The 288,358-nt window shown below is 41.0% G+C and overlaps 7 protein-coding genes across 11 annotated transcripts; 3 read left to right on the forward strand and 4 right to left on the reverse strand.

The window, feature by feature from the left end:
- Positions 1-8,662: 8,662 nt before the first annotated feature.
- On the reverse strand, positions 8,663-14,830 carry LOC124267277 (E3 ubiquitin-protein ligase DTX3L-like). 2 transcript variants are annotated; one of them, XM_046702189.1, is made up of 5 exons: positions 14,547-14,830; positions 12,739-13,082; positions 12,194-12,402; positions 10,156-10,273; positions 8,663-10,086 (listed from the first exon to the last, which is right to left on the reverse strand). In XM_046702189.1, exons 1-4 carry the CDS (start codon positions 14,710-14,712, stop codon positions 10,183-10,185), a joined length of 810 nt encoding a protein of 269 aa, XP_046558145.1. In that variant the 5' UTR covers positions 14,713-14,830; the 3' UTR covers positions 8,663-10,086; positions 10,156-10,182. The 2 variants fall into 2 exon arrangements, with proteins under 2 accessions (XP_046558145.1, XP_046558144.1); XM_046702188.1 differs by having other exon boundaries at positions 8,663-10,273.
- Positions 14,831-25,672: 10,842 nt separating this feature from the next.
- LOC124267276 (E3 ubiquitin-protein ligase TRIM56-like) lies at positions 25,673-56,378 on the reverse strand. Of its 4 annotated transcripts, XR_006895994.1 has the most exons (6): positions 56,275-56,378; positions 53,451-54,563; positions 52,637-52,908; positions 47,706-47,750; positions 46,398-46,442; positions 25,673-26,033 (listed from the first exon to the last, which is right to left on the reverse strand). XR_006895994.1 is itself a non-coding variant. In XM_046702187.1 (3 exons), the coding sequence occupies exon 2, from the start codon at positions 54,560-54,562 to the stop codon at positions 53,462-53,464; it is 1,101 nt and encodes a 366-aa protein (XP_046558143.1). In that variant the 5' UTR covers position 54,563; positions 56,275-56,378; the 3' UTR covers positions 52,368-52,908; positions 53,451-53,461. The 4 variants fall into 4 exon arrangements, 1 of the variants encoding a protein (XP_046558143.1); XR_006895996.1 differs by lacking the exons at positions 25,673-26,033; positions 46,398-46,442; positions 47,706-47,750 and adding an exon at positions 48,961-49,404; XR_006895995.1 differs by lacking the exons at positions 25,673-26,033; positions 46,398-46,442; positions 47,706-47,750 and adding an exon at positions 50,681-50,772.
- Positions 56,379-75,610: 19,232 nt separating this feature from the next.
- Positions 75,611-105,131, forward strand: LOC124267279 (eukaryotic translation initiation factor 2-alpha kinase 3-like). Its single transcript, XM_046702190.1, has 18 exons — positions 75,611-75,839; positions 78,632-78,761; positions 80,348-80,545; positions 81,249-81,382; positions 89,800-89,921; positions 90,318-90,439; positions 91,947-92,094; positions 92,620-92,760; positions 93,609-93,725; positions 94,349-94,475; positions 94,864-94,957; positions 95,419-95,504; positions 96,463-96,585; positions 97,986-98,129; positions 98,626-99,442; positions 101,419-101,580; positions 102,203-102,367; positions 103,436-105,131. Exons 1-18 carry the CDS (start codon positions 75,688-75,690, stop codon positions 103,595-103,597), a joined length of 3,144 nt encoding a protein of 1,047 aa, XP_046558146.1. The 5' UTR covers positions 75,611-75,687; the 3' UTR covers positions 103,598-105,131.
- Positions 105,132-119,047: 13,916 nt separating this feature from the next.
- On the forward strand, positions 119,048-145,071 carry LOC124267280. Its single transcript, XM_046702191.1, has 7 exons — positions 119,048-119,276; positions 123,387-125,841; positions 133,722-133,909; positions 141,106-141,265; positions 142,834-143,026; positions 143,440-143,597; positions 144,050-145,071. The coding sequence occupies exons 1-5, from the start codon at positions 119,226-119,228 to the stop codon at positions 142,953-142,955; spliced, it is 2,976 nt and encodes a 991-aa protein (XP_046558147.1). The 5' UTR covers positions 119,048-119,225; the 3' UTR covers positions 142,956-143,026; positions 143,440-143,597; positions 144,050-145,071.
- Positions 145,072-148,391: 3,320 nt separating this feature from the next.
- On the reverse strand, positions 148,392-203,655 carry LOC124267281 (Fanconi anemia group I protein-like). The gene is given in 31 exon segments (XM_046702192.1): positions 148,392-148,824; positions 150,744-150,893; positions 153,210-153,305; positions 154,096-154,182; positions 155,349-155,465; positions 156,934-157,118; positions 158,027-158,143; positions 158,146-158,191; positions 161,080-161,207; positions 162,236-162,404; positions 170,780-170,856; positions 171,774-171,937; positions 172,304-172,483; positions 174,244-174,420; positions 175,171-175,292; positions 175,975-176,151; positions 177,171-177,272; positions 178,296-178,364; positions 187,296-187,418; positions 188,711-188,825; positions 191,601-191,811; positions 192,179-192,266; positions 194,840-194,933; positions 194,935-195,018; positions 197,629-197,765; positions 199,389-199,481; positions 200,444-200,573; positions 201,705-201,790; positions 202,275-202,440; positions 203,008-203,133; positions 203,574-203,655. Coding segments are annotated over 30 exon segments (3,690 nt in total). The 5' UTR covers positions 203,061-203,133; positions 203,574-203,655; the 3' UTR covers positions 148,392-148,677.
- A 7,104-nt stretch (positions 203,656-210,759) lies between these two features.
- Positions 210,760-219,935, reverse strand: LOC124267306 (Fanconi anemia group I protein-like). The gene is made up of 8 exons (XM_046702225.1): positions 219,864-219,935; positions 218,707-218,830; positions 217,002-217,077; positions 215,283-215,413; positions 212,610-212,695; positions 212,042-212,167; positions 211,337-211,502; positions 210,760-210,852 (listed from the first exon to the last, which is right to left on the reverse strand). The coding sequence occupies exons 2-8, from the start codon at positions 218,791-218,793 to the stop codon at positions 210,760-210,762; spliced, it is 765 nt and encodes a 254-aa protein (XP_046558181.1). The 5' UTR covers positions 218,794-218,830; positions 219,864-219,935.
- A 100-nt stretch (positions 219,936-220,035) lies between these two features.
- LOC124267282 (DNA polymerase lambda-like) lies at positions 220,036-232,951 on the forward strand. Its single transcript, XM_046702194.1, is given in 10 exon segments — positions 220,036-220,849; positions 221,505-221,582; positions 222,575-222,682; positions 223,104-223,283; positions 225,000-225,128; positions 225,254-225,334; positions 225,337-225,436; positions 227,799-227,890; positions 228,820-228,981; positions 230,452-232,951. Coding segments are annotated over 10 exon segments (1,734 nt in total). The 5' UTR covers positions 220,036-220,153; the 3' UTR covers positions 230,560-232,951.
- Positions 232,952-288,358: the final 55,407 nt, after the last annotated feature.

The following is a 288,358-nucleotide window of genomic DNA, read 5'->3' on the forward strand; positions in this document are numbered from 1 at the left end:
CATGTTACTATTTGCTAATGATATGATTCTTATGTCCAGTTCTGTAATTGGTCTTCAAATTCAACTAGATATACTTTCAGCGTTTACAGAGACAAATGGAAGCTGAATATGAATCTTGATCAAACAAACATAGCTGTATTCCTTAAAGTTGGTACTTTGTCGCCTCGAGAGAAATGTTGTTGTTTTTTAAAGATCAACGTTTTTTTAAAGATAAAGGCATGTCATAAATGATTCAAATTATGCCGCAGCTTAAAAAAATCATTTGCTTGCGTGTAAAAAGTTTCTAAATGCTGGTTTGTCAATACCAAGTGGTATGGTTTATGGTGAATGTGAGAGATTTCCTTTGTATATATCATCTTACTGTCGATGTTTAGGATATTGTTGTAGATTAATTAATATGCCTGAGCATATTTTACCTAAAATGCCTTCAGTATGCTTGCACATATTAATAATCTTGGTAGGATAATTTGGCATCCGATATTCGCACCTTACTATGTAGATATGGTTTAGTGTTATTTCGTTATCACAGACAGTAGGCAATGTAAATATGCTTATTAGACAGTTTCACATGCGGGCTATTGATATGTTTAAACAGGAAAGGCATTCAACTATTAATGAAAATTATAGATATGATTCATATCGTCATTTTAAGTCGTTGCTTGAGCCTGAGTCCTATCTAGTGAACTTTAACTACAGAAATTTTCGCAGTGCTTTTATACGTTTTAGATTAGGCCTTAATGGTTTAGAAATTAACTGGGGAAGATATTGTTCTATTAAAAGACCCAAAGATTGTGTCCATTTTGTAACATTATTGATGATGTTATATGTTGTTTTTTGTCCTGTATATGAAGATCTAAGAAAAATTATCTACCACAAATGTCTTTATCTCGCATCAATGTTATATTATTGTCTTCCTTACTTTCTTACAAAGAACCTTCAAAACATCACAAAGTATACCTATTTATTTACAGTGCACTTTTGTTAAGAAAAGCATTGGTTAGAAGTTTATTATATACGCCATCGTTGATATGTATCTCTTTTGCATAGGGCCTATGGCATTTCTTGCAATAATGCATTGAATTGAATTGAATTAATGCACCAAGCTACTGTGCCGATAATATTCAGAACATTATTTCTTAGGTGATAGTACACGTACATAATTGTGTTCCTATAGTTTGCACAGACACATTCGTCCCAGTCATGAATCTGACGGGGTGGTGGGGTAGCTTAGTGGTTAAATGGTTCGATTTCCCACATTGGTACAATTTGTGAAGCCCATTTATGGTGTCCCCTCGCCGTGATATCGCTGGAATATTGCTAAAAGAGGCGAAAAACTAAACTCACTCACTCATGAATCTGACAACGCCCACTGCTTCTCCTCGTCACAGCCAAGCATTTTGGGTAAACGGTTTCAAGGCTTCCAATGATTTCTCTGTAGGACTAATCGTTATTCTACTAGTACGACCCCTTAGAGCCTTTTCACCATGCTTATTGTTACGGAAACAACTCTGATCTCTTTGAAAAAATATTTCTCCCTGACGTTGGGATTAATTGTGTATTGGGTTGTTTTAGTTCAGTTGACAGTAGATCAATAGATATAACTTCCCTTGTTCATTTGAGGAAGACATATAGTCAGAACATCATCAATAATAGAAAATATATTTTCAAAATGTATGTTTTGTAGACTGTCTGCATTCATAATTTGTGCCGTGAGTCTTCATAGCATACTTCTTTTTACTATGACCTAATATCATCATGAACCGGTTAGTTAATTTTATTATATTTCATGGAACGTACATGAAAATTGCTTTACTTTGCATCGAAAGGCAGCTTTGACAAAGCATCATGGCCACACCTCATGCGTGTATTGGTCTGAACCAGGCTAGCTATTCTCGAAACTTCTTAAGTCCTACGAACTTCTTAAGCCCATCCTTAACACATTGGCTACGATCAAAGTTAAGAATTCTTAGGGCTACGAACGTTTCGAGAATAAGGGCCCTGGGCCTTTAACTGCATCACATTGAGCTTTCTTCCCACCTTACATTAACACGCGGTACTATGACTGACGTCAAGTTCAAGGCAATTAATGAGGCTGATGGGGCCGTTGTCGGCATAGGGGCTACGGATATGTACCCCAGGTGCGTTTTTTGTATACAGAAATGTACCCTAAACAAAGTCAGAATACAGAAACGTACCCGTTACCCCCAAACGGGGAAAGAGATCATATTCCGCAACCCAAAACCGATATCGCATGTAGTCAGTGTATGAAATAAGGCCCGTCCGACCGCCCGAGACGGGTTAGATTTCAGAAGGACGGTCTAGAATTAGCCCGATGGTCTGATAATAAATTGAGATGTTATATACATCTGAGTCATATCTTGGTGTCTGGTCTGGTTAAATCCATTTTGGACTGGTAGCATTTTGAATTCCCAGCCCTGATGTTCCCCCCAGGGGTTTGGGCTTATTTCATACACCGATGTAGTTGTTCCCGTTCAACTTCTTGCAAATGGTATTGTGCTTCTCGAAATATTCGTTACTCAGCATGCTCGAATCTTACATGACGTAATTAAATGCATCTGGTATAACAGTACGACATTCCAATCAAGAAAGCCATTTTGGGGAATCCGTGGTGGCTGAGCGGGTTAGGCGTCGGACTTTGTGTGCTGGCGATTAGGTGCCTGACTCTGAGGGTGTGGGTTCGAATCCCGGATGGGACTCAACCCAACAAAAGTACTAGAATCTATACTTAACTAAGAAAGTTTAAACCCAGATATAACATATGTTACAACTGACCACTTTCTAAATGGTAATTGGGCATTCTTAACAGTAAATTGAAATGAAAGCTTCACTCGTCTACGGCTTCAACCTGGCTGTCTAGCAGTGCCATCCAGTACGCATTAGCTGCCTTGAGACTGGTTGATAGCTGCTGCCTTGAGACTGGTTGATAGCTGACGTGTGCTTTGCGACAATGTATATGCGCATACAAGCATATCAAAGGACTCGTGTTGATTAATGCCTTCAAACTAATCAAGCAGACAAAAGAAACAGCGAATGCCCATGAGATGCCGTCATTCGGGAAGTATCCCAGCAGTTCAAGCATTTGTTTATTTCTAATGGACCCGTGAAGGTCCATCCTCGATGATCTCCAGGGTATACGTTACGATCACTCTCCACTATACCCTGGATGCATCCACGGCTTGGCCCCATAATTATATTACCTCCCTGTGCTGTCTCCGCATTCTCGCAGTAGCCAATCAGATAAGCCGCCGTTACATCCGAGTTTACCAGTGTCAACAGTGATAGCGGTCGTAGTCGCGAAGGTTTGTACGCAGTGCCACTCAGATTTTTGAGGAAATAATACAGACAAATTGACAGATCTGAAACTTTCAAAAAATATACAAAAGAACACCTTCTACCTCTTTCAGAGTACCTCTGCATCAATTGTGTTGCCAAGTTTAAACGGCTAGATAATTTAAGAAGCGAAAGTGAGTTGTGATTGGTTCGCTCAACTTCCCAGCGTAGACACCTGCTTGGATAAAAAGCCAGCCAAGGGAGGTAATAACATCATCGGGCCAAGCCGTGGATGCATCCAGGGTATAGTGGAGAGTGATCGTAACGTATACCCTGGAGATAATCGAGGATGGTGAAGGTCCGGGTTAGAATGAACCTTCAGTAACCCATGCTTGTCTTAAGAGGCGACTAACGGGATCGGGTGGTCAGGCTCGCTGGCTTGGTTGACACACGTCATCGGCTCCCACTTGCGCAGGTCGATGCTCATGCTGTTGACCACTGGATTGTCTGGTCCACACTCGATTATTTACAGATCGCCGCCATATAGCTGGAATATTGCTGAGTGCGGCGTAACACTAAACTCACTCACTCACTTACTTTTCTGATGCGTGGATGATAAAAAATAACAGGTTGATTTGGATCCAATTCTGTGCTTTGTACTTGATATTTAAGCATGTTATGTAATAATTAATGTCAACTGATGGTTCGTTTTCGTTCAGTCCTAACATTTCTAATCACTGGGAGATGGAGTTATACCTCAAAATGTTTGGAATTGGTTTAACAATAAGTTAGATAGACATATGTTGTATCTAATTTGGAAAACGACTGTAATGCATAAAGGGAATTGTTAAATGTCACAAAGATGACAAATCTATTTCAATAATGTTCCAGAGGCAACTATATATAATCTTTGCTGATCAATATAAGAGTAGGCCGATTTACATCTATTGCGTTTAAGGGGCGGTGGGGTAGCCTGGTGGTTAAGGGGTCCGATCGTCACGCCGAAGCCCGGGTTCGATTCCACATATGGGTACAATGTGTGAAGCCCATTTCTGGTGTCCCCCGCTGTCATATTCCTGGAATATTGCTAAAAGCGGCGAAAAACCATACTCACTCACTTATTGAGTTTACGGTCGGTGCAGCATATATTGCGAACCAGATATCTAGGATATCACTACGGTATCCAGGGGACAAAAACAATAGCAAGAGGAACTACCAGTCCCCGGGAATTGTCTTAGATCAGTTATGTTCAGTACCACACAGATAGGTTAATATGTTTCACCCTTTCCCTGTCTGGAGGTAATTCTTTCACCTTGAAGTCAGTTCACATATTCCTCGTGTGAGTTTGCTGACGTGCCTTAATGCCATTTTGCTGTATCTTTGTAAAATGGGGATGTAATTTTACAAATCTTTCTGATAAGTGAAACATTGTCTGTTTATTGTTGGGCCGACACATTGTGATTGAAACTAATAAGAAAGTAACTCTTGCTTGACAACGGTATAAGAATCCATACCGAAACGTCGCATCATATATAATAAAAGAAGTAAACATAAACAATCTTACTTTCTCATTAGTCACCAACTTCTAAATGCCAATCAAACTGATGATTGAAACTAGTCTTATAATAGAAGCTTACATGATAGGGAAGTTCTCTAGTAATGTAGAAAAAAAATCATTTAACTGTATTTTCGAAACAAAGTTTTAATAAATGTTTCATTATCAATATTCCCATTACGTCTGTTGTGTTGAAATCAGCCATGTTTGTGGTCAAGCGGAGGAAGTGGGGCAGTGATGTATACATGCGCATTGAAGCGGTCATAAAATCATACGCATACTCTTATTTGCTAAAAGTAAAGACAATGACATTACGGACAGGGACATCTGTAAGACCCACTGGCTGCTACATTCTATACATCATCTATTAAAATGGTTCTATTCGTGGGAATGTGTGGTGGTGAGGTGAAATTGGGTTTAACGTTGTGCTTGAGAATATTTCGCTCATATGACGACGTGCATGCGTGTGTATGTGTATGTGCGGCTGCTTGTACTAGCCCAGACTTAAGCTGGTTTTATAGTGCTAGCCCACTGAGATACCATGCCGCAGTGAAGCATGATTACCCCATTCAGACACATTATACTGACTCCGAGCCGGCCAGTCCTTGTTGTACCCTGTTGTATTAATGTCGAGCGCCAGGCAGGGACCAACAAGTACCATATTTCAACGTCTTTTGGTATGACGCGGTCGGGGATCGAACCCGCGACCTTTCGCTCTCCGGGCGGACGCTCTAACCACTACACCACGGAGGCGGTCCGAGGGAATGTGTACAATGAGTGAGTGAGTATGGTTTCACGTCGCGTTTAGCAACATTCCAGCAATATCACGTCGGGGGACACCAGAAATGGGCTTCACACACAGTACCCATGTGGGGAATCGAACCCGGATCTTCGGCATGACGAGGAACACTTAAACACTAGGCTACCACACCACCCCCGTAGTTATAGTAGAGCTTCGAGACCTTCCAGGAGGAAGCCCACTATCTTAAGGCTGCAAGGCCATCTGCAGCTCAAGACTACCACCGAAAGGACCTCAACACATTGCACTCTTGTTCAAAAGCTTGACGGGCGGTGGGGTAACCTAGTGGATAAAGTGTTCGCTCGGTGCGCCGAAGACCTGGGTTCGATTCCCCAAATGGGTACAATGTGTGAAGCCCATTTCTGGTGTCCCCCGCCGTGATATTGCTGGAATATTGCTAAAAGCGGCGTAAAACCAAACGGTCAGTGCAGCATCACCCTTTCCCTGTCTGTAGGTAATTCTTTCACCGTGAAGTCAGTTCACATATTCCTCGTGTGAGTTTGCTGACGTGCCTTAATGCCATTTTGCTGTATCTTTGTAAAATGGGGATGTAATTTTACAAATCTTTCTGATAAGTGAAACATTGTCTGTTGGGCCGACACATTGTGATTGAAACTAATAAGAAAGTAACTCTTGCTTGACAACGGTATAAGAATCCATACCGAAACGTCGCACCATATATAATAAAAGAAGTAAACATAAACAATCTTACTTTCTTATTAGTCACCAACTTCTAAATGCCAATCAAACTGATGATTGAAACTAGTCTTATAATAGAAGCTAACATGATAGGGAAATTCTCTAGTAATGTAGAAAAAATTTCATTTAACTGTATTTTCGAAACAAAGTTTTAATAAATGTTTCATTATCAATATTCCCATTACGTCTGTTGTGTTGAAATCAGCCATGTTTGTGGTCAAGCGGAGGAAGTGGGGCAGTGATGTATATATGCGCATTGAAGCGGTCATAAAATCATACGCTTACTCTTATTCGCTAAAAGTAAAGAAAATGACATTACGAACAGGGACATCTGGAAGACCCACTGGCTGCTACATTCTATACATCATCTAAATAGTTCTATTCGCGGGAATGTGTGGTGATGAGGTGAAATTGGGTTTAACGTCGTGCTTGAGAATATTTCGCTCATATGACGACGTGCATGCGTGTGTATGTGTATGTGCGGCTGCTTGTACTAGCCCAGACTTAAGCTGGTTTCATAGTGCTAGCCCACTGAGATACCATGCCGCAGTGAAGCATGATTACCCCACTCAGACACATTATACTGACTCCGAGCCGGCCAGTCCTTGTTGTACCCATTAATGTCGAGCGCCAGGCAGGGACCAACAAGTACCATATTTCAACGTCTTTTGGTATGACGCGGTCGGGGATCGAACCCGCGACCTTTCGCTTTCCGGGCGGACGGTCTAACCACTACACCACGGAGGCGGTCCGTAGGAATGTGTACAATGAGTGAGTGAGTATTGTTTCACGTCGCGTTTAGCAACATTCCAGCAATATCACGTAGGGGGACACCAGAAATGGGCTTCACACACAGTACCCATGTGGGGAATCGAACCCGGATCTTCGGCATGACGAGGAACACTTAAACACTAGGCTACCACACCACCCCGTAGTTATAGTAGAGCTTCGAGACCTTCCAGGAGGAAGCCCACTATCTTAAGGCTGCAAGACCATCTGCAGCTCAAGACTACCACCGAAAGGACCTCAACACATTGCACTCTTGTTCAAAAGCTTGACGGGCGGTGGGGTAGCCTAGTGGATAAAGTGTTCGCTCGTCACGCCGAAGACCTGGGTTCGATTCCCCAAATGGGTACAATGTGTGAAGCCCATTTCTGGTGTCCCCCGCCGTGATATTGCTGGAATATTGCTAAAAGCGGCGTAAAACCAAACTCACTTACACGCTCAAAAGCTTGACGTTTTCACCAACCATGGTCCTGGCCAACATCAAAGCATTCACTGCCATCAACGAGGAGGGCCTTACAACATCTGGCCATTGAGTTTTGTGTCCACTTTTCCCATCACCACTACACTACTGCCCAGTACCTTGACAACATTTTAAAAGCCTCTTGGAAAGACTGGCAAATCATTTGTGCCGGATTCGTCCGAATACAGCTACAAGATACATCAAATCCCACAAATCCCAAATCCCACACCTGGCGTCATCTATGACGTTGTCGACCAATTTACACCATCAAGAGGAACTCATCATCATTATAATCATCGGAACACATAAAGACAACCCCCTAAGAACTGGTACGTGTTAATTCCCAAGTTGAAACTGAATAGTTCACCGGGAATCAGTCCGTTCGAGGACTTGGAGTCAAACCAACAAATAACAAAGCTGTGTGCTGTAATTAACAAATGTATCTTGAAATCTAATACGTTTACAAATCAGTACAATGGTGTCAATGTGGTGGTGTTTTTTGTTGTTTTGAACGTTCCATGTACACAGTAAATGCATTGCAGCAGTATATTATAAGTTGTTCACTAGTCTCGATGGGGACATGGGTTGATGTACCCTCGATGTTTGTTTATGTTACCTGAGCCCGAAGGGCGAGGGGGACATAAAGAAACATCGAGGGTACATCAACCCATGGGCCCCGTAAACAACGTATTTATCTTACCGAACACCTCAATGGTAACTTTAAACTGTTTGAATCACGGGTATCGGTTCATAGTATGGAGTACCAGACGACAAGAAAATCAAATTCAGAGTTATCTCCCTTCCATCGATTCGCATTTACAAAACATCGCTTATTTCCGTACATCATACGTGACTCATTGTTATTCGAACTAAAGAATTACTACTCCATTTTGTGGAAGCCGCGGTGGCTGAGCGGTCAAGGCGTCTGACTTTGTGTGCTGGCGATTAGGTGCCTGACTCTGAGGGTGCGGGTTCGAATCCCGGATGGGACTCAACCCCAAAAGTACTACAATCTGTACTTCCAGAGGGATCCAGAGGGGTGCGCACCCCCCTTTTTGTGCTGAAAGTTTGTTAAATGACCATGAAAATCGGGTGAAAATGAAGTGTGCACCCATCCTTTTCTCAATAGTGTGTGCGCGCGCGCGCGCACACACACACACACACACACACACACACACTTTCTCAAAAATCTGTATCCGCCCTTCCCCGCTTTCAAGCGAGTAACATGCTCTATGTTACCCGCTGGAAATGCCGAACTGTGGGAATTCGTTTGGTACTTCGTGTTAGCAGTGTTTGGGTTGTTGCCTAACTCCGGTACTCCTATTACGATCCAATACCTGTGCTTCTAACAGTTCAAAATTACCATTGAGGTAAATAACAATACGTTGTTCCCTGGTCCCTCGGGGCCCATGGGTTGATGTACCCTCTATGTTTGTTTATGTTCCCTGATCCAGCGAGGGGAACATAAATATACATAGAATAGTACATCAATCGTGACTAGTGAACCTATTGTATGCATATGAAATAATACGATTCCGGTTTCCGCACTACAAATATGCGCAGAAACCATCTGAAAGCAATATTTCCACGTTATGATGTCTCATTTCGACTTCGCCCAGTCTGTAAGACATGTACTGAGACAATGTGAAACTGTGAAACGCATATTCAGTTTTCTTTATAAAAGTTACCAAAATGGTCATATAGATCTAAGTAGTTCTTCTGGGCGTTTCCGATCACAAATAATGTCGTCCCGCGGTTCAGTCTCAGTCACCCGTGAAAATCCGGGTTCGAACTGATCTTCAGCAACCCATGCTTGTCGTAGGAGGCGACTAACTGGATCGGGTATATAGTATCCCAGATGCGAAGATCGATGTTCATGCTGTTGATCACTGGATTTACAGACAGCCACCATATTGCATAAACATAAACTATAAACAATCAATATACTGACTGTAAATTCTGTTTGCCACACGATGACGTGCTCATGGTCCCTTTCACAAAGAATCGACAATTTTTGTAATTTAAACATAACACACATGAGTTCGACAATCATAGTGAAACATAATTATTTAAGTAGGTCCTGTGAGATGTAAAGCATATAACAATGGCTTTCATATGATGTTGGTAAATTGGAGGTTCGCCTAATCCACCTTGCAAAGTTCTGTTAAGCTCTTCTTCGAGACAGCTGTCTGCCTCTGTAACTACTTGAGAGACCATTCTCCAACTACTTGAGAGACCGTTCTGTAACTACTTGAGAGACCATTCTGTAACTACTTGAAAGAGCATTCTGTAACTACTTGAGAGACCATTCTGTAACTACTTGAGAGATCGTTCTGTAACTACTTGAGAGACCGTTCTGTAACTACTTGGGATAATCTTCTGTAACTACTTGAGAGACCGTTCTGTAACTACTTGAGAGACCGTTCTGTAACTACTTGAGAGACCGTTCTGTAACTACTTGAGAGACCGTTCTGTAAGTACTTGAGAGGCCGTTCTGTAACTACTTGAATGGCCTTTCTGTAACTACTTGAGAGACCGTTCTGTAAGTACTTGAGAGGCCGTTATGTAACTACTTGAGAGACCGTTCTGTAACTACTTGAGACAATCTTCTGTAACCCCAAGTTCAACCAGATGCTCCTGGACTCTTCTGAGATAGTTGCGATCAGGATAACCGTCATCCGTACTTGGGAACATGAAAAATAATACGCACCCGTTAACATGTGTCAGATCTGTAGCTATCTTTTAATGTTTTGACAAAGTTAGACAATACATAAAAAGGATGAATTAATAACTAGTGCTTTGATGATAACTTATTGAGTGAGTGAGTTTAGTTTTGCGCCGCCTTTAGTAATATTCCAGCAATATCACAGGGGGACACCAGAAATGGGCTTCACACTTTGGACCCTTTTGGGGAATTGAACCCGGGTCTTTAGCATGACGAGCGATCGCTTTAACCACTAGGCTACCCCATCGCCCTTGATGATAACTTAGACACCAGAAGGGTTTCGGGAGTCCAATAGATACCAAGATCAAGGTTTTTCTTCTGCGTGAGGCATCCACGTTGAACCCTAGCGCGGGTGCATTTCGTTACTACATGTTAAATTATTTTGAACATTCCACCTCTCCTCACCACACAGATTACCGTGTTAATCTAAAAAGAGGACTTTAGTGATTTTGTTTATAATTCGTGTCGGTATAAGACGATGGGTGAAGCCATTTACATGTACAGCTGGTTTCCTTGACTAAGACAAGAAACATACAGGCAACCGTGATAGGGCTGATACAATACAATATAATATGTATATATACAGTCACTCACTTCGGTGTTGAACCCGTGGTGATCCGGGTTAGGATTGGTCTTCACCAGCCCATGCTTGTCGTAAGAGGCGACTAACGGCATTTGGTGGTCGGGATTGGGTGGTCGGGCTCGCTGCCTTGGTTGACACATGTCATCGTATCCCAGTTGCGTAGATCGATGCTCATGCTGTTTATATCACTGGATTGTCTGGCCCAGACTCGACTATTTACAAACCTAACATATTGTTATATTTGGGATTACACTTTCTTTGTAAAGTACAGATTCTATACTTTTTGTTGGGATGAGTCCCATCCGGAATTCGAACCCACATCCTCATCGCCAGCACACAAAGTCAGACGCCTAGACCGCCCAGCCACCGCGGCTTCCACAAACATGGAAGTCGGACAACTGGTAGTCTTGACTGCGGGCTTTGTGTACCCCTCTGATAAGTGGTTTATTTACAAACCGCCGCCATATGGCTGAGTGCGGCGTAAAACAACAAACAACTTTTGTACTGATGACGCTTTAAATAAGCCTCTATGAGCTCATGAAAAAGGTACACTCAAAACAGACATAAGTACATTACTGGTTTTTATAAATGTGTGCACTGGAGTTTGGGATATTACTGCTCATACTACGGAAAACTTATCAGTACGTCTGATACGATACACCCTCTCTAAAGGCAATGCAAAAGAGTGAGTGAGTGAGTTTAGTGTTACGCCGCACTCAGCAATATTCCAGCTATATGGCGGCGGTCTGTAAATAATCCAGTTTGGACCAGACAATCCAGTGATCAACAGCATGACCATCGTACTGCGCATTTGGGATACGATGACATGTGTCAACCAAGTCAACGAGCCTGACCACCCGATCCCGTTAGTCGCCTCTTACGACAAGCATAGTCGCCTTTTGTGGCAAGCATGGGTTGCTAAAGACCTTTTCTACCCCGGACCTTCACGGGTCACAGGTTTGTAAATGCACACGACTTATGCCGATTATATCTGTCGGTCAACACGTGTTTTCAATAAGGGGTAAAACGTAATTATACTTAACGTCAGTTTATGTTCCACGAAGTTGTGATATGCAATATAATACATATACGATATGAAGAAGTTGCAATTGTTCTCTTTGGTGTTTATAACCTACACTAGTACGTATGGTATTTTGAGTTACAGATGCCATCTCCAAAATCTGACATATACTGCACAAATCTTGCACGGGATACATTCTGTGCTCAGTACTACAACACTGGACTCGGAACGTCCCGAGATGATTTTATTAATTAAAAGACAAAAATATATTTACTTGCTTGCATTTACGACCTTTGACTTCTTGTGATGGATGCGGTATTTCAGTAAGTAGAGTCCAAGCGGGTCGTGGTAAATCTGGAACGTCAGTTTCCTCTTCCAGGCGACCTTCAGCGAAGCCAGCACCTTCTGTCCCTCGGGAGTATTGGGCAGGTAGGCGGTGAATGTATCACCATGATACTGGGTTCCTGGTTTCGGATGTCCCTCCTGTTACACAAAATCATGTTTTTTGGTTGTTTGTTGATAGTTTGTTTGTTTATTGTTTGTATGTTTGTTTATCAGCAATATTAGAGCTATTTGGCGGCAGTATGTAAATAATCCAGAAGACCAGATACTCCAGTGGTCAACAGTATGAGCATCGATCTTTGCAATTGGGATACGATGAATGTCAAACAAGTCAGCGAGCCTGACGAAAGGATCCCGTTAATCGCCTATTACGACAAGGCTGGGTTGCTGATGATAAACTCCAACCCGGATCTTCACTGGTTCATGTTCACTTTTAACCTTGATCTATAGCATGAGTAAACAAGATGAGTGACTCACCGTTTGAATTCCGCCCAGAAATACATATTTTATCATAATGGTGTCATATTTCCTGTAGCCTGGTAGCCCGTCAGGGATCACTGTTGTAGTCATTTCTCCAGGCGGCATATTTCCGGTTTTGCACACGGGACATAACCATTGTTCCTTGACCACGAGGCAGGCTTTACAGATGGTATGACTACATTGAAGAGTGATAGCTGCCTTTCCTGTTAGACATTTCCTGCAAGTTTCACTTTCTAAAGCTTCCGCTTTCTGCTTTAGATATTGCAGAAGTTCCTTCCTTCCCAGCGACGCTGAAGCTGCATCGACTACTCTGTTCAACAGGGACATCAAACCATGGTTGACTGAAATAAAGAAAGGTTATAAAGCATTTCAACATTTTTGTTATACAGAAATTGTATCTAATGTTATTTGAAGTTGTGACGCATGTTGAACGTCTCCTAAACAATGGACTTCAACAAGTTTAAAAACATGAATATATATTTTACAGGTAATTATTTTTTATATTTCAGTGTTCACCTCTGTTAGCCTCGTCTTCTTGTAAATTGCTACACGCGTGCATTATAAGAGGTGAAAACTTTTCCATGACCATATGAAATCTCTGATAACAGGAGAGTCCATTCCGTCTATATTGCAAACCTGAGTTTTGTGAAACTGTGTTAATTTAAAAAAAAGCAAAAACTGTCATCAGGTTTTTGGAGCAATATATTCGGTCGTTTGACATCATTGAATTTATGCAAATGAATTATAACATCTCCAAACTAAAGGTTAGTTTTGTAAATTTACTTAATCAAATCAAAACCTGTAATGGAATCGGTTGTAATGAAAACAGTATAGTGTTGTAAAACAAACAAAAATGTGTAAAATGTCGATTTCAGGAAATTTTACAAAGTCCAGTCTGGACGTTATTTTAAACATTTCTTAAACGTTACCTTGAAATGGTAGTCATTGGTTAGAATACATATACAATTTTGATCACTTGTTTGTCAGACCAATATTTGCAAGTGGTTTGGGTTATGTTTGTTTTCCTCGGTCATTAACCTGACACACCCTGATATGCCCCGGCCGCGTCATACCAATAGAGGTTAAAATATGGTACTTGTTGGTCCCTGCCTGGCGCTCGGCATTAATGGGTACATCAAGGACTGGTCGGCTCGGGGTCAGTATAATGTATCCGTGTGGGGGTATTCATTCTTAACTGCGGCATGCTACCTCAGTGAGCTAGAACTATACAACCAGCTTCAGTCTGGGCTAGTACAAGTAGCCACACAAACACATGCATGTCGTCATATGAGCGAAATATTCTTAAGTGCGACTTTAAACCCTATATCAACTCAGCCTGATATGCCTGAAGTACGATTCAAACTGGTATTAACCTGATGTGTAATCTCCCTCTTACGGTTACAAAACGATGGGCGGAAATTGGGGAACACCCATTTCACCCTAAAATGTATACTTGTTATATATGATCGTGTAGTTATGTAGAATACATGTTAAGAATATTACTGCGAAGAAATGTTTGCTGGTCAGATGTTGTTTAACATCGCACTCAACAGTATTCCAGTTATATGGCGGCGGTCTGTAAATTATCGAGTCTGGACCAGACAATCCAGTGATCAACAGCATGAGCATCGATCTACGCAATTGGGATACAATGTCAACCAAGTCAGCGAGCCTGACCACCCGATCCCGTTAGTCGCCTCTTACGACAAGCATGGGTTACTGGAGACCATTTCAAATCAGGATCTTCATGGGTCGTCACAAAACTGTACTCTACTTCTTATTATATTTTATCATTATCATATTACCGGCATGTTGAGTAGAATCTGTTGTGGTCGTAACACATCCTACTTCTGAAAGCAGTGTTTCCAAAAGGGATCCAAGAAACGGAGTAAAGCTAACACCAGCCTCTTCGGTTTCTGGCTGGCACTGACCAAATGATTCCTCGAAGCCCTTCTTGATGGATGGGTACATCTGGAGCAACGCCACAACGTCACCCCTTTCCTTTGCCTGTTTAAAGTACAATATCTTCGACTCAATCAATGCTAAGGACGAATTCGTTGTTGCAATATTCTTTTCAGCCAGGGAAAACATATTCCTACTCTTTTCCATCGATTTCTCCATATATGTGACCCTCTGTTTTCTTTATGGCACATTCCAAACGGGCAAGGAATTGAGACGCGTTGTATTTTGCATCATCTGCTGACTGTTGAAGTTCTCGCTTACGTTTTTCCACGGCCTTTACTTCATTTCTCAGTCGTCCTGTGTGGGCTTGTAAATTCTGCATGGCTGTTTCAAGCTCCCGTGTTCGCTTCATGGCCACGTCCTGAAGGTTCTCCAATGTGTGGTCTTTGTGATCTAGGACTGTGCAAGAAAGGCAACATGCTGTGTCGTCAGTGATGCAGAAGAACTCCAATAGATGGCTCTTGTGTCGATGACAGTAATGACTCCTTGAACCTTGAGTCTGTTGTGGTAGCGAGTCGTGAAGAGGTGTGATGACGTGGTCACGTGTAAGCCTGTGGCGTCTATGTACAGACGTGCATTCACAGCAGAGATTTAGACAGCATTCCTGACAAGACGATTCAGCTGGTTTTCCATCTGGACAATCTTTGCAAAGTTCAGTTCCGCCATGCACCGTCTCGACACACTCCACGAGTTTATACCTGACACAGTCAATGGGCACTGAGTTTGCATTTCCTGATATCTTGTGTACCTGACGACATAAAGGACAGTTGATCTGACCTTTACCCTCCGTGTCCAGAAGTTGTTGGAGGCACTGGGTACAGATGGCATGGAGACAGGAGTGGAGGATGCGAGGACGTCTCTCCGACTGGTTGAAATGTTCCAAACACACAGGACATTCCAGAAACGTTTCTTTCAGATATGTAATGTCTATTTTTTCTCTCGGCTCAGACATACTGGAAACACTGCAAAAAATATCACATGTGTCGATAAACGGTGGCTAACGTTTTCCTGGTGTCAAAGTAAAAGTGACAAAATCCTTTCTACATCCGTAAGTGAGTGAGTTTAGTTTTACGCCGCTTTTGGGTGAGCGATTTGGGTTTTACGTCGCTTTTAGCAATATTCTATTCCAGAAATATCACGGCGGGGGACACCAGAAATGGGCTTCACACATTGTACCTAATGTGGAGTCGAACCCGGCTCGTCCGCGTGACGAGCGATCGCTTTAACCACTAGGCTACCCCACCGGCCACATCCATAAGACATATCTGCTATAAGGACAGTCGATAGTACAAGTCGGGATATATCATAAGTCAAGAATCACTATCAAAATATTAATAATATGAGGTAATACTGTAATCCTCAATATATAGTTGAAAGTGCATCTAACTTTGATAAAACAAAATCGTTTGACTGTTTTGTTTGCACTTTTATTCATTTTTAATTGCATTTTTTTTAATGAGTGAAAGAAGCCTATATATGGTGAAAGGTTTACAACGAAACATTTTCTGTATTGTTTGGTGAGCATTGGCTACATACATCTACAGCTCCATGATAAGCAGAATGAGTTAAAGAAAATAGTGGTGTTATATTGTAATGAATCGTACAGAAAATGTCCAACATCTGCCTTAATACACATATTAGCTCGTTTTGTATTACTGTAAGATGGCCTTGGGGGACAGAAAAGGTCCCTGTCATTCTACTTTCTTTAAATATATTTAATGTAAGTTGTTGTTATTCATAATAGATATTATATATTCATATATATATGATCACTTACGGTAACACGTTAACGTATATCCTTTGCTGGTCACAAACTCGAACACACACTCTCTGGATACATCCACTCAACACGATGATGTTGGATACATGAACTGTAAACGATGATGTTGAATGGTTATAAAAGGAAGGTATTTAGTCGCTTGCCTGGTCGGACAACACTTCCTGATGTGCCTGAGGAAGACATGACACACCACGCTGTATCAGATAAGCTGTCATAGATCAAGTGGCTGGGATGGACAGGAAAGGAAAACATAAACGTCCCGTGTGTCACCTCGGGCCTCCTCTAACACTATGGTGACGCATAAGTGAGTGAGTTAAGATTTTAAGTCACATCGGCATTATTTCAGCCACACCGTGACTAAAACTAATTTTTAATTCATGATAAATATATACTCTCCCAAAAAAGAAACGCATATAGGAATTTCAACTGTATTTTTATGTTTATTTTGAAACATCTTGTAGGCTTTATGAGTCAATGAAATATAGCGAAATTGCACACTGGGAATTCAGACTTATCCGTCTTTGGCACCAACTCAAGGAAAGTAAGTTTGAGTGTCACATGGAAGCGTGTGGTGGCGCTGAAGTCAATACCTCGTGTGACCACCGTGGGCATCCAGAACTGCACGGCATCGCCTCGGCATCGAACGAATAAGTCTCAGAATCTCGTGTTGCCCAATCGCAGCCCACTCTGCCTGTAGTGCCTGTGCGAGTTGCTGAAGTGTCTGGGGCTGAGGGTTACGGCGTCGCACCCGTCTGTCCAGGGCATCCCACAGATGTTCGATCGGGTTTAAGTCCGGTGATCTTGAGGGCCAGGGGAGCACATTGATGTTGTGGTTCTGGAGAAAGTCTCTAGTGTGACGTGCTGTGTGGGGCCTGGCATTGTCCTGTTGAAACAACTCCCTCTGGCGGTCAATGATTGGAAGGAGGTGTGGGCGTAGGATTTCTTCACAGTACCGTTGAGCTGTCAGGTTGCCCTTGATCATCACCAAATCACTTCTCCTACGGCAGGTGATACTCCCCCCACATCATAACACTGCCCCGGCCGAATCTGTCCACCTGGGGAACGCAGGCGTCGGCGAAACGTTCACGTCCACGTCTGTACACCCACATTCTTCCATCGCTTCGTTCCAATAGAAATCGTGATTCATCACTGAACCAGATTCTACGCCAATTCGGTAGGTTCCAGGCCTGAACGTTGGTGCAGCATTGAACTCGATGTCGACGATGTTGTTGTCGAAGCACATGGCCAAAATAAGGTCTTCTGGCACGTAAACCAGCCTCTCTCAACCTGTTCCTGACGGACTGTGCAGAAAGCCTCCTCAATCCGGGTATTTGTCGAGCGGTACTGGTCGCCGTAGCTGTTTGATGACGCAGGTGATGTACCCGGATGTAGCGATCCTGCGCCGCCGCTCGAGGTTGCCCACTACGAGGGGCATCTGCTACCGCATTCTGTCGGCGATATCTCTCCCAGAGCCGTGAAAAGGTGCTTTGGTGAACATTCATGCGTCGGGCAACTGCACGTTGAGACTGGCCTGCTTCAAGCAAACCAATGGCGATATGACGGTTGGCTTCAATTAGACGTGGCATTTTGCGTTCGTCAACAATATTCCAAATACAGCGATCAACCTTTTATACCAATCATTGAGACTATCTGATCCCCAACTTTCACGTGCATTGCATGTGAATTGTGTATTCAGTGACACTACACGCCGAAATTGAAAATCATGCTGTTAAATACGGGTAATTTACGGATGGTGCGTTTTGTTGTGATGTTTCAATTTTTACATAAACACCATAGGACTCATAAACAGAGCAAAACCTTTTGTAAACTGAATCACGTTTTAATTCATTGCTACATGAAATTGCTATTTTCATGATGCGTTTTTTTCGGATAGTATATATAATGTATAATGTATGTTATATGACCTAGGAATATCTAACTATATCTCATATTTCAAGTAATCTGGCTGTATGTTTCAACACACTGATTTATCAACAGCAGCCTACACTGTGTCGCCGTACGCCAAGAATCGAGATATGGTATGACAACCAGCATGGGAGAGTGCTTGGTGTCGGTGCTTGAGTAGTTTTTTACGTTACATCACGGCGTGTCGGTTTGACGTTAGGGATTCAATCATTCATAGATTTGGACAAGAAATTGAAGCCAGAATCTTTCAGTAGCTTTTTGACTGAACCACTTTTTCATAATCCCAATATTAAGATTAACAGAAAACCTGTTTTCCTTAAGCATTGGTATGAAAAAGGGGTTATACAGGTAATAGACATTGTTAATGAGGAACATAATTTTTTAACTTTGAAGAATTGATAAAAAATGTATGGTGTCCATTTTTCCTTTTTAGAATTTTATGGGATTGTCAACAGTGTTAAAAAGAATTTAAACTCTCTTAAAGTAGATACATTCTCAAATGCTTCAGTGGAACATTTCCGTTGTGTTATTAAAAGATATGTAGTGTTGAGAAAGGTTCTGAAAATGTATATATTTCCTTATTATCTTCTGATATTAAAACTAAAGGTCAGGAAAGTGGGAACTTCAGTTTCCAAAACTGGTTTGGAGTGAAGTGTGTTCAAAGTTATACAGTACAACTCAGGAAGTAAAACTTCGCTGGTTTCAGTATAGAATAATTAATCGAATATTAGACAAATAACACTTTTTTGTTTAAACTTAATTATGCTCAGAATGATCTTTGTGTTTTTCGTAATGAGCAAAAGGAAACTATTAGCCACTTCTTATGGGAATGTGATGTTATTAAGAATTTTGGGAATGAATTTATCCAATGGTTTGGCAAATGTGATCATGTCTCCAACAAGCAACTATCCACAGAGAAGGGAAAATGTGGTTACTGACAAGATATTTGACTTTCTTTTGCTCATTGCAAAGTTGTTCCTTTATAGGTGCAAATTCCTAAATGTAAAACCACTTTTTACTCCTTTTAAAAAAGAAGCTGCATACAGATATACACTCGAGAGAGCAATAGCGTTTAAAGATAGTAATCAAGACAAGTTTTATAAAGATTGGATGCTTTATCACAAGCTTTTTGAGAGCGAAGCAGTCTAGTGTGATTGAATTAATTGCGTTTGTAATATGTTTAATTTTTTTAATTTTTTTAAAACTTGTCCTGTCTCGCGTTCTATGCTCTCTCTCTTGTGTTCAGCGGCTGGGTAGTGGTGGGCTGTGGCTGGGGGTTTTGGCCTCTGTGGTGCCGCTCGCCCTGGCGCGTCCCTGCTGCTCCTGTGTCTGGGCGGTCTGGTGACTCCTGGGGTGCGTGCAGGGTTGGCGGGGGGTGTTCGGGCGGAGGGTGCGCGAGTTTTTGTTTGTTCTTGTATTTTTAATAATGTGGGGAATCGAACCCGGGTCTTCAGCGTGAAGAACGGACGCTTTAGCAGCTAGCTTACTCCACCGCCCAGTTTTACGCCGCATTTAGCAATATTCCAGCAACATAACGGCGAGGAACACCAGAAAGGGGCTTCACACATTGTACCAACTGGGGAATCGAACCCGGGTCTTCGGCGTGACAAACGGACGCATAAACCACTAGGCTACCCCGCCGCCCAGTTAATTGTGTAGAATACAGTGACATATCTCAAACTCATTGAAAAAAAATAGGAATACATGTTTTATTCAAAATAAAAAATACAAGCCCAAGTCAAAGTAACTAGAAAGATATAGGAAGATTAAGAGATCAAAAATACTTTCCGCTTAAAAGCAGTATTCAGAGTTATATATAAATGCAAACTTTAAGCTGTATACATCAGTATGTTTTTAAATTTAAAGATCCAGTGTAATAAAATATTAGAATAGTAGATGCGCTATAAAGATGGAATTGTTCGGACAAAATACAACTTCTCAGAAACACTTGTCACTGATCACAATACCGTCAGTAAATATTCTGATTAAGCAAAACATAAGATGAGTTACAGAAATTGATTCAAAGTACTGTTTGAGTTTATGGAGTCTATTTTGTGCTCTATATAATAAACAGAACTTCAAATATATAACGTTGTCAAATGCAATGCCAGTACATGTAATTATGTTAAACATAGACTCTATATCTCTAAATCGAAAACAAGCTGGCTATCGATATAGATCATAGAGATCAACAATCGTTAACTAAATATCGATCGATTATCTGGAAATAACGGAGACGTAACTTTGTGCTAAAATACACCCAAAAATGTCTGAAAGAAATTAATATTTTTGACATCACTGGTGAGCAGTGACATATTTTGCATGGGTTATTAACAAAAGCGTGTCCTGAACATAATTTGGAAGCAGACCACGAATAAAGTCCTAGAATTGTGTATTGTGTGGGAAAATAAAACGGTTTCCTATTTTTCGATAACAAAATTGTTATGTTGATAATCATTAATAATCTTTCCTATCGACGATATTTCCGATTACCTGTAATATTAGCCATCCCTACTCTTTAAGTACTGTTCACTAAATCATCTAAAGGTTTAATAAAGGTAGTAAAAATAATAATAATTAGTGAATTTATAAAGCGCTAAAATACTCTAAGCACTAAGTGTCTGCTCTAAGCGCTATGATGAGTATACACATAGTATTTAAAGCGAGTAGGAACACGGAAATCTAGCAATGACAGTATTTTCGAAAAAGGCATGTCTTTAAATGAGATTTGAAGTTTTCTAGGGTTGGTGACAGTCTGATATCATGGGGAAGAGAGTTCCAGATTGAAGGTGCAGCATAGCTGAATGAGGGATAGCCAATTGATTCCATGATCAGATGGCGTTTGGTATCTCCAAAACATCAAGATTTGCTGATCTTAATGTTCTCACAGGATTGTGCTTGGAGAGCATGTCACTTAAGTAACTTGGCGCAGCTGTGTGAAAGCACTGATGTGAGAGTCTTAAATTGTAATCTTGCTCGCACTGGCAGCCAGTGCAAGGACTTCAAGACAGGCGTGATGTGAGAGCGCTTCTTTGTTCCTTGCACCAGTGTTCTGCACCTTCTGGAGCTTTGTGAGGAGTCTCTCTGGCAAGCCGTAATACAGACTGTTGCAGTAGTCTAATCGTGATTGGACTAAAGAGCGTACAAGGACACATGTGGCTTCTCTGGAGAGCATTTGTCGAATGTGACCAATGTTGCGAAGATGGTGATAGCAGCTTCTGCAAGTGTTGGTAACCAGAATCAATCACAACTCAAAGGTTTTTAACAGCAGAAGAGTACGGTATGTTGGCATCACCAACCGAAATGTCCCTGTCTTCAAAAGGACGTGTTTTCTGTTTTTGCCCCACAATGATTGCTTCAGTTTTTCCATCATTCATCTTCAATTGTTACAAGTCAGCCTTACAAGACTTGATGGAAATAGTACACTCCTCTAGGTGGGAGATAGCATTCTGAGAGTCTGTGTTGCTGTGTAACAACTTCAATGTAAAGATCTATGCAAACATGAGGACAATCAAATAATCCAATCAACACAGGGTGATAGAGAGAAAAACGAAAAGTTACGAAGTAACGGTAAATAATGTATTGTCAATGGTGATTGTTCATTGCATATACTGAGCCGAAATCATAAATGTGTTTAGCTCATGAGGAATATGTGTCACAGATAATACATAATAAATTATATACATGTTTAAGACTAATATTGTTTAAGCTAGAATTTACTAAAAACTGTATGGGTGGACATTTCAGAAAGGTTGTATTTCACACTCCGTACATCATAGCAGAAATATTTCAAGATTAATTAAGAAGCAGTTGGATGATGTCATATAATTATTCACTAATCATGCCTAAAATTAATATTGTTTAAGTTAGAATTTATATAAAACACCATCTTCACGCGTCTGACATGCAGGAGAACCTCCTGGTTACAGTGGTTAAACATTGTTACAAGTAGATAATCGTTGAGTTCAAGCATCAATGCATCCGTTTCGTTGGAGTGAGTTCATATTTAACGCGACATCGGCAATGTTTCAGCCATATCGTGACGAAAACAATTAATACATTAATGCACACTTAGAATCCACCGACATTAACTTGAAGGGTATATTAATCGAAAGGGAAAACATGATATTTCGTAAAGCCTATAATATGATACAGGACTGCGACCGTTACATGACCTATTGTAGTGTAACCATGATTCAGCTTTTATTTTCAGTTATCTACATGATAGTTAATTGCAAATGTGGTGGCGCGTGGTCCAGTGCTCAAAGCTCGGGTCACAAATCGGTGAAGTTAAGCAGCGTCGAGCTCGGAAAGTCCTTGGATGGGTGACCGTGTTTGGCAGCTTGACTCTGAGAGTTTCTAGGTCTTGAGTCCTGCCCCACAACGAAGCACATGTGACACATGTGATCTCACCTTAGGCAAGTGAGTTTGTTCAAAATTGTCTCTGTTCACCCAGCAGGAAAATGGGTACCCGGTGGAAAAAGTCATATGATTATAACCTTCTAGCGCCTAACAGGCAGCTTGGGTTATCCGGGGTAATAATGTGCTGTGCCTTGATTGTTAGCGCTATGAGCATACCCAGTGTGGAGTTTGGCGCTATATAAATGGACACATTATTATTATTATTATTTTACAGATTAAAGATGAAAATGCAGCAGAGAGGCTTCGGGTGATCCTGGCACAGTCAGGCTGGTAAGGCTCATCATCAGCTCAGGGCCCTCGCCCCCTCTACACGCAGCCCAGACAGCGAATGGGACTTCTCCCAAGAAACACTGCCTAGTCGAACCCACCAAGAACTTTCCGGAGAATATGTAGACTCCCCAACACTGCAGCCTTCTGCATTACCCAGAGTGTCAGTAGGGCTGTGCTCCCGGTGAAGAACCCGGGCACTCTCCTGATCTGCGCCAAGAGATCAGGAGGTACCAAACCAAGGGCACCGAGAACAATGGGGAGCCTAACGACAGTGTATTTGGGATGCAAGCGAGACATTTCAAAGGCGAGGTCCGCATATTTATCATGCTTTTCCCGAGTCTTGTCAATCACATTGCTGTCAAAAGGGACAGAAATTCAATGATATAAATAGATTCATTGGCTTTATCAAAAGGACAAGATCAGGTTTGTTGGCAGGAATTCTCCTCAGGCTGTATATGGGCCTATTCCACAAAGGTTTGAAAGCATCATTTTCCATAAAGCCCTGGACATGTTCAGGGTCGTACCATGGTTGGACCTCGGAGTCAAAGCCACAGGCATGGCGAAGACGGTAATAAAAGCAGAGAGCCATGCCATCATGTCTCTTAAGATATGCTGTTTGTGCCAAGGAAGGGCATCCACTGACAAGGTGTTGGACAGTCTCTGTAAATTCATTACACAGTCGGCATTTCATGTTAATATTTTCTTTAAGAATCACATTTTGGCGATTACGAGTGGGAAGTGACTGGTCCTGAGCAGCAAAAAGGAAGCCCTCAGTTTCACATTTAAGATCAGCCGACTTCATCCAGGCAAAGGAGTCGGTGGGATTGCTATTCTGTTCTACACACTGCATGTACACACGATGCAATGGCTTCTCAGAAAGCTTCTCCACGAAAGACCGACTCTGGGCAGACTTTGTGAAGGACTTCACCTGGCTTACTCCCATCGCTGTACCGTCCAGCAGTACATCGCCATCAGCAAAATCAACCACAAATTTTAGATTTTGTCCAACAACCTTGGCACGCTTAAAATAGCTGTGGAATTCCTTTCTTTCATCATGAGTCTTCACATGCATCACCAGAGGATCATCCGATAAATAAATATGTGCAAAAGTACACAATATAATTCTATCATGAAGAGCCCTCACATTAATCAAACCCCGACCTCCAGAATTGATTGGCATGTATAAACGATTAAGAGAGGAACGAGGGTGGTGGGCTCTGTTATCAGACATGATCCTTCTGGTCAGGCGGTCAAGACTCTGGATGTCTTGTTTTGTCCAATCAACTACTCCAAAGGAATAGGAGAGGACTGGCACAGCAAAAGTATTGGTGGCTTTGACCTTGTTTCGAGCATTTAGCTCTGAGCTCCAGATTTTCTTTAATCGAGATTTGTACTCAGCCCGAAGTTTTTCTTGAAACTGGGCATTTTTGAGCTTGTCTCGAACTTGCATTCCAAGATAGGTGTAGGCCTGATCTTCCACAAGATGCTCAATAACTCCTCCCCCTTGTAACTTGAACTATCTATCATTAACTACCTTGCCACGTTTCAAATGAAGAGTATTACATTTGTCAAGTCCAAATGTCATGTCAATATCATTAGAAAATAATAATTATTATTATTAAATGCAAAACATATTTATATGCACAGTTTACTGTACGCCGACATATATTACACAATGTCAAACACTTTGTCACGCCTACGTAAAGGGTCTTTCATTTTTCCCAAACACTGAAACAATGTCAGGCCGTACACACGAGATGGACACAATGAAAAAGTAGGTAGCAGGAACTATGTTGTTTCAAAATTCTGCTTGTAATTTCTATACCTGATAAATGATTCATCTTCCAATAAGAAAGCGTTAGTTCATAGTCGTCAGATGTGATTCTTACAGATCAAAGAATACCCTTCAAGAAATTAAAAAATTGCCTGTGCTGAGACAATCATACAGGCTTGGTGACGTAACGTTAGCCATTCTGCGACGTACAAACAACAACGTTCCGACAACGTTTATATGATGTAACGTTCCCTTTGGGAAAAGAACTGAAACATAGCAAGGATCCTTCTTTCTTAAACGCCGTCTGAACTTCTGCCATATCTTTTCTTCTTTTTTTTTGGTGTTATTCCAGCATAATGGGTACAGACACATGGGTACGAACAGGCATCAGTATACAAGCTTCATAACAAAGTTCAAGGAGATGGACATTGAAAAGTGCAATGAAGTAATTCTATGGCTGTACAGATATACAGTATTTTATAAAACTGTTGTATAAAACCAGATATACTCTATCTCCGGCTGGTACAATCCGGTTCAAGATTGGCACAATGTTTGACAGAGAATGTAAACTTCAAGGTTGTATGCCAGTGATACATAAAATCAGATATAGACAGACAATCTGACTGTTTGAGATGCAAAGTTCAAGAAAGGCACATATGGCTATAGGCTAATAACAAACCAAAAGGCCAATAGTGTACACGATCAGATGTAATTTGTCAGCTTAGAGATGTACAAGCATGTTTGAAAATACAATAATTGAACAGTGGCAGAAGGTCTGCAAGAAGAGTCACTATGACTATGAGCTAATAGGCTACCATATCTGGTGTGATTTATCCGAATGTAGATGTGTATACATATTGACCTGAAAAGTTTCAAAAAGGCATAGTGTTTGCACATGGAGGTAAGTATATAACTGTAAGCCAATAGTAAACACCATCAGATGTAGTTTATCTGACTAAAAGTCTACGGGTTATGGATCCTAAGGACTCAGAAGTGGTACAAAAATTCTCAGAGAGAAGCAGTCAGTAGCTGTAGTCACAGTTATATACACCAATCATACATACTTTATCTGATTAAGATTGTACAGGAGTGTTTGAGCAAACAAGTTCAGTGCTTGTACAGTTTTTTACTTCTGCCATGACGTCCTGGAGGCAGCATCTGCAACACAACCGCATACTTGCCATTACGTATTACAATTAAACAACCCACAGTAGGTTATATATCCAATATATTGCATATTACAACCTCGCTGAGTCTAGGTTGACTTCAAGAAAAAATTGCGTATGATTAGTTTTATCATTTATTGACAAATAAACATGTTTATATATATATGCATCTTGTATTTGGTTATCGGCAAACAGTACTATAGGGCCCGTAAGTCTCGCGAGGCGCTAATTCCGCTACTAGGTTTCCGGTGACAAGCGATTACTCAAGAACCAGTTCTTGTGCCCAATTGCGCGACCGCCAAATATCACCTTACTAGACCGGACCAAGTGTACTACCATGCCTGTCTGTCACAGCTGGTGACAGTCGGAATAATTGGATCATTTTGGGACGATAAGATCGAACAATTATTATTCCTTCAAGCATTATCGGTTCCTTACTGACAACCGACAACCATAAGTAAATTCGAAAACATTATATATTTTTGACAAACAGTGCAGTTCTAACGCTAAAAGTGTTTATTTTCAATATCGCGGACAGTGTTTGTCAGGAAATATATTTCGGAAATCAATGACATGGCAGGGGTGTATCTGAGCCAATTAATATGTGTAGGCAAAAAGTTAGTATGCAATTATTATACGTACATACCCATGTTTTCAGCTTGTTGAAATAAATTCACAAGTAAGATTTTTCTTTCAAATTTATCATTTCTTTTTTTCAATATTTTTTTTACAAAACTATGTGTAGGCAATTGCCTTTTTGCCTATGTGGCAAATTGTGTGCAAATTGCTGTAAATATATTGATAATGACAAATTGAAAAATAGCAGTTCTTGTAACATTTTTTTTTTAAATATAGATATATGAACTTTGCCATTTTGGGTGACATTGTTATTCACACAAGAAGTCATAGGGTCACAAATCAATCAACAGCTCAACAAAATAACCTTGATGGCAAGGTTACAATTATTTCGGTAACTAATGTCAAAATAAAAATGTGAAAACCTTCAGCCATATGAATATTCATCATGACACAACTATTTATCAACTTATGTAAACATTATTTTAATGGGGTGATATATAAAAACTGGTTGTTGGACAATATTAATTACACTTTGTACTAGATGTCTTGGATGTTGTCAACTATGTACTATGATCAACAGTACATGCGTGTTACTTAGTTCTTGGTTATGCAGGGGTGAGGTTCTGCAAAATATGAAGCAGCACACGGCACCTTCATGTCACAATTGGCAAAAATGCAAGACCAAATATACTCAAATATGGAGTAATCACTCAAAGACATTTCCTGTTTTGTTAAATATACTGACCAATACATGGGGAAACTAAATGTGTATATATACTATGTCATGACTGTAGATTCTGCAGACACTGGCTGATAGCGGCATGAGTATGATTACTTGTCATGAAACAGTGTTTTTCACCCATTTTTAGTAACTTATATATTCCAAATATTCTGCCAACGAGGCCAAGGTTGGTAACTGGCATTCCATATTTTCCAATATACAGCTAGACCAATATGTTTTAAAATAATGGAAAAGAATAATGTGTACTGGATATTGTGCTATGAACCAATGTCGTAATCTTACAGCAAATATAAACAAAGAATTTCATATTTCAACAAAAAATCCATGGCATGTAGAAATACATGCCTATGCCATTGATTAAGTTTAATTGTTATTGGTAAGCATGTTTTTTCATGGAAACTGTGATAGTAGGGTAACCTAGTGGTTAAACTGTTGACTTGTCACACTGAAGGCCTGGGTTCGATTCCCCAGATGGGTACAAAGTGTGAAGCCAATTTCTGCTCTCCCCATCATGATGTTGCTGGAATATTGCTAAAAGCGGCGTAAAACCCAACTCTCTCACTTGGAAACCTTTTCTTTATACACTGAAAATCTAATCTCATACATTCATCATTATATATTTAATGTCAAATCAATGTCATGGCTAAAAGCAGAAATCTTCCAAACCATTCAATTTGTGCTTTCTTTATCCACACTAAATAAACAATAAACAATTTTGAGAACTATTCTGCAATTTTATTCCAAAGACATAATTACTCATAACATATCAAACATTCTTTGCATTTCCCAGATACTGTAAGTGTATGAACTGGAATATTTTCATGTTCACTCATCTAAATTCTCACTGATTTATCTGAGAGTCCCAAGATATCACAAGAAGTTGATGACAAGCATTTCCTGTTCAAGCAAGTGTCCAAAGGATTATGTGTAGGCCTTTAATATGTATATACAACACTTCAGTGACTTGCAATTCATTGTCAATGTATTGCTTGAACACCAGATGTTAAAAGAAATCTGAAGATCTTTTTCAGTTTATGTTGCTCTTGATGTCAATGGTAATTGTGGTGATCTATTCCTCCTCCTTTCTCCTCTTAAAGATGCGCATCTGTTGCAACTGAAAAATACATAACACATGTGAGACCAGGTATGGTATACTTAAAAAAATGTAAACAGTTCCTTACAGTGTTGACACCAAGATATTATTGATAAATTAAGCATGTGGATGTTATATTTACCTGAACATGCTGCACCATAAACAAATGCTAAATGGGTTTGTAATAATCAACTGCAAGATACTTTCTTTATTAACACAATTCCCGATAAAATGTTTTATGCACAACTTCACCAATATTGACCCAAATAATATTTGTGAGATTCCAAAATAACTTTACATTGTTATGGATAAACTTAATTGATAGTTGCCATGATGAATTAAGTAAGTTTAAATAAATATAACAAATGCAATATCCAATTGTAGTGAGTGGGTGAGATAATATTTATCGTCACATTGGCAATATTTCAGCTATAGATATCGTGATGAGAACAATTTATTATTATAGATCAATACAATTAGAAATTAAAAGTCTGTTGTCGAAGAACAGTAAAACTGCTAGTATATCACATGTATTAAAGTAAAATTAGCACGCTATCATAAAACGATATTATTAAATAGAACAGTACAATAGAAACATGGGCTATAGGTTGCCAACAGATGGGGACGGGAACGTTCAGTACTTTTGCTACCTGCATGGACCCGAGCTGGATTTACATCATCCCCTCAGCTGTTGACAGTTTAGACATTAATTTAAACGAACATATATACTATGATTAAAAATGTGGTGACATTAAACATACTTTGAAAGACGTGGTCTTACATACGTTCTCGGGGGGACAATAAAATCCCACTGTAAGATATCAAATGCAATCAAACGATCCACCAATCTGCACACATGTCAACTCCACCCTTACAGTGCGTGTCATGCTTAAACTGTGCCAGCCTTTAACAAGAAATCCATGTAACAAATAAACTTACCTCGACTAATGGCCAGCCTGAAGACGACGCGGTGACAACTCTCCAGCTGTTTGGCAGGTATCCACGTGCTATTCATGCAGCATTGCCTTAGTGCGTTTATAGTCTGGGCATGTGACATGACATAGTTTTCTGAGTCACATAGCGAGTGTCGAGTATGATTATCCATGGCATGCCCCATGTAACAGTGCTCTCGCCATTGCCGAAAAACGTTGTTTGTCACCGGAAGTACTAAACAACGTAATGTCTCGCGAAGTGCCGTGACCTACTTACGGGTCCTATAGTGCCCATAAGTAGATCACGGCGCTTCGCTTGACTTCAGTACAACCGGTGACCTACAACGTTTCATACCTTTTCGAATGGTCTCATTGTTGTCAGTTGAGAGTAAGGAACCGATAATCCTTGCAGGAATCCATGCACATCTGGCGGTGGCGCAATTTGGAACCAGAACTGGTTTTTGAATATACGCCTGTCACCGGAAATCTAGTACAGGAAGTAAGCTGGGCCCCGTCTCGCATATCGCAAGTTGCCCGGGTACCAGCTTAGTACCGGAAGCAGAGCCTCTCGAGATTCTACATGGACAGATGGTGATCAGTAAATCATCATGCACATGTGAACGCCAAACAATAAAGATTTTTAATGTCAGTGGTGAGTAAGAACGGTTCAGTGAAGCTATGGACAGTATTTCAGTCCTATCAAGGCTTGTCAGCAAAATACTGGATATAAATATAACATCTAACCAGCATGACATTTTCATAGGTTTCTCGGTCTATGCTAACTTCTTAACAACTAAGCCTATTAGGTGACCTTGCAGTAAATAAACAAAGCAGCACTGTGATCAGCCAGCACGGTATGGCATTGCGATAGACCCACTTGTGTAGTTTGATATCATCCTTGTAACACATCATCTAAATGTTTAATCAAAATAACTTGCCTATATCAGGGGCCAGAAACGGTGGGTGCCGTTGTTTAAACGTCGCGTGGGCGTTGAATATATACAACCCATTGACATGTTTCACAATATTATTTCTATCGTTTGAAGTATGAATTAGAGGGAAATTATTTTCTCCAAGCGGTATGAAGCGTTCACATGGGTTATCTGCCCGGTAAGGGCAAGGATGGCAAAAAGAATGAAACTCGCAGATACCAAGACGAGGAATATTTTCTCCTAGCGGTATGAAGCGTTCACATGGGTTATCTGCACGGTAGGTGGCGTGTTATGGGAGTATATAAGGGTGTAGATATTTGAATTTGGCATTCTCGATCAGTGCACTCCCGACCTTTCAGCATTTAACATGAATTCTGACGAAAAATTAGACGCCATTTTGTCACAACTAGAGAGAAATAAAGCCACGTTTGAATCGGCCCTCGACTTGAGGATTAACAGCAATAAGGTTGTTGTTGTCAAGTCATACACAGAGGATTCCTGTAAAAAGTGTTGCTTCCATAGTTGGTCAAATTGTGTCAATGAAACTTGTTATTGGATCCGTTTCACAGCTTATGGCTAGATCTCTTTGTATTGATGTTGTTGCCGCTGCAACCTGGAACAGTAATATTTACATTTCTGCAGGAAGTGTTACATAGCTCACGTTGTGGGCTAACAACATACAGAAGTATAAAAGCAGAGAGTTGATTTCATCTACAGTCATCAAGAGATTAGTCTATACTGATGCTAGTAACACGGGGTTCGGCGGATATTGTGTGGAGATAGACGGTTTATTTTCTCATGGTCAGTGGTCCAGATTCGAGTCTATGCAAAGTTCTACATGGAGAGAATTAAAAGCTGTGCATATGGTGCTCAAAAGTTTTGTGCCTTAGTTAGCTAAACGAAGTGTCAAGTGGTTCACTGACAATCAGAATGTGGCAGCTATAATTGAGAAAGGAAGTATGAAAGTTCACCTGCAGTCAATAGCTCTTGAGATTTGTGAGTTGTGTACGCAACACTGTGTTGATCTTAATTTTCAATGGATTCCGAGGAATGAGAATCAAGAGGCGGATTTCCTAAGTCGTTTGATTGACTATGATGACTGGGGAATTTCTAAGGCCACTTTTCAATGTGTTGACAAAAGATGGGGACCGCATGAAGTTGATAGATTTGCTTCCTATTACAACGCAAAAACTGAAAAATTTAACTCTAAGTTCAGTAATCCAGGATCTACAGCTGTGGACTGCTTTACCGTCGACTGAAGTGGGACTATGAACTGGGTTGTCCCCCCTATCCAGCTTATTCCTAGGGCAGTGAAACATTTGTCTGTCTGCAGAGCTAAGGGAACCCTGGTAGTGCCTGAATGGCATTCAGCATGTTTTTGGCCTTTGATATGTTGCAACTCAGTGTTTATTCCACAAGTCAAGGACGTTATGTATCTACCATCGTCAAGACAATGTTATGTACCAAGTAGGATACCAGGTGGTATGTTTGAACATGATTTACATTTTAATATGTTGGCACTGTTAGTAGATTTTTCCTGATTGTTTTCTATATGTTACAGATGTGTTCAAATCCTTGTATAAGGAGGACTTGGAGGAGTTGCCAGCCAATGTTAGGGAGCTGGCGGGAGCTTTACCAGAGTTAATGTCGCACGCTAGAGCTGAGTACCAGAATGGTTTTGCTGCATTGAAAAGGTGGGCAGAGTTGAATGATATGCCTTGTCAGCTACCAGTGTCTCATCTACACTGTGCTATATATTTGTTGTCGGTTGTACAGCAAAGTGACACTATACCGCCTGTTATGTCAGCTTATTATAGCTTGAGATATGCTCATTATAGCATGGGGATGGATAGTCCCACTGATAATGGTTTGGTAAAGAATGTCCTAGAAGCAGCCAAACGTAAATTAGCTAAGCCTGTAACGAAGAAGGAGCCTGTTGATATTGATATTCTGCATAAAGTGTACGATTCCAGGAGTAATAATGCATCATTGGCGGATTTGAGAATATTAGCTGTATGTTTACTGGCTTATTCTGGGTTTTTTGAGATCAGCAGAACTTTTAAATATAACAAGGTCAGATATTGTCTTTTTTCATTCTCATATGACTGTTTTTTATTGAAAAGGCGAAGACAGATGTATATAGAGATGGGGCATGGCTTGTAATAAGTCGGACCCATTCTAAGTTGTGTCCGGTGGAATGTCTCGACAGATACCTGAGAGCAGCGGAGATTTCACCAGAGTCTCAAGAATACATTTTCAGAAGTTTGACTAAAACTGGTAATGGTTATAAATTAAGAAAAGCTAACGCTCTTTTATCCTATACTAGACTTAGGGAAATTTTCTTGGAAGCTTTGTCACCTTTCGTGGTTAATATTCAGAGCTATGGTTTGCACAGTCTGCGCAGTGGTGGTGCTTCGGCAGCTGCAAATAACGGTATACCGGACAGAATGTTTAAACGACATGGGCACTGGAAGAGCGAAAATGCTAAGGATGGTTACATCAAAGACAGCATTAATGAAAGTCTCCTTATCCCTGGGCCTTTAACTTTCTTTGCTATTCTCTGCTGCGGAACGCACGTCGGTTCCTGTTGTTCAGTATGTGCTTGTTGTGTTTTATGTACACGGGAATGGGGGCGACTAACTGGTGCTATCATCAGAAGTGACCTCTCTTTAACAGGTTCGACGTCGGGGCGCTTTTAAGCCCGATTTACGGCAGTTTTTCACGCTGCAGGTACTTGTCATGTTTCGTACATCGACCACACATTTTTGTTGTTACTATGGATTGAAAGCCCTGTGTCTTAGCTTTCACGTCATGTGCGACACGTGCGGGTGTCGTCACGTTTTCCCACCCTTCAAACCATCCGAACCTGAGCCCCAAGCGTGAGACGGGAGTCAAAACAGCTTAGATTTGAGAACACCCAGGTTTGATCTGTGCATTTAACAACCAATCAACGATTGGTGATTTCAGTCGTAATTCCCGCCACTTGGTTGGCTTCCATGTTTAACTAAGAAACTCTTGGATTATGCATTACAATCAAAACATCAGAGCAAAGCTTGTGTACCCCACCAAAACAAGTGCCTCTGCAAACATGACACCAGCTCAATTGAAGACAATGTTGTGAGTAAGAACTCACCATGAAGCTACTTAAGGAATGTATCTTGTGTGAAGGTAACCTTTAGTAACAAACAATAAGAATTAAATATCACAAAAACCGTGTCTCCGTTTTTTCTCCATATGGAAATAAAGGCAATACCAAGGCTAAACGCAGCGATGAAAACGTTTTATTCATCCTTCTAGACAGCATCAAACTAGGTGCAAACATAGCAAAATTGAGTTCGCCATCACACCAGGTGGAATTAAAGACAATACCAAGGCTAAGCGCAGCAATAAAAACGTTTTATTTCATCCTCCCAGGCAGCATCCTCCCGGGCCATCACGCCAGGTGGAATCAAAGACAAATTATCCAGGCTAGTTCGTAGATATTAAAAGCATGTGCCACTCACCTGGGAACAATACTATCAATGCCTCGGCCCACCGACTGAGTTTATAGAACACTTGAACCAAGGATTATATTTCAGTTTCATGTGCACGACTTTACCTCGATGTTTACCCTTTTATTTTAATAGTATCACTAGTTCTTTGTTTCGTGTTGTTATTATTTATTTTACGTATTAATGCTTTTTAGCTTTAAATTTATGTTATTGCGGTTTGGGGTAGTGATTTTGTTTAAAGAGAAGGCCGTAGGCTTTTAATTTTAATTTTATGTTCTATCGGTTTTGGGTTAGCGTTTTAGATTAGAGAGAGAAGGACTTACTGCCTTTGCACGTTAATTTTATGTTTTATCGGTTTGGGGTTAGTGGTTTAGTTTAGAGAGGGACGGTGTAACTTGTACTTTAATTTTTGCATTCCCAATTTGTATGACCAGCATGATAAGGACGAAGCATTTGTGCAACACAGTCATATACCCACATGAATAACCATAGCTCACGAATTCAATACCCAAACAATTACATAATGGACAGATAATTCAAACATGTCAGCACAAATAAATAATACGAAACATGAAACCTGGAAGGATACTACTTTGATTTCAAAGTCTGATTGCTGTGAAGGCGCAGTTGAGTCTATGTAGGAAGGTCGTCGTGGTAGATCAGGTCTCTGTGATTTCTTCAGGTACTGTTGATAATGGTAGTGGAGCTGCTACGTGTGATGAACAACACATACTACACCAACATGAATAAAAAAACGTCAATGTCCGCCTGGCATGTCATGCCCTCGCGTCTACCCATCAATTAGGTGCCTCACATATATAGCTGCAGACACTACAGCAATAGATCTCCCCTTTCCCATATGCCACACCTTAGGGAATTGCAAACATTTGACACGGCAAATCATGCACAGTTACCGCCAAGTCGCCTCTGAGTCACTGCCGAGATTCATACTGGTTTGGGTGCGCCAACTACCGTCTTCCCACCCTCGTCTCTCCTCTCGTCTACACCATGGCCGTCTGTACATCGAGCATCTTCGGGAGAACGAATGATGAAGAGCATGAGCAACGTGGCGCGCCGTTACACAAGCTAAGCATCAAGTCAACCAAGTGCTTGATCATGGTGGAGGTCGGAATTATCCCACTATGCACTACTATCTTTCAAGAAAGCAAGAAATGACGATTTTTTTCTAACAAATTGTGCAATATATATTTTAATGTTCAGGATAGATCAAATCTGCGTTCACCACCCTCACCGACATCAAAAGAGGTTTTTAATGATACCAATACAGGTATGTTGCAGATAGGTATAACGGATTTAGAAGCAAACAAAGCAAACAAAGACGCGACAAAGGCCGACACAGGAAGTGGCGGTATAAACCGACGTGTGTAACGTCTCAGCACAACGTCGCACATGTCCGTTTTATACGTCGTTTGAAGCGAGAGGGCTTTCGACTGCATTAGACATACTGAAAATCGGACCATGGACACAGAAAATATAGCCGAAGTGAACATCCGCTAATGGCGGAAGTGACACGACACCAGAAGCGGCGGCAACTTCAGACGTGTGTGCCACCTTTGCAAAATGTCGCACATGTACGTGTTATATGAGTTATAGAAATAAAGGATCGAACGACGGGTATAGAAATTATAGCCGAACACTACATCCGCTGATGTCGGAGGCATCGGACACAGAATCGGCATTTTCAGATGTGTGTAGCACCTTAGCCAACTGTTGCACATGTACGTATTTATACGTCGTTAGAAGCGCATTTTAAAGGGCTTTCCGATGCACTAAAAGTATAAATATTAACACTACAGGTATTGCTGTTATGGTTAGATTCCAAACTATTGTACATGTACTTTTTAGTTTTGTCAAGCTTGTTCATTCCTGTATAGCTCAACTATCTAATGTTGTACAACAACATATTACATATTTCCAGAATCCCACATGAATGATCTTACACATGCACTATAGATGTAAATATTAACGCCGCCGGTATAGCCGGTGTACAGATTCATCTAAATTCAGCCAATCTATATCATGTCCCATATATTTTGCAGTTAGCACATTAATACTTATACAGCTCCACCACTAAATGTGCAGCATGTGCGTATTATACATTGTCTAAAACACGCTTTAAATGGCTTTCAAACGCACTACAGAAATGTATTTTCTGAGGTGATGTGTAAGAGTAGTACCCGTTATAACATGACTGCACGATGTTTGCAAAAAATTGCTATACCATCACAGACGAATTGAACTTCAGTAAAATTACACAAAACATCACGTCGGAGTTTCAATCTGGTTTCAATAGATATGACAAAGTAGAAGGCTTCCAAAATGCAATGGCGCGGGCGACTTCCACCGGAGGCTGGGTGGAACAAACTTCTTCCACAGGGACCTACACACAGCTTAAAATCACAGAAACCTTAATTGCTCGGCTATAAATTGGCATAAATACAAACGGAAACATTCTCCGTGTAGCTCCAGGATTCAGCTGTCCAACAACATGAAGCATGCGCATGTAAGGCGATTTATTCAGCTCCCAAGAGAGCCGTGCTGAAATAGGTGATACTGCTTACTCCCTTAATGCCGGCATGTTACGGTTGCTGAACTAATCCGTTGTTGTTTTAACTATGGGGGTCGTGTCAAATATCCATGTACAATATGGCCATTCACAAGCTGGCATTTGGCTGATTCAAGGGCGTTGTCGAGAGTCCTATATTGACACGACCTCCAGCATTCAGTTGTGTAAGAATTACTTCTGCTCTTGTCGCAGCGGGTCAATGAATTTGTAGAGGTTGGGATGACTTGCGCCACGCTTGTTGAAGCTGGAATGCCATCCTTCCCCGTGGTTGGTGGTTCTGGGGCCGGTAGTGTGGAAATGGTTCCACATTAACTGATCTGCAGAATCTACCCACTGTTCTGTCACGTAGTCGGCGAAACTGCACATTTTTTGATTGTCCAGATTTGATTCATCCAAAGCACACAACCAATATCTTCAATGTCACATTGCCTCAGGAGGGGTAAAGAAGATGCACGTCTTACAAGCATCTGGAATTGTTCATCAGCAGTAAAGTCAGAAGTTATAGAGTCTGCACTTTCCGCCAAATACGTCTGCTTGAGATTAGAAAGAAAACTATCTACGGCGATCTTAGTATCATCTGCAGGATTGTTGTCGGCCTGACCTTGCTTCGTCACAAGGTCATCTGTGGGGTTGACGGCTGAAGTACAACCTGGTGTTGAGCATATCCGATGGATGCTATTTTGTCGTCTACTTTTGATTCTGAATTTGTAGCCACCCACGACTAAATTTCGACCACCTCGTCTGTTCGCAATAAACCGCACAGTAACTTGAACATTATCCATAGTGACATGATGATCTAATGTATGCTGATATACTGAGTCAAAAAAGAAACTTCACATTCTTTCTTCAGGGCACTATAAAAGAACAAGAGATGGTAAGATGGTTAAATTGTTATTAATTTATTGCTGAGATCTGTGTGATGTACTCGATACACTGACAGTGCCATAATCAGTTCCACTAGGCTACACCGCCGTTCCAAAACATGGGTATACAGAATGTCAAGTCACAAAAATAAAATGAGAAATTTCTCAGTTCAGTATCGTGTATGGCCGCCCCGCGCATTCACCACTGCCAAACACCGTCTCCTCATCGACTGCCTGATGCTTGTGAACACGTGGTTGGGGATTCTGCGCCATTGCTCTTGCAAGGCAGCGCCAAGTTCCTGCAAATTCTGAGGCTGGTTCCTAAGACCACGAAGCCTTCTCCCAAGTGCATACCAAACGTGCTCTATTGAATTAAGATCAGGGGACCTCGATGGCCAGTCCATGACGTTGATTCCAGTGTTTTGAAGGAAATTTCGTGTCAACATCGCGGTATGCGGCCGAGCATTATCATGCTGGAACTGTAGACCTGGGCCATGAGCCGCCATGACAGGAACGAGTTCAGGGGTGAGCACCTGGTCGCGGTAAGCAGCAGCTGTCAGGTTTCCACGGATGACCAGAAGTCGGGAACGGTTGTTCCCACAGAAAGCACCCCACACCATGCAACTTCCGCCCCCGAATCTGTCGACTTCCTGTACACAACATTGGGCATACCGTTCACGACGTCATCTCCAGACTCTATGCCTGCCGTCCGCGAATCTGAGGGTAAACCTGGATTCATCGCTAAAGACGACTCGATTCCATTCTCTCTGGGTCCATCGGAGGTGACGTTGGGCCCACAGCAGACGTTGCCCTTGATGAAACGGCGTCAATATTGGCCCACGATATGGACGTCGAGAATGGAGATTGGCAGCCCGCAACCGATTTCGAATGGTCTGTGAGGACAGTCGACCTCTAAACATCTCAGACCTGGTTCGTGTAGCCGGCAGAAATCTGTCACGTAGGACGATTTGACGGTCTTCTGCTCGTGACGTCACACGTGGACGACCCGACCTTGGGCGATCAGAAGTGGTGCCAGTTTGTTGTAGACGACCTCGCAAGTCATACACAGTACGACGGCTGCATCCCATTGCTTTTGCGACGTCAATAACTGATCTTCCCGCTTGCAAAATGCCAACGGCACGTTCACGTTGCACATTTGACAATCGTGGCATTTCAAGTACCGTTAGAACTCTGGTTTAAAAGTGTTTTTTCAATTCTTGAGGCCAATGCAAACACGTGCATATGAAGAAAACTTCGATGCGAAGATCACGTGATCGACTGCATGTGCAAAACCTGATTTGGCACTAACGTCATTTGCACGACGAATGGATGGTTTTGAGTGGGTTTTGCTAACGTTTTTCTAGAGTCGAAAGATAGGGATCCCATTTCGGATACATAGATGTATCATCAGAGAAAAATTGTTCATTATTTTTCAAATTACATTTTGTGAAGTTTCTTTTTGACTCAGTATATATACCCCACAGGGAGTTGTTTTAAGTTACCTGTTTTAAGTTTAATCCATTATATCACCCTGCAATCAAATAGTAAACTTTCGTTCACACAAGACAAGATTACAATTGTTCGATTTGAACTCTCGCTTACTTCAGGAATTTCTGAATTTCGCTCATCTAAAATTAGGAGATGTCCCCCATAATCCACTATTGTCTAAGGATTAGCACGCTTCATTGCTTTGCCTACTTTAGACAATACCTGCCGGCATTCAGGGAAGTACCCGGTGATACTATTTGGGAAGAGCTGTATCGAATGGGTTTGGCTGATAAACGCCAAACTGCGTCTGCAACACAATTGTAAACATGTTATTCTGTATTTCAGTACCTTGCGAGAACAATTACATAACCAACAGCAAGTTATAGTTCCATATAAGCCATATCACAACCTCGTGGGGCCTATGTTGACTTCAAGTATAATTATGTATCATTATTTCTTATCCTTTATTGAAAACACATGTTCATATATGCATCTTGTATTTGGCTATTCGGTAAACAGAACTATTACGTGGAAAGATGGTGATCAGTAAACCACCATGCAATTGTGAAACACGAAATATTTTTATAGAGGGGAGTGAATGAGATCGGTTCAATGAAGCTGTGGACAGCATTTCAGTCCTATCATGGCGTGTCAGCAAAATACCAGATTTAAAAATGCAAATTCCAACTCATAAAGTTGAAAAATGACGCAATGAGAAAAATCCCGCGAAAACGATTCACTAAAAAAACCAGTTGGAGTGATTTTTTTTTATTATGATAGCAAGTATTACAAAATTCATACAGCTGGATAATACAGATGATATATATATTCAACCTGCAGAATAAATGGGAGACGACATGGTCAATGGCTTTATGAATAAAGTACAAAAAAAAGGAATAGGGATATAGGAAAGTAAGAAAATATTTTTCTGCAAATTTGGTCTAATCTCAAGAAATGAATTTTTCTATGCTGTGAATATATTTTATTAGCGGTAATAATTGGGTAAATATGGGAATAGTCAATTTTGAATATAACGCTTGGTTTTTATAAAAGGGTGGTTTTCAAGGATACTCAACTTTGAATCGCCCAGAAGGAAATTATTCATATTTAGGTCTAATATTAAATAGGTTCTACTTTCATACCAAAAACTCATTCATCAAAATCTGAACACTTTTTTTACATGAAAAAAATCAATATTCTAGTGTTTCACTTTCTGATTGGTTAAATGTACAACGATTATCCTCTATCAATCCTATTTTGTAAAGAAATGATTTTTGATGGTATGATACGAAGGATGAGCTTATATAGGAAATTCCGTGTCTTGCTGTGCTCAACACAATTTCGTATTGTATTAAAACATTGGGACAGGTAAGTTTCTGATATATGTGCATCCAACTTTAAGTTCCATTTAGAAGTAAGATCTTGACGAGAACAAATCCCCTCATCATTACGAATCAGTTTATAGATACATTTACAATCTAGTGATGAGATAATGTCCCTGAGAATCTTACAATTAATATTTAAATTTGTTCTGTTAACCGGGTTATCTTTTGATAATTTAATCTAAGGGTTGAGTATGAAACTTATCAGTCTGAAATAAGAAATGAAATTATCATTTAATCTGAAGTCGTATTTCAATACACTGAATGCTTTTAAGTGTCCTGAATCAGTCATTAGGTCCCGAATATATCTCATTCCACACTGATATCATTTAATGTATAGTGTAAAATCTTTATAAGGAACAAAACTCATGAAGGGGAGATTTCTGAATTCGTCAATATTCCTAATATCAGAAGTTTGCAACTTATCATAAATAGTTCAAATATCTTTCCACAAATCGTTCTCGATGTCTGGGGTGAAAAGTGGTTTCAACAGCTGTGTTGCTCTGAGCACATAGCGCATGCGCAGTGAATAGTTTCGCTCGGTTTGAACCGGGATGCCCGGGTTATAAGGTCGTGAGCAGGCGTAGTCTAAACTTGGCTGTGTACACAAACAAAAAATAGTAAATAATCTACTAGTTACATAAAAGAACTTTGTTAAGGATCTAGATCTACTCAGCTTTGTGTCTGCCAGTGAGGCGTTCGACATTTCAAGACGGAAAGCCTTCGCTGGCGGTAAGTACTCAGAGTAGGCCCTGATGTGAGCTATTTCTCTAATGTTTTTTGATATTTCACACTCGCGAGTTTTTTATATGTTATGACAGTAGATTACCGATTTAACTGTTTATATAGTTTCATTTGACTATTTCACCACACGTTCTTCTTACCGAGTCACTTTCTCAGTTTGATACTTAACAGCAACGTCATTTATTAGCATTGTCAGAATTTCTAACTGTGATACAGATATGCCTCTGTCACAGACAAAACTCAATCTGTTTTATTGACACCTATGTGCCTGCCTGCCTGTCTGCTAATGACAATATGCAATACATGTAAGCAACTTCAATCACTGACCACATGCAATTTGATCTTAACGCCTATCAGGCTATACACCATAAACAAAACACACTGATTTATGGCTCGTGCACCTGAGTTCAATCACTGTCACATTATGTACTTACAGAGACAGGCAGGTGTGATACCTGCACACATGGCATGTTATAATGTCAGTTGATTGCAAAATGTTATACACATAAATTGAGCATGTATTTACAAAACTCAACATCTCTATACACACACAACGAGCCCTGAGCGTATCGGCAAATGAACCAGCCAATGAAAGACTACGTTACACTTAAGTGCACGCCCCTCCACTCTGACTGGGTTCGGTATCACGGGTGCTTCGTTTCGTGGGTACTAAACCGAAGTACAAAATATTGCACTTTTGATTTGCGATTGTACGCTTATAATTTTGTTTATTTGTTTTTTGTTGTTTTTTTCATAATCAGCAATCAAGTCAAAACATTGATTACACAACAGTCTCGTTTCCAATTGACTGGGTTCCGTCCTATTGCGCAACTTAGTACAATAACCAGTCCAGAATTTTGAGACCAATTCATTTAACTGGATACATAGATATTAATCAGTATTATTTGATACATCTAAACACTTGTATATTGCAACACTACGCTCCTTATTACCCTTGCAAACATGTCTTGCCGCGTGCTGCAACACAATCGCACACATACCATCATGTGTTATAATAACTAGCGATTTCGAGAACCAGCTGCAACTCCTATATCTTATATATTGCATATCATAACCCCATGGTGCGTATGCTGACTAATTACAATAGTTTTCCAGAACATTTAGCTTCTTTGGGCGTAAATTACGAGTGTCAGAAACAGCAGAAATATTATCAGTGTACACAAGTTTTGTGAAAATTCCATCTCCGCCTTCCTTTCCAATTTTCTGGAAAAAAAACTATATATAAATATGATAAACATTTATGGACCTAAAAGCTGCCCTGGCAGGTATCAACAGAACAAGTGAAACAAACTGAAAGTCAACATTTGGTTCTAACACGGCTGTTAAATTAGAACATACATTATAGCAATAGTATTATATAACTTGCCTGAGCGCGGCGCATCGCTTGACTTCAGTACAACCGGTGACCTACAACGTTTCATACATCTTCGAATGGTCTCATTGTTGTCAGTTGAGAGTAAGGAACCGATAATCCTTGCAGGAATCCATGCACATCTGGCGGTGGCGCAATTTGGAACCAGAACTGGTTTTTGAATATACGCCTGTCACCGGAAATCTAGTACAGGAAGTAAGCTGGGCCCCGTCTCGCATATCGCAAGTTGCCCGGGTACCAGCTTAGTACCGGAAGCAGAGCCTCGCGAGACTTATAGATTCTACATGGACAGATGGTGATCAGTAAATCATCATGCACATGTGAACGCCAAACAATAGAGATTTTTAATGTCAGTGGTGAGTAAGAACGGTTCAGTGAAGCTATGGACAGTATTTCAGTCCTATCAAGGCTTGTCAGCAAAATACTGGATATACATATAACATCTAACCAGCATGACATTTTCATAGGTTTCTCGGTCTATGCTAACTTCTTAACAACTAAGTGCAGCCTATTAGGTGACCTTGCAGTAAATAAACAAAGCAGCACTGTGATCAGCCAGCACGGTATGGCATTGCGACAGACCCAGAGCATGATGTGACAATGCGACACAACTTGTGTAGTTTGATATCATCCTTGTAACACATCATCTAAATGTGTAATCAAAAAATACCATAACATATGCATATGGTTCTGAGATACTTGTACTTGAATAAGTGTATTTAATACCACAAATCTACACATTCGTCTTTTACATCTACATACAAAGAAAGACGTGTACAACTTGCCTTGTAATGTTAGAAAGGTAAAACACATAACATACGTAAGCATCATAAATATTTCTCTATTTCTCCATCTTATCTGTCAAAATTCCAACGCAATGGGTGTCTGTGTGTCTGCTTCTACAAATACAGGTTTAATTCTGAGTGAATGAGTTAGTGAGTTAATAAATGAGAGTATATGTTCAGCCCTGCTTCTGGCAATATTCCAGCAATATTCCGGCGAGGACACCAGAAATCGGTTTCATTCATGTTACCCATGTGGGGGTAATAAACACGGGTCTTCAGATCAATCACCGAACACTTCAAGCACTAGGTCACCCCACCACCCCAGACACAATATACTTCTGCTCTCAACCCAGACAACAGAGGCGATCACTAAACGCAAGAAATGAAATTACACTGTGCTACATATATTCCTGTATCAGTATATATTTCAGTTGACTGACATTACTGTGGAACTGCCATTCTATCCTTATGGGTTCAATCACGTCAGCATTCAGCAGATTTTCGTGTTTCAGTTGTTTGTACTTACTCTAAGCTTCTACGTTTCATCCTCTTTGAGGACAGAACAGGTGACAACGAATACAGATAACCCTGCAGCACAAAGTCTAAACTATCTTCCCATAAGTATATGTGTATTCTTAGAAATGATATGAACTGAATAAAAATCTCAAATATCAATCATTTTTATAAACGAGTGATAACAGGCGACCCATATCAGCAACTTCTTGGCTATCCATCCTTTTTACCCAGTGGGACATGACAATGGGGTTAACTGCAGTTATTTGTTGATCCTCAATTCTATTCACTAAAATAAAATATATTATTGTGCATCTCATATGGCCCGTTTAATGAAGATAAATATGGAACATAAAGGAAACGTGACACGGTAGGTCCGAATGATAAAATAGATTCTTAATTACACCATGTCATGCAAAGTTTCATGAACGGTGTTCATTTCGTATGAATGTATTTCGTATGAATGTATGACGTCCTTTGACAACATTGACACACATATACCGAAGGAGTACCCGTTCTTGAGTAATACTTTCTTACATCCCTCTTAGACATATTAAGGTTCAAACAGAAAATAAGACAATTGTCTTTTCTGTTGTATCTTAGATATTAATATGTAAACACAATTGAATTTAAGTTCCGATAATTTCCTTTGAACAAGAGGCGTCCATTACAACTATACTATAAGAACGGCCAAAAGTTTATTATATAACAAGCATTGTCACTAAGGTGACATAATCCCCCGCCGCAAATTATGAAATCAAACTTAAAAAGTAATGAAAGTGAAGGTCGTAATTTAAGATGAAGTTAAATGTCAACAAAAGCATGACCAGTCAAACTCTCTTGATATCTTGTTTTGTAGTTGTTCAAACGCACAAATATTTTCAAGACTGACTTTGACCTTGACATGAATGTCTTAGTGTATGAACTATGCAAAAATAGTAATACATGTAATTGCTTATTGAAAAACATTCAAGGGAAATCTTGAAAGTTTATGGAGAAAATCCAGTGAACTGTCCTCGAGATATGTGAAGGTCACGAAAATCAACTGGACCTTGCGCCTTACCTAGTTGAAGCATGGTGTTTAACATGCAGGTTAACATGCTGAAATCTTCAAAGTGTCAGTGTGACCTTGAAAATTATGTGAAAGTCACCAAAATCGACTGAACCTTGCACCTTTCCTAGTTGAAGCATGGTGTTAAACATGAAGAAACTTCAGAGAATGGTTCTTGAGATATCTCACTGACAATCTTAACATGCAGGTTAACATGCTGAAATCTTCAAAGTGTTGCTGTGACCGTGACAATTATGTGAAGGTCACCAAAATCGACTGGACCTTGCACCTTTCCGAAATAAAGCAATGTGTCAAATATGAAGAACATCCAGTCAACGGTTCTTGAGATATCTCACTGACAATCTTAACATGCAGATAAACCTGCTGAAATCTTCAAAGTGTTCCTGTGACCTTGAAAATTATGTGAAGGTCATCAAACTGGACCTTGCATATTTCCCAGATGAAGCTTGACGTCAAATATGAAGAAAGCCCAGTCAAAGGTGCTTGAGATATCTCGCTAACAATCTTTACATGCAGGTTAACATGCTGAAATCTTCAAAGTGTCGCCGTGACCTTGAAAATTATGTGAAGGTCACCAAAATCGACTGGGCCCTGCACCTTTCCTGGAGGTGAGGTGAGGTGAAATTGGGTTTAACGTTGTGCTTGAGAATTTTTCGCTCATATGACGACGTGCATGCATGTGTATGTGTATGTGCGGCTGCGTGTACTAGCCCATACTGAAGCTGGTTTTATAGTGCTAGCCCACTGAGATACCATGCCACAGTGAAGCATGAATACCCCACGCAGACACATTATACTGACTCCGAGCCGACCAGTCCTTGTTGTACCCATTTATGCCGAGCGCCAGGCAGGGACCAACAAGTACCACATTTTAACGTATTTTGGTAGGACGAGGTCGGGATCGAACCCGCGACCTTCCGTTCTCCGGGCGGACGCTCTACCCACTACACCACGGAGGCAGTCCCTTTCCTTCATAAAGCTTGATGTCAAATATGAAGAACATCCAGTCAACGGTTCTTGAGGTATCTCGCTGACAAGCTTAACATGCAGCATAACATGCTGAAATCTTCAAAGTGTCGCTGTAACCTTGAAAATTCAGTGAAGGTCACCAATATCAACTGGGTCCTGCGCCTTCCCTGGGTTAAGCTTGGTGTTGAATATAAACAAAATCCAGTTAACGGTTCTTGAGAAATCTTGCTGACAAGGGTAAGACGTTAAAGTCCCCTTGTGACCTTGAAATGAAGGTCACGGTCACAAAACCTGACTGGGACCTTTCCCATACTGTGATAAACCTAGATACATACGGACGGACGGACAGACGGACGGACGGAGCCTAATACTATATCTATTCACATCCTATTTTCAAGGCAAAGGTCTGAACTGGGATACCATTACAATACCATTTTTCATATCGGCATGGGGGCACAAATTAAAAAGACAATGGCTGATATCATCACAAAGATTTTTCAGAACATAATGCGTCTTGTGGAGTACATTACAAGCGTCACAAACAGATATAATATTATCAGCAAACATCAATGTACACAACTTAGCAAACAACTGATTTGTGAAAAATCCTTCTTCACTTTCTTTTCAATTTTCATATAAAGTTTATTCATAAATATGATTAACATCTCTGGGCCTATATTCAGTCCTGGTGGGTAGCAACAAAACAACTACAACAAATGAAAGGTCGTATTTGGTTCTAACATAATCTGTTTAATGAAAATACATTTAAGCAATAGAATTGTATAACTTACCGGAGCTGGTTCCTTTGGGACTGGCGTACCAAAGCCAAACTGCCTCTGCAACACAATCGTAAACTTGGGATAATAAAGAAATAATTTCATCTTGTTCATTTGGGCGACTTGAAATTGCATGATGCACACCATTTATTGGCCAAGGAAATGTTAATATGCAACAGAACAACGTATTGCCTTTTCATGAATGAACACGAATAGGAATTTTCCAATACCATCGCCTTTCAATCTCAAATTCTCCGTTACCAGTGGTAAAGACTCTGTGACATGTTTAAAATATTATTTTAGTGAAAGTGATGTTGAAATATTGATATTTATGACACACTTCATGTGGAAAACTTGACATAATTCGTTGTGAATATTTTGTTCTTCGTGAGTTTTTAATCTTGGTGTTTTACTCATATTCATTGTCAAAATGACTTCCATTGCAAAATATGATAGAACTAATATATATGCTATTGCTAGATTATTAAAGTAAATTATAAAGTTGCAAGATGATATCATGTGTTGATAAGGGAAATTGTAGTCTTTAATACCACAGACTAAAGCTATAATTACCATTTTATCTTATTACAACACGGATTATTGCAAAGGCTCTGAGACAAATCACAAAGACTCTGTCACAAATCATAAAGTTTCTGTCGCAAAAATCACAAAGACTCCACTCTCACTGTAACCATGTTCCCTACCAGTGTTAAGTACTACCTTTTCAAACACTTCTTAGACACATTTAGCTTCAACAGAAATTAAGACAAATGTTACTTTTTTCTCTTGTATCTTAGTTTCTGCAAAACTATTTGAACACAGTTGAACATATGTTCAAACAATTGGTTTTGAACTAGGAGGCGTCCAATACAACAGTAAGTCAGGCCATAAGTGTATTATATAATTCATTTATTCACATCCATTTTCAAGGGGAAGGTTTGAACTGGGATACCATTACAATACCATTTCTCATATCGGCATGGGGGCACAAGTTAAAAAGACAATGGCTGATATCATCACAAAGATTTTTCAGAACATAATGCGTCTTGTGGAGTACATTACAAGTGTCACAAACAGATATAATATTATCAGCAAACATCAGTGTACACAACTTAGCAAACAACTGATTTGTTAAAAATCCTTCTTCACTTTCTTTTCAATTTTCATATAAAGTTTATTCATAACTGTGATTAACATTTGTGGACCAATATGCCGCCCTGGTGGGTACCAACAAAACAATTACAACAAATGAAAGGCCGTATTTGGTTCCAACACAACCTGTTTAATGAAAATACATTTAAGCAATAGAATTGTATAACTTACCGGAGCTGGTTCCTTTGGGACTGGCGTACCAAAGCCAAACTGCCTCTGCAACACAATCGTAAACTTGGGATAATAAAGAAATCATGTCATCTTGTTCATTTGGGCGACTTGAAATTGCATGATGCACACCATTTATTGGCCAAGGAAATGTTTATATACAACAGAACAACGTATTGCCTTTTCATGAATGAACACGAATAGGAATTTTCCATTACCATCGCCTTTCAATCTCAAATTCTCCGTTACCAGTGGTAAAGACTCTGTGACATGTTTAAAATATTATTTTAGTGAAAGTGATGTTGAAATATTGATGTTTATGACACACTTCATGTGGAAAACTTGACATAATTCGTTGTGAATATGTTATTAATCTTGGTGTTTTACTCATATTCATTGTCAAAATGACTTCCATTGCAAAATATGATAGAACTAATATATATGCTATTGCTAGATTTATTAAAGTAAATTATAAAGTTGCAAGATGATATCATGTGTTGATAAGGGAAATTGTAGTCTTTAATACCACAGACTAAAGCTATAATTACCATTTTATCTTATTACAACACGGATTATTGCAAAGGCTCTGAGACAAATCACAAAGACTCTGTCACAAATCATAAAGTTTCTGTCGCAAAAATCACAAAGACTCCACTCTCACTGTAACCATGTTCCCTACCAGTGTTAAGTACTACCTTTTCAAACACTTCTTAGACACATTTAGCTTCAACAGAAATTAAGACAAATGTTACTTTTTTCTTGTATATTTGTTTCTGCAAAACTATTTGAACACAGTTGAACATATGTTCAAACAATACAACAGTAAGTCAGGCCATAAGTGTATTATATAATTCATTTATTCACATCCATTTTCAAGGGGAAGGTTTGAACTGGGATACCATTACAATACCATTTCTCATATCGGCATGGGGGCCACAATTTATATAGACAATGATTTTTGGCTTATTCCAATTTACTGTCATTTCTGTTAGCATCACAAAAGTTTTTCAGAACATACTGCGTCTTGTGCCGTACATTACACAATACAAATAAACTTTAAGTACGGTCATAAGGGTATTATATAATTTATCTATTCAAATCCTGTTTGAATGGGAAAGTTTGACCAGGGCTACCATTACAATACCATTTCATCAGCATGTTGGCCACAATTTTTAAAGACAGCAATTGTTCTCTTATTCCAATTTACTTTCATTCCTGTTAGCATTACAAAAGTTTTTCAGAACATCTTTTCTTTACAAAATTACAATACAGTTGTGACAAACAGCAGAAATATTATCAGCAAACATCAGTGTACACAAGTTAGTAAAGAACTGATTTATGAAACTTCCTTCTCACACTCCTTTTTCCATTTTCTTATAGAGCTTACCAATAAATATGATAAACATCTGTGGACTTGAAATGCAGTCCCGGTGAATACCAACAGAACAAGTTAAACAAGCTGAAAGGCTTCTTTGGGGAGGTTTTTAGAAGTTGGGGAGTACTATCAAGACCAGTTTTATGGATAATAACTTCTCTTTTTTAGGTGAGAGAGTGGTACAAGAAATAATTGATTTTCTGTAACATCTGTCATTAAAGGTGAAAGTCTAACTAACACATGCTGTTAAATGAGAATACACTGAAGCAATAGTACTATAAAACTTGCCTGATACTGTTCGTCATCATCACAGTCGTTAGGGTCCACCTGCAACACAATGGCATACCTACCATTATGTGTTATAATAACTAGGGATTTCGAGAACCAGCTGCTACTTCTATATCTTATATACTGCATATCATAACCTCATGGTGCGTATGTTGACTTATCATTACAAACGTTTCCCAGAACATTTAGTTTCTTCTGGAGTAAATTAGGAGTGTCAGAAACAGCAGTAATATTATCAACAAACAATAGTGAACACAAGTCAGCACCTAGATGAATACAAGAAATTAAAGTTTGAAAAGGATTACCATTATAATGCCATTTCTCATATCGGCATGCGTTCCACAATTTCTAAAGACAATAGTTTTTGTCTTATTCCAATTTGTTTTATTCCCCTTACCATTACAAAACCTTTCCAGAAAATCGAACTTCTTTTGGAGTAATTAACAAGTGCCAGAAACAGCAGAAATATTATCAGCAAACAATTCTTAGTATTCTCCTTTACTACCTTCGTGTGGAGGTGCATGCCAAAACTGCAACACAATCGCAGGCGTGCCGTTCTGTATTTTAATAACTAGTGAGAATAATTAGATAACCAACAGCAACTTATTTAGTCCATATACTGCATATCACAACCTCGTGCAACGTATGTTGACATCAAGTATAATTACGCATAATTATTTTTGTCCCTTATGGAAAACACATGTTAAATATGTTTCTTGTGGTTGTTTTTTTGGTGTTAAACAGTCCTATTACGTGGAAACATTGTCATTCTTGCATGACTGATGTTGCACTAACCACCATCTTTCAGGCATCGGGTAAGCATTTAGACAAACTGATGTTCCAATGATCTCTATTTACACTTGGATACTTGACCAAACTTAGCGAATACATTACACAAACTACCGAGTCTCCGGGCAAACAGTAAATATTTGGCAGGCAACTGTGAACGCCAAACGTCTATATTATTTCGCATTGCATAGGAGACGTTAAATAAAGATAAATATTGAACATAAAAGAAACATCACACGATAGGTCCGAATGATAAAATGAAGTTTTAATTACACCATGTCATGCACAGCTTGCATAAACGGTGTTCATTTTGTAGGAATCAGTGACTCCTTTTGACGACAATGACACATATATACTGGAGGAACAAGTTAAACAAGCTGAAAGGCTTCTTTGGGGAGGTTTTTTAGAAGTTGGAGAGTACTATCAAGACCAATTTTATAGATAATAACTTCCCACTTTTCGTGAGACAACGGTAGAAGAAATAAATAAGTGGTTTTCTGTAACATCTGTCATTAAAGGTGAAAGTCTAACTAACACATCCTGTTAAATGAGAATACATTGAAGCAATCGTACTATAAAACTTGCCCGATGCTGTTCGTCGCCATAATAGTCGTCCCCCTGCAACTCAATCGCACACATACCATTATGATATAATTATAATAACTAGGGATTTCGTGAACCAGCAGAACATGTTAATATATGTTTCTTGTATTTGGTTATTTGTTAAACAGTCCTATTACGTGGAAACATTGTCATTCTTGCATGATGTTGCACTAACCACCATCCTTCAGGCAATGGGTTAGGATTTAGACAAACTGATGTTTCAATGATGTCTATTTACACTTCGTTTACTTGATTAAACTTAGCGAATACATTAAACAAACTACTGAGTCTCCAGGGCAAAAGGTAAACAATTGGAAGGCAACTGTGAACGCCAAAACAAAAACATTCTGGATGGAAAAGGTGATTGAGCAAGAACGGTTCAATTATACTAAAAACACATCAGTATTTCAGTCATATCAAGGCGTGTCAGCAAAGTACTCGATAAACGACGGTCAAAGCAGCATGGCCAGGACAATACAGTTAATTGCTGGGTGAAGGTTATTTACACATCCTTAGCATTAAAATGAAACATATTGTTAAGCATTACAGAGGAGCCGTTTAACAAAGATAAATACGGAACATAGTGGGAAACGTCACACATGGGTCCAATTGCTACAATAAATTCTTTATTACACCATGTCATGCAATGTTTGCACGAACGGTGTTCAACTTGCAGGAATGTGCGGGGCCTTTTGACGACTTTCGACGCAAACATAGCTGAGGAAGAGCCTTTCTAAAGTATTTCTTTTTAATATCATACATACTTAGGTTGCAAGAGAAAATAAGAAAATCATTTCTCTTGAATCTTAGTTTCTACATACATAATAGAACATGACTGAAGTTATGTTCCAATATTTTCCTTTGAACTAGGAGCGTCTTAATAGTAAACTGTGAGTACGGGTATTACATGACTCATCAAGCCTGTCCGAATGTGAATGTTTCTGTACTTGCATTATGCTCTAGTTACGTTAAGTCAATATTTCGAATGCTCTGTCGCAAGTCTACCAATCATGATCTGTCAGTGTTACTGAGATCTGTGACACGTAAAGGTCCGGGTTAGAATATTGATCTCCAGTAAACCATTCTTCTCGTAAGAGGCGACTAACAGGATCGAGTGGTCAGGCTCGTTGACTTTGTTGACACATGTCATCGGTTCCCAATTACGCAGATCGATGATCATGCTGTTGATCACGGGATTGTCTGGTCCAGACTCGATTATTGACAGACCGCCGCCATATAGCTGGAATATTGCGGCGTAAAACTTAACTCACTCACTACCTATATCTGTAATAATCAGCTTACAATAAGAGAAATTTCACCTCCTGATCGGGTGGTGGGGTCGCCTAGTGGTTAAAGCGTCCGCTCGTCACGCCGAAGACCCGAGTTCGATTCCCCACATGGGTACAATGTGTGAAGCCCATTTCTTGTGTCCCCCAACATGATATTGCTGGAATATTGCTAAAACTAAAATCCCACGCTCGCTCTATTGTATGTGTAGGCACTTGACCATGGGAAACATTTGCATTATTTCTTAACGCATAAATGTACTCACATATAGCACAAAGTACTATGAATAAATGAAGTATGAAATCCATTTTTTACACGTGAACCGAATTTTAAAAGTTAACATTTATTGATTCATAGATTCTACCACTCATTATGAAATATAACACACACCTAGTCAAACAACAGCAATACACAAGTAAGTAATATTGTATATGATTTGAAATGCTATGCGTTTTGCATTGACTGCCGACGGAAAAGCGTATTCATACTGAACAGAAACTCAGGTGACCACTGGTTACAACATTTCATGTTTTGTTTGTTTTGGGTTCAGAAGAAATGTTACTGATTTACAATGCGTCAGTTCCCTACTTACAAGTTCGGAAAACGATGAAACCGGATATCGAACTTTGCAACACACAGGGCAATTTGGTTGCCTACTGAGCACCTGGTCAATGCAGCCCTTACAGAAACGGTGCCCGCACCGTATCCTCTTTGCATCTTCGATATGATTCTCACAGATAGCGCACGTTTCTCTTTCATTGGAGTAAGACTTCTCTTCACAATGTTTCATAAGTTTCTTCTTGCTTTTGTATTTCAAAGCAGCATCAAATACTTCATCTAAAGACAGTAGAAGTTGATCATTTTCTGAAAATAGGCAATTAGCATGATGTACAAAAATGTCACTTTCAAGATCATTGTACTAAGACTGCGACGTGCATGAATCCAATTTCAAACACAGCTTACAGATTCCAAGCAGACGAGTTCTTGTTTTATCTTCTCGAGGCAAGGCAACAACAAGTTCCATCTATTAACGTCTATTGGTATGATTTGGCCTGAGAATTGTACCCCGACCTTCTGCTTTAGTGGTACACGGTAATATCATTACAAAACATTATTATAGTAATCATCGACACGAACAAACGATTGAAAATATATTACACATGGTTACATGAGTTTCAAAGGCAGGTATCTGTTATAGACCCGCTTAATACATTCACACTTGTTTAGATCATCAGGTACGGTTACATTTAGATGTTGCTAGTGCTAACATTTTTCAACAGAAGAAAGAGATTGTTCGCATTTCTATTTACAAACTTAACATGTAACAGTTATGGAGAAGTATTGAAACCATTGACATAGGCAAATACGTTTGCCTCGTTAGTCCAAGGAAAGATGTGTGCGCCTACCTTTCTGAGTCTCAGTAGACTCGCTCACGCAACCTACTTCTGATCCCAATTTTTCGACAATATTTCCATTTGTGAGAGTAAATGTCATCACAACTTCCGGTGCCGTTTGTCGACCGACCTTGCCCATCGGCTGCTGCATCCAAACTTCTCTTGATGGCAGGATACATCTGAAGAATTTCCACAACACCAGCCTTCTCCTTGGCTTGAGTGAAGTACGTTTCAGTTGACTCCGCAACAGCAAGAGTTTGGTCTATCGCTTCTACTTCTTTCTTAGACAGAGACAACATTGTACTACTTCTTTCGTCGATATCCCGGACCAGATGTGACTTTCTTTCATTGATTATGCGTATCAGTCTTGTAAAGTGTGTGTTCACATCGGATTTGGCCTTTGCCTGGGCCTCCGCGATAGCAGTTTGACGTCTTTCTTCAGACAGTCGCCTCTGACGCAGTTGTTGGACATTTACGTTGACGGCCAGCATCGATGCTTCCAATTCCGTTTGTCGTTTCTTAGCTGCTTCATCTAGTTTCTGGAAGTCGTGGCCCTTATGTTCCACAACTGTGCAAGAAAGGCAACACAGCGTTTCATCACTAGCACAAAAGAACTCCAGCTGGTGTTTTGGATGATGAGTGCAGAAGTGACCCTGGGCGAATGTGTTCAGAGGCTGTTCTAGCACTCCACTCAGGGATATGACGGGATGGTCATGAGTCAGTCGATGACGTCTGTGTACATATGCGCATTCCTTACACAGATATACAGAACACTCCTGGCACCTTGACTCTGCTGGGCTTCCTGCGGGGCAGTCTGTGCATGGAGCTTTTCCTTCGTTTTTGATCTGCACAAAATCTACAAGTTTTGCTCTGACCGGATCCACGGGCAAAGTGCCAGGCTCTCCTGGGATCTTGTGGACTTGACGACATAGCGGACATGTGATCTGACCTTTCCCCTCCTTGTCAAGAAGCTGCTGAAGACACTGTGTGCAGAAGGCATGGAGGCAGGAGTGGAGGAGACGAGGACGGCGGTCTGTCTGGTTGAAATGTTCCACACACACGGGGCATTCCAGGAATGTGTCTTTGAGGGCACTTATGTCAACCTTCTCTTGTGGTTCCGACATTCTGTATTCAGAAAACTTGGTGAGCGTTATCCATCTTACATTATATATTATGTATCGCTTATAGCAACCCTTCCAGGCCTACATCTTCCAATAAACATGGCACACTGTCTGATGACATGAAACACGGAAAACTTCGGTATATCCGATTTAAAACAAGAACTGGTTCTCAAAGTGCTGTATTTGGACACATCAGGTAACAATACATTGTGTTGACAGTTTCCAGGAAATGGTTAAAGCACGTCTCGATATTTTGGGTCGAACAATGTTCAGTCGAACAGTGCCCGTTGTTGTGTGAAACATAACACCGACATGTGAAAGTCGAGATAAAGATATAGAGACAGCAGATACACCTGAGGACAAGATTCTTTCAGTTAATTTGAAACGGAAAGAAATTATTTCATTTGACATTTCTATTTTGCAATATTTAACTCGCTGACTTGGTTGACACATGTCATCGCATCCCAGGTGTGTAGATAGATGCTCATGATGTTGATCACTGGATTGTCTGGTCCAGACTCGATTATTTACAGACCGCCGCCATATAGCTGGAATATTGCTGAGTGAGGCGTTAAACAATAAACACAACAAAAGGAAGCGTTACAGCTATTCAATAATAGGACAACACCAACCAACCAACCAAAGCAATATCAAAAAGATGATAAAACGAAACAGATAAAATGGAATTCGTCTGGCGAAGAGATACATAAAAGATAATTTCCATTTTATGTTTATATAAATATTTTCAGCTGTCGACAACATGTTAATGAAAATTGATCCCAGCATCCCGATGAGAACGACAGTCATTACATAAATGCACACGGTTACAAAGAAGTTAAATATGATTACTTTACATAAATGTCACTTATGTTCTGTTGTGCCCGGGCAGGTGGGGTAGCCTAGTGGTTAAAGCGTTTGCTCGTCACACCGAAGACCCGGGTTCTACTCCCCACATGGGTACAATGTGTGAAGCCCATTCTGGTGTCCCCCGTCGTGATATTGCTGGAATATTGCTAAAAGCGGCGTAAAACTAAAATCCCACGCTCGCTCTGTTGTACGTGTAGGCACTTGACCATGGGAAACATTTGCATTATTTCTTAACGCATAAATGTACTCACATATAGCACAAAGTGCTATGAACAAATGAAGTATGAAATCCATATTTTACACGTGAACCGAATTTCAAAAGTTAACATTTATTGATTCATAGATTCTACCACTCATTATGAAATATAACTCACACCTAGTCAAACAACAGCAATACACAAGTAAGTAATATTATATATGATTTGAAATGCTATGCGTTTTGCATTGACTGCCGACGGCAAACATTATTTCACTAGTTTGATGTTACGTTTTGAAAAAGAAAAATATTAGTGTCGTTGAGAATACTGCCTATGTTCCCACTTCCTGGTTCTTACTTTCGGTTTGTCCTCTACTGTCCCAGGATGTGTTCAGTGTAGGTCACAGATATCAAACAATTACAAATATGATTAGTTTAAGCTGTAACAGTGTCTGATGGCTGTATTCAGATATTTCTTCTTGTATTAAAGGGTACTTTACATGTACATGGTCGGGCGCGGTCACAGTAATTCTAAACACTTGTACCAAATCAATTCCCTCTTTGTGTTCAACAGTGTTGTGTCCATAGTGACAATATGTCTCCCACAAATGTGTGTGAAAAATATTCATGATCATGAACACTTCATACCAACCTCTTTTAACCTTTACCACGAATCTGTCTTTGAAAACACGCTCAGTGACACTTGTTTTTGGAAGAAGATCCGCTGTCTTTTCTGAGGGTGGGGTCCTCCTAAAGGGAGATAACTCAATGGCGTCAGATATCTGTTTCAGCAAGGTTAGTATTCACACCACAGACTATAAATACCCCATGGAAAGCACATAACATATCTGTGGAAACTGTTTCATATATTATATTTATAGTTTCCGATGATTTTCCTGAGAATGATGCACGGGGTCTATTACATATTTACAAACATGAAAACAATGTTCAACAATAAATCTTGTTAATCGAATTTTTCACATAACACGTAGAATATGAAATACATCGTGCTAGAAATAGCACGTGGGAACATTGACATACCTTCCTTCCAGGTGATCCCTTTGTTTGATATTATTATCTTTTTTCTTTCCTTTTTTTTTTAAACAGCAATATTTTAGCTATATGACGATGGTGATAAAGTATTCGAGTCTGGTCGAGACAAACCAGTGACTGACAGCATGAGCATTGCATCAGGATGTGGGGAATGATGTCAAACTACCTGATCTATTATTTTCCCCTTACCTATTCTATCCCGGAATCCTCACTGGTCTGTTAGTGAGTAAAGTGTTGGTTAGTGAATTATACATTTTTGCGCTTTGAATAACACTTTTTGTTCTACAAAAGAGGGGGGCCGCCTCCGTGGTATAGTGGTTAGAGCATCCGTCAGGAGAGCGGAAGGTCGCGGGTTCAATCCCCGGCCGCGTCATACCAAAAGACGTTAAAATATGGTACTTGTTGGTCCCTGCCTGGCGCTCGGCAGTAATGAGTACAATAAGGACTGGTCGGCTCGGAGTCAGTATGATGTGTCTGAGTGGGGTATTCATGCTTCACTGCGGCATGGTATCTCAGTGAGCTAGCACTATAAAACCAGCTTACGTCTGGACTAGTACCCAGATAGCATTGGTATGTTGGCCCATAGTTGGCCCATAATCACCAGTTTGGTTGGCCCATTGTTGGCAAACTGACGATGGGCCCACTTGGATATGCTCATCGGGTCCACGTTGGCCCATCATGTTGGCTGATTGTTGGGCCAACGAATGAAATTCACACAAAACCATGGCCCATAGTTGGCCCAACGTAGTGATTTTGTTGGCCTTATGTTGGCACCACCGTGTTTCAACATTTAGCTCTTTTTTGACCTTTGTACTAAACCATGGCCCATACTTGGCCCAACGATGTGATTTAGTTGGGCTTATGTTGGCACAACTGTATTTCAACATTTAGCTCTTTCCTGACCTCTGCAATCAGAAACATATATAAACAACACAACAAGTTAATCAAGTGAACTATTTCATTCTTTTTTTTCATTGTTATTTGAACATTATTGTATTTCTTGTCTTAGGTCTTTTGGCTGTCGCCGCTGACAGGTTTTTTTAACTGCTGCTGAAAAAAACAACCCAAAAAATTTCATGAAACTGTGACAGATATCATAATTTTAAACATGAGAACTATCGTAAAAGGACATAGTATTTGACCTTATGTTTTATTTGAAACATACAACTTAATGATTGAAAACTTCTTGTTTATTGCACAGAGTGACGTTCGGATGTAGATTCTTACACTGTTATCAAGCTAAAACCAAATGATGAGAAGTATATATGCGTAGTATGTTTTGACAATCAGCAGATTGACATTAACAACAACATGTAATTGAATAACAACTGGTACATTATTGGGAGAGGCCAGATGGGGACTAAGAACAACAAATAGAATGGTGATGAAGCCAATAAACAGGGGGAGATTCAGTTGTAACAACAAGCTGATAGGGTGCTTTGATAGAGTCTATAGTTTGATTAGTTCTTCATTGGTCTGTCGTTTCATGTGACTGCAAAATTTGGTTTTCTTGCAATTTTTAGATTTTGTGTTAGTGAGCAATTCATTGGTCTCAAATGAAATCAAACAAACTATGAGTTGGTGGGTTACTGGTTGAGGCCCGTGAAGACATGTTGTAGGTGGTTCCGCTGGTTTCATCACTAGATCCATTTGTTGTTCTTAGTCCCCAACTGGCCGCTCCAAATTATGTTTATTTGACAAAACATACTCTGTACATGTATATATACCTTCATCATTTGGTTGTAGTCACTTTTAGCTTGATAACGGTGTAAGAATCTACATCGAAACATCGTTCTTTACAATAAACAAGAAGTTGTCATCCATAGAGTTGTATGTTTCATTTTGGACTCACCAACTTCTAGAATGCTGTTCAAATAATGTGTTATTTGGATATGACGTGTAACTACTATAACTGTGACACATATATCTGATATGATGATGTTTAGCAATTATTGGTTGTAAAGATGAATAATAGAGAGAGTTGTATATGGAAACAGGAGTGTAACTGACAAACACATAATGTTATTAAAGTAAACACAATAAATTTAAATAATTTAAAATGAAATGAGATTTATCAAAGTGGTTAAAACAGGCTACCTAAAGAAAAGAGTCAATTAAATCTTTAATCTACTCAAGCAATTGCCTTTCAATACAGTATGTATCAGTTTCTTTTGCCTAAATGATGATTTAAACCAATTATTTCACAATATATTCGCAATTCAGTATCACAGAAATAACAATGCATATTTACCAGTTGAAGGCCTCCAGAAATGTAGTGTCGTCTGCTCTTTGAATGTCAGGTAAAGCTATCATTGATGACAAGTTTGGTATTCAGTTTGGAGAAAACAACGCTGTAAAATTCACTGCATCATAGTTGAAAGAGAGGGAAATGGATTCTTTCTTTTTGTCTGTGTAATTATTTCAACTTTCATCAAAATCTTTATAAGAAAACATTGCTAAAAAATGGCCGTGTGCTGACTCTTTTATTCACAATGTTGGGCCAACGGTGGCCCAATTTTTTGAAATAGATGTAAGATCAGGAAAAATAGGCAGAGTTTTTCAAATGTTGGCCCACTGTTGAACCAACGTGTCAAAAGCCACCGTTACTTTTAAGTCATTAAGATAACGTTGGGCCAATGTTGTCAAACTGTTGGCCAACCAACCAACCATATACCAACATTGGCCCAACACACCTTTGCTATCTGGGTACAAGCAGCCGCACATACACACGCATGCACGTCGTCATATGGGTGCATGGTGGGCGAGCTGGCTAAGGCGCCAGGCTAGTGATCCAGCGAGCATGAGGTGCCGGGAACGAGCCCACCTGTGACCGGGTGTTAAAACCTTGGCGTCAACTTTGTGTGCAGACTCTTTCGGTGTTTTCACAACCCCCTAGTGTACAGTACACAACCCTGTGGACTTAAAAGAACCCACGAATCCTTTGGTATATGACCAGATGGTGGACACATGAATACGTGCAAACACCTAGTTGCGGGTACAGCAACGTGCAGTCCAGTCAGTCCCAGCTGTGAATGGGTACCTCGTACGGATGGGAAAGCCGCAATAAGCCTAGTGGCTGCAAAAGTTGTATGCTCCCCAGGGAGTTGAGATTGATATTAAGATGTGCCGTTGAGATTCACATCCAATGATCGAGGGGGGGGGAAAACTACCAGCGCCTTGAGCATGCACTAGTGCGTGGATATGTGCGCTATATAAGTATCCTATAATAATAATAATGAGCGAAACATTCTCAAGTACGACGTTAAACCCCTTTTCACCTCACCTCATCTACAAAAGGGCATTTTACTTTTTTCTTAAGACACACTTCGGACAATAGGACGACAATGCGACAACGCGAGTTGTCCAGGTCAAAATATGTAGCGTTCTCGCATTTTTGTCCTATTGTCCCAAGTGTGCCGTAAGAAAAAAGTAAAATGCCCGACAGTGCAACATAATCATTATATCGCATTGTCGTTTTTTTCTGGAAAAACAATAAAAATAAATATTCAAAGTGTGACATTGTGACAAATTGCCGCGTTGACACATTGAATAGTCGCATTGTCTATCTTTGGTTCTTTTTTTTACAATTTGGGCTTGTTTTTTGTATGAGCACAACGCGACAGAGATCTTTCTGCGATTCCACAGTTTTGCTCTGTTATATTGAAACACAAGCTATCGATACATAGGATATGTCCCTATACTAGTATAGAGGCATATCGTATGTATCGATAGCCAGTGATTCTTTCTATCAAAATTTTAGATACTGAATATACTCAGGGTCTAAGCGTTAGTCATATTTGTCTCTGATGCAACCCGCTCAGACATCTGACAGTGAGCGAAAGTTTATGACGCTTTAGGTGATTTCGTTAAATTATTTGTTTTCAAGGAAAATATAAATTCTCTTTGGACATATTATTCGTCAAAAAGATTTGAGCAAGTCTATTTGGGATTATATACGATCGGTTTCTTATTTCACCTGAGTAGTATAAAAGTAATCCGTTCAGCACAGACAATAGCATTCCTAAGAGAACAAAAGCATTCCAGAGCATAACAATAGCATTCCAGAGCATAACAATAGCATTCCAGAGCAGTAATCCTCAATCGATTGAGGATTAATCCTCCCTATGAGCACAATGCATTCCAGAGCACAATAGCATTCCTGAGCACACCTCCCTATGAGCACAATAGCATTCCTGAGCACAACAATAGACATTCCAGAGTATTCATACTCAAAGCATTCAATCTATTGACGTTGTAACGAATAAACATTCCAGAGGAGAGTCAAAGCATTCAATAGAATACAATAACATTCAGAAGACATGAATAAGCATTCCACAGGGCATTAAAGCTTCTTAAGCATTCAATCTATTGATGTCACGGGTGAACAAACATTCCACGAGTAGAATAAAGCATTCCACAGAATACATTAAACATTCCATAGCTCTCTGAAAATCATTTCAACCCTGGCGAACGAACATTCCTCAGTTAGAATAAAATATTCCACTGATGTAGAGTATTAACCAACCAAACTGCATGTGTATCACTCTACATCCAATCAGTGCTTACATGCTCTACACAATCCCACCATATACCTTTTAGTATTAGACATTTCAAATCAGTTTCATCGTCATTATCGAGTGAACAAGTTTCAGAAACACACCTCTGCTTGCAATTCATATGGCACAGAAGATGTTTCACCTTCAACATGTGGACTTTTCAACCGAGACCAGCTGCTCTCGAGTACGTTTCAAGAAATGAAGGATATTCTTAACACTCAGCTTCATTTGCACGAAACGATGATGCGAACAAGTGAGTTGTATAAAACCATTATACACAGAGATGTTCAGAGAATGAAGACTCTAGAACAGAAATTCCCTCGCTATCGCCAGCTCTCATAGAGCTTGATGTTGGATTATTCAAAAATCTCTGCCACCACTCAGGATAGTAATTCAAGTAACAGAAAACGTCAGTCACCCAACAAGCGTGTTGCTAAAGCTAAGAAGCCAAGGAAAGTGAAGGAACAGAAAAGTGGCCAGAAGCAGAAGTCTCAAAAGAAGAAATCCACTCCTCCTATACAACCAAAGTAAGCAAATAGTTTATCATTTGGAATAGCTTTTCATTTACGTACATGTTACTGTGTTTGCAGTTCTACATTCTCCAATCTTATTTGTCATTTTCAGGAACCTGGGAGAAGATACTGAAGCAGTGTCAACTCCATCCCTCACAACCCGACCCATAACACCTACCACAGAACCTACTATAGACGACTGGTGGTTTGGATTACACTCATCTCATGGAGGACATAGAACAGCAAGAGAAACAAACCACAGACATAACAGCTGTTGATTCATCCAGTGGAATCATGGAAGATCTCTATCAGGAGAAGAAACTTACTCCTCTTCAGAAAAGTTGCAGTGTATGTCGTCACAACAATAAGTTGCATTACATCAGTTGTAATAGTGGACAAATTCAGTGTCATGTGTTGTATGGATCTCATGAACTGTATGTGCTACTATGATGAAGGCGGCATGATGAAAGACATGGTATCGCAGGACTTTGAAGGTCATATCCTATCAGTGTAAATACAGAAGTGCTTTCATCATGCTCTGTAACATGGCGGTTATCATTATGCATCGTAACAAACTTTAGTGAATGTTCAAATAAAATGAATAAACCCATGCTGTTTCATGTTATATATTGCTTAGTCAGTCACAGTTTCCACAGTGCAACATGAGTTCGGAAAAAGAAGAGCAGCATGTTAAAAGCAAGAAAAAGCCATAGAAAAGTATTATTTCAATGCTGAAATCCTGGAGCTTATTTTGGTCCAACAAAACTACGTGATGAATTGAAGAAAAACGAACAACATCATATCAGGTTGAGGAATGTGAAACGATTTGTGAAGAATCAAGATGCCTATAGTTTACATAGACCAGTCAAGCATAGATTTAAAAGGTTAAAAGTAAGGGTGAATTTTATGAATGAAATGTTTGATGTGGATCTGGCTGACTCTCTCGTTATAGCAAAGAGAATGATGGTATCAGATATTTGCTGGTGGCTATTGATATCTTGAGCAGATATGCTTTTGTGCTACCTTTAGAAAACAAGAAACCTGAATCGGTGTTGAAAGCCTTCAAAGAAATACTGAAAACTAGACAACCAAAGAAGGTTCGCACAGATGCTGGATCAGAATTCGAGCAGGCTTTGAGTCATATTTGAAAAAGAAAAACATCACTCACACCATTACACGGAATGAAAACATTAAAAGTAATTACGTAGAACGCTTCAACAGAACGCTAAAATCACTGATTACGCGTTACATGACTCACAACAATACCAAACATTACATCGATGTTTTACCTAAACTAGTGCACAACTACAATCATACATTGCATTCCTCCCTACCGAATTTATCACCTGCACAAGTGAGTAAGGACAATGAATTGAAAGTTTGGCAGCATCTGTATGTCAAACCTTTGTTGAAACATCTCAAAAGTCTGCACCCTAGGAAGAAATTCAGATATAAAGTAGGAGATCTTGTTCGCATTCCATATCTGAAGAGACCTTTCAACACAGAACTTGACTTGAAGTGGACACAAGAACTGTTCAAAATAGCTCATCGTTTTAAAAGACAGGAAATTCCACTGTACAAACTCAAAGATTTTCATGATGAAATGATCAAAGGTACTTTTTATACTGGTGAATTGCAGAAGGTCAATAAAGGAGAGGATATTGGTGGCAGGTGGAAAAAGATCTTAAAGAAGAAACGTATGAATGGAAAGACTTATGCTTTGGTTCGATGGTTAGGTTGGCCCAAATCCTTTGATTCTTATGTGGAGGAAAGTCAATTGAAAAATTTGTAATGGAGAAATATGTGTTTCTGAAGTGTACAGACTCAAAAGAAAGATTACTTCAAAGGAACACCCATACCATTTTCGTGTGTGAAACTGAATCAAAGATTGATGTTTGATGGCTTCTGGATAGTCAGCTTGACAGAATTAACTTTGGAAAGGTAGATCTCACTCATATGAATGACCCTTATGTAGATGTGTTGTGTAACTTATGTGATAGTTCATTGGTAGGACACACTCAATTACCATTGTTGAGACGTTTAGACCTGAGGGAGGGGCCTAACTTTAAATTTGCTAATGAATACAATATCCATGTGATGGTGAAAGAATCTCCAGACATTGAAATTAGTATAAAAGCAAGTGATGGAACTCCACTATCATTCTTGAAAGAAGAGACTCACCTAACACTTCACTTCAGACGTTACCCTTTGCTGGTTAATATGGAGTCTTTACCTCTGTATGTGCCCGATTACAACAAATGGCAGAATTTTTCAAGAAACACATGACAGGTAGTTCTCAATTGGTGAATGGAAACCCGCGACCTAAGCTCATTACATCTCATCAACCTGAGGAAGCATCAAAAGAAGTTCAAGTCAAACTGCAGGTGACTTCTGAACCTCAAAGTGTGGTGGAAAGAGCAGATGCTAAAGAGAAGAGACAGAAATCATTAAAAGAGCTGCAGGTGAACAGGTGGTCACAACCAAGAGGATACGTCCAACAAGCATCCATCCTCAAGACAGCTCGTGTGCTCAAATTACACTCCAGTGAAAGAAAAGGATATCTTTAGTTAACACCATGTAAGCTGCTCACCGAGTAAAAATTTTTCAAGAGATTGTTCCCGAGTCTTTAAATTTATTCACACTACCCCCATTTCAGACATGTATTCAACAACATTACTATGAAAATGTACGTCCAGTGAGTCAAATCAACGACGAGGCGCCTTTGGAATTCAGTATTTCTAACACAGGTAGTGACTACCTTGATTTGAAGAGGACAAGATTGCACGTGAAACTCAAGGTCACTCACAATGATGGGAGCACCTTGCTTCCCAAAGAACACGTCGCCCCAGTCAACCTGTTTCTTCAGTCGCTTTTTAGTCAACTATCCGTTTATTTGAATGACACGCTGGTCTCTTCCCACAAACAATCATTATGCTTACAAGAGCATGATGAAAGCCTTTACTGAATTTTGGAGCTGATGCAAAGACTACACAGTTAACCTCTCAGTTGTTCTACAAAGATGTAGGAGAATCGAACAGTGATATAGAATCAACAGATACAGAAACGGGAAGCAACACAGGCTTGATGAGACGAGGACAGTTCATTGCATTGAGTCAAGAGATGACTATGTCTGGAAACTTATTTGAAGATGTGTTTGAGATGGATAGATACATGATTAATGGTGTACCTATGACTATGAAATTGTACAGATCCTCTCCTACCTTCTGTCTCATGAGTGGTGTTGCCAACAAAAATTCACTATAACACTATTGGATGCTTATCTCAAAGTCTGCAGACTGAATGTCAACCCAGCCCTGATTATAGCTCACAATACCTTGTTTGAGAACAACTCTAATGCTCTCTATCCTTTCATCAAATCTGAGGTGGAAGGTCACTAGCATTCCTGTCTCTCAGTTAACACATACCATTGACAATGTCTCCAATCCCATTGCTAATCGTTATATCATAGGCTTTGTAGATAGTAGCAGCTTTAATGGGAAATATGATGGGAATCCTTTCAATTTTCAATCGAGCATGATTAAAACGATCAACCTGTATGTGAATGAATTGTCAGATGTCCCAGGAAGGAATACTACAAGTGTAGACGATGTAGACACCTATCTCAACCTGTTTGATAAGCAAGAAACTTTGGTGTCAAAACCAGGAAATGGTATTTCAAGAAACGACTTTTTGCTTGGCAGCTCTTTGTTTACCAACTGATGGAAGTAGATACCTACTGATTACCTCAATCTTGTGAAATCAGAAATGTGAGACTTGAAATTGAATTCAAATCTTGCTTTGACTAAGACATTGAGTTGTGTTATCATGAGTGAAAATTCCATCATAGAAATTGATAAAAGCGGGAATGTGTACATCAAGTAAACATGAAGCTTCTGAATTGAAGTGTACCATTCAGTGTGATCCTGTCTTACAGAGTCATGTCCTGGGAGTGTATGCTAAAGATACTTTGCCTGTACTCACATCTTCTATGATAAGAAGAGGGGTTGGACTTATTGTAAATACAGACTGTAGTCAAAGAAAGGACGTCACTGGGTTGCTATGTATTTCAAAGGAAGAGAGCAGAATTGTTTGACAGCCTATCAGAACCCATTGATGCTGTACATTTGATAGTTACCTAAAATCCTATGTTCAATCATACTTGCACAACAGTAAACGGATACAATCTTTAGATTCAAATGTGTGTGGGTTCTATTGTTTGTATTATCTGTTATGTACATTGAAACCTCACTGGAGTTTTCATCGTATTGTTCATCAGTTTGACATAAGGAACTTCCTATGGAATGATACTTTTGTATCTCAGTATATATGCAACTATTTCAAATACTGTACCCCTTCTTGTTTTTAATTGACAATGATGTACAATGTTTTACCATGTGTATAAAAATAAAAAATAAAATAGATTTAGTTCAAAATGATGTTTTGTTATGCATAAATACCCTCCATGCTTGTGAGTAAGTTCAGTTTCATACTGAACAGCAGACTAAGATACATCATGGATGAGAAAGTGCTGTCTGTTACCTTTTAAAACGCCTACAACCATATCCGTGATAGGCGGATCATCAAGTGGTAAAACCTTTTGGGGTTTCACGTCTGTTAAAAGACAAACCAATATCATGTTTGATCCTGCACCCAAATTGATTATTTACTGCTATGCTGTGTGGCAAGATGTCTATAGTGAGCTCAAGGCAATCATTCCCAATATTCGTTTTCAAGATGTCCTCCCCACAGAACAGGAGTTAAATTCATATTCTCTAGAATCAGATAAACATTGTCTGCTGGTAGTAGATGACTTCATGCAACAAGTGTGCAAAAGTCAGCTGTTTTACACCTATACCACATTATCCCACCATCTAGGAATTTCTGTTATCAACATCCTACAATCGAAGCGTATCCAAAGGGAGAATGTAACAGAACTATGTCACTGAACACACATTATTTTGTGTTATTGTCTAACCCTCGTTCGGCACATGGTATAAAATTTTAGCATCGCAAAAATATTTCCAGGACAGGCTAAATATTTCACCGAATCTTTTCAAGATGCTGTAAGTAGAGAAAAAGAAATACGGTTATCTGGTCATGGATACCTCACCCTATGCGGATGAACAGTATGGACGTTTGCGTACAGGTATATTCTCTGATGAGGTGTGCACAGTGTATCTGTCACGGATATAGAGACACACGAGCGTTTTGACATAACTAAGGTAATATACAACCACGTCTCATCCTTTTCACTTTCATATTGAACAGAGCCATGGATGTGTGTGGACCATTTGATAACCTCGTGGCAGACTGTATTGAAATACCATGCAATAATATTACGTTTGGGCAAAAGTTTAGTGACAGACTGAAGTCTTTTCAACAGTTGGCCTGTACAAATGAAGCAACCCCAAAGCTCATGGCAGAAGCAGGATTTATCTATACGGGTCAATCTGACAAAGTCTACTGTTTCCAATGCGCACTGAGAGTACATTCATGGATAGCCGAAGATGATCCATTAGCAGAGCATTTTAAGACTATCTCCACATTGTGCTTATATCCACATGGTGTCTGAACCCAAAACCAACAAGGAAGGTTAGAACACATACAACTTTGAATATATTAATCACCATAGTTTTTCAAACCTGACAGCCATCTATATAACAGTCAGTTCACTTCACTTCACTTCACTCACTCTACAGTCAGCTGTCTTTGAACGTGGAACAGCTACCTACAAAGCATCAACATGAGTGGTCTGCTGCAAAAGCATTGGGCTTTTCTTATGATGTTAAGAACAAGCTAATTCTGCACAGAGAAAGCTATGCTGACGCATGCTTCATCTGAACAGTTTAAGTCAGTGATTACACTAGTGTATAATATCCTTGTTGGAAAGATACCACTAACAGAAGGTGATAAAACCGTCTGTCTCGTCATAAGTCTGTCATTCAGAATCTTGGCCAGTAAGAGTGTGAGCAGACACAGGAAACGTGAGCATCGCTGCCTGCCATTCAATTTTACCTATTTGCATAAGGAACTACCAAGCCTACTTGTCCTCAGTACAAAAATGAGCAAGCCCATGATTCTTCTGACGAGAGAGAATTATCAGAGATTGATGTCAAACAAGAAGAAGAACAGACAGCTCATCAGGCATCTCATCAGGCAGCTCATCCAGACAGCTCAGCCACAGAAAGTGAATGAGATAGTTGATGGTGATTCAACAAGGGATAGCTAACTCGGAACAACCCGCTGATCATCCTGTATGCAACAAGAAGACTGAACTCCTGTTTCAAGTTCCCGACCAGTTAATCAAGGACATTACTTCTACCAAAACCATTGGGAAATTGATGTCAATGTGGTTATTTGTGAAAAACAACATTAAAAAGGACAATTACGTGTAGATGAGCATTTACAACTTGTAGGAAACAAAATAATGTGCTGCAAAACTCAAACATTGTCAACTTGATTCGTTTTTTATCCTGTCACCGCGAAGTAGGCGTTCACCAGTGGGCTATAAACAGTTTCTTAAACTATTAGAAAAGCGCTTACATTTGCCCAAACATTTCATGAAACGTATTGGAAGAAAAAAAAAAAGACAAAACACAGATACATAGAAATGTTTTATTTGTTAAACGTAAAGCAGCCAAAGGTGTTCTGGGTTCAGGTCATCAGGAACACTAGAATCGTTTTATTGAAACCACACACTCTATGTATAGTTTGTGACAATAAACAATGTGAGCACAATTGTGATTGTTACGTTTGTTCTCCTTGTGGTCTTGAAGTAGTCACACATAGTGTTCACTTTGTAGTCTTGGAAGCAGTCACACATAGTGTTCACTTTGTAGTCTTGAAGTAGCCTCTCATAGTGTTCATGTTTTGCTCTTTGCAGTGAAAGCATAGGATACATTCAGCCAGAAGAGCAAGTTTGACTTCTGGTAGTCATTATGATGAATCTTCCGACAAGTGCAGGCATGAGCTGTGTTCAGTTTTGCCTTCCTGACCACACATTTGCCAGTAGGGTTCAGGAACCTATGATACGTATATTTTAATTTGGTACCACAGTAGACGCCAGGTAAAGAGACCCGATCGGTCTTCACCATTTGCGTCAACAGGTAGAAAGCCATCGCAGCTTGTACACATGTAGGCTGGTTTGCTCATATAACCAAAATAAATAGAAAATAAATAAATCAAACACGTCTAGTATTATAAAATACAAACATAATGACATGACTATACATTCTAAATTTCAATACGATTCTAAATTTCAATTAAAAAATAAAAATTTCATAATAATCATATATAGCTTACCTGTTTGGACTTGTAAAATTCCATATTTCCGTGCAGATGTTGTAACTATTCAGTTGATGAATAACCATAAGGTACACTATGAAGGCCATCCTCTAGCACATAACGCTTGTTGTCTATAGAGGTCAAAGCCACTTTGTTTGAAGATTTTTTCTTGCAGATGTTGTAACTATTCAGTTGATGAATAACCATAAGGTACACTATGAATGCCATCCTCTAGTACATAACGCTTGTTGTCTATGGAGGTCAGAGCCACTTTGTTTTGTTTCTGTGTGTACAAGACGTTATTGAAAGAGCGAATGAGATGAAAGAACATGACACAGCTGTTTTGTCAAAAGACACTCTTTAAACATCTTATGTCTGAGAAATTTCTTGATCACTGTTTTTTAATACCTTTGGCTGTCTTTTTCTCAATAAGTTCCTTATCCGTTTTCATCAAGAAGGAATACATTTTACTTTTAGTCCACAGAATTCAAGCATGATGTTTCCACCTGCTTCATCCTTCATCTTGCCTGTCACCTTCCTGTTTTGATCGGAATAGAGATCCTTTGGGTCATGGGAGCATAATTGGAAGTGTCAAATAAATGAAATTCTGTTTCATAAACACATAGGGGGTCCAGGAGGGGTTTATGTGGAGGAGCATGGACTTGCATAAAGAGACTGTCAGTGTCCGTCATGAGCAAATCTAAATGTTCGTGTCCATATTCCTTTTGCATCACATTGTAGTAAAAGTCATAAATTTCATATTTAGCTAAATCAAAATGCTAAAACCGACAGCAATGGGTTGATCTAAATGCACACTTAAATTTTTCAATTCAACAGAAACCACGTCTTCTGAATAAATTTTAACCTGTTTGAAATTGGTTTTGAGGCCAGTTTTGAAGTTTGGGTCTCTGTGTCACTAAGTGTACACTTATGTGTTTGCGTTTATTCATACAGAAACGACCAAACACACAGTTGTTCATCAATTTGTAACGGTCTTTGTCACAATCATCCTTTGCATTTTTGCGATTTTTCAAGTTGAGTTCCACATAGGATTTTAACCATGGACCCTGGCTAAACTTCAGCACTCTGTGTATGCGATTCAACACTAAACCATGTTTCAAATACAACTGCAAAAGTTTTAAAATGAACCACATAATGTGAACGATCTTTCAAGGTACAAAAAGTTTTCACCGGATGATTTCTTTGGAAGTTTATCTATGAGGCGATTGTTAAAATGAGCGAGAAGCTCTTTGTGTGTAGGGGATAACTCGTCAAATGGGATATCATCATGCGTTGGAGCCATAGGGGAAAGCAGCATGAACTTGGTGCAAATGACTGGGATATAACAAATCCACTTCCAGAATGTACCCATACTCTTTCCCCTACCTCGATGCTTGTCCAGTCTATGGTGGTGAACTCTGCAGGTTCAATGAAATGATAATTTCCTATAGGAAGCGGTTGTAACATGACAGTAGCATACAGTGAGTTCACATCAAAGTAGAGTAGAGTGGACGTGTCTTTCTCTGGAGCAAAATCACTCATATGTTCATTGTTGCTTTCTGCATATTTTTACCAATGACAGACACGCCACCACGAATAGAATGTTCAATAAAATTGTAAGTGTCTACATCTGTGAATAGGTCCAATTTAGCCCCTGTGATTTTCATAGCAGCATCCAAACAGAAACCAGGCATGGAATAGTAGTGACAAATGTCAAGTCCATAGTCAGCTAAACAACCAGTTCTAAAGGTTTCAATAACATCAGTTAACAGCAACACATCTACTGTCACATACAATCTCATGAAGTCGCTCATGGATTGGCATTGAAATGTTTGCCATAACTGATGGGCAAATGCATAGTCATCCTCACTAACACCCTGCTCAGTCAATGAACTGTAGAATGCTTCCTTTGAAGGCAAACATGTCTCGCTTTAGCGTTCCCAGGAATCCATATGTTCATAGGGAAATGGTAGTTTTCGATGTTAACAAATCTACATGCTGAGGAAATTGTTCTTTCAAATATACAAAAGAATCCGCACCTTTTTTCCAACAGATTTTGTGTCAGTGCATCCAAAGAACTTTGTAAAAATTTGTAGGAATCCAAAAGCACTAATCTACGGGTCTACTGTGAAGGACAGAAATTGCTCAGTGGTATGAGGGTATCACTGTGATCTCACGATCACCAAACTGTTGTGCTACTTCTAACAAAAAGATGAGCATCATAATGTTCTAGATTGTGAAACATCACAATCACCTTTTTCTTAGTTGAAAGTTAAAGATTGCATTTGTTATGCAAGACTTGACGGAACTTCCCGGACAAGTGGTCATGATCCAATACTCTATCTGTTCCTAAGAGCTTTCCACACAACCCACAATGTTCTGTAGTAGCAATGAGCAACAATTTTATCTTGGTTAGTGAGTTGCATGGGTTTGACAGAATTAAACAGGCTCATGATGGCATCATATTCTTCCAAAATGCTGTTGATGAAATGTTCTGCTGCGTTTTCACCTATATAGGTTTGAATGGGTTTGGAATACTGTTCATCGGTACACCACCTTGTGAGGCATAGCCATGGGACATGGTTTAAACGTGAAGAATCATCATCTTCAGTCACTAACAAGCTTTTCAAAATCGGCTACAATCAAAAACTTGGCTCTTTCAGTTTTGCTTTGTGATCTTAAACCGAATTCATACACTGCTTCCTCTGGTTTAGGTAAAATGACTCTTTGCGCTTTCTTAAAACAATAGTGTTTGTGAGCTTCAACCTTTCCTGAGATAGAGTAAGACCACAAGCATTTTCTACAAACAAAACACATGTTTGTGTTACCTTTTCTGTTTCCTCACTAATCTGTTTCAAGTTGGTAATGAGACAATAATGTGTGTTGGGTACCTTGTCTATGTCCATGGCTTCCTCATGATCCTCTAACCCCAAGACTCCCTCAAAATCATCTGGTTGACTTTCTTGTGACAATAACAATAAAATCTACACACCTATTTTTCCTCCACGTTCGACTCATTACTGATGTACATAGGGTACAAGGTACCATCTTCAAAACCATTACACATTGATGCTCAACTGGTTAAGCTGTTCAAAACGAGGAATGTGTTTCAATGTCATAGGAAAAAAAACCCTTCTAAATTAAACCCAGCCTATTCTCAAATAGGGAGTAATGTGTTTCTCTTTCCTTGTTTGACGAGGTGGGTACAATTTGGCAAGAATGGAGAGAGCAAAGCATAAATCATTGTCTTTGTTTTGAATATTTAAAATACAGCGTGCATGTTTAGCCAGGGCTGGAGGAAGTGGAATGTAAGTACCCACCGTTCAATGGAGCGAACTTCACCACAGTCATTTCAAAAGGACAATGTCAGAAACATTTAATCCTGAATGAACTCCTTCATAGTCATCTAGTGTTTGGAGCATTTGGTTGATGGCTTCCAAATATTGTTCAATCAAATCACTACCTTCCATGGCTATCTGCATGCTGCTCCTAAAGTAGGCCTCGTGATAATTTGAATGGAGTATCTTCGCTTGGTTTCTCCATTTTAATGTGCAAACATAAAGCCCATTTAATTACCTTTTCTCACCTATTTCTGACTCAAAGGTTGAAATGACATTACTCTGTTCTCGGACTAGAAATTCTAATGCGTCAGTAGATGTTTGTCCTTCAAAATCATACTCTCTAACATCACCATGTAAGAGCCTGACTAGAACATAGGCTTTGAATGATCTTTAAGGTTGACTAGGATGGCGGGACGAAGGCAGGAGGAGCATTGGAAACAGGAGAGGTGAATCGGGGGGTGCACTGACACTACCTGTAGCCATTTTAGCTTTCTTAGCCCTGCCTTTACCATGTCCTATCATATCATGACCTGATTGACTTTTGTGCAGTCTTAATGCTTTTGAGGTAGGAAAGGATTGGTGACATGTTTGACAAGTGAGACCAGTAGCTCTCTTTGATGCACAGTGATGGTTTTGATAATCAGGATCATTTTGAAAATGTTGAAAACAATGCAGACATTGACGACAATAGACCACTTTTGCTGACAAGATTTGGCATGCTGATTCAAATTATCTTTTCGAGTTGAAAGTCGCTCTGACCCAATGGACAAGAATATAAAGTGCCCTACTCTACCACAATGTCTTTGGTGGCGTAGTAGAATTATGTTTAAGGCTAAAGGTTTGGTGACAATGATCACAAACAAACACCGGGCAGGTGCTCCAAAGGAAATTACTCATGGCTCACTCACTGTTAGGCTAAACACAATGTGTGGAACCATTGGTTATTCATCAATGACTAAAGTTACACCCCTTGACGATCTGAGAGAGGAAAAATTAATAAAAGTCTCATGCTCAGCATAACAGCTCAATTTATATTGGGCATAGTGTTTGTCTTACTCTTCCATAAACGATCAAGGTAATACAGGGGAGTTATAGAATTATCATTTGCAAATAATGAATAATATCGCATGCAACTTACGAGCTTATGCTTAAAAAGAACAGACAAAACTGATCAATAAAGTCAGTAAAAATGCTTACCGTTCTGTTGTATGCAAGAACGGATGAATCCTCGATGTGACAGAAGACAAGGCTAGGCTTTTCACGAATGTGTATGCTTGCCTGATGTCGTGTGATGATGTGAGTGAATGATGGACAGTCAGATCTTTTTATAGATGAAATATTTTCGCAATATCATTGAAATTCTTTTCACTAAGTACTAGCGGTGTCTGTAAAGGGATAATGAGTTCTGTAAAGTGCCATGTCATTTGCAGTATCGTGAGAAACTCCTCCGAGTCGGATTTTATTTGTCTACATTTTACATAAGATTCTAAAAGATGGAGAGAGTCAGCACATTCCATGAATCGCAACGTGGCAGCAGTGAACTGAAAAGATGGAGTGAGTCAGCACATTCCATGGATCGTAACAGGACAGCATTGAATCGGAAAGAAATGATCAATTGGTCAGATGACTACGTCGCATGAATAGGTGCCAGGATGTCTTTTGGCACATGGGTGTAATCAGGAATGAAGGTGGTGGTGAACACCACCTGTTGATTATTCAATGGAAATATTGTACCAATCTAAAACTGTAATGTGAATGTGAAACCTGTCCTGAAAAGTGATGTGAAATTGTGTTTAAAGACCGAATGTTCAGTGAAACTGGAAGACTAACACTGGAATTAGTTTTATATAAAAGAAAGCATCACTGATATGAAAACGGCAGAGTGTGTATGCAAACCCGTTTTTGTTCGAATTTTTAGGTAAGTTTTATTCATTTATTTGTTTTACTTTGAGTAATAATGTCTTACATGCGAGGGCAAAATGTACCATCACACTTAAAGGTGTTGAACTTTGCTATGATGCGATGTTATTTATGCATTACAATTCCATTTCATAGACCATGAACCGAAAATATTCAGCTCGAACGCAACTGCTAATGCATTATGAGGCCAAACCAGACGCGTTACTTCTCCTGTTTCTGCGTTTGGCGTTCAATTTCGAGAGCGTACGGGAACATTGATTCTCTGCGTATATGCTTCAGCGAGCATGACAAGTTTTTTCAAAGCAACGTCTCGTTCATTCATTCATTCATTTATTTGAATACACATTCCAAACTCCATGAATGAGCACGTTTCATAGAGTTAACCCTTTATCTCCTATCATAGATCTGAATAGTGACAGAAGATTACAAACATATACAAAAGGATTCATTTATAAGCTAACAAACTTGTAGGCATGTTTTTTGTCACTAGTGAGAGCTGTAGAAACACGATATGTATATAGAACGCTTACGATACTAACCGGATCGAGCTGTTCAAGGGTTAATGTATAACTTGTTTGTTCACCATATATCGTTTTCAACGGTTTCAGTTGATTCAGGATGCATCTGTGAAATGCTATCATTAAATAGTTTGCATACTTTGCGTTAAAGAGCACTTTGTGGAATGCCAAGGTTAAATAGGTTGCCTAGTTTTAAGGACGTTAAAAGGTGCACTTGTGGAATGCTATTGTATTCGTTGGAGGAACTTGTGGAATGATATCGTTAAATAGTTTGACTCATTCCTCTGGAATGTTTGTTATATAAGGATGAATCCTCATTCGAATGAGGATTTTTGAGGATTACTTCTCTGGAATGTCTATTGTATTCGTCTGGAATGCTATTGTATTCGTCAGGAATGCTTTTGTTCTCTACAATTTATTCAAATATTGTGCATTTTCAATATCATATCAGTGATTAACATATTAGTGATTAATTGTTTTGTTATCATCATTCAAAATATGATTCTCAGTTTGGGTTTTATGGTATTATGCAATACACATGCCACAAAATTAGCATATATTTTTTGCTCCTTCTAAAATCAAATTTGTATCAATACACATTGTAAATGTTGATTTTTCAAAATCCTGTCTCTGATGTCAATAATAAAAAGAAAGAAATATATACATAGTTAAGTCTGGATGTTTCTAGAGCTACTATCTAAAAATAGCCTGACGGCATTCCCAGAACGGAAGTGTCGATCTGGAGGCACACGTTTCACATGATGTAACTTCCGACATTTCAGCCAATCAAATAGAAGACAATAATCTCGCGATGGTTGTAAACAGAAGATGACTGTATGTTGTGCTGATGTGTATTATTTGATGTAAGCTACAACCTATAGATGGGAAGAAGGAGGGGACGAAGATGGTTTTCACGCATAGTGGGAGTAATTGCGTCTTTGGCCGCACTGTGCGTTGCAAAAAGTAATGTAGAGGCGTCGAATGATCGGCCGAAGTCCTGCCCCAATCCGGGGCAGGAGTCGGCGCGAGACAAGTAAGTTGATACTTCTTCCAGTTCATTTCATGACAGCGTAGTTATCGTGAGCACTAATTACAGGCTTAAATGCAAATTAATATGAAATATGGTAGTCGGAAATATTTTGGTTGTGGTTTCATTCAAGGGAGATAACGCTGTTTCAATCAATGCAATGTGGACGTCACACACCCTGTTTAGTTTCAGGTGCTTGTTGTATGGCAATATCATTCCAGGCACGCTGATTAAGTTATGAACAGTGAGGTAGTTATAGTCAGGCATTACCAGTTAAATCTTCTGTAGTCAGCTTTCCTCATTGGATTTTGCTGTGTTATGACACGTGAAAGTATGTCATGTTGTGGTGACCCTTGAACATGGCGATCGGATTGGAATATCTGATTGGACGATTGGGGCACACCCCCGTCCTTGACATTGTATGTTATTCACTTGTGGTCGCCAGTCGTCCGAGATCTATTGAATTATGTAGGCGAATCTTATGTGTACAATTATCAGTCGATGTTCCAGGTCATACCTTTTACCATGTTCACGACTCCATAGTATACTTATTATCAGAGTGTATCATAATAGTACTAATACTATCATACCAGTAATTATGGTACTCTAGAACATCGATGATATAATGCAGTTTCTTCAGGCAGTGTTACATATAAAACATTAAGATTATTAATGACAAGGGGTCATTGTCATTGCCTTGATGTTACAGAATAAATATTAAGTGATTTCCTGGACTCCGACATCTTAATAACCTTAAAGACCACCCCATACTTTCAAACATTGCTTGACGTTCACATTTCAGCAGATGGTTTATTATCCATTTATTGTTTTCTGTGGCCTATGTAAGAACAGACACAATATAGGTCCTCAAATGTCTATGCACATGATGCATGTAAGATGCAACTAAATGGATTGGAGGTCAGGCAGCATTGTATCAGAAAATATTGTTGGTCCCAGTTCGTAATGTCAGTCACTTGCTAACAATCCAAATGTCATAATTACAATGAAGCGTGATATGTATTATACTGTCTACTGAATAGTTATCGCCATATTTTAGCGGTATTTACAAACTTACTCCTCCGTTCGTTAAATTAATGGAACAGAATTAATTATGATACTTAATTAGCTATTCACTGATGTGTCCAGCACGTTCACTGCCACTGATCATGTTTTTATATAACGCGGCGGAAGGGAATCATGACAGTATAAATAGCTGTTTTCTCAAAACTAACTGTAACAGTTATCACCATTCCGAACTTCTCATGCCATTTGTGAAATAATACATATGTTTATATCAATCCCAGTAACCTTGAATAATTGATTACGTGACTATTAATATTTTTAGCGTTTCTTTTACAGTAGATTAATAGGGAATGAAACAATTAATGATTTGTGAACTTGAACCTGCTATTATATAGGTCGCGGGACATCCCCCCGACTAAGTTAAAAACATTTTATAGGGTTCATAACTTTATGTTTAATTTTTCTCGTATGTTACTTACAGTGAAGAATTTTCTTTTGCTTTCCTTTATTGTTGTCAAAAACCGTTGGGGGAAAAAATACCGGAATTGTAATTGACCAGAAAAGCGCACGTGTGATACTGATGTATTGGCGATAACTGTTACGCGGTGATAACTGTTTGCTAGCCAGTATGTGTACTGCAGGGAAATAATCATTTTTTCTCTGCACTGATACCAACCACTTTTACATTGTCAATCTATGAAAATTATAGCTGTATATATACCATGGCCTCCTCAAGGAAGTGTCCTGTAGCCTGTGACTTTGATATAGGCTAGTGGAAAGAAGACCGAAAAATTTGAAAAAGAGAAGTTTACATCAACACGTGTCACTTAATTATAGTTCTGATTTTGACTTGATTATTTACAGATGGCCCAGTCATCTGAGGTGCCACAATTTACTTCCAGTGTTTTCTTTGGGTAGCCAGAAACCTATGATTGTGGGTTTGACTCTAAGGTTTCACTGATTATGGTTTTAGGCTATCATGATAGCACATAAATGAACTTGTGCCATCCACAGAACTATTATTGTGCTATGTATTTGTACGGCAGCTAAATCATTGAAAATGATGACAGCAGAAAATTTTGTCATGTTTATTGAGTGAGTGAGTTTAGTTTTATGCCTCAGTCAGCGATATTCCAGCTATATGGCGGTGGTCTGTGAATAATCGAGTCGGGACCAGACAATACAGTGATCAACAGCATGAGCATTGATCTGCGCAATTGGGAACCAATGACATGTGTCAACCAAGTCAGTGAGGCTGACCACCCGATCCCGTTAGTCGCCTCTTACAACAAGCATGGGTTATTGAAGATCAATATTCTAACCTAGACCTTCACGGGTCATGTTTATTGATATGGGAACAAAATTCTATTGATAGATATGCCTCCCTTTTTGGAATATCCTCTGGATAAAATATTGGTAAAGCAAAGATGTACAAAACAGGATATATATATCTGTGTGAGTAGAAGGATTGATCTAAAAGATGAATTTTTCAAAATGGACAATGTAAAAGTGGATGGCAGATCTGCAGTGAAAAATAAATTATTTCCAGGCAATGCACATATAGTACATATCACAACTGCTTCATTGTAATTATGATGTGTGGATTAATTTTGTTATGATACATATCTAAGTACTCGAACCATTATCATGTTTATCTTTTTACAGAAAAGCTTTCACGTCTGTACTACATGTTAATCGGTAAACTGTCTGTGCCTATAGTTTCTCTGTTTAGTTATAATAACCATGGTAACAGACAACATTTGACTTTTGTGCAGATACATGATGGTGGTGAGCACCCTGGATGGACGGGTGTCGGCCCTGGATGTCGGGGACAAGGGGCAGCTGATGTGGTCAGTTCAGGCTGACTCACGTCCACTGCTGTCTTCAAGTATCAGCAAAATGGAGGTTTGCTGAAATTTCTCTTTGTTGGAATAACCCGATAAATTGATATTCGCGATTGATAAACAAACATGGTCAGTGATCCTGCCTATTAAGAACCACACTACTCTAACAATATTTGCTGGGCTGCAACTAAACTGTGCTTGATTTGATCACAAGACTTGTTAATCCCAAGAAACGCTGTATCATTAGGTCACATGGAACAGCGACCCATGAAGATCCTGTTAGAACTGGCCATCAGCAACCCATGCTTGTAAGAGGAGACTAACGGGATCGGGTGCTAAGGCTCGTTGACTTCGTTGACTTGGTTGACGTTGGCGATGTGTCATCATGTCCCAAATGCATAGATCGATGCTCATGCTGTTGATGGCTGGATTGTCTGGTCCAGACTGGATTATGTACAGACCGCCACCATATAGATGGAATATTGCTGAGTGTGATGTTAAACAATACCAGCCGACATGGAACAACTTAATATAATCAGGGCTCAATGTAAGCAAATGAAACCTACTTCACCCTGTGTAGCCTGAAGAAGTAATCTTGTTGCACCAGACAATAACACCTTGTGGCCTTGTTGGTCTCAGTAGGCATTAAGCACTATAAAACCAGCTTCGAGTCTGGGCTAGGTACAATTCAGCTTCACATACACATCATCATATGAGCACTAAATATTCTCAAGTGCGACGTTAAACCCAATTTCACCTCACCTCACCCAAGTTATTCTGGGTCTGATAAGATCATTTTATCATACTTCAACCAATTTCAGCCATGTATAGTAACAGGCATTCAATCACTGTCCATGTAGTCATCAGTCACTGAGGCCAAATAAAGAAAAAAGGTTGTGGTTCCAATTACACCTCTTTAAAATTTAGGGTAGGTAGGTAGGAAGGGATTTTTTTTTTACAATTTTATTTTAGAAGCAAAGTACGAACTAATAACACATTTATCAATGTATAATTGTTTATTCAATCAAGCTTGCGACCATCATGTCAACTTTCTGTATCAGAATGACCGATGACCGTTGGTGCTGGGGAAAAACAATGGTATCTGAAAGTTTATTTTATTCCTACTTCGTTAAAAAAACTAGGGTCGGCACCAGAATTCAAGGGTCGGACAGGTAATCAGAACCACAACAATTTTTGGGGGGCCTGATCCAAGCCAGTTTCTCCATCATTCTGTTTCCCATATGAAGTCTGTACTTTGAATAGCGAAATATCAAATCCTGTTAAATATTGTTCATTGCATCATAAGTCAAATTTGTGTGAATCATTATCAAATATCAGTGAGCTTTAGTTTTTGCTTTTAGTATTAATATCATGGCGGGGCAGTGCAAGTTTCTAAAATTGTACCCAATGTGAATAGGAATTACTTTTAAATCATGATGTCTTATCAGTGTACAAGATTTTCAGTAATTTGAAAATACAGAATGTAATGTCAAGTAAACACTTTAAAACATTTGTAAATTCCCATTATCCTGGATATCCATCTATATACAGTTGTCTGTCTTTTACTAATTCATTCTTAACAAGAATTTTCAGATCTCTGCATTTCTGCTCCCAGCAGAATACATTGTATTTGTATTGTAATTTCAGGTGATGCGCGAAGGTGTACGGACACGACTCATTCCGTCACTAGATGGCGGTCTGTACCAATACGATGGAGACAGTATTGAGGCGGTTCCTATGACAGCAGAGACGTTGCTCTCTTCATCCTTCAGGTTGTCTGACAACACTATGATGATCGGTGGGAAGGACATTCGGACATACGGACTAGATCCCACTAGCGGACAGGTGAGTCTAGCTGTCACATGTATATAGAGTCATCGTCATTACTTAGGGGCTTTTATGCACCATATCATCAGTGAATACAAATGGCTACTTTTGGGGGTTGAGTACCACCCGGGATTCAAACCCACACTGTCAGAGTGACACACCTAATCACCAGCACACAAAGTCAGTGTTCTAACCCACTCAGCCACCAACTTTCACAAAATGGAAGTCTGATGACTGGTAGTCTAGATCTTGTACCTTGTCTGCCTCTCTGACAAGTGTATGTTGGCATTGCTCCCATCACATTAGCTATGAATACACAATGCCTTTTAGAAAGTGGTCAAATGCAACATATGTTATATTTGGGTGCAAGGGCGATGGGGTAGCCCAGTGGTTAAAGCGTTCGCTCGTCACGCCAAAGACCCAGGTTCGATTTCTCTCATGGGTTCATTCTGTGGAGCCCATTTCTGGTGTACCCTGCTGTGATATTGCTGCAATATTGCTAACTCACTCACTCACTATTTGGGATCACACTTTCTCAGTAAAGTACAGATTCCATTTGGGGCTTGAACCCACAGTCTCAGAGAGTGGCATCTAACTTTGTAAAAATTTGACTCGTGTAACTTTTTATGGCATGTTTGTAGCTCGGTACATTCTCTCATAAAGGAGTTGTGTTTGATTTTGGTGGAAACTTTTCAAGATGTATTTGCTGTTTGTGGTGTAGATCCGCTACCTGTGCACAATGGCAGGATGTCACGATCTTAACCAGGGCGACGCCCGAGCAGAAGATGACCTCATCGTCATCACACGCAACACTCAGACTGTTCGTGCCGTGGATGCAAGGCTCGGAGTGGAGAAGTAAGATCTTCAATCATTTTTTACATCTCAAACTCACATTTAAAAGCTGTAGTGTCTGTAAAGAAATGGTCAACTTACAGATTCAAACTTCTGTTTGCAATGCACCAGTAGTCATTACTGGTGCCATTGTTGAAAGAGGTGGATATCCATGAGTTAACTCCGTCTTCATTCAACCGTTGTTTCAGCTCATAATGTTGCTTTTATATTTTGTTTATCGAGATACTGTACCAGAGTAACAGACCGCCTCCGTGGTGTAGTGGTGGTATTCATGCTTCACTGCGGCATGGTATCTCAGTGGGCTAGCACTATAAAACCAGCTTCAGTCTGGGCTAGTACAAGCACCCGCACATACACATACACGCACATGCACGTTGTCATATGAGCGAAATATTCTCAAGCACAAGGTAAAACCCAATCTCACCTCACCTCACCAGACTAACATGTTTTGGGTGACATAACTGTCTCTAAAAGTGAAGTTCTTGAACTGGACACTGGTAGTGTGAAAACTGTGATTTAACCTCACATCATCTGCCCAGAATGCTAATGTGCCTTATTTATTGAATAGTATAAATGGTATGAAGTCTAATCATGCTAATTAGGGTGTTGCATATATCCATTCAAGACATTAGCATGATTAGTCATTTCATTGGATGAGCCCTTTGCTGAGTTTATCTCCTGGTCTCACATTTCTATGGAACGACACTAATCTCTGTATCCATTCCTGTGGTTTATCAATTACCTGCCCTTGCGTTTCATTGACATTTTTCTGACCAATGAAATAAAAGCGTAAGATGGGTAACATTCATTATTTTTCTTATCCTGACTCATGTTTATTTGCTTGTCTTCTTCTTCTGGCGAACCTAGTGGAACACTTGTATCTCCCAATTGAAGTTCCCTTCAATAAAAAATCACTCATTAGCACTGACCACGAGTTACCTCCCTTTCCACAAGGGAGAACGAGCGCCACCTGAACCCATGTGCCTCACTCTCTCCTTCTTAAGCCCAGTGAGCAAGGCGTGAGAGCACCTGTGTCTCCCTGCACACTATATCCTTTATTTATATTTAGTTTGTTACCTCTTATATTCATCTATAGAGGTGTAACTAGTATCATTATTCAACATGCATTGATAATTATTCGTGTTTCTGCTGCTTGATTCACGGTTAAGCGTGTTGCTCAGCAGTTTCGCGTTAATAAAATCTGCACTGTTTGTAAATTACGTTACTCTGCTACCGATCCACATTTAAAATGCCCTAGTTGCATTACTCCATGTTCTATTGTTTCTTCGTTGTAAATTATATATTAATTTACCAATTTCTGCCTTTGATAAATATTTATGTTCCGCTTTGAGGCGGAAGGCAGATAAATCTCGGAAACAATCTTCAGTCATGGCTAATAGATCGAGTCAGATATATCCTGAGTTACCTTCGGGGATAAGCGTGTGGGGACGAGATCCGCTATATCTAGAAGCGACCTTGATTCCCAGGGCGTTCCTTCATCACAGTATAAAACTAGAAGAACTTCCGCGTCGTCTCAGCGTATGCTCCGAGCCCCAGGTTTACAGCCTCGTCAAAGGGAAATCCACGAAGACTACTAAAAACTTTGCTTCTGATATTCAGAATTATGTTTATATGATGATGACATTTTGATTATCATTCCAGATGTATGTCATAAGAAGTGACCAGATGCGGCTACCCGCCACTTCAGCGCAGATCAACATGCAATCAGAGATGCCTACGCTGACGCTTCGGAGATTATAACTGAGGGTCCGTCACTATCACAGAGGACACCCTCAACGCCAGCGCGAGACCATCCCAGACGACCTGGTCAACCAAATCATGAGGGCTGATGGAAGACCGTTACGGCTTACAGAGGCTCCTCTAGAGCCACGGGCCCCAGAGCCCACCCCATACTAAGTCAATACAGGGCCCCAGAGCCCTTTGACTTAGTAGGGGCCCCCTGAGCCCATAGACGCAGCCCGCCTTGAAGAAGGCAACCCTGCCCGAGGTGTGCTCTTTTTGCATAAGGTATCCCAGGCGCCTCGAGAAGGAGCTAGAGTCTGACCCTTTGCAAGAGGCTTCATGGCGGAGGAGAAGAAGTAAGCTTCGCCGCACGCACCTTGTCATGTAATGGTAGGCGCTTAAAGCAAGCACTCATATGTCGGATCGGACACTGACTTCCAGACATTCGGCGCAAAGACGCGAAGGCTAAGTGGTTCTAGCGCGCCTAGAAGGCGTTAGCGCCAGCCCCTCAAGCGCTCGAGAAGCCCAGAGGCCGGCGGCCATCACCGTTTCGAAGCCCACAGTTCCGCTTGAAGGATGTCTTCTCCAAGGTCTACATACACTAGCCAATCGTCAGTCCGTTCTCCTCAGTCCTCACATAGATCTTCTTACAGATCGAGGGTCTCCGACTGATCATACCACCATACGTCAGAGGAAGACGATGGTATCATTTAAGATCGGACTCTAGACACTTCGCTAAGGAAGTCCCAGGCGCCTCGCATAAGGAGCTACAGCCTCACCAATTGAGAGGGACATCGCATGAGAAGGAGCGCTTTCGCCGAGCCCACACCCTGTAGAACACAGAGGTCGATCGCTGAAGCAAGCTCATATATTAACTCTGACTCGATACTTTTCGCCAAAGGTCGCGAAGGCTAAGTGGGTTCAAGTCTTTTCACCCAGAAGATCTAGAAGCGCTGCCAGAGATCTTTCGCTAAGTCCCGGCGTTCTACGAGGAAGTCCTCCAAGGTCTCAATATATAGCCACTCGGCCAGTCCGCTCAAGACATCACATGAGTTGTTTATCAACTGTAAGCCATATGCCGTCTACAAGCCTACGCGAAGACAATTGCACAGGCTATTTACAAATACACAACGCCGCTGTATTAATTTATCAACGGATGAAGAGCCTAATTAGGGGATCTTCAAGCCGACTACCTACTACTGATACGATTATCTATGTCGTGACTCTTACGCGCAGATCTGCAGACAATTCAAAACGAAATTGAACAGCAGTCTTGTTACAGCGAGTAAAACTCATAATCGCCAACGCATTTCCTCAGAAGTAATATGTACAACAAGTTCAGCTTTAACAGTCTACAAGCTGACAACTTGCAAGGTTATTGAACCTTATATAAAGAAGTCGGAATTATCTTCAAGACTGAAGTTACTTTCACGACAACCTGGAAAATAACTTATCCAGCATTAATATTACAGAGCGAGGTATTTCGGCGCCGGAGGTTTCGCGCTTACCATCAACCCTCAAACACGTGGTCACTTTCGGGTAACTTCGGGGAAGTTACGGTGAAGACCGGCGATTGTTCTAATATCAACGACGCACTATATTATACAAGGTTCCTTTCCTGATACACCGTGACGCTACAGCGCTGGGTACTCTACAGAATCAAAATGCCTTGTTCTGATTGGACCGAGATGGACAACGCCCTACGCAGAGGTCGATCATAGTTCACAGTTCAACACATAGGTTGCAAGTGACAAACAATATATCAGTGAACGACAGCAAGCCTCCTTACAGTCCAGCTTAATCTAAACCTTTCATGATTGGGCTGCCTTCTTGAGGTTAGAGACCTCCCCTGTCAAGTGCAAGACGAGGACACGCAGTCAGACGATTTTTACATAAAGTTCAACGATGGCAGTCACCCCTGGTTATGCATCTACATCGCCAAGCACTTCGCAGTTTAATTTACTACTCGACGACGGGATACAAATGGATCCAAATCCATAGCGCCTCAGACTACAGTTGAATTCATCATCAAGCTACTAACACAACTAGATGGTTAGTAAACCTATTTTAAGTTGGACCTAGAACCTTCGCAAGATCTGCTATTCTAGGTTTTGATTTGTAACGCGCAGAATCGTGATAATTGTACGAGGAGGACCATGGATCAAGATCCAACAGTCATTTCCTACAAGCCTTTTACTATCTCCACTACCACTCACGACAGTGACAGAGTCTGTTGGGGTTACGACTTCAGCTCAGCTCAAGACATGACAGACAGAGGCAGACTACAATTACATCCGCTACAAGTCATCAGCAATTCGCAGATCTAGAAGAATCCTCTACCGCTCAATCATCGGTTCAGGTCAAACCTCATCTACTATGATGCACCAAGAGATCGAATCGTTTGAATAGGCGCGCCCCGCTAATAGAGCTGGAATCGATAACACTTCTCTACGAGATGTCACTATAAGGTTGGGGAGCCCATCTTGCCAACAGGACGGCATCAGGGCTATGAGCAATCAAGAGAGCAATTACACATAAATTTGCTAGAGATGCAAGCAGTAATAAGCTTCTTTAATACTGGAGCAACTTACTACAGTATACCCAGTGGATGATTCACACAGTCAATTCGACAGTGGCGCTTTTATGTGAACAACTAAGCTCAACCAGGTCCCCGAACATATCGACTCTGTTTTCAATTGTTCGATTTAATCAACAATCTCAACATACATGTCAGAGCATATCACATTCCAGGAGCAAAGAATGTGATAGCAGACGCCTCTCGGCCACACATACCATCGCACGACAGAATGAATGCTCCATACAGAGATATTCACTCAAATTATCAAGGAAATAGGAACTACACTAATAGACCTATTTACCATTCGATTCAACAAGCAACTGACAACATTCTCGATCGCCAGTTCCAGACCCACTCAGCATTGGCAACAGACGCACTAAGCATATTGTGGAAGGTCTCAACGCTGCACGCTTTTCCACCACCAGCGTTAATCTCACAAGTTTACTCTAAATCAGTCTAAAGCAGAGCCTCCATCTGATTTTGGTCACGGCCTACTGACCAGCGAGGAAGTGGTTTCCAACTCTTATTCAAGAAATCGGACAACCAATACTACACCTTACAGAGTGCTCGAATAACAAGCGCATGGAAAGCCAGATATATTCCAACTCCACGTATGGATTGTATCATAGGTCTGAATAACAAGTTATTCAGCCAGAGCGGCAAAGCAGTCTAACTTGCCCTGCGTAACTCAACTGGCAACTTATCACGATGACAAATGGCACAGTTTTGTCAATTATGCTGCAAAGGAAGGATTTACAGCTAGATATGCTACTCATCCTCAAGTGGCGGACTACTTATGTTATCTACGTCAGACTAAGATTTTATAGAGGCGCGCAGCTTGTCCACCTATCTTGCAGCAATAGCTCTATCATAACTGAGAATGAAGGCCAAGTTAATCCTAACCCAGTTACTCGCCTGCTACTCTGAGGCTTCCGATTGGAGGATTAAAAGCGGAAGTTCAGCTCCAACTTGGGATCTGAATATAGTGTTCCAACACCCTCACAAGTGAGGTTTATGAACACGCTTTGATGATATACTTGAACCCCATGATACGCATGAATCTATCAACGATGGCCAGTAATAGCACTAAAAATATATCTCCACCGAGCCAAACAGGAGGGAAAATGCAAGAGATTTATTTCCTTTATCAAGCTACTGAGACGGAAGTCTCACGCACTACTATATCTCCTTTTGGATCAGAACTGTCATACTAAGGTACCTACAAGACTGTAGGACTCTACCCCTCCATGAGCTTCTAATCCTCTTAATATTAGAGCTAATATCTCCAATTGCTCTGTACACAAATGCTTTTGGAATAATGGAGGGTTATTTCTGGAGATCCGATATGGTGTTTGCCAACCACTATCTGAGAGAGATATCACCACCGAGGACGCCTCAGGTATCCACCTATTCGGTCCCATGGTCCTTCGACAACAGTTGACAGTTCCTCGGAGAAGATAAGTCAATCTTACAGATTTCTACTTATCTTATAACAGTACTAAATAGCTACATGCTATTTATATTTTGCTTAAGTTCAATTTTATTATCTTAAGCTCAGTACTATGGTTATTATATCATACAATATGTAAGCTAACAACTCTACGGAGTTTGTTATTATATATTTAGCTTAAGTTAATCATATCTTAAGCTTAGTACTATGGTTACATTATAAATATATTAGCTAACAAACTCTCACGGAGTTTTTGCTCATTATATATGTAGCTTAAGTTTATTCATATCTTAACCTCATTACTATGGTTATATCATATAAGTATATTAGCTAACAAACTCTAAAGAGTTTTTTGCTATCATATACTTAGCTTCAGTTTCATCATATCTTAAGCATTATGGTTACATTATAACATGTATTAGCTAACAAACTCTCACGGAGTTTTTGCTATTATATATGTAGCTTAAAGTTTATTCATATCTTAAAGCTCAGTATCGTGTTTATATCTTATAAGTATATTAGCTAACAAACTCAAAAGAGTTTTACTATCATATACTTAGCTTAAGCTCTCATCATATTTTAAGCATTATGGTTACATTATAAAATGTAATTGCTAACAAACTCTACCGGAGTTGTTTTGGCTATTTAGGTTGCTTAAGTTAATTATATCTTAAGCACAGTTCTATAATCATACTATATATATGCCTACAACTCTTAGGAGTTCTACTATTATATATATGTTCAGCTTAAGTTTCAATCCTTAAAAGCTCAGTCATATGTTCATTTCATAACATGTATTAGTTAACAAACTCTCAGTAGTTGGTTACTATTATACAGCTTAAAAGTATCATTATACCTTAAGCACAATTCTGTTATAACTTACATATATGCATATTGTAAGTTTACTACTTTGGTTCTATAAAAGTATTCATCATAAACTATCAACAGTTTATACTATCACATTAATAGCTTTAGTTTAATTAATGTTCTATATATACTTTTATTATATTCAGTAAATTGTAATAACCCTTATATGGCAACTGATAAGTTAACAGCAGGAATTCAGTTCAGTGCCTTCATGAAGTTCCCTTAGGGTTATTGCAATTATCTCTGTTCAAATCACTAATTAGTAAAATCCAAAGTATATATAATCCCACCTCCTATTCCATAGGATTCTACACAAGCAAATAAACATGAGTCAGGGATAAGAAAAATATGAAATTTTTAGAGTAAAATTAATATTTTTATACTTATCCTGACTCATGAGGTAACTCCCTCCTGTCCTCCCCACTTTTAACACTTTGGATTTCCCTGGAAATTCAGGTGTTGGGCTCAGTATATGAGGAGAGAGTGAGGCACATGGGTTCAGGTGGCTCGCTCCTCAAGACTTCTGTGGAAGGGAGGTAACTCGTGGTCAGTGCTAATGAAGGGCGGTGGGTAGCCTAGTGGTTAAAGCGCTAGCTCACACGAAGGCGTCTGGTTCGATTCCCCACATGGGCACAATGTGTTAAGCCCATTTCCTCGTGTCCCCCTCACTGATATTTGCTGGAAAATTGCTAAAAGCGGCGTAAAACTAAACTCAGTCAGTCAGTGCTAATGAGTGATTTTTATTGAAGGGAACTTCAATTGGGAGATACAAGTGTTCCACTAGGTTCGCCAGAAGAAGAAGACAAGCAAATAAACATGAGTCAGGATAAGTATAAAAATATTAATTTTACTCTAAAAATTTCATATATTTGATTCCAAAAGAAACCACTGTGTTTAAAGGACATCAAGACATTCTTTCCTTTAAACAAAATTTTCGAAACCTTTTTCAGGCACGTAAGTCTTTAATCTTGAATTTCCTGCAAACTCCATCATAATCAGTGGGACAGGCCACCATGCTGATGCTGGTTTATAAGTCTCATTCTGATTGCTACATATTTGACCTAGTACATGAGTAGCACGCCGCGACTCAGCAAGTCCCAAGATGGCCAATGGAAATCAAGGCTGGGTACTTAGAGATATAGAGGACCATGGAACTGGAAACTAGTGTTCATGTAGATTTACCTGATATGCTATCCCTGGAGAAATAAAGAATAACATTGTATTGTGGGTTATTTAGTGCTGTTGAATATACATCAAGACCAATGCAATATCATCAAGCCTTGGTGTCCCATAGAAAGGATCGTAACAAAAAACTGAATTGTAATTTGGAAAAGCGTAGAGAGAGTCGGATATATCTAGAGAAATATGAATTATGTCAACCTATGTACTGTTCACCTCTTGCTGTCTTTAGTTTTTGTTACAAAAAATCATACTCATAGAAACATATTTAAGGGAACACATGAAAGTACAAGTGTTCCTTTATTTATTTCCAGAATTTCACTCACAGTGCAATACATACCATGTGAAGAAACTTGGAAAAGAATAAAGGAACACTTGTACTTTTATGTGTTCCCTTATTAGTTTCCATGAGTATATATTCTATAAAAGATCCAGCAAACACAAATGTTTGACGTGCAGTAACCTTGGTAGTAAAGATGAAATAATTTACTGACTCACAAAAAGCAAGCACAAACATGATTATGATGAAACATCACCACCTTTGAACTGGTAAAAACTTACTGGTACCCATTTCTTATGACATTTATTGTATATTGTCATTAGGTGGAACTTCAGTGTAGGTCGTCATGAGATAGAGATCATTGATGGTGCAAAATCCACTCACCCAGATGAGATAGACGGGGATGATGATGACGACGGTGTTACCATAGCAACATGTAATCCAGGTGTGAAACTTCTCTGGTTATTCAAAGCCATTCTTATGCCCTTGTTTATATATACTTACCTGTTCATGAGAGGTTGTTTGAAGGGATACCCGATAATGACAATAATATTTCATGACCAATTGTGTTGGTATTCTTGCATGTCATTTTGTATTTTTGTCCTAAAAAACCCGCTGCATTTCTATTTTATTGCTCCATTTCCCTGTAGATATGGTAAATAGCACCAAGAGATGAAAGGTGCAGTCATCCAGACCACCACTTTTAGGCTGCAAAAACATTCCAGATTATGATTGAAAGGAAACAATTAACTCAAATATTTATTTTTGATTTTTTTTTCTGTGATTCTGAAACCAACTGTGTCTTCTTGTGAAGTGAAGGTTCTGTTTGTGGTGTTATAAGGTGAGGGTTTGTCACCAGAAGAAATGTCTGAATTCGAAGGCTACCTGAAGATCATCGTGCCAGAGGGGATGATAGTCGCCCTCAACCCTGAGGACTCTGTTAGTGTTATGTGGCAGCACAAGGTAAGAGTATACAATATGCTGAAACTCTGATTCAATGTGATACAGTATAACATATAAGCCTGTATTGTGATTGTTGTAACTTGCTCGGTGAAAAGTATACAATGCCATCCGGTAATTCCGCGCACTTAAGCACATCGATCGCAACACGGCAACCAACCTCTCTTATTTTTTGTGGTTTATGTGACTAAACATGCTGGTATGCATCATATTTACCTAGAAATATAAGTTTTATTAACGGCTATAAGATTCTAGCGTTGCATTATGCCATATGGTTGACCTTACCGGCGTTCTGACGACATCGCTTGCTGTCCGGTAATTCTGCGCAACTGATGCGCATAACATCCAGCTGGAGATCCAAAGTATGGAAACGTATTAGGGCCAGATTATTTTCAAAAATCACTTCATCAATGTAAGGATGAGTGTTTCATATTAAATCCAATTATGAATAATGAAGAAAAAGGTTTAAAAGTCTGAAGAAAACAAATTTTCATAAAACTGTCAATTTGTCTGTCAATTACAGTTATTTACTTGCCTTTAGTGATTAAAAGCCAGTCCCTTGTAGAAATGTCCTGATTCCAAGCGTAAATGTGGTAGTAGATGATGTTTATCTTACGATGGACGGAAGTGCGCTATTGCTGACCGCGCAGAATTACCCAACGACAGAATTACCGGACTCACCTATAATCTAACCCAATCTAAACACTTTTTGTTGTGGTGCACAACATCCACTCAGTGAAACACACATCATATTGTGGAAGACAGCACATTGTGACAGACTTTCTATTTAGCTGTCTCCAAGTCCATCCATCTGTCTACTTTTCCTTTCCAGAGCAAAACTCCAAAGCCATCGATTATTTTTCTTGATTTTTTCATGGAAACGTGTTGGACTTAGTCTCAAAACGGAGGGGTTTGCTTCGTTTCTGGAGCACAACTCGAAAACCGTTCAATATCTTTCAAAAAAACTTGGCAGATATGTCAAACAGATCCCATAGTGGTGCCTTTTGCTATTTCCAGATTTTTGTCATTTATATTTTTCTGTTTCCATGGTTTAGACTTAGTATTAAAAAGGGAGGGGTGGTCTGTTTTGATTTCAGGATCACAACTCGATAACCATTCATATATGTCTACAAGACTTGGCAGAGATATAAAACAGGTCTTGAAGTGGTGCCTTTTGCTATTTGCAGATTTTTTTATGATTTCCATGGAAACAATTTGGACTTAGTCCTAAAAAATCAAGTTGGACTTTTATTAACTGTCTGATGATTTGTTCTTTCAAATTTCTGGGGACCGAGGGGATTTGTCATCTTTGATGACTCTTGTTAATGAAACTTGCTACCCAGAGAAGTCTAGTGGTGAACTGGTGCTATTTTGATGATTTTGGACTTATAGATACCGAACAGCATTTTTATTCCCCTCTGAACTGAAAGGCTGTGAACTGCACCACCAGACCAGGTGATATCGTAATCTCCTGATGACTCTTATTGTCACATACATCTGTTTCCACCAGTTCTCCAGCCCGGTGGCCAATGCATGGCTAATGCACCAGGGCAAGCTGAAGCAGATGAGTCTGTTTGACACACGCCATGTTCCCGCCATCTCCAGCTTCCAGCCCCATGACATCGACAGCCCACCAGGGGATCCACTGCTTTATGTCGGTGAGTTCCGCACAGCCATCTGAATAGTCACATAAAACAAGGAGTGAGTGAGTGAGTTTAGTTTTACGCCACGCTCTGCAATATTCCAGCTATATGGCGGCGGTCTGTAAATAATCAAGTCTGGACTAGACAACCCAGTGATCAACAGCATGAGCAAGTTGCAATTGGCAACTGATGACATGTGTCAACCAAGTCAGCGAGCCTGACCACCCGATCCCGTTAGTCGCCTCTTATGACAAGCATGGGTTACTGAAGATCAATATTCTAACCCGTACCTTCACGGGTCCATAAAACAAGGAAGCTGTCTTAGTTATTGTGTACACTTTGAGCATTCCTCTCCACAACCCTCATTCTTGGTATCAAGATTATGTACGTCAGGTCTATTATTGTTGTTCATGTCAAGGTAAAAATTACTTGTGCAATAGCTTACTTTTATAATAAAACAATGCTTGCTGTATAACAGCCTTATCCATGTACATGCTGCTCTGATTGTTAATGATCTAACAATGCTTGTTTGTTCTATAGGCATGCATCAGAACCAGCTTTATGTCCAGCCATCCGATCAGATGCAGGAGACAGTCGCTGCTGCTGCTGCCACCGCCGCAGCTGCCAACAGCATCCAGGCTGCGCCACTACGGATCACCTGGAGACCCTATCTCAATACAGGTAACAGAAAACAGTTTCTCTGTTGGTCATCAGTCTAAGTGGTTTCACTGGAGTGAGTGAGTGAGTTTAGTTTTATGCCACTTTTAGCAATATTCCAGCAATACCACAGCGGGGGACACCAGAAATGGGGTTCACACACTGTACCCATGTGGTGAATCGAACTCAGGTCTTTGCATGACCAGAGAACGCTTTAACCACTAGGCTACCCGACCGTCCCTGGCTGCACTGGTAGCTAGTGCAATACACGAATTATTGTACTTTTGGGGTTAAGTCCCACATGGAATTTGAACCCGTACTCTAAGAGTCGGGCACCTAATCAGTGGCATAATCACCTGCACACAAATTCAGGGATATAATCAACTCAGCCACAATGGAAGTCCAACAACTGGTAGTCTACATCACATACTTTGTGTACCCCTTTGACAAGTGTAAATTGCACTGTTCCCATGGCCGAAACCTATGTATACACATTGTGTAATCAAAATTTTACACAGTGTATTTTGGCAGCTAAACATATGAATTTGTTAAACTTAGATTTGAAAGTAAGGTACATTTAATCCAGTAAACTATGTTTATAGTGACCAAGCGTATAATTAAGTGTTGGATACAACAGATGGTTCAGATGACTTGATGTACATTTTAGTTAAGCTTTAGTTAAGTTATGATGTGCTGAAATTAGTTGACCTTTTGAGTTCGTTGTGACCATAGTTAACTGTGATACTTTCCTCAATTGTCAGATGCTTCATTAGATAGTGAACAAAATGACGTTAAAACAGATTTTAACAACCCTACTGCAGCACAATAGTTCTTTATACGAGTATAACATGTCCAAACTATTTTGTTGTCAGCACCATCACGGACACCTATAATGAACACTGACCCCAACCAACCCCAGATAGCTGAAGGAGCGGATGCTGGGCAGGCTGAAACTTCACTCATCTCCTGGCATGAAAACTACCCCTTTGGTAATGCAAATCCTACCATGAACTGAAAAAATACTGTTATCTGATTTATCATTCAGAGGTTTCAAATCACTATTATCACCTCTGATGATGAGTTTTATGGATATACAACTTCTTTATTATTAATATGAGCGACATTTCGGTGTAGTTACTAACACCGTTATCAAGCAAGTGATGATTAACCTCTGGTAAAGGGACTATTTATCTACCACATCATTAAAAGCTAAAATTATGTTTTCATATTTTTCGTGTTTATTTGGTTCATAAACACACAATGCTGTCACACTACAATACAACATACTGTCACAGACCTCATATTATAGCGTCCACCGGAGAGCGGAAGAAGCGATTTATGTCATAATTACAAACACATGGACTTGTTGGTCCCTGCCTGGCTCGCATTAATGGGTACAACAAGGAAGCGCTCAGAGTCAGTATTTATGTTTGCTATCACTTCACATGGTATCTTTTGGAGAAACCACTAGTCCTTTTGTACAATCCTCTAATGAGCAGATTGCAGTCACCTCACCTCACGAAGAAGCTTTATGTCAAAGTACAAACACATGTAAAGGTCTGATGTAAAGGTTTGATGTCACAGTTGATATGTTCTGTATTGCTTCCTGCAGACAATGGTTACTATCTGTTCCCTGACTTCTCCCCAACAACGCTTGCCATTGAGGAAGGGCCAAACGGAAGCAGGCGGGATGGTGGTATTAACGTGATGGGCATGAACATACCACTCTGGACCTGGTGGTGAGATTGGAGTTTATTTATTTCACATTGAAAGTTAAAATATTGAGTATAAAATTATGATTTTAGAATCGTTGTTTTACTAAAAGCCAAAGAACTTATATCAGCTGTTGACAGTTTAATGATTGTTCCTGAAAGTTGGTATATATGTTTAAGCATTATGAGCTTTGAATAAATTTATGAATTTTTTCCCTGAAACTGCAGAATAAAATTGAAAGAGAATTGTTTCAGTTGATTATCAAAGGAGACAACTCTTCACAATACAGAAAATTATCTCCCTTAGAATTAACTGCACAATAAGGACCTTTCTGTTCCTGATTTGCCTTGGTTTTCTAACCTCTAGTTGTGTCCATGTAGTAGACAGCTCATGGTGTATGTTGTCTGCACACAGGAAGGAGATGGTGGCGATCACCCTGATGACGGTGGTGGTTCACCTGCTGCTGAGCAGATATGCCCACAAAGAACTGCCCAACTCCAGCAGACAGGTGTGTTAACAGTAGTTCTCATCTTAACTGGTCACAGAATTTGTTTCACCAAGGAGATAGTTCCATAAGATGTTTTAACAAAGTTATTAGGAAATGAACAGATTTCCTTTTTGGAAATTGGTCAAAAGTATAGAAGAAATTGTATGTGTATTTTGGGAGAGAAGTGCAGCCTGGGGATGTCCTTCCAACATTTTGAAACATACACTCCGAGACTTTGAAGCTTATTGGGTGTACTATAAGTATATATATTACAACATTATATAGTTATAAATGATGCATTATCAAAATGATTACTAAACAAAAAATGCAAAAGTCATAAACCATTTATACCCTCCTCATTCTAAAAATGAGCATTATGACCCCAGATATTTCATGGAGATTGTGGAATTTTAAGTGATATTAATTTCCCATGTTTGTTCTATGGAAAGTTACTCTAACTATAAATGATTTGATGTGTTCAGGTGTCTACTGATAGTACCAACAGCAAGGGGTCAGAGACCTCACAGTCTCCACCAGAACCACAGAAACAGGAGGAATATTCTTCCAGGTAACCAGACAGTCTCGTTATCACATATGACAAATGGGAGTATGTAACTGACAAGTTAGTCCAGGACTTGGTTTATTTTTTGTAACATGTATACAAAACATTTCAGATTACTAAATGCTTAAAGTGTTGTGGAAGGTAGTACTCCGTTCAGATGATTTGAAGTTTGTTAGTGAATGCTGTTCTCTAAATGATTCTTCTTATTGACCTGAAAGAATGTCATACATATTGAAGTACAGTGTCTGGGCCTAGATTGTAGTGGGCACCATGACACTGAGTGTATTCCATCGCTAACTGTGGATGCACAGAATTCTTTGTTCTTCAACCAGTTATGAAGTCAGTAATATGTAAAAATTAGAGAAATAATACAGATAATAGCAACAGAAACAAGTATATGTGTATATTCAGATGCCAGGATGGCACTTGTTCTTATCCTTAATCATCTGTTTGTTTGTCTGTTGGAAATTTCAAACATTTCAGAGATTGTCCTTATGTTTTCACTGTACAGGCTGGTAACTGTTTCTGGTTAATTTGCATTCCAGGGCAGAATTTAATTTATATATCTAAATTAACACAAGCCTGGTAGTCTATGTTGAATGCTCTTCCATACAACATCAAGCTATCAGAAACGCCATCAACATTTTGGACAAACTTAAAAACCCATCTCTTTAAAATTGCCTATGACTGTTAAACCAAGAGGCACTGTGTACTGTGTACATACTGTGAACATGTGAAAGCGCCAGTGAACAGTATACCTGGAACCTTTCAGCGCTAAATAAAATGATTAGATTAGATTAGATTAGTCTGGAACTAAACATATTCAGGAAGGTCTAGAGTCAATTGTGTGGTCACTGCCACTTTTACCATTAGCAGTTTTTGTGGACTAGTTAAACTAAAACTAAATTTCTAACCCTGCTTGGAAAGTGTCTAACAATATTAACATGAGTCTGATGTCTTGTAGGTTCAGCCAGGACTTTGACTGCCTGCACTGTTTAGGAAAAGGAGGATTTGGGATTGTGTTTGAAGCCAAGAATAAAGTGGATGATTGCAACTATGCTGTGAAGAGAATCTGTATCCCCAACAGGTGGGTAGATGGATATAATCAAGGCACACTTGCCCATGCTTGGGGCCCAGGATAGCCCAATGGTTGTATGTCCGCTGTCTATGACTGTCATGGATGAGGTGAAGCAGAGTCTTGATTTTCTCACAGCTGTCTCTTTTTATCCAGTAAACTACTGTTCTGAATCCTCTATCTGTCTCAGGGGCGGTGGGGTAGCCTAATGGTTAAAGCGTTGGCTCGTCACACCGAAGACCCGGGTTCGATCCCCACATGGGTACTATGTGTGAAGCCCATTTCTGGTGTCCCCGCCATGATGTTGCTGGAATATTGCTAAAAGTGGCGTAAAACCAAACTCAGTCAGTCAGTCTATCTGTCTTAGAGGAACAGTCAATATTTGAGTTTATAAAATGGCATATTCTTGTCAAGATCTAGGATTATGTGTGAAACATGAGTTATATCAAGCATGGGTTGGTTGAGCTATTGGATAAAGTGTATTGGTTGGGAGAAGAACATTGGCATATATTGTTCTGCACATAACCCAAGATCCCAATACATCACAATCTGTAGCTGTTCTCTTATTTGTATTTGATCCCACTGTTACAATGATACTGATGTTAATGACCTGAACAATCAGTAGTCATCTTACCATGTGGAACTAGGGGTGTGTTGCAAACAACCAATCGCTTGCAAGTGATGTACAGCAATTAGCCTGACAACGGAGTGCTAACTTTCAGCCGCTTGCAATCGCACCAATCGCTGGATGAGGTCGCTTCATTCTCAAACCGAAATGGCGGCTTAGAGAAATTTAAATTCGACGACTGAACAAGAATTGTTTGACTTAATCAGCTGGGAAATTGGCAAAGACATCTTAAATCCCAGCATCCTTAGTTTGTCCCACATCTTCAATGTAGTCATCAACAATAATAAATTATCATAATAATCATCGAGACTCTTCTAACACGTTCTTCATTAGGGCCAGGCAAGCAAACTGTAATTGCTCCGCCATTTTGGAAGAGTGAGAAACGCTTCGAGCTGTTGCAAGCCCGGGTTAAGTGATTCATTTGCTTACTCTAAGCGATTCCCGGCTTGCAACGCACCCTGGGTTTGGTGGGGCCTCAATCAATCACTTGTCAATGAACAGGTAACTTGTGATCAGACTCAGTGAATTGTAATTTGCATTTCATCATACCAAGACGGCTGCATTGTCTAACAGGCCACCATTTATTGAATACAACTGGAAACAACAAGATAAACATCTCGAGTGATTTAGGTTGGTGGGGTAGCGTAGTAGTTAAAGTGGTCACTCATTACACAGAAAGCCCAGGTTCAATTTCCAAGATGGATATATTTCTGGTGACCATCCCTCGCTCACTCACATGGCAGACCAGTTCCAATGATATTCAGTAACAATGGCTACCTTTCAGGGAAGGTCATAAGGAACGGGTTATCCGAGAGGTGAAAGCTTTGGCCAAGCTGGATCACGTGGGTATTGTCCGATTCTACCATGCCTGGCTGGAGACACCCCCTTCAGGCTGGCAGGAGGAGAGAGACAAACAGTTTGAAGACAGGTAGGTCATGAGTGTCACTTAGTGTTTCATTCTACCATTATTTGGACAGGTAATGTCCTCCACTGTGATGTTGCTGGAATATTGCTAAAAGCGGCATAAAACCAAACTCAGTCAGTCAGTGGACAGGTAAATTAGAGGTTTCAAATTACATTATCCACCTCTGATCTGGATTTGAGGGCAGCATCACAGTGGAATATTCTGGAGACATATTTCTTTCTTATTCTTTGTCAGAGGGTGCTATGAAGTAGTATGTATGATTCAATTAAGCTTTGAAATAATACATTTGATTTAAATGATTGGGAACAGAAATCCAATAAGAGTGTGTATTTCAACCTGAGGGTCAACAGAGATGTCATATCTTGTTACTGTTAGTGGTGTGACATCATAATAATAATAAGAGTGTCCATGTTTACAACTTAACATTGTAAGGTATGCAACGTTTTCTTTTTGGTTGATTCGAATTTAAGCAACATTTACTCATTTTTCTGTAATTCAGTGAATGCCTGACACCGACGCCATGCAACTCAGGGACAGACGTATCCTCCATATCTCGATTCCCACCAAACCAGGCCATGGAACCAAGTCTCTCAGACCTCAACCCTTTTATTAACAAACTGGGAATCCTACCCGAGGAAAAGTCTTTGTCTCTCAGCCATCTCAACCATCTTCGTGAAGGAACCAGTCAAGAGTTTTCTGCTCATTCTGATCAGGATTGTTCCACAGATGAAAGTGGGTCTTTCAGTTACATTGGTGCAGAGCCTGACAAGCAACTCGCAGAAGAGGAAGATTCATTCAGCATTGAATTCATGAATTCTCAGTCAGGTGTAACGAAATCTAAGTCAACTGACATACCGTTCCAGTCCTATCTCCATTCATCAAATACCAGCATGCACCAGTCACGTCAAGGTGATGCAGACTCATTCAGTATTGTGTTCGAAGATTCAGGGTGCAAGGAGAAAAGCAGTAATGATCTTTCACAAGAAAGAGATGATTCAGGAGAAACAGACTCCCATGTTGTGTTCAAAGACCATTCCATTCGGATTGAGAAATCTGAAAGCTCCGGTTTTCCGAGCAAAAGCTCTGATAGACACATCTCCACGGAGAAGGACAGCCACAGTGTAGGAAAGAAAGTTCCGACTCCAAAGGTGTATGTGTATATTCAGATGCAACTGTGTCGGAGAGAGACGCTCAAGGAGTGGATGTGTGCAAACACCCTGAACCGGGATAGGAATACAATTCTGGATATATTTGACCAGATAGTGTCTGCTGTTGAATATGTACATGAATGTGTACTTATGCACAGAGATCTCAAGGTAAGTGTCGTCAGATCATAATATAATCATATATGTTAGGGGTGTTTGTCATTTTTAAAAAGTGATATCATTATCATCATTGATCATTAACTACTGTTATATCTGGTGAGGATTTTGCAATTTATTTTCAACTTGTCAAGGACAGTGTTTGAAATTTAAACTGTTATTTTCCCTGGGGAAATAGCTTTAACTATGTTTCAAATGCAAATATTACAATACTACATGACGTCATCATGGTCATGTTTCGCAGAACGAGGACTGACTTACTTATTCATGTTATTTGCAATTTTCAAGGCAAACTTGAACTTGGTTGGTCAATGTTCGCGAAATGTGATGTGAAACATATTGTCACATCCTCAGATGCTTGTTTAGTGTTTTTGAGAAACAAGATCTTATTTTAATGAGAATGTTTTCTATGTGTTCTAAATAACGATTGGGGCATTTGACTGACTGACTGACTGACTGAGTATGGTTTTACGCCGTTTTTAGCAATATTCCAGCAATATCACGGCGGGGGACACCAGAAATGGGCTTCACAAATTTTACCCATGTGGGGAATCGAACCCCGGCCTTCGGCGTGAAGGGCGAACGCTTTAACCACTAGGCTACCCAACGGCCCCTTGGGGCATTTGATATCATGATTGAATGTCATAATGATCATGATATAAATATTCTCAAATGCATGTCAGTGAAATTGTGTAGATTGATGCTTGTTATCTCAGTCTCTGGGCTCGATCATTTACAGACTGTCAGTGTCATCTTATACCGGTAGCCAACATATTGCTTAAAACCTAGGGCAGGCTTTTGATATAGATCAAAGAGATTGATAACTAAATACCTATCAATTATTGCTAAATATAAGTAACTTTGGACAAAAATAGCCAAAAGAAATCACCATACTTTACATCACATGTGAGTGGAGTACGAAGTAACAGGGGTATATAGTCTATAGCGTTCATTCTATCCTTCCATCCTTCTATCCTAGGTTCAAACTCTGCCCAGAGCATATCTCTTAAAGGAAACATTTACATGCTATGGTTCCCCTAACTTCACTTACAAGTGTTAATCATTACCCATTGATGTGCCTTTTGCTATTTTAAAGTTTTTTGAGAATTTGTTTTTGTTTCCATGGAAACTTAGTGCCATATGTGTTTGATGGTTTTGTCTTAAGCATATCTCTTAAAACTTTACATGCTAGGTTCACCCTTTTGCTATTTTACTTCACAGACATGTTAATCATTACACATTGATGTGCCACTTTTGCTATTTTCATAACAATTTCAAATGTGTTGCAACATGAGAGTCAGTAACAATCTTCACCATTCTTCAACCGTCCACTTCATTGTGTGCAACATGAGTCAGTAACATTCTTCATCTACGTCCACTTCATTGTGTGCAACATTCATTGACATGAGACAGTCAAGTTCAATTGTATGTCAGGTTTCCACGGAAAACACAAAAATAATGTTTCCATAAATTCTTACTGTAATCAGTACATGGCAAAACTATTACCTAACATGTATATAAAGTTTAGTAGAGTCCAGGAGAAAGTCTTGTGAGCTGCTGATCCTTGTGACATTATATATATCAATATCAGTCATTTCCATGTCCCACAGTGGGAAGCGGGGGTATGTGAGCTGTGCTCACTTCTACACTTATCATTGCTTATTATGTATGGATTGTGAATAAAACAGTGTCCTAAACAAAATTTATAAGCAGTTCAGAAATGAAAATGTAGCTTGGTGTATTTTGTCGGTAAATCAGCACTATATTTCATTGCAATAGTTTAGGTACGATAATATCGATGACAAAATTTCGTATCGATAATCATTGATAATTCTTCCCATTGATGATATTTCTGATTATTGATCATTTTTGTCAGCCATATTAATGAAAAACCTGATACTGTTGTAAGTACATTTCTGCTATTGTCTACTGAACAGCGGAATCAAAGATCATCCCCTTTTTTATTCCAGCCTTCTAATATTTTCTTCTCTGTGGATGGGACAATCAAGATTGGAGATTTTGGCCTTGTGACAGCTCTTGTAGAAGCACAGGACGTTGTCGGAGAAGCTGGTGATGCCTACGCCAAGCACACGGCTGAGGTTGGCACACAGCTCTACATGAGTCCAGAACAGGTAGCAAACTATATCACAATTTTCTTTTTATTGCTATCAGTCACTTTTGAAAAGGGTTGGATGGGGTAGCCCAGTAGTTAAAGCATTCACTCATCACACCGAAGACCTGGGTTCGATTCCCCATATGGGTACAAATTATGTGTGAAGCCCATTTCTGGTGTCTTCAACCATGATATTGCTGGAATATTGCTAAAGCAGCATCAAACGATACTCACTTTCTCACTTTTGAAAACGTTAAACATTTAACTTTTGTGGTGTTTGTGACAACATTTCATATGTAATTCTTGCACTTTCCCCTTTTGTGGTGATAATTTTATCAGTGATACTGATATACATGCTGTGAGTGGAAAGCTGCTGCTTCTCTATGGTTAAGAGTTTTGCATCATGCCAAAACCCATGGTTTGATTCCCTACAGGGCTACAAATTAAGATTTGAAGCCCTTTTTCGTGTTCTTCCATTTGTCTTCTGAGTGGTATTGCTGGAATATTACCAGAAATGTCTTGAAACTCTCTCACTTACTATTGGGCCATGATACTAACATGCAGAGCAAAGATTTTGATTGCATTCTTTTCTGTCAGTGAACTGTAGTATGGTTAGATTACGTATGTTGTATGTTGTACAGATTGCTCGACGTCAGTACGACCACAAGGTGGACATCTTCTCCCTGGGAATGATCTTGTTTGAGCTGCTGTATCCATTCTCCACCCAGATGGAGAGGGTCAGGACACTGATGGACATCAAGAAACAGATTTTCCCAGACAGATTCAAGCGAGAAATGCCAAAGGAGGTAGGTAGCTTATTCTTTCTTTTTTCTCTGCCTGCTTGAAATTTGACTTCTAAATTAATATATCATTGTAAGGATTGAAAAGCCACTTTAACCGATGTGCTGCAAGAGCCGTATGCTCCCTAAGGAGTTGAGATTGATAATACAATATACCGTTGAGATTGACATCCAATGATCGAGGGGAAAAAATACCAGCGCCATGACCATGTACAAGTTGCGTGGATATGTGCACTATATAAATATCCCATAATAATAAAAGAATTAATAATATCCCGTGTATATAGTAATGTTCTGTTGATAATGTTTAGACTGTCCTGAGAACAGTTTTGGCTGTAAATATATTTCCTACAGCCCTATCCTATCTGTGGTGGTGGTGGTGGAATTGGGTTTAACGTCGTGCTTGAGAATATATCGATCATATGACGACGTGCATGCGTGTGTATGTGTATGTGCGGCTGCTTGTACTAGCCCAGACTGAAGCTGGTTTTATAGTGCTAGCCCACTGAGATACCATGCCGCAGTGAAGCATGAATACCCCACTCAGACACATTATACTGACACCAAGCCGACCAGTCCTTGTTGTACACATTAATGCCGAGCGCCAGGCAGGGACCAACAAATACCATATTTTAACGTCTTTTGGTATGATGCGGTCGGGGATCGACCCCGCGACCTTCCGCACTCCGGGCGGACGCTCTAACCACTACACCACGGAGGTGGTCCTATCCTATCTGTATATCACTGAGTCAGTAATGTACATGTGTACAAAAATTCATTTCATATTAGAACAGCTAAGTATATCAGAAATTACAGAACAACCTTTCACAATGAGATTTCAATATTTCTCCATTGGTCAGCCTTCAGGGCCCCATTCCTGAAAGTAACGTTACCTCTACGAAGATTCTAAACCTAGGGTAAAGTATTGGAGTTATCATCACCTCAGCGCTAAGATTACTTTGCGAAATGGGGCCCAGTACATTAAAAATGCAGCTGTATTCTGCTGACAGTTCAGCTTACTTTCAGTTCATGAAGAATTGAATCTTTGTTAGTTCCTTGATATCTTTCTTTCAGCACACAGTGGTCAGCTGGCTTTTATCACAGAAGCCTGCCAAGCGTCCATCTGCTCGCGATATATTGGAGAGTGATCTTTTGAAGGACTTTGCCCCACGTAGACAGGCCAGCAGGTTCCGGACTCGCACCATCAGCAGTGGAAGCAATCACTCCGGCAGTTAATGAATGGCTCATAACTTGTCTGACTAAAATATGTTTACTTGTGTAGACAATTATGTGACAGTATGTATTTGAGGTACCTCTGGGCCAGGATGTTCAACATTGACTGCAGGACTTGCCAGCACAAGACATTTGGGGGGACAGGACAAGCCAACAAAACAAAATAACCTGCATGATATATGCAAGGGGATCATGAGGCCAAGAGTTTCAACAAAGACACAAGATAAGGGTGATTTAGGCAGGGATTTGAGAGAATTTTTTGGCAGGGATTTGAGAGCTTTTCAAGAAGTGATTCCTTGGTCCCCGAGAACCTGTATATATGAGAAATGTCAAAATTAAATGGGCTCCTGGCATACTTAAATTTTGCTGCTTTATTTTATCTTGCGGCTACATTTTTCTCCACCTTTGAACATTGGGGTCATGACAAGAACCCCTTTCATGCTTAATTTTGAACACTGCATGAGGACAGCATTAAGTACTGTGATGTCGCCAGTGATTGGCTGTTTCAAACATTCCATAAAATCCAGGAAAACAATGTTGAAGAACTTTGTAACTGTTTGAAAGGTTCCAAGAAACAACTTTATAAAATAACAAGCATACTTGAAACAGGTTAACTGATAATATCTTGATAATTTAATAAGGTCCTGATAGCTGATAGCTGTTTCATCCTTGACGTAGTTAGTGTATATGCCTGCTCTGAGGAGGATGTGAATGCTTGATTAAGGTAATGGTAAGGACCAACATGCTTTTCTGGCTTTTTCTGTCACAGACATGTCTACTTACCATGCACAGAGTTGAACATCAAGCCAAACTCACATATGGCCAAATATTTATTCATATATTTATGAATATCTTACATCATATTGCACAGGGATTGATTATATCATCTTTTGGGGATTATTCAGGGTTCTCACTTGAGTCCAAAAATTGCCATCTAGATTTAGATTTTCATATATAAAAAAATTGGGCACATGTGCACCAAAGGGCTGATATATTGGTTTGTAAACAATTTTACATATTTCATATGATTGTCACATGATAACATAGTCAAATATATTTGAGCTGATCATACCAATTAATTTGATTATTTTTAACAAAAACGTTTACAATTTTAGGTAATTGAAGGTTTTAAGGGATTGGTAGAAAAATGGTTTACAGATGGTGTTAATCATATCAGCAGTTTAGATTTACATAGATAGTTCCAATATATGTGAGAACAGCAGAAAGTTTGGGCAGTATTGTATGTGGTGATCGTAGTATGTCATCTTCACTTGTGCCATACATTCAAGTTCCAGTACCACTTCGAACTTAAATGCATTCATGTATCATGATGTATCAATCTTTCTGTGTAAATACTTTTTATTTGGTATTTTTGTGTTCAGATTTGCTTCATAACCGCTAGAAGGTATGTGGCCATCTTTCCAAGGCAAGGATGTTAACTTACTGTAAAAGTCCACTTTCTACCCTTTCTGAACTTGGCTATAACTGGAGATATAATTTGGCTGGACATGACGTCAGTGTATAGTCCAATTAAAACTGGAACAAAACTGCACTGAAAATCCTGTCCATAGCAGGTTTGCAGTGCAGTGAGAAACAGGTGTTGACATATTTTCCAAATCTCTTCAAATGTTTACGCAAGGTGCTAAAGTGATCTGATGTACTCTGCAAGGTGAGGTTCATTTGCAACAGAGATCTTGACGGTCTTGACTGGATGGTGCCATTTTGTTGTAAATAAGTGCTAATGACAGGTGAGGTGGAAAATTCTTGGTTAGTGACCAGTTGTGAGCTCTCTTGCCTTGGGAAGATAAAATGTTGTAGACGTTTCTGAAGTCTGCGTATACATCCAGTCTATGCTGGGGCGGATACAGCTTTTTGAGAAAGGGAAGGTGCACACTTCATTTTCACCCAAGTTTCAATGGTCATTTAATAAACTTTCAGGACAAAAGGGGGGGTGCGCACCCCTGCACCCCCCCTCTGGATCCGCATATGCTATGACTGCTGTGTCTGCCAACATGGTTACTCTTCTTGGAATGTACTTTTTCCATTTAGATATATGCTTTGGTTAAACTCAGGAATGATGTTTCAGAACCATCTGACACTGCTTTACAGTGTTTGCCGTGTTAGGCATGGGAAGGAGTGATGTGCATTGGTGGGCAGCTGACAGGTTTCTAGAATTTTCCCACTAAAATGGTTCATAAATGGAAAAAAACATAGATAAGTATGTTTATAATCATGAAACAACTGTATCTAAGTTTGTAAAGTTTTGTAAAGTTCAAATTACATGTGCCAAAACAGTTTTCTTTAGAATTAATCTTCCCGCATATACTTTCATTACATTTTCAGACCAAAAGAAATTTGACTAAAATCAGGCTTTTGATTATTATCAACAGACCTCACTCACAAAAAGATCTGATCCATACATGAACAAATACATTATTACTGATGAATCATGCATGGAATATGTTGACATGTGTAGCATTTGAGGGCTTGAGGCTTATCAACATATGTGTTCTTTTTTGGAGTTTGGTAACTCAGTTTCAAGTCTTTAGTTACTTTAGGGTTTATCTTGGAACAAAAATGTGGACCAAATTTATGATGATGAATTGTGTTGTTTCCAGACAGGGAATGGTATTGGTTGTACATATGTGTATATGTCTCTGTATATAATGAATACAGTTTGCCAGAATAATTATTGTTAACATTAATTTATTTGTATCATCATGGAACATTCATTGATAAATATGAAAAGCAAATCTCAAATGTGCATTTACATTACTTTTCTTTAATTTAAGAAGGGATTTATCTAGACATGCCCAGGTGCTGATATTCAGCCTTGAGACATGTAAATAAAAATTCAGCAAAAATTCACAATTTGAGATTAACATTTCCCTTTTCTTCAAAATTTGTGAAATTATGGAGATTAAAAAAGGTAAGAGTCTCACAGAGTGCGTCTATATAATACTGGGAATATTCTTTCAACACCCTTATAACATGTACATCAGCTTATCAGTAAGTGTAAGCTTTCACTTCAGCTGCAAACACATGAGCTCCTTTTAACTGCTTCTGTTACTTGTTTAATAAATAAGATTACTCTGGACCTTAATTGAGCATAGTGATTGATGCTTTCAGGCATTCTTGTGTCTCAAGCACAGTTTGCATCGGCAATAAGCATCTCTAAAAATAGTACTGAGGTAGACGAAAGAGGACATAAGTAACACAACTTTCTTTACATGCATTCATGAAAATATCCCCTTGTCTGCATCACTGTTTGACATTGATTAAGAACCATTATTTTAGCCTTTGAAAGGCTTTGGCTACTTGTCATGTGAAGCTGAGATGCAGGGTCTGTATAAATAACTATGCTTGCTACTGATTTGTTGTAAGGAATATAGTATTTATAAGTTGTAATTTGCCAATATTTGTCCCAAGCATAATTGTGATAATTTTCATATCTGCATCTCATCACAGCCAGTTAAATGTAAATACTGCTTATTTCTTATTAAGTTGTTACTGTTTGTTTTTGATAAATCATGCATCAGTGATGTAAATATTAACTGAATATTCATATCACCACATGGGAGTCATTCAAAACAAAATGTTGAAATAAACTTATAAAAAACAACATTTCTTGTTTTCTTTTTTTAATCAGTACAACTCTCTCTTTCAGTACAACTCTAACTCTCTCTCTCTCTCTCTCTCTCTCTCTCTCTCTCTCTCTCTCTCTCTCTCTCTCTCCTCTCTCTCTCTCTCTGTCTGTCTGTCTGTATGTCTGTCTGTCTGTCTCCAGCAACTTGGCCAGTTGTACAAGGCGTCTTAACTGAAGGGTGGTCACACTGGTCATGCTTGAAAATATCCAGATTCTTACAGTAATGTAAACTAACTCATCTGAATCCTTATCTTACCTCTCACTGACATGGTACTTGCCCGCATACTGATTTTTGTTAATACCTGCGGCTGTGGGCGAAAAAAACCCCCTTTCTTCTGTACTACTTGTATTTCTGCGATTACTAGGTACAGTATGGAGCTATTTTTCTGGGAATCACACAGGAGGGCACGTGGGCATTCCAAGTGATTATTGGTCTCCGGCAACCTATGCTTGTCATAAGTGGCAGCTAAATGGAAAATCAGGCATGATGACTAGGTTGGTTGTCGAACCCAACTTGCGTGGATAGACGCTCATGAAGTCAATCCCTGTGATGGACTGTCCTGGGCCTTCACAAAGCTATCGTAGCGCTATGAGTGCCGTACCTCCTATACTGTAACATAGACTGAAGACAGTCGTAGCGCTCTGATAGGGTCCTGGAAGAGATGGTCAATCACAGGGATTCTGGACAGTCGGCAGTGTTACTGCTAGGATCTTGGCAAGTGCTACATTAACACGTTAAAGAAAAACTAAAGAGGTGAGTGAATGAGTTTGATTTTACGCCACCTTTAGCAATATTCCAGCAATATCACGGCGGGGGAGAGCAGAAATGGGCTTCACGCAATATGCCCATATGGGGATTCGAACCGGATCTTCACTGTGACGAGCGAACGCCTGATCCACTAGGCTACCCCATCGCCCCAACAACCTAAAGAAACCATTGGTGGTGTCGTAGTTCAGACAAAGAGAATGGATAATTTCGTTTAAGTTATGATTACACTTTACAGAGTTAATGAATGTGAAGTTAAAATGCATTATCTCAAAGCTACAATAATTCAGGGGAAGCTAGTCAACGCCGACGTTAACAAATGAATGTACGTGCGGTTTGACATGATGACCCGCGCTGGATGACCCCTGAAACTAAGTGCCGTTATGCCACACAACACATTAATCACCTGTTTCCTTTAGGATGGGTAACTGGGGGAGTATTTGCATGGGCTACAGAGTTACCACTGTATGTTGAATTGTAGATGACATGTTTGATTGCTGTTGTGATGACGGAAAACCACTTACGAAACATTACAAACGGTGAGTGTTTAAGTGTCAAAGTTTGATAAGACGAGTGTTGTTTGATAAGAAAGGTTGTCTTTTTATATAAAACCTGCGTTACTTTAACGGATATATCTATGATCGTTGTGTATGTTTTTCTTCTGTAAATGTGTACGTTGAACACAGGCGACACCCAGATACAAACCATTCAACATAAATAGTGTAACTGAAGGGACAGGGCCATACATTCAAACGCAAGCAACGTGTGGCCATAAGCGCTTCAACCAAGCAATGAAACACAGAAACTGGGGACTGAACAGGCTGGCCACATCAAAGTGAAGGCCGTGAGACTTCACAACGTATAGTAGAGGACGAACATTTTTACATTGCCACTAACACGAACATCTCCCAAATGTACTCAGATACTTATTATGTTATGCGCCTTTGAAGATTTATGTGTAGATAAATTTTCAAACGGCCTATTTGTTTCAACGTTACAAAATGCACCGAGACCCGTGAAGATCCGGGGTAGAATCCGAGATAGCATTCTGACGTTGGCCCAACGTAATCGTGACCGTGGGGCCAACGTTGGCAAAGAAACGTCGCCCAACGTTGGCAAACAAACGTTGGCCCAATGTTGGATCAACGTCTGTCCATTCCTCAATACCTCTTACCTACCTTGAAATGTGTGTACAAATCTCGCAATACTATCACATAGCAAGCAATACATTCTTCAAGTTGAATTCACTCTCTGTGTCTTTGCTGGACACCTCTGGACAGCTTTATGTAGGCTCATGTCAGTCAGCTGGAATATTGCTGAGTGCGGCGTAAAACTAAACTGTCTACTATCTACTTGTACCATTTCGACCATTATTTCAATAACAAACATGGCTGCTGTCTTCACCTCTACCGCTGACTTTGTCTTCCGTCCGTCAACCATCCTGAACTACCATCCGAGAGCATCCCCAACGAACGCTCTTGATCAGAAAGTGGATGCTGTGACTCACGCAGGATTTCGCTACCTTAACTCCCAGCAAAGGCAACGGTTGTTAAGAGATGGTGGGAGAGAGGACCAGTGTCAACGCCTGCCGCCACCTTGGAGGAAGAACGGAAAAGACAGGTAGCCAGCCGACCCGACGATCAGCCGACCCGATCATCAGCAAGACAGCAGCCCATGCATAACCAGCATTCTTCACAAAGTCATCGACAGCAACAACCAGACCCAGCAAAGTTCATATGATTGTAAGTACAACAACTTTCAACGCCATCCTTCAAGACTTAGTGAACAAGCGTCAAGATTCTTCAACAAGTGCTTCCCTGTGTGAGACAATATACATGTAATGTTAACTCTCGTTCGAACCCTCTCAAAGTTTTTGTGTTTGCAAGTTTTCTCTCGGACATTCTTGTTCATGTCAGGTATGTAATTCTTCTTCAATCATTGTTTCATGTGTGTTTATATTTGTCATATTTTTTTCTATTGAGTATGTACATGTATTGCAATCTTTATCTGCTTGAAACGTACATCTTTATTAGATAAGTTTTTTAATTCGGTTAGGCTCTTACTCTGTTAGGCTCTACGATACGCATTAATGCAGATCAAAGCTATCTGCGGGTTCCGAGTCGTCCCATTCAAATCAGACTCCCGGTTTCAAGCATTTTTCTAACAACTGTGTCTCTATAACTAATACTGCAGACAATAACGTATAACGAGTTATTCAATACCATATTTGATTATTTACTCTTTATGAAAAAACGACTATGGTAATAGCAGTCGTAGAAGTATGATAAGTTATGGTTTACCAAGCTTATTTAGTGGAGACTGTTTATCCAGTCTATATCCTACTTCTTCGTTTGCCAACGTGTTTTGTGCTTAATTATGATACTGGCGAAAATTTAGTAACCTTGTTGAAAAAAACTTTTTGGTAACTGGCACACAATTTACTATTCGCTAAAATATCTTCGAGCCAATTTCACTTGAATGAAGTTTTCATTAAATTTCGGTTAGACTTTTGAGTTGGTTAGATATATATTTTTTTCATTTTACAAATTCTACTTTTAGTGCAGATCACATCCACATCTGCTAGCCATGCAGAGTCTAGGCTCACAAATATAAACTCCCAATTTCAAAGATCTTACTGTTGTCATGAAAATATTACATTCATATGCAAACGACGGCGCATTACGCACATTGTATGTTTGTTCCTATGCGTCATATTTGTACTTATCAGTCAGGTATATTTCGACTGTATTGTCGACCGCGAGCAGGAATTTGCCGCTCGGTTGAAACGTCCAATGTTTTGTCTGTACGAGCTGGACACCTGTATTTTATTAACAGCTGGAATTTCCGCTCACCTGTATTTTGTGTGTACATTTCGGAAATTACGATTTACTTGTTATTATTATGATTTGCCTGACCAATGTTGGCAATTCGATTGATGTATTACCTTGACGTTCCTGTATATCTTATCTAATGCCATTGCGATCATCTCACTTGTGATCATTGCCTGAAACAAATATTTGTCAACGTGTCAACGTCTCATGCATTTTACTGTATACTTGTACTTACAATATTGTCACTAATTTAAAAGGAAAACGCTTTGCATGAGGACTAAAAGCTCCACGACGTTCAAAAAAATAATAAATCAAATTAGACATTTGTATAGCGCTACATATGAGTCCTGCTCATGTGCGCTTAGTCGAATGCTCGTTTGAAGGGGATGGTTTTGAGACAAGATCGGAAACTGTTGATATTTTCCGATTTTCTGACATTTTCAGGTAATCCATTCCAGTGTACAGCACCCGCTCTGCTAAATGTTCGGGGTTCGGGGGTGTTGCTACCAGTGGACGTTTCTGATCATCAGTGAAGTCAGAGTCACTGAGGTCAAAGGATAGTTGGTTAGTTGACTCAAGTCAAGTCAAGTCAAAGATGTTTATTGTACAAAAGACCTCCGGCCCATATACATTGGAGTTATATACATTATACATATGGTGCATAAGTAGTAATTAGTGATCCAAACAGCAAATCATGATACAGGCAGTAAATTATGTACAAGTAGTGAAATACGATGGACCTACAACACACTCAGAAGGGTCAACATCAGATGACAGAGAATTGACAGAAGAGTGAGTGAGTGAGTTTAGTTTTACGCCGCACTCAGCAATATTCCAGCTATATGGCGGCCGTCTGTAAATAATCGAGTCTGGACCAGACAATCCAGTTATCAACAGCATGAGCATCGATCTGCGCAAATGGGAACCGATGACATGTTTCAACCAAGTCAGCGAGCCTGACCACCCGATCCCGTTAGTCGCCTCTTACGACAAGCAAAGTCGCTTTTATGGCAAGCATGGGTTGCTGAAGACCTATTCTACCCCGGATCTTCACCGGTCGACAGAAGAAGAAGAAAGTTTCTCTGGTGAAAGGGTATATATGAAAGAAGGGTCAATGACAGAAGCAGAGGCAACAACTTTGCGACAACTGAGTCTGACTGACAGACTGTTTGGATTCAGAAATCTCATGCAAGTTTTACCACTGACGTTGTTGATTAGACATTTGGCAACTTGTAACTTAAGCGTCTGTAAGCATGGATAAGGTTCCAAGAGAAGAAGTTTGTCTGATGGACAGCTTGAAATATGGACTGGAATATCTGCCTGAGAGTTGGAATGGATATTGACAGTCCGCAGAGGTCTAATTACAAGACCTGCATTGGTTGCTAACAGTGAGACTGATATATAAGGCCATCATAAAGATTGACTGTTCGCGATGACAGATCTATGATAACTCTGTTAGTCTGCAAAACATCCATACCAAGGATGACAGTATGGTGTAATGAAGAAAGGACATGACATGTATCGCACTTAGAGATGATGTTGTTACTCTATGTGGATGTCTTGGCATGAATAACTCAAGTCCGTCTGAGGGTCCACAACTGTTTATTCAGAACTACACTTTCAGGCGTAGTCACGAACTTCTCTGCAGCTTCTCTCCAGGCCTATTGCCTGTCCCGTTATATACCCAGGGTTGGTCATTCTTGGTCCTTTGTCTTTGTTCTGGACTTTGGGGATTTACGGGTTACAGGAGATTCTTTTTTGTGATGCCTGACCTGAGAGGAACTCTGAAAATGAAAATCGAGTTCCTATTGTTGATTCACCTCAGCTAAAAGACCAGGCATAGTATACAGAGGGAATGCAGCGGGTACGATCTTGACATGAACCTCCGCAGTCATTGCATATGAGTTGAGGTCTGTCATACTGAGAGTTTGACTGGTGCTGGGGTTGGGAAATTTGGTTGATAAGAACGGGCTGGATGGTAGGAAACGTTTAACTGGCTAGGAGTGGCTGCTTCTACATGGCGAGGTTGGTTTTGATGGTAAGGAATGGCTTCTTGCTGGTATTGCTGATGGTAAGGAATTGCTTCTTGCTGGTATTGCTGATGGTAAGGAGTTGCTTCTTGCTGGTATTGCTGATGGTAAGGAATGGCTTCTTGCTGGTATTGCTGATGGTAAGGAATGGCTTGTTGCTGGTATTGCTGATGGTAAGGAATGGCTTCTTGCTGGTATTGCTGATGGTAAGGAATGGCTTCTTGCTGGTATTGCTGATGGTAAGGAATGGCTTCTTGCTGGTATTGCTGATGGTATTTCTTGCTGGTATTGCTGATGGTAAGGAATGGCTTCTTGCTGGTATTGCTGATGGTAAGGAATGGCTTCTTGCTGGTATTGCTGATGGTAAGGAATGGCTTCTTGCTGGTATTGCTGATGGTAAGGAGTTGCTTCTTGCTGGTATTGCTGATGGTAAGGAATGGCTTCTTGCTGGTATTGCTGATGGTAAGGATTGCTGATGGTATTGGCTTCTTGCTGGTATTGCTGATGGTAAGGGCTTCTTGCTGGTGGTAAGGAATGGCTTCTTGCTGGTATTGCTGATGGTAAGGAATGGCTTCTTGCTGGTATTGCTGATGGTAAGGAATGGCTTGTTGCTGGAATTGCTGATGATTCAATGGCCCTTGTGATCTCTTCCTTTGTGCTGGCACTGGAGCAGGGGCTGCGGCAGCTACTGTCTGTTCATGTCTGACTTCTAAAAGGGACTTCACAAGACCAGACAGCTTGTCAACTTGATCGATCAGGTTCACTTGTGACGCCATAGAACTATCATTTGCCTTCTCGGCAATTTGGGCATGATTGCGGACTTCTTCCATAGATTTGGGCTCTTTGTTGAACACCCACTGCTTGAGTGATGGTAGCAGTCCGTTAACTGTGATGGCTTCCATTAGTTTTGCAGGGATGTCTGTTTGTAGTGTGGCTTCTTGCACCCTGCTGAGGTAATTTCCTACACTCTCTGTTGTTCTTTGGCTGATGGACAAAGCTGTCAGGTCAAAATGACTTGATCGGCTAAACCGTCGGAGAAATTCTTGCTTGACGTTCCTCAGGTCAGATTTGAGATCATCTGACAGTCCCTGGTGCCAATGTTTTGCTGGGCCTTCAAGGAGAAAGGGAAGCATCAGGTAAGCCTTTTGATCTGAAGCTTGTTGCAGCTTTGTCCAGGATTCGAAGTCTGCCCATCATGTAGTGGCGTCTTGTTCCAGAGTAGCGTGGTAATCGTAGATGGGAGATGGCTAATGTTGCTGGAGTCTTGATATAGGCTGGTGTTGAAAGGTCGAGGTGTTTGAAGTAGTAGTTGATGTTCCTGCCGTCGCCGATGATGTAGCTGTTGTTGATAACGATGTGTAAACAGCCGTTGATGATGTTGGAGAATTAAGGTCGAATGTTTTTTGTAGCGTTGAGATATTTGAAGGTTCACCACTGAACTCACCTTGATAGTTTCAGGGCCTCTCTCTGTAGTTCTTCTCAAGCACGACGTTTAACCCAATTTCACCTCACCACCTCACCTGTAGTTCTCCGGTGTTCTGCCAGTCATTGCCCTGGTCCAGGACAGATCCTCTCACCAGTTGACGTAGGGCTAGTTTGCGTAGTTGTCTTTGTGTGTTATGCTAGAATTTTGGGTATCTTCCCATTATGACTACTCCCAGTTTGACTACTCATGAACATCAACAGAGAATGGAACACCCCCACACTTAAAAACCTCTCGACTAGAAAGGTTGTGTATTGGACGGGTGGTCAAACTCGGAGGAGTAGTCATAATGGGAATGAACCTAATTTGGGGGGAATTAGTAGCGGTAGAGCGGTCAAGACTGGCTGTCACCTTTAGAACAGAGAAATCTTTTGACCTTATTTGACAATTCTAGTTTAACTCTTGTTGCCCATTACAATCTTAATATGTTAGGTGAAAGTTAGGTATAGCATGACTTAAGCGTAGCATTGCGACAGGTATCATATAACTTGGTGATTTCCCATTTTTGGCAGTCCATGCAGGTGTTGTATCTCACTGCCAAAACTGGGAGAACTGGTGTGACCAATTAAGATCAATTAGGTCTCGCCACGGTTAGAGTAGTACCAGTTAAGATCAATTAGGTCTCGTCAGTAAGGTGGTAACTAATTTGCTACTGGGACAATTAGGATCAATTAAGCACTGCGGATGTTTGTAAAAGTAAAGAGGTTACAGTTAGGGAAGTTCATCTCACATACTAGAAAAGAAGGTTGTTTTATTTAGATAGAGTATATATAGATTTGAAACTGAATTTCTTGTTATACTTGTGCTCACTATGGAAGAGAAGAGAACAGATCCTGGATGGAAGAAAGCAAGGTGCCCTCATGCTTATGGATGGCTATCGCTATCTCAGATGGAAAGCGAACAAGAATGGCACAATTTCCATGGAGGTGCTAGGCTGTAAAGGAGATATGTCTTGCAGTGACGACAACTACGGATGGTACAGTTATCCGCCGAGGCAAGGAGCACACCCACGCTCCTGACCACAGTGTTGTTGGTGCACACCTTCTTCCCAATAACATGAAGAAGCGAGCCCGGGAAGAAGTGAGTATCATCCCACTGATTTACGAGAAAGAGAGGAAGAAGCTCCTGACTGGTTACAAGTCTGCTGCTCCAGAAGAGATTGCTGCCCGTCTTATGATGTTTGGAGGTCGAGTTTGTATAGACAGCGAGCCAAGACGCTACCCCAAACACCCCAGAGTGCGACAGACTTGAAACTAGGTGGTGAGTGGACGAAGACCGAGACTTGTGATAATTTTGTACTTATAGATAGTGAGGTGGATGATGTGCGCAGATGGTGGTTCCGGGTGTTCATTGGACTTTCCTTCCTTCCTGCTGCCCAGGTTCCAGAAGGATATGAAGCTGTTGTTGCCTGTACACCTTCCCTGCCCCAGTGTCAAAACTTCAACAAATACTTCCTGGACACGTGGATCAATGGACGATTTCCCATCAACATCTGGAATTACTTCAGACGTGAGACACCCAGAACGAATAACAGTTGTGAGGGCTACAACAGCCGTTTGTCCAGAAGAGCAGTGAAGACTCACTTGAACAGTTTGAATTGATCATTCTCTTCAAGTCTGAACACTCTAATAAAGAAGTACATGTGATGCAGCTTGAATCCGGTCACAAGACTTGAGTTTATGATGTGTGAAAGAGCGCTGACATCATATCTTTCTGCATGTGGCAGTGTGCTGGCTGGTGTGATTGAACATTAGAAATACTTTGCAAATGTATTGTGAATAAAATAATCATCACCAATAAAATTCTTTGTTATTTGCTAATTATGAGGTGTGAGTCATAAACTGCCAAATCCGGGACAACTGTTCTAGCTCGTTAACCAGGTGTGAAAATTGACTGCCAAAAGTGGGACTGCCAACAGTGGGAATAAATCATTTAACTCATATCTTATAACTGACAATATTCCCTCTTGCGAATATACATATACTATTTGCTAAACCATGTTTATATTATATTTTACATATGACATATAACATATTGAGATTTTATACCGAGTATATCTTGTAAGATCAGATATGAGTGCACGGGTATTTAATTGTTATTTTGAATATATGATACTGCCTTTGTATACGTGTTGCACACGTACCTAACTATATAACAATTACATGTTAAATTATACTGCCGCTGCATACATGTTGTTTACGTATCGTATTGTATTTTGATTGTGGCTCACTCTTGTCTCCGCCGAATAAACGCCACAATTCAAAAGCCTTCTCTGTTGTTAAGGTGACAGCCAGTCTTGACCGCTCTTCCGCTACTTATTTCCCCAAAATTGTAGCATAAACACCCAAAGACATATATCGTCAGAGTCTCATCATTCTGTTTAAGAGATCCTATCTACGGGCATTATGCAAATTTGATACTATTGATGTTAGGAAAATCTTTTCAGCAACATCGTTCATCTATAAATTGAAAGTACACAACTAAATGAGGAAAAGGGATAAATAGTTCAAAGGATACAAATACTTTTAATGACAGATGTCGCCAAAATATATTTTGTTTGTTGTTTTCTTGTCTAACGCCGCAATATTCCAACTATATGATGGCGGTCGGTAAATGGTATGACGTGTCAAACAAGTCAGCGAGCCTGACCGTCCGATCCCGTTAGTCGTCTCCTACCACAAGGGTATACAACCTATCAACATAAATTATTGAATACATTGTGCAATAAAGCTACGTACCATACTTTATATATTCGCGTATTGTAAACAAAATTACTTATATAGGCCCTCGGGTAGTAGTGGCAGATAGACATGGAAATAGACACAGCATGGAAATATGAAAAAAAGGGTTGACTCACAGGTCATCATTTGTTGCAAAAAACTGTTCGAATAACATTTCATTTTGAGCAGATACACCAACAGATCAATATCAAGATGTGACCATATGGAAAATATACGAGAAACAATATTTTAACATGTATATTTGTTTATTGTTGGCTAAAGCTTTCATAAATAATTGTCACTGTCAATATCAAATGCAGAAATATTATGAACAGGATAAAGATATCAGGGCTAGAAGGACCTCATTTCCAAAACTGCCTTTCAAACAGGAAAACGTTGCTGGATGTTCCTCCTCACTCAGAGTCCACATATGTGACATCTACTTCGGGTCTGCTTGGAGATGCATGTTAACTGTCATAGAGCACCTGTTGCAATCCTCCTTTACATGCCTCAACTTCTCCACCATGTGGGGGCTGAACTGGGTGGCCAGGTCAACGTGAAGAATGTGGGACTTCACTGTAAATGACGAAGAATATTACATTGTAACTGAACATAACATCTTGCAATAATGCTGACATTATATCGCAGTATGTCTGGCAGATTGTGTATCTCAGTATTCTAGGCCTTTGAAAACATTAGTAAATATTATAGGAAGCAAAACTGTCACCGATGTGAATTCATTATATTCATGAGAAATACGTAATATATATATTTTAGAAATACATATGGACATGGCCTAATTCTCCAGGCAGTTTCTGGGTTGTAACTATTATTAAAACGTCAGATCTCTCTCGTATATTTAAATAGTTTCAAATACCCCGATAAACAAATGGGAAGTATTGTGATGTAATTTGTAAAGTTTATGGTGCTTAATTCTAAAGGCAGGCCAACAAATTACCTTTAATGCGGTACGTAAAAAATTAACGTCTACACAAATAATAACTACTAGTGACACTGAACCTCTCGTTTTGAACAAATTTTCCTTGAGCTGCTCTAGTTCCTTGTTCATTTTGTCAATCTCATCCAGGGCACTCTGGTGGCAATGTGTAGATTCCAAAGCTGAGTTTTCCGTCGGTACATGATTCATCATGCTGTAATGGGGACAAAATGACATGAACAAAAACGTTCAAAGAATGACAGTGACGGTGATGGCAACTGCATGAGACCATAGTAAAAATATCATATGGCCTCTCTTGGTAGGCGGTGCTCAAGTGCTTAGATACCACGCAGATGGCTGAAAAATGAAAGTTTGACAAGACAATGAAAACTTTGCATCTTATGAACAAAAAAAAACGCCAATGCCAAAACGCTGTGTATCTATCTTACTACATAAATTTATACGTAATGTTGTCAAAAAGTAATGTGAATATACGGTAAAATCATTTAAGCCATCACACACAATAACAATTATGTATAGACCCAATGGTGGTAGTAGGAACATATCATTGAGATGGGAAAGAGGAGCGTCGACACAAAACATGACAGGTGTGGTTCGAAGGTTATAAAATGTGATGGCATGTATTCACTTACTATCAGCTCAATATTCCTGTGATTCGAAGCCTACGGTTATGTTGACTGGCGGCAGTGGTCAGTAAATGCAACACAGTGAAAACAATCCGATGCGGTATTGAGATAAATTTCAACGGGTGTTCTCATTAAGCGATGACTTGCGTCGTCTGCTTTTGGTGGCCATATGATTACAGCGCCGGTTATCACATGATATAAATAATGGTCACCTTGAACATTCTGCATAATAATTAAACTAGGCTAGTTGCGGAATGATTTGTCCTACACAGAAATAATACTGGTGTGTGGAAAATATATTAACAAAGCATAAGGTGACATTTATTGAGGTTATTTCGGTATTATAATTATTTGCCGCGGAGTAGATTAGTGTGTTTCCGGTTACGTCCAACATTTGAAAAATCTTGAACGAGATTAAGTGCTGGTTATTTAGCCAAATACATGCTCGTAGAATGATTGACAGTGAACTTCTTGCTTGGGTTGTAGCCAACAAATAGTACTGTGACACCTTTATCATATGTCATAGTTAAGATATAGTTTCTCTGGCGCTAAAACTTGAACAGTGCTGAAGATGTCACACGTCCGTCCAAAGGAAAACATGGCGTTTCATTCCACACGTCAGGTGAGAGATAACTTGAACTGAAACGTTAAGTGAACGGAAAAACCTTCTCCCGCACCCCTTAAATTTCATTCCAGTCCAATCACCTGAATATATATTCCTCATCTGATAAGTATGAGTTTTAACATCTGGACATACTGAAAGACATAACTTCTGAAAATGGCACTCACTGACTCAGACTCAGAGAAATTTTTCCCTCATCCTTAAAATTTAGGGGCGATACTAGCTCAGATACATAGCGTTCATGTTAGTGAACGCTATGAATCTTAGCTAAAGGCTTAGCTAAAGACAACTGAGACATACTTCCAGTAATTAAAGCAATTATTTACCGATTGTTTGAGCTCCTTTCATTGCAAAATGATTGTTTCATCAAGTTGTCGTTTGTTCATATTATTTCATGTGAGTCAGTGGTTGATCTGTTTTAATAGTTGTTGTAATTACCATTGAGTTACACCATCAATTCACAATGCAGGACTCCATGGTGACAACATCTTTTATGACTGTCCGCTTGGTCAAGGGGGCGCTACACTCATTTACATACAAAGTTCAAAGTCATAAGTGGGCATGAAAGTGAATGTGGTGATGATCTTAAGACATTTTGCTTTGTATATTAGTGATGCTCTCATCCTTGATAATGCCACAATGCTGGCAAGCACTGCAACACAAAGTTATAGTTTGCAATTTGTATTTAAAGCACTCAATAATCAGGCCAAAAGCAACTGCAAAAACTCACAGATTTCACTTTTGCGTCTTATCTTGCAAAGATGTGAAACCTTACAGCATCAAACATCAAAAGTGAGTGAGTTTAGTTTTTAACGCCACACTCAGCAATATTCCAACTCTATGGTGGTGGTCTGTAAATAATTGAGTTTGGATCAGACAATCCAGTGATAACTGTATGAGCATCAATCTACGCAGTTGGGACTAGATGGCGTGTTTTAACCAACTCAGCAAGCTTGACCACCCGATCCTGTTAGTCGCCTCTTGCGACAAGCATGGGTTACTGAAGATCAATTCTAACCCGGATGTTCATGGGTCTAACTAAAAATCTGAAACCTCAGGGATAGAAATACTATTTTTTCTATGTGTGCCTTTGGGCAGACAAACATTTTTAGGTGTGCCTTTCAGTAATCAAGTGTGCCCACATATTTTTGGAATAAAAGACTGTAACAATGGTTATGGTCTTTTAAAATTTAATGTTAGTTAACAACAAATCGAACTTTGTCGGTTGTCGTCTGCTTTCAAACAGATCATGTTCATGACAAGATTTCCTGTTAGCAGAGACCATATAATCTATTATATGGTCTCTTCTGTTAGACAAGATTTCCTGTCATGTGCACTGACATATAAAATGGCCACGCCCATGGTAAACAGAAAGATCATAATCATGGGAAAGAAATGGGTTCATGAGTATTTAAATTGTAAGGTATTGTTCAATTTGGCAAAAATATAATTGTTTTGAGGATTAAATGACTAAAGGTTATGTTTCCCTTAGGTGTGCCATAAGGGCACCGAGAACATTTTTTATCTGTGCCATTTCAATATTTACCGTGCCATGGCACGCTAGTATATGGGGTATTTCGAACCCTGGTTCAAGCGCTGTGTCCTGGAACACTTTGGTGCAAAGGGGACTTTAGCAGAAGTTACTGGAAGAGCAAATATAACAAAGCAGCAACAAGAATGTAACATTCTTATCATGAAGATGACAATGACAATAATACAGTGCAACTTGCCAGAAGTTTGGGATGTCATATTAGAAATTTTGGCAGGCCTCAAGAAGACAGATTTGTTTTATCCTCCTCAAAACACCAACATTGATAAACTTGATAATGACATTCATGATATTTGCGTATTTTGTCAGAAGTCTTAATACTCTTATAAAAAGGTGACTACAGAAACTGCTTTGGGAAAACGACTGGAAGTTATTTCTGTTTGTAAATAATGTTATGCATCAACACAACCTTCATCTACAAGTAGTACAACCTTCAGCTACAAGTAGTACAACCTTCATCTACAAGTAGTACAACCTTCATCTACAAGTAGTACAACCTTCAGCTACAACCTTCAGCTACAAGTAGTAAAACCTTCAGCTACAAGTAGTACAACCTTCAGCTACAAGTAGTACAACCTTCAACCTTCAGCTACAAGTAGTACAACCTTCAGCTACAAGTAGTACAAACTCTTATCTGTCACCTCTGATGGTCTCTACTGGCCTCTTTATACACCAAACAACCAGATCCGCAGTCTCCTACCCAGAGTTCCATGTGGCAGCCAGCATAGTACCTCTGCCACAGGCCAGAAAAATGTGACGATTCATCACATCTTGCACCGTCCATTCAATATAATGTACATATTTCTTAACGCTTTTAATTTTGACGAGCCTAAACATCTAATTAAACATCTTTGATAGAATGACTTAGTTTAACTGAGAAAATATCCTAAAACATGTAACACTATTTCCATTTGCTTAGCGATCCTTTGTTTACGTAGGTTGTACGACTCCACGTATTGTCAACGAATCCGACAGGGAGCAAATGATGCAACCAGTTTGATATCTAAATATGTACTGTCATAAATGTTACTTTCGCAGTTGTGGAAGAAATATATGTAACAATGTAAAACATTGTAAAGAGCGAGCCGCAAAGCTTGTGTAAGGCCAGTCTCTTCTTATTATGAATATGCGTGTTTGTTTACAAACAAGAGAAAAGTCTTGTCACGTGATATTCAAATTAGGCTGTGGCAGTGCACTGGCAGTGATGTTATGCTAACTCATCACTGCGCCGGAGTGTGCCAGATCCGGTGTACTGCTGAATGTTCTGTCAAGCCTTGTCCTTTTAGTGTCTCATGATCAAGTAATGGATTTTGAGAAATCACTGGTGATTTTGTCTCTGGAGTGATCTTTGTTGATGGCTGTGCTGTACTTTAACAAATAAAATGGCCCAAAATAGGCACCCTTCATGATATGTGTCTGGCTTATACCAACACATACGAACACAAAGGAACAGATGTATTTCCTCTTCAGTCAGTGCTCCAGATAATTTTTTAACTGCTGAAGAATAGTACAGGGTAGAATTCTGTCTCAGCTGGAGTACAGCATCACTAAGTCTCAAAATTAATTGTACTATCCTTGGTTTCCCAGCACAAACATGAGTGTTAATATCTTTGACAGTTCCAATACTATACTACAATATTATTTGTCTTTACGTGACAATGAGTCACAGAATTTACTAGGGGTGTCACGATACACCAATCTCACGATACGATACGTATAACGATTTTAAGGTCACGATACGATACGTATCGCGATACATAATTTTCGCGCCTTTTCATAGCATTACCTTACCGGCAACGTACGCGCTCGCGTTTGCGCTCGCTGATTGGTCCATCAAAATAGTCTAGCCAATCACAAAAGCTGTTAGTTTCCAACCTATTTTTTTAAGTAAAGCTAGCTACATCTATTTATCGGAGCGGCCTCGTATAATTTTACTATCAATACTTTGAAGGAGATGGATATAGCATAAAAATTTGAATCGATAAAGTTTTAAAATAGGAATCGATACACACAAGCATGTATCGTGTATCGATAAATGCTTATTGAACTGTAACTCTTGTAACTGACATTCAAATGTCCAAATTCAAGAGAATCATTTTGTGACTGAGTTAAAAGGCTGATATATGTTTTTAGTTAGAGCTATTTGTGTTGATGAGAAAATACTTGATTTGATTACCAGAAAGCAATTATTTTTCAAATACCGTGACAGCAAATAATGTAAAGGAACAGTGAAAAACTCATGGTTGTACGGGATTCATTAATGTGCAGAAATGAATGTAGATGTGTTTGAGGTAAATATCCTCAACTCAAGAAAGGTAATTTCAGTATATTGCTATAATATAATAATAACTGAGAATACAAAATAAATAAAAAAACATTTGAACTTGTTGAGTATATCAATCAGATGTTTCATTTTACTTGATTAAATAATAGTTAATGAAAATCCTTCTTGATCAATTGAATCTTTGGGCTTGAATTTTCATTCAAACAAATTCTTGTTCTAATTCTAATTCTAGATATTGATTTAATATCACTGAACTTTCTTAACATTTGTTTTTCAGACAATGGATCTTTCAGATAAACGTGAAACCTTGCTTCACACACTCAAGTTGGCTTACAAGAAGATCAATTCACTGAATGCTGCCACGAGGAAGATCAATGCTGTCATGGCTATCTTGTTCATGAGGAGAGACAAAACCAAGAGCGACATCGAGAGCATGACACGTCGACTTTCAGCCAAGATAGCCATGCTGCAAAGAGCATTTGAAAAAGAACTTTCAACCATCGTGGACAGAAAGATCAAAGCAATGGAGGACCAGGTGCAAGTGCTGTTTGATGAGATCTGCACCCTGGGAGAAGTTTGTGTAGAGGCAGAGAAGGTTCTGAAGATTCAGAATGAGCACAAATTAGCCTCGGACGGAACTCGTCTGACAGAAACATTCAGGTCTCTGCTGGATTGCAAACAGGATGCAGAGGAACAGGGTGACCTTGAAAATTTAATGTTCCTTCAGTTTGTACAAGGTGACCTGGAGACAAAGTTTGACCAAGGGGTCTTCGGACATATTTTCACTTCGAATAAAGATAGTGGAATATCTCTTGCTTGTTCCAATATGTCTCTTGATTCAAATCCTGAAGTGAGTCCTATTCCAGGAAACTCACTGTTAAATAGTGCATATAGTTCTGAATCTCAACCAGGACCTAAAGGAAGTGAGAAAAGTATTGCCAATCAAACTCTGCATCATGGAATCCATAATGTTCCGTGTCCACCAGGGTTTGAATCAGGACTTGTGAAAAGGAAAAACGAACTGTTTCCTTGTGTTTCTACACCTGCTGACAAAGTTCACACTCCAAGTCCTCAAGTCAAAGAAACTGTTGCAGCCAAAAAGAATGAATCTCTCAAGCAGAATGCGAGATTATTTGAGGAAGCAATGGAAGTTGCAGCTAATGAAGATACTGTGATGCCAATGGATGCAGTGAATCCTTGCAATAAAGAATTGTGCGACCGATCATCGAACAACTCCAGACTGTCACCAATTATTGAGAAGTGGGATGAAGATATGTACGAGATCTCAGAGATGTCGTCTGCCATGTCTATCAGACTTCAGAAGAACATCTATGACAGAAAGGTGTCTGAAAGGAACGCCAAGAGTAGTTCCAAAGGTTCTGGCGACATGTGTCATTCAGCACCAAGTTCAGCTAAAGAAAGAAGTGATTCATCAGAATCTTGGGACATAGACCTTCCATATGAAGACAAACCATCTCGAGCATCGTCATCTGAGAACCCTTCCCACGTGAGAAGACTTTTTGATAATGAAGTAGAGTCGAGAGACTTAAATGGAAAGCAAAATGATGGTGAATCTTGGAAGGATTCAGCTAAAGGATTTAGCGTTAAAGGAAACTCTATAAAAGGTAATGAGCTGAAAAAATTGTCACATGCTACTGAAAACAGGCCTCCCAAAGCCTTTGCAGCAGGGGCAGCATTGTGGAAGTTTCCATGTGTCACTGCTAATGGAATGGATGACTGGTGGGATGCTCGTACTGGTGACTATAGTCACATCAGTTTACCCGTGAAGAAAGAGAAGATTGATATGCCGTCTGTATCAAGTGAAAGGAGGCAAGAGAAGGTACAGGTGTCTACAAGTCTTTGTGGATCACCTGTCAAGAGTTTCAGGAGCAACCCAGTTGGAAAGATGCCACAGCTGCCTGGCTCTAGGTCACAGAAACTGCCACCACTGACCGAAGAACAGGGGGAATACTCTACTTATGTCAAAGATTCCGACCAAAATTCTGAGATAGTGAGTCATGAATCTGAAAAAGACCTTGATATTAATGTGATCGCTTCAGCAGTATCCAAGGAGGATTATTGCCAAAAGACAAAAAAAGAAGTTCCCTCCAAAAAGACCAACCCCATCATTTCTGGTAGAATGAAGAATCTGCTGAAGACTTACATTGAATCCAACAAGGAAAATTCTGGGAATGGAACAGTTGGTGGGGAGGCTGATGGTACAGGTGATAGAGCTGGTGATAGCGTTCCTAGCCCCAAATCAGATGTTGAGATCTTCAAGTCAGGTGGGGCTAATATTTCAGACAAACCAAAGGATGGTAATGGTGATTTCAAAAGGGCACTCTCACCATTAGGACATATGACATCAAAGTGCAGCCCTCATGACAAGACTGTTTTTCCGAAATCTAAGCTGGAGGAGCGTATGCTGGGTATAAAGCAAGAACCCCAAGAGGAGATCCTGGTAGAGACTGATTCTGTAGTGTCTCTAGGAAGTTTCCGGGTTAAGGTTGAGGAGACACCCGTGGCTGATGCTACCAACTCCAAAGACAAGATGGTGGCCAGTCTTGCCAAGTCACCATCACAGAGTAAAGATGATGTTGCTGTAAAGAAAGATGTGTATCCTGAAGTGAAAAAGGATGTTCAGTCTGCTAGTAGTGGGACTGTGAGAGAGAAGGTTGTGGAGACATACACTGACCTGTCAAGGCTGGTGTTCTCAGGGAACTGCTGGAGTGGTGAGTGTTCAGGATAATACTATACTATTCACACTTTGCTAAGGATCAAATCATGGATTCAACAGAAAACTATGATGTGGGGTCAAATTTGGTTAGATATCTAAGCTTATTGTAAGCATGGATCCTAGGTTTCAGTATGTCACTGCATCTTGTGGAACCCATACCTGCTATTGATAGGTGTTGTGTACTTGTCAATGACTTGTTCCATGATTTGCAAAATGGTTGATTGGTGCTATGAAAACAATTTCTATGGTTACTCATGTAACAAGTGCATAAGGTTAGATTAAAGTGACTCTTTTCCTAAAGAGGGGTTACCATGATTTTATTATTTTTCCAATTTCAAATTGTAAACCTATGTTTAAGTATATCCTGAGCAAAGTGTGAGTAGTATATTATTGATAGTGTTATAAAGTTGCTTGGTATGATGCCCCTTGTAACAATCCAGTAGTTTAATCTTGGGAACCCCTCAGTCTTTCACTCTAAACAGAATATTGTAAATTTCATTTTTAACTGGTTCACGAATAGCTGAGTGCTATTTTCGTCTCTGATTATGTGACATACATACAGTAATCTTAATCTCTGCATATAATACAATGCCTAGCAAAATAGATTAGAAATGAAAAGGTTAAAAAATCTTGTCTAGTGATGTTTAAGTACAAGTTTGGTGTCTTCACTGGCAAAAGTTTATATATTTTCTTATCCTGACTCATGATCTTTTGCTTATCTCCCTTTCCGTTGCGAATGGTAGTGGGACGCTTGAATCCCTTGAAGTTCCCGAAGCGGACGTAAAAATACACTCACCCACGAGTTACCTCCCTTTTCCCGCGTAAACAGTCATGTGGGCAGCCTTACTTGTCACTCTCTCCTTTTTCGCCCAAGCGGATGGTTGGGTGAGCACTGGAGTCCCGTATACGGCATTATAACCTTTTTAATTAGATCCTATTCTTCAAAATTATGCTGTGTATGGATTTGGCTATAACTACTATGTATTATATGAAAAATTATTTGTATTTGTGTCATAATTTCATCGTAATGTAACTTGTTTACATTTCATGAAATCTTGCATTGTTTGCAGGCACAGGTTATCCGTGGCTGATCCTCACCCCCCCAATGCCCTTCGTGCATCAAACCATGTTCTTCCAGCTTGCGCTGTACTTATTGTGTTGATTTATCAAATCTACAATTTAATCAACATTTGTCTTATAATTATAGACATGCCATGTGTCGGGTGAGGAAGTCATCACAAGTCACGGCTGATAAATCAGGAGATCAGCCTGCAAACCGTATGTTGCTTGCTACTGCTGAAATTCATAATACTGGCCCTATGTTGAGTACGTTGTAGGGGCAGTCGTCTGGTACGGGGGCGAAGTAGAGATCGGCTACAATGCAATTGACACCGGCTCAAGTAAGAAAAAGACGTCTGCTTCTACGTCGCAGAGGAGAGCATCTGTTACCAGATCGGAGGGTAAATCTACTCGGCCTAGTAAGTCAACGCATCAGAAATCCTTCAATGAAGAGATTTTACCTCCGCATGAAGTAGACGTTTTTTGATGATCCCCCGTTACTTCTACCTGAAGTACCTACGAGATCGGCGACTCAATCGACTCCACGACTACTAGATCGTCTCCTGCAACTGCCACAGCAGGCCAGCTGTTTGACGTACTACCATAAACTTCTCAACGGAGTGAAGTCGAGGCCCACAACTCAATCATGAACGCTTCAGTCAACGCAGAACTTTGATCCGGGCAAATTTATGAGACAATTCACCAACCAGATGATGGAACGTAGATTCGAGGAAGAGGCGAAGGCTCGACGGAACCTGTCATCTGCTGACAACGTGCTCAAACCTACGGACCTGCGGGAACCTACTCCTCAGGGAACTATGTCTCAAGACTTCGTTGGCGAACATACACCTTTGCAAAGGTCTCCACAGTCTGATGACTCTGTCATTTTGGAGGAGGATAGAAGACATGAGAAGCCTACTCACCCTTCAACATCTGCAAACCCTCAACGTTCGAGAACATCGAAGGATCCATCTCCTACACCTAGCCGCTCTAGATCGAGATCTCATATCTCTCACAGACGTTTGCGAAGTCACTCATCACGAGACAGAGGTTGGCAAAGAGAAGGCTCACGTCACAGAGGTTCACGAAGAGATGTATCCAGAGAAAGAGGTTCACGAAGGGATGATGGAGGTTCGAGAAGGGATACAGGTTCGCAGAAGGATGATTCGCGGAGGCATAGCTCTACCGATCAGGAGATAACGGATAAACAAACAGACTTCGTCTTCCCGGACTCAGAGGTTACAGCATGGATAGCCAATGGTGTGAACTTGGAGTCTCCTTCTAAGGTCTACACTTATAAGATGCGTAATGACGACTTTGACTCGGTGACTATTCCTCCGATTGAACCTATTTCCAAGGTACCTTCTAACCTACGCACAGCTTTGAGAAAGCTGCAGACATCTATAGGTACGAGAACTCTCAGATCTACAGGCAGATAACAGCAACGCAGACATCTACAAGGTTCGCGAACCCTAGGGTTAACTAACCCTTACATCAACAGGCAGGATGTTGACATCGACTCTATTACCATTAGGATGAATAAAAAGGAAGCAATGATGAAAACGGATGTTTTTTTCAGAGTTTATAACTCAACAAAAAGATCTACAACATGTGCGATATCTACAGTTTACAGCCTGCACAACTCTACAACCTGCACAAACCTTATACCTGTATAGGTTCAGTTTCGGACGACAACCTACTTGATGAAAGGAATCCCTTCATCTACACGGATGCTGAGGTCTTATACCGGGTAGCAGATGGCCTGCGGATATTGTCGTTCACTCACTCACTCCAACCCAACAGAGACTGAACAAGATTTTACACTTGGAGCAACCCTTATTCAAGAGGTTGATATGAGCGGGGGAGAATTACGCGCACTTTTACTCAACCAACTAATTGCACCAGATTTTATGGAGGCCAACTTGCTACAACACCGGTGACATTATGCTTGGAAGCTGATTGGTCCACGTCAGACAACGCCTCCCACTGACAGAGCAGGCACCAACAAGTTTACTGACTTGTAAACAAACCCGTGGTACGGGGGGAATACTTCATCGGCAGCCTTGGAAACAGTATACAACTACTGTTATCATCATGGGAATCTAATAGATGTCTAGCCTTGACAGCAGCATGAACGATGTTTATTTGGAAGTTGTTGCTGATAAAAGTCGGTATGAGTACCTGTCCCCTGCGATGCTACACTGGAGCCAGCCTTGCTATAAATAGACAACGCTTCGATGTATGCTGATCAACACAGATCGCCTGCGATTGTAAGGGGAAGAATGATGTATCGTCACTGCAATCAGAGGTTAGCACTTCCAATGGAACGTCCTACTGTTTGGAATATCGTCGGCTTTATGATTATTCATACGAATAACCAAGCCTACCGGCACCTATCTGCAGCATCGAGGTCTACGCAGTGCCGGTTATCTGGACGACGGCATACAGGTTCTTCAAAGTGCGAATCAACTCGGACAGCAGCTGAACTTCACAATTAAGTTGCTCACGCCACTAGGATGGCTAGTGAACCTGATGAAGTTGTGGTTAGAATCAAACAAGATCTTCAATTGCTGGGAATAAGAATTATCACAACACAGAATCGAATTGTGATCCCAGAAGATCATTGGGTCAAGATACAAGCCATGATTCCACAAGCAGTCATCTCTCCGTTAACACTACGAACATGGCAATGTCTACTCGGTCTACTAACCTTGACGCAGGACTTGACTGGCACAGGAAGGTTACAACTAAGGCCGCTGCAACGGTTCCTGACAAAACATCTGGACAGCATCGACCCTATCTTTTTGCCAGACAATCTTAAGAGGTACCTACTTTGGTGGACCCACAGATCGAATTCTGCGAAGGGACCTATTTACAAGAGCCTGCCTTCGATACACATCTCTTCTCTCTGTTCTGCAGAGGGAGCTGGTTTTATGCCTATGACGCCTGGGACTATTTCGATGAATATGGAAGTTTGTCGGGCTTCTTGTTAATCCCTCAGGTGCCTCGGCACCGGCAAATATTAGGTTGCCGGCTGCAGGGATTTACTGTATTCTGTCATAAATCCCGGTAGAAGAGTGACGGCGGGAGACACGGAAATACTCCGTGCCGAGATCCCGTCTCTGCTGAGCAAGACAACCATCGAGGTGGTTTCAAATGGTCAGGGAAATGTGGGGTTCGACTCAACTTATTTCCTCTTTACCATAAAGAACGGAATGTTCAGAATTATTCTTAACTGAGAGCTGAACAAGTTAATAGAGGTACTGTCCTTCAGGATGGAGACACCGCGCTCAGTGATCTCATCTGTCGAGACGTCGGCGAACGTCAATCGACCTCAAGGTCGCATACCTCCTTGTTCCAGTGCACCCCGATTTCAAGAATTCTTCTTCGGCGGGATGTGCTACCAGTTTCGTGTGCTTCCTTTAGGCCTTCCAAGGTGTTCAGCAAATTGAGGTTTATTCAAGCTCAGATAGCCAGATAGTAGTGCCGGTGTTGTCACCCATACCTAGGCAACTGGCACATCAGGGTTCTAGAATATCAGTTGTGTCTAAAACCTCGCGATCAGTGTTGGTCACTCTTAAGAAACTGGGCTGAATTGTCAATCTCAAGAAGTCGGACCTCGTCTTGGAGCAGGATCCGGTCTTTCTTGGGGTTGATGCAAGTTTGAGGATGAGACCCATGCAGCAACCTTTAGCAGCTGGGGTCTTACTCAAAGGGCTATGAGAGTTTTCTGGAGGCGCCAGAGTGGTTGATTCCTCATTTGCAGCATTGGGCAGACGTCGGGCGTCTTTCCAAGGGCCCTCCCCTGGAGACGCCATCGCTCTCCGTCCAGTCAGATACATGATCTGGGCGACCTGCGGTCTCTTGACAACGAAGTCACTACCTGTACATCAATGTGCTGGAATTGACAGCAGTCAGTTTGGTGTTCGATCCCACATGTAGGGTTTCGAATTACCTTAAGGTCAGACATTCTCACTCTGAACGGGGCGGCACTCCCGAATCCTCGGATTCTCTGGTGGCTTGGACTCTGTCGGGTCTAACCTCCAGGCACGCGGAATTTCTGCAGCTGTTGCAGACACAATTCTTTCTTTAAGGTGGGATTCGACCCCCATTCCTTATATTGATAGGTGGGGTGCACTGGTGTGCAGATAGGGAGATTTCAGAATCCCTATTCTGCAGATTTATTTCGGATATTGGAGTTAATATTACCCCGGTTTGGTTGAGAGCCTTATGGCCTCAAACCATTGCCGAGTACTCCATGGTTATTTCCATGTTTCACACCCCTTTCAAAGGTGCACTGCCTAGGCAGTAGTGGTGTTCCGATTAATTGAAATAATCGAAGATTGGTCAAAGTGACCAAGCAATCGATCACATTTTCTCATAATCGAACACAAACGATTTTGGAACTGCTGTTTTAGTGTTTGAAACACTTGACGATGGAGCATATCTTCGAAATTGTCAGGGCCTGAAAATTTGTTTAATTCTTAGAAAACTCACTGTCAGGACCTGAATATTTCTTGAAGACTCCAGAAAGTATATGTTCATGATATATTACTCAGCACTTTAAAGTGGCAAGTTGCATCATGTTATACGTATCTGCAATAACAACCTTGGTAGGAAAATCTGAAAAATGACGCTAACCAATTTTTTTCGATGAATGTTCGTTGATAATGAAGCAATCATCAATTGTGAGATTTCATCCAATTCCCAACACTACTAGGCAGCACCCTCTCGTACAGCGCTTCGTGTCTGGTCCTGACTTTTCAAGAAAATCGTCTCTCTCACTTCACTTGTTGACGTGGAAGACGGCTTTACTTGTGGTGATGAGCTCTGGTAGAAGGGTCGGGGACATACATGCGATATCCACTGACCCGACACTGACAGTATTTCATACTGATCATGTCCGTATTCGCCTCCCGGATACCTACCACTTTCAGATTGATATTGCTTTCCACGTGACAGCTCATATCGAACATCCACCGCTTACCCAGTCTTCCACATCGGGGACCGATCTTTCAAGTGCTCACCCAAAAGAGTGACTTTAACAAACGAATGAAAGGGATCCGTACGGGTACCCATGTGTTCTGTTTGGTGGCGGGGAAGACTGGGGAGTCTGCTAGCAAGCAGACTTTATCTCGTTGGCCTGTTTTCGTCATTGTTAGGTTACAATTGCTAAGATTTACCTTCCCCCCAGGGTTGAAGGCACACTTGGTGAGGGCAGATCCTGCTTCATTGACAATACACAGCGGCACTGCTCAATGAAGAGATCTGTTCTGCCGCTCTTTGGAGCCGGCCGAATACTTTCATTCGCCATTACCGACTTAACACCCATTCTAAGGATCGTGTTCGGTTCAGTCTTTCGTCTCTCCGGTGGAGAGTGTCCTGCCACCCTGACCAAGTGAGTAACTGGTCATTGGTATCGTTCTGTGTTCAATGTTGATATGGTTCATATCACTACACCGTCTCAGCCTTGCCACCCTTTCGGGTCGGGTCGGCTTTGGGTGTACAATTGTCCTTTCCGTCCTCTTCACCTAAAGGCAAGAGAGGGTGGGGCAGGTTTTGAACGCTATAACCAGTCATATGCTATTAACACGTCTTACAACGGAATTGGGTACGAACCGCCCATGGGTCACTGTTTGGAATGCCTCTCTGCCTCTCTGTTTGTCCTCGTTGGATTTCCTCAGAAAGTTTTTAGCGAGGCTAATAATTTATCTGGGTTTTATCGAGGTCCCGGGAAAGCCCTCTTCCAAACAGGAGGGGTGCATTCGAACCATTAGTGTGCAGTACTAATTGGCTCGACCCCGGTGTTATTGGCTTTTAAGCGTTTTTATGCTCTCCCTACCCTTATACCTCTCGACACGCTTCGCTGGTTTGGGCTCTTAAGGTTGGGAGTTGTTTCGGCATGTCCCCATACATTCCTTTCCATTGTAATGGTTGGGGGTGGGGTTTATGTCATTCTAGATTTGAGCCAATCGAAATATAAGCCTGGGCTCTCTATTTCCCGCCCTAGCCACACCCCTGCCTGATTGACATCAGCGGTCAGGTGACTAGGTATGTATGTTTTTCTATCTCCGATTCGGTCGTAGATCTAACTCCACAACGGGTTTAGTGTTGCCAGACAGAATACCACTCCCGACTTACAATCTTTGGGAGTCTGTCTAATGCTTATAAGTACCCCAAGGAGGATCTCTTTTGAAAAAGAATGTAACAAACCTGTAGAGGTTTCTGATTCTTTGAAAAGAGTCCTCCTTGGGGTAGAACAGCCCACCTCCCCTCATTCTGTCTGATACGTTCAGCATGAAAAGTGAGGTACAAGGTAAGCAGCCAGAGTTATATGCTCTTGGCTGTAGGGGGCCCTACGGGGTCCAGGTAGGGGTGGTCTCACAAGACAAAAACAAAATTTTTGGTTTTGTAAATATTCTTATTAAAATATTGTTACAACTGTCGTAGGATTTAAAATGGACATTTAAATGCTTATAAGTACCCCAAGGAGGACTCTTTTCAAAGAATCAGAAACCTCTACAGGTTTGTTTGAGTTTTACGCCACACTCAGCAATATTCCAGCTATATGGTGGTGGTCTGTAAATAGTCTGGACCAGACAATCCAGTGAGCAACAACATGAGCATTGATCTGCGCAATTGGGAACCGATGGCATGTGTCCATGTGTCCTGACGACCCGATCCCGATAGTCGCGTCTTATGACAAGCATGGGTTCGTGAAGATCAATCCTAACATATTAAGCTTACACTGTGTGATAGAAATGGAACACTCACATATTATGATTAAGACATGTTTATTCATGTATTGTATTCCAGAAATCAATGCTACACTTGTGAATAAGATTGGTCAGCTGAAGAAAGGCCATGGGGAAGGCTTCTTCTTTCCCATCGGTGTTGGTTGCAACAGCCACGGTGACGTAATTGTTGCAGACAACGGCAACGATCTTGTTAAGGTCATGAAGAAAGGTGTCCTTGACATTACCATTGGCATGCAGGCAGACAAGGTGGGTATCATGACAAGAATGAAATCTTTGAACAAGACACTAAAGTTGTGAATTTGTCATATATAATGTGTATAGTAGCTCAACTGATCAGTCATCGTAGATAGTTAATCATAATGACATGAAGGGTTGCAAAGATGTTTTTATATTATTTATGATCTATCTGTCATGTGATTAGATATCAACTACAGTTTTGATGTTATATGGAAATTGTCTCATGAGGCAAATTGTTGGATATGTTAAAGTATGTCCACATGTGCTGTCAAGGTCGGGACAGGGTGGACACAATGCTTTGACATAATGCCATGGAAAGTATGAGGCACATCAACCTTTAAAAAATAGTGAAGTGAAACGTCACCTAACTTTTAAAACACTGGTAGCCTTGTGATAAAAGCAGGCATTCTCACTATCACTTTCAATTTGTAACAATAATTCAACACAAAACTCTTTATCCAGAAGTGTACAAGGTGATACCAACAAAGAACAAAGTAATGGTCTACAATGAAAGGTTGTATCATATAATTTACTAGGTTTACAAACCTATACAATTTACTACAAAGTAATTTAAATGGCATTTGACAAGAGACTGTCGGTACAAATTTCAATGGGAGTACAATTACAGGGGCAGTATTGACTATTAAGATTAGCAGGTGCAGTTGTAAAGTCAGTGATGATAATAGTGCAGTGGCTTAGGGTGAAAGTAGATACTTGGCGGACTAAAACATGAAACTTTGCATAGTGTTGGGGAATATCATGATAAAACATATTTTCTGGGGGTGCCCGATTTTTGGGGCCCACTTTCCCTAAAATTCAAGATGGCATCCAAGATGGCTGCCAAAAATCAAGGATTTCCAATTTTTACACTATATGACTTTCCCCCGCTGGTTTTATAGCAGAAAACCTTGCACAATGCTTGGGAACATAATGCTAAAACATATTTTTGGGGTTTGCCCGGTTTTATGGGCACATTTTCCGAAAAATCCAAGATGGCCCCCTAAAAGCAAGGATTTCCAATTCTAACACTATTGTGACTTTACCCCGCTGGATTAAAACAGAAAACCTTGCACAGTGCTAGGGAACATCGTGATAAAGCATATTTTGGGGATGTGCTCGAATGTTGGGGCCTATTTTCCCCAAAATCCAAGATGGCCACCAAAAATCAAAGAGTGCTGAAGTCCACCCAGAATGGTCGCCGACTATGAAAAAATTATTCATTGGTTCAATATGTGAGATATATTCGCCGTTCAAAGGGCTATTCTAATACTTTCAAGAAATATAACAAACAAGATTTATGTGTAGTAGTAAAATATATAATTCATCATCCAATTAATGAAAAGGTTACTGTTTTGATCAGTCACGTGACATCAATTTGTCAAACATCGATCTCTGTGATTCTGAAGTCTCCTTTAACAGTTCCCATTGTAGTTACAGAGCGATGTGCACAGAAATTGAGAAGATTTACAAATGCACTTCTTTGAGCATAGAGGTTGAGACTTGCAGCCACATTTGATAATGCTGTTGATAATGGTACCAGCGAAAAACCTATTTCAATAGACACTATTTCAAGCTCTTCCAAACCTACACTTCCAGGCAGTTGTATAGTTCCTGCAGTAGCCTGCAATGTGGAGAGAGTTAATGTGCCTATAACTCATCATCAAGTCGAAGACAAGATCACCAAAGCTAAGAAGAATCTTGGATCAAGCACTGCATTGGCCTTCTCGCTGAAGAACATTTGGAAAAGGATGAGTTGCCTGGTGCATTTCATGCTTCTCGTCAATCCCAGGAACAGGTTGCAGCAGGAATAAGTTCTCTTCTTCCTCTTCTTTAAAGACAAAGCCACAAGTCTTGCCATGGTTAGGTATGGTATGTCTATTATCAAGACAGTCACAGGACATTGCAATCCAGGACAACTCCCAGTCATGGCTATAGCCCAACCACATTTTGCGCTAGCTATATATGTTCAATGGAGATGGCCTAGTGGTGAAGATGTGTACACTTTCATGCTTGGAGGTCTTCACATTGAAATAGCCTTATGGAAAATGGCTGGAGACTTGTTGAAAGATTATGGATGGACTTCAGCACCAACAGAAGCAGGTATTGCCCAAGTGGAACAGCTGAATCTTTCATTTCAGCGTCTCACGTTACAAAGACATGCTCATCAAATAGCTGCTGTATCAAATAGCAAGTCTTCAAAGCGATGCTTACATGTTCTCACTGAAACCGCATATTCAACAATCATTTGAAGACTGGCTGGAAAAATTGGATGTCAGAAAACATTCCAACATTCAAATTCTGGGATTTGATTCTTCATCTCGAGACAATGATACCAATCTGTGTGAGATCCCATCGCGGAAGAAAGATGTCTCTGTACATACAGGTAATGGAACAACTTGTCCCTTGGTTCTTTGCTCTTGATCACACCAACTATATACACGCAGGCTGTCAGTTCACATCAGAGATATGAAAGCCTTTCCTGTTGACAGAAGAGAGTCCATTCAGAGAGGTTTGGTTTTCCCCAAAAACATCAAACACATTTGCTGCCATACTTTTGGATCAAGCTCATGAGCAAAACAGCAAAGTTGTAAAACACTCAGGTGGTGCAGTTGCATTAACAGAAAATGTTGCCTTAACTAGATGGATGATATTTGGACCAGAACAAGCAAGAATTCTGCAAGAGTTTGAGAAGCAAGATGACAAGGTGGATACTAGAAGCAATGAACAAGATTTTGCTACACAGCAGACATATAAGACTCAAGTCAACAACTTTTGTGGCACAGTTGCTTTGATGGGAAATCCCTTCCTGGAAGAGTCTCCTGAACTGATGACCCTTGATGATCATCAATGTGTTGGTGAAGCTGTCGTAGCATCTATGGAAACAATGGAGAAGACAGGAAAAGACAAATATGAGAAGTTTGTAAAGGACAGAGTCAATTCACAACCCCATTAAGATAAATCACCTTTTTTCAAGCCACCACAAACAAACCCTCAGTCTAAATCAAACAGCAAACGAATGACCTGAAAAATGGCTACAGTCTCTTCAGTCAGATGTTCATTGATTGTCAGGTACGTCAACCTAATTTAAACCAATTCTTTTCTCATGAAAACCACCCGTGGCCACCATCCATATCAATTCATGGAAAACTTCATTTACCAAACTGCAAATCAGAGCTCTTAGATTGTCTTGCATCACCTGGGTATGACTCTGCTCGAGACAACACGAGAAAAGCGAAGAAAGGCAGTAGAAGAAAAGTTTCCCATCATACTAGACTACCAATGATCTATGTTGCTTTTCTAAAAAAATCAAAGGAAAGAGAAGAACTATTTGCATTCATAACAGATGATGTGGCTAGCAGCTCTTACAAACAATGAAAGGTTGTGTTCATAACAGCTGTGGAGTCAGTGGTTACAGTAGGACGTGAAGAGGATATGCAGTGCACTGATCATGAAGAGGCGGGTATCCGAATCTGCCTTCATGTCAAAGATGCTTTGCAAAAAGGTGCTACAAACGTCATGGTTTAGCACTGTCGACCCAAATGTTGTTGTCCAAACTGGTTGAACCAAAGTCTGCTGTTCAGCTGCGGGTGTCATTAGGGAACGGGAAAAACGTCAGATGTTATCACATAAACAGAATATTCCAAAATCTTGGCTGTCGAAGATTGGTGCTTCACTTCACGCATTCACTTGTTCTGACACAACATCACAGTTCAGTGGAAAAAGGAAAAAAGGCAACTGCTTTGAAGACTTGGATATCCTATGAGGATGTGACTGAGAGATTTCCTTTTCCTGCACAGCATCCATTCCAGCCTGTGAACAAAGACTCAGAAGTGTTTTCATAAGTTGAGCGATTCACATGCATCTTGTCTGACACAACTACATCAGTGAACACAGCCAAAGAACTGTGACAAGAGATGTTCTGCCAAAGCCGTAAGATCAAGTTTGATGCCGAACCTTCCTCCAACTCAGGATGCTTTGCTACAGCACACAAACAGGAGCTTGTACCAGGCCAGCATATGGCTTACTTGTTTACTTCTCAGACAGAAAGCATCAGAGCCAGATTTATTTGGTTGGACAAAGGACAACAACCCATGGCTACCGGTGTGGATGACACTGCCAGAAGCTTCAAGAGGTTGTTGAAAATTTGGCTACAAGTCTCAACCTCTATGTTCAAAGAAGTGTATTTGTAAATCTTCTCAACTTCTATGCACATCGCTCTGTAACTTCAATGGGAACTGTTAAAGGAGTCTTCAGAATCACAGAGATCGATGTTTGACAAATTGATGTCACAGTAACTTTTTCATTAATTGGATGATGAATTACATCTTTTACTACTAAACATAAATCCTGTTTGTTATATTTCTTGAAAGTATTCAAATAGCCCTTTGAACGGCGAATATATCTCACATATTGCAACAAATGAATATTTTTTTATAGTCGTCGACCATTCTGGGTGGTCTTCAGCACTCTTTGATTTTGGGTGGCCATCTTGGATTTTTTGGTAAATTGGCCCAAACATTCAGGCACATCCCCAAAATAAGCTTTATCGCGATCTTCCCTAGCACTGTGCAAGGTTTTCTGCTTTAATCCAGTGGGTAGTCACAATAGTGCTAGAATTGGAAATCCTTGCTTTTATGGGGCCATCTTGGACGCCATCTTGGATTTTTCGGAAAATGGGCCCAAAATTCGGGCACATCCTAACATTATGTTTTATCATTATGTTCCCAAGCACTGTGCAAGGTTTTCGGCTATAAAACCAGCGGGGGAAAGTTATATAATGTTAAAATTGGAAATCCTTGATTTTTGGCAGCCATCTTGGACGCCATCTTGAATTTTTCGGAAAGTGGGCCCCAAATATCGGGCACCCCCCCAAAAATATGTTTTTTCATTATATTCCCCAACGCTATGCAAAGTTTCATGCTTTAGTCCGGCACGTAACGATCAACCTCAAAATCGGACCTAAGCCACTGCACTAAATACAGTGTGCTATTTTGCTATTTACAGGTTACCTTCAGTAACAGGTTGCACCACGCAGAGGAACCAATAAATCCTCCAACACCTTTTTGAAGTCATTGTGTGTTTTAATTTGGAAGTAAGGGACTGGAAGTAATATGTCTCTCTCTGCGTGACTTGTTACAAGCAGAAACATTTGTGTACTCATAAATTAGTTAAGTAGCAGTAAACATATAATTGAGATTTATAAATGAAGGTAATGCAAAATTGAAACAATCATTCATCATTTATCATCATGGGTCCTGGTTCTGTTGAATGTATCTGATACTCACTGCTCACTGTTATGACAATTTTATTTTTAAACTTATCCTATTATATCTCACGACTTGCACCTCACTTGTCCAATTAGGTTACTTTTTAGATCCAGTGACATTATATTATGGTACAACCGAAGTTTTCATGGTGCAGCCAAACCTATAACTAGTATAAATGTTGGTGCAGGTACTGAATAAAAATGAAATCCCACCTTGTAATAATCACAGAGAAGCATTAGTGGTGAAGCTGCCCAAACAGGCCAAGGCTGGGAATCCAGGGCGAAAAACATGATCTTCACACAACTGCTGGTCTTGACATAATGTGAGATATTATTGGCCACTTTACTGGGATCACAAGCCCCACATGTTGTACATGATGGTGTACAGGCGAGGGGTAGCCTAGTGGTTCAAGTGTTAGCTCATCTTGCTGAAGAAGCAGGTTTGATTCCCCACATGGGTGCATTATGTGAAGCCCATTTCTGTTGTCCCCTGCAGTGATATTGCTGGAATATTTCTGAAAATTGGCATAATACCTAGCTTGTTCAACCCACATGATGGTTTACACTGAATGCCTGTAAGATTTGTCCATAGGAAAGCGTTGTAAGTGGTGGGGTTTGCTGGACTTATGTCCTGGCCTGATTCAAACTGTAACACTTTGGCTTACTAGGAGCTGGAGTCTTAGCATCTGCCATGATGCTGCAGACCTTCTGGACTTGCTATTCTATAGGGTATCTCTTCCACCAAAAGGGGCAGTGGGGTAGCCTAGTGGGTAAAGCATTCACTCGTCACACTGAAGACCCGGATTTGATTCCCCACATGGGTACAATATGTAAAGCCCATTTCTGGTGTCCCCTACCGTGATATTGCTGAAATATTGCTAAAACCGGCATAAAACCAAACTCACTCACTTACTTCCACCACAGTGTTCTCTTGGTATAGCACCTTGACATGTTCAGTCACATGATGTTTGAAGTCAGAGGTCATCGTGGTGGTTTTCTTCTGGTTTGAGTCCCTGTTTATCTGCCACATACTGGAGACAGTAGACTGTGAAGAAGAAGAGATATGGGGTCTTGTTCTGCACCAGAGTTTACTTCTCAGACAAAGGCCAATATTGGGTTCTCAGACCAGAAGATGGTCACAGAGTTGGCAGATGGAATTGGGCAGCTTCCTGAACAGCTGCTCTCCTGCCTTCAAGTCAAACATATTGTTATCTGTGTGAAGACCCAGCATGAGATAGCTCTGTTCAGGAATGTTCCCTAGCAAGGAGTTCATCGCAGCAACTCATGAAAAACTCACAGAGTTGGATGTATGTACAATATGTAAAGCCTAATTTTAGTGTCCCCACCATGATATACACTCTGGTGGAAAGAAATATTGGAACGTATAACAGGGAGCATTTGCTTCACATGCTGAAGCTAGCAGCCCTGAAAATGGCAGGATTTTAGGTCAGTTTACTTTACTTTTGATTATGTTGCTAAGTTTGTGTTCATGAGTTTAACTAAAAGATGATTACTGGTGTCCCCCTGCTGTGATATTGCAGGAATATTGCTAAAAGCGGCGTAAAACTAAACTCACTTTTTGAGTTTTACTAAAAGATAAATGGCACTGAAATTCTCAACCTCTAGGAAGATGGAGCTGCTTTGTATTGTCATACAGGTCATTACATGTCCGACACAGGGATCATGGGATCAGAACTTCATAATAGCACTGTTGAAAGTTCTGCTATCTAATCTACAAACGCTTACCATCTAGCTCATGGAGAAGTGACATTGCCCAAGTTCGAAGATGATCAAAGGGGACATCTTTGTGAGCATGACGAGTGTATTTTTAGCCACTGCATGATACGTAGTAGATCCTGTTAATTCTTCTTCACCAGATAGAAGGTTGAAATGTGATGACTTCAGCTTGTTGAGGTACCTTATATCACCTTGTTTTCAGTGTTTCTCACAGAGCGGAGTATCACTGTCTCGTCCCTCCGCAGTTGTAGTCAACGAGAAGGATGAGTTGTTTGTGAAGGATGCCACAGGAATATTCAAGTTTGATGACAAAGGAGTTCTTCTGGAGCAGATTGGTCAGAAGATTCTCAAAAGACCTTATGGTGAGAAATACATCTCAAAACTGAAGACCACACCTATGTAGTAACCCATGCTTGTCGTAAGAGGCGACCAACGGGATCAGGTGGTCAGGCTCGCTGGCTTGGTTGACACATGTCATAGGTTCCCAATTGCACAGAGCGATGCTCATGCTGTTGATCACTGGATTGTCTGGTCCAGACTCGATTATTGACAGACCCCCGCCATATAGCTGGAATATTGCTGAATGTGGCATAAAACTAAACTCACTCACTCACTATTTAAGTGATATCAACACGATCAATGATCATACGAACGTATGGGCTGGACAATGATATATATGTATGAAATAGTTGTAAAATCATACTATGGCCAAACAAAAAATAATATTTTGTCAAAAATGGGGATTTTCAGAAATTATAGTCAAGTTGAATTATCTAAATTTATACTCCAATTTGGGAATTCTAACATTTGCTGTAAACCCAAGACCCAAAGAGCTGCTCCTTCAAGTAACAAGTTCCCATTTCCTATCATTTAATACTTTTAATGCTCTATCACAGAAATGGGGCGGTAGGGTAGCCTAATGGTTAAAGTGTCCACTGTTCACGCTGAAGACCCGGGTTTGATTTGAATCATGGGTACCATGTGTGAAGCCCATTGGTGTCCCCTGCCTTGATATTGTAAAGTGATACTCATTCACTCATGACAGAAATATTTGCAGTGAAGAGCATGGAACATAATACCAAAATGAAAAAGTGACATTTTCACTCTGTCACCTTTCAGTTTAGAATATTAAATGTTTAATAACGGAAAAAGAAACCATATTTCATATTAAGTTTGATAAAGATGAGTTTTTTGGCAACTAAATAATGTAACTTTCAATGGATATTTATGAAGACATCTTAAAGGTCTTAAAAATCATAATTTGTATGTTTGAATATTTGTTGGAATCATTATGCTCTTACACATGATTTTGTTAATGTGAACAGTACCCAGTAATTGTTTGGCTATCAGGTGCTCATAAATACACTTTTGTCCTGTTGTACACAATGCCAGAGCTTGTTGATGATCAGCATTGATTGGAAGGTCTTAAAACAATTAGCCAGACATTTCAGTTTTCATCAGGCACTATGTGTATCTCTTTTGAGATGTTTTCAACAGAAACAACTCACTGCAATAGCTGACTCAATCTCATTGTTAATCGCCATTAAAATTTGCGTATGCTCACCAGGTTTCATTATTAGTGATATTTCAACCCTTTGTGCAAATAGCAGACGTACCATACACAATAAATTTCAACCACGTTTTATTCAGTATCAAGCTATATGTGGATACTTACTACTGATTTAGGTGAGTACAATGTTAATAACAAATTGTTAGAATAGCTATATATTCTTTGGAAAAGTTAATACTAATTTTGGCAAAAAAATATTAATTTTTCCATCAGTTTTTGGCCAAAATACTAATTGGGCTAAATTAGGGTTGGCATCTCTGAGTATGTCTGAAAGGCCCCTGGACACCTATCATGGCTAACAGTGTGTGGACCAAGCAAGTTGTGACTTGTAGCTGTCTAATTGTGTTCTTGTTCCAACAGGACTTGCACTGTCCTACAATGGACACTTGGTGACCCTTGATGTGACGAGGTCCGATCACTTGCTGTATCTCTTCAAGCAGAATGGTGGGGTGTTCCCGATGCAGTGTCTTTGGTCCACTTAGCAGCAATATGGCAGGCTCCAAGTGCCGCTTTCTGGAAGTCTTCAGAGACAGGGTCCTTGTCAGCGATCTTGGTAGGTGTCAATAGTCTTTCCCAGTGATATTGAGTATTTTACAAAATCTGTGATGTTTTTATTTCCATGTTCTACATTCAGCCCACTCAGTAGGGGCATTGTCAAGTATCACTGTTGTATCCTCAATGTCTCTTGAGAGGACCAGGGCGATGGGGTGGTTAAAGCGTTCGCTCATCATGCAGAAAAATCTGGGTTTGATTCAACCCATGGGTAAAGTGTGTGAAGCCCATTTCTGGTGTTCAACGTGATATTGCTGGAATAAATATTGCTAAAAGTGGCCTAAAACTAAACTTACTCACTCTCACTCTTGAGAGGACCATCATCACCATCAATGATCATGGTGTTGCATATTGTGATAACATGGATATATTAGTTTATTGCAGTTTGAACATGTTTTATTGTGCTCTGTTTAGGCCTTAGTGTGATGTACTTGGGGAACCTTTGTGGACAAGTGTTCCACTGTTTCGGACACTATGGAACCAATCCAGGATTCTTCCGTGAACCATCAGGTGTGGCCGTAGACTCTGCCGGGAACTGGATAATAGCCGACAGCAAGAATGACAGAATACAGGTAAGTGGTGTAGGGTAGGGGTATGCTTTGCTTCACTGCACTGCTGAGTATGTACTGTTTGGAATTATTTTGAGTGTAGGTTTGGAGCAGATTTGATTCTTGACTGATGAAAATATGATTTTTCCAAACAATTTGAACAAGGCCCAGGTCTTCTCAAGATGCACCCGTGAAGATCCGTGTTAGAATTAATCTTCAGTGAACTATGCTTGTCACTTGAGGCGACTAAAGGGATCGGGAGGTTAGGGCCCCTGACTTGGTTGACACATGTCATTGTATCCCAATTGCGTAGATTGATGCTCATCATGCTGATCACTGGATTGTCTGGTCCAGACTCGATTATTTACAGACTGCCTCCATATAGCTGGAATATTGCTGAGTGCGGCGTAAATTTCACTCTTCCCAAGATGGGTAGGTTCTCGACCAACTCCATCATCTCTACCATTGTTTCTTAGGTATTTTCACCTGACGGGAAGTACCTGTTTCCCATCAAGCTGTCTGATCCAATCTACCGACCGTCTGACATCATGCTGACACGGAACAGACACCTGCTAGTTGTCAACTACCTCACTCACTCTGTCAAAGTCTACAAGTTAGGATGAAGCTCATTCCCTGACAGGCCACCATTACCTGCTCTGACTTTCTATGTACAACCTGTCCTTTGTTTCTGTCTCATCATCTTCATCTATTATTACATTTGCTAAGTCCTATATTGTTTCAATAGTGTGTGTCTAACCTGTCATATCAGTGTTTAGCACAGCCTTCTGTCTGTCCTGTCATCAGTGCCCTTCTTGTGGGTCTGGCCAATCTTTATTGTCCGTCCTACTTGTCCTGTGTCCGTCTTCCTGTCCTTTGTATCAATCCCTCCCAAACATGCCTTTTCTCATGTTCTTGATGGGGTGAAATGATGCGGCTAATGTTGTCAGAGATATTCCAATGTCATTCTCCTGAAAGTGTTTGTAAGGCTATGATATTAATCTTACATTTTTGCTGAATGGTCAAAACCATTTACATATTTTTGAAAGTGCTGATCAACAATTGATTGTGCCTTTTCTCCAATTCAAAGATTTGTTCTTACATGTGTTTCCGTATTTAACCTAAAATATATATAGTGCTCCATCATACTACTGATCTTTGTGTTGACACTTTGTTGAAAAAACATAACTCGGGTAATGAGCATGTCCTGCAAAAGAATGGGATCTAACAATATGCCCTGTAGCATGGCACTATGGTGTCTTGATGTTATGGTAGTAATGGAATATGTGAAAACATTATATCCAAAATCTTAAGAGGATTAGCATGAACATGTCACTGATGCTCTCAGAAGACACTTGCCCATGCATTGCTGACTTGGAGCAACTGGGTGAGGTGAGGTGAGGTGAAATTGGGTTTAACGTCGTGCTTGAGAATATTTCGCTCATATGACGATATACATGCGTGTGTATGTGTATGTGCGGCTGCTTGTACTAGCCCAGACTTAAGCTGGTTTTATAGTGCTAGCCCACTGAGATACCATGCCACAGTGAAGCATGAATACCCCACTCAGACACATTATACTGACTCTGAGCCGACCAGTCCTTGTTGTAACCATTAATACCAACAAGTACCATATTTTAACGTCTTTTGGTATGACACGTTCGGGGATCGAACCCGCAACCTTCCGCTCTCCGGGCGGACGCTCTAACCACTACACCACGGAGGCGGTCTGGAGCGACTGGGATACCTTTGGGGTGGAATAAAGTAACTTTAAGAGTCATTCTAGAAAAACGAGATATCTTAAGTAAAACATAGCCTTTATACTTCGCAGTGAACTCATGTCTACACACGCTTCAAGTACAACTTGTATGTATCTCACAGAATAATCATTAGAGTAAACATTGTCTTGTGCTTTCTTACACAAATTTACATCAAAGCTGTTTGAGAATTAGCTGCTCAAATGGCAACCTTTGTAATGTGTACATGAATTATATCCTCAGATTGGAAGTAAACATGCAGTTCAGATTTGTTTCCTTCTGAAACATGTTCTATTTGTCTTATGTTATTGTCAGACTTCAACTAGTCAAACCATGTTCCTCTAGCCATACAGGTTAATCATTTCTTTGTTAAAAAAGGGCACCATGTTCATGAAACCACAAGTCTCTTGAATTCACTGGATCCAATGGTGGTATTGCAATATTGTCCAGGTTCAAAAACATTAAAAACAACAACAGCTTTACAGTACAGAAAAAAGTATAATGAATATCAATTTCTTGTGTCTGTATTTATGTTATCCTAAGAGACAAGTCCTTTCAAAGACCATGTGTATTCTTGCCTTTCCAATAGAAACGAATAAGGGAACACCTGCAAGTACAAGTATTCCTTTATTTATTTCCAGAATTTCACTCATTGCAATACATACCTTGTGAAGAAACCTAGAAAAGAATAAAGGAACAATTGTACTTTCGTGTGTTCCCTTATTTCTTTCCATGAGTATACATGCATAATTTCCTCAGTCCAGTTTTTGTTGAGCTGAATCTTTAAAAATTATCCATGATGTAGTCCAAAATGAATGAAAGGTGTGAAGGAACACCATATTCTTGCCAGATAGTATAAACATGTAAATGATTTTCATTACTTTTGTTCATTTTCTGTCTCCAGCTAAACATAGAAACAAACGCTTCAGTTTATGTTGAACTACTTGCTTAATATGTTCCTTATTTCAGTTTGTTAGTTAACTATTTATTTCCTGCAGTACAAGAATCATGTGGTTGGTTGTTTATTTAGTCACCAAGAAGGTACACAGATAACTTTTTGAGTGGCATTTAGAAGTTGGTGTTTGAACAACGATGAGAGTTCTATGGATATACATGCTTGATAACAGTGTTCAGGGCTCCAGATAACTTTTGGGGGTGTGAGTGTACTTACATCATAGTGGAGGTGTACTGAGAATTTTGAAGGAGTACTGACATGTTTTTGTGTGAGCGAGTTGATGTGGTTTGTCTGGACGATTCATCGATCACTATTTTCAACCATGTATTTGAAGACGCGTGAGAAATAACTGAACGACTGTGTGATGCGCGAAATGTCAGGTCCGACTGGATATAAATAGGAACAGTTTAGTTTTAGCCAATCGAAAAATAGTGACGCATATCGTTGCATGGCAACGCAAGGGATTCCTACTGTCGGTGTTTCCTTATGTGTCAAATCGTGCTTGGCAAAAGAAACTTAACAAGTATTTATCCGAAATAGATTTCCATTTGCACGATACGCACGGAAATTAAATGTTAGACGTACGAAGGTATTTATGTGCGTACACGATACGCTTGAAATCTGATATTGTGTTTTACTTCATTGATTGAGGCATACATTACGCCTGTACGCCCCTTATCTGTAGCCCTGAGTATTAGTAGCTACACTGAAAAAGTTTGCTGATATTAATAATAAAGAAGTTGCATATCCATAAAACTCTCCTCGTCAGGTGTTTTCATTTCTGTGCTCTGTATTAAATTAACCACATTACAATGTCCTTCCACAAGAATTGTTGCTCTAAACAAACATTGACAGTTATCAGTTGAACTGATGGTTATTTTGTTGTGGTGAAATAAACCATTTGTCTGACCCTTGTGTGCGATTGGTCCAACAGACTGAAACTTTCAAATTGGAATTTGGTGATCTTCCTGACAATAAAAGTGTGGTTTTATGTCCCTTTCATCAGCAGTATCACCAAGGTGGACACCAGATATTGGCTTAACACATTGTACCCACGAGGGGGTGAGGTGAAATTGGGTTTGACATTATACTTAAGAATATTTTTTTCACTCATATCATGCCAGCTCACTGGGATATCATGTCGCAGTTAAGCATGAATACCCCGCTCAGGTACATTATACTGACTCAAGTCGACCAGTGCTTGTTTTACCCATTAATGCAGAGAGCCAGGCAAGTACCATATTTTTATCGTCTTTTGGTATGATGCGACCTTCCTCTCTCCAGGCAGACGCTCTAACCAATTGACACCACAGCGGCGGTTATACCCAGGAGGAGAATCGAACCCGGGTCTGGAGCATGACAAACAAGCACTTAAACCACTATGCTCCCCCACAACCCCTCTTCTGACAAGCAAGAGAGTGCTATTCAAATATACTGGGTATTTAATAATTTAGGAAAACAAGTCAGTGTGAGATATGTTTCTTCACACTTGGTTCAACTCGACTTACATACTAAGTCAAACAGCAAAACACCTGTCAACAGGATAACGAGTTTATCATATGTACAATATATTTACATATTTTACAAAAATAAGTGATAACAGCACTATTTAGGTTGCATAACTACGATCACACATGTAGCTACACTACACATAAATGTCACAATAAACAAATTACTAATGAAATTTCATTGACAGGACCTTTCATCATTGAAGCAATATTGACAATTTTAGGCCATGGTCTTACCGGTAAGTTATTTGCTCAACAGTCTACAAGTGTGAACATCTTAGCAACTTGTCCACCACTAGAAGACATGAAGACACAGAATCGGACAAATCACAACTGCCTTTTCATGACTGCCATTTCCACTGATTTCTTTTCAGAACACCACAAGGCCAGACCAATTTTATTTCTTGTTTACGGATCTGCCCGTCGTATTTTTTCAAGAATAAGAAAAAAAATAAAATTAATTTTCCCCGCTCAAAAAATAAAATCCAAATGTTTTCATTGGCCAAAAAATATATATAAACATACAAGAATTTTTGTTTTAGATTGCCCCATATACACTTCATAAATTGCCAAAAGTAACACTTTGAGTATTTAGAAGGAATATTACTTTGACTTGTGATTTTATTTTATTTTTTCCCCTCCTGCCTTTAGGTTTTCTGAGGACAAAAATCCGAAAAACAAGAAATAAAATTGATCTGGCCTAATGAAGAATGGTCATTTGACATATTCTTTGTGGAACCCAGAGGATATTTCTGACAATATATTCAGGATGATTTCATCATTGACGATTGCTTGATAGCTTTAACTGACTTCCTACTTTGCTCACGTTAGGTAACCACATTTATTTCACCCGTTATTTCTGTTCATGTTTAGACATCAAGATCCTTTCAGTTGGCTGTTCTGTGTTTTCCCAGTCCTGCACGGCCCAGCTTACTCTTCTTTGTAGGTGGTGCTGCTTCATCCTCATCAGCAGGGTTTGTGTTGTGTGGAGCTTGGTTCTCCTCGTCACTGCCTTCACTGCTGTTAGAGGCCTGCTGGGGACAAAGCACCAGGAATAACCAATCTAATCTACAGGCCAAAAACTTATTGGGATGGTTTGTTTGTTTGATAACCCATGAAGATCCGGGTTAGAATTGATCTTCAGCAACCCATGCTTGTCGTAAGAGGCTACTAACAGGATCAGGTGGTCAGGCTTGATGACTTGGTTCACACATGTCATCGTGATCTGAATTGCGTAGATCGATGCTCATGCTGTTGAATACTGAATTGTCTTCTCAAGACTGAATTATTTACAGACCGCTGCCATATAGCTGGAATATTGCTAAGTGCGGTGTTTAGCAACAAACCTACAAAATTGTAGTTTAATGTCACACTTGGCAATATTCTAGACATGTAACATAAGCCTGCAGTAATTGACAACTACTCAGATACACAGCTAGTGGCCAGGACAGAAAAATTAAAACATTTTGTGTGTTATATCCATCAGTTCGCTATAAGTGTATTAGTTATAAACTGTACTACAAAATTAGCTTTGGACTAAAGTAGCATGATATATTTGAGAAATCTCAGAAATTTGTCCAAGCCAGAAACTTAGGTTGCATCTTTCAGGCAACAATATTGACCGAACATCATACAAATGCAGTATGCAAGGTTGCTTACTACCACCTGCCAAATATCAGTCAAATCAAGCGGTATGTAGGCATTGCGGCAACCAAGACACTTATCCATGCTTTTGTGACATCTTGGCTGGATTACTGTAATTCACTGCTGTATGTATCGAACCAACTTTGCCTGAGCAAACTTCAGAAGGTACAGAACTCAGTGGAAAGATTGATAAGTGGAAAGCGCAAACACGAGCATATTACGCCAATCTTATACGACCTACACTGGCTTCCAATTCGCCATCAGATTGTTTCAAATTACTGATGTTCATGTTTAAAGCTCTTCGTAGTCTTTTAAGCAGATACCAACCTCGGAGAACGATGCGGTCAGCAACTAAATCTTCAGCAACGAAATGTCCCCAAAACTAGAACAACAATCTAAAGTAACAGGAGTTTGCCAAAGCAGGCCCTGCACTCTGGAATTAACTCCCACCAAATATCCAGCAAATCAATGACTGAGATATTTCAAAGTGAGCTGAAGACCCCCTTGTTCAAATGAGCCTGTGACCTGCGCCTTTGAGCAAATTTTGGATTTAGGCTCAATACAAATATGAACTTTATTATTATTATAGATAAGTAGATTTTAGTGCATTTAGTACCATCAGAGCTAGGCACCGACTTGCCAGAACACAATGTCAGCAATCTAACCCACTCAGCTTCCACAAACAGGGAAGTCAACTGGTAGTCTAGATCAAGTACCTTGTGCATCTCTCTGACTCATGGCCGAAAGCTATGGAAACAATGCCATTTAGAAAGTGGTCAAATGTAACATGTTTTATTTGTGATCACACTTTCTCAGTAAAGTACAGATTCCAGTATTTTGGGGGTTGATTCCAATTCAGGGCTTTCTAAAGGACATTTGCCAATGTGATATTAAATTTTACTCACTCACAAACCGTGAAGATCCGGGGTAAAATAGGTCTTCAGCAACCCATGCTTGCCACAAAAGCGACTAACGGGATCGGGTGGTCAGGCTCGCTGACTTTGTTGGCACGTGTCATCGTTTCCCAATTGTGCAGATCGATGCTCATGCTGTTGATCACTGGATTGTCTGGTCCACACTCGATTATTTACAGACCACTGCCATATAGCTGGAATATTGCTGAGTGCGGCGTAAAAACTAAACTCTCTCACTCACAGTGTCAATAGGATATTATCAGGGTCCTGTCTAGTTATTTCCAGGTCACCATCATTTAAGTACAACACTGCTGAACAAAACAAACTACTCCGCTGTTAAACCATATGTTGAAAGAATGTCATGTGTCCTCTACTGTCTCAGACTGTTGTCTCACCTCCCCATTTTGTTCCCCTCCAGCCTCTGCATCCTGATCCATCTCTTCTTCGTCCTCATCAGACTCTTCCTCCATCACAGCCTGTACTGCTGCTACGTTGATGCGGAAGTCTCGCGATGTGCTTACTTTCATATAGTCCATCAAGTTTACCTTAAGAATTAAAAGGTTTTCAAATGACACTGGCAAATGTGAGAGGCTTTTGACAATCATTAGTCAACAAACTAGTTTTAACAATCTTTGCAAAATTTACTTCTGAATTATGTCTGCCATAGACACTTCTTGGATCTCTGAAGAAGATCACATGAGACATACCAAAAGGACTGTCTGTATCAACTTGTTGATGGTTTTGTTTTGAGTGACTGATTTGGGCTCTACTCTGCTCTTAGCAATAATCCAGCAATATCACAACATCGGACACCAGAAATGGGCATCACACATTGTACCCATGTAGGAGAATCGAACTCGGGTTTTCAATTTTAGCGTGATTCTGCCAGAAAACGCTTTAACCACTGGACTACCCATGTGGGAATTCACACACATCGCACCCATGTTGGGAATCATCAGTTTGTAAATAATCAAAATATTTGTTTTGAGCTTTCACAAAATAAGAAATGTCAACAAATTAAACTACATCAAAGAAACTCATTACTCACTAGAGGCATTAAGTTGCAAGTTGTTGAAGGCACAGCACCATTTTAGCATGTGTGGAATTCTGCCAGAAAACCTATGATCAAAATTTTGTAGTTCATCCTTAATTATGTTTCTATTATGGCTTTAAAATTGTCTAAAATAAACATCAGCTACTAAGCCCAGAACATCTTTTGATGACACCAGCATAAAGAGGAGTGTTTCATGTATTATAATGAATTAATTAGAGCTGTCAACTAACACCAGTAACGGTTTGGACAGGAATGGTAACGGGCTGGACATAAACCTTAATTTAATTCAGCATAGAAACAGGTAACATGAAAGGAAAAAATGATATCATTTACTTCAACTGCTAACCCTATTTTGGACAGACAGTGAAATGTGTATTAGAAATTGTAACTTGTGACTTGTTTTCTTTCATTCACTCGGATACCTTTAGTTTTTGTTAATCGTAAGATGGTAACACATATTTATCAAATCAAAGGTTTGGCCAACATATTAGCACCTAGCAAATATTCAAAGTAAATGGTAGCCTTACATATCTCACAGTTAAAGTTAAAACAGTTTACACCCAAAAAAATCTTTAAAGGTTGGAATACAATTAAGTTGTTTACCATTACTACATTTTGTCCAAACTGTTACCATAGAGGTCCTAACCGTTACCTTTAATTCATAAAAACTATAGATCTTATAGAAAATAGAAACTAATAAATTTGTTTTGGTTTTATTATTTAAAGCAGATAGATAAGTAAATAGAAATTTATTATCACACCATAGAACATATTCTTCAAAATTGAAATTGATTAAAGATATGTCCAGACCGTTACTATTATTTGTCCAAACCGTTACTAGAGACTGTGTTTTTTATGCTACTACATCAAAACTCCTTTGAACAGTAAATTCCATGCTTAAACTTATCTAAACTCTTAAAGTAATTATAAATTTGTTATATTTCAAATATTGATGAACAACTTTTTGAAATACAAATCTTTTTGTCCTGACCATTACAAGGACTGTCCAAACCGTTATTTGCAGAATGGTAAAGGTTTGGACAGTAACGGTCAAGACAACTTGTAAATAAATCTAAAATAAAAAAATGAATGATCCCTAAAAGATTTCAAAAGACATGCCTTCCACCTCTTCCATTTCTGGGCAACATATCCATTGAAATTTAAAAAAAATGGTAACGGTCTGGACAATTAAGGTTGACACATAATATTTATACTTATTTGATGGTGTCAATTTTCTGCAAAATGTGTTGAATTTCATTATTTCATCTGCTGTCACATGCACAGGGGCTAGCTCAAGCAGACACATGAAGTAGAATTACAATCCAGCTCCAGGGGGGAATTATTACAGGAATTTCATATACTGGTAACGGTCAGGTCACAAAATCACAGGTCAAGCATGTTCAATTTGTAGAAAAAAACTTTTTCAGTTAAAAAAAAATTAAATGAAGTTTGAGTATGCCTGTTCAATCCTAATTAGCATTATATGAATTAGTTTGTTTATTTGCATTTATATTTACATTATTTGTGAACATTGATATTCGGACCATCACCTCCGGACAGAGCCACATTTTAGGGTCAAAATTGGCAGATTTCTAACTATATAAATTTCAAAATGACAAGACTAATAATATTCCACATTTACTGACTAGTAAACATCTAAATATGTTTTCTAGCACAAAAAAATCCTTGTAGGTTAAGAGATTTTTTTCTTTTTGGAACGGACAGAAAATCCTACCAATTTTGGAAATGACCCATATACTGTTCAAAGTGGCATTAAACCCAGCTCCACACACAACCAGCCTCTCACCTTCGACTTCTTCCCGAGCTGTATAATGAACCTCTCAAACTGTTCAATAGCGTAGATCAAGTTGGGAATCGTCTTGGTCTGTTTCATGGCTCGATTCTGAAACATGACATACACAAACATCAATGCTGATATCAATTCAGATATAATTAGATTAAATTCAGCATTACATTTTACTGTTTCCCTCCAAGAACTTGTGATGCAGTTATCCTTTAACTGCAGGGAGTATCTGGGATTCCACATTAGTGAGTTGGGTTTTATGCTGCTTTTCGCAATATCACAGCGGGGACACTAGAAACGGGCTTCACACATTGTACAGAGATGCCAACACTATTTTGGGCCTAAGTGTAATAATAGAGGTCAAAAAGTGTAATTTGGACCTAAAAAGTGTAATACTTGTCTGCCGATCTCTTCAACATGGTACACGTTTTCACGAAAGGAAGATTCTAGACAGAAACATATGTGACCAATCATTATGAAGCTCCATACATTGAAAATTGTTGGTCATGTGACTCAAAATACTTTAATTCCTTGCAAATTCCTTGGAATCAGTCCATGCTAAGAGTATTGCGATTCCTTCGATGCAAGGTCATTTCTGCACCCCCCGCTTACAATAGAAACACTTCCCTGTGAAATTTTACCCACTTTATTGATTTTAAGTAAAACGAGTAGAAAAGTGTAATTTTCGCAGATTAAGTGTAATGGCGTAATTTACTGGTCAAAATCGTAATAATTACGCCTAAAGCGTAAGGGTTGGCATATCTGATTGTACCCACGTGGGGAATCAAACCTGGGCCGTCAGCATGACAAGTGAAACTTTAACCACTGGGCTACCCCACTGCCCCGATTCCACACTAAATGACAAAATGGTAAAGAAGGTGCTCCTCACCTTCCCCGCCTGGACGGCTGCTCCAGACTTCTTCTTGTCCTTCTTCACCTTGTCTACAGCCTGCTGCATGTGCTCGTGCTCACACGTCTACAACACACAGAGGCAAACCTGCAGATCTCACCTATATGTACAGATGATAAGGCTGCTAAAGCGTGATGGAGAGAATGTTAATTTCTTAAAAACGTCTGATCTTCCAGACTGAGGGAATAAGTTGGTGTTACACCATTTTTAACAGTATTCCAATTACATTGTGTCAGCTCTTAGGCGTCTACATTTTGGTAAAACCTATGAGCACAAGTATTGTGTTGACAGACCTGGCTAGCTCTTCTCGAAACGTTCGTAGCCCTACAAACTTCTTAAGTCCATTCTTAACACATTGGCTACGATCAAAGTTTAGAATTCTTAGGGCTACGAACGTTTCGAGAATAAGGGCCCTGGAAACTTAAATACTATCCTGTTGATATGTCATAAAGACTTAATTGTAGAAAAACCTTGTATACACGTCTGTATGTCATAAATACTTACTGCCAGAGCATGATGAAGACTAACTTGTTTGTATGTCACAAAGACTTATTGTAGGTACATGAAAACCTACATGTTTGTATACCATGAAGTCTCATCTGTAGAAAGACCTTGAAGATTGTACATCGTTTCTATGTCAGGAAGGTGTGTCGTGAAGATTTACCTGTATGTACTTGACAAGGAATCATCTGTAGGTTTCACACTGAAAGTATGTGGTGAAGATTTACCTGGAGGTACACACTGAAGGTATTTGGTGAAGATTTACCTGGAGGTATACACTGAAGGTCTGTGGTGACTTTACTGACTGACTGAGTGAAGGTTTTTACACTGTACACGCTTTAGCAATATTCCAGCAACATCAAAGGTATGTGGGACACCAGAAATGGGCTTCACACTGAAGGTATGTGCTGAAGATTTACCTGTAGGTATACACTGAAAGGTATGTGGTGAAGATTTACCTGGAGGTACACACTGAAGGTATGTGGTGAAGATTTACCTGGAGGTACACACTGAAGGTATGAAGATTTACCTGGAGGTACACACTGAAGGTATGTGGTGAAGATTTACCTGGAGGTACACACTGAAGGTATGTGGTGAAGATTTACCTGGAGGTACACACTGAAGGTATGTGGTGAAGATTTACCTGGAGGTACACACTGAAAGTATGTGGTGGAGATTTACCTGTAGATACACACACTGGTACACACTGAAGGTATGAGATGAAGATTTACCTGTATGTATGTTATGAAGGGGTAGACATTTTGTGTCAGCTCTCGAGCAACCAGCTTCACTAGTTTCTCAAACCGAGCAGTCAAATGACCGATCTTGTTGGCATACAGAGACAGGTACTGCAATATGAAAGCAGCCATTGGTGAATGGGTTAAATACACAGGAAGAACAACCAGTCTAATATATATCGACACTATCAACTAACAATCTGGCATATAAGTATATTGTTCGATCGGCATTCTAGAAGTTGGTGAGTCAAAACTGAAGCATTCGACTTGATGAATAACAACTTCTTGTTTGTTGCATACAGCGACGCTTTGTTGTAGATGCTTGTGAAATTTATCAAATTAAAAATAGCTTTAGCTTGATATTGCACCAAAAATTTGCTTGATGATATAAACAAGAAGTTGTTATCCATAAAGGTGTATGCGTCATTTTTGTATATAAGTTAACATAATTACCTCAGAAAAAATGATTGTTTCCTTTTTATACAGTAACGGTTGCTGCAGTAACACAGAGATTCATTGACTTGATGGAAAATATTTAGAAAATAATCAGTTATTTGTGATAATGTGACAATGTAACTGAAATGTTTTTAAAATTATGACATTTATGCCTAATTCATATCAGGTACTAACCGTAATTTATTTGTTCCCATAGCTTTTAAAGCATTTAAAGAATAAATGTATAAATACATGATCAAAATACAGTGGGTTCAACAGAAATGTTACATCAACTTGATGGCATATTGTAATTTAACCATAAAATAAACAACCTGCTACAATTTTTATAAAGTGATCATTAAGGCCTATGTATTGTAAGTTGTATGCTTCTCTCGAGGGTAATACGGTCTGATGTACGCCTCTTTGTAGCAGTGTTACCTAAACCGGTAGGCCGGTAGGTAATATGGTCTGATGTATGCCTCTTTGTAGCAGTGTTACCCAAACCCGGTAGGCGGTCTGGTATCTTTGTAGCAGTCTGAGTCTGATGTATGCCTCTTTGTAGCAGTGTTATCCCTCACCGCGATAGGCGAGGGATAACACTGCTACAAAGAGGCGTACATCAGACCAAATTACCCGAGGGAGAAGCATACAACATATTTATCTTACCACCATGTTAAATGCACAAAATATCATTTTATTTTATTTGGAAGATCGCAACCGACTATATGACACGTAAACAAAATGGCGTCTGCCTCTCGACTGGATTTTTAAAATCAGTGAAACATATTGAGACATGCTTAAAACTGCTATAAAAATGGTTAGTTATGTTTAAGTTGAGTGTGCAAACGACTCAATGTATAAAATAGTTTAAATAAAGCAGTGAAAGTCGATGAAATAAAATGTCTACATAGTGAACTCAAAAACAGCTAATCAAATAGTTTTCGAACTCCGGGCACTGCATGCATCATACAATTGTTAGCAATACAGCTTCTCGGCGGAGAGTTTGGCGGTTACCGTGGCAGCGGGTAATATTTTTTCCAGTTGTCACCCTCCTAGGACATGGAAACTTGTTAAAGTGTCATTGACCAATGAAATTAAGGTATTTCACATGAAGGTAAGATAATATGGGTTTTCAGTCACTCACATATTTCACGTAGTTTGTGAGAGTGGTGTAGTATCTGGTCAGAGTTTTCAACATGGTCTCCACACCCGCGCCGTACGGCACTGCTGTTTGTACCAGTTCATGGTAACCTGTGACAAGATGCCCGAGTCGTATACATGTTGTCTTCTCATGGTTCTCTCTCTGGGTCAGAGCCTGGGACATGTTGTCTGGAACATAGCAGCGAATGTTTCTATTTTCTTTCTTAAAACAATACAAAACAAATTCACATTGTTTTCCCTTTGAACTATCAAAACACAGATATAAGATTAGAAATGATGCTTTTTATATCAGTTCATTTACAAAATATTTGGCCCTGAAATGTCTTGAGGTGGTTAATAAAACAATATACAAATTTTTTACTTCTAAAATAGCTTTGATATATAATAATATAAAAGGATGGTTATTAGTGAGTATTATTATAATTCTTATTACGAGTTAATCTATCGTATACAGGGATGAGAATGGGTATGAGTGACAAAAACAGGAAACTGGGGGGTCGTCTTTGGGGCTGCAGGTTTAGACGATTCACAAGGATGACCCCAGCGTGATAAAATCTGCGGATTTGCAGAAAATTCACATCCCTGTGTATAATCTCATTATCTTATATCTGTCCTTCTAAAACAAGTCAAACAATACCCTCCATATAACCTGTCACAATCTGCTTCACTCATACATGTCTACATGAGAGAAAGAGAGATAAAGGAGAGAGTGAGTGTGTAGTTTTAAGCCGCTTTTAGCAATATTCAAGCAATATCACGGTGGGGGACACCAGAAATGGGCTTCACACATTGTACCCATGTGGGGAATGGAATCTGGGTCTTCGGCGTGACGAGTCAAAGCTATTACCACTAGGCTACCCCACCGTCCCAAAAGGAGAGAAAGAAATTGATTCACAAAGTAACAAGAAGATAAATTGCCCTGAAACATTGTGTATGGATTATCACTTTGTAGAACTTCTTAGCAGTAAAACAACCATTGTCTACCACTGTCTGACTCAGTTATTTACAGACCCCTGTGATGAAGCTAACTGTTACTGATTAGGATGTAGAAAGAAACAAATTGCTGACTTTCTCACCATCCTCTTGTCTGTGCTTTGCAAGAATGTCTGCCTTCATCCAGGTGAGACACCAGTCGATATCGTCCAGCTCGCGGTCAGTGCTGGACAACACCATCAACAACACTGTTGGCGCTGTCGGTGTGTCACCAGGGCCATGTGTGTCTTGTCCTCTACCTCCACCTCCTGGACAAACAGGACATGTGTTTAGCATTAGGCTTACTGTCCCTAAGGAGCAGAGAATGAAATCTGAAGACAGAATCAGTTTCATTGTTAATTTTTGTGTGTAACCCATTGTGAGTGAGTGAGTTTGGTTTATGCTGCTTTTAGCAATATTTCACCAATATCACGGCGAGGGACACCAAAAATGCTTCACACATTGTACCCATGTGGGGAATCAAAAACAGGGGTCTTCAGCGTGACGAGCGAACGCTTTAACTATTAGGCTACACCACAGCCCTCATAACCCTTTGTAATCTGGAGTTAAAAGTTCCCTTCATAATTTTGTTGTTGCTATAAATGATAAAGATTGTAGTAGGGACATTGTCGAGATAGGATGGTTTTTAGTATAAAGTCTTATCAGCTGTGGCTTGAATACTGGTGGTATCACTGAGTTCATAGTGTACCCGAGCTGACTCTACTTATCCCTAAACAGCTCAAACCTGGTCCGCGCCAAACACTGACTGTAGGTATGGCTGAACCCCCCCCTGCCACCTAACAGGTCTGTGTCCCCCAGCTGACAGTGGATGTTCCCTCCCTACTACCTGGTCTGTGTCCCCCAGCTGACTGTGGATGTCCCCTCCCCACTACCTGGTCTGTGTCCCCTCCCTACTACCTGGCCTGTGTCCCCCAGCTGACTGTGGATGTCCCCTCCCTACTACCTGGTCTGTGTCCCCCAGCTGACTGTGGATGTCTCCTCCCTACTACCTGGTCTGTGTCCCCCAGCTGACTGTGGATGTCCCCTCCCTACTACCTGGTCTGTGTCCCCCAGCTGACTGTGGATGTCTCCTCCCTACTACCTGGTCTGTGTCCCCCAGCTGACTGAGGATGTCCCCTCCACACTACCTGGTCTGTGTCCCATCCCCACTACCTGGTCTGTGTCCCCTCCCCACTACCTGGTCTGTGTCCCCCAGCTGACTGTGGATGTCCCTCGCTACTACCTGGTCTGTCCCTCCCCACTGCCTGGTCTGTGTCCCATCCCCACTTCCTGGTCTGTGTCCCCAGTGGATGTCCCTCCCTACTACCTGGTCTGTGTCCTGGTACCTGGTCTGTGTCCCCCACTACTGGTCTGTGTCCCCCAGCTGACTGTGGATGTCCCTCCCTACTACCTGGTCTGTGTCCCCTCCCACTACCTGGTCTGTGTCCCCCCCCACTACCTGGTCTGTGTCCCCCAGCTGACTGTGGATGTCCCTCCCGAATACCTTGTCTGTGTCCCTCCCCACTACCTAGTCTGTATTTTTTTTTTTCCCCACTACCTAGTCTGTATCCCCCCAGCTGACTGTGGATGTCCCCTCCCTACTACCTGGTCTGTGTCCCCCAGCTGACTGTGGATGTCCCCTCGCTACTACCTGGTCTGTGTCCCATCCCCACTACCTGGTCTGTGTCCCCTCCCCACTATCTGGTCTGTGTCCCCTCCCTACTACCTGGTCTGTGTCCCCCAGCTGACTGAGGATGTCCCCTCCACACTACCTGGTCTGTGTCCCATCCCCACTACCTTGTCTGTGTCCCCTCCCCACTACCTAGTCTGTATTTTTTTTTTTCCCCCACTACCTAGTCTGTATCCCCCCAGCTGACTGTGGATGTCCCCTCCCTACTACCTGGTCTGTGTCCCCCAGCTGACTGTGGATGTTTCCTCCCTACTACCTGGTCTGTGTCCCCCAGCTGACTGTGGATGTCCCTTCCCTACTACCTGGTCTCTGTCCCCCAGCTGACTGTGGATGTTCCCTCCCTACTACCTGGTCTGTGTCCCCCAGCTGACTGTGGATGTCCCCTCCCTACTACCTGGTCTCTGTCCCCCAGCTGACTGTGGATGTCCCTCCCTACTACCTGGTCTGTGTCCCCCAGCTGACTGTGGATGTTCCTCCCCTACTACCTGGTCTGTGTCCCCCAGCTGACTGTGGATGTCCCTCCCTACTACCTGGTCTGTGTCCCCCAGCTGACTGTGGATGTCCCCTCCCTACTACCTGGCCTGTGGCCCCAGCTGACTGTGGATGTCCCCTCCCTACTACCTGGTCTGTGTCCCCCAGCTGACTGTGGATGTCCCCTCCCTACTACCTGGTCTCTGTCCCCCAGCTGACTGTGGATGTCCCCTCCCTACTACCTGGTCTGTGTCCCCCAGTTGACAGTGGATGTCCCTTCCCCACTACCTGGTCTGTGTCCCCCAGCTGACTGAGGATGTCCCCTCCACACTACCTGGTCTGTGTCCCATCCCCACTACCTGGTCTGTGTCCCCTCCCCACTATCTGGTCTGTGTCCCCTCCCCACTACCTTGTGTCTGTGTCCCCAGCTGACTGTGGATGTCCCTCCTACTACCTGGTCTGTGTCCCATCCCCACTACCTGGTCTGTCCCCCCTCCCACTATCTGGTCTGTGTCCTCCCTACTACCTGGTCTGTGTCCCCAGCTGACTGAGGATGTCCCCTCCACACTACCTGGTCTGTGTCCCATCCCCACTACCTGGTCTGTGTCCCCTCCCCACTACCTGGTCTGTGTCCCCCAGCTGACTGTGGATGTCCCCTCGCTACTACCTGGTCTGTCCCCTCCCCACTGCCTGGTCTGTGTCCCATCCCCACTTCCTGGTCTGTGTCCCCAGCTGACTGTGGATGTCCCTCCCTACTACCTGGTCTGTGTCCTCCCCACTACCTGGTCTGTGTCCCCCACTACCTGGTCTGTGTCCCCAGCTGACTGTGGATGTCCCTCTCCTAATACCTTGTCTGTGTCCCCTCCCCACTACCTAGTCTGTATTTTTTTTTTCCCCCACTACCTAGTCTGTATCCCCCCAGCTGACTGTGGATGTCCCCTCCCTACTACCTGGTCTGTGTCCCCCAGCTGACTGTGGATGTCCCCTCGCTACTACCTGGTCTGTGTCCCCCAGCTGACTGTGGATGTCCTGGGCCAGGTCACGGAGCACCTGGGGCAGGTTCTTCATCTGCTGGGTGAGGGACAGGAGCGTCCCAAGCAGCTGCTTGCAGGTGGCCATATCATCTACAACACACAGAGTCGTCACAGGACAAATACCAACATGTGATGGCCACTGGTGGTGGGCCAATAAAATTAAACTGTACACATTCTTAATGTTGTATTCTTTTGTGAATAGACTGCCTCTGTGGTGTAGTGGTTAAAGCATCCGCCCGGAGAGCGGAAGGTCACGGGTTCGATCCTCGACCGCGTCATACCAAAAGACGCTAAAATATGGTACTTGTTGGTCCCTGCCTGGCGCTTGGCATTAATGGGTACAACAAGGACTGGTCGGCTCGGAGTCAGTATAATGTGTCTGAGTGGGGTATTCATGCTTCACTGCGGCATTGTATCTCAGTGGGCTAGCACTATAAAACCAGCTTAAGTCTGGCCTAGTACAAGCCGCCGCACATACACACGCATGCACGTCATCATATGAGCTAAATATTCTCAAGCACGACGTTAAACCCAATTTCACCTCACCTCACCTCACCTACTGTGAATACTTTATAATTCCAGGTGACATAATTATCAAAAAGAGAAATATGATCTACCCTCTTCCTTCAAAATAACAACTGATCAAGTGATTCCTATCTCACAAAAGTACATTTCACTGGGGTTTGGGTTATCAGTTTATTCAATCATTTATTTGCTTTTAATGAAAGTCATTGGCCGAAGCATATGACAATCTTAACCTATTTCTTTTCACTTTGTTCCACCCAAACTTAAACTTGCCAAGACTACGTACACTATAATAGTAGATTATTGTGATAGAATGACTGAAATCCTCAAATCACGACACAAAGTGTGAATATTCATAATGCGCTACATCCACAATGAGTGATTTTATACGAGATCAACTGTAATCGACGTAATTGACCTCGTATTCATGATTTTAGACTGTTTTAAGAAAGATAGCAGAAGTATCACAGAGTCATCCAAAATGGTCTTTCATATATTGCATAATTGAATCAACAGCTGGTCATTAAGATTAATGAACAATGCTTGACCCACTAGCCAAAAGATGTCTCGCACACAAATGTGGACAGTCGTACCTATTGACTGATCAGCAGAGATCTTGTGGACCCAGGAGTGGACCTGCTCGTAGTTGGGGCTGTTTGTGGGGAGGTGTTTGGTCAGCAGGGTGATGATGGTCAGTAGGGAGATCATCTCCTTCCAGCTCTGGACCTCTTCCTCCGCTGCCAGGATGTTAGCGATCAGTCGCTACAACAAGCCAGACAAGTTACAGTGTGGAGAGCATCAGGCTAGGGTTTAGAGTCGACTTAATGTCCCCATCTCTTGTATGGACGTATCATAGCTCTTTAAAGCTTATTATATGTAGTTTATGTCTGACTGAGTTAGGTTTTACGCCGCTTTTAGCAATATTCCAGCAACATCACGGCGGGGGACACCAGATGTAGTTTATGATGTGCCATGATATGGTGGCCAAAATTGGTCTCCTTTTTTAGAAATCTAGGTCACGTGAACGAACTGTTTTGTTTTGACTCAAATCAGAAATATGGAAGTGAAATGTTCATTATACAATCGGCAAGGATAAAATACAATGAAGCATGTATAAGATACTCTTTAATGGATTTACCTGAAGCTAACAAACTACCCCAGTCATTGAAATTTGTCAGAAATAACAGGGTTTTTTAATTGTGGAGGGTAGTAAAATTAGATCCATTATGTGTACAGTGCTCCTCTGATCTTTGCAACAGGCCAGTCAAATTACAGAGTGCATGGCGGAGGAATTAATTCTAGAAATTGCACAGTCCTCCCTCACTCATAACACAGCGGATACATTACATCAGTCACTTACTTCACAAAAATGAAATTTTTAGAGTAAAATTAATATTTTTATACTTATCCTGACTCATGTTTATTTGCTTGTCTTCTTCTTCTGGCGAACCTAGTGGAACACTTGTATCTCCCAATTGAAGTTCCCTTCAATAAAAAATCACTCATTAGTACTGACCACGAGTTACCTCCCTTCCACAAGCTCGGGAACGAGGGGCTCCACCCGAACCCATGTGCCTCACTCTCTGCTCATATACTGAGCCCAACACCTGAATTTCCAGGGAAATCCAAAGTGTTAATTGGGGAGGACGGGAGGGCTTACCTCATCAGTCAGGATAAGTATAAAAATATTAATTTTACTCTAAAAATTTCATATTTTTCCTTATCCTGACTCATGTTTATTTGCTTGTAGAATCCTACGGAATAGGAGGTGGGATTATATATACTTTGGATTTTACTAATTAGTGATTTGAACTGAGATGATTGTAATAACCCTAAGGGAACTTCATGAAGGCACTGAACTGAATTCCTGCTGTTAACTTATCAGCTGCCATATAAGGGTTATTACAATGTACTGAATATAATAAAAGTATATAGAACATTAATTAAGCTAAAGCTATTAATGTGATAGTATAAACTGTTGATAGTTTATAATGAATACTTTTATAAGAATCAAAGTAGTAAGCTTACAATATGCATATATGTAAGTTATAACAAAATTGTGCTTAAGGCATAATGATACTTTAAGCTGTATAATAGTAACCAACTACTGAGAGTTTGTTAACTAATACATGTTATGAAATGAACATATGACTGAGCTTAAGGATTGAAACTTAAGCTGAACATATATATAATAGTAGAACTCCTAAGAGTTGTAGGCATATATATAGTATGATTATAGTACTGTGCTTAAGATATAATTAACTTAAGCTACCTAAATAGCCAAACCAACTCCGTAGAGTTTGTTAGCTATTACATTTTATAATGTAACCATAATGCTTAAGATATGATGAAATTTAAGCTAAGTATATGATAGCAAAAAACTCTTTAGAGTTTGTTAGCTAATATACTTATATGATATAAGCACAGTACTGAGCTTTAAGATATGAATAAACTTAAGCTACATATATAATAGCAAAAAACTCCGTAGAGTTTGTTAGCTAATACATGTTATAATGTAACCATAATGCTTAAGATATGATGAAACTTAAGTTAAGTATATAATAGCAAAAACTCTTTAGAGTTTGTTAGCTAATATACTTATATGATATAAACATAGTACTGAGCTTTAAGATATGAATAAACTTAAGCTACATATATAATAGCAAAACTCCGTAAAGTTTGTTAGCTAATACATGTTATAATGTAACCATAATGCTTAAGATATGATGAAACTTAAGCTACATATATAATAGCAAAACTCCGTCAGAGTTTGTTAGCTAATATATTTTATGATATGAGTATAGTACTGTGTTTAAGATATAATGAACTTAAGCTACATATATAATAGCAAAAACAAACTCTGTAGAGTTTGTTAGCTAATACATTTATAATGTAACCATAGTACTGAGCTTAAGATATGATTAGCTTAAGCTAAATATATAATAACAAACTCCGTAGAGTTGTTAGCTTATATATTGTATGATATAATAACCATAGTACTGAGCTTAAGATAATAAAAGAACTTAAGCAAAATATATATAGCATGTAGCTATTTAGTACTGTTATAAGATAAGTAGAAATCTGTAAGATTGACTTATCTTCTCCGAGGAACTGTCAACTGTTGTGCAAGGACCCTGGGAACCGAATTGGTGGATACCTGAGACGTCCTCGGTGGTGATATCTCTCAGATAGTGGTTGGCAAACACCATATCGGATCTCCAGAAATAACCCTTCATTATTTCAATAGCATTTGTGTAGAGCAATGTATATGTTAGCTCTCTAATATCATGAGGATTAGAAGCTCATGGAGGGTCGATCCTGCAGTCTTGTAGGCACGTAGTATTACAGTTCTGATCCAAAAGGAGATAGTACGTGAGACTTCCGCCTCATGTAGCTTGATAGAGGAAATAATCTCTTGCATTTTCCCTCCTGTTTGGCCTCGGTGGAGATATATTTTCAGTGCTCTTACTGGCCATCGTGATAGATTCATCATATCATGGGGTCCAAGTATATCATCAAAGCGTGTTCATAAACCTCACTTGTGAGGTGTTGGAGCACTATATTCAGATCCCAAGTTGGAGCGTGAAACTCGTTTTAATCCTCAAATCGGAAAGCTCGTAGCAAGGCGAAAGTAACTGGGTTAGAACTTGGCGCTCGCTCTCAGTTATGATAGAGCTATTGCTGCAAGATAGGTGGACAAGTTGAGCCTTATAAAATCTTAGTTTGACGTAGATAACATAAGTAGTCCGCCACTTGAGGATGAGTAGCATATCTAGCTGTAAATCCTTCTTTGCAGCATAATTGACAAACTGTGCCATTTGTCATCGATATGTTGCCAGTGGAGTTACGCCCAGGCAAGCTAGACTGCTTTGCGCTCTGGCTGAATAACTGAATAACTTGTTATTCGACACGCTTCTTGATATAATCCATACGAAGTTGGAATATGTCTGGCTTTCCGCTTTGTTTGGGGTGATGTATTAACAGATTCGGTGCAATTACTTATAAGATGTAGCATTGGTTGTCCGCTTTGAATAAGAGTTGAAACCACGTTCAGCTGGTCAGTAGGCCGCGACCAAATTCGGTGATGGAGGCTCTGCTTTTGACTGGATTTTGTAGTCTGCCTCTGCCTGTCATTGTCTTGGTGAGCTGACTGTTGGATCTTGATCCATGGTTCTCCTTGTGTACAATTACAATTATACTGCCGTTACAAAATCAAAACCTAGAATTAGCAGATCTTGCGAAGGTTCTAGGTCCAACTTAAGTAGGTTACTAACCATCTAGTTGTGTTAGTAGCTTGATGATGAATTCAACTGTAGTCTGAGACGCTTATGGATTTGGATCCATTTGTATCCCGTCGTCGAGATAAATTCGCCAAGGCGGCGCTTGACGATGTAGGTGCACAAACCAGGGATGACTGCCATCGTTGAACTTATGTAAAAATCGCCTGACCGCCGTGCCTCGCCCTTACTTGATAGGGAGGTCTCTAACCTCAAGAAGGCAGCCCAATCATGAAGGTTCAGATTAGCTGGACTGTAAGGAGGCTTGCTCGCTCACTGATATATTGTTGTCACTTGCAACCTATGTGTTGAACTGTGAACTATGATCGACCTCTGCGTAGGGCGCTGTCCATCTCGGTCCAATCAGAACAAGGCATTTTGATTCTGTAGAGTACCCGCTGTGATGTCACCGTGTAGCAGGAAAAGGAACCTTGTATAATATAGTGCTGTGCGCCGATAATAGAACAATCGCCGGTCTTCACCGTAGCTTCCTCGGTTACCCGAAAGTGACCACGTGTTTCGAGGGTTGATGGTAAACGCGCTAAACCTCCGGCAAATAAATACCTCGCTCTGTAATATTAATGCTGGGTAGGTTATTTTCCATGCTGTCGTAAAAGTAACTTCAGTCTTGAAGATAATTCCGATTCCTTTATATAAGGTTCAATAAACCTTGCAAGTTGTCAGCTTGTAGACTGTTAAAGCTGAACTTGTTGCACATATTTCTTCTCAGGAAATCGTTGACGATTATGAGTTTTAATCGCTGTAACAAGGCTGCTGTTCAATTTCGTTATTGAATTGTCTGCAGGTCTGCGTAATGGTCACGCATGTAGATAATCGTATTGTAGTAGGTAGTCGGTTTGAAGATCCTTAATTAGGCTCTTCGTCTGTTGATAATTTAATACAGCGACGTTCTGTGTTGTAAACTGGCGATATGAATGTTGTCAGTTGTTTGTTGAATCGAGTGGTAAATAGGTCTATTAGTGTAGTTCCTATTACCTTGAAAATTTGAGTGAATATCTCTGTATGGAGCATTCATTCTGTCGGCGATGGTATGTGTGGCCGAGAGAGAACGTCTGCTATCACATTCTTTGCTCCCGGAATGTGATATGCTCTGACATGTATGATGAGATTGTCGATTAAATCGAACAATTGAAAACAGAGTCGATATGTTCGGGGACCTGGTTGAGCTTAGTTGTTCACATAAAACGCCACTGTCGAATTGACTGTGTAAATCATCCACAGGGTATACTGTAGTAAGTTGCTCCAGTGCATTAAGGCGTTTATTACTGCTTGCATCTCTAGCAGATTTATGTGTAATTTGTTCTCTTGATTGCTCATAGCCCTGATGCCGTCCTGTTGGCAAGATGGGCTCCCCAATCTTATAGTGACACATCTACGTAGAGAAGTGTTATCGATTCCAGCTCTGTTAACGAGACGCCTATTCAAACATTCGATCTCTTGGTCCACCATAGTAGATGAGGTTTGACCTGAACCGGTGAATTGAACGGTAGAGATTCGTCTAGATGCGAATTGATGATGACTTGTAACGGAAGTAATTGTAGTCTAGCCTGTGCTGTCTTCGCGTAGGCTTGTAGACGGCATATGGTTTACAGTTGATAGACAACTCATGCGATGTCTTGAACGGACTGACGAGTGGCTATATATGACGAGTGGCTAGTATATGGAGACCTTGGAGGAGACTTCCTCGGCGAACGCCGGGGACTTCGCGAAGATCTCGAAGTAACGCTTCTAGATCTTCTGGGTGAAGTAGACTTGGAGCCACTTAGCCTTCGCGACCTTCACAAAAGTATCGAGTCAGAGTCTGATCAATATATGAGCGCTTGCTTCGCGAACGACCTTTGTGTTCTACAGGGTGTGGGCTCTGCGAAGTGCTTTTTCTCAGCCTCTGAGAAAATGATACCATCGTCCTCCTCTGACGTATGGTCGTATGTCGGAGTCCTCGATCTGTAAGAAGATCTATGTGAGGACTGAGGAGAACGGACTGACGAGTGGCTAGTGTATGTAGACCTTGGAGAAGACATCCTTCGCAGAGATTGTGGGCTTCGTGAACGGTGATGGCTTCGCAGACGCTCTGGACTTCTCGAACGTTGAGGGCTACACGATCGTCTTCCAGGCGATGTAGAACCACTTAGCCTTCGCGTCCTACGCGAATGTCTGGAGTCAGTGTCCGATCCGACATATGAGCGCTTGCTTCGCTGGACGCCTTCGCATGACAAGGTGCGTGCTCGGCGAAGCCCTTCTCCGCAAGCCTCTTGCAAAAGGTGAGGCTCTGGCTCCTTCTCGAGGCGGCCTGGGATACCTTATGCAAAGAGCTCACTCCGGCAGGGTTGCCCTTCGTGGAGGCACGCCTATGGGCTCAGAGGCCCCACGCGAAGCCAAGGCGGCTCTGAGGCCCTGTATGACTTGATATGGGGTGGGCTCTAAGGCCCGTGGGCTCTGAGGCTCTGTAAGCCGTGAGCGGTCTTCCATCACCCTCATTATCTGGTTGATCAAGTCGCCTGAAGCGGTTCATGCTGATGAGGATGTCTCTCTGCAGAGGTGACGGACCCTCAGATAAAATTTCTGGTGATAGAGTCGGCATCTCCGGTTGTGTGTTTATCTGCGCTGAGGTGACAGTCGCAGAAATGGGCCGTTTCTTGTGACGAACTTCTTGAATGATAATTGGCATATCGTCATCATATAAAGCTAATTCTGTAACTGGTAAGATATCAGAGGCAAAATTATTAGATTTTGTTGACTTCCCTTTAGATGAAGCTGTAGATCTTGGTGTACGCAATGTATGAGATGATATGTATGGTTTCCTCGACTTGGACTGAGAAGACGGCAGCTCTTGAGATGCAAGTCGTTTCTTGGACATAGCGGACTGCGTCCCACGCTTATCCGCCGAGGGAAACTCAGGCATGCCACCAGCGGTGGCGTGTCCTCAGTCAACAGTTGACATGAAACATTAATTTGCGATCTATTAGCCATGTTTGAATTCTGTTTACGGGATTTATCTGCCTTCCGTCTGTAAACGGAACATAAATATTTGTCAAAGGCAGAGATAGGTAAATTGATACAAAATTTACAACGAGAATCAAAGGAACATGGAGTAATGCAACTAGGGCATTAAAATGTGGATCGGTATCAGAATAACGAAGTTTACATTCTGTGCAAATTTTCATTAATGTAGCCTACTGAACAAACACGATTTAAACCGCGGAATAAAACAGCAGAAACACAATTAATAATCAATGCAAATTGAATAATTATACTAGTACTACCTCTATACTAATGTATAAGAGGAACTTAACTAAATATAATTAAAGGATATAGTGTGTTGGGAGACACAGGTGCTCTCACGTCCAGCTCACTGGGCGAAGAAGGAGAGAGTGAGGCACATGGGTTCGGGTGGCGCCCTCGTTCCCGCGCTTGTGGAAGGGAGGTAACTCGTGGTCAGTACTAATGAGTGATTTTTTATTGAAGGGAACTTCAATTGGGAGATATACGTGTTCCACTAGGTTCGCCAGAAGAAGACAAGCAAATAAACATGAGTCAGGATAAGGAAAAATTTATTTGTTTCCTGACCGCGTAATACCAAAAGACGTTAAAATATGGTACTTGTTGGTCCCTGCCTGGCGCTCGGCATTAATGAGTACAACAAGGACTGGTCGGCTCGGAGTCAGTATAATGTGTCTGAGTGGGGTATTCATGCTTCACTGCGGCATTGTATCTCAGTGGGCTAGCACTATAAAACCAGCTTCAGTCTGGGCTAGTTCAAGCAGCCGCACATACACATACACACGCATGCACGTCGTCATATGAGCTAAATATTCTCAAGCATGACGTTAAACCCAATTTCACCTCACAAAATTATTAAAAAAATAAGAGCATATAATTCGGCGCTCATCGTGCCTTGATTTGGGGGGATTGTTCTGTCTTTCTTTCAGTCTCTGAGTCAGACTTATTCTAAGATAGCATTCAGACGTTGGCAAACTATTGCCAACGTTGGGCCTGAATGCTATCTGGGAATAAGCCCATCATATGGATGGACTCCCTTTATTCACTCGCTTTATTCACTGATATGAATTAATAATTATAATTTATTATTTGCTCCCTATTTTTTTAATTAACCATAGGGTTAGAAATTCATAAAAATAATGTGTCGAAAAATCGTGTCATTTGAACTGATTATTTTGTCATTCTGATTGCATTGTTTATGTCATGTGAGTATAACTGTGATGTATGGTCGTCAGAGTGACATGACACAAGAAACAACGTCATAGCTGAAGATTGTTGAGGTCATTTCTATTCATTTTACAGTTGTGGTTTTCTAAACAATGGTCATGATCTACACTGCATTTGTCCAAAGGAGGTTGAGAAGTAATGGGTAATATAGAAATGACTACACCAGCATGTGTGGCCTGCTGACATTTTGAACTCCTGCAAGAATTCATGTATCACATTTGATCTTGCTCAGAAATACATGAATTCGAACAATTGATTTGTAAAAACAGTCTGACACACATATGATAACCTCAATGTAAAATCACTATGAGTCTATCATGAGATTCGACCCGTCAAGATCCTGGTTAGCATTGGTCTTCAGCTTGTCATAAGAAGCGACCAACAGGATCGGGTGGTCAGGCTCGTTGACTTGGTTGACATGTGTCATCATATCCCAATTGATTAGATTGATGGTTATGATGTTGATCACTGGACTGTCTGGTCCAGACTATTATTTACAGACTGCCTCCATACAGCTGAAATATTGCTGAGTGCGGCATTAAACAACAAACTATTATGAGATTCAGGAAGAGGAAACTGAGCACCTGACATGTGCAGGTTTATGTCACTTACCTGTAGGGTTTTAATGTATGTGTGGATTTTGTCGGGCTTGTTGGAGACACGCACTTCCACCCCATCACAATCTTTCTCTGGAACAATCAGGACAAATCCGGAAAACCAATAATACAAGAGGGAGGAAAAACAAATGCATAAGGGAAGAATTATTATTACCTATTTAGCATCTTTCTGTAGAACCAACTAAAGTGAGTGAGTTAGTTTAGTTTTACGCTGCTTTTAGCAATATTCCAGCAATATCACGGCGGGGACACCAGAAATGGGCTTCACACATTGTACCCATGTGAGGAATCAGACCCAGGTCTTCAGCGTGACGAGCGAACGCTTTAACCACTAGGCTACCCCACCACCCAGAACCAACTTGAACAGACCTGTGAGAGAACTGTGGTCAGCTGCTTCCCAGATACCTGGGTTACTGTATATTACCGTAGATAAGCCATTTTGAGGACCAAAAAAAGCAGTCTATAGAAGGGGGTCGGCTTATCTATGGGTACTGCTGTCTGTAGATACAGAACATTACTGGATCTCATTGGACCACTGATCTGAACTCATTTCTTAAGGCACCAATGTCCCCAGATTAAGGTTACTAACTCATGGACTGTGGCTGTTTGAACTCACCAGATCCTTGTCTGAAGTCATTTCTGTGATGGAGGTATGTTGGGCCATTGTCTGAACTCACCTATGGCACAGACAGGTATGACTGTCCTCACCTATTTACAGGTCACTATTTTAAATCATCTGTTGTTGGGCCAGGTATGTTGGGCCACTGTCTGAACTCACCTGTTGATGGAGGTACACAGACACTGATGATGGTATGTTGGGCCACTGTCTGAACTCACCTGTGTTACACAGACACTGATGGAGGTGTGTTGGGCCACTGTCTGAACTCACCTGTGTTACACAGACACTGATGAAGGTATGTTGGGCCACTGTCTGAACTCACCTGTTACACAGACACTGACAAGTATGTCTGACCACTGTCTGAACTCACCTATGTTACACAGACACTGACAGAGGTGTGTCTGGCCCAGACTACAGACATAGGACATGATGCCAACCAGCCCCTCCAGACTCTGGCTACAGATGTTCTTTTTCCTCTCTTTCTTCTGTTCCTCAGTCAGAATCTGATTCTCTGTGTAGTACGTCATCAACAGCCTGAAGAAAACACAGGGTCAAATACCATTAATTAATCCATTATTGCACATTATGAGGGTGGTATTGTCAATACAGGTATGTGCTGTTAAATTATTTCAAGTTAATTGATCCTTTTATCTGTAGACCACATGAGAAAAATAATACCATGCCCATCACTTTCATCACGGTTATAAATCAATTTTTGGTTGCACTACTCAGAAAAATACTCTGCTACATAGCTGAAAATATACGCAAGTGCTAATGCAGGAAAATGTCATTACTGAAATTATTTAGTCACGGACTAGAGAATTCATCAATTTTTTACAACCAGACGTTCCTGTTACCTGATGACCACATGGTGTGAACCAATCCTTTATCCCTCCTCACCTGGCTAGAAAGTAGCAGTGTGAGAGCAGTCTCTCCTTCCCTACACCAGCAGCCCCGTCACAGGTGCCCTTGTCTGCTATCTGATGCACCTTCTGGAGGGCCACGGACATGATGTACTGCAGGAACTCAGGACACCCACGTAGTACAGCCAGGCTGTCTTCATGAACTGTGCTGGTGTCACTACAACATTACAGCATCAGTGTTAGAGGAACTAACAAGTGTTTTAAAGTACATGTAATAGCATTGGGATTGTCGATGCAAATCCATGGTGCATATATGATCCCAGTGGTGCGTTCAACTGGCCCAAGTAGTCTCTATGGCTGACCCCATTAATTCCTTCTACTGACCCTGTGGTACCTTTAGCTTATCACTATAGAGCCTTCAACAGACCCCACTAGTGGCTTCAAATGACCCCGTGGTACCTTTAGCTTATCACTATAGACCCTTCAACAGACCCCACTACCCAGATAGCAATGTCCGTTGGGCCAATGTTAGACCAACATTGGCCATCATTGGGCCTACGTTGGACAATGTTGGCCCAACAAACATTGCTATCAGGGTAGTGGCTTCATATGACCCCCTGGTACCTTTAGCTTATCACTAAAGAGCCTTCAACAGACCCCACTAGTGGCTTCAAATGACCCCCTGGTACCTTTAGCTTATCACTATAGAGCCTACAACAGACCCCACTAGTGGCTTCAAATGACCCTGTGGTACCTTTAGCTTATCACTATAGAGCCTTCAACAGACCCCACTAGTGGCTTCAAATGACCCCCTGGTACCTTTAGCTTATCACTATAGAGCCTTCAACAGACCCGAATAGTGGCTTCAAATGACCCCGTGGTACCTTTAGCTTATCACTATAGAGCCTTCAACAGACCCACTGATGCCTTCAAATGACCCTGTGGTACCTTTAGCTTATCACTATAGAGGCTTCAACAGACCCCACTAGTGGCTTCAAATGACCCCGTGGTACCTTTAGCTTATCACTATAGTGCTTTCAACAGACCCCACTGGTGCCTTCAAATGACCCTGTGGTACCTTTAGCTTATCACTATAGAGCCTTCAACAGACCCACTGGTTCCTTCAAATGACCCTGTGGTACCTTTAGCTTATCACTATAGAGGCTTCAACAGACCCCACTAGTGGCTTCAAATGACCCCCTGGTACCTTTAGCTTATCACTATAGAGCTTTCAACAGGCCCCACTAGTGCCTTCAAATGACCCCGTGGTACCTTCAGCTTATCACTATAACGCTTTCAAAAGATCCCACTAGTGCCTTCAAATGACCCCGTGGTACCTTTAGCTTATCACTATAATGCTTTCAAAAGACCCAACTTGTGGCTTCAAATGACCCCGTGGTACCTTTAGCTGATCACTACAGTGCCTTCAACAGACCCCACTGGTGCCTTCAAATGACCCTGTGGTACCTTCAGCTTATCACTATAATGCTTTCAAAAGACCCAACTTGTGGCTTCAAATGACCCCGTGGTACCTTTAGCTGATCACTACAGTGCCTTCAACAGCCCCCACTAGTGGCTTCAAATGACCCTGTGGTACCTTCAGCTTATCACTATAGAGCCTTCAACAGACCCCACTAGTGGCTTCAAATGACCCCGTGGTACCTTTAGCTTATCACTATAGAGCCTTCAACAGACCCCACTAGTGGCTTCAAATGACCCTGTGGTACCTTTAGCTTATCACTATAGTGCCCTCAAAAGACCCCACTGGTGCCTTCAAATGACCCTGTGGTACCTTTAGCTGACCACTATTATGCTTTCAAAAGACCCCACTGATGCCTTCAAATGACCCCATGGTACCTTTAGCTGATCACTATAGTGCTTTCAAAAGACACTTGTATTGCCTCCAACAGATCCCTATGAAGTCTTCAACTGATTTGAGTAGAGCCTGTCCCAGATCTGAGAGTGCCTATAACTGACCTGAGTAGAGCCTTCAAGATGTTGACCACAAAGGGGAGAGACAGCAGACTGTGGGGGATCTTCCCAGCTGCAGGACGGCCCTTCTTTCCAGCAGCTGCAGCTGTCTTCTCCTTCAGCACATCACTCAGCTTGTGGTAGTTGTCATACAGCTTCAGAACTTGTTCACAGCTGCTCAGACTATGAGTGAGTGAGAGTCAGTATTATTTTACGCCGCATTTAGTAATATTCAAGCAATATCAATTTCTAATTACTTATTTTACGGATACTTTTTATCAAACCATGCCATGGAACCAGCGTTTGAAAATTAAAGTCATCCCTTAAACCACTTGGACCCATAGCTTATGTTTTCTGTAGGTTCTCATGGCCTTGTTTATTGGGAATTACTTATATTATAGCTAAAATATAGGGCCTACACATTATGATCAGGACCCTAAACTTTTTATGGTCGGGGTACTTAGGGCCTCCAGATTTTCAGGGTTAAGGGCACACACTGCATGGAATGCAATGTTTAATCTGAAAACTACATGAAAACTTTATAAAAGATGTTTGGGGAGTTATGAAGTCAATGTGTCACCAGCATTCATCTATTTGCCAAATTCTTAATGACATTTATTGTTATTTGTTTCACTTTTTAAATGAAGTATTAATTGACACATATGCAAGAAAAAAAAGGAAAGTTTATTTCGATAACTGAGTATGGCTTCATGCTTACTTCATGAATGAGTGAGTTTTACGTCGCTTTTAGCAATATTATGGCGGGGACATCAGTAATGTTCTTCTCACATTGTACCCATGTGGGGAATTGACAAGCTAAAGCTTTAACCACTATAGGCTACCCACTGCCCCGCTTACTTTATAAAGCTAAGGACCCAAAAGCCTTCCAAATGTTATCTTCCACTTTTTTAAAACAGCATATGTCTGACTGACCTGAACTGTCCAGCAGTAAAGGTGTACTCCATCAGCACCTCATAAGCCCCAAGCACCATGATGGCGTAGATGTTGTTCTTGACACCAACGCTGGACGCCAGCGAAAAGTCCGCTGATTTGTCCTTCATTCCCAGAATGAAGACACTATTATTGTTGTACATTGTATATGATGGTGACAGGACTCCTGCACAACCCTCACAATCTCCCCACTAAACTACTGATCATTATCTATTGTAGAAGCAGGGCTCAATTTAGGAGTTGTTAACCTACTTGCACCAGGTGCAACCTAAGATAAAAACCTAGTTGCACCAGCCAAATTCCAGTTGCACTGATTTTATGGTGAAATGAAAGAAATGTTATGAAAGAAATATGCTATTGAGTTATTTAGATGTTTTATTCAGAAGTTTATCCACTCAAAAATTGACCTGCACCTGGTGCAAGTTAGAATAATAACTACATTGCACTTTGTAATATTGGCTAGCATCAGTGCAAGTAACAAAGCACTAAATCGAGCCCTGAGAAGGTGAGGCAACCTTGGAGTTTTTTAAATGTGTTTCTGAAAATCACATACTCATGAAAGTATGGCTTTCAGAATTCACTCAATGAGATCTACAAATTTGACAAACGACATGAAATAGTCACTAAATATTCTACTATGAAGGAAACTAATACGATAGAGACAAATTTTCATCCATCAAAGTATCTTGCCTTTACTGTTACTCACCAACTTTTTAAATGCCAGTGAAACAGTAAATTTCTCACTGTTTGAGTGTTTTACCTAACAAAGTTTACAGATTTACATACCAGTTCAAAGTCTTCCATCTCACATGCAATCATCCTGGTCGTCAGTGACGTCAGCAACTCCTCCAGCTCAGTCAAGGCCGTCACACAGTCCTCATCTTCATCCTCATCCCCACCTGCCTGGTTCTGGAACTGTCTGGTCTTTAGAACACACTGCTGGATGCAGCCTAGCAGGTGCCCCTGAAATATGATTGAGCTTGATGAGACTCTGGTTTAAGACGATTTGTAAATAAGGAACTGCGCATGCATGGAATGTTTTGGATTTTCATAAAAGTGTGAAAATGTTTGTTCTGGTTTGATGACCCAAATACTGCAGTCTGCCCAGATTTGCCACACATTTACAAGTTACCAGACAAGTTGAGCATGATTAAAGTTCATTTCAGTCAGGTGAGTTAAAGTGAGTGAGTGAGTGAGCGAGTTTAGTTTTACGCGGCACTCAGCAATGTTCCAGCTATATGGCGGCGGTCTGTAAATAATCGAGTCTGGACCAGACAATCCAGTGATTAACAGCATGAGCATCGATCTGCACAATTGGGAACCGATGACATGTGTCAACTAAGTCAGCAACCGCCCGATCCCGTTAGTCGCCTCTTACGACAAGCATGGGTTACTGAAGATTCATTCTAACCCAGACCTTCACGGGTCGGTGAGTTAAAGAACGCGATGTTATTGATGATACAGTACTGTACAGTATCAGTTTCTGAACAAACTCATTAAAATCATGCCTTTATTCCCACTACCACTAGATCCAGGTTAGAATTGGTCTTCAGCAATTCATACTTGTCATAAGAGACGACTATCGGGATCGAGTGTTCAGGCTCGTTGACTTAGTTGACACATGTCATCGGTTCCCAACTGCGCAGATCGATGCTCATGCTGTTGATCACTGGATTGTCTGGTTCAGACTTAATTGTTCCAATTTGATTTAACTCAATATCACTGGAATATTGCTGAGTGTGGCGTTAAACAACAAACAAACCACCAACAAAGATCTGACAACTTCCCTTTACCGGTCCTGTCAGAAAGGCAGCTACATCAACTTTCATTCCTTCTGTCTCTTTAATTTCTGTCAGTTGATCATCTGATTGTCAATAGAAGTGAAAAAGGGTACATGCTTTTGTATGCTGTGTTCCCAGGAAAATTTCTTTAATAAGCAATTTTTGTCTCAGCTGATCCACTCCCCAGTATGTTCCACCTACCATGGGTTCTGCCAGATACACAGACTCCCCTTGAGCCAGGATACAGGGGTCCAGCTTTAATGGAGGCGTCATGTCGCTGTCGGACTCGTAGTAACGATTGATCTGAGAAGGCATACACACAGTTTACAGTTGATGCCATATTTTATTGATTGAAACTTATCATAAATATAATGATTGCATTGGAAATATGGAAATTTTGAATTAAAGAACACACCCAAATATCAACACAAATATCCTATGGGAGACTTAAGAAGTAAATAGAGAAAGATTAATGAAAAAATGTATTCTATTCCTGTAGTTAGACAGGCTCTTCCTCCTGTTCCAAACTATGGAGACGTAGTGGTCCTACTCTGTGAACTGGTCGTTTGCATATCATCCATGGCATGGATGATTGCTAACATCAGTCACTGTTGCTGTCTTGCTGAAGGGGTTGTGATATGCACATCTGGAATTAATGAGGCTGAAGGGGTATGTGGAATTAATGAGGCTGAAGGGGTCGTTGTTGGCACTGGTACTACATATCCTTATACAGAAATGTCCCCTAAACAAAGTCCAAATACAGAAACGTACCAGGTACCATAAGTGAGGGAGCCATTCCACAACCCAAAATCAAGATTAATGCTGTTCATCCTTTTCACATGATTCTGAGTGATACTGTGCATCGCAAAATAATCGTCTTTGTGTATGCTTGATTCTTACATAACGCAATGGAATGAATCTCATACAGATAACGTTCCCTTTTGATCTTATCCGGTTTAGATTTCCATATAAACTGAAGCACTTGCTTTGGAATGGCTTAATCAAGATCAGGTAACTCTCGGGGTGACCTCCATACCCACAGATAAATGAAACTAGATGATTAAGTTTGGAAAGTAATAAAGATTTTAGTACTACATTTAAAATAAAAAGGACAAAAATCTGTAAATAGCAAAAGGCACCACTTTAGGTTCTGTTTGATATATCTACCAATTTTTGTTGAAAAATATTGAACAGTTTTTGAGTTATGCTCCTGAACAAAATGATTACGGACGGACAGACAGACGAGGCGTCGACTTTATATTCCCAGCATGTAATGAAGGAACAAACCAACAAACTAACAAAACCAACCAACCCAACTTGTTTTACCTGATTTAGCAGCATATCTAGAATAGGTGCCTGAAGTCTCGAGTTGTGGCATAGCACTTCATAAAGACCCTGTACAAAGGAGAATATTCAGGGATCGTGTTTAATTTGCGTCCTATGAAACAGAAAATATTGAAATGTGAAATTAAATATTTTCAATGTGCAGCTGCACAACTTATACTGAAAAAATAATACTCACCATGATTCATTTGGCAAATCAAATCATTCAAAACATATTTTTGTGCACCATCAAACTGTTAATTGCTCACACTCTCAATCTCACAGCTTAAAGGCCGGGGTGCAAACGTCCAAACCACCCCTGGTTTGCCAGTGAAGATGTTATCACCCTGTGACGGCTATGGGTGCCTGGCAAGAGCTTGGCGATGTCAAAGGTTAACCTTGGAATTTACTACTAGAATAAACACATGCCTTATAGTAAATGTCCAACAACCCTTTCACTTCATATTTTGATGACTAAAGAGATAAATTTGATTAGCATATATGAAACATCAACATTTACATATATTCTGAATATAAAATCTTCAGCAAAGAGATGTCAGCATCAGATAGTTGACAACCCTAGCCCTGCACAGCATGGTGTCAGGGGAGTGGGGGAGGGGGGCATTTGCCCAGCCTGCCTGAAATATGAAACCCTGAATGAAACATTTCCCCACTCCAAGGCTTGTTTCTATGGAAACACACCTCCTCTGGCCACCTGACTGACACAGTGGGAAATTCAAATCTGGATTTAAAAATGAGAAATATATTTTCAAAATGTATGTTTTGTAGACTGTCTGCATCCATACTTTTTGCTGTGAGTCTTCACTACTTCTTTATACTTTGACTTCATATCAGCCTGAACCGGTGAGTCAGTTTTGTGATATTTCATGGAATGTACTTGAATACTGCATTGCTTTGCATCTAAGGACAGCTTTGACAAGGCAAGGAGGCCACACCCCATCTGTGTACAGGTTTGAACCCCGGCCTAAAACACAGCCGTGGATATCTTGAATGCCAGTGCATGACAAGAAATCCTGTTCTGGGTGATAACATGGATTTGTGGATTACTTTATGAGTCCATGGTAAATGATACTGAAAGGATTCTTGCAGTCATGGAATCCATGAAAATCTAGCACTCTAGTTTACAGGCTTACATGATGTTTGGCTGAGTACAAATTCTCACTTAAAGAAAATCTGGAGCTCAGAGGTAAATGCTCGAAACAAGGTCAAAGCCACCAATACTTTTGCTGTGCCAGTCCTTTCCTATTCCTTTGGAGTAGTTGACTGGACAAAACAAGACATCCAGAGTCTTGACCGCCTGACCAGAAGGATCATGTCTGATAACAGAGCCCACCACCCTCGTTCCTCTCTTAACCGTTTATACATGCCAATCAATTCTGGATTAATGTGGAGGCTATTCATGATAGAACTTTATTGTGTACTTTTGCACATATTTATTTATCGGATGATCCTCTGGTGATGCATGTCAAGACTCATGATGAAAGAAAGGAATTCCACAGCTATTTTAAGCGTGCTCAGGTTGTTGAACAAAATCTAAAATTTGAGGTTGATTTTGTTGAAGGTAATGTACTGCTGGACGGTACAGCGATGGGGGTAAACCAGGTGAAGTCCTTCACCAAGTCTGCCCAGAGTCTGTCATGTGTGGAAAAGCTTTCTGAGAAACCATTGCATCATGTGTACATGCAGTGTGTGGAACAGAATAGCAATCCCATCGACTCCTTCGCCTGGATGAAGTCGGCTGGTCTTAATGTGAAACGGAGGGCTTCCTTTTTGCTGCTCAGGACCAGTCACTTCCCACTCGTGATCGCCAAAATGTGATTCTTAAACAAAATATCAATATGAAATGTTGACTATGTAATGAATTTACAGAGACTGTCCAACACCTTGTCAGTGGATGCCCTCCTTTGGCACAAACAGCATCTCTTAAACGACATGATGGAATGGCTCGTTGCTTTTACTTCCGTCTCCGCATGTCTGTGGCTTTGACTCCGAGGTCCATTCATGGTATGACCCTGAACATGTCCAGGGCATCATGGAAAATGATGCTTTCAAACTTCTGTGGAATAGGCCCATATACAGCCTCAGAAGAATTCCAGCCAACAAACCTGATCTTATCCTTTTTGATAAAGCCAATGAATTTATTTATATCATTGAATTTTCTGCCCTTCTGATAGCAATGTGATTGGCAAGATTCAGGAAAAGCATGATAAATATGCGGACCTTGCCTTTGAAATGTCTTGCCTGCATCCCAAGTACACTGTCGTCAGGCTGCCCATATGTCTGATGAAAGACATATTATGACACGTACAGGAATTTACCTTGAGTCCTGTATTTGAGGGTTCCTTTGGACTCATACTCTTAATTTTCAGGGGTCCTGGTCAACAAAATGGGGGTCCCAGACACTTAGATATTATAATTAATACTGTTTTTGTATTGTGTATCATGATTATCACTTAAATTGTTACAGTAATCAAACTGCAAATGATTCCATAACTCAGCTAGTAGCAAACTCAGTGATAACTTATTGTTACTTGATTGGAATTTTTACAAAAAGTATTTGGACTGTTCTGTGCCGCTGTGGAAATGCTAATAAATTTAACCAAACCTGAAGAGGTTTTCAATTCTTCGAAGAGAGTCGTCCTTGGGGTACATATTATGCATTTTCCACGCTGAAAATGTCCTGTGACAGTTGTATCAATGTTTTTTGAATAAAAAGATTGTACAATAAATAAACTTTTTTATTTATTATACGGCCCCAACCTCGTGGAGTTACCTCCCGTTGCGCATGCGCACCAACTGGGTAATCACCTAGGCCCGTATCATCATTCCTTCTGCTGAATAAATCAGTGAACAGAATTAAGGAGGAGGCCCTACCCCATGGGCGACTCTCTTCGAAGAATTGAAAACCTCTTCAGGTTTGGTTAATTCTTCTTCATAGAGATCGCCCTTGGGGTACATATTATGCATAAACACAGACTCCCAAAGACCGGAGGCCAGGAGGAGGAATTCTGTCCAAGCACATACAAATAGCTATCGTTAATTGAATAATGTAACAGACGCCATAACACTCACCTGTCACATGTCCCAGTTTTCGCTCCCGCGAGAGGCATTATGGGAGGGGAACTGACAGGGAGGATTGTACTCGAAGACGACCTCAAAGGTTCGCATAGGAACTCGCACATGGTGCAAAATGTAAACAAAGCCCCATCCACCTTGTGTCGATTAGTAAGCACCGTAGGGGGGAATGTCAAAACCGCTCACAATCGACCTAAATACTCCGGAGAGGATCGAAATGAGGTTATTTAGCTCCCAATAGCGGATATGTCAATAAAACTCAGTATTGAACAGCAGCGTCAACAAAACCAATGAACCAAGACTCACTTTCGGTCAGGGTGGCAGGACACTGTCCACTGGAGAATAGAACGGCCAAAGCTTCGCCGCGATTACGGGAATGCGTGATCGAGCTGATAATGCCGAATAAACGCGTGCTAGGCGGCTCCAAATAGCGGCAGAGCAGATCTCTTCAATGGGGAGTGCCGATGCAAAAGCTTTGATGCGGCTACTGCCCTGACCGAGTGAGCCTTCAACCCCTCAGGGGAGGCTTGCCCTTAGCCTGATAAGCAGTACAGATACGACGAAACTAGCCAGCGAGACAAAGTCTGCTTGCTTTCGCCCGCACACCAGCCTTCCGCCACCGTAACAACAGAACAGCTGGGTACCCGTCACGGATCCCCTGCGTTCGTTTGATATAGACCTTGAGAGTCTTACGGACATCGAACGGGTGAGTGCTCATTGCAGAGGTCCCCGATGTGGAAGGCTGGGTAAGAGTGGGAAGTTCGATAGGAGCTGTCACATGGAAAGCGTGATTGACCTTCGGGCTGATGCACGATCCAGGGGCCGAATACTGACACGATCAGTGTGAAACACAGTCAGCGCCCGGTCGGACTGACATAGCATGTAAATCGCCGACCCTACGCCCGGATGTTACCGCCACCAGAAAACAGCCTTCCAAGTTAACAACTGAATGGAAATAGCCCGATAGGTGTGAGAAAGTGGGACGGACAGCCAATCGAGCACAATTGACAAATCCCAAGGTGGGCTGGTTTAAGCCTGACAGCAGGTCGAACCCGATCAGCGCCAGCTAAAAGCTGTCGCGAGAGGGTGCTGCCCCAGAAGAGCACCATCGACAGGGGTGTGAAAGGTGGAAATAGCGGTGGAGTAGCCACGCAGATGGTCGAAGCCGCCAGGCCTTCTTCCAAACGGGCTTGCAAAAACTCAATACTCGACTAAATCCGCAGAAAAGGAATCTGCAATCCCCTATCTGAACACCAGCGGCGCGCAGGCGGGACCACCTATCCTCATACTGAGCGTTTGTCGAATCCATACCGGCCAGAATTGTGTCTGCAACTGCTGCAGGAATTCAGGCGTGCCTCGAGGCTAGACCTGACAGAGGCCAAGCCACCCACTGAATCCTTGGATTGGGGTGGAAGCTCCGTTCTGAGTGAGAATGTCCGGTCGTAAAGGTAATAGAACAGGAGGCTGAGCCAGAAACCAGAGAATTACCGGAAACCAGCTCTGTGACGGCCAAAGCGGTGCCGGTAGCACAAGCAGCTGAGCTGGCTGGGTGGACAGCTGTGAAAGGACACAGGGAATGAGTGGTAACGGCGAACGCAGAGCACTTTGCCCGTCCAATCCAGCAGGAAGGCGGCAGCCAACGCCCACCGGTCCGGTATTCGAGAGCAGAACATCGGGTGTCTGATTAGCCCCGCCCGGACGCAAACAGATCCACTTGGAACAACCCGTTACAACTGGGAGATAACTCTGAATATCTGCGGTCGGAAGCATCCACTTCGTCGCGGGGCCAGGATCTGGCGAGAGAGCGCTTGCTCGCGCGCTCTCCAGCCCGGAAGATAAACAGGGAGTACCTGACAATGCGCACTGGTCGCACCAGAGGAGAAAGTCCCATGTCTCCCCGGAGCTTTCGGGGACACCGTGCATTGCTTCAGGATATGCGACATGGCCGTCTGGTTGTCCAACTGAAGACGAACCACCTGGCCCTGGACATGCTCGGGCGCTCGAAAACCAAACGCACAGCTCTCAGTTCCAACGCGTTGATGTGAAGGCGGGCTTCCGCTTCGACCAGAGTCCGGACACCGACAGACTGCCTAGAACACCCCCAGCCCGTGAGGGGCGCGCTCGGTCTGAACTGTAAGAGCTGGCGCCGGGATTTCCAAGGGGATCCCCTGGTGAGATTCCGGACATTGGTCCCACCACTGAAGGTGAGGTGTCAACCACCGGGGACTGTGAGACTCAGCTCAGGTCCTCCGAGTGAGCCCACAGACTTCGCCAAAGCTTGCTGTATAGGGCACCCTCAACCGCCCGCCACACTACAGAGATCGTCGCCGCCATATGGCCCAGTAGACGGAGCCAAGTCCGTGCTGGTGCCTGGGGCTGGGAGAGGAACGAAGACACCATCTCACGTACTCTGGTGACCCGGTCGGGCGACAAGGAAACGAGATCCTTGTGTGTTTGGAACCTCGCCCCGAGAAAAACCAAGTCCTGGGTGGGTACCAGGTCGGATTTCTTGAGGTTGATGATCCACCCCAGTCGAACTAGAATGTCTATCACCGTGTGAGTAGCATCTAGGCTCCGAGTGCGCCGAGCAACCAGTCGTCCAGGTAAGGGTAACAACGCCTTCCTTGCGAGCAAGCAAGTAGCCGGGACTAACATGAGCTTGGTGAACACCCTTGGGAGGTGGATATGCCGAAGGGGAGCACCGTGAATTGGTAACACATCCCGTCGTAAGAGAACCGAAGGTACTGCTTGAACGATGGATGTATGGGCACATGCAGATACGCATCCTTTAGGTTGATTGACGTGAGCCAATCGCCGGGCTGAACAGAGGAGATCGCCGAGCGCAGTGTCTCCATCTTGAAGGATGGAACTTCTAGCATGCGATTCAACCCCTTGAGGTTGAGAATGGGGCCGGAACCTGCCGTCTTTTCTTGGACGAGGAAGTGCGTGGAGTAAAATCCGCCTGTTCCTCTCCCGGTGGTATCTTCGATTGCGGACTTGTCCAGCAAAGCCTGGACTTCGTCGCGCAATATGTCCGCCTTGCCTGACATGGCGGCACCCGAGTCGCGGCGTATGCGGTGAAGTTGGGCGGACCTGCAGCTTCCACAGTGGTAAATGGCCCGACACTGGCGGTGGACAGCACCCAAGTGTTGTTTGTAGCCTTCTCCCACTCTGGCAGGAATAGAGAGAGCTGACCTCCCACTGGTATGCGTTGGAGTAAGGCGGCGTCGTGGTCGAGTAAGCGGAGCTGACTGGGAGTGACACACGGCTGGGTCTACAGCCTGATGGGTTAACGAGAGGTCAGAGCAGACCTCCCGCGCCTGCGAAAAGGCTGGGAGCTAGTCCAAGAGGACTGCTCTTTGCCCTTACCCTTGGCGGACCGGTTCCTCCGCCTACCTGCCAAGGGGCGAAGCCAACCAGCCGGACTTCGGGTGTAGGCTGCACCCCGGCGGAGGAAGGTGGAACGGAAGCGCGGGGGCGAGAAGCCCGCGGGTGCTCCAACAAGGCTTCGAGTCCTTGAAGGAGGTAGCTGCTGGGCCCCAGGAAACAGCGTCGCTCCCAGACGGTAGGGAAGGGCCAGCAAGGTCTGCTGTCTAGTTGCCGAGTACCGAGACGTCGACAGCCACAGCTTGCGCATCCCCATGACTGCGCACATCACCGTCGATGCAGCGGACCGCAAGGAGTCGCGCGCGAGGTGTGCCTGGACCTCGGATAACTGACGGAGTAGCACGACATGCGGAGATACGTCTCCAGCATGCCCCTCCGCCTCCAGGGCCGACCTCTGGATCGAGGAGAGTAGGCCTCATGGACCACGACCGCACCTGCTGCATAGCGTTCCGGTAGACCTCCTCGTAGGTCCGTGCGCGATGCTGCAGAAGCGCCCAGGAAGCAAGCGGTGGTGTTAAGCGCCCTTGCCGAGCAGCCAGAGCTGCTCGAGGAAGCCGAGCCTCCCCGAGGCGACCCGTAAACTGCGACTCTTCCACCATTGGAACAGCGAACAGGGAATCCTCCCCTAGCTGGTACCTCGGACAAGCTCAGGCAAGTCGAAATGGAGGCGAGACCCAGACAGGAGGATCGACCACGTCCTGGACCAACGGCGGTAGAATACGGAGCAGCGTCTCGTGGGCTGCTGAGGGGCAAACGCCTGCCTGGCAGGAGGAACTCAGACGAGTCCGGCGGCTGGCAGGCACCGCTGCCTGGGGTAGGAACTTCGGCAATGCGTTGCGGACCTCCCACGCAAAGCGTCGCCGAAAAAGCGGAAGGCACCCTCCTGCTCCTCAACCTCCCAGTATCCATGGACTCGGGCCCGAGCCGAGAGTCCGAGTCTGGGTCTCCTTTAGAAGAGGACCCGAACCCCGACCCGGTGGGCGGCTAGCACCAGGCACAGAAGAGAGGGAGGAGCAGACAGAACGCCCCGCGTCAGCACCTGCCTTCACGCACGGACCCCGGTCCCGAGACGCTGGAGGCAGACCAGGCAGAACTGGTGCCTCCGCCCTCATGGGGCGGGGCGGCGCGGGATCGGAACCCCAGGAATCATCAGCGGCCCCTGCGCCAACTCCGAGAGGGGACTGGGGCCGAGCCTCCCCCTCCCGGGGGCAGCCCGGCGTCCCGACCCGAAGCCAGAGGCAGCGGATCTACAGGCGCCTCAAGGCGAGGGATCGAGCCGGGCTCGGCGATCCAACCCCCAGACTCTCCGCCCCCTGCCCAGAGTGGGCGAGGAACTCCTGCCGGAGCCCTCCAACCGACTCATGGACAAGGGACCTCACCGAGTCCACATGCTGCTGAAACAACTGAGTTATTAACGACATATCAAAACCGCTACTAGGAGCGGGAGAAGGCGACTGGCTACGCGACTTTTTGCCCTTACTGCGAGGCTTTTGCGCTTTGGACGGGGGGACCTGGGTCAGTTCCCCTCCCGCCTCACGCATCTCTCTATAAAATAGAAAATCCGCCGCCCTTCTCTTCTGGGTCCGGGGGGAAAAGCCCTTGCAAATCTCACAGGTTTCTGAGATATGATCCGTTTTCTCCAAACACACGATGCATTTATCGTGGTGGTCGGCCCTGGGTATGCTTTTCCCACAGACCGAACAGGAGGAAAACGCCTGAAAGCAAACACGCAAGCATGTAGCTAACAGCGGACCAGCAGCTAAGATACACGTAGAAAACATTGAAATACGTGAAGGCTACCACGGGAAGCAATAGTGGGTTCAATACGCAATATTACAACCACGTGGCACGCTAAACTTCCCGCCTTGGCAGAGCAACATGTGCGTAAACCACGGGAAAGTGAGCGTAAAATAATTAATACAAAGTCACAATTATGAAACAACCGACCGCGAAGCTTTACTGTTCCGTTCAAGGACAAAATAAAGACCATACATACAGGTGGTGTTGTCTCAGACATAGCTCTTTTGAGTTCTCTTGGAGAGTACAGCGCTGCTCTACACATTAACACGTCTATACACGTGAGTGACAGCAGAAGGAATGATGATACGGGCCTAGGTGATTACCCAGTTGGTGCGCATGTGCAACGGGAGGTAACTCCACGAGGTGGGGGCCGTATAATAAATAAAAAAGTTTATTTATTGTACAATCTTTTTATTCAAAAAACATTGATACAACTGTCACAGGACATTTTCAGCGTGGAAAATGCATAATATGTACCCCAAGGACGATCTCTATGAAGGAGAATTGGTTGCGTTCACTGTCAATTTGTATGGGTATAGGACGCAGAGATTTGTGTCCCGTAAATCCCTGCACTTATTAATACCAGTTGGTGTTTTCTGCATACTTCTGGTTTTCACCTAAGATTTTCATGATTTTCATCATGACAGATCTGCATCAACAAACCAAACGATGCTCACAAGGAGTTGAAGAGATGTGGTATTACAACTTGCTACATCTCACCTCATACAGCTGAAGGCGGACGTCAGCCTGTTGGGTGCAGCATCGTCTCAAGTTGCCCAGGATCTCCAGGCACAGAGCCTCGTTACTTGCAGCATTGTACGGCTTATGGACGTCTACCTGGATCTGACAGAGGTGAAATGAATGAATCTCTGTGTGTTGTATTCATCAGTCAGATGTTACGGGTTGATTCCAAAGTTGAAACTAAGGAGCTAACTAATCAGTCTATAGAAGAACTAGGTGTAAAACCAGCAGACAACAAAAGAGCTGTAATTAACAATTGTATTCTATTTAACTAAATTCACAATTCAACACAAAGGTATCATTATGGCAATACACAAGTCAAAATAAAAATACCACTGAGTCACTGACTTAACTGGTACAATGTATAACATGTGAAACATTGCTGCACTAGGGGTATAGCTGGGGCTAGGGCTGGGTCTGGGGCTGGGGCTGAAACATTGCTGTACTGGGGCTAGGGCTGAAACATTGCTGCATTGGGGATAGGTCTGGGCCTGGGGCTGAAACATTGCTGCACTGGGGCTGGGTGATTTTCACGGTGTTGAAACATTGCTAATCACTGGGGCTAGGGCTGGGTGCTATGAAATCATTGCTGCACTGGGCTGGTGTTGAAACATTGCTGCACTGGGGACTAAGGCTGGGGCTGAAACATTGCTGCACTGGGGCTGGGCGCTGACTCATTGCTGCACTGGGGCTGGGGCTGAAACATTGCTGCACTGGGGATAGGGTTGGGGCTTGGGCTTAATACATTGCTGTACTGGGGCTAGGGCTGAAACATTGCTGCACTGGGGCTGGTGCTGAAACATTGCTGCACTGGGGCTGGGGCTGAAACGTTGCTGCACTGGGGCTAAGGCTGGGGCTGAAACATTGCTGCACTGGGGCTGGGGCTGAAACATTGCTGCACTGGGGCTGGGGCTGAAACATTGCTGCACTGGGGATAGGGCTGGGGCTGGGGCTAAAACATTGCTGCACTGGGGCTGGTGCTGAAACATTGCTGCACTGGGGCTGGTGCTGAAACATTGCTGCACTGGGGCTGGGGCTGAAACATTGCTGCACTGGGGATAGGGCTGGGGCTGGGGCTGAAACATTGCTGCACTGGGGCTGGGGCTGGGGCTGAAACATTGCTGCACTGGGGCTGGTGCTGAAACATTGCTGCACTGGGGCTGGGGCTGGGGCTGGGTGTGATGCTGCACTGGGGCTGGGGTTGGGTGTGTTGATGTTGATGTTGATGATGGGGTTGGGGTTAGTGGTTATTTTGGCTGGAGATCACAGGATCCACGGAAAGAGGATATTTTTACCTGGCTAAATGAGCAGAAGCAGAATCAAATGAATCTCAACCTGACTTTCTACGTAGAATGTTAGTTCCATCAACAGACAAAAGGAAATGGATTTATTACCTGGCTGAGTGAGAAAGTCTGACTGGACTGACTGGACACCAGGCCTCCCAGGACCTTGAAGTGCTTCAATATCATCAGGAAGCCCATCACACCAATCTTCCGGGAATCCAACTGCCTGAGAACATGAACACTGCATTGTTTCACAGGGTTTTACATAGCTTAGAAATGTATGCCAAGTACATACAAAAGCTACCTGTGAAGATCTGCATGTCGAGCCTATCTTAGTACCACCACAGCTTGGAAAACACAAATTGGCCGATCAATTCTTCTACTCACATACCAAACCCCCACCCGTTCATCCCACACTCCTCTCGCTTACTCGCTCCACCCGTGAAGATCAGCGTTAGAACTGATCTTCAGTAACCCATGCTTGTCATAAGAAACAACTAACGGGATCAGATGGTCAGGCTTGCTGACTTGGTTCACACATGTCATCAGGGCTCCAGATAATTTTTCAACATCCTTATTTTTTCAATATATACTCAGCAGCAAAAATAACGTCAGTACGAATTCAAAATTAGATAGGCACTGTAATCATTACAGAAATGTACATAATAAGCGGATCAAAAACATTTTTTGTGTACAATATCTTGACACATCAGTGAAAGAATCAGCAAAATTGCAAAAAGAAATTACATGAACGTTTGCAGTCCATTCAGACTCTTGACTTCAGTATCTAGTGTGACCACCACAAGCGGCAATAACTGCAGCACAGCGTCAATGCAAGGAGTGCACCAATCGATTGATGAAGGCCATTGGCACATGGAACCACACCCTGAGAAAGGCCTGGCGCAATACATCGTCTGAGTTCGGCCTTGGTATGACATTATTCAGTCTCCTCTGAATTTCATCCCAAAGATGTTCAACTGGGTTTAAATCAGGACTAAGGGCTGACCACTGCATAATGTTGACACCGTTCTGCTGTAGGAAGTCCCGTGTAGCTCTGGCAGTATGGGCCCGAGCATTATCATGCTGGAAAATGTTGTTCCGGTAACGTGCGAAATGTGGTATGACGTGGGGTCTGAGAGCTTGGTTGATGTAGCGCACCGCTGTGATGCCGCCTCCTCTCCCTGGACCAAGGTTCTGGAACACCACAGGACCCACTCACTGGTTCAGGCCTATTCCACCCCATACCATGATGCCTGCACCTCCCCATGAGTCTCTTTCCATAACACATTGGTCTGAGTAACGCTGGCCACGTCGTTGCCATATTCTTGTTCTGCCATCTGCAGTTGATACGCAGTACCGACTCATCTGTGAACAGAACACTTCTCCATTGCCTGTATCGCCAGTTTTGGTGTTGTAGGGCAAACTGTAGATGTTCACACCGATGACGAGGGGTGAGGATAGGTCCACGGTAACGTCTATGGCAATGGAGGTTCCCGCTGTTTAGATGTCAGTGTACTGTATCAGTACTGATTGGTCTTCTGTGTGTTCCCACTGTCTGGCGTGTTGTTTCGGATGCCTGCATGAAGGGACTCTGTACATTCTGTCGCACAACATGGCGGTCTTGTCGTCTTGTGGTCACCCTGGGTCTGCCAGTTTTTGGGCGATCATTTGTGGTGTTGGTGGCCCAGAAACGTTGCTGCAGCCTGTAGATGGTCCGAACATTGACCTGGAAGTGATTGGCAATGGTTTGTGCAGTGTGGCCAGCTTCAAGTCTTCCAAGCGCCTGGTTCCTCTGAGCTGTCGTGAGAAGGGGCATCCTGCTGACGTTGTAATGTGAATATTTCAACCAGGTTTGGGGGGGCATTTTATAGGGCTGGTCCTTGTGAACAGCACGTGCAGCATGAGTTGCATGAAAAATATGGAGAACACCAGACCATCTCCAAGATCAGGTTGCGTTTTTGAGACCATTTCCTGGGTTCAATTCTGAGTTTGGGAAGGAATGTCTTTGCTCAGGTAAAGTTGGAGATGTTGTCAAAAAATACAATCAAAATATTAAATGAGTTTACAGTTATCCGTTTCTGCGAAGGAAAATTCCAAACTGATGTTTCTTTTGCTGCTTAGTATAGGAGTACTTGAAAATCTTAAAGAGTACATTTAGAGTACTGAATGGAATTTAATGGAGTATCAGTAATCTTGAGTTTCGTTTCATATATGCACCACAACATTGCTAGTCTTGTGTAAACAGGCCAATAAACAATACTTTTTCAGATAAATACGTCTGTAAATGATTCTAAGACCGTACTCCATTGCTGTGGTGCGTATCTGCTACGTTTTCTAAATTATTTCCTATCGTATCGTGCATATTTTATATCCGTACATACGCTGATACGGACTTTATGTGGAGCCCTGTGTCATTATCTTGCTTAGAGCCCTGTGTCATCAATATCCCAATTGCTTAGATCAATGCTAATGATGTTGATCACTGGATTGTCTGGTCCAGACTCTAATTATATACAGACAGCCACCATATAGATTTAATATTGCTGAGTGCAGTGTTAAACAACAAACCAACAAACAAAACACCAGCAATAGCAACTGGATTGTTTACTTATCATTATTTATTTACTGCAGCAGTATAGCTAGATATTCACAGGTTTCCCAGCTAGGAACATGGTAAGAGCTCCTCCCGTTCCCCCATCCCAAATGCTATTTATAAATATATATTAAAATTATTAACAAAACCTAACACAAAAATTACTAGAGAACTCACAAAAATAACACAAAGCCCCAAAATTAATTACAATATATAGGGTTGAACCACTTAGCGTTACCTCTGTTAATCTGCGGAAGAAAGAATATGGAGGAACGGAAGGAACTCTTTCCAGGAACATAATCAGTCTCAATTTCATGTTACAAAAAATAAGCACTACAATTTTTTCCATTATTTTCTAGTTCCTACACTATTCCTTCCTTACTGATCTCACAGTCCCTGTCTACTCACTTTGAAAACATGGCCTTGCGTAGTACGCGTAGTACGAGTATGAGTGAGTCTTTGAGAGACATGCTGAGTTTGAGTAGGGGCTGTATGGCCTTCAGAAGACCCTCGGCCGATGACGGCGGCAGGAATGACAGGTAGTCGAATGCTTCTCTCACCTTGGGGACAGACTCCAGAAGAAGCTGAGGAGCAGACTTGACTGTGTCTGCTAGCAGCTCTGCGGATGTCACAGGTCATTTTAGTGACAACACCCAGATTGTAAGGGTGAAATGATACAGCATGTTACAGCATGATACAAGTTCACAGTATGATGTGCATACTTACATCAAGTGAGTCTGAAATATCTTCACTATGAATATTTCGGAGCAGGTTCAAAATGAAAAGCATGCTGAAGAAACATCTTCATAGCAGGGTTTTTAATAGTGAACTTAAAACACTAATTAACACATATTTTTCAATATTTGACTGACAAAAAAGCTGGATGGTCATTGAAAAAGCAACAATATAAGTTAGAAAGTGTACCTCTTGTTTAAATTACTGTGATGTTTATTGTCAAAGTAATGTCATGTTTGTTGTTATCCTACCCAAGTAATGAGACACTGGTGATGTGGCCTTGGTGGTTACTCGGTTGAAGATCTGGTCCAGAATCTCGTGTCTCACAACTTCATGAGCCTGTAGGAGAACAAAGGCATCATAACTATATGATCCATGATGTCACAGTCATGATGTCACACACTGTCTCTGTCCAATCAATATTATACCTTTCATAATGGTCGTGATGTTAATACATTGTGGCACTTTGAATATGTACATGGTGATATTATACTGAAATGATCTTTTCAAAACTGTCAGCTGTTTTGTATCTGCTTAGTTAAACATGAAACTTAGCAAAGTTTTCTAGACACTTGCCTGATAATGTAGCAAGTGTTACTAGTGGATCCACAGAAAATGTATCCACACATAACAAAGACAGATCACATAACAATGTAAAATAAGATGAGGTGAGGTGAGGTGAAATTGGGTTTAACATCGTTCTTGGGAATATCTCGCTCATATGGCGACGTGCATGCGTGTGTATGTATATGTGCAGCTGCTTGTACTAGCTCAGACTTAAGCTGGTTTTATAGTGCTAGCCCACTGAGATACCATGCCGCAGTGAAGCATGAATACCCCACTCAGACACATTATACTGACTCCCGAGCCGACCAGTCCTTGATGTACCCATTAATGCCGAGCGCCAGGCAGGGACAAACAAGTACCATATTTTAACGTCTTCTGGTATGACGCGGTCGGGAAACAAATAATGTTGTGAAGTAAGTGACTGATATAATGTATCCGCTGTGTTATGAGTGAGGGAGGACTGTGCAATTTCTAGAACTAATTCCTCCGCCATGCACTCTGTAATTTGACTGGCCTGTTGCAAAGATCACACCACTACACCACACCACGGAGGCGGTCGTAAAATAAAATGAATTGTGGCAGTCTATACATATGTACAAATATGAAAAGTAAGTATCAGTGGGTAAGAGTTTCGACCGTAATCCCCGCTTGAAATATATTCTATTTATTAGGATTTCCGAGAGTTTAGGGTTAGGGTTAATTTTTTTTATGTAAAAACCCCTCTATTCTTAGGCATAGAATGCTAAAAAAACCAGGGGGTTACGGGCGGAAATCTTTCTTATCAGTGTAAATGGTTAAAAGTCTTACTGAGGTAAAACCTGTTCATGTGCCAACCAGATTTGTTCCTCAGGATAATAGCTAGCACAAATAAACCATCATATGAAATAGCACAACGTGCTTAATTCTCTCAATGCCAATGTGGCATATTCAGTTCATAACCTGCAGACATGGCTTGTCCTTTCAGTGCTCTACTGACCTGGGTACTGAGTACTTGTGTTAAACCAAGCTGGAGAAAGTAAAAACCCAAGCTACAATTATATAACCCCCTTTGTTGTTTGACTACCACAGCTGGATCATGGACAATGGAAAGTGGTCAGTGATAAGCAGTAGTGGTGGTCCATTAATTGAAATAATCGAAGATTGGTCGCAGTGCCTAAACGACCAAGCAATCGATTGTGTTTTCTCATGATCGAACACAACCAATCTTGGAACACTTGTTTGCATCAACAATATTTTACACAAGGTTGGTTTTGTCTGTGTCATTAAATTTACATTTCATAAGCACTACAAGCTCGTTCCAAGTCATGATTGAATTTATCTTAAAGAATCCAGGAAATCTGTGTTCCTAACATACTAATCATCCTTTAAATATGCGAAATTTGCCAATGGATTTTGTGCAATTTGCAAAAGACCCAAATTACTACATGTTTTTTCTTTATTTTTTGTGTGTGCATTAACAAAGATAACAGGAACATTTGATAAATGACGCAAACCAATTATTTTCGATGATTGATCGGTTGTAATGAACCAATCATCAATTATGAGATTTTAACCAATTCCCAACACTAGTAAGCAGAGTATCTGAGTTAGAGTGAATAGGTATTTTAGGAAATATAAATGTATTTGAGAATCACTTCAGATTTATAAATATATACTCAGAGAAACAAATAAAGGATCACAGGAAAATTCAAGCGTTCCTTTAATATCTTCTAGTTTTCATCACCTTTGATTAGCGCTGTGGTGATGAAAACTGGAAAATAATAAAGGAATGCTTGCATATTCCTGTGATCCTTTATTTATTTCTCTCAATATATATACAGATTTATAGATACATATATAAGAAATTCTCAAAACACAAGTACAAACCACCACTCCTATGGACCTTGAGCTTACAAGGTTTACTACTGACTGACTGACTGAGTTTTGTTTTACGCTGCTTTTAGCAATATTCCAGCAACATCACGGCGGGGGACACCAGAAATGGGCTTCACACAATGTACCCATGTGGGGATTTGAACCCGGGTCTTCGGCGTGACGAGCCAATGCTTTAACCACTAGGCTACCCCACCGCCCCTACGAGGTTTACTGGGTTGATAATACTGATAATAATGATAATAGTAATGAATTGAGTTCTGTTTTTGCAATAGACATTTTGCATAATTCACTTGACACATGCTCAAAGTAAGAATAATGTTACACCACTACTGCATAAAGTAAAAACAGCCGTATAAACACACAGAACAATCATGTGACACGTCATAGCAATTATCTCCCTTGCCAATATATACAAAGAAGAGTAACTTTGTAACTTTTTGCAACTGGGCGTTGGCCGGCCATGTGTTTACCTTGAATGTGTTGATGAGGAGCCTTGCACCAAGTCGACAGCTTTGCCTGGAGGGGGTCAGTTGTGTGGTGGGGCTGGTGGTCTCAATCCTCCCAAACCGCAGCCTTTGGTCCGAAACTGTCCATCAAAGTGAAGCCAAGTTGCACGAGGCTCTGTATCACGTGATCCCAGCCATACACACTGGGGAAGGCAAAGGAGGACACTGACTCAACAGAGTTCAGGGATGCATTGACAAAAAAACCCAAAAACTTACAGCTTACGTTGCACCAGGATCTACACAAGGTGTGAGTTAAGGACATGATGTATATTACAGGAACAGTTTTGTGTGTTTGTTGTTTAATGCCTCACTTACCGGTAGCAATAAATACAGCTATAAATAGCTGTAACTAATAGAGTCTGGACCAGACAACCCAGTGATTGACATCATGAGCATCGATCTACACAATTGGGATACGATGAATCAACCAAGTCAGCGAGCCTGACCACCCGATCCTCTAGCCACCTCTTACAACAAGCATGGGTTGCTGAAGACAGTTCTAACCCAAACCTTCACAAGTCATATGAAAAGTGTATATATAATAAGATAATGAATTATGATAACCGAAGGTAGTTATGAAGTTCTCCACTTTTCAATATTTATTTAAATATTTGGGAAATCCTCACACAACTCAATTCAGATGTTGCCCGATTGTATCACTTAAGATACTGATTGGCTGTAATAAGCACAAGTCGCTTTGGAAATCGATGGGGCAGTAGTGAAAGTTAGTTCAAACATTGATGGAGCTAAAACTGTTATGTTAATAGTTACTTCCCCTTCTGCTCTTCTTTGATATACACAACAAAAGACGAAACCACGGGCAAAGTTTGAATGTTGAGGAGTAACTTCCATTGATTTATGTGGAAAAATATAAAATAAGATTAAGCTTTTGCTGTAATGTTGCTGACTGTGGCGTAAAACATTCCCTCACTTACTGTTTGATACATAACTAGATGAGTGAGTGAGTTTAGTTTTACACTGCACTCAGCAATATTCCAGCTATATGGCGGTTGTCTGTAAATAATCAAGTCTGGACCAGACAATCCAGTGATCAACAGCATGAGCATTGATCTGTGCAATTGGGAACCGATGACACGTGTCAACCAAATCAGCGAGCCTGACAACCCGATCCCGCTAGTCGCCTTTTATGACAAGCATGGGTTACTGAAGATCAATATTCTAACCCGGACCTTCACGGGTCCTACTTAACTAGAAATTCCACTAAAGACATGTCAAAGTTCTATTAGGATCTGTCAGCCTGTAGTTCACAGCCAGAGGCCCAGATAAGCTGCGTATCCGGGTAAAATATGTATAGAAAATTTCCAATTACGCATTGAAAAATAATTGTTGCATACCAATTACGCATTTAAATGTTAGATACGCAAAAAGTTTAAAACAAATGCGTAAGGAATATATTTATAAAAATCGCTTGCGTAATGAAAAAGACATCGACTGCTATCAAGTTGTACTGTCAGTATAGGATGAGTGATTTTTTATGAAATCATTTCCATTATATTCAAGTTGGTTTTGATTAGGTATGACATAAGGCAGAACATACCTGCTTAGTAAACTTACTCAATGACATAATACTTAGGTGAGTAAAATTATTGAAATACGCACATATTTGAAAGCAGTGGGTAACGGAAAATGAAATACCCACTCAACATTCATAATACCCACTCCAGGAAAATACAGTGGGTACAGTACCCACATGAGCTAAATCTTATCTGGAGCTCTGCACAGCTCTTGACAATATCTCAGGTGTTTGATCCTGTCAAAACAACTTGGAACCAGATAAAGTAGTGATTGATCAAGAGCAGCATCAAATCATATGAGCCACACCTGAACCTTCCAGTCGCATCATGTGACGCGTATAGGTTGCTGAGGATCTATGCTTAATGGTTATCCGGGCTGGTGGGGTAGCCTAGTGGTTAAAGCGTTCATTCTTCACGCTGAAGGCCGTGTTCAATTCCCCACATGGGTACAGTGTGTGAAGCCCATTTCTGGTGTCCCCAGCTGTGATATTGCTGGAATATTCCTAAAAGCGGCGTAAAACCATACTCACTCACTACTAGGAATCCACACCGCCAATTACTCAACGACAAGGCCTTCCATTTGCAATTTGACTTTTCAGCTCCGAACACAAGGAATCTCACTGGTTGCTGAGAGCCTATGCTACCTAGCAATCCTCATCTAACTACTACTGAGATAGTGACAGGGCCAATAATTCACAGCTCCCAACACAAGGAATCTCACTGGTTGCTGAGACTATGCTGAGACTATGCTAACTAGCAATCCTCATCTAACTACTACGGAGATAGTGACATGGCCAATAACTCACAGCTCCCAACACAAGGAATCTCACCTGTTACTGACAGTCTCCAGCACCATGCTCCCAACACAAGGAATCTCACCTGTTACTGACAGTCTCCAGCACCATGCTCCCAACACAAGGAATCTCACCTGTTACTGACAGTCTCCAGCACCATGCTCTCACAGCTCCCAACACAAGGAATCTCACCTGTTACTGACAGTCTCCAGCACCATGCTCTCACAGCTCCCAACACAAGGAATCTCACCTGTTACTGACAGTCTCCAGCACCATGCTCTCCCAGCTCCCAACACAAGGAATCTCACCTGTTACTGACAGTCTCCAGCACCATGCTCTCACAGCTCCCAACACAAGGAATCTCACCTGTTACTGACAGTCTCCAGCACCATGCTCTCCCAGCTCCCAACACAAGGAATCTCACCTGTTACTGACAGTCTCCAGCACCATGCTCTCAATGTTCAGTTTCTCGTGTGTGATTTCCCTCACTAGATAGGACTGCTGCTGTCTGTCTGTGTCTTTAAAACATCTCAGTATTGTATTCTTTAAAAAATCAAATATCTGAAAACAAAATCAAGAGGTGATGTAGGGCGAGCGTTGTATTTTAACAAGAGCATTTGACCAAATTTTTTAGAAAGTCAAATTGAAGGCTTTTTATAAAGGGAAATAACACTCCAACTTTGAGGGAATAAATATATGGATCGGCTTTTTCTTCATGGATTCTCTATTGGCTTCTTATGGAATATAGGGCGGTGGGGTAGCCTAATTGTTTAAGCGTTGGCTTGTTACGCCGAAGACCCGGGTTCGAATCCCCACATGGGCACAATGTGTGAAGCCCATTTCTGATGTCCCCCGCCGTGATGTTGCTGGAATATTGCTAAAAGCGGCGTAAAACCAAACTCAGTCAGTCTTATAGTTTCAAATGGTTGGTATTTTGCTCTATTCTTGCTGTTATTGCTATATTGCGAATATGAACAGAAATTCATTGCTGCAAATATACTACATACGTCTGTGTTTTATACTGAACTACAAAATTATACATAAAATTTACACACATAAAGGAAAGAAAGATTTCCGTAAGCTTCATCCAATCAAATACGAGTATTCCAGGGGATTCCCCTTGTCAGTGAGGTCCACTCTGACTCATCCAAAGCCCACTTTGATGGCTTCCTGACCCTAATTGGCTCCTAGTGGTTATGGTAGAAAATAAATTGGTGCTGGCTTGACCACTAAGAGTTGGGGTGATGGCTCCCTTTAAGGCAGGGTCACCAAATTTAATGCCCACGCAAACATGGTGGAAAGTTATAACCTTACCTCAATGTTCCTAGCAGAGCAAACTGGCAAACATACCGTACAGGTATCCACACAAAGATTTAATACTAGGATCAGGGTTTCACGTCCAGTACACACAAATCCAGAGAATGGATGCAGAAAACAATTCACAGCATCCAGAGGGACACACAATATTGTTCACTGTACCCACAAAACATCTATGACTTTGCTGCGTATTTGGTTGTTTCTTTCAGAGCAGTTACATGCATCAATTCATCAATTCATCAATCAGTTCACATGATCAATGATTTATTCCATGATCAAAAGAAATGATCAAACATACAGTTCTCTACACTGTTACTTCACAGGACCCTCACATTGCCTGCAAGCACCCATAAAAGTGTTTCTGAGTCGAGGTAAAACCGTGTTGGGAGTGAGTGAGTGAGTTTAGTTTTACGCCACACTCAGCAATATTCCAGCTATATGGTGGCGCTCTGTAAATAATCAAGTCTGGACCAGACAATCCAGTGATCAACATCATGAGCATCGATCTATGCAATTTGGAACCGATGACATGTGTCCACCAAGTAGGCGAGCCTGACCACCCAGTCCCGTTAGTCACTTCTTATGACAAGCATGGGTTACTGAAAGTCAATTCTAACCGGGTCGGTGGGGTAGCCTAATGTTTAAAGCGTTGGCTCGTCACGCCGAAGACCCGGGTTCGAATCCCCACATGGGCACAATGTGTGAAGCCCATTTCTGGTGTCCCCCGCCGTGATGTTGCTGGAATATTGCTAAAAGCGGCGTAAAACCAAACTCAGTCAGTCAGTCAGTCAATTCTAACCCGGATCTTCACGGGTCACCCTGATAGGATGATTCCTAACTCTTCTTATATCGCCTGCAGCACATTACCTGATCTTGGAATCTGTGCAGTTGAGCTGTGGACAAGGCAAGGGCAAGGTTGAAAGGGGCAAGGGCTCTTGTTGGACATGACAGCTGACTGGCCTGTAGAACAGTTGACTATGTACATATATTCACTCAATGAACAACAGTTTCTTATCAGTTTATGAAAGTCATCAATTTTTACCCATAGGAAAGTTTCTATATTACTTTTAATGATCACACGAATAAAGCACAAAGTTGATTCCATAAATACATTAATGAAGACATACATATGATTCATTAATTGAAATATACCCATTTTTCATTAATGAAGACATACATATATGTATATTAAACAAGAAGACAAGGTCATCAATATCCCCTGCCACAGTGTTCTGTTCCTATTTGGTTCCTGTTTTTCAACTCCACCATGACATTCACGTCCTGAAAACACATACCACATTTGGTTTCCCTATCTACAACAGTTACTGAGAAAATCTGTTCCTATTGAGGATAATGTGCACTAAGACTAGAAACGCATGACAAGGGCCATAACTCTGTAACAAATTGTAACACAGTTTCCATTTTTGAACTCGATCAAGGCATTCATGTCCTGAAAACACATACCAAATTTGGTTGCCCTGTCTTTAACATCTTTTGTTAAAGAAAATCAGTCCCCATCATCTCGGATGGACGGACAGAGCTCAAACCTATATCCCCTACCACTTCGTGGCAGGGGATAATAAATTCATACACCCAATTCATTTATCCAGAAATGGGTATATTTCATAAATCTATAAACATAAATCATTAATCTAGATGTACGTGATTCATTCCTCCATCCATGATCTACACAATTTGTTAATGAATATATACACATGGTTCATTTATCCATATAGACACATGATACATATAATTAGTTTATCCAGATGTAAACATGGTTAAATACTCCAGAATGATTGATCCAGACATGTTACACCAAGTTCAAATGGCAAGCTACCATTCACATGAACTGGCTCCCCAGCCAACACATGCATTAGACTTCAAGCAAATAAACATTAATGTAGAAATGTGTTAGTCCAAACCTTCAGATATTTGACAAACTCTCTTCCCAGCTCCTGATCTTGTTTGATGGCAACGACAATATGGAGGATACTGGTACCCTCGGTGTGTCTTAGCGTCTCCACACCGTTGTACTCACACATCAGATCCTCGCTGGGCGAACACAAGGAAATAGTTTGTATTAGACACTGCAGAAGTCATTATTCTCAGACTTTGAGACTTTCAGGATCTCATTCAAAGTGAAACTATCCCTGCTCTGCATTTGCAACTTTCACTTCTGTTTGTCAGTTTTTGCCTTAATAACTTGTATATTATTCCGTTGCATTTGATTGGCCAACTAAATAGTTATTTGGGGGTTTGATTCCATAAAATTGAAATGGCCACACCCATGAGAAAACTACTGTTTCACAATTGACTGATAAAGAGAGTGGAATTATTGCCCTAAATGTGAGTGAGTTGGGTTTTAAGCCGCTTTTAGCAAGAGATTGAATGAGTGAATGAGTGAGTGAGTGAGTGAGTGAGTTGGGTTTTACACCGGTTTTAGCAATATTCCAGCAATATCACGGCGGGGGACACCAGAAATGGGCTTCACACTCTGTGCTCATGTGGGGAATTGAACCCGGGTCTTCTACACCACACGCCCTGCTCTAAATATGGTTGTGGTTGTATCATCATCAGGTTTGTGTTAACGACTAGATAAGCAGTCAGTGAAGTTATTATCCATGACTCAGTATATCTATGCTCTTTAGGGGTAATAAATGTGAAACCTGCACAATGTGTAAATGTGTGCGCACAGTGTTACATTCATGCATCCATATATCAATGTATCATGGGAAATACTGAACATGTAATGCTTCTGTTACAGTCTTTTAACTTACTTGAAATAAGTCCTTACATCTAAATATTCAGTTGATAATAAAGGCTCTCAAATTCATAAATAACAGATCGTAATCATTTTTATTCTTGTCATAAAACGATTTCACAATGACACTAATAAAGTAGCACTGGTTTGACAACTACACATATTTTAGCAACTTTAAGATGATACTTAACTAGGGTGAAGTATTAAACATAAATTTCCAAAACAGTGTATCAAAGTATGGGATCATTTATCCACTTGCATAAAGGGATCTTAGTGCTATGACAGTCACAAACCAATGTTAACTCTGAGAATTACGATCAGTACAGTGCTAAGGTTGCTTTGTTCAAGTGGACCCAGATCTTAAGGAGATTGTTTATCTGATATTGACAACTTGAGCAATGTCCGGTCAGATTCCCATTTACCTTTCCTGGTTTCCGCGACTCCGTTGAAGGTTGTCCTGGTCTATGAAGAAGTCAGTGATCCCTTCCAGAACCAACCTCTTATGACCCTATAGGGAGCAGAGACCAGGTGATGATCAGTTATCCCAACAAACTCTTAACATTAATGTTTGCTTATTTACTTACATTTTATCCAAGGCTCATAACTTAATACACAATAATTTGTTTCGGTTTGTAGCAAAATGATGGTTGGTTCGTGTTTAACGTCACACTCAGCAATATTCCAGCTATATGGCAGCGGTCTGTAAATAATCGAGTCTGGACCAAACAATCCAGTGATCAGTATCATGAGCATCGACCAACACAATTCGGATACAGATGACATATGTCAACCATGTCGGCGAGCCTGACCATCCGATCCTGTTAGTGACCTCTTACGACAAGCATGGGTTGCTGAAGACCAATTCTAACCAATTATTCACAGGTCGGTAGCAAAATGAACTGTTACCAATCACTCAAAATTAACAGCCATCTCTGCTGTTTCAGATACCTGTGATATTCAATCAGGTTCTAACCAGTGCTTGCACTGCCTACCTTTGCAGCCAGCAACAACAGCTGATAGACCAGTGCAGGTAGATCCTGGAGGTCAAGGTCACGCATCCCACGTAGGACCTTCTCAACAACAAACTTGAGTTCCTCCTGTGTGAGGGGGACGTCCCGGAACATGGCAGCAAGGTGAAGGACACTCTGTGGGTTCCATCTGCAAAACACAAGGATAAATATTGTCTTGTGAGAGTATGTCTACTTGTGTGTCGCAGTAGTGATCAGTGCCCACTTGCACAAAGTAGTCTCAGCATTAAGACAGTCGTAAGTCCCATACTTTAACATAGACATGATAGACTTATGATAGTCGCTGCACTAAGACAACTTTGTGTAAATGGGCCTGGCAATTGATCCTAATTGGTTTTAAGAACCTATAAATATTCTACTTAATTAAGAAATTTTCCAAAATCTAGTTAAATTCTTATGTTCTAATTAAATATCCTTAGGGGAGTCAATGTCAAAACAACAAACAGTGGTCCTCAGCAACCTTTTGCTATCGTAAGTAACAAAAAGATACTTTTTTCAGTTTTTCATGAGTTGCCATGAGAAACTGAACGCTTTATTTTTTTCAGATTGATGTTTATGAATGCGGTGACAAGACCCGCTCGTACTTGTGTAATTGTTATGGCGCGAATGGCACAAGGGCCTTGCCTGGAATGAACATGCAATGAGGTCTTACAGCACTGGGTGCCCCAGGATCTTAAACAGTCCTACTTCCACCTACTTGCAGGAGCAGACAGTGTTGAGGACATGACTCTTGTACTCTGATCCCTTCATGGAGCTCTCCCCGTACACCACTGCATCCTGGACCAACAACACTGACAGCAACTTAGGGAACAGCTCCAGTGCTCTGAAACAGAATGTCACAGAATCACATCCACAGATCTGGTCATTGTGAATGTTTTTATGCACAAAAGTATTTGAAGAAAAAAAAAAATTCAGTCAATGTTAGAGAGAGGGAGAGAGGAGGGAGAGAGGGGGTAGAGGGAGAGAGAGAGGGAGAGAGAGAGAGAGAGAGAGAGAGAGAGAGAGAGAGAGAGAGAGAGAGAGAGAGAGAGAGAGAGAGAGCAGGGCAGGCAGGGCAGGTAGGTAGGTAAGTTTTACTCTGTATATAGCAATATTCCAGCAATAGCACAGCAGGCGACACCAGAAATGGGGTATTCGCGTGACAAGTGAACATTTTAACCACAAAGCTACCCCACTGCCCCTAAGTTGCTAGTAGGTGTGTAGGGAGTCAGGATTTGTATCCCTAACATGTCCAACAATATACCCCAAATATTGAGTCCTTACTTTCCTCCCTGTAGCGTCCCCTCCTTGATGGACTCCACGAAACTGCTGGCCAGCTCCACCAACACTGTACCAGGGAGAGAGTCAGCCTGCGAATAGAAACACCGTGTTACAACAGTACCACATCTTGACACAACCCCTGGGCCCTGCGTATAGAAACACCGTGTTACAACAGTACCACATCTTGACACAACCCCTGGGCCACCATGTTAACACAGTATAGAAACACCCGTGTTACAACAGTACCACATCTTGACACAACCCCTGGGCCCTGCGTATAGAAACACCGTGTTACAACAGTACCACATCTTGACACAACCCCTGGGCCCTGCGTATAGAAACACTGTGTTACAACAGTACCACATCTTGACACAACCCCTGGGCCCTGCATATAGAAACACTGTGTTACAACAGTACCACATCTTGACACAACCGATGGGCCCTGCATATAGAAACACTGTGTTACAACCGTCCTACATCTTGACACAACCCCTGGGCCCTGCGTATAGAAACACTGTGTTACAACCGTCCTACATCTTGACACAACCCCTGGGCCCTGCGTATAGAAACACCGTGTTACAACCGTCCTACATCTTGACACAACCCCTGGGCCCTGTTCCTGTTCCAATCTTAGCACTAAGGTAGTTGTGGTACCAATACTTTCACATGTTTAACGATAGTTGTAGGGCTAAGATGGCTCTGTGGATCAGGACCCTGAACATTCAAAAGGTATTGTCATATTCTGATATCTGACATGATAGAATTGATAAACCAATTTATTATATAGGTAGTATTTTGCGTGTACCACGATTGGTCAAAAGACCGTCACATGATTGACTACAAAAGACGATATTGACTTGGGTTACTAAAAATAGACAAGGAATCCCGTACGAAGGGGCTTCCCGCGCTTTTCAGCCAATCAGATCACTTGGATAGATGGCACAGTGTGTGCATTAAAAGTTTATGTTAAAACCCGTTTCTCTTACATTATATAATAAAACAATTATAGACTCTTGTAGAGGTCGATATCGGTTTTTATTGACCTGAGAAAAACAATATCGACCTCGCTAGCTCGGTCGATATTGTTTTACTCAGGTCAATAAAAACCGATATCGACCTCTACAAGAGTCTATAATTGTATAATATTATTGAAAGAATTGTAAATTACATATACCGGGTTATACAAATCATGTCACTAAATTGTCAGTTTCCATGGCAGTAGATTTGTTTATTGATGGTCATGTTTGGTTTTTTTTCACATGCTACCAAATCAAAATTCTTCCATCAGGTCTATTCTCTCATACAAGTAAGAATTCTGTGTCTTCAAAGCTCTAAGAAATTATATCAAGCCATGTTGCTTTGTTTTATGCCTGTTCTTCAACATGTTTAATGCCACACAGAGAATTATCCAGCTGTACGACTATGGTCTTTGATAACAGGACCAGACAATCCAGTGATTGACATCATGAACATCGCTTCATGCAACTGGGATACGATGATATTTATCTTGCCTCACATTAGTGGTGGTCCGATTAATTGAAATAATCGAAGATTGGTCGCAGTGACTAAATGACCAAGCAATCGATCATGTTTTCTCATAATCGAACACAAACAATTCTGGAACACATGTTTTCATAAACAATATTTTTCGCAAGGTTGGTTTTGTCTGTTACATTTCATAAGCACTACAATCTCATTTTCAAGTCATGATTGAATTTATCTTAAAGACTCCAAGAAATTTATGTTCCTGACATACTAGTCATCCTTTAAAGATGTGAAATTTTGTCCAAGATATTTTTTATGGATTAAACTTCTTTTTAAATTTCTCTCTCAACGTTTCGAGACCATTCCAGGTCCCTTCATCAGGTGAACTGTCAGTTAGGACTATGACGTCGTCACTATGACGTCATTACTGAGTAAAAAGAAGTTTAATCCATAAAAAATATCTTGGACATCAATGTACAACTTCTAAATGCCACTGAAAGACATGTGAAATTTTGCCCAAAAACCAAAAAGAACTACATGGGTTTTTTTTATTTTTATGTGCATTAACAAATTTCATTAATGACGCTCACCAATTTTTTTCGATGATTGATCGGTTGTAATAAACCAATCATCAATTATGAGATTTTAACCAATTCCCAACACTACCTCACACATAAATGTCGTTTTCTGATTGGCTGAGGGCTCTTCTATTATTTTCAATGTACCCCACTTACAAGCGAGTAATATTTTCTATGTACCCTCCTGGGAACGCAGAACTCATTTGGTACTTAGTAGTAGTAATTCTTTATCTCGAATAACATTGAATCACATGTGATGTATGGAAATTACCGATGTTTTGCGAATGCAAATTGATGGAAGGGAGATAACTCTAAATTTTCTTTCTAGTCGTCTGTATACTCCATACTGTGATCAAATACCCGTGCTTCAAACAGTGTGTTAGGTAAGATAAATATGTTGTTCACTGGTCTTGAAGGGGACATGGGCTGATGTACCCTCGATGTTTGTTTATGTTCCCTGAGCCCTATAGATTTCAACTATGCACCAAAATACAAGGAATTAACCTGCATTTCCTTGGATTCTGCATGTAGGTAGCAGTACTTTGAAAAGATTGATGTTTATAGACAAAGGGAGTATTTAAGTAATACAAATAGCTTCAAACCCTCTTGATTCCAAACAAAAGACACCACTTAAGAAACAGCCATACCTCAAGCATCATGAGTCAACCAAATTTGATGCCATCTTGGTGTTGATTTCATTCTTGTGTAGAATCTTGACAAGATGCTTATACACCAGGAGGAGGCGGCTCCACTCCAGAAGTCTCCGTTGATGGAGACTTTCCTGCCACCAAACAGTCTCCATCACAACATGCAGAACAGATTACCAACAGTATCACTAGAGACTTCAAAATTCATGTTAGTCACAACTCATCCACATGTTATATTCATATCGACTGTTTTTACATCTCAGACCACCATCATGGAAAAACTGCTTACCAACTTCCATTTTGGGGAAGAGTGAGAGAGTTTAGTTTTACGCCGCACTCAGCAATATTCCAGCTATATGGCGGCGGTCTGTAAATAATCGAGTCTGGACCAGACAATCCAGTGATCAACAGCATGAGCACTGATCTGCGCAATTGGGAACCGATGACATGTGTCAACCAAGTCAGCGAGCCTGACCACCGATCCCGTTAATTAAGCCTCTCAGAGCTCCAGATAAGATTTAGCTCATGTGGGTGCTGTACCAACTGTACTTTTTTGGAGTGGATATTATGCATGTTGAGTGGGTATTTCATTTTCCATTACCCACTGCTTTCAAATATGTGGGTATTTCAGTGATTTTACTCACCTAAGTATATGTCTTTGAGTAAGTTTACTAAGCAGGTATGTACTGCCTATGTCATACCGAAGCAAAACCAACTTAAATATAATGGAAATGATTTCATAAAAAAAATCACTCATCCTATACTGACAGTACAACACTAGTCCTATACTAACAGTACAACTTGATACTAATCGATGTCTTTTTCATTATGCAAGTGATTTTTATAGATATATTCCATACGCATTTGTTTTAAACTTTGTGCATATCTAACATTTTTAATGCGTAATTGGTATGCAACAATTATTTTTCAATCGTGGTGGAAATTTTCTGTGTGTATTTTACCCAAATCGCCCAGCTTATCTGGGCCTCTGGCCTCTTACAACAAGCATGGGTTACTGAAGGTTCATTCTAACCCTGACCTTCACGGGTATTTTGGGGAAGAAATGGTGGCTGAGATCACTGACTTTGTGTGCTGATGAATTGGTGACTCACTCTGAGAGAGTATAATGAATGGCACTCAGTTCAAAAGTACAAGAATCTATATTTCTTTGAGAAAGTGTAATTAGGGCCTCTTCAAGGTTGAAACGAATTTAGGGCATTTAGAGGATAAAACGTCAAAATGTCAGGTTTTTACAAGCCTTTGTGAACCCTGCCTTCCCATCAATAAAACCTTTGTAGAACTATAACACACAGAGTAATAATCATGATCACTCGATTTGGGAGATTTTCAATCATACTAAATTCAGTGGAAACTTTCAGGAAGATTCTCCCATACTTGTCAATTCTTGGCCACTGTGTATACTCAGATAATACTCTGTAGGGTACTGACAAAGATGACTAATTTTCAGAATTAGTCACCAGACCTCACTAAAACTGCCAACTGCAGTTGTTGAAGCTAGTTGTGTACTCAAATTAGTGAGTTGAATCATAACTATCTGCATGCAAATCAAGGCAAATTGAAAATAATGCTTCAATTATGTTTATTTTCATAGCAGGAAGGTAGACTATATTCATTTTTTTTCAAAATCCGCTATTCTTATCAGACATTAAGACAAATAGGATGCATCTTATGATTAATAACTGTTATAGACATTTTTACCTTGGAAAACTGCTTGTAAAAAGGCCAGTGGATCTCCTCGTCCTTTGAGAATTAAGTTGTTCAGCATGTCTGTCAGCTGTGTATGCAAACATACAAGCGAGTACGGTAATTCCGCACGTCCGGTAATTCAGCGCAGCTGCAATAGCCTACTTCTGTATCTAAGGTAAAATCGTCTGCTACCACATTTATGCTTGAAATCGGGACATTTCCAGAAGGGACTGGCTTTTAATCACTCGTTTTCTTCAGACATTCGTTTTCTTCAGACTTCTAAACCTTTGGTTTATGCGCATCAGTTGCTGCGCAGAATTACCGGACAGCAAGCGATGTCGTCAAAATGCCAGTAAGGTCAACCATATGGCATAATGCAACGTTAGAATCTTATAGTCGTCAATAAAACTTACATTTCTAGGTAAATATGATGCATACCAGCATGTTTAGTCACATAAACCACAAAAAATAAGAGACGTTAGTTGCCGTGTTGCGATCGATGTACAAACCAGAAAAGTGCCACTTGACTTTATTTTGTTTGTTTGTTGTTTAACGCCACACTCAGCAATATTCCAGTTATATGTCAGCAGTCTGTACATAATCAAGTCTGGACCAGGCAATCCAGTGATCAAAATTTGTACGAAATCTAAATAAACATAACATCATGTTGAATAACTCTCAGATGGATTAATTATCATGGTATGATGAAAAATGAGTTGACACAGTACAGTGAGTGAGTTTAGTTTTATGCCGCTTTTAGTAATATTCCGGCAATATCATAGCGGGGGACACCAGAAATGGGCTTCACACATTGTACCCATGTGGGGAATTGAACATGGGTCTTCGGCGTGATGAGTGAATGCTTTAACCACTAGGCTACCCTACAGCCAGACACAGTACAGCAAAGGATGTTTCTCAGATACATTTGAATACAGATATAAAAAAAAAGGAATCACACCTTCATTCACAAGTAAGCACTTCTATTTATCATGTAATTTTAATTTAATTTAGACTTGTAGTTTAATATTTAATTGTAAACTTTAAAGAGTAAACCTTAATGTAAACATGATTTATGCCTTGCATGTGATTAGAAACAGTCAAACATGCAGTAGAAGTTTTCATACACTGTACTATGTATACTTATGTACATGTAAACATCTGTTGGGAAATAATGGGTAATGTAAAATGATTTATACCTTGAATGTTACCAGATATGTCAAACATACACAAGTTGTAATTCATATACAGTACAAAACAATACTATGTACCTATGCCTACATATGTATCTATAGCATCTGCAGACATATAATGAAAAATGTAATATTGACATAGGCCCTATGCCTACCAGATGTAGTCAACCCTGTAATAATTATTTATGTATTATGTAATTATGCCTGCTTATCTATTTGTAGCATCTGCAGAGAAAGAATGGTTAATGTAACACTGACTTAGGCCCTATGCCAAACCTGTAACTACTACCTATTTAAAAATCTTATGTATACCTTGTATATGTGAACATCTGTTCATAATTATAATGTCATATAAACATGTACTGGGAAATAAAAACATTAGAATAAACAAAAATCAATTTAATTGTAAATTAGTGATCCTTATACTTCAGAGCTTTAAGGCCTGTAGCACTTTAGTGGAGAAAACCCTGTTTTACATGTTTTATACCTGGGATGGTTGCAGGTCATCCAGTGCAGCTGACAGTTCATCCATCTTGCCTGCATCACTTAGTCCTACTATTTTTCTTCTCCATCATTTAGCATATACACAGGTCTTAAGTTAAAATCCTGAAATCTGAAAGCATGAGACACAAAATTGCTAGTGCTAAGTTCAAGAAGCAAAGAGCAATAATCATAAATATCCTCGATGGGAAAATTATTAGCGAATATTGATATGAAAAATGTGTGCTTGATAATATCTTACATGAACTTTTGTAACAGAGATTTCAACCAATTGCCAAAACTAATTGATAGTCAGCCCTTTAATTGCCCATGTATTGATTGAAAAATTGATTGAAACCAAAGACCACATGTTAAGTCATGTACTATGTATTTATTAATAGATCCAGGCATACATTTGTCAAGTCAGCTCAGAGACCATATAATAGATAATATATATTATATGGTCTCTGGTCCAGCTACAGTGCTTACCAGAATCTATATACAGTTGTTGCTTATGTTGGTTAACGCCACATTCAGCAATCTTCCAGCTATATGGCTGCTGTTTGAAAAAAGTCAAGTCTGGACCAGACAATCCATTGATCAACAGAATGAGCTTCGATGTACACAATTGGGATACGATGACATGTGTAAACCAAGTCAGCAAGCCTGACCACCCCGATCCCATTAGTAAAGCCTCTTACAATAAGCAAGGGTTACTGAAGACCTATTATAACCCAGATCTTCATGGGACTGTCGCTTATGAAAACATCTGAATAACATAAAGCATCTCTTTTGAAAAAGGGCGATCAGTTAATTAACAGGTTTAGAATTTTATATTATTTTATATATTTACTATTTCAAAATCATGGTGCCATACATGGTGATTAAACTGTACATGTGAGCACATTCTTTTGCTGTGGAATTATAAGAAATATACATACTAGTATGCACTACAGCTGATATTAAACAAACAACAATAAAAATAATATTTAACAAAACTGACATAGCAGTAACAGCTGATATCAATATGGCACGTGGACCCAGATCTTAAGGAGATTGTTTATCTGATATTGACAACTTGAGCAATGCCTGGTCAGATTCCTCATTTACCTTTCCTGGTTTCCGACTCCGCTTGAAGGTTGTCCTGGTCTATGAAGAAGTCAGTGATCCCTTCCAGAACCAACCTCTTATGACCCTGTATGGAGCAGAGACCAGGTGATGATCAGTTATCCCAACAAACTCTTAACATTACTGTTTGCTTATTTACTTACATTTTGTCCAAGGCTCATAATTAATACACAATAATTTGTTTCAGTTTGTAGCAAATGATGGTTGGTTTGTCAGTTTAACGCCACACTCAGCAATATTCCAGCTATATGGCAGCGGTCTGTAAATAATCGAAGTCTGGACCAAACGATCCAGTGATCAGTATCATGAGCATCGATCAACACAATTCGGATACAGATGACATATGTCAACCATGTCGGCGAGCCTGACCACCGATCCTGTTAGTGACCTCTTACGACAAGCATGGGTTGCTGAAGACCAATTCTAACCAATTATTCATAGGTCGGTAGCAACTAGAACTGTTACCAATCACTCAAAATTAACAGCCATCTCTGCTGTTTCAGATACCTGTGATATTCAATCAGGTTCTAACCAGTGCTTGCACTGCCCACCTTTGCAGCCAGCAACAACAGCTGATAGACCAGTGCAGGTAGATCCTGGAGGTCAAGGTCACGCATCCCACGTAGGACCTTCTCAACAACAAACTTGAGTTCCTCCTGTGTGAGGGGGACGTCCCGGAACATGGCAGCAAGGTGAAGGACACTCTGTGGGTTCCATCTGCAAAACACAAGGATAAATATTGTCTTGTGAGAGTATGTCTACTTTGTGTGCCGTAGTGATCAGTGCCCACTTGCACAAAGTAGTCTCAGCATTAAGACAGTCGTAAGTCCCATACTTTAACATAGACATGATAGACTTATGATAGTCGCTGCACTAAGACAACTTTGTGTAAATGGGCCTGGCAATTGATCCTAATTGGTTTTGAGAACCTATAAATATTCTACTTAATTAAGAAATTTTCCAAAATCTAGTTAAATTCTTATGTTCTAATTAAATATCCTTAGGGAGTCAATGTCAAAACAACAAACAGTGGTCCTCAGCAACCTTTTGCTATAAGTAAGTAACATCGTATGAGTTTTTCATGAAAGAAAAGATTTTTTTCAGATTGATGTTTATGAATGTGGTGACAAGACCCGCTCGTACTTGTGTAATTGTTATAGCGCGAATGGCACAAGGGCCTTGCCTGGAATGAACATGCAATGAGTTCTTACAGTGCTGGGTGCCCCAAGATCTTAAACAGTCCCACTTCCACCTACTTGCAGGAGCAGACAGTGTTGAGGACATGACTCTTGTACTCTGATCCCTTCATGGAGCTCTCCCCGTACACCACTGCCTCCTGGATCAACAACACTGACAGCAACTTAGGGAACAGCTCCAGTGCTCTGAAACAGAATGTCACAGAATCACATCCACAGATCTGGTCATTGTGAATGTTTTTATGCACAAAAGTATTTGAAGAAAAAAAATAATTCAGTCAATGTTAGAGAGAGGGAGAGAGGGGGTAGAGGGAGTAGAGGGTGAGAGGGAGAGGGAGAGGAGAGAGAGAGAGAGGAGAGGAGAGAGAGAGAGAGAGAGAGAGAGAGAGAGAGAGAGAGAGAGAGAGGGCAGGGCAGGGCAGGTAGGTAGGCAGGTTTTTACTCTGTATATAGCAATATTCCAGCAATAGCACAGCAGGCGACACCAGAAATGGGGTATTCGCGTGACAAGTGAACATTTTAACCACAAAGCTACCCCACTGCCCCTAAGTTGCTAGTAGGTGTGTAGGGAGTCAGGATTTGTATCCCTAACATGTCCAACAATATACCCCAAATATTGAGTCCTTACTTTCCTCCCTGTAGCGTCCCCTCCTTGATGGACTCCACGAAACTGCTGGCCAGCTCCACCAACACTGTACCAGGGAGAGAGTCAGCCTGCAAATAGAAACTTCGTGTTACAACAGTACCACATCTTGACACAACCCCTGTGTCCTGCATATAGAAACAATGTGTTACAACAGTACCACATCTTGACACAACCCCTGGGCCCTGCATATAGAAACACTGTGTTACAACAGTACCACATCTTGACAGAACCCCTGGGCCCTGCGTATAGAAACACTGTGTTAACACAGTACCACATCTTGACACAACCCCTGGGCCCTGCGTATAGAAACACCGTGTTACAACAGTACCACATCTTGACACAACCCCTGGGCCCTGCGTGATAGAAAACACCGTGTTACAACAGTACCACATCTTGACACAATCCCTGGGCCCTGCATGATAGAAACACTGTGTTACAACAGTACCACATCTTGACACAACCCCTGGCCCTATATATAGAAACACCGTGTTACAACAGTACCACATCTTGACACAACCCCTGGGCCCTGCATATAGAAACACTGTGTTACAACAGTACCACATCTTGACACAACCCCTGGGCCCTGCGTATAGAAACACCGTGTTACAACAGTACCACATCTTGACACAACCCCTGGGCCCTGTGTATAGAAACACCGTGTTACAACAGTACCACATCTTGACACAACCCCTGGGCCCTGCGTATAGAAACACTGTGTTACAACAGTACCACATCTTGACACAACCCCTGGGCCCTGCATGATAGAAACACCCGTGTTACAACAGTACCACATCTTGACACAACCCCCTGGGCCCTGCGTGTGATAGAAACACTGTGTTACAACAGTACCACATCTTGACACAACCCCTGGGCCCTGATATAAACACCGTGTTACAACAGTACCACATCTTGACACAACCCCTGGGCCCTGCGTATAGAAACACCGTGTTACAACAGTACCACATCTTGACACAACCGATGGGCCCTGCGTATAGAAACACTGTGTTACAACAGTCCTACATCTTGACACAACCCCTGGGCCCTGTTCCAATCTTAGCACTAAGGTAGTTGTGGTACCAATACTTTCACATGTTTAACGATAGTTGTAGGGCTAAGATGGCTCTGTGGATCAGGACCCTGAACATTCAAAAGGTATTGTCATATTCTGATATCTGACATGATAGAATTGATAAACCAATATTATATAGGTTCAAAAGAAAGAATTGTTAAATTAGACAAGGAATATATACTTGGATAGATGGCACAGTGTGTGCATTAAAAGGTTAAAACCCGCTTATTATATAATAAAACATTACAAATATCATGTCACCGGTTAAATTGTCACTAAATCAGTTTCCATGGCAGTAGATTTGTTTATTGATGGTCATGTTTGGGTTTTTTTCACATGCTACCAAATCAAAATTCTTCCATCAGGTCTATTCTCTCATACAAGTAAGAATTCTGTGTCTTCAAAGCTCTAAGAAATTATATCAAGCCATGTTGCTTTGTTTTATGCCTGTTCTTCAACATGTTTAATGCCACACAGAGAATTATCCAGCTGTATGACTATGGTCTTTGATAACAGGACCAGACAATCCAGTGATTGACATCATGAACATCGCTTCATGCAACTGGGATACGATGATATTTATCTTGCCTCACATTAGTGGTGGTCCGATTAATTGAAATAATCGAAGATTGGTCGCAGTGACTAAATGACCAAGCAATCGATCATGTTTTCTCATAATCGAACACAAACAATTCTGGAACACATGTTTTCATAAACAATATTTTTCGCAAGGTTGGTTTTGTCTGTTACATTTCATAAGCACTACAATCTCGTTTTCAAGTCATGATTGAATTTATCTTAAAGACTCCAAGAAATTTATGTTCCTGACATACTAGTCATCCTTTAAAGATGTGAAATTTTGCCCAAAAACCAAAAAGAACTACATGGGGTTTTTTTATTTTTATGTGCATTAACAAATTTCATTAATGACGCTAACCAATTTTTTTCGATGATTGATCGGTTGTAATAAACCAATCATCAATTATGAGATTTTAACCAATTCCCAACACTACCTCACACATAAATGTCGTTTTCTGATTGGCTGAGGGCTCTTCTATTATTTTCAATGTACCCCACTTACAAGCGAGTAATATTTTCTACGTACCCTCCTGGGAACGCAGAACTCATTTGGTACTTCGTAGTAGTAATTCTTTATCTCGAATAACATTGAATCACATGTGATGTATGGAAATTACCGATGTTTTGCGAATGCAAATTGATGGAAGGGAGATAACTCTAAATTTTCTTTCTAGTCGTCTGTATACTCCATACTGTGATCAAATACCCGTGCTTCAAACAGTTCAAAATTACCATTGGGGTGTTAGGTAAGATAAATATGTTGTTCACTGGTCTTGAAGGGGACATGGGCTGATGTACCCTCGATGTTTGTTTATGTTCCCTGAGCCCTATAGATTTCAACTATGCACCAAAATACAAGGAATTAACCTGCATTTCCTTGGATTCTGCATGTAGGTAGCAGTACCTTGAAAAGATTGATGTTTATAGACAAGGAGTATTTCGTAATACAAATAGCTTCAAACCCTCTTGATTCCAAACAAAAGACACCACTTAAGAAACAGCCATACCTCAAGCATCATGAGTCCAACCAAATTTGATGCCATCTTGGTGTTGATTTCATTCTTGTGTAGAATCTTGACAAGATGCTTATACACCAGGAGGAGACGCTCCACTCCAGAAGTCTCCGTTGATGGAGACCCTGCCACCAAACAGTCTCCATCACAACATGCAGACAGATTACCAACAGTATCACTAGAGACTTCAAAATTCATGTTAGTCACAACTCATCCACATGTTATATTCATATCGACTGTTTTTACATCTCAGACCACCATCATGGAAAAACTGCTTACCAACTTCCATTTTGGGGAAGAGTGAGTGAGTTTAGTTTTACGCCGCACTCAGCAATATTCCAGCTATATGGCGGTGGTCTGTAAATAATCGAGTCTGGACCAGACAATCCAGTGATCAACAGCATGAGCACTGATCTGCGCAATTGGGAACCGATGACATGTGTCAACCAAGTCAGCGAGCCTGACCACCCGATCCCGTTAGTCGCCTCTCAGAGCTCCAGATAAGATTTAGCTCATGTGGGTGCTGTACCAACTGTACTTTTTTTGGAGTGGATATTATGCATGTTGAGTGGGTATTTCATTTTCCATTACCCACTGCTTTCAAATATGTGGGTATTTCAGTGATTTTACTCACCTAAGTATATGTCTTTGAGTAAGTTTACTAAGCAGGTATGTACTGCCTATGTCATACCGAAGCAAAACCAACTTAAATATAATGGAAATGATTTCATAAAAAAAATCACTCATCCTATACTGACAGTACAACACTAGTCCTATACTAACAGTACAACTTGATACTAATCGATGTCTTTTTCATTATGCAAGTGATTTTTATAGATATATTCCATACGCATATGTTTTAAACTTTGTGCATATCTAACATTTTTAATGCGTAATTGGTATGCAACAATTATTTTTCAATGCGTAATTGGAAATTTTCTGTGTGTATTTTACCCAAATACGCAGCTTATCTGGGCCTCTGGCCTCTTACAACAAGCATGGGTTACTGAAGGTTCATTCTAACCCTGACCTTCACGGGTATTTTGGGGAAGAAATGGTGGCTGAGATCACTGACTTTGTGTGCTGATGAATTGGTGACTCACTCTGAGAGAGTATAATGAATGGCACTCAGTTCAAAAGTACAAGAATCTATATTTCTTTGAGAAAGTGTAATTAGGGCCTCTTCAAGGTTGAAACGAATTTAGGGCATTTAGAGGATAAAACGTCAAAATGTCAGGTTTTTACAAGCCTTTGTGAACCCTGCCTTCCCATCAATAAAACCTTTGTAGAACTATAACACACAGAGTAATAATCATGATCACTCGATTTGGGAGATTTTCAATCATACTAAATTCAGTGGAAACTTTCAGGAAGATTCTCTCCATACTTGTCAATTCTTGGCCACTGTGTATACTCAGATAATACTCTGTAGGGTACTGACAAAGATGACTAATTTTCAGAATTAGTCACCAGACCTCACTAAAACTGCCAACTGCAGTTGTTGAAGCTAGTTGTGTGTACTCAAATTAGTGAGTTGAATCATAACTATCTGCATGCAAATCAAGGCAAATTGAAAATAATGCTTCAATTATGTTTATTTTCATAGCAGGAAGGTAGACTATATTCATTTTTTTTCAAAATCCGCTATTCTTATCAGACATTAAGACAAATAGGATGCATCTTATGATTAATAACTGTTATAGACATTTTTACCTTGGAAAACTGCTTGTAAAAAGGCCAATGGATCTCCTCGTCCTTTGAGAATTAAGTTGTTCAGCATGTCTGTCAGCTGTGTATGCAAACATACAAGCGAGAACAGTAATTCCGCACGTCCGGTAATTCAGCGCAGCTGCAATAGCCTACTTCTGTATCTAAGGTAAAATCGTCTGCTACCACCTTTATGCTTGAAATCGGGACATTTCTACAAGGGACTGGCTTTTAATCACTAAAGGGAAGTAAATAACAGTAATTGACAGACAAATTGACAGTTTTATGAACATTCGTTTTCTTCAGACTTCTAAACCTTTGGTTTATGCGCATCAGTTGCTGCGCAAAATTACCGGACAGCAAGCGATGTCGTCAAAATGCCGGTAAGGTCAACCATATGGCATAATGCAACGTTACAATCTTATAGTCGTCAATAAAACTTACATTTCTAGGTAAATATGATGCATACCAGCATGTTTAGTCACATAAACCACAAAAAATAAGAGACGTTAGTTGCCGTGTTGCGATCGATGTACAAACCAGAAAAGTGCCACTTGACTTTATTTTGTTTGTTTGTTTGTTGTTTAACGCCACACTCAGCAATATTCCAGTTATATGTCAGCAGTCTGTACATAATCAAGTCTGGACCAGGCAATCCAGTGATAAAAATTTGTACGAAATCTAAATAAACATAACATCATGTTGAATAACTCTCAGATGGATTAATTATCATGGTATGATGGAAAATGAGTTGACACAGTACAGTGAGTGAGTTTAATTTTATGCCGCTTTTAGTAATATTCCGGCAATATCATAGTGGGGACACCAGAAATGGGCTTCACACATTGTACCCATGTGGGGAATTGAACATGGGTCTTCGGCGTGATGAGTGAATGCTTTAACCACTAGGCTACCCTACAGCCAGACACAGTACAGCAAAGGATGTTTCTCAGATACATTTGAATACAGATATTGAAAAAAGGAATCCCAACTTCATTCACAAGTAAGCACTTCTATTTATCATGTAATTTTAATTTAATTTAGACTTGTAGTTTAATATTTAATTGTAAACTTTAAAGAGTACACTTTAATGTAAACATGATTTATGCCTTGCATGTGATTAGAAACAGTCAAACATGCAGTAGAAGTTTTCATACACTGTACTATGTATACTTATGTACATGTAAACATCTGTTGGGAAATAATGGGTAATGTAAAATGACTTATACCTTGCATGTTACCAGATGCAGTCAAACACACACAAGTTGTAATTCACATACAGTACAAAACAATACTATGTACCTATGCCTACATATGTATCTATAGCATCTGCAGACATATAATGGAAAATGTAATATCGACATCAGCCCTATGCCTACCAGATGTAGTCAACCTTGTAATCATTATTTATGTATTATGTAATTATGCCTGCTTATCTATTTGTAGCATCTGCAGAGAAATAATGGTTAATGTAACACTGACTTAGGCCCTATGCCAAACCTGTAACTACTACCTATTTAAAAATCTTATGTATACCTTGTATATGTGAACATCTGTTCATAATTATAATGTCATGTAAACATGTACTGGGAAATAAAAATATTAAAATAAACAAAAATCAATTTAATTGTAAATTAGTGATCCTTATACTTCAGAGCTTTAAGGCCTGTAGCACTTTAGTGGAGAAAACCCTGTTTTACATGTTTTATACCTGGGATGGTTGCAGGTCATCCAGTGCAGCTGACAGTTCATCCATCTTGCCTGCATCACTTAGTCCTACTATTTTCTTCTCCATCATTTAGCATATACACAGGTCTTAAGTTAAATCCTGAAATCTGAAAAGCATGAGACACAAAATTGCTAGTGCTAAGTTCAAGAAGCAAAAGAGCAATAATCATAAATATCCTCGATGGGAAAATTATTAACGAATATTGATATGAAAAATGTGTGCTTGATAATATCTTACATGAACTTTTGTAACAGAGATTTCAACCAATTGCCAAAACTAATTGATAGTCAGCCCTTTAATTGCCCATGTATTGATTGAAAAATTGATTGAAACCAAAGACCACATGTTAAGTCATGTACTATGTATTTATTAATAGATCCAGGCATACATTTGTCAGTCAGCTCAGAGACCATATAATAGATAATATATATTATATGGTCTCTGGTCAGCTGCACGGTGCTTACCAGAATCTATATACAGTTGTTGCTTATGTTGGTTAACGCCACATTCAGCAATCTTCCAGCTATATGGCGGCTGTTTGAAAAAAGTCAAGTCTGGACCAGACAATCCATTGATCAACAGAATGAGCTTCGATGTACACAATTGGGATACGATGACATGTGTAAACCAAGTCAGCAAGCCTGACCACCCGATCCCATTAGTCCCTCTTACAATAAGCAAGGGTTACTGAAGACCTATTATAACCCAGATCTTCATGGGACTGTCGCTTATGAAAACATCTGAATAACATAAAGCATCTCTTTTGAAAAAGGGCGATCAGTTAATTAACAGGTTTAGAATTTTATATTATTTTATATATTTACTATTTCAAAATCATGGTGCCATACATGGTGATTAAACTGTACATGTGAGCACATTCTTTTTGCTGTGGAATTATAAGAAATATACATACTAGTATGCACTACAGCTGATATTAAACAAACAACAATAAAAAATAATATTTAACAAAAACTGACATAGCAGTAACAGCTGATATCAATATGACAGCCCACACGTACGGTTTCTCGATCACACACTGTCGATCAGTGCTTGTAACTCTAACTGTTAAAGGCACTCTACTATCTGTGGGAAGCATGTGGAACATTAGTTTAACGGTATTTGATCAACAATACACCTACTGACAGATGGCACGACCAAAGCCGTCAGCTGGATCTTCCTTCTCAGATGTCCTCAAATTTCGCGGGTAATTCCGTCGCACTTCCGGGCGCTTTGTCCAATGAGATTTGCTGTATCGTAAGCCGCCCGCACGTCTATAACCAATGAGATATTTCAATAAGCAGCTCGGCTCAACTTCCTGTTTGTAACTGTTGTCATTTCATCGACTTGATGCCTGTCGTTCGGCAGGGAATTCTCGCTGAGATTAAATCTTTAAATTGTCACTGCTCGTCAAGATATCGGAGTGAACAAAATGCCTCCAAAGAAAAGGAAAAACGACCAAGACAACACCAACAATGGATCTAAAAAGAGGAAATTGCCTGATACTTTGTCTGCAGGGAATGACACACTGCCTCAATTCCTTGAAGACATCAGTGTTTTTATTTTACCAGCAAGTATAGAAAAAGCAAGGATGCAGATATTTAGGAACAATGTAGAAAAATATGGGGGTGTCATTGACAAAGAGTTGACTACGACGACTAGCTACCTCGTGGTTGATGATAAAATGGAGCCAGAAAGGCTTTGTAAGCTTCTCAAACTTGAGAAAGCACCACCAGCCACTGTTGTCAAATCTTCATGGTTAAGTGGTTGTTTTCGGACGAAAACAAAAATTGAAACTGAGGATCACACATTAGATATATCATGTGTCTTTACAAAACATGAATCACCAAACAATTCTGACTCAGAAGAAACGTCAAACACAATGAAATCGGAAGAAAAAGTGCCAACTTCAACAAAACCAGAGTATGCAAAAGCAGGAGTTATGTTCAATGCATTCAGAAAAGCAAAGAATGAAGACCAATTATCTGACAGTGACTATGTGCAGAGTGATGGAGAAGAGAGCGAAATGGTTGGTCATATAAACCTGTTTACTGACAGTGGAGTTACCTCAGCTGGCACAAGCTCAGCTGATACAACACCTAATACGTCTCCCATGAAGCAACTGCCTGTGAGCTGTGTGATATCCTCCCAGCACACTGCAATCATTGCAATCAAGGGTGGAAATAACTTTAAAATTGCTAGTGTACTCCGATACAGTGGCACATGTAAAATCACTTGCCCTGATAATTGTTCCACTGTACCGGTCGTTTTCTTGTTGATTTTTTAAATAAACAACATAATTTACATTGGAAAGTCAACTGGACACCGGTACAGTGTGATATACAAATTTGCTTGCCCGACAGAAAATAAACACTAGATGCGGATGTCGGGCAATGGGTTATTTCCACCCCTGGCAATGTTATACCCTTAGGCATTAAAGACCACATTTACTATTTATTTGCACTTTATAAAGTTTATTTGCCTGATATTATGGATACGTCTGTGTAATGGCTGATTCTTGTCTAAGACTTCACATATGTCATACAAATTATTGGCATAAAAAATAGAGAATCCGTAATGTCACCATCTTAAATTACCATTAGATTCAGTGGACAACACTTTACTAATATCTTGATTATTACTGTTGAATAACTTATACAAGACAGCTGTGTAGGGATTTAGTCTTCTATCACTGAATGTGATCTGTTTGTTCCAAACAACCAGTGAAAAACTGATAACCATGGTTACAGCACATACAATGTTGACCATTTTGTATGTTTCAGGTTGACAAGTGGATTTGTGCTCAGTCATCCAAAAGCCCAAAGCCAAATTTAAATAAACATATCACAGATAAATTAGAGGTATGTTACTTCCCAAATTATTGATGATAATTCACTTTTCTGTTTGACATTGAGATCATGCAGGTATACTGCCAAAATTCTCTATTATTTAAGCTCACCTATTTAAGAGGATTTGTCATGTGTTTAAAATACACTTGATTTCCAAAATGGGAATTTCAAAGTTATACAACATTCCATATTGTCGAGTAAAGGAATCAGGTGGTCAAACACAGTGACTAGGGGCCCAGTATCCACTGTTTGTAGCATTATGTAATAATAAAGTAAAGAGTTATGATAAGTCGTAATGTTACGAATGCTTTGTGGATTGGGACCCTGTTTAATTGAGTTGTCATCCCTCAATATTGTGGTACATTCCTCACCTCAATGATCACTGGTTTGTATGTCATATTGCTGGATTATTGCCAGATTGCTGAGAGATGTATAAAACCAAAAATCAAATACATCAAAGGGAGAAACTTATTTTTTATGTAGATATACTGGACAAAAATAGTTTGGGATATATGTAAATTTTGAAATTATGAAAATAGCTGCCAAACGGTACGTTTTAGCGACTTGACCCGTCCGGGCCAAATTGTTGGGAATTCAATTGTGCATCTGTACAAGAGATTTGGAAGTGTTGGAACAATTAGTTCTTGAGATATTTGCTGTGAAACTTTGAAATTTTGGAATTAATTTTGAATTATCTCCCCTTTGCTATATAACCTGGAGCCTAGAGCTTTTTAAGGGGAATATCTACACCTCGGTGCGCATCTGTGTGATTTTTTTGTAAGCGATTCAGAGCATTGGTTTAGGAGTTATGTTTGGTACAAAAATCGGCGGAATATTAAATAATAATAAGAAGAATCCGTAAGATTACAATAGGTCTCCTGCCTAGAGGCAAGGAGCCCTAAAAATACCAGTATCCCTAACTTATTTTGTCCAGTATAAATTACAGGTTGTGTTGAGTGATATGCCCGGTAACATGTCCAGGCTTAATTTCACTTTCTGCCCAGGAAATGGTGAAGAACTATGAGAGCACAAATGACAAGTGGAGAGCATTTGGTTATCAGAAAGCAATACAGGCTCTGAGACGACATCCTAAACCGATAACAACATGGGAGGTAAGGCCTGGGATATGTCAGATTATGATCATGATGATACTGACAATGTTCATAACTTGTAGGAGCGTGACAATAAACTGACATGTTAATGCATCGCATATTTTCAAGATTATGAAATGAACCCATGAACCTGAACCTGTCGTAAGAGGAGATATGTAAACGATTGATTGGCTGGCTGTGTGGTTTGTTTGAAAGTGTGTTTTTGTATCCCAATGTTGTGAATTGTTCTGATAGGACGGAACACTGTGATAGATTCTAAGAAAGATAGATCTCTTTTCCTCTGCAGTTCAAACCCCAAATCCAAATTTTGTAGCGTTTCCATGTGGTCGAATTCTTCCAAAGCAAAGGGCATAGCATTATGCATATCTGGGAAAAGAATTACAATCAAGGAAGTATATGATAAGCTGATGTTCTGTGACAGGAGGCACGATCGCTGACCGGTGTTGGGGCCAAGCTGGCAGACAAGGTGTGGGAGATTGTGGAGAGTGGGGGTCTGCGTAAACTGGAGGAGTTCAAGTCCAACGAGGAGTTGAAGATACTGAACATGTTCACAGACCTGTGGGGCTCCGGACCACACACAGCCAGGGTCTGGTATCAACAGGTGAACATTCACATGTCAGCTGTCAACAGTTGTTTTAGAAAACCAAAAAGTATCTCACTCAGTGCACAAATATGTCCTCATCTGTGTGATTTTTTGTAAGCGATTCGGAGCATTGGTTTAGGAGTTATGTTTGGTACAAAAATCGGCGGAATAATAAATAATAATAATAAGTGGTTGCAATGGTGTTGTGATTAGACTGGTTTATGAAATAGCTTGAAATACACAGAGGTACAAATAAGCTGCGTATCTGCATAAATTACGCAAATATTTATGTGAGAACTCAATTCCTAATAAGTCTATTGCGTACAAGTATGCTTGATTTTTTGTAAATACTCGATACGTTTTATCTTACATGAGTACACACAAAAATGTCAAATCATAACTTGCAGACCGGTGCATGGTTAGATAAATTAACTGAGGTATATTGAGAGGTTCTTTATCAACACATGAACTTGGCAAGTTGCAGTCATTCTTATCGTTTCTCATATTACAGATGAAATATAAATAGCAAACACATAAAACAACATTTAGACTTTATTATATTTTTACAATTAATGGAAAATGGTACCCAATTGAGTTTGAGTGAGGTGGGTACAATTTATTTGGTTACTCAAAGGAAAATTAGGATACCCAGTTGATATAAACATAAGTGATTACATAACTCAATGACTTAAAAGGTAATCTGTAGCTCTGAATACAGTATCTTCACCTTTACATTATATAGTACATTTTCTGTTTGCATTGATTTGAAGTTTGTTTTCCAGATATTGTAATCAGATATGCAGCTCTAAATTCTTATTGTACTGATACCAAGAAGTTATGATGAAAATGTGAATATTCATCTAGGATCTGAAATTGTAGCAACAAGGAGTGGTACCTAGAAAGACAGCATGTAAACTTGAGGATTCATTTTAGTATCATAATTTCTCAAATATATTTAGTGTTATTCTAACTATCCTTAATTATCCCCCGCCGTGCGTTTAGCGCGAAGCGGGGGATATAGTATTGGGCTCCATCCGTCTGTACGTACGTATGTCCGTACGTACGAATTGGAATATCTTAAGAACCGATGACTGGATTCTTGTCATATTTGGTACCTAGGTTCATCACAGTAAAAGAAATGTCCCAGTCAGGTTTGGGTACCTTGCCTCATTTCAAGGTCACAAGTGGACATTAACGTTTTACCCTTGTCAGCGAGATATCTCAAGAACCATTTACTTGATTTTCTTAATATTCAACACCAAGCTTTATCTAGGGAAGGTGCAGGGCCCAGTCTATTTTGGTGACCTTCACATAATTTTCAAGGTCACGGCGACACTTTGAAGATTTCAGCATTTTAAACTGCATGTTAAGATTGTCAGCGAGATATCTCAAGAACAGTTCACTGGAATTTCTTCATAGACTTTCAAGACTTCCCTTGAATGTTTTTCAATAAGCAATTGTTTATTACTATTTTTGCATATTTCATGCACTAAGACATTCATGTCACGGTCGAAGTGAGTCTTGAAAATATTTGTGCGTTTGAACAACTACAGTGCAACATATCAAGAGAGGTTGACTGGTCATGTTTTTGTTTACATTTAACTTCATCTTAAATTACAACCTTCACTTTCATTACTTTTTAAGTTTGATTTGATAATTTGCGACGGGGGATTATGTCACCTTAGTGACAATGCTTGTTGTCAATATTTTGAGTTGGCATCATTCTGTGTTCAGGGTTTTCGAAGCCTGGAGGACCTGCGCACCAAGGCCAACCTGACCCACCAACAGAAGGTGGGGCTTCGTCTCTATGACGACCTGCTGGACCGCATGCCGCGGGAGGAGGCTGGGGAGATCGAACAAGTGGTAAGTCACCATATGGTTATCAAAGCTGCCCGTTCTTCTGTTGTACATTTGGAGTTATCACTCACTGCTCCAGATGAAGAAAGCCAATAGTTACTACATTATATACAAGGTTATCACTGCTGCAGGTGAAAAAAGCAGCCGAGTCTATCCACCCTGGCATCATAGCTCAAGCGTTACTACATGCAGGGTCATATCGTTACGGGCAATATACAAGACATGTGGTGATGTGGATGTCCTAGTCACCCACCCAGATGGGAAGTCACACCAGGGCGTGTACGGAAAACTCATCGCCAAACTCAAGGAGGAGAGTAGGTTATATTTACCCATTACTTTAAGTTTTGTAGGTTGTGCAATAGGGTGACTTATTGGTTAAAGTTCTCTCTTGTCTTGTCAAGGACATGTGTTCTGCTCCACAAATAATTACAATATGTGAAGCCTATAATACCCTAGCTGTATTCTGTTATATTCTTAAATCGTCACGATATGGCTGAGATATTGCCGATGTGACGTTAAATATTAACTCACTCACTCACTCTTAAAGTTCTGTTTTGGCTGTCAATCACTATAAGCAAAGGAGATGGGAGATCTGTACAGCTCCCATGTCTTTTCATGCCGAATACCACTGCTTATATAAGGGGCGGTGGGGTAGCCTAATGGTTAAAGTGTCCACTCACGCTGAAGACCCGGGTTCGATTCCTCACATGGGTACAATATGTGAAACCCATTTCTGGTGTCCCCTGCAGTGATATTGCCAGAATAATAAAGTGTCGTAAAACCAAACTCACTCTTTAGTGATTTTTGTATATCAATTAAGATCTAAGGAAAAAAAATTCATGTCAAGGTGAAGGTCACATGAACATGCTTGATACTTTATAAATCAAATGTTTGTACAGTACACCATTTCAGTCAGTAATGGGGGCAGTGGGGTAGCCTATTGGTTATAGCGTTCACTCGTCATGCCAAAGACCCAGGTTCAATTCCCCACATGGGTACAATGAGTGAAGCCCGATTCTGGTGTCCCCTGCCGTGATATTGCCGGAATATTACTAAAAGCGGCATAAAACTAAACTCACTCACTCACTCAGTCAGTAATGAACTCAACATTATTTTTTTAAATGTATGAGTGATATCAGTGATACTGCAATATCCCATCGTGACATTGTACCCAGACATACCATCCTAATAACGGGTTGACAATGATAGACATCAGTAAAGGTGCAAAGAATAGCACCAGTGTTTCAGAACAAACTTTGAATGAAGAGAAATAAAAATATTAAACCTGAAACACTGAACCTAGAACAACCATGTTTGGACGTAGTAGTTCATGTGAACAACATCTTTACTTATCACAATATACTAAGACAGTCCATCTGAATGTTGTGACATTGTATAACATTCTAAGTTGTTCACTTGTCAAGGGGCCGGTGGGGTAGCCTAATGGGTAAAGCGTTGGCTCGTCAGGCCGAAGACCCGGGTTCGAATCCTCACATGGGCACAATGTGTGAAGCCCATTTCTGGTGTCCCCCTCCGTGATGTTGCTGGAATATTGCTAAAAGCGGCGTAAAACCAAACTCAGTCAGTCAGTCACTTGTCAAGAGGGGGACATGTTTATGGGATCATGTACAAACATCGAGGGTACATCAACCCATGGGCCCGAGGGACCAGTGAACAACGTATTTATCTTACCGAACACCTTAATGTTAATTTTGAACTGTTTGAAGCACGGGGAATTGGATCATAATAAGGAGTACCAGAGTTAGGCAACAGCTCAAACACTACTAACACGAAGTATCAAACAAATTCCCACAGTTCGGCATTTCCAACGGGTAACATAGAAAATTTTACTCGCATGTAAGCGGGGTACATTGGGCCTAAAATAAATGCTGTGGTTCTGATTACCCGACTGACCCTTGAATTCTGGTGCCGACCCTATTTTGTTTAAGCGGACTGAATAAAATAAGCTTTCAGATACCATTGCTTTTCCCGGCGCCGACGGACATCGGACATTCTGATAGAGAAAGTTGATATGATGGTCGCAAGCTTGATTGAATAAACAATTACACATTGATACATGTGTTATTAGTTTGTACTTTCCTACCTACCTACGCTAAATTTTAAAGAAGTGTAATCGGAACCACAACATTTTTTTATTTGGCCTTGATTGGCTCAGCCAATCAGAAAACAACATTATGTGTGAGGTAAGATGTTTGTTGGAGCAGTGCTTGGAGCAACACATGCATTCTAAATACTGATAAAGTTTTGACACCAGAAACAGGGATCTACCTTGAGTCCAGTATTTGAGGGTCCCTTGGACTCATATTCTTAATTTTCAGGGGTCCTTGACAACAAAATGGGGATCCCAGACACTTAAATATTATTATTAATACTGTTATTGTATTGTGTATCATGATCATCCCTTAAATTGTTACAGTAATCAAATTGCAAATGATACCATAACTCAGCTAGTAGCAAACTCAGTGATAACTTCTTGTTACTTGATTGGAATTTTTACAAAAAATATTTGGACTGTTTCTGCATCCCTTGGACACGCTGAATAAATTTTGTTGCGTCCATTGTCGATTTTATGCATAGGACGCAGAAATTCGTGTCCCGTAAATCCCTGCAGAAAGCTGTGCTGTTAGCAAGTACATACTTCTTATTTCATTGCAGAGTTTCTGACAGATGACCTTGTGTCAGCAGAGGACAACGGCAACCAGAAGAAATACCTGGGCGTGTGTAGACTCCCTGGGGAGAATAGAAAGGTAGATACACATTGGTTGTAGCGGGTGTTAGTGATGGGAGAAGTTGCTGCTTAGTTTGTAGGTATTTGATATAATAGATCGACATTACCAAGTCTTTCACTATCCAATCCCATTTCTTTTGGATGATAAGATATGTTTAAAACAAATCTCATATCATCATATTTATCTGGCTTAGGATATGTAACTAATTATCATAATCGAATGTTAATTACTGTTAAAAATTAATCATTAAATTAAAATGCTTTTCAGTTTTAATTAAATTCAAATGGGTTTTTTAGAAGTTGAAAACATCCTTATTTAAATACTACAGCTGCTAACCTAGAGTACGCCTGGCACCTGGGCCTCATTCCACATGGCAATCATAGAGGTACGACTATTGTTAATCTATGTTAAGTGGGGTAGCCTAGTGGTTAAAGCGTTGACTGGTCACGCCAAAGACCCGGGTTCGATTCCCCACATGCATATAATTTGTGAAGCCCATTTCTGGTGTCTCCCTCCATGATATTGCTGGAATATTGCTAAAAGCGTCGTAAAACCATACTCACTCACTCACTCGTGATATTTTCAGTATGCATTGTCTGCATTCATCCATTATCCGATATTGTCAGGAAATAGTCGTATGCATTGTCTGTATTCACTCTTCATGGTACTGTGGTTGTTTTGTGGAGTGAGTGAGTTTAGTTTTACGCCACACTCAGCAATATTCCAGCTATATGGCGGCGGTCTGTAAATAATCGAGTCTGGACCAGACAATCCAGTGATCAACATCATGAGCATCGATGTACAAGTACATCATTATTACTCTGTTAATGAAGGAAAACAATCTTAGGACATTATCATTTACACAAGCCTAGTGTCAGATGTTAAAAGCACTACTGTTTGGACTTGTTGTTTAAGTGAATACGTTAAGTGAATGATGTCTGTTGCAGCATCGACGGCTGGACATCATCGTTGTACCTTATGATGAATATGGCTGCGCCCTTGTCTACTTCACCGGCTCTGCCCACTTTAACCGTTCCCTGCGCCATCTGTGTAAGAAGATGCACATGTCTCTCAACGAACACGCCCTCAAGACTGGAGTGGTCCGGAAGGTAAGCATGCAATACACTTATTATCCATAACTTCATCAGATTGAAAGAAATCGTTGTGATTTTATTGTCCCCCGCGTAATGCGGAACTGGGGACTATGTATTCAGCAGCGTCTGTACGTCCCGATTCATTTTAACGTGATATCTCATGAACTGTCATAACCAATGTCTCCAAATTTGTCGACAGCCTACATTGGGGGATTACGCAGACACCAGTTGATTTGTGTGACCTTGACCATATTTTCAAGGTCACAACACTTTGATCACTTTTCAAACTCTTGTTAACGCGATATCTCATGCACTGTTCTACCCAAAATCTTCAAATCTGGTGACATCCTACATTGGGGGTTTATGCAGACACCAGTCGATTTAGGTGACCTTAACATTATTTTCAAGATCACCACAACACTTTGACCACTTTTCAAGCTTTTGTGTGCATGATATATCATAAAATGTTGTACCCAATTTTAGCCTCCGAGCAGAAGAATTTATTGCCATTTTTTACAAATTTGATGTCTGGAATTAACATAACTGGTATCAGGGTACTGTAGGGTAATAAGGGGTGGGGACCCAAGGTAGAAAATGTGGACCCATCCCAGCCCTAATACACACTGATACTGACAGTGGATATGTGCATCTGTATCTATACATTCACATCTACTATATTCCTGAAATATCTTCAGAGTTAGGAAAAGATTCTGAGAAGTGACCATTACTAAAAACTATATCACACAAATGGTAATCTTCTATGTGACCAAAAGATAACAATAGTAAATATGTTATATTTCATTCTACTTTTAGCGGCAGGGGACATTGCCATGTTATTGGCAAACACTTGTTAGTAATGGCTCAAGCTACAATGTTTTGATTGACATGCATTTGTTGTCTATGTATAACCCTGATCCTGGTCTGAAAAGACCCGTGAAGATCCGTGTTAGAATATTGATCTTCAGTAACCCATGCTTGTCGTAAGAGGCGCCTGACGGGATTCGATGGTCAGACTCGCTGACTTGGTTGACAAATGTCATCGGTTCCATTTGCGTACATCGATGCTCGTGCAGTTGATCACTGGATTGTCTGGTCCAGACTTGATTATTTACAGACCGCCGCCATATAGCTGGAATATTGCTGAGTGTGGCGTAAAACTAAACTCACACTCACTCACTCTTACTTGTTGTAAGAGTGTACTGAAGTGGAAATCTGATTGTCAGACAATGTGCCTGGTCAGTCCTCATGTTGCCATTATGGTTGGAACATGAATTGAACTGGTATCATGATAGTGTTTGTTACCTTTGCAATACTATTGGTGATGATTCCATGCTTTGTGTCATATATTGTTTTCAATCCTATTTTCTAAATACATATTATGACAAAACATATCATTACAGTGCAAGATCATCGCACATAGAGATGAATTTTCCTTTCTTTATATTGTTTTATGATACAGTATTGAATAAAATTCAAAATTTCCAGGGAGGTGAGAAGATCTATGATGGCACAACAGTCCCCACCCCAACAGAGGACTCTGTGTTTCAGGCCCTGGGGGTGCCTGTTCGACCCCCGGAAGAGAGAGACCACTAGCTTCCACACTGGCACATCATGCAGTGTGTTAGTTACAGAACTGTAACTTGATGTGAACAGAACTGGAATTAGAAGAAACTATTGTCTGGATGCAAGAATTGAAACAAATTTCTTTGAACCTATTTGTGAATAATGTATAATGCAAATGTGCAATGAAATGAGACTGATAATGTGATTCATAGTAGCCATATTGATAATGAGGATACCTGGTAGCCATATTGATAATAAGGATACCTGGTAGCCATATTGATAATAAGGATACCTGGTAGCCATATTGATAATAAGGATACTTGTTACCATATTGATAATAAGGATACCTGGTAGCCATATTGATAATAAGGATACCTGGTAGCCAAATTGATAATAAGGATACCTGGTAGCCATATTGATAATAAGGATACCTGGTAGCCATATTGATAATAAGGATACTTGTTACCATATTGATAATAAGGATACCTGGTAGCCATATTGATAAGAAGGATACCTGGTAGCCATATTGATAATAAGGATACCTGGTAGCCATATTGATAAGAAGGATACCTGGTAGCCATATTGATAATAAGGATACTTGGTAGCCATATTGATAATAAGGATACCTGGTAGCCATATTGATAATAAGGATACTTGGTAGCCATATTGATAATAAGGATACCTGGTAGCCATATTGATAAGAAGGATACCTGCTAGCCATATTGATAATAAGGATACCTGGTAGCCATATTGATAATAAGGATACCTGGTAGCCATATTGATAATAAGGATACCTGGTAGCCATATTGATAATAAGGATACCTGGTAGCCATATTGATAAGAAGGATACCTGGTAGCCATATTGATAATAAGGATACCTGGTAGCCATATTGATAAGAAGGATACCTGGTAGCCATATTGATAAGAAGGATACCTGGTAGCCATATTGATAAGAAGGATACCTGGTAGCCATATTGATAAGAAGGATACCTGGTAGCCATATTGATAATAAGGATACCTGGTAGCCATATTGATAATAAGGATACCTGGTAGCCATATTGATAAGGATACTTGGTAGCCATATTGATAAGAAGGATACTTGGTACCCATATTGATAAGAAGGATACTTGGTAGCCATATTGATAAGAAGGTTACCTTATAGGGACAGCTTTCTTCAGCTTGTCAAGATGTAAGGATGCAGAGTGTGTGACCTTGAACCTCATTGAAGGTGGAGTGGATATTGGGCACATGTTTTCGGATACAACTAAAGATTGCATTTTAAATGAGGTTTATTGTGAATGGTTCTGGTACAAAAATGGTTAGGTATGTAATAACAAAACATTTGAAAGCTTTTTATGAAAATTGTAATATGAAAAAACATTTTAGTTTAAATCATTTCTATGTGTGTGTAAAGGAATGTGTATGTAAATAGTATGCTGATAAAATTCTTATATTTACATATTTATTGGACTTTTAAATGGTGATATATGTTGAATAACAAAACAATATTTGAATATATTTTGGTTATGATTTTCTGTGTTGAAAATATGAAGGAGTATACAACCTCATTGATCAAACTGTCTTGCATGGTGTTGACATATATTTTTTAATTGTTAAATTCAGTACAATAAAGATTAATGTGGAATTTCATATTTTATTAAGCCTAAAAAAGTCTGTAATTTGATGGGTTGACAAGGTAATAGAAGCAGTTATAATTGTGCTAATTCACAATCATACTACAGAGATGTTTATATGTATTTTATAGGAAACATGGTTTTGATGTAGATCGTAATTTAGTAGAACAAGTGTAAGGACTGACCTCTTTACTTATTACTCTAGAACTTGTAACAACTTCGGAAACATCTTGCATGTTTGCTTAGATACCTTTACATATTTTTAATGTGATACATTTTACTTTAAACTGTAGATTGTTTTTACTTCATAACTCAAGACTGAAGTTGAGTAAAGGGTTCTAAATGAATTTTTATTAATCCCTTTCATCTTATTTGTAATGTCTTGAGATTCACTGGCAGATTTGTACTCTTTACATTTGTTACATGTGACTGTTTCAAAATATGCCTTCTGACACTGACTGAGAAAGTAATTTTCAGTAAATATGAGCTTCTCTGGTAATGCTCATGAGAGGTGCTTATTGTGATTTGAAACCACTAATTGACTGTGTGGTCAATCGGAATTCTATATTTTCGATGGTGGTGTATTGAGTCAGTGTCCATTGATTCAGTTACATTCTCAGGATTCTATTCAATGTTGACAGTGATTTTACATAATGATTCATCCATTGTGATCACAACTCATTGTATTCATACTCATTGTATACAACATGAATTTATTTTGTTATTTTACAACAGTTTTATCATTGTTTTAAGTATGGATCTAGTATCATAAAATTATATCAAACAACCCAAATTTGTTGTTTTTTCATTTCCTGATATTGTCGGGGTGGTGGGGTAGCCTAGTGGTTAAAGCGTTCGCTTGTCACACTGAAGGCCCTGGGTTCAATTCACCAAATGGGTACAATGTGTGAAGCCCAATTCTGGTGTCCCCTGCCGTGATGTTGCTGGAATATTGCTAAAAGCGGTGTAAAAAACAACTCACTCACTCACTCGTGATATTGTCAGGAAATAGTCGAATGCATTGTCTGTAGTCATCCATTGCCCGATATTGTCAGGAAATAGTCGAATGCATTGTCTGTAGTCATCCATTGCCCGATATTGTCAGGGAATAGTCATATGCATTGTCTGTATTCGTCCATTGCCCGATATTGTCAGGAAATAGTTGTATGCATTGTCTGTATTCGTCCATTCCACGATATTGTCAGGAAATAGTCGAATGCATTGTCTGTATTTATCCATTGCCCGATATTGTCAGGAAATAGTCGAATGCATTGTCTGTATTCATCCATTGCCCGATATTGTCAGGAAATAGTCGTATGTATTGTCTGTATTCATCCATTGCCCGATATTGTCAGGAAATAGTTGTATGTATTGTCTGTATTCATCTATTGCCCGATATTGTCAGTAAATAGTCGTATGTATTGTCTGTATTCATCCATTGCCCGATATTGTCAGGAAATAGTCGAATGCATTGTCTGTATTCATCCATTGCCCGATATTGTCAGGAAATAGTTGAATGCATTGTCTGTATTCATCCATTGCGCCAATATTGTCAGGAAATAGTCGAATGTATTGTCTGTATTCATCCATTGCCCTATATTGTCAGGAAATAGTCTTATGTATTGTCTGTATTCATCCATTGCCCGATATTGTCAGGAAATAGTCGAATGTATTGTCTGTATTCATCCATTGCCCAATATTGTCAGGAAATAGTCCATCCCACATGCATACTCAAAGGCTTCTTTTTTTTCCCCTCAATCACTGGATGTTAATTTCAGCAGCATATCATATGATCAATCTCAACTCCCTGGGGAGCTATAACTCTTGCAGCCACTAGGCGCACCGAGTTAATGTGACTTTCCCATCCTTTCAAGGTACCCATTCACAGCTGGGTGGACTGGGATACACAGTCACAGTACTTTGTCCAGGTTTACTGCACATTGCTATACCCGCAACTAGGTGTTTGCACGTGATTATGTGGCTACCATCTGGTCATTTACCAACGGATTCGTGGGTTCTTTTAAGTGCACATGACTGTGACATCACCAAAAGAGTCTGCACACTATCACTATCCTGGCACCTTAGACAGCTCGCCCACCACGCCCCCAGTATAGTAACAAAGTAAGTATAATAGTATAACAAGCGTTTTAACAAAATAAAATTAGCGGTCCCTTTGATTGGTTATAAGCATAGTTTACGGTTTGGGAACAGAGATGTTTCTCTAATCAATCCCTTCAATTAATTGCATATGATACTAGGTATCTGTTTTGACCAGGTCTGACAATGCTGTTTAGTTATGAAGATAATGGGAAGGTGAAGGGGAAATTGTTCCAAACAGGGCAATGGACATAGGATCATCTGACCATATATCCTGTCAGTGATGAAACAAACCGAAACCTTTTTTCTAGTAAATAAGCTTTCGATTAAAAAAGAATTGGGATCAACTGAATTGTTTTTTTGCAGAGAATTTAGAACTCACAAGTTGGAATGGATAACAAATATCATAGTCATCAAAGATTATTTTAAAGCTAAATGGGTAAATACAATTATTTAGTACTACAGTTTAAAAAGAATTTACATTTCTGCCAATAATTGGCACTATAGCAGTTGTATGTAAGAATTGGTCACCTGCTTAGTATAAACTACATGGTCAGCGTTTTGATAGCGTGAGATGATATGGATCATTGGCGTTATTATCAATCACTGGATGGTCAGGACCGGATTCAATTATACATGCCATGGTCACATGGCTGAAATCTTGAGTACAGCAGTGGGCAACAAACATGAGTTGGTCACCAAAGGGTGGAGCATGGTCCATCATAAACTGAGGTATTCTTGTTGTCACAGTTACACGGCTTATTTGAAACTGTTGGGTCAAATGGTTAAGGGTTTAAATACTGATTGTGATTAGGAAAATACCCGAAATGTTCCAAGTCCGTCCTTTGACACTTGACAGAGATGCCACAATTTTGTCTCTCTATTTCTCACTTTTTGAAAATATTTCTTTGTTGTAACCAATTTTGGAAACGCATTAAACGCTAGTATATGTGTGTCAAGGTGTTGAATGCGCTGATTTGCTTCAGAGTTCTGCAGCCAAAATTTATCCAAGGGAAATAACTCTTTAAAGACTAAGGGACTATTCGATTATGCTAAAACGGTTTTGGTTTCTGGAAAACCATTAACTCGTTTATGTCGAGACCTAAAAGTGGGTTCTGAAACTTCGAAACCATCTCCGAGGCAGGTTTTGCAGTTTCGGTTTCGCGTTCTCTCAACAAACATGGCGGAAAAGATCTTGGCGGCAAATAGAGCAGCAGTTTCTGTAACCAAAATAGTGATAAAAATCAACTGAGAACTAGGAAAATATTATTTAAAACCCCAGTCTATTGAACATAACTATTTTATGTAACTTGTATACATATAATTACTTGTAACAGTATAATTACATATACGCAAATATTTACTTCTAAAAGCATCTCATCTCTTTATTATTTGTTAATTCATTAATAAAATGACCCAAAAATATTACCTTTGGCAATGCTGTCATTCAATTCGTTCCTCATATATACTCAGCAGCAAAAAAAACGTCAGTACGAATTAAAAATTAGAGAGGCACTGTAATCAAATCATTACAGAAATGGACATAATAAGCGGATCAAACACATTTTTTGTGTACAATATCTTGACACATCAATGAATAACGTTTGCCGTCCATTCAGACTCTTGACTCTAGTATCTAGTGTGACCACCATGAGCGGCAATAACTGCAGCACAACGTCTATGCATGGAGTGCACCAATCGATTGATGAAGGCCATTGGCACCTTGAACCACACTCTGAGAAAGGCCTGGCGCAATAAATCGGCTGTGTTCGGCCTTGGTATGACATTTCATTTCTGAATTGCATCCCAAAGATGTTCAACTGGGTTTAAATCAGGACTAAGGGCTGACCACTGCATAATGTTGACACCGTTCTGCTGTAGGAAGTCCCGTGTAGCTCTGGCAGTATGGGCCCGGGCGTTATCATGCTGGAAAATGTTGTTCCGGTGACGTGCGAAATGTGGTATGACGTGGGGTCTGAGAGCTTGGTCGATGTAGCGCACCACTGTGATGCCGCCTCCTCTCCCTGGACCAAGGTTCCGGAACACCACAGGACCCACTCACTGGTTCAGGCCTATTCCACCCCATACCATGATGCTTGCACCTCCCCATGAGTCTCTTTCCATAACACATTGTCTGAGTAACGCTGGCCACGTCGTTGCCATATTCTTGTTCTGCCATCTGCAGTTGATATGCAGTGCCGACTCTCATCTGTGAACAGAACAGTTCTCCATTGCCTGTATCGCCAGTTTTAGTGTTGTAGGGCAAACAGTAGACGTTCACGCCGATGACGAGGATAGGTCCCCGGTAAGGTCTACGGCAATGGAGGTTCCCGCTGTTAAGACGTCGGCGTACTGTATCAGTACTGATTGGTCTTCCGTGTGTTCCGACAGTCTGGCGTGCTGTTTCGGATGCCTGCATGAAGGATTCTGTACATGCTGTCGCACAACATGGCGGTCTTGTCGTCGTTTGGTCACCCTTGGTCTGCCAGTACGGGGGCGATCATTTGTGGTGTTGGTGGCCCGGAAACGTTGCTGCAGCCTGTAGATTGTCCGAACGTTGTCCTGGGAATGATTGGGAACGGCTTGTGCAGTGTGGCCAGCTTCAAGTCTTCCTAGCGCCTGGTTCCTCTGAGCTGTCGTGAGAAGGGGCATCCTCTTGACGTTGTAATGTGAATGTTTCAACCAGGTTTGGGGTGCATTTTATAGGGCTGGTCCTTGTGAACAGCACGTGCAGCATGAGTACCATCTCCGAGATCAGGTTGCGTTTTTGAGGCCATTTCCTGGGTTCCATTCTGAGTTTGGGAAGGAATGTCTTTGCTCAGGTAAAGTTTGAGATGTTGTCAAAAACATACAATCAAAACATTAAATGAGTTTACAGTTATCCGTTTCTGCGAATGAAAATTCCAAACTGACGTTTCTTTTGCTGCTTAGTATATAATAGCTGAGACATTTAGTTGTATCGATTTTGAAACCGGATGGTGAAACCATCCACTCGTTTATAAAACTTTGAAACCATATATCCGAAACTAGACACTCGTTTATAACAGGAGAAACCACTTTCAGAAACCAAAGCCAGTTTCGCAATAATCGAACAGGCCCTAAGGTTTGATGACTCTGTCACAGATTTCCTCAATACATCGGGGACTCCGGTGGCCTATTGCGTCGTTTGTCTGTGCAGAGTTGCGTCCCTTGCACCATAAGGAATTCGCTCCAACAGTCGCCTGACAGTCAGTGGTATAACTGTGATACTATTCGAAGCTGCGATAACCCATTCAGGCGCCCATTCTTCACCGTAACCAAGTCGTTCATTATGACTGTGAGACTATGATAACGAATACGACTGGTGAGTTTTCCCAGTGTCTTTTCATGATTCTTAACGCGCTTATTTAACATGTAATACATTTGTACAGCGTTTAATAGCCATCTCAAAGATGTTCATTGGCACTAGGACAAATTATGCGCAAAGTGCAAACCCAAGCTGCCTGTGAGGCTCTAGATGGTTAACAGTCATAACACCTTATTTCACCGGGTACCCATAAACTACGTCAATGGAAATCTTAACGAACGTTGCTGAACCTCCATTGATTTGTGACCTGGGGTGGTATTCTTTAAGAACTTAAGTCTGAAATAAAACTGTGTGCACAAAACCACTCACCACCACAAGTTACAGGTTTGGAGAGGTGAGTGAGTGGGTTTAGTTTTACGCCGCTTTTAGCAATATTCCAGCAATATCACGGCGGGGCACACCGGAAATGGGCTTCACACATTGTACCCATGTGGGGAATCAAACCCGGGTCTTCAGCGTGACGAGTGAACGCTTTGACCACTAGGCTACCCCACCCCTGGAGAGTTGAGATCCAATCGAGAAATGGGTCACCGGTTGTTTAAAGGGCTACAATCCGTTGTGCAATGTTGGGACCCTTGGGCACCCTGGAAACCTTGAATTGGGGCTAATCTCGGCTCTCTCCGATAGGTTTTTCAGTACTATATTAGTCTATATCTACTCGCAGGTTTCACCAAAGTGATAATGTTTGAGACCTGCCTCTTTTCGGGATTACCTCCCACATCAAGCTGACACACCGTGATATAAGTTTAGTGCTGCTCAAAGCGGCGGCAGGGCGGTGGGGTAGCATAGTGGTTCGTCACACCGAAAACACATCTTCGATTCCGCACATGGGTACAATGTGTGAAGCCCATTTCTAGTGTCCTCCGCCGTGATATTGCTGGAATATTGCATAAACCGGCGTAAAACTAAACTCACTCACTCAAAGCGGCGTCAATACAGCTGTCTACTGATCAAGTGTTAGTCTGTCTTACAGTCCCAGAACCACATTATTTTCCCTACAACCTAGCCCTCCCTGCAATGCCAAAGCAAAAAATGAAGCAAGTCTAGATTTTCCCATGTTCAGGAATCGCCCATCTCACTGGGACTCCTTTTCAATTTAAATGGGTTTATTTGTTACTATCAGTATTGTTTATATGTATGTTTAGGGACTAAGCGTCTAGACGATCACATGTAGTGCATATCTCTTCTGGAACATTCTAGAACATTCTGGAACATTCTGTAACGTGCTGGGTTAGACTATGCTGAATTATGCGCGCTGCTGTAGAACCTTCTAGATTTCACCCAGTTCTTGTAAGATGTACATAAATATATAAGTAATATATAAATTTCTACAACTAACTAAGATATGAATCAAATCTCATTCTTTACAACATGATCTGCACAAGGGTTGACTGATATGTCCTCAGCCTACTACACTCCCGTTAGTCGCCTCTTACATGCATGGGTTGCTGAAGACCTAATGGAACCCGGATCATCACGGGCAGCAAATGGTAAAGAGACAATTATCAGGATAGTTAGTGCAACTTGGTGGTACTAATATTGATACATGAACGCTTCAGATGTATGGAAATAGGAAAAATAAATTCGTTCTTGCGGAATGCACCCAATGAAAGAACAACTTTAGAAATGGTTGAATCATCACCCGTGACAACCATTCTGCCCCACACAACATTGTGATTTATCATCCTTATAACGATAAAGCCAATAAGGAATTACGTCCAATATTACGTTACCTTCACATCAGTGGTCTACCACTAATCTAAAGAATGACTGAGGGCCGACGTCGGCAACGCCAAGGAAGAGCTGCCCACAGTGAGAGTCGTCCTCATACTAGTATGTATCGGAGGTCTATATCTATATAACATGTAGGGATGAAAGGAAATTATTTCATCTAGAGAAAGAAAACAATTTCCTGAATATATTTTTGGCTGACAACCGGAAATGGTTTCCCAGTATTGCCATTTTACTTGTATTCTTTTTCTTCTATTTAGTGCATATAACCAGTCCCCGTTTTACCGCAACCTTCTCGACAGAGATTAATAATCTCATATTTCAAGATTAATACTGTTAAAACAGTAATCATAGGAAATATAAATCCAAGTATGGGAAATGGTAATATCTGGTCCTGTACTTGAATGATGTTCCCAATCTAAAACGGTTTTTGTTTTCGAAATCGTCATCTTAAACAATTCAAGTATGTATATTTGTGAAACGTACAATTGACAAATTTGAAAACAATCATGATTTATTTTCAGCAATGACAGGAATCTTCATTTCTATATTCTAAACTGCGAGTCAGTCTATATATATATATATATATATATATATAGAGAGAGAGAGAGAGAGAGAGAGAGAGATATTATATAGAATTTGTCAATATGTTTTATATTTTTGTAACCTATTTGAAAACATGTCATCATATGATGCAAAACAAACAATTTTGACAAGTGAAATAAAACCCCAATGCAGTAAGAGTCTATTTACGAGACAAGTTATGTAAACAAGTACAACAAGGGCAACATTTTGTATGTGCTTGACGTGGCCACCGTGATCTAAAGTTGGTCCTGTCGGTCGATCGGTTTAATATTAAAAAATAAGTATTTAAAAAAATTGATTTGTTCATATCTACATCAGAAAAATAGACAAAATCATCTGTACCTTTGATGTTTTGATACATTTTGCCTGTTTATTACTGGCTATGGGAAATATGCATCAAGAAAAGGCCTGTTTTTAACCATATAATATTTTGTTTTCTTTGGTATTCAGGAAATAAAACACAACAGAGAGCAAAAGCATTTGTTGTAGAAACATGCAGGTTTTGAATCCGTTACAGATTGATGAAAAGCAACGGAGACCAACAAAGAAAATAGTGAGTGAGTGAGTTTAGTTTTACGCCGCACTCAGGAGTATTCCAGCTATATGGCGGCGGTCTGTAAATAACAAAGAAAAGAAACAGAGAACATCAAAATGGATTGAATCATCCCGTTACTGTAACACAGTTAGACATATCGGTCTAGCATGTTCTATATTCAGGTCGGCGGCCAAATTACAGTCGATCGGGCGATGAGAAACACAGAAATTAAAATGTTGCCCTAATTGGCACTGATACATGTCCAGTATGTTTCAATAAATAGTTCAAACGATAAACAATACACACGATGTAATTATGATCCGATGGAGATGATAATCCGTTGTGCAGAGTTGCGTCCCTTGTGCACAGCAGAACCCAATGATTGTGGGTTCGAACCCTGGTTTGTCCCCCTTTATGTTTCTAGGTTTGACAGCACCACACTCGTGCTCGTGGGTTTCAACAAAGTGGTAAACGTCTGGATTTATGATAATTTTATTAAAAACAATGATGATTTCAAAAATAAATGCTGATATCTTTCATCAACCATAAAAACAAAAGATATTGTCTGTAAAGTAGAAAAAGCTACCGTTTTTCCTCCTCAGGAAGACGTTTTGAAAGTTTGAGGTGACAAATAATAAGCCGTTGACCAGGAGACGGGACATACACACTGTAACCATCTTCTGAAAAAATATGATCACTAATAAATGTTAACCCTTTTCCAGCTGTGTATTCTATATCATAACAGGGCTCCAGATAAGGGTCGTATCGGCGTATGTACGGATAAAAAATATGCAAGATACGGTAGGAAATAATTTAGAAAGCGTAGCAGATACGCACCACAGCAATGGTGTACGGTCTTAGAATCATTTACAGACGTATTTATCTGAAAAAGTATTGTTTTATTGTTTATTGACCTGTTTACACAAGAGTAGCAATATTGTGGTGCATATATGAAACGAAACACAAGATTACTGATACGCCATTAATTCAGTACTCTAAATGTACTCTTAAGGTTTTCAGGTACTTCTATATTGAATAAATAAGAAGTACATACTCCTGATCATGAAAAATTATCTGGAGCCCTGCCATAATATTACTCTTTCAGAGTCCACCGACATTTGGTTCACAAGAAATTCACATTTTATGCTTGATTTGGAAGAAATGAAAGTAGTACTTTCTCGAGCTGTGTGATTTGTGAAGAAATTCTACCTGACTGTTTCAGTCCATTGTTTCAGTTACTTTGCGCTGATTGGTAAGAGCAATAGACAATTAGAAGCCTGGGGTTAGTCCAGGCATCAATGATGAGATAACACGGGGAGCCAGGGGTTAATGACGCAGATAGGTAATGACAAAATATAAATAGAAGGAAGATATTTCATTCACCTGATGAAGGAGTAAGAATATACTTCGAAACGTCGTGTTCCTCAAAATAACGAAGTTGAGATCCATAGAATTTTTGCCTTTATGTGTATCACTCCTAAATGCTGTTCAAAGACTTTAAAATAAATGTATTGATATTTCCTTTGATGGTTTCTGACAACACTCTGCTTTTATTGTAACTTTCCACTTGACTCCGTTATTACGGGACTCACAATCCGCCTTTAAAATCGTATGCAACTTACAGCGATAAAGCGATGTTCACTCCCAGAATCTTCGAAACAACATTTAGTAAAATTACATTGAAATTATGTATAAAAGTGCGTTACGACAATGTCAACAAACGCTCATAAAAATATCTGTAACATACACTGACCACTGTACCTTTAACAGTACCCCCTCTCTTCAACCAGGTCTAATCCTGGTCTAATGGATAAAGTCCCCACAACTGATCAGGGTTAGATTCCCGTTTACCAAAATTGAATATTTCGAGTTATCAGAGGTTCGACACAAACGGAAAATGAGAGTAAAGAATGAATATGGAGGGACCAAGCTTTAACTGACTATATCTGCATTTGGCCTAAAAAAATATATGATAGAGTACGACCATTGTCCATCAAAGAGAGAGTGCGATAGTTACAATCAAACGTCGTATCAGCTGTATTTCAGCTATATAGCGACGACTCCAAGTTCATTATAAATACGACCCGTGAAGATCCGGGTTAGAATAGGTCTTCAGCAACCCGTGCTTGCCACAAAAGGCGACTATGCTTGTCGTAAGAGGCGACTAACGGGATCGGGTGGTCAGACTTGCTGACTTGGTTGACACATATTATCGTATCCCAGTTGCGTAGATTGATGCTCATGCTGTTGATCACTGGATTGTCTTGTCCAGATTCGGTTATTTACAGACCGCCGCCATATAGCTGGAATATTGCTGAGTGTGACATAAAGCAACAAAGCAAACTGCAGCCCGGGTTCGACTATCTGCATTGATTCAGTGTGTGGAATCAATTCGTTCCCTATCACTCGCATAAGACGCAATGCAATGTACATGTCGACTAACGGCCACGGCCGCTGACAAGATACGCTCGACATTCCACCCACGACGTATGAGATCAAATCGACATGACATGGCATTTGAATTAGGCCCAACAATATGTTTTCCTGTTCTGAGAGGAACATATTTTTACATTTTTTCCGCGCCGCATTCCCTGTTCAGCGGTCGATGCAATGGCACATTGATTCAAATCCATCAGCCATCCCGTCTAGACGCCATCACGTGACAAAACATTAAGACAATTCCCGACAATTCAATTAGGGAAGTACATGGTTCACAGGTATCAAAATAATTTGATGTTTGTGTCAAATTCTGCCCACGTTGCAATTTCTGGTACACGCACACAATCGAACATGTGCAGGGAAGAGCCTCGTTTTGGAGGTGAAATTTATCCTAGCGTTGATATGGAGTCATATCAGGGGCTGCGAGAGTCGCATTGCGGGCAGCATCTCACAAGCATCAGGTGTCTCCGCTTTCGTCAGAATATCTCGTCAAAATGCCCCGAGACGATGCTTTTATCATTAAAGGTTCCAACCCCTTTGGACACAGGCGATTCATGGGTCCGTGAAGAGTGTTTACGGGACACATCAGCTTATTATACGTAAATATACAACAAATGTGTTTGGTGCGCAGATGAAACATTTTATAAAAATATGTAGCTCCCTACAAATTTAATGATGTTTTTTTGCAATAATTTAACTTGAAATTGCACTATGTACGTAACACATCGGCTCCCAATAGCATATATAGATCGATGCTTATGGTGTTGATCACTGGATTGTCTGGTCCAGACTCGATTATTTACAGACCGCCGCCATATAACTGGAATATTGCTGAGTGATGGCACATTGATTCAAATCCATCAGGAATCCCGTCTAGACGCCATCACGTGACAAAACATTAAGACAATTCCCGACAATTCAATTAGGGAAGTACATGGTTCACAGGTATCAAAATAATTTGATGTTTGTGTCAAATTCTGCCCACGTTGCAATTTCTGGTACACGCACACAATCGAACATGTGCAGGGAAGAGCCTCGTTTTGGAGGTGAAATTTATCCTAGCGTTCATATGGAGTCATATCAGGGGCTGCGAGAGTCGCATTGCGGGCAGCATCTCACAAGCATCAGGTGTCTCCGCTTTCGTCAGAATATCTCGTCAAAATGCCCCGAGACGATGCTTTTATCATTAAAGGTTCCAACCCCTTTTGGCACAGGCGATTCATGGGTCCGTTAAGAGTGTTTACGGGACACATCAGCTTAGTATACGTAAATATACAACAGATGTGTTTGGTGCGCAGATGAAACATTTTATAAAAACATGTAGCTCCCTACAAATTTAATGATGTTTTTTTGCAATAATTTAACTTGAAATTGCACTATGTACGTAACACATCGGCTCCCAATAGCATATATAGATCGATGCTTATGGTGTTGATCACTGGTCCCCCGCCGTGATATTGCTGGAATATTGCTAAAAGCGGCGTAAAACCTCAGTCAGTCAGTCAGTCAGATTATACTGGTCCAGACTCGATTATATACAGACCGCCGCCATATAGCTGGAATATTGGTGAGTGCGGCGTAAAACTTAATTCACCCACTCACTTTTTCGCAACGCTTTTGTCCTTGAGAGGTGAGAGATGGAATGATAGTGATGGCTCTCGGTATTCATTGGACGCATTGGCTAACTGGGCGGATGGGTAGCCTTGTGGTTACTCCGGTTCGATTACCCAAATGGATACAATGTGTGAAGCCCATTTCTGGTGTCCTTTGCAGTTGTATGGCTCGAATGATGCTAACATCGCAAAACAACAACAAATACTCACTCGCTTATCGTTAGGCTAAAAGAATCGGATCTTGTCTCATATAACAAAACATGGATACATGCTGGTCCGTATCCAGTATAAAGTGGGAGACGTGCTATGTCTTTGTCTTGGAGTGAGTGAGTTTAGTTTTACGCCACCTTTAGCAATATTCCAGCAGAATCACGGTGGGTGACACCAGAAATGGGCTTCACAAATTGTACCCATGTGAAGAATCGAACCCGTGTCTTTAGCATGACGAGCGAACGCTTTAACCACTAGGCTACCCCACCCAACCACCCACACACACACACACACACACACACACACACAGTCGTGTGGATGGCGTTTGTTTAAGTTGGTAGGTAGCACAGTGGTTAATTGACTACAAACTACACGGGATTCAGTCAATAATTTCCATGATAAAAAGGACCAAATATACCGGTTGTCTTTATATTATATTCAAGCATGTACTGTTTGTATTTGTGGACAGCCTTCAGCGGGTTTTAGGCTAGGCTTCTTTTTCTGTCGTGTTGGTCGAACAATTTGATTAACGTTTGTTTGACAGAGAAATACATAGTTACGCTTAAATCCTCTACATTTCATAAAAAAAGCCTGACGTAACAACACCCTTAATTTGATTTTGCGTGGAAAACGGGAATGAATGTTGGCTTGGACTGGAGTACATGTGTTTGGTTATCTCCCAACTGACAGACACCCATTTGACAGACACCCATTTGACAGACACCCAATTGACAGACACTGAACTAGAAGGTTACTTAGGGTAACACCTACGGGTATAATGGAACAGTCCACTGTCTAGTGAGTAGAGCAGGGTGAGCCTGAAACAGGTTCGTTACTGAGAAGTTTGATTGTGGGTAAATAGAACTTTGTTGTGATTAAATGATAAATGATTTCTCTTTCTCAAAATTGATTTTACTATCAATTACTATCGAATATAAAGACAGGTTTGTCACTGAGAGGTTTGATTGTGTTTATTGAAAGAGAAGACCCTCCCAATAATAGCATATGTACAACTGAAGTTAACTGAGAAAACGTTTTGTTGGAGAGATATAGATAGGTACATATTTGAAAACATTCTGATTTGCAGACTATTCCATTATAATATGTAGGTAACAGGTAGAAGATAATCTGTTCACTGAACCATAAATGTTGTTGTTTTAAGGTGTCTGCGAACTGGCTGTCTGCGTAATGGGAGGACACCATGTGTTTACAACATGCATCAAGAGACAAGACACCGTGCAATCCAAGCTGCTGCCAACGAGTCATGATGTGGAAGGTACTGCCCACGGGTCATACAGCCCTACTTGTTGACGACAGATCATACAGTCCATCGCGTTGACCATTAATCATGAAGTAAGCGTGTCATGCTGTCCATCGTGCTGTGAATACTTGCCTTGATATCAAGCGAATGCTTGCTAGTAAATCGTGTGAAAACAAGTCGTAAATTCATGTGAATACTTGCCTTAAACACATGTGAATATTTGTCTTGATGTCAAGTGAATGCTTGCTAGTAAATCGTGTGAATACTTGCCGTAAATTCATGTGAATACTTGGCTTAAACACATGTAAATACTTGCCTTGATATCAAGTGAATGCTTGCTAGAAAACCGTGTGAATACATGCCGTAAATTCATGTGAATACTTGTCTTGATGTCAAGTGAATGCTTGCTAGTAAATCATGAAAATACTTGCCTTAAACACATGTGAATACTTGCCTTTATGTCAAGTGAATGGTTGCTAGTAAATCATAAAAATACGTGCCTTAAACACATGTGAATACTAGCCACAATGTCAAGTGAATGCTTGCTAGTAAATCATGAAAACACTTGAATGAAAACCATGTGAATACTTGCCTTGATGGCAGGTGAATGCTTGCTAGTAAATCGTGTGTATACTTGCCTTAAACGCATGTGAATACTTTCCTTAAACTCGTGTGAATACTCACCTTAAACTCATGTAAATACTTGTTCTGAAGCCATCCGAATACTTGTGTTTAAGTCAATTCAGTACTTGCTATGAAGTTGTGTTAATATTGCCCTGAAGTCATCATAATAAATGCCCTGAAGTCATCTGAATATCTGCGTTAATTGTAATGTAGGTGATTTATTGCTGTTCTGTCTTTCTATTCTATATTTATATTCGTTCTTAACAGATAACATTAATTCGCCAGAACATATAGGTAATCAGTGCGATTATACTTCATGCCACAGGTAACCTACTGATGTAAGTTAATAGATTCTTTGTGAAAAATCTTTAAGTGCGTGGCTTCGTAAAACATTACACCAAAACGAACATAAATGATAAACAGTGCTAGAATTATAACGAGTGATTGAGTATAGTTTTACAGCGCTTTTAGCCATATTCCAGCAATATCACGACGGGGGGACACCGGAAATGGGCTTCACACATTGTACCCATGTAGGGAATCGAACCCGGGTCTTCGGCGTGACGAGCGAACGCTTTAACCACTAGACTGTCCTACCACCCCAATTATAACAAGATGCGCATGTAGGCAGTTAAGAGAGGCCTGCTCGTTTCTGAGAGTAACTAAAATAGACTGCGTTGACTGATTTGGTTGCTATGTATTTTCTACTATAATCCCGTCGGAGGTCCATACACTGATTCCGCAGTGCCTGTACCCCACTGGTTCACAAGGCTTCCTCCTGATCATGTGAAACAACCCAGGCACTATTTAATACCGCTCAGATTGTATCTTTGAAAGTTTGAATAACCGAGTTTAGAGACCCTGAAAACATTGCTGGTGAGCAAAAAAACAAAATATAAATTTTGAACTAAAATATCTCTTGAAAGCAGCATCGGGACAGCACGGCCCTTTCCAAACCTCTCACCATTCTTTGCCATCTGACACCCACTCAGCTTGGTAACAAGAAAGTGGGTCATTAGAGAACAATGGCTACGCATGGCAGAATATACGACTAAGAGCTCACTTCCGGCTTGGCCCAATTACCCATAATTCTAGTTAGGTTGATGTGAGGTCCAGACTTGATGAGCGGCTGGTCCCGGGAATCATCTGTCTCCATTAGTAGACGAGACAGGTAATTGGCCTTCATGTGTCCTGCACAGACAGAAGAGGGGGTCGTCTCCAGTCCGCTTGTTCTCTGCGTCTGTGATTCTATGGATACTTTGATTAAAACCTTCTGAGTTAGCACTCGGGTGGTGTCTGAAGGCCATATATTTCATTACCGGTTTTGAGGACTGTAAAACTATAAAGAACAAATGGATTAGGTCAGTGTCTATGTTATCTATCTTGGCAATTTGTTGTCGTTATGCAGCTGAGGTCAGTATAAGTAGGTTGTGGCTGCACATCTGAGAGACACACAAAACTGTTACTGTGAGCCAAGAACATATCTTGTTCCCATATCGGTGTTCCCATATCGGTGTTCCCATATCGGTGTTTCAAGCTGTAGTTACACTTCGTTTTGAGGAAATCAAAACCTAAAATGTTTTCAAAGCTAGATTTAAACAATAAAAGCTTGCCCAACCTCAAGAAATATCTTCAAACAATACAATCATAAGATTTCAACTGTACCATAAACATTTTTATGAGTCACTACCAAATAGTGAGAATAAAAGGTGTTAGTTAAAAGGTGGGCATGTTCTGCCCGAGTGAGTGAGTGAGTTAATAAACACATACAAAGGCAAGTATTCGTAACACAAGTACAAGCCAACAAGGAGAATTTCATCGGACATCTTTATTGTTACTCTTGCGAAAATGTCCTGCACATGCTAACATTTAAATCCTTTACGTATTCCACAAATGTCGTAACCTTGATGAAACAACTTTTAATTATGACGCATGACGCTGGAGGAAATTGTTCATTTTGGTTCCATAAAACTACAGTTCTTTTTGTTAGATACCCATGTCGTAACAAACGCCTCGTCCTTGTAGTCAATACAAATGTCACAATTTTCGAATGATCACACTGATATTGCAACCATTGCTTAATATCCCCGTTTCCAGAAGTAAATCGTGGCAATGACGCACGCTGTGTGTTTCCCAACAACCAACAAAAGTTAACATGACACCGCTGTATGACTGGTTGTATAATCAGGACAAATGTCACCTAGATTTATACCATTAGTTGACACAATTCCACCAATACACCATCCTCAATCTGACCTCTTTAAACGGAATATATTCCCCCATGTTAACTCGTCATGTTACCTTCCTTCAAGCAGTGTGTCATATGTATCGTCTTCACGTCAAACAATTTATTCAACCAATCCAAAGCTATTAACGCAAACCACAAATGACCTTTCGATGACCATTGCGTTAGCTGAAGCCTGGAAACGTCAAACAAGATGGGACTAACACAGGCTTGTGAGGTTACCGATGGAGTGACGTGGACGTTATTACCATAGCTGCTGTCGTCGTTCTCACAATAGAGCGTGGACAACGTTAGCCGTGCCTGTCCTTTTGGCTGCTGAAACAAAAGTAGCCGTAGCCGTGAGGTCGGACACGTTTATGACGTCCACACTGCCGTCTTGTGATCGCAAACGTTACCTTGCCAACGTCTAGAGTCGTTCAACGACCTTTACCCCTGAGCGTTGCCTTGAATAATCTTTCGTCAGCTGATTCTCAAGAGTCGTTCACCTTCAATGATGGTGGAAGACAATCACGCCAATAAAACTGTAATTTTACAATGATATCATATTCAATATTCGGGTTTGAAAAAATATTTACTCATTAAAACAGGGTGTCGTAAACATTCGTGAAACACGTGTAAGTTCTTTGTGGTGCTCAGCAAATTGACCTTGGGTAATATCTTTGCTCTAATGATGTGATTTTCTTAATTGGAATGGTATTATACAGACGAAGACCGAGCATCTATGTCATGTCGTGACCAGGGGCTGTAGCATGTTTACTGTTGTTTTAGGGGGCAGGTGTCCTGACAACACTATGCTGTCATCACAGAACACACCACCAACTGTGTAGTGGGCTTCAGTGACGCACCTTGACCCTGCTGTCAGACTGCTTTTGATTGTTGTCTGTTTACCGACGTCAACAGTATTTCAACGATCTGAAGGTCGCAGGTGAATAACATACATAGAGCCTGGTGTATGGAACATACATCATTTTACTCAGCATGTTAGTTGCAAATACAGTATTACACAGAACATGAAGTATTTAAAATATTGTTTGCTGCAGAGCATTTTGTATTGATATAGACTAATACATTCAGTTTAAAAATGCAGTATTAAACTGAGCATGTTTTACCAAAATGCAGTATTTAACTGAGCATGTTTTACTAAAATGCAGTATTAAACTGAGCATGTTGCGTTCAAAATGAAGTGTTTAACTGAGCATGTTGTATTACAATGCCAGAAATACACAGAACATGAAGTATTTAAAATATTATTTGCTGCAGAGAATTTTGTATTGATATAGACTAATACATTCAGTTTAAAAATGCAGTATTAAACTGAGGATATTTTACTAAAATGCAGTATTTAACTGAGCATGTTTTACTAAAATGCAGTATTAAACTGAGCATGTTGCGTTCAAAATGAAGTGTTTAACTGAGCATGTTGTATTACAATGCCAGAAATACACAGAACATGAAGTATTTAAAATATTATTTGCTGCAGAGAATTTTGTATTGATATAGACTAATACATTAAGTTTAAAAATGCAGTATTAAACTGAGCATGTTTTACCAAAATGCAGTATTAAACCGAGCATGTTGCATTCAAAATGAAGTGTTTAACTGTGCATGTTGTATTCAAAATGCAGTATTAAACTGAGCATGTTGCATTCAAAATGCAGTATTTAACTGAGCATGTTGTATTACAATGCAGTATTAAACTGAGCATGTTTTACCAAAATGCAGTATTAAACTGAGCATTTTCTATATATATATATTCAAGATACAGTATTAAACCGAGCAAGTTGTATAAGGCATCCTTACCACATTGACTATACACTCATATACACTATACACTATATATGCTGAGCACAGAGCATCTATGGACCCAGGCTGATACAGCTAATGTCACCTGGTACGGATAGAGTGAGCGAGTAACTTTTGTTTTAAGCCGCTTTTAGCAATATTTCAGCAACATCAGGGCGGGGGACACCAGAAATGGGCTTCACATATTCTACCCACGTGGGGAATCGAACCCGGGTCTTCGGCGTGACGAGCGAACGCTTTAATAACTAGGCTAACCCACAGATATAGTCATCATTTAAACAAATATACATAACGAGAAGTGAAATAGTTGTACAAATCGTTCAGGCTGACATACAGTAAACGAACAATGCCGGAATGATGGGGAATGGCAGCTGATGGACAACTAAATAATTTTAAAATTCGTGTTTGAGGAATCGTGAACGCCTCATCATTCGTGAAGAATCATCGGGCACTTTTAGTAACAAAAACCAGAAAATTCAGAAGCATTCACCAACACCCGACATCGACAACATCTTCAACAGCGTCTACAAACGTATTCAGTAACATTGATCAACACCTTCAGCAACATCAACCAACAACAACCTTGGGCAACATCAGTAACATCAGCAACATCAGTAACATCAGTAACATCAGCAACATCAGCAACATCAGTAACATCAGTAACATCAGCAACATCAGGAACAGCAGCAACATCAGCAACATCAGTAACATCAGCAACATCAGTAACATCGGCAACATCAGCAACATCAGTAACATCAGCAACATCAGGAACATCAGTAACATCAGCAACATCAGCAACATCAGGAACATCAGCAAACACTTTCGGTAACCTCACTCACATCAACTGAACTGAACTGAACTTTATTCGCCCAGGCTGCAGAGGTACATCAACAGTATTTACATTTATACAACATACAACATAAAGGTTATGTACAAACGGTATGATAGAAGCAATGTACACCTTCAATAACATCAACCTTCAGGAGCTCCAATTAACGTCTTCTGGGCGGATGGGTAGCCTAGTGGTTAAAGCGTTGGCTAGTCACACCGAAGGCCAGTGGTTCGAATCCCCACATGGGTACAATGTGTGAAGCCCATTTCTGGTGTCCCCTCTGTTATATTGCTGGAAGATTGCTAAAGGCGGCGTAAAACTAAACTCAGTCAGTCAGTCAGTCCGATTAACGTCTTCAGTTGCACCAATCAACAAAACAAAACAAACCTCAGTAGAATCAATTAATACCGTCAGATCACACACTGTTGATGTCAGTCAAATAAAAACAATCGAATGAAAAAACATTGTTCACTTTTGTAAGTCAAATGAAATATTTACACAATGACACAATTGATGCCATGACGGTTGCTTGAGTTGAAGACTCCCCGATGTTGTAATGACCATAAACAAAAAATATCAATAATAAAATGACAATAATCAGGCCAAACCAACACCCTCTTTAGCCACAAAAGCCACTGAACAAATATGTAACAAAGGCAAAACTGGTTTGTTTGCTAGTTCAAGAAAACAGAGACGTGTTTACAATATAAAGCTGACCGGTATTCACATATATTGGACGCTTCTGGGGACTTAAATTACATTAATTTAAATTAAATTACAAAACAAAACCAGCTCCAAGATAATTAATCAGTTGGTTACATGGCGAGATCATTAACCTCGGCGCTGGAATCCAGTATGTTCAGGAGAACAGTCTACCTCCACGCTAAGACACAAACAATTAGGCATTTATATAAATCAATCATAGGTATAACGACTTGTATTTCGTATTAAGAAACGTCTTCATCGAAATTACGAAGGCGTACTTACAAGATCAAAACAAGTTTTTACGTGTCATCGGAATAATATCTGTTGAAATAATGAAAAGAATGTACGAAGCTGTACCAGTTTTTCATCTTGCTGAGAATAACAGGCAGTAGAAGCTGTCCAATATTATGTATGTGGGAGTTTGTTTCTGTAGAATATGAAGAAAATATGGAATATGGTATTTGTCTTTTTTCAATTTTTGTTTTATCCTTGCATTATTATGATTTTGAATACTAGTATTTAAATCTATACGTACATTTACATCGTTCCACGGCTACAGTAATGATGTTGGTAAAGTCTTCTCATAGGCTTCATAAATTAAGTGAGTAAGTGAGTTTAGTTTTACGTCGCTTGTAGCAATATTCCAGCAATATCACAGCGGGGGGCAACATAAATGGGCTTCACACATTGTACCTATGTGGAGAATCGAACCCTGGTCTTCGGTGTAACGAGTGAACGCTTTAACCGCTTGGCTACCCCACCGCCCTCACAAATAAAGGACTGGCACATGAATAGACTGACTGACTGACTGAGTTCGGTTTTACGCCGCTTTTAGCAATATTCCAGCAACATCACGGCGGGGACACCTGAAATGGGCTTCACATATTGTACCCATGTGGGGATTCGAACCCGGGTCTTCGGCGTGACGAGCCAACGCTTTAACCACTAGGCTACCTCACCGCCCCCACATGAATAGAGATATAGAGTATAACGAGCTAAAAGGGACCCCTAGTTTTTGTTATAATTCGGTTTACGCATTTCAACAGCAAGTGGTCGGGAGAAGAAAATCAGTTCTTTATACCCGTTAGTTCATTATGTGTGTGCGTGTGTGTTTGTTTGTTTGTGCCTGCGTGCGCGCGCGCGTCTGTTTGTTGTGTTTGTTGTTTAACGCCATTCTCAGTAATATCCCAGCTATAATTAACTAAGCAACACCCGTATTTTCTCAGAATGAGCAACTTTAATGAACTGGTACATAAAATGTGCCAAAGATTCCCATACCATATGACTATTGTAGTGGCAAGAAAGGGTTAAGGTGAAACATAGTCAAGACTACCATGACATAATCTCCTTTATTTGAAGATTTGGAAAATGACGTCATTTCGTGCAAAAGCATACGAATTTCACTTTTCTTGCACGGACTGAACTGTCACATCTTGTTCACGGAAAGGAAGAATGGTGTCTTGCAAGTCTATACTTACGTTCCATCAGTGTCTTGTGTAACCTTCCTGCACAGGAACAAATGATTCCAGACGCCTCCTCGTTCCTTGGATCAATCTCTGGATTTCCATTCCTGATGCACAGCAGCAGTCACTTCATTGAGAGTCTGGACAGGTGGGTCTCTCTGTCGACCACGACGACCCAAAATGTCCCACAGATGCCTAATGGGATTGAGATCTTGACTCACTGCTGGTCATTGAGTGGTCTTAACAGCTTTCTCTTGCAAGAACTGTGCGAAGTCTGAGGACTGGTATTGTCATCAATAAAGATGAGTCCTGTGCCTAGAGGATGGTTATCAAAATGTGGCACAACAACCCCCTCAAGGATCTCCTGTTGATGCCGCGGCTCAATAAGATTACTGATGCCCATCTTGTAACCCAAGGAAATTCGACCCCCTACCATGATGACCCTCCCCCAAAGGGAACCGTTTCCCGGATATTGTGGGAACCATAGCTGTGTTTCTTTGTCTCAAGACATGTACGACCATCCACCATGTGCAATAAGAAACGACTCACATCGGAAAAGTGAATCTTCCGCCATGATGCAATGATTACACCAGGCAAGTCGTGCTAGCTTGTGAGCTGGTGTCAGTTCCTTACGCCTGACGGGGCCCTAAAACTTAGGGATGAATAACCTTGTACTGTGATGTGACAGGGTATTGGTGACAATACGAACCGGTGGAAACCATAGTTTTTGTAATTATTCACATATCACATTTGTTTTTATTTAACAACGCGCTTAGCAATATTCCAGTTATATAGTGGCGGTCTGTTAAAAACATCGAGCCTTGACCAGTCAATTGTTTGATAGTTATTGACATCATGAGCAGGTAGAAACACTGGGCACGGGGTGGCCGAGTCTTCCCCAGAATTCACCCAGGGAGACAAACGTGGGATACTAGTGGTCTAGTCTTCCCCAGAATTCACCCAGGGAGACAAACGTGGGATAATAGTGGTCTAGTCTTCCCCCAGATTTCACCCAGGGAGACAAACGTGGGATACTAGTGGCCGAGTCTTCCCCAGAATTCACCCAGGGAGACAAACGTGGGATACTAGATTTCACCCAGGGAGACAAACGTGGGATAATAGTGGTCGTGTCTAGTCTTCCCCAGATCTTCCCCAGAATTCACCCAGGGAGACAAACGTGGGATACTAGTGGTTTAGTCTTCCCCAGAATTCACCCAGGGAGACAAACGTGGGATAATAGTGGTCGTGTCTTCCCCAGATTTCACCCAGGGAGACAAACGTGGGATACTAGTGGTCTAGTCTTCCCCAGATTTCACCCAGGGAGACAAACGTGGGATATTGGTGGTCTAGTCTTCCCCAGATTTCACCCAGGGAGACAAACGTGGGATACTAGTGGTCTAGTCTTCCCCAGATTTCACCCAGGGAGACAAAAGTGGGATACTAGTGGCCGTGTCTTCCCCAGATTTCACCCAGGGAGACAAACGTGGGATACTAGTGGCCGAGTCTTCCCCAGATTTCACCCAGGGAGACAAACGTGGGATACTAGTGGTCTAGTCTTCCCCAGATTTCACCCAGGGAGACAAACGTGGGATATTGGTGGTCTAGTCTTCCCCAGATTTCACACAGGGAGACAAACGTGGGATACTAGTGGTCTAGTCTTCCCCAGATTTCACCCAGGGAGACAAAAGTGGGATACTAGTGGCCGTGTCTTCCCCAGATTTCACCCAGGGAGACAAACGTGGGATACTAGTGGCCGAGTCTTCCCCAGATTTCACCCAGGGAGACAAACGTGGGATACTAGTGGTCTAGTCTTCCCCAGATTTCACCCAGGGAGACAAACGTGGATACTGGTGGTCTAGTCTTCCCCCAGATTTCACCCAGGGAGACAAACGTGGGCTACTAGTGGTCTAGTCTTCCCCCAGATTTCACCCAGGGAGACAAACGTGGGATACTGGTGGTCTAGTCTTCCCCCAGATTTCACCCAGGGAGACAACGTGGGATACTTGTGGTCTAGTCTTCCCCCCAGAATTCAACCAGGTAGATAAACATCTAGAATACCACTCATCACGAGCATCGAGCTATTCATAGGATTATGTTATATGCATCAGCCAAGTCAGCGAGCCTGACCACCCGATTATGTCAGTCGCCTGCGACAAGCATGAGTTTCTGAAGACCAATTCTAACCCTGATAACGGATATTTAAAACAGAAATTGGATGTAAATTAGGAATAATGGTTTGATTTATACGAGAATGCGGATGTTCTGGCGGATGTTGCAGCGATCACTTTAATGCAATGGCGTAAACTGCGCAAGATATGCATCCTGTCGATCCTGAAGACGGTTCTAAATGGTGTCAAGTATGATCTACAGATATCGGAGACAGCAATCTATTTCATTATGCTACGTCCTGATCATTTGTCATTGTTGTTATAATTATGGTGTAACACAATCTCAGAACACGAATGTAGGCAACTTAGATTGATACACATTTCCGCTACTTTGTTAACCTTATAATTCCTATATTTGGTATAATGGCAACATGACCATACTGAAATGAGTGAGTGAATAAGTGACGGGGGCCAACAGTGCCCCAGAATTCACTTGGGGAGATAAACATGGGGTACCATGGCCTAGTCCCCCTTGGAATTCATTTACACAGGGAGACAAACGTTTGGTGTTGGTGGCCTAGTCTTCTCCAGAATACATCCAGGGAGACAAACATGGGGTACTGAGGGTCTAGTCTTCCCCAGAATTCATACAGGGAGACAAACATGGGTTAGTGGGTGGTCTAGTCTTCCTGAGAATTCATTCACACAGGGAGACAAACATTGGGTACTGGGGTCTAGACTTCCCCAGAATTCATCCAGGGAGACAAACATTGGGTGCTGGGGTCTAGACTTCCCCAGAATTCATCCAGGGAGACAAACATTGGATAGAGACTTCCCCAGAATTCATCCAGGGAGACAAACATTGGGTACTGGGGTCTAGACTTCCCCAGAATTCATCCAGGGAGACAAACATTGGGTACTGGGGTCTAGACTTCCCCAGAATTCATCCAGGGAGACAAACATTGGGTACTGGGGTCTAGACTTCCCCAGAATTCATCCAGGGAGACAAACATTGGGTACTGGGGTCTAGACTTCCCCAGAATTCATCCAGGGAGACAAACATTGGGTACTGGGGTCTAGACTTCCCCAGAATTCATCCAGGGAGACAAACATTGGGTTCTGGGGTCTAGACTTCCCCAGAATTCATCCAGGGAGACAAACATTGGGTACTGGGGTCTAGACTTCCCCAGTATTCATCCAGGGAGACAAACATGGGGTCCTGGGGGGGCAATTGTAAGTCGGTCCCAGAATACACTAGGGGTAGGTTTAAGGGGTTAGGAGACACACATCGGTACTGGAGGCTTAAAGTCTGCCATGGCGTTGTTAATGACATTGAAATAGTGCTTGTACATGTCGCAATGCTCTGTGAATGGCACCGTTGTTTCCCGCGCCATTCAGAACTGCTAGTCAGATAAACAATGCTGGAATTGTTTCCCCACAAGTACTGTATTTATACCACCCATCATGCCAGTGACGTAGGTACTCCCCAATTAGCCCTCCCCTCCGTACAGCTATATGTCCTGAGGCGCGGCAGGAACATCAGCTGACGAATGCCCGATCACGTGATACGCTATTTTCTACCGTCTCTGACCCCTCTGGGTAGACAAACGGTAAGTCTTGACCTCAACGCCCTTGTGTCTGCGGTCCAGTTTCCCAGACAGTGCCTCGTCACAAAAACAAAAACACAATTTGAAACATAAAAACATATAACTCCAAAACAATGTCTTTCAACTGACACCTGTTTGTCGTGTCAGTTCCTTGTGCAGACTTTTTGTGTATCTGGCGTGATACAATCATGGCGAATTGGGGAGGGAGTGTTAAATTCCCGAATTTATTTTACCCCATTATGAACTATTGTCAGTACCTTGTGGAGCACAGTGGTGAAATGGTTAGCATGCTGGCCTCTCACGCCAAAGGCCCGGGTTCGAATCCCAAAATTTGTGACCTGGGTCTCATACTGTGTTGTGTCCCTGGGCGAGGCAATTCGTCCACAGTGCACTCAGTCCACCCAGCTGTTCAAAATGGGTACCTGAGAAGCGGATGTACGGACCTATACTGTCGCGCGAAACGCTTAGTCGCGGCTTTGAAAGTACAATTCCGTCAGGGTAATAATGTAACGACAGGTAATTATTATTACTACCACTGGGTTCCACCAAATCTTGTCAATAAACTTATACCATATCAATGCCCATGCAAGGCTGACCCAGATCATATAACTTCATCACCCACTCACTTCACTCAAAGTAGTTAACAAGGCACTGGCTCCCATTCAGAAAAAAACATGATCTGAATGCAAGCTATTTGACGCTAACCTGTAAGACTGAGTTCCAGTCTGATAACAAACGACCCGTGAAGGTCCGGGTTAGAATATTAATCTACAGTAACCCATGCTTGTCGTAAGAGGCGACTAACGGGATCGGGAGGTCAGGCTCGCTGACTTGGTTCACACATGTCATCGGTTCCCAATTCCGCAGATCGATGCTCATGCTGTTGATCACTGGATAGTCTGGTCCAGGCTCGAATATTTACAAACCGCCACCATATAGTTGGAATATTGCTGAGTGCTGCGTAAAACAAAACTCACTCACTCACTCACTCATTCACTGCTAACAAACAGTTCAACAATACAAGCATTGTCGATAGGAATGACAAGTCTTAACGGAAGATCAACGTCTTTATAGTACAATAGCCAACCATAAAGACGTCTAGAATGCCTCTCAAACAGGCTATGTTGAGGGTTAGTGTCTCTGTGTATTGTGTTTTGATTGTTTACTACACCAAAACGTTTTGAACGTCATTTAGAAGTGATACACACCAAGGCGAGAATTTATGGGTGTCAACTTCTGTATTCATGACGAACACAATCGTTTCAGAGTGTACTTTTTACTCCTTCATCAGGTGAAAAGTGAGAGAGTGAGTGAGTTGTGTTTTCGCCGCGTTTAGCAATATTCCAGCAATGTCACAGCAGGGGACACCAGAAATGGGCTTCACACATTGTACCCATGTGGGGAATCAAACCCTGGTCTTCGGCGTGACGAGCGGATGCTTTAACCACTAGGCTACCCCACAGCCCCTCATCAGGTGAATGAAACTCATCTGTTTCCTAGTTTTTCATTCACCTGAGGAAGGAGTAAGAATTTACTCCGAAACGTCGTGTTTCTCAAAATAAAGAATCTGACATGCATAAATTCTCGCCTTATCAAAAACAATATTACCAAACTTCTAAAGATGCTTACGAACTTCAAAAGATATCAAACAAACAATTATTGTTTTTCTAATTTGGGTTGGTTTTTTTGTAATAAACTTTCCAATTGTGTGTTCTACCACAAGGTAACGTTCGTTCTGTTTGAGTTCAGTGTGTTGCTAGATGGCATACACTGAACAAGTGGTGTATATGTGACGTTCATATCGGTGTCCACGGATAAAAATAATTCCAGGGCACGAAAGTCCGCCTCGGACACCTTCAGTGTAGCTGTGTCACATGCACAGTGGTTCGAAAATACTTGAGAAAACCTCGAGGTGTGAGCGATGGCTGACCTCGCCTTGCCATTTTCCTAGCCAAATAATACCATTTAATTATTCAACAAATTTAAAGTAAGTATTTCACCGATAATCGTTGTGGTGGTGCCATCTTGCTTGACAGTAATGAAGGAATGAAATTACTATAAACTGGTTCCCGACTCCCTTTGCGCGTTGTTAACTTTCGCCATAGCTACATATATATATACATGTCTACGATATGAGAGACGGGGCCAACTTAGATGAGGTGAGGTGAGATTGGGTTTAACGTCGTGCTTGAGAATATTTCGCTCATATGACGACGTGCATGCGTGTGTATGTATATGTGCGGCTGCTTGTACTAGCCCAGACTTAAGCTGGTTTTATAGTGCTAGCCCACTGAGATACCATGCCGCAGTGAAGCATGAATACCCAACTCAGACACATTATACTGACTCCGAGCCGACCCGTCCTTGTTGTACCCATTAATGCCGAGCGCCAGGCAGGGACCAACAAGTACCATATTTTAACGTCTTTTGGTATGACGCGGTCGGGGATCGAACCCGCGACCTTCCGCTCTCCGGGCGGACGCTCTAACCACTACACCACAGAGGCGGTGGTCCAAATTAGACCTTAGTGGGCAGTGTGTCAGTGGATGGTGACCACCTACATACATGTAACTAGGTAGGAAGATATTATTTCATAGAAAGCATGAGCTTGGCAACGTCATACAACTATTTTTTTCTAATTTGGAGGGTTTTTTCTATCTCCCTCCAAGCTTAATGGATAAACACTGTCATTAAAGATCAATAATTGATGCCTTCCTTTCACCTGAATCACGATTACGTCCAGAATAGTATCAAATTAGCCGTTTTGTCGCTACCTTTGCACGAAGCTTAGGACGTGCAGAGTTTTTAGTGTTTGAGTGAGAGGTGTATTAATAAGTTTAATAGTGTGTATGTGTCTGTGCGTGTGTGTGAGAGAGAGACAGAGAGAGAGAGTGAGAGATGGGTGATAGGGCGAGAAAGGGGTCAGGATGCAAAAGTACAGTTATATTCTCTGTAACGCTGACATATTTTAGATAATGGATTCCCAACATCAATCCATGTATGACTGAGGTTACACAATACTCTCCATTTTTTCCAGTTTACATCTGTTTGCAATAAACATATTAATTGTTCTGAAAGTTAACAAACTTTCAGAACTAGTTCAATACGTGAATGATTTTTTTAACTTACGACCAACCTTAACGATTAATACGACTGACGTGCAACGTGTGTGACGTGGGCAACCTGCAGGGTATAATTTTACTTATCATTTTCGCAAACCGCTGACGTTATCACTGATGATCAATGTTCCCTTCGTAAACGTTTCAAGGCTAGTTTGCCTTTAGCTAGTTTACCTCTATACTCTACACTCGTTACTCTACACTCATTTTGTATTTAACATGGCTTTCACCAAACAATGCTATTATTAGGCATTGAAAATAATATATACAGTCAATAATGATAGTTATAAAAATACGTTAGTAACTGAGGGGGTTATTGTTGTCAGACATTATAAGTTGTCCACGGGTATTGAAGGGGACTTGGATTGGATGGCATTTATAGACTTCGTTTCACTCTTCGTAACTGACCCGTGAAGATCCGGGGTAGAATAGGTCTTCAGCAACCCATGTGCTTGCCATAAAAAGGCGACTATCTTGTCGTAAGAGGCGACTAACGGGATCGGGTGGTCAGTTTCGCTGACTTGGTTGACACATGTCATCGATTCCCAATTGCGCAGATCGATGCTCATGCTGTTGATCACTGGATTGTCTGGTCCAGACTCGATTATTTACAGACCGCCGCCATATAGCTGGAATATTGCTGAGTGCGGCGTAAAACTAAACTCACTCACTCACTCTTCCTAACTAACGAAAAAAAGACAGAAAAACAATCATAGAGTTATTCACCCTATTTCATTCAGAAAATATAATGGATATGCCAAGAATGGCATCGCATACGTAATTCGAGATATACGAAATTGCTGTAGATATGTTGCAAATGTAATGTCAACAGTTCGACAATTTGTGCAGAGATCGTAAAAAGTTAGTCTGTCTCACAGTCCCTGAACCACAGTATTTTCCCTACTGCCTAACCCTCTCTGCAGTGCTAAAGCCCCAAATAAAGCAAATCTAAATTTCCTCAGGTTCAATCTCTGGTCTCCCTGGGGCTCCTTTTAGTCTAGTAAAAAGTGTACTTTATATGTTACCGCTGTACATTGCAGGCGTAGCCAGGAAATAGCAGAGTGTAAGCACAAATGATAAAAAAATTGAAATCAAAGAGAGTATATTTTTGGCATCTAAAAGTACCACATTCTCTTGAACACGAGATAAAGTTAAGACAAACATCAATATGTAAACCATAACTCAAAACTACCGGATCAAACTGTCAGGGAGAGTAAACCACATCTAAAAGTACTTCATTCTCCTGAACACAAGATAAAGTTAAGACAAACATCAATATGTAAAGCATAACTCAAAACTACCGGATCAAACTGTCAGGGAGAGTAAACCACATCTAAAAGTACCACATTCTCCTGAACACAAGATAAAGTTAAGACAAACATCAATATGTAAAGCATAACTCCAAACTACCGGATCAAACTGTCAGTTAGAGTACACATCATCTAAAGTACCACATTCTCCTGAACACAAGATAAAGTTAAGACAAACATCAATATGTAAAGCATAACTCCAAACTACCGGATCAAACTGTCAGGGAGAGTAAACCACATCTAAAAGTACCACATTCTCCTGAACACAAGATAAAGTTAAGACAAACATCAATATGTAAAGCATAACTCCAAACTACCGGATCAAACTGTCAGGGAGAGTATACCACATCTAAAAGTACCACATTCTCCTGAACACGAGATAAAGTTAAGACAAACATCAATATGTAAAGCATAACTCAAAACTACCGGATCAAACCGTCAGGGAGAGTAAACCACATCTAAAAGTACCACATTCTCCTGAACACAAGATAAAGTTAAGACAAACATCAATATGTAAAACTCCAAACTACCGGATCAAACTGTCAGTTAGAGTACACATCATCTAAAGTACCACATTCTCCTGAACACAAGATAAAGTTAAGACAAACATCAATATGTAAAGCATAACTCCAAACTACCGGATCAAACCGTCAGGGAGAGTAAACCACATCTAAAGTACCACATTCTCCTGTGATCACCGTGTTCCACATAGTTCAGTGATCTTCATTGATCATTCATTGAAAAGAACTATTGTCCAATTGTTTTTTTTAGGATGACATCATGTTACGCCCTGTATTGCAAGAGAGCAACGACGTTACCTTTGTGTGTGCCCCCTAATTGCAATACGTTGCTTTCCACACAGAAGGAGTGTTTCAATCAGTGTTTTCAGAAGTGAACGGTTTTAGCAACAGTTGCTTTGTGACGTCTTGACATTTGCGTACAAATATTGTCTTGATAAGCAACCTTTCTGTAGTAACTGCATTTTTCTCAGCAATTTTGTTGACATTCAACATGAGTGTGCCGCTTTATCAATGTATCAATATTTGCCCAGTAATTTATATTTACAGATACAAAATCACCTTTATTTGCGTCAGTGGCGAAAAGGACACATGAAAACATATGACACCATCGTTGAGAGGAGAATACTTTAGCCTAGGATATTCATCTAAATTTCTTGCGTGAAACTCTCTGGTTTTGCCCCTGATATTTCTCTATGGGAACTTCACCGACCTATCTCTCCTGACGTCAATATTTAAGGGGTAAAACGATTTCAAAGAATAGATAAACGATGTGGCCAATAGAACAAACGATTTCGGACTGAAGTGTCAGCCTGTTTCAAGGCAAAATTTATTGCATTGAGTAGACAAAACACGTTTTGTCTATAAATGATCCGCGAAGCAAGTTGCGTTTGAGTGCCTATGTAAACAAATTAAATGTCAATTATTGTAGCATCTTCAATCACAACATTTTTTTTCTTAAATTTTAAAGTGTAAGCACGGGCTTTTTTTGCTACGCTGTAGCTTCGCCATTGCTTTGAAAATGACGGGATGAATCTCAGCGAGTCATAATGCGATATTCATGTTCAAGGTGAGATAAGTATTATATAATAAGGCAAATGAGAATGAATCCATTATTTCCAAGAAATTGCTTCTTATCTTCATGCATCGGCGATGTGAGGAACAGATGGTGTAACTTTAAACAGCACTGATGTAATGCATTACGAGTGAGTGAGTGAGTGAGTGAGTTTATTTTACGCCGCACTCAGCAATATTCCAGCCATATGGCGGCGGCCTGTAAATAATCGAGTCTGAACCAGATAATCCAGTGATCAACAACATGAGCATCGATTTGCGCAATTGGGAACCGATGGCATGCGTCAACCAAGTCAGCGAGCCGGACCACCCGATCCCGTTAGTCGTCTCTTACAAGCATGGGTTACTGAAGATCAATATTCTAACCCGGACCGTCACGGGCCTAAGGCATTACGATATTATCAGACACATCAATGTACACTACACGAGCCTTGAGACAAATATGGTCAAACTAAGGGAGAAGTTCTTAAGTGAAATTCAGCATCCTAGAACACGAGTCCTTCAATACTGCAGTTTCGATTGTCCTGTATTTACATATGGTTTATGTTAAAAAAATAACCTGGATCCTCCCTGACAGCATCGTTGGATAACGCTCGTGGAAATAACAACATCAGAGAACAACACTCCTCTCTTGTTTGAGTGGTAGCTCCCAAGAGAGCTACTTCCCAATATCCCAATTCTGGCAGTACCTTTAGGACCCGTGAACATCCGGGGTAGAATTGGTCATCAGTAACCCATGCTTGTCGTAAGAGGCGACTAACGGGACCTGGCGCTCAGGCTTGCTGACTTGGTTGACACATGTCATCGGTTCCCAGTTTCGCGAATCGATGCTCATGATGTTGATCAGTGGATTGTCTAGTCCAGACTCGATTATTTACAGACCGCCGGTATATAGCTGTAATATTGCTGAGTGCGCCGTAAAACTAAACTCACTCACTCGATGTGAAATTGCAGGCCTTTACATCAGTAATTTAGACTTTTATCCGAATTGGACTTTTGAACTGTTCCCTGTGTGTTGAAGTGTTGAAACATTCGAACACTGGCCGGCTATTGTGCTGTCAATGTTTTTAAACTTTCAAATGACATTATATACGTTCATATTGTGTCAGGTTGTCAGCTGTCATCGAAATGAATTTTAACTGTCAAATGTAAAAATTATGCTTCTGTTTTCTTGTTATTGTTGATGTTGTTGAAATCATTAGTTGTCACAGTCCATATCACATCTCTGTAATGTACTTATGTGGAGGGGCGGTAGGGTAACCTAGCGGTTAAAGCGTTCGCTCGTCACGCCGAAGACCCGGGTTAGATTCCCCACGTGGGTACAACTTATGAAGCCCATTTCTGGTATTCCCTGCCGTGATATTGCTGTAATATTGCTAACAGAGGTGTAAAACTATACTCACTCACTACTTATGTGGCACAGTGTCCCTTATTTTGTATTCAGGGCTGACCGATTTCAATTCACTCGTACTCACTGATTCACTCTCTAATTCACCCAGATAATAATATGAAACAAATTACGAGTTTTTTTAAAAAGCCCATCTTCCGTAGTGCAGAGACGACAAGGGAAAAAATCCTCCAAAACGAACAATGTCAATTGAAGTTTCATTTTCCCCGGTATCCTGACAGGATTAGTACTGAAAGAAAACATTGGAATAAAAAGTTCATCCTTGTGTTCCACTCGAGCCGCAGGAAGTGCGTCATTGTAAATCATTGCTGGCCTTTAATTCATCATACGTAAAACAATGATACAGCGTAATCGTATTACCTGAATGATTATGTTCAGAATCACACGCACATATTTTATCAATGTACAAAACACGGTGATTTGCGTGGATTACATCCCATTCTGCCCCTTGCCTGGTTCAATCGGCCTTTTCTAATTCGAGATAAGCTAGATTTGGAGAACACGTATCACGATATACATGACAATCATCTTGCCCAGTGTGACGTTAGTGGGCTGTTATGTTGTCGTCCGTGGCTGTGATTGATTGTTTGTTTTGATGCTGATGTAGATTTACTGCCTTACCAGGGGTCACCGGCTTATTGTACGCCAATTATTTATTCACTTCCATGAAACCTGTCTCTGTTGACCTTCAGCTGTCCAGTGGGTAATGGTGCTCACAGCAGTGCATGAACTTGTTTATACTGAACATATTTATATTGAACTTATTCATACTGAACTAATTTATACTGAACTAACGCCGTTCAGCAGCAAAAGAATTTGAATTAAGTTCGTTCACAATAGCCCGCCCTGCTCAATTCCACCAAAGGTCAAGGGGCGGTGGGGTAGCCAGTCGGTTAAAGCGTTGGCTCGTCACGCCGAAGACCCGGGTTCGAATCCCCACATGGGTACAATGTGTGAAGCCCATTTCTGGTGTCCCCCGCCGTGATGTTGCTGGAATATTGCTAAAAGCGGAGTAAAACCAAAACTCAGTCAGTCAGTCAGTCCACCAAAGGTCGCTTTAGGTGAACCCTGACCGAACTTTGACCGCCCAATCAGAATGTAGGTTGTTTGGATTCTAGAGCTAATCAGTTGTCGGCTTTGTAAAACGATTCGGTTTTAATTCCCCCATGCGGAAATGTCTATTCTAGCAAGGAAACCCAACGCAGAGCACAAACATACCTTTGATGGAACTGAAAAAAGGGCATGGTGCAAACAGATCCACAACAATCTGATAGATATTTTTGTTTTGCACTTGGAGTCCCCCTGCATATTGTACGAGATGCTTTCAACAATAGAAGGATATGCGTCTATTATCTTTTTAGGCAATTCATTTTGGTTGAGTTTTCATCATCTTTTGAGACATTAGTTCGGCTGATAAAGGTAACTCTGACCTTGGAAGAAGGATTAATAAATATATATCGGAACAGCCTCCCCATACCCTTAGAGCTCAGATCGCTCCGTACACATCTTTGGAATAGAAGTCTATATTCTGTAACAATCAATATCCGTGTATTCATGTTATGTAAGTCGAACATGCCTCAGCTGATTCTAGCTGGAGGCTGATCTGTCCCCCGCTTAGATGACAAATCTACCCCGAAACATTGCTAATAGCAGTCTTACACCGTTGTCTCCCATTGCTTCAGGGTTCTGTCCGGATTTTAACCACTGATAGCTTCCGGTCAGTGGTCCGGGAATAAACAGGGTTCAAGTAAATAGCACAACACCAGTCTGTCACCCAAGGTTTATCATTGCTAATTAATGGCACGACTGGCTTTGTCTGCAGTTCCCCTGATCAGTCTTTCACCTTCGACTACATCAATACAAAAGGACAAATGCACCAGATAATCCTTTGAAATATTCATTCCAACCCTTAGGGGCTACAGAGCAGACAAGCGGTGTACTAAGGGACGTATGTGGGTACTTCAAACAGGAAAAGGAAGTTGGCATGGGTGCTCATAAAAGATAACTCGTATGTTCTAGTGCGGATTCGTACTCTGATAGTGTTCACATACGCGTTATGCTCTGGCATACCAGGGTACGCCCTCAATATTAAGATCTTGTTAATAGATTTCGAGTTGTCAGTGCACAGTGCACAGGTTGTTTTACGTAAAGCCAGTCTGTTATATGGTTCTTCATGAACGATCATTTGATATTTTGGGCTGGAAAATATCACTGGGTCCAAGGGTTGGTTGTTTTGGGTTGTTTTTTTCTTACGAAAAAGCGAGATGTTTAAAGGAAAGGTGTACTGGTCTACCCACAATGTGTTTGGCTTCTTGGCTTTTCCTTTAAATGAAAGCGATAGTATGTCTGAACCAGTCACAAAAAATACGCACACGCCCCCGCACGCACAGACACACATACATCGGGTGATGTTTTTTGCTCCCCTCCTTTCATAGTCGTTGATTATGTTTACCAACATTCCAGTCAGTGGAAGTGTACAACTATTCCCACATCAGTTGGAACCAATGACATTTAGCGTTGTTTCGTTAAATGGGTTGATGGGCATCATTTACAATTCAGCGCATAACTTTAAACTCTAGCACTTGCCTTCGCTTATAGTATCCATCCAGCGTAGCAGGTCAGGAGGCGGTGTATTATTTCAGCATTATGACATTTAGCAGTATTTTGCTAAATGGGTTCGTAGGCAGTATTTACAATCCTTGTTTACAACTTTAAACTCTAAAAATTGCTTTCGCTTATGGTAACCACCCGGCATAGCAACGCACATGGCAGTGTTTTTCTTCCGCATCCCATAATAGCAGCTACGTCACTTCCGGAGTGACGTCACATCCGCAGGCATACATCATATCCTTCCTTTCTAGCCTTCATGCTCTCCGGTCAAGTTCACTTCAGGGAGACTATAGACCATTCTTAATGAGGCCTCATGAATATTCATATCTGTACCAAAACGAGGCTAAATGGGGCAAGGACACAATCGCATAATGGCGACAAATCTCAATGTATACTTCCTGGTTTCAAATTTCCCTTGAACGGTACATTACGAAACTGTCCAGTAGTTCAGGGAAATCGCAGAGAAATGGGAAAGGGCTACACAAACGTTTCTGTAGCATATCCACGGATACTGTACATCACGACACATCACGATAAGTCATATGACCTAGATATCTAGGTAACGTTTACCATGTTGCGCAGTATTTATGAAGGGAAGCTACTCTAAAGTCACAATAGTGGAAATATTACCAAGGGAAGTCAATTACGTTTACTTTATCAACATATGAACAAAGCAAAAGACTCAACGTATTTCCTGACCTGGATTCAAATCATCCACTTCCACATGGGAGTAGTGTTGTTAATTCTTGAGCTGGATAATCGAGATTATAAGTAGATCTAATATGTAGATCAAGATAGCTCTCCTCGAGTGGATTTGGACCAAACAAATTTGTTTGTATTATTCATGTGATGAAATTATTTGTTTGGTATTTTTTCTGTTTAAAATGTTTTGTCCTATCGACTGTTTTATAGATATTGGGTATTTATTCACGCATTTATTTACAGTTGTACAGGACTAGTGGTGATGGCGATGTGCGCGTAGCTGCATGTTACAATCGCAGAGGAAAAACGAATCGCCACATCATCATGTAGAAACTATTTATTTCAATCAACATGAGTCGGACCAGAGACCATATCTGTTATATGGTCTCTGGTGGGACACAATGTGCAAGACAAAACTGGATGATTTTTTTCAAGTTTTTGCTTGACTGATTTGGAGGTGAATAATTAATTTACCTAAATGGACAAGTGGTACCTGCATGGGGAATATTTGAACCAATTTTCAATATTGTGTTACTAAACCATAAAAAAATTGATTTATTGTTGATCAGGTGTTTTTATTCTGTACCACTGTAACTGAAGACATTTTTAAGGAGAACATATTATCAGATTAACATAACAGGATTCACACTACAGCAAACAATTAACCCAAATAAATAACGAACACCTGGAGTGCAGTTAATAATAATTTATTTTGAAATGGTGTCTTAAAAGTCCAATAACAATAGACACATTCACAATAGCTTCCAACTGTAATACTGATGAATAACAATAAAATTTTCAGAGGATGCAAATTGAAAATATATTGGGTGCAATATTTATGTTGATAGAAGTATCCTTTTAGATTAGTCTGACATAAATGGCAACAATTACAGCTGGATCAATGCATAATTTATCGTAGTTTTCTCCCCTTACACATTATCATAATCTCTTATCTATGAATGATGTTTTTTTCTGATTCCCAACTATCTCTTTTCAAACAGGATGAAATACATTCTTTTTCATCAATTATTAATTAAACAGCAGCAAATGAGTTACATTTACAACTATGCCATTATGAAAGACCTTTCTATTATTCAGTTAAATCCATCAATCTGTATGTATTACAGCTGTCTTTTTTTTCATCCATCATTTACACAACACAAAAGCACCAAACAATTTCATTTACATTCATGTCTGTCAATGTTTGTGCTGTTTGGGCAAGGTACTTCACAAAACCTGGGAAGATATTCAACAAATGAAAAAGTTCCAGCTAATCAGTGCCAATGGTTGAAATGATGGAATACTGTAAAATTTTCAATCAATTTTTATCATCATACATGAATTTACAAACTCCAAACTTTTCAAGTTCAAGTTTTCTGTTCAATTTTTCTATTTTGTCAACCTTTTCCTTGAGTTGCCTCCCCTGTTCATGTAAGTTTTGATGGAGTTGTTCTATGTTGGACTGGGGGTCAGTGGCTGCTGTATCCATCCCTGCTTCACTGTAATATAAGCATTGTAAAGCATCACTAGTATCTCTTCAACCACACAAACAATAAATATATCTCTGGAATTACAAATATACATCAAGGAATAGAGGCTAACATCATTTCATATTTTAGACAGTATGGGCAATCAATATTTTCATATGTAAATAACATAGCATATAGGTCAAAGTTCAGTTGTATTAAATTCTTTAAAACCATGTCAGTTGGCAAAATTAACTTAATACGATCTGACATTCTTACTGTATCTGAGATGGTGACTGTGGTAGATTCCTTATGGGAGGTTCCTGAGCTGGTGACATGCTCTCTGACTCTTAATTAGCAGCATCTGAAATGGATATTTAAACACTAAATATATTTCAGTTGGTGTAATTAGATTGTCCAGTAATATGTCCTGTATCCCTGAAGTACTGGTCAGTATGTAGTAATTTTGAAAGTAGATACATATTTAAGATTTTTTTAACAGCATGTGTATGTCCTGCATATACAAATGTATATGTACTTGAAATGTTACTTTGATTTGCAGCCAATCTAATTTCACGGACACAGAATATTTGCAAATAAAATTCCCTTGCCATCATGACAAGAGTGTCTGCACATGTCCATATGCTTAATTTTTTTAATATATTGGACCGTTCATAATTTATGACTAGGGGGGTGATGATGATTTTAGGTGCGGTGTTTGTGGGGGTTGGGGTGTCTCCCAGTTTGTTTTGGGAGGCAGGGGAAGGGGTCAATTGTGTACATATGAACTAGGGGGTGATCACTGATTTTGAACATGACAATGTGTGTGTGGGGGTGGGGGTGGGGGTGGGGTGGGGGACAAGGGGTTTGAATGTGTCTGTGTGTGTGTGACATTCACATTGTACATGTGCCCCTGATATTAAAACCTTGCATAGTGAACAGTTTGTACATTACACGGCAGATCTAGACTATGCCATATGTCGTAATTATTTTGTACTTACTATGAATCATTTTCCAGGATCTCTCCGTATTTTCGTCAACCACTGCCTTCTTCTGATCTTATTCTTGGGAATATGGTGAAAAGATACCGTAAAATCCTTACGGGCATCACTCCAACGCAAAGGCACACAGCAGTAATCTTTCCTTTTCGAGGTCGCGATTTTCAAGGTTGGGTCAACCTATTTAAGCCTCGCTTTCGTTTTGACCTCGAGGTCATGCATATTGGCTAAGAATGGTCTATATAACGTTGTAGATTATCCCTGTTTACATATTGCCTCTGCTAAACAATTCTCTCTTATCGCGTCGTGTTGTCAACTTACTCCTAAATTCTTTATTAAATACCAGTAATTGCGTTCGCTTCATCCGGCTTCATTCATTCTAATTGACTAGATTTAATTAGCAGGCGCACTCACCACAATGTCTCCAAAGCGCAGAGCAGCAGCCAACCACTCCGTGGTAACGGGACGTGCAAAAGCGGTGAAACGACCGGCAAAGGGGGTACATGCGACTGGTGTTCTCCCATGAGCACTGCCCCCCAGGCAAGCCAGGCTCCCCAACCGGAGGCATCCCCTGCGGCAACCAACACCACACCTTCGCTGGAGCCAACATTCGCCACCCCGCTGGCTCCGTCAGTCAACTCACAAGGTATGTCACCCTTTGCCCATGTTAATATATTGCCCGACTTATTGATTCCTCGTGGTAATCAGGCACCGGTTGAGTTGCAGCAATCTCAAGTAACTCCCTCCACGCCTCAGACGGGGTGTTACAGTCAACCCCTCACAAACAATACACTTGTGAATGCGGACATGCTGCCAAATCAGCAGCTTAGCTTTAGGGCGGAGACCATTAGTTTCCACTTAAGACAGGCGGTAAGGGACAAAATACACCGGGGGAGTTTGGTGACATGAAATCTCTCTTGCCAGCGGAAAACCAAGCAACACAGGAGAGTCAGAATTCCGCGATAGAGCTTGACCCTTCAGACCAGGTAACATTTAGACCCAGGCAGCTGTCCACTCGTCAATTAAACATTGGGTCTTGACGTCTGCATTTTTTACCAACATCAGTGTAGTCATTGAGCGTCAAACGGATGTAAATTTTATCCAACAAATGTTGTCATATATGGAGACGATCCGTGGTGCCGCCGCTAGGTTTGGCGGTGACTGCTGGTCTCAATATGACATACAGATTCGGCAGAAGATGGAGAGAGATCCATCACGTTCTTGGGGTGCAATCGACGGACAGCTGTGGCTGCAGCTAATGCTTCCCAGCAATAAACAGCAGACGCACACACCTTCTGCCAGATATCCCACCTACCCTCAACAGCGCACGACTACCGAGGTTTGTAGGAATTTCAATCGTGGCGTGTGTGATCGGGCACAGGCATGTCGTCATGCACACAAATGCTCTGCATGCAACATAGGCGGCCATGGGGCATCGTCCTGTTTTCGTGCCAAAAAGCACAACACAGTCCCCGTACAAACCCCCAAGCGACCCACTGCCCTGCCAACAGAAAATGCTTCGCATGGCCCCATCTCCAGTTAATGTTATTTACTTGCAACAGTGGCTGGAGCATTGTCATGTAATCAACCCATTAGCAGCTCAGTTACTGGAACGGGGTTTTAGTCAAGGTTTTAGTTTAAGATATTCAGGGCCACGGGTTGCTCGGGATGCGGTCAACCTTAAATCTGCGATTGAGCAGCCACTACTGGTGGAGTCAAAACTACAGAAAGAAATTCAGTTGGGGTCGCATAGCGGGCCCATTCTCACACAGACCAGTGGACTCCCTTATAGTATCCCCAATCGGCTTGGTGTCTAAGAAATCGGATTCATCCGTCCAGGGTGAGGCTGCTTTCCGCCTCATCCATCATATCCTGTAGGATCATCGGTGAATGACTATATACCGCATGAAGCATGCACAGTGCAGTACACCAGTTTTGATCAGGCGGTAGCTATGATTGGCACCGTCGGACTTCCAGCTGCTCGGCATGAAGTTTCAGGGAGAATTTTTCATTGATAAATGTCTCCCCTTCGGCTGTTCCATCTCTTGTGCTCTATTCGAGTCATTTAGCACTTTCATCGAATGGGCCATCAAGGCCACAACGTGCAGCCAGGTTATAGCTCTTATCTGGATGATTGTATCCTGGCTGCGGCGGATTTAAAAATCTGCTCGCATATGCTCAAGACTTCCCTTCAATTCGCCAATCGCCTGGGCGTGCCAATCGCACACCAAAAAACAGTACAACCCACGATTTGTCTTACATTTCTTGGTGTCACCAAAGACACGGAGAGGGGGGAAATCAGGTTGCCACATGACAAGTTAGAGCAACTGGTTCATCAACTGGCACAGCTAGTAGCGGCCCCATCCAAGAAGGTCACACTGCATACCCTGCAATCTATAGTAGGTAAGCTGAATTTCGTATGCAGGGCAATTCCCATTGGTCGTCCATTCTTGCGGCGTCTTATAGACGCTCAAAAAGGGGCAAGCAAACCACATCACAGAATACGTGTATCAGCGGGCATGCGACAGGACCTCAAACTTCGGCTTCAGTTCCTTGCCAAGCATAATGGCACAACTTTATTCTTGGAGCAAGGATGGGTTGCTACCCCACTTCTACAGCTTTATACAGATACAGCAGGAAGCCAGGGTTGTGGTGCATACTTACAAGGCCATTGGGCCAATGCCAAGTGGCCAGACCTATGGCTACAACAAGGATGGTTGAAAGACATGACATTCTTGGAGCTTTTCCCTATAGTCATGGCGTTGCGGATCTGGGGCAGCAGTTTGGCGAACAAAAGAGTGCTAATGTTCTGCGACAACCAGGCGGTGGTGAGTATTATCAATAGGCACACAGTAAAAGGGGAAAGGGTAATGAAACTGCTCAGGTGTATGGTCCTGATATGCTTACAAAACAGCATCCACTTCAAGGCACGTTATATACCCTCACAGGATAACATAATAGCAGACGCTCTTTCGAGATTTCAGTGGTCACGGTTTCGAGATGCAGCCCCTCAGGCTGATCAACAGGTCTATGCAATCCCAGCGGACATCTGGCTCATCTAACGGCAGAAGTAGCAGTCTAGTAGCCAACTCAATGGCGGCAAACACCTGGAGGACATACGAGTCAGCAGTTCAGTCACTGCGGGGATTTCGGGCAATGTACTCCCTGCCTGACCTATGGCCAGTCCCCTTAGTTCATATGCTACATTTTATAGCCTATCTTGCGTTATCAGGTAGGTCTCCGAGCTCGGCCCGCTCCTACATTTCAGCCTTGTCCTCCATCCATAAGCTCAACTCCTTGCAGTGCATGTCTGGAGGTGGTACTACGGGCGGCCAAAACAGACCAACGGGGCCGGGGCACACACATTGCCATCCAGGCAGTTCCGGGTCTATGCTATGCCCTGTCAAAGCCCTCGCACGGTTTTTATCAGTGCGACCACGGTCAGACGGGTATTTATTTGTGCATACAAACTCCGCAAATACAGGAATTTGGCCGCTGGAGATCTAACGCACACCAGTCGTATATCCGCATTCCTCGCCTGAGCGCACAAATGTAACTTAAGCATCTATGGGTTGCAGGGCCGGCTTGGGTGATTGGCTCCAGCTACATGGCGAGGCTTTCAAAACATCCAGGGCCGCAACGGAGCAGCCTGGGCCTCGCCGGGGGTGTGATCTGGTCGTCGAAGGGGGGCCTCAAGTGGGCCGGCCTCAGAGGCAGGATTGAGAGTCTACGTAGCGAGAGGGTCCCATGCAGGTCATTCATTGTGATCAACCTCGGATCGAATGACCTGTGTGAGGTCTCCTCCAAGACGCTATATGACATGATGTACGAGGATCTCCTCTACATACACCTGCGCTGCCCAGCTGCCACGATTATCTGGTCGCCGATGCTGCCTCGGCTCGAGTGGCGCGGAGCCAACGACGTCCGCGCCCTCGATTTGAAGCGGAAGAAGATCAATTGGCGGCTGAGGAACGTAGTACAGGGGCAGCTGGCCGGCCGGGTGGGATCATTTAACCCGGACCCCTCCCACTACCTGGACGGGGTCCACCTCACGAATTTGGGCATGTCGGCACAGTGGGCTGTGCTGGCAGCACTCAGAGGCTAAAAGCTTGTACAAAAGTTGACCTCATCTGCGTACCCCTCCTTTCTCCCCCCTTCCCCCACTTTAATACGTTGCGGATGGCAGCCCCGCACGCTGTCCGGCAACGGACAGCGTTCGGGCCCGTTGGCATGGTGCCGACGGGACTAAGCAGCAGCGCTGCTACAACTAGGGATACTTGGCATCTGCTTTTACAGCGGCAGCCCTAGTCTGTCTCACAGTCCCTGAACCACATTATTTTCCCTACTGCCAAGCTCTCTCTGCAGTGCTAAAGCCCTAAATAAAGCAAGTCCAGATTTCCTCAGGTTCAGGATCTCTGGTCTCCCTGGGGCTCCTTTTCAATTTAAATGGGCTTGTTTGTTACTATCAAAATTATATATATTCAGAGACTAAGCATTAGTCTGCGGCAGCCCAAACCTTCCTGCCTGCTGGCTCCGCTGGAGGAAGTACCAAAGTTTCCTATGCTTTACCCGTCTGCTTTGCCACGGCGGAGGGCCGCAATTAGGTAATATACGCATTCGGTCCGTCGGCGCCATCCACACCGCGCTCTTTGTCATCCACACATCTGTCTTGTTTAGTCTGTTTAGCAAGGAATACCTTTACAAGGTCATTCTCATCTATCTCCTACCATATCATCATATCAATTGAAAGGTTTGCATATAATTAATCTTTCTGGTATAAAACTGATTGAAATCTGATAATTTCCTTACGTCAACGTCTTGTTTCCACTATACACTGATGACGCAGTTTCGTGCTGTGGCCTGTAATTAGACTCGAAAAGAGCATTGATATTTTAGCGTATAACTGGGATACTTGATTACCACGGGTAAATTAAACAAAACTGGCAGTTACCATGGCGACATAACAGTCGAAAAGGTTTTGACAGCAGAGGAACAATTTCTATTTAATTTGAAAATGCCTCCGATGATGTGTACATTAAAGTTATCTTTATTAAAAGCACACACTATCATGTATATCTAAGGTATGTGGCAATTCGATATATAAGTGTCCTTAAAACGTTAAATACAAACTTGTAAGCTGGGGTTTTTAGGTAGCGACTCTAAACAAATATTGTGCACGGAGAATGTTTCATGAATTATAGGATTGGAACAGTGTATCTGTGTTGGCTGAGCCTTATATCCACTGCCAATGCAGATATCCAAAGCTTATACAATGATAGATCATCTCGCCGAAAATGCAAGTGGTACAAACTGGGCAATAACCAGTAATATTCCACTCTTTACATCGGGTGTTGAGTATCTGAGAAAATGTGAAGGGTATGTCTCGATGATTCACCAGTGACGTGTTTAAGTGTAACGCCAGTGCACAGACCCATTTTCACAATCGGCAAATAGTGAGAATGGCGGGTGTACTGGGGCAAACTTACCCCTTATATCTTATCCATGGTGTTCAATAATCTGTTCATATATTTACCCCTTATCTCTGGTGGCCAATAATCTATTCATATACTCTTCACCAATAGTTTCCCGTTTCCGCCCAGTGAAGCCGGAAAATCGAAACTGGTTAATCTCAGCCATGACGTTTGGTGTTGTCAACAATGGGCTGGAAATGTTCTAAACCACAAATCTTCATCATCCTTTTCTTTTCAATTTACAAATATTCCGGCTCTAAATATCAGAAAATTAAAATCAATAGCACATTGTAGATGTGGTTAGCCTGGCTAGATGTATTATATAATATGGTTCACACCGACGAAGATAAAATTACAAGTGTGTGTAAATTGTTTGATATTACCAGCATGTACATGTCATTTAAACCTAGGGACTCCTGATAACGATTGGACATATAGATATATCATCATCGTTACATAACCACAGACTGATAATCAGACGAGGCTGATAAGCTTATCTGGTTGACTTGTGACGTCAACGGGCAATTATTTAACTGCGTGTGTTACGTCACAAAGATCGCAAGGACGATATATGTCTGGGCGTTCATTCACCCAGACTAACTCCTAGCCCCTGTCCCCCTAGCCCCCTAGCCCCCTGTTGTTACAAGTAGTACCTCTAGCCCCTGTCCCCCCTAGCCCCTGTTGTTACAAGTAGTACCTCTAGCCCCTGTCCCCCCTAGCCCTGTTGTTGTTACAAGTAGTACCTCTAGCCCCCTGTCCCCCCCTAGCCCCCTGTTGTTGTTACAAGTAGTACCTCTAGCCCCCTGTCCCCCTAGCCCCTGTTGTTACAAGTAGTAGTACCTCTAGCCCCCTGTCCCCCTAGCCCCTGTTGTTACAAGTAGTACCTCTAGCCCCTGTCCCCCTAGCCCCCTGTTGTTACAAGTAGTACCTCTAGCCCCCTGTCCCCCTAGCCCCCTGTTGTTACAAGTAGTACCCTCTCTAGCCCCCCTCCCCCTAGCCCCCTTGTTACAAGTAATACCTCTAGCCCCTGTCCCCCCTAGCCCCCTGTTGTTACAAGTAGTACCTCTAGTTAGTTACAAGTAGTACCTCTAGCCCCTGTCCCCCCTAGCCCCCCTGTTGTTAACTGTTGTTACAAGCCTCTAGCCCCCGTCCCCCTAGCCCCTGTTGTTACAAGTAGTACCTCTAGCCCCCTGTCCCCCCTAGCCCCCTGTTGTTACAAGTAGTACCTAGCCCCTGTCCCTAGCCCCCTGTTGTTACAAGCAAGTAGTACCTCTAGTCCCCTCAAGCCCCCTAGCCCCCTGTTGTTACAAGTAGTACCTCTAGCCCCTGTCCCCCTAGCCCCTGTCTGTTGTTACAAGTAGTACCTCTAGCCCCTGTCCCCCCTAGCCCCCCTGTTGTTACAAGTAGTACCTCTAGCCCCCAGTCCCCCCTAGCCCCCTGTTGTTACAAGCAAGTAGTACCTCTAGCCCCCTGTCCCCCCCTAGCCCCCTGTTGTTACAAGTAGTACCTCTAGCCCCTGTCCCCCTAGCCCCCTGTTGTTACAAGTAGTACCTTCTAGTACCTCTAGCCCCCTGTTGTTACAAGTAGCCCCTGTTGTTACCCTCTAGCCCCTAGTAGTACCTCTAGCCCCTGTCCCCCTAGCCCCCCCTGTTGTTACAAGTAGTACCTCTAGCCCCCGTCCCCCTAGCTCCCTGTTACATTACAAGTAGTACCTCTAGCCCCTGTTGTTACAAGTGTCCCCCCCTGCCCCCTGTTGTTACAAGTAGTACCTCTAGCCCCCCCCCCCAGCCCCCCTAGCCCCCCCTGTTGTTACAAGTAGTACCTCTAGCCCCCCCCTAGTCCCCCCTAGCCCCTGTCCCCCTAGTTGTTACAAGTAGTACCTCTAGCCCCCGTCCCCCTAGCCCCCTGTTGTTACAAGTAGTACCTCTAGCCCCTGTCCCCCTAGCCCCCAAGTAGTACCTCTAGCCCCTGTCCCCCTAGCCCCCTGTTGTTACAAGTAGTACCTCTAGCCCCCGTCCCCCTAGCCCCCTGTTGTTACAAGTAGTACCTCTAGCCCCCGTCCCCCCTAGCCCCCTGTTGTTACAAGTAGTACCTCTAGCCCCCAGTACCTCTAGCCCCCCCCCTGCCCCCTGTTGTTACAAGTAGTACCTCTAGCCCCCCTGTCCCCCTAGCCCCCTGTTGTTACAAGCAAGCCTCTAGCCCCCGTCCCCCTAGCCCCTGTTGTTAGCAAGTAGTACCCCCCCTGTCCCCCTAGCCCCCTGTTGTTACAAGTAGTACCTCTCCCCCTAGCCCCCCTGTCCCCTCTAGCCCCCCCCTGTTGTTACAAGTAGTACCTCTAGCCCCCGTCCCCCTAGCCCCCTGTTGTTACAAGTAGTACCTCTAGCCCCCGTCCCCCTAGCCCCCTGTTGTTACAAGTAGTACCTCTAGCCCCCGTCCCCCTAGCCCCTGTTGTTACAAGTAGTACCTCTAGCCCCTGTCCCCTAGCCCCTGTTGTTACAAGTAGTACCTCTAGCCCCCGTCCCCCTAGCCCCCTGTTGTTACAAGTAGTACCTCTAGCCCCCGTCCCCCTAGGCCCCCTGTTGTTACAAGTAGTACCTCTAGCCCCCTGTCCCCCTAGCCCCCCTGTTGTTACAAGTAGTACCTCTAGCCCCGTCCCCCCCCCTGTTGTTACAAGCCCCTAGTTGTTAGCCCCTGTTGTTACAAGTAGTACCTCTAGCCCCCTGTCCCCCCTAGCCCCTGTTGTTACAAGCCCCCTGTAGTACCTCTAGCCCCCGTCCCCCCCTGTCCCCCTAGCCCCCCTGTTGTTGCAAGTAGTACCTCTAGCCCCCGTCCCCCTAGCCCCCTGTTGTTACAAGTAGTACCTCTAGCCCCCCCCGTCCCCCCCTGTTGTTACAAGTAGCCCCCTGTTGTTACAAGTAGTACCTCTAGCCCCGTCCCCCCTAGCCCCCTGTTGTTACAAGTAGTACCTCTAGCCCCTGGACTGGCTGTTCTGTTAGCTGTACTCACTCCCCTGCAGTACAGAGGAATGACATGTCTTGACTGTCTTCAGAAACAAATTTCGTTAGGTGTAAAGGGTAATAGCTGTGAAAACTATATGACTAGATCACTGAAGAACAGTGATGACACCAGGTGATCGTGAAAAGGCGTGTCCCACCGGTAGCATCAGCAACATGTGCCTAAAGTAGTAAGTACATGTTTTAAACATATTTTATTTCAAGAGAAAGAAAATGGATTGGCAAACAAGCTCAGTGGGCTTATATAAATGCCTCTCCCGAACATGTACATATTTACGGAAGCTATTTACAACAAATCAATTGCCAATAAAATAATAGAATGTATTGGTACCACACGTTTGCTCATTGAATAAAATATGGTACTTAATTTTTTAACTTAAATGAATATTAATTTCTTAAGTCATGTTAAATCTTTTTGAAAACTGGATGAAATGGTGAACAGAGGAGAAACGTAAGTCATTATACAACGGACAGGTGAAGAAGCAATGAATATTGTCTTCTCTCGGGTGACCGCAAGGGCAGACCCGGTTTGAAGAGATGTGTCTGTCGAACTTACGGGAATTTAAATCGCTACACCCGAGCCAGGTCAAAATAGGTTGCGTGGTCGCCCTCACAAAAACAAGCAAAAGTGGCAAACTTAACCAAAATGCGACAATGCGACATTTTGGCCATTTGTCGCATTGTCGCGCTTTGAATAAAAATTTTTTATTCATTCAAGGGGCGACAATGCGACATAGCGACGATTTTCAAGTTCAAAATATGTCGCGTTGTCGCCCCATCTAAGATGTGTGACAAAGCCTTAACATGAGCGACAACGCGACAATGCGATAATGTGACAATGTCCCTTCTAGGATTCCATACAAATATGCTCCTGAGCTAATGAGCAATCGGAGATCCAGTCCACTAGCAGAAACATCGATCCAGTTGAATGAATGTAAAATGCTACTGCAGTAGGATACACAGTCTTGACTATTCTCTGAAAGGATCTCATTTTGTTATATAGGGGAAAATAGAAGTAAAAATCTACCTGGTTGCCTAACAATGCTAAGTAAGGCTCTCCAGTTGCCGTGAGTGGAAAGTTACTGGGCAACGGCCGTGAGTGAGTGAGTGTGTGAGTTTAGTCTTACGCCGCTTTTAGCAACATCACATCGGAGGACACCAGACATGGGCTTCACACATTGTACCCACGTGGGGAATCGAACCCGTGTCTTCAGTGTGACTTGCGGACGCTTTAACCAGAAGACTACCTCAGTGACTGCGTATCTCAATTGCATAGATAGATGCTCATAATGTCAGTCTCTCGAATATTTACTGATCGCCGTCATACATATTGCTGAGTGCGGCTGTAAACAATAAATGAACATCTTTGAGAGGCATTTTAGAAGTTGTATAGATGAAGGAAAACCAAGTTCTATGGATAGTCAACTTCTTTATTGCAATCGGTGCGACGTTTCGGTGTAGGTACTAACACCGCTATCAGTTCCATGGATAGTCAACTTCTTTATTGCAATGAGTGCGACGTTTCGGTGTAGGTACTAACACCGTTATCACTTGCTTGATAACGGTGTTAGTACCTACACCGAAATGTCGCACTCATTGCAATAAAGAAGTTGACTATCCATAGAACTTGGTTTTCCTTCAATAAGTGAACAGTTAATGTATTTATTACGTCCCAGCTAGTCGTAGCGCCTGTCGGATTACCGAAGAAGGGTTCTTATTTTGCATTTCTAGTGTCTGGGGTAATTATTAAATCAGAGTGGCTTATAACTCCAATTCTGGTGAGGTAGATGCGTTACATGTCATACGCACATGGCAGCCCATTGAGAGAGAGTGATCAGTTGAGTTAACGGAAAACCATTAGACAAAGCATTAACTGACATACTTTGATTGATTAATTACTGTTATTCTGCAAAATGGATTTGTCAAAATGAAGTGAATTCAGATGTAGGTTAACTAAAGCTGACGGAATACACTAACGTACGGACATTAAGTGCCTGTGTAAAAACGCCATACTTTCTTCAAAGGATTAGCCGCTAACACGTTGATTGATTGCTCATGGTTATCTAACTCAATAATGTTTTCTAAAGATCCGGGAAAATAGTTCTTACGTTCTCAGCTGATCAATAATTTTGTGAAACACTTGTAAAACACGAGAAAAAAATAGCGTTATTTACTAAGAAACGAGCACGAATTACGGCCGAAGTACTTACTATACTAGAGGTAGACGGTAACACACACAACTTACACGGAACATGTTTATATGTACAGCTGAAGATATGCTGGATAGCATTCCTTTATGTGGATATGGACGGACGGATTTCTCAAACAAGGTAACTACTTAATCTTAACATCTTAACATGATATTAAACTTTTGTCACTTGTCATTACGATAGTGACCCGTGAAGGGCCGGGTTAGAATGAATCTTCAGTAACCCATGCTTGTCGTAAGAGGCGACTAACGGGATCAGGTGGTCAGGCTCGCTGGCTTGGTTGACACACGTCATCGGTTCCCATTTGCGCAGATCGTTGCTCATTTGTTTTCTAAAATAAAAATTACATATATTGTGATATACTAGATAATAAGAGGGGCGGTGGGGTAGCCTAGTGGTTAAAGTGTTGGCTCGTCACGCCGAAGACCCGGGTTCGAATCCCCACATGGGTACAATGTGTGAAGCCCATTTCTGGTGTCCCCCGCCGTGATGTTGCTGGAATATTGCTAAAAGCGGCGTAAAACCAAACTCAGTCAGTCAGTCAGATAGTGAGACCACATCAAACTTGACGAGATATAACAAGGTCTATACAGCGGTGGTGTAATGATGATTCTCTGATGCTTATGCTGTACTGTTGTATTCTGGACATATAGGAGTGAGTGAGTGAGTTGAGTTTTACGCAGCACTCAGCAATATTCCAGGTATATGTCTGTAAATAATCGAGTCTGGCCCAGACAATCCAGTGATCAACAGCATGAGCATCGATCTATGCAATTGGGAACCGATGACGTGTGTCAACCAAGTGAGCGAATCTGACCACCCTATCCCGTTAGTCGCCTCTTACGACAAGCAAGGGTTACTGAAGATCAAACCGAACCAACCCATAACCACAGTGAAGAAATATGACCTCTTCGACAAAAAGATGTTTTTGTAAATGATGGACATTCCCCCACGAAAACACCATGGACACAATTAGTTCAAACTCGGTGTCAAAACTAGAGTCAGTGAGGTGGTCTAACAGTTTGCTACTCAGACCAGGCTTGTCACGATTTAATGCCATTCATGGAATACTAGTACTTGTACCATATAGTCTGTGGTATCTGGGCAACTGGTTTAACATAAGCGAAAAGCAGATCTACGCTGATTTAACACGGTGGCTGTTGCTGAGGCTCAAACAGCACTCAGCACATCTGTGACACTACTTGTCATCCCCTATAGAGGCTATGAACCAATCATTAGATCTACTACAAAACAAGCGGAACCCCCAAGCAGGTATCAATGAATTACATGAAAATAAACCAACTATCAGTTACACCAACTTGGGGTGTCATTCCAGATTTGAAGAGGTCATTATACGACGATGTCGTATTGGCCATTCACGATATCCATACGAATATTTATTAAAAGGTGATGATCCTCCATTTTGTATTCCCTGTGATGAAAGAATTTCATATTTTTACTTGTACCTCACGTTTCCGTGGGGTTTGTTTCAGGTGGACAATTTACTACTCTTTGCATGTATGGGTAACAGGTGCCAGAGGAGGAGCAGGATACGCTTCCCTTTTCGCTAAAAAGTGACTTCATCAGTATTTGATTGATTCATATGCACATGGGGCGATGGGATAGCCTAGAGGTTAAAGCGTTCGCTCGTCACGCTGAAGACCCGGGTTCCATTCTCCACATGGGCACAATGTGTGAAGCCCATCCCTGGTTTCCCCGCCTGGAATATATTGCTAAAAGCGGCGTAAACCATAACTCAGTCACTCATATACACATGATGATAATATAGTCGGAATTTTACAATCAACTCTGCTTTAGTCGAAATTTCTTGTGGATGTGGAAAGGTTTTTGTCGCTCCCATTTATCCATTCATTCACACATTCGTCGAATGTCATGTTAACAATCACACATGCATGAGCATACACTGTACGTAGGTTTCTGATTGTTGCAGTATGTTAGTGATTGAAACATGAGTGAGTGAGTAAGTTTAGTTTTACCCCACTTTTAGCAATATTCCAGCAATATCACGGCGGGGACACCAGAAATGGGCTTCACACATTGTACCCATGTGAGGAATCGAACCCGGGCCTTCGGTGTGACGAGCGAACGCTTTAACCACTAGGCTATCCCACCGCCCCTTGCAACTATCTCTGTAGTATGACATAACCTACTTACTTTGTTCAGCTGACACATTACCAGAGTAGGTGGTAGCAAAATTATTCTGACAAACCTGTGCTCCATATGTACAACACTCCACAGGCGGATACAGGGGTAGGTTGCGGGTGGGGCGGCAATGCTTTATCTTTTTTGTCCTGAAAGTTTGTTCAATGACCATTGAAACTCGGGTGAAAATGGAGTGTGCACCCACCCCCTTTTTCAATGGTGGAAACCCCACCCCACCCCCCAACCCCACCCTCCTTTTCTCAAAAGCTGCATCCGCCCCTGCACTCTGCCTACTTGAGACCCAAATGGAGTTATTTGTTCAAATACAAAGAAAGTGTGTGACAGTCACAAAAAAGTACAAGATTTTCAGCTGGTTGAATCAGCTTATAAGCGGACAGTGTAAATGGTGGATAAGGGTGTCAGAGATGTTGGAATACAGGAACTATATCACAAAGACGCAATAGTTGGCATTTCCTCTGAAATAGTGAGTGAGTTTAGTTTTACGCCGCACTCAGCAATATTCCAGCTATATGGCGGCGGTATGTGAAAGGTCGAGTCTGGACCAGACAATCCAGTGTTCAACAACATGAGCATCGATGGGACATGATGACGTGTCAACCACGCCAACGAGCCTGACCACCGGATCCTCTTAGTCGTCTCTTAGGACAAGCATGGGTTGTTGAAGACCAACTCTGACCCGGATCTTCACAGGTGGATTGGGAAAATACTTGTGTGGTTTTTCAGTTTTCCCACATAACGTTAGTCTGTCTTCCCTGAACAACATCCCTAGCCTGGTGCGCCCTAAATAAAGCAAGTCTAGATTTCGGTTCAGGATCTCTGAACTTGTTTGTTAAAAATTATATATATTCAGAGACTGAGTCTAACACATCCGAACATATGCAACATGAAACATATTTCGTTGGCGAGAAGTCAGAGTGAGTGAGTGAGTGAGTGCGTATGGTTTTACGCCGCTTATAGCAATATTCCAGCAATATCACGGCGTGGGACACCAAAATGGGCTTCACACTTTGTACCCATCTGGGGAATCTAACCCGGGCCTTCGGCGTTACGAGCGAACGCTTTATCCATTAGGCTACCCCACCGTCCCGGTAGAAGTCAGAAACACGAACTTGAGTCACAGAATGCTGACCATTTGGTACCTCAGTATCTTTCTACAGAATGAAAGAGCTATATTCATCAATCTCAGAACCGGATGCTGAAGTAAGATCACAAATATATTCAATATCTTCACGTGTTATTCACGTATGGTTGATAAGTAGTATAGCATGATGGGCGCATATATGTTTGAGGCACAGTTAAGCTGTTGTAAATATTAGTGGCGTAAAGGAAGAAAATGGTTTTAAACTTTAACTAATATTAAAAATGTTGGGCTGATAGACGAGGGGCTGGGGGAAGGCGGGTTAGAGCGGCTTGTTTGGGCACTGTAGCGTGTGTTGGGTGTTCTTGAGAGTGGGTAGTGCATCGCCTGTCTGGATAGATTGAGGAGTTTATAGGAGGCGTGGGGGTTTCTGCTGAAAGAATTAACAAGTAATGAAGAACGAACGTCCAAACACAATATGTTTACTTTGGTAGCTTCTCGTTCATAATCAGGAGCTCTTCAACATATGCGCGGGCTTTCTGGCGTGCGCACGTGAGCCAAGCGCGTGCTGGAAGAGAGGTAACTCTGTCGTCCCTGTAGTATAATTACACCCGTTAGACAGTATACAAGTGCAGTTTATCCTCGCAAGCGTCGTAGAAGGAGGTCCGCGATGTGAACTTTTACCCCAACCCTAATGGTAAAAGATTGTGTTTATAATGTTGTTATTTGTGTTGGTTTATTTGGGTACATCTAAAATTTGTTAATGACGGAGGTGGGTTTTTTTATATTGCTTTGGGTTATGTTGGTTGAAAAGTAGTTTTGTGTTGTTGTTTTTCTGTATTTTGTGGAAATGCGTGTATAATGGAGTGAGTGAGTGAGTCTAGTTTTACGCCGCACTCTGCAATATTCCAGCTATATGGCAGCGGTCTGTAAATAATCGAGTCTGGACCAGACAATCCAGTGATCAACATCATGAGCATCGATCTGCGCAATTGGGAACCGATGACATGTGTCAACCAAGTCAGCAAGCCTGACCACCCGATCCCGTTAGTCGCCTTTACGACAAGCATAGTCGCCTTTTCTGATAAGAATGGGTTGCTGAAGACCTATTCTACCCCGGATCTTCACGGGTCGTGTAATTGAGTGTTGTGGCGGTTTGCTAGACTAACAACTTGTCTCTGAAATGAACATATTTTACTGAAAAAAGTTCATAGTAAAAAAAATATAATATAATGAAAAGGAGCCCTGAGACTTTCTTCATTTTCAGGAACTAAACAAATCTGCAGAGGGATAATTTCTTGGAATTTCACATGTACAAAGGTTCTTATCACCCATTACTGCTTTAATTGTGTGTGACAGGAATATTTACTGCCCCCAACGCCTCCCGGTCCTACTGCCAGTGGTGTGGGCCGATTTGGGGTAATGAGTATCAAGTGTCGCCAAATCTATTTTGAGAGCAAGCAGGGATACCAGCTAAGGGTAGCATCTCTTGACATTCCTATGGCTGGACAACTGGATCTCACCCCAAAAATCCAAAGTTATTTATATTTTCCAAAATCCAAAGGTTGTGTCTGCACTATATGTGGAAGTTTAATTGATGTCGCATATATATAATGTAACAAGCAGAAAAAGTCATCAATATCCCCCGCAATGGCAAAATACTCTTCATGTATATGTCAGTTAGTTATGACTATGTCAAATGTTTTGGTGTGTATATAGCAGTGAGTGAGTGAGTTTAGTTTTATACCACACTCAGCAATATGAATTTCCTGAAGCTGAGGAATCTAGACTTGCAACATTTTCTAGACTTGCGTGGGCTTTCTTGGATATATTTGCTTCAGGGTCTGTACGACAGACTAGCTTCGTGTAAGGGACGGGTGTTGAAGATGTGGTTAATGTCTTCTTGTGAGTTGCAGTGAGCGCAGTGTCCGTCTGGGTGTCTGTTGTGTTTGTAAAGGTAGGTATTGAGGTTTGCATACATGGCACGTTTATGGGTAACAACTTCTTTCTATTCTTTATCATAGCTAATTCTTGCTTCTTCACTGGCACTCATGTTCGCCAAAACCCGTGAAGGTTCGGGTTAGAATATTGATCTTCAGTAACCCATGGTTGTCGTAAGAGGCGACTAACGGGATCGGGTCGTCAGGCTCGTTGACATGGTTGACACATGTCATCGTATCCCAATTGCGCAGATCGATGCTCATGTTGTTGATCACTGGATAGTCCGATCGAGACGCGATTATATACACACCGTCGCCATATAGCTGGAATATTGCTGAGTTCGGCGTTAAACATCCAACCAACCAACAACTAATCTGACGAATATTTATGATCTATGAAAAGTAACAATTTCTGTTTAGGCATTAACAAAAAATTAAAAAACGCAATATTTACATCTAGGTCTTAATGACGTAAGTTGATTATCATTGACAGAAATGCTGGGTCCTTAATGATGAGTTTCAAGAAAAAATTGTACCACAGTAAATAATACTGCAACTGTCCATTAAGTGCCCCCTCCTCCTCCCCCCCCCCAACACACACACACACACACACACACACACACACACACACACACACACACACACATCGAAATGCTTTCATACGATGCAATGGAAGCAGATCATTATGACTTGTATTATATCATTTTACCACACTTCTTTTCTTGAAGAGTAGTCATATTCCTACCAGAAAATATAGGTCGTTGCTTCTTGTATCTTCTCCTTTTGAAGAATGGCCACTGGACAAAAGAAAATCAATAAACGTTATATGGAAAATACTCGTTTTACTGGAAAAACAATATCAATTTGTTTGAGCTGTAAAACATAGACTACTTCCATTTAACACGTGTTACCGTTACACGTGTTCCTCTGGCAAGAGGAACATCAACGTGACACGAACATCAGATGACAGCCTGCCTAAGGAAGTCCACAAAGACACTCCTAATTGAAGCATTTTTGCACCTAGCCGCCGGTTTTTTCAATGTCAATGTCAAGTTCACGCTGCAACACCGTCATGGATCTGCCCACGTCTCACGAAACCCACACAGTACAAATACCAATGATATATCGATTATGGCGCTGCATCTTGACTTCAGAATGTAGGCGATGATACATGGGTATATTCAAGTTCATTGTCATGGCTTGTGCAAGAGAACATGAGAGAAACAAGGCACCAACTTCAAGATGTTCAAGGTGGTTTGAGAGTCACCATACAATTGAAAGTGCTCAGCGATCCATCAGGGTATTCTGGGATATGAGGTCCTTTGATTTTGTTCGATTAAAGAAATTCAAGCACATATTTTTCTGTCCGGTTCTACTCAACAAATGAAACTGGCTTGATGCCCTGATAGAAATATGCTTTGGCCTCTTTGGTGTAGAGAGAAAAAATGTATTTGGGAGCAGTGAAAAAAATGTTACGTTTCTCATGAAGAAAAAGGCAACAAATATTGACAGCGTTTTATTCAGTGTATAAGACTCAATATGTCTTCTTCGTAGTCAGCTGCAGGATTAGGCAGTTTTCACAAGACTCAGATCTAGAGTATCACCGCCTTCGTGGTCATGTGAAGTAACTGTCTACCTGGAGGGCGGAATTGTGGGGGTTCGTGATATCTGTCGGGAAATTGCCAGAATAGTGTTAAAAGCCGCGTAAATCCATGCTCTGCCATAGCGGGCTTCATCGCTGATTTCGGCGACCAGTTCATGAACGTTTCATTTACAATTTTGCCTTTCATGCCAAATGAAATCTGTTTGGATAATTGAGACATCTTATTCTCTGGTGTTAAATATTTACATATTTGTGCTGTCTTTCTGGCCGAAAATACGAGTTTTGT

This window comes from Haliotis rubra, unplaced genomic scaffold (assembly GCF_003918875.1).
Source record: "Haliotis rubra isolate DU_JTF1 unplaced genomic scaffold, ASM391887v1 Scf130, whole genome shotgun sequence".
Classification (NCBI taxonomy): domain Eukaryota; kingdom Metazoa; phylum Mollusca; class Gastropoda; order Lepetellida; family Haliotidae; genus Haliotis; species Haliotis rubra.

Bases quoted from the DNA above. Each gene is read 5' to 3' on its own strand.
- LOC124267277 (XM_046702189.1), bottom strand. From the start codon at position 14,712: ATGTACCCATCCATCAAGAAGGGCTTCGAGGAATCATTTGGTCAGTGC. The intron at 13,083-14,546 runs GTAATATGATAA...TCTTTATTTCAG, and splicing joins AGATTCTACTCAACATGCCG to TCAACCATGGTTTGATGTCC. The intron at 12,403-12,738 runs GTGAGTCACTCA...TTTGTGTAACAG, and splicing joins TTCTGGGCGGAATTCAAACG to GAGGGACATCCGAAACCAGG.
- LOC124267276 (XM_046702187.1), bottom strand. From the start codon at position 54,562: ATGTCGGAACCACAAGAGAAGGTTGACATAAGTGCCCTCAAAGACACA.
- LOC124267279 (XM_046702190.1), top strand. From the start codon at position 75,688: ATGGGAAGAAGGAGGGGACGAAGATGGTTTTCACGCATAGTGGGAGTA. The intron at 94,476-94,863 runs GTGAGATTGGAG...GTCTGCACACAG, and splicing joins ATACCACTCTGGACCTGGTG to GAAGGAGATGGTGGCGATCA. The intron at 101,581-102,202 runs GTAGCAAACTAT...TATGTTGTACAG, and splicing joins TCTACATGAGTCCAGAACAG to ATTGCTCGACGTCAGTACGA.
- LOC124267280 (XM_046702191.1), top strand. From the start codon at position 119,226: ATGTCACACGTCCGTCCAAAGGAAAACATGGCGTTTCATTCCACACGT. The intron at 119,277-123,386 runs GTGAGAGATAAC...TTTGTTTTTCAG, and splicing joins CGTTTCATTCCACACGTCAG to ACAATGGATCTTTCAGATAA. The intron at 125,842-133,721 runs GTGAGTGTTCAG...ATTGTATTCCAG, and splicing joins CTCAGGGAACTGCTGGAGTG to AAATCAATGCTACACTTGTG.
- LOC124267306 (XM_046702225.1), bottom strand. From the start codon at position 218,793: ATGATGGAGAAGAAAATAGTAGGACTAAGTGATGCAGGCAAGATGGAT. The intron at 212,696-215,282 runs GTATGGCTGTTT...TTCTATTTGCAG, and splicing joins TTGGACTCATGATGCTTGAG to GCTGACTCTCTCCCTGGTAC. The intron at 210,853-211,336 runs GTGGGCAGTGCA...TGCTCCATACAG, and splicing joins TGTTGTTGCTGGCTGCAAAG to GGTCATAAGAGGTTGGTTCT.